The sequence below is a fragment of the Caloenas nicobarica genome, chromosome 3 (genome assembly GCF_036013445.1).
Source record: "Caloenas nicobarica isolate bCalNic1 chromosome 3, bCalNic1.hap1, whole genome shotgun sequence".
Classification (NCBI taxonomy): domain Eukaryota; kingdom Metazoa; phylum Chordata; class Aves; order Columbiformes; family Columbidae; genus Caloenas; species Caloenas nicobarica.
Window position 1 is genome coordinate 102,086,892 of NC_088247.1, and position 214,606 is coordinate 102,301,497.

Below are 214,606 nucleotides of genomic sequence, written 5' to 3' on the forward strand. Positions count from 1 at the left end.
AAGTTCACATGGCTCATTTGACAGGAGGCAGAGCTATTACCTCACTCCCCTTCTTCACGGCATTTTAGCTCTTGAAAAAACCATGAGAAAGTTGATCCTGGAAACGTGAAACAGGTTCACTACAAAAGGAAGAAGTTGCACTTGTCAGTGAAGCTTTGCAAGCAAGGTGAAACAAACACTAATAATTTTTGAAAACCTAGATGAAACACATTTTTCAAAATGCAACTGTATTTTTGCACAGTGCCTCTGAGTGCAGGATGTATTGTTTGACAGTTCTGATTTCAGCATCTAAGGCCCCCTGCAACCAACAAATCCATCAGTCTGGAAGGAGAGCACTAAAGGAACATCTACCTTCAACCACCACCACAGATAGAAGGTGGACAGATGCCAAGTCATCTGTTTCCCATGGAAGAATAAAATATTTTCCACTACCAACTCCCACCTAGCTTTCAGATCCTAAAATAAGTAGGGAAATTTCCTAGAGTTTCAAAACTCTTTCCATGACAATTTAGGGCAGCACAGATATTTGAAGTTCTTCAATGTGCTAATCTACCTATTGGTTCAAATTTATGTCTCTGTATTAATTTACTCATTAGATGATAGTGCCTTCCTCAGCACTTTTTCCCATCATAAAGCTTGCGATGCAGCCTTCAAACTGTTCCTGTCAAAATATCTCATGGTGGAGAAGAATAAACCACCAAAAGCAAAGTCTCACTGACGTCCTTACATCACCGCGGCATCCCCAACACCACGGCGCACACGTAATGAAACATTTGACAGTGTGACACCCTTGCAAGGCAGAGCCAGTGAGTATGTGCTTCTGCTTCCTGAGATGAGCTAGTGCCTGATATTGGAATCAAAACCCGGTGTTAGATACCTCTGGGTTATGCCTCTCTCCGATTTCAAGATGAGGTTATTACCCCTTTGCCGAGGTAAGATGCCATTTGAAATCACAGGTAGTCTGTGCAGTCACGGTGACCTACCAGGAGCAGCTGGCACAACGTGAGCCTTGGAACATGGAATATTAAACCACCATGAGATTATGCGCATGGTAGGAAGATTTCACAGGTTAAAGCAAAGTCCTGTTATCCTTTAAAACCATCACTTGAGTGGGATCTGGAACCCACAAGACAATCTCTGTGGAAAAGCACCTATCAGTTGTCATTAGCGTTGCTCACAGTTTAAAGGACACAGAAGTGACAGGCACTGAATAAAAGCATTTTTAAATACATATCTTCTGCTTTAGTCAAGATATATTGCAGAGATTATACATGATTGCTCCAGTTTTCCTTTAGAGAAGCATCACTGTGAATCAGCATCCAAGACCCCCCTTCATACCAAATGTTTAGTTGGCAAGAGTTAATAATTGAATGAAATCATTTCTATATTTAAGAAGGGAGCAGGATATAGATCTTCGGGCAGATAGTGGACAGGGTGACTCACTATGCTATTTCTCCTCCTTGCCTAACCCCTCTCCCTTCCTTTTCTTGGTTCTTATACTAGGTTACTCACAGTCTGTAGCTGGCTGAAAGGAAAAAAAGCCGTGGAAAATAAGAGGATTTGCTCCTGTTTATCTTCCTCCCTTGCAATAATGACTGCCTAAGTAAAAATCAAAGCTAAGGACTAAAAGGAGCTTGAATTCGAGTCTGTTTGGAGGGCAGGACCCAGCTGAATCTTGAAAATTCTCTGCTGGAAGACGATTGCTGATGTATACAAGAAACAGGAAGAGGATGACCTTGTACCTTCACGGTCTGCTTTCTCCCATGCCACACGAAAAAGCAATTATAAATATAGTTTCAAGAAGTACAACCTATAGGTCATAAAACTTGTTTTCTGGGTACAAAGCCTTTCACAGATGTCAGATCTCCTTTCCTGTCCAAATTACATCTGCCATTTTATTTTCACCAGAGTATGGTGCAGCAACCTGAAAACATAGACACTCTTTAACAGAACAAACACCTTAAAAGTTCTTCATTTCTTTGTTCTTCTTTCTATGAACACTTCAGATAACTCTACCCGAAACATTTAAGAGGGCCCATTAAGACAAAGAATTTAATTTACTTCAGTCAAATTTCGATAAGGCCTGGCCAATGGAAGACCATATTACTCTTAACATAAATGAAACACCTTTTCCAATATTATTATAGACCACTGACTCCACAGTCACAACAATATGTCATCCCAAACCTACATTTTAGGATAAATCCTTTGTTGGCCTTTTCTCTTGGGGTTCCAAGCCTATGCCATACTGAAGACAATTTTAAGTTTCTAGGATAAAACTCCTCTAATTGATGTTCTTGCTCAGGTCCATTCAAAACGGTGGAACAACTAGCTGCATATACCCATTGTGTTCTCTTGCCATAGCTCACCTCCACACTTCAGTTCAACAGATTTTCCTTAAATTCCAGCTCTCCTTCCAAAAGAGAGAAACTCATTTTTTATAGGATGGTTACTAATTTAGCTGTGCTGTCTGAAATTCGTATGATAATTTTTATTCTGTCTGAAATCTTTGCCACAGTAAAAGCAAGTGCAGTCATGATTTATATGGTCATTGCCTGACCATATATTGGTAGAAAGGGTAAATGGATCATGAAGAACTATGTGTTAATTACTTCAGAAATCAATATGCTCCACTTGAATATCCCCAAGCAAAGACTGTCCTTTGCTATGTCAAACCACAGATATTTTGTGCTCACTTGCTTTTTCCCCAGCTCTGAAGTCACTGCAGACTTACTCCTCTACTATTCCATTTGTGGTTCTGATCACGGTATCCTGAAAGCTTACATGCAATAAACACTGGGGCAAATGGACCCACTGGCACTGGAATAGCTTGTGGATTAGTCTGACAAATCAACTGCTTTAGCTCCAAACATGGGAATTAGTTGGTTGGGTTTTTTTCAAATGGAGTTTCCTTAACTGCTGGAAATGGGGAGCCTTACCACTGTAACACAACTGTTACAGTGCTAGCCAGACAGTACTGCAGACAATAGCTATTGTGGGCTTTTTATTCGTCTTGTACAATTCTTCTCTGCTGCAAAGACACTTGCCATTTTAAGCTCAGGTGGAGCAAAAGCAAATGCTGAAATCTTGAGGCAGCCTGTGAAACAATATGTCTCCTTGTATTTTCACCAGAAGAGTTTATTTTCACAGTACCTAATGTATGCCTGGTTTAAGACTCAGCCAGGCACTGAATTAAACCAGCTTATTTTAGGTCACAATGGTATCATCAGCATCCTTACATTATTTCTTGCTCCTCCATGAAGTACAGATTCTGTTTCCTTCCAAAGTCTGTGATAAGTTTAAAATAATCTACCTTTCCAGGTGTATCTTCATAGAACAATGTGCTAGAGACAAACTCTTCCTGGAAATAATTTCAGAAAAGCTCAGTTAGTCTCTTTGGTCACAGATGGTACATCCTTCATCAGGCCCAAGCATTAGCTTTGGAGGACATGCTATAAGGCACCTACTCAGGCATTGCACCCTGTCTCCTGGACACCAAGCTTTTGGGTAACTTTCATTTTGTTCTTCTTGTAATGGAATCATCAAGACCACCTCCTGGAAGAGATACACTTGCCCATGGCCGTTGTAGGACATGAACCTCATATGGTTTCCTGCGCTCACCAGCTGGCCAGGAGGAGATTGCCTCTCCGCTTAAAGAAACCAAAAAGTACCGCGCTTCCTGCAGTGCACATGGGTCCCTGTTCTACCGTGCTGCGCCCACGGATACGCCCATCATTTCGTCACACTGGGCAGCCGACCAAGTGACAGCAACTTCAGGGGCTTTGTCAAACAGACGCTTCACTCATGCACTTGATCAAATCACAGACACTTCCTGGCCAGTACTGGGATGAGCAAAAACAAGGTCTCAGATCAAATTATTTTAATCTCCATGTACAGGAATAAAAACTATGTGATACGCTGTTGAGCACTGGAGAACATTTATCATGCCGTAACTGTAAATGCCATGTTGGTTTTGTATCACTGTGTGCCTCATTATTGGAGCAAACGAGGCTCGGGTGACATCGGCTGCCACATTCCAGCTGCTTTTTGAAGCTTCTCCACCTGTTGTTTTGCACTTCTTGGACCCCAAGCAGTTACATTTAATTAATCCTTGTCATACCAGAGGATGAGCATTGTTGAACAGCTTCTGTCACACATAAGAGCGTTCTCAGGATTTACATAATTTTCCCTCAACAGCTCCTAGGGCTGGGGTTTAAGAAGCCTGCCCTCCCTGGGGTTCCTATGTTGCAACAAAAAATAAGTAAATAAATGAGGAAGAGAAGAGAAACCCAGCCTTCTTGGGGTCCAAAATAACACCAAGAATGCATCTTGAATGACTCCACCCTCTGCCCACAAGTGGAAGAGGAAAAGCCATGGTCACTCTCCCCTCCTTACCCATAATTGTTGAACATTTGCTCCACTCTTCCTAGCTGTAGCTCTCAGGAAAGCTTTTTGTCCTTGGAACACAACCAGTGCCTGCAGGCATTGACCCACAGAGTGTGACATGTTGGCACCACAAGCCAGCTAGCACTTTAGGTCACCACCCTGTGCTGCAGAGCAGGATGCCACCTCCCTGGAGATGGTCTACAGAGGATGTACAGGGGCATCGCAACGGGGATTTGCCTTTATGTCAATTCTACAGCAACACTTCAACGACTTGTTAGCCAAAATGATTTGTCTTCAAAGAGACAGGTCTTTGAAGGTGAGACATCACTTTTGGAGAACAGCTGTAAAAAAATAAGCTTTACAATCTTCTCATGTTTCATCCATTTCATCCTACAGCTGATCCAGCTATCGCACATTTCTGTTTCTCCTCCACCTCTCTTGGCTATTCTTTTCCTACCATGTCTGTCATTGCAACTTTTGACAGATGCTGCTGTAATCTTCTTGCTGTAAAGTCCCATTAACTTCAACATTTACTTCAATAAATAACTTATTTCCCTTAACATGCTGAAAGGCCCGTCGTTTTTGGTCTCTTTCTTTTCTGCTTAAATCTGTCATTAGAATTTATTGCACAACATCTGGACATTCCCTCATCTCATTTCTTCCTTGATGGTTCTGTTTTACTTTTACTCCACACTGTAGCTTTTCTGTTCTTATTATTTATTTATTTGCTACATTGGTTAATTGTCTGGTTTTCCAACAAAATAAATGCTGTACATCAGGGTGTCAAAACTCATTTTCACCGGGGGCCACATCAGCCTCGCGGTCGCCTTCAAAGGGCCGAATGTAGTTTTAGGACGTCCTTTGAAGGCAACTGCGAGGCTGATGTGGCCCCCGGTGAAAATGAGTTTGATGCCCTTGCCATAGATTCGCAGAAATGTAAGCTGGAGGGGACTTTTGGTGGTCTCTAGTTCAGCCCTACAACTGAAGCAATGCTATCACCAGGGCTGTCTACCAGGTCACCCAGGACCTCGTCCAGCCACACTGTGAAAAATTCTCCATAGGCTTTCCACATTGTCTCAGGGCTAGAGGGGACAGTGCCGCACATCCCTTCTAATCCCACCCCAAGGGCCATCTCCAGAGCTGCAGCAGCTTTTGGCTGAAGCCACGAGCGGGGCTGCTCTGAGGTTCACTGTGCACGGGGAAGGGCAGCATCAGCTCTGCCCCAGGAAGGGACACAAGAGGCACCAGGTCCCCTGTCCACCTTGTCCCAGCATCTGAGGAGCTCTGCAGTGGCTCGTCCCAAGGGGCCACGTGGTCCAAGGCACAACAGAAGAACCTCCACAAAAAAGGGCTGAGAGTTTCCACAGCGCCTGGCTCTGCTGTCTGTGATCCAAAGAAGCACCAGTTCATTCCATGGTTATCTCCCTCCATGGAAACGATTCTCATCAGCAGGAATGGGGCTGGTACAAACAGGGTCATCACCAGCAATCAGGGAATCTTGTGGACATTCAGCTGGCTATTTTGACTTTGACTGATCAAAGGTCTGCCAGGAGCCCAGGGAAAGGAAAAGGGAAGATCGAAAAAGATACACAACCAAGTGTCCTCTGGACCTGAGCATGCACCCCAAAAATCCTGCACTCCTTAGAAGCTATGACGAGATAAAAGGACAAGCACGGAGGCAGACAAGCCAAAGTCTGCAGGGTGACAGGGATAAGGAAGGGCACTGGAAACCAAGAGTACTGTCTATTTTTTCATATAGCGAGAAGAAGAAAAACAATTCTCCATATATATTAGTGGAAGGTACGGAAATGCTTACACATATTGCTACACAGACTGGTGATCCCCAAAATATATCTACAAGGCCAACAGAAGCACCATGTGGGCCACTGGCGCAGCACCACCATACAGCTACAAGAGCATTAATGTGAGGGGCCTGGAGAGAAACAGTGGAGCTCACCAGTGAAAGAATTGTTAAGGAAGTTCAATAGCATTATACTGAACACTGGTAGGTTTTTGCAGAATGCTTTGCGAGCCATTTGCTTTTTTAAAGCAAGCAAGTTCCAATAGCAGGGTAACAACTGTATAAAATGTGTGAAAGCCAGCAAAATCATTTCAATAAAAGTGAAGCAAATGACACATTGTGTAACAGCAAGCAAGAAAATTATTTTACCTAAGAGAAAAATTAAGAAAGGCTCTGTGGGGATTGTATGCATGATCCCAGAAATAACTGGAAACAAACACTGCAACAAGTTCATTCCTGACACCATTCCAAAGGAGCCAGTGAAGAAAAAATGCACTGGGGAAAAATTTGGCCCTGCTGGAGTATTAACATCAACAGTGCAAATGTTTTGATCAATAGCTAAGAGAAACATGTTGAAAAGGGAGGTGCAAATTAACCCTAGAAGGTGGAATGTCTCCTTTAGTAAAGGAGATGCACATCGCTAACCTTAAGAAACCAAACCTTGTATGAATTCCCAATAAGGGATACATCTGAGCCTTCCTGTTTTGATCACTATCATGTCATTGAAACTATATTAGCTTAATGTGAATCACCCAATTTACACTTATGTAAATAACCGTTGTTCAGATATAAAAGATAAAGAATCAAGCTCTTTATCTGTGAACCATACATTGGGGAAGGCTGGAAGAAGTCAGCTTCTAATCTGAAAAGCTGAGACAGGTTGATTAACTTCCCTTTATGAAAAAGACATTCCAGCCTGCTGGAACAACCCAGGTCAGATTAACTTTATAGAACAAACGGCCTGCTGAGATGCGATCCAAATGAAAGTTGCTGTTCATATATCTTTTTCTGTTTCTGTCCTAAAACCCAGACGTTCTCGAGCAGGTTTCATAAAAGTGAGTTGTGCTGGGAAAATAAGAAGGAAAAGGTTGTTTGGAAGCTTCTACAAAAGGACAAATTGATTAAGAGTTTTGCCTGGTGGTGATTCACAAATGAATTATTTCAGTGTTCCTTTATGAAGTTCATAAAGCTGTTATACAACTGCAAGCACAGTTACTATTATGGGTAGTGGGATCTGCAAATGAACCTAAAGGAAACTGGCCACTTGAATGCCATGGCATTAATCTGGGTTTGGACAGGAATGCCTTTTGCCCCTTGGGATCCCCAGACATTTCTACCAGGTAAAACCAGAAACACTTTCTACATCCACAGCTAAGCCCACATGATTGCCATCATCCCTTTCCTCTGCTGAGTCTTAAAACATCACTGGAAGAGGAAGATTTTTACCTCGTCTTGGTGCGAGTAACAAAGCACCGCAGATTGCTAAATGCAAAATAATAAGATGCGATTTACCTTGAAACGCAGAAAACTTCATTTAACTTATGAGTTGCTTTCAAAGGATTGGATTTCAGAGGCTGGGGAAACTTATGCCAGGAGGTACAGAGCAGAGCTTCTGCTTGTGTTTCCTCCCGTACGATTCTTGTTTGCACACACCGAAACTGCTCTGTGACCCAAACCAACACAGCAGCACAAGGGGGATTCGCTTCCCCACCGCACCACGGCTCTGAAGCAACTCACCACTGTCCACTCAGCTGATGAAAGGCTCTTGCTTCGGGCTGCGGTGAAGTACACTGTCCAGGGCTGAGCACCGCCAGTAAACAAGGGTATTGTGTCACTGCAAATCAAAGCTGGAGAAGTGGACCCTCATTATCCACATCGTTCAACTGACAGCTGGCTTTGTCTGGACTGCTTAGAGACAATTCCTGGGCATTTTCCAGGAGATGGTTCACTCCGAAGTCTGCTTCACCTAAAAGCAAGAGAGATGAGGTGATATCAGCAGTCACCGTCTGCCTTACATTGTGCCACAAAACACCCCCAGCAAACCTGGAGGCTCCAGAGACTCCCAGGGTCCCTCACGTTGATGGACATGTTGAGAGAACTGGGGTTGTTCAGCCTGAAGAGAAGGCTCTGGGGAGACCTTATTGCAGCCTTTCAGTGCATAAAAGTGGCCTGTAAGACAGATGAGGACAGACTTTTTAGCAGGACCTGTTGCGACAGGACAAGGGGTGATGGTTTTAAACTAAAGGAGGGGAGCATGAAGAAAAAAAATTTTTAGAATGAGGATCGAGAGAGGTTCTCCTCCCCCTCTACTCTGCCCTGGTGAGACCTCATCTGGAATATTGTGTCCAGTTCTGGGCCCCTCAGTTCCAGAAGGACAGGGAACTGCTGGAGAGAGTCCAGTGCAGGGCAACAAAGATGATGAAGGGAGTGGAGCATCTCCCTTATGAGGAAAGGCTGAGGGAGCTGGGGCTCTTTAGCTTGGAGAACAGGAGACTGAGGGGTGACCTCATCAATGTTTATAAATATATAAAGGGTGGGTGTCACGAGGATGGAGCCAGGCTCTTCTCGGTGACAACCAACAGTGAGACAAGGGGTAATGGGTTCAAGCTGGAACACAAGAGGTTCCACTTAAATTTGAGAAGAAACTTCTTTACTTTGAGGGTGCCAGAGCACTGGAACAGGCTGCCCAGGGAGGTTGTGGATTCTCCTTCTCTGGAGACATTCAAAACCCGCCTGGACGCCTTCCTGTGTAACCTCATCTGGGTGTTCCTGCTCCGGCAGGGGGATTGGACTGGATGATCTTTTGAGGTCCCTTCCAATCCCTAACGTTCTGTGATTCTGTGATTCTGTGATGGTGAAATATTGGAATGGGTTGCCCAGAGAAGTGGTAGATGCCCCATCCCTGGAGACATTCCAGGCCAGGCTGGACGGGGCTCTGAGCAACCTGATCTAGTTGAAGATGTCCCTGCTCATTGCAGGGGGGTTGGACTAGATGGGCTTTAAGGTCCCTTCAAACCCAAACTGTTCTGTGATTCTATGTTACTTCCAGATCCCATTTGCTGCTCTAAGCATACCACTCGGAGGAGGGCTGTGACACACTATTTCAGATTATTTTACCTGAAGCTCCCATACACAGAATGGTATTTATGTCCCAGAGTCACGTGGGCAGATATTAACCTTGGAGATGTCACAATCACCACCTGGCATTTTCCAGAATTTCATGGTAATTCCACTTTATAGGAGCTTCACGTGTTCTTGAAATTTGTTTTCACTTTGGTTAAAAATAACCACTAAACAGAAAAGCCCAGCATTTTGAAATTTCCATCAAAGATTAAATCCTAGTCCTGGAGTCATCCGTGTGACTTGCTGCTTCAGAGCCTGGGGCTCTGGGGTCGGGTGCCTCTGGCTTGGGGAGCTGGTGGGTTGGGAGCTCCCAGGGTGCAGCCTCCAACCAGCCTGCAGCCCTGAGCAGAGACACCTCCTGGGCTTTCCCAGAATCGTTTTCTGTGACGGACCATTTCTTAGAAAGTTTTTATTTTAATTAACTCCCCTTCCCGATGTGAATGAAAAGCAAAAGTTGTGTCAGAAGCTCCTGGACCAACTCCAGTGATGAAAGAAATTGCAAGTCTCAAACCACCTGTTTCTCTTTGAACAGTCAGTATCGCCGCTGAAAAACAAACAAAAAACCCCACCCTACTGATAAGCTTACCTTGTTGCAGTATGAGGTATGTGCCCCAATGTGCGTATAACCCTCAAATGGGCTTATAATGCAGAACAGTTAAAGCCGTGTGCCTCTGCCACTGCAGAGCTAGAAATACTTGTTCCATGTTGTGTCATTACCAAGAGCTCAAACTGGGGAGAAAGATCCAGCCCACTTCAAAAAATCTGCTTCAGCAAGTTCTTATCACTAGTTTTCTTTAGAATTCTTTCCACTACTTTACTGCCATTTCCATTATTTTTTATGAAGTACATTATTTTCAAAATGTCCGTTCCTCAAAACCACACGAAGCGCCTTCTCTTTCAGAGCATCACCAATTCACTCATTCCTGCACCTCCGTCCCCAAAGACAAGCAGCTAAATGTCCCAATTCTGCCAAAAGCGAGGAATGCGCCAAGGAAAACATGGCAGAGAGGCCGATGAGGAGAAATCTGCCCTGAGTGCCTTTAGGAAACACGAAGCAGGTGGACGCAGCATGCCCAAATGAGACCGTGCCGACGAAGGGACAAGGTGGAGATGCGGCAGGGGCACAGGTGGTGCTGGAAGCCAGGCCAAAGCACAGTCCTGTTTAATTTCAATGAGGAACGAAGGTGTCTCTCCTTGACAAGATCCTTAGTACTTTTAGTCTCCTTTCCCAGTGATAAAGGACAGCTGTAAACCTGTAGAAGTTAGGCACAGCCTAAAAAAGCCCAAGATGATGGAGGATATATCAGCATAAAGGTCATTTTAGATGGAAAAATATTATTCTCAATCTAGCTGCAAAGTTTTCCACTCAAGAAGCACAGCGTAAAGCCTCCCACCAACCTTTCTCTATTAAAAATTGGATTTGGAGTCTTTTGTCTGCATGCCAAGCAAAACAAACTCCAGGAGATGATTTTTTTTTTTTTTCATAAATCTTGATAGCATCACTCTGAAGAAAAGCAACTTGGGAATTTCAGGGCTTATCAAAAACAACTGTGTCCAGAGCTCAGGCCTGGGGAGAGACACGAAAGCCAAACCCAGCTCCGCAAACAGAGGTGGTAAGAGATTCCCGGTCATTAATCATTCACAACAAAGCATCGTATTTTAAGTGAGAGGCAATTGCAGCCACAATCTCGGGTTTACCTCACCTCTTAAACTGCAGATTGCACCGATCAATCTTACAAGGCGTCCAGAGAGTAAAGTGTCTGATTTCAGTTTTACACGTGCTTTCTACAAGGCTGACCAGGTAAGTCAAAAGTGGCCAATTTCTACAGTAAATTTAATATTGTTTTTGTACAGCAAGTGTGTATTTCTAGTGAGTTTATTGATAGAGCTGTAGCAATAACAGATTTCTTAGTTTACGAAAGATGTGACAAAACAGCATTTCGGCTCCAACTAGAAAAAAATCTAGCTGTGTTTTAAAAGACATTGAAGAAGTTTAAGTGAATCATATTCCAGACCAAACAAAAAATTTTTCATTCCAGCTATTTAAAAATATTTTTAATATCTAAGTCACATTGAAGAATATTGCAAAACAAGACACCTCTAACTAAAAAAATCCAAATATTTTATTTTGAAATTCTAAGAGGACTTTTTACCTTGAGTCTTTACAAAAGCTTTTTTCTAAGCAAAACACACAACAAACTTAGAAAATGCAATATCGGAGCATTACTGGATCTGCTCTCTTTACCCTCTCCTCTCCAAGAAACTTTCTGAAGGCTTTGACTCCCATGACATCCAAGCGCCTCACTACACGCAATGCTCAGCATCCCTCTCTTTTACAGGAAGAGGAAATTAAAAAGGAGGCCCAGTTACGTGGAAGTAATTTGTCCAAGATCAGCCAGCAAAAGCAAAACGGACTATAGCACCCAGCCTGTCCCATGTTAAGAAGTATTAGTCTTTTCCTTACAGTATGAAAGAACTTAATGGAAGCATTTTTCTTTTCTTCTTTTTTATTTGATAGACTTCATGTCAAATGTGCCAGTGGAGATCAGGCAGATGGGTTGACGGTCTAGATAGTGGACATCTTTGAGCCTCAGGATTTCCAGATGATTCTACGACCAAACCAAATCTAGAAAACAAAGAGAAGTTGAGATCTGGGCACCTAAATTTACCATCATATTTTCTAGAACTCTCACACGGGCATGTAGAGCAGGCTCCAAACCCTTGACAAACATCACAATGAAGATGTGCTGGGTTGGAGGTGTTTTGTAGCACCTTAACCATGTCTATGGGCTTCAAGCCCCAAGCAGCTTGAAAACACGGCCACTAGGATCTTACTGCAATTCCCTGTCCCAGTTGAGTGAAGCCTGGGACTATGGGCATGAGGGCAGAAATAATAACACAGTGCCAATGATTTTTACCATTGCTTTCATCTCAGCACTTGCGAGTTTTTTCAACATAGCTATTAAAAACACGAGCAGGAAAATAAGGGAACTGAAACCATGGCGAGTCTGGTGTTTAGGTACTTCTGAAGGTCTACGGCATAGTGCATGTGGGATCGGTTCAGTTCCCCCATTGTTCAGAGACTTTTAGGAGAAGTTTCATGGGGTGAGCCTAAATTTACAGGCAGGCCTTCATGACAAGCCTCCCAAGCACAGCAAGCAGCCCCTCACCCCGCACAACACCACGTTGGCTCCGGGAAAGCAGGGATGATGGAAAGTGTTGGTCATCGAGAGGGGCTGGGAGCTGGACATTGTGGCTGAATTTGGTAGAACAGCCATGGAACCGCAACAAGCCATGATGCAAACAGCTCGACTCATTTTTTTAAAAATCTGAGCCCATTTTCAGACTGCTTAAAAAAAAAATATTCCCTGCTCATTTCATTACAAACCAGCCAAGTTTACTCCAAAATGACTCACTCTGTCACCAAGGGGGAAGGTACTATCTGCCACATGTGTCAGAGAAAGCCTATGAGGTAATTTCATTCTCTCACCATATGAAATCTATTATTTCCTCATAAAATGAAAAAGCAAGGATGTAGGTGGCAATCCCCAGATGGACACGAAAATGAAAAAGCTCTGGTGGATTGCTAATCACATTTAGGAAAAAACAAATGCATTTCAATCATGGTGAATATTTCTTTGTATGGAAATAGGTTTTGTTCATCTTCAGCATCTATGTAGATTTGGCAATAACAGTGTAAGCCAGAACCCATCTGCAGGCGTATCTCATTATTGATGCTGACATTTCATGATGAGTTGAGTTACCCAGGAAATTCAGGTGCCACGAAGGGTGAGCAGGCACATATAGCATGTCTTTTGCTTCCTATGTAGTTCCATTACTCTTTGGTACACTTCCAGATCACAGGAAATACAATCTTGCTCACCAAGTTTTCTGGACCCTCAGCATTTGCATTAAGCACTCACAGGTGTTCCCTTTGCTCTCTACACCTTTATGCACGATGGATCCTCTCACTGCAGGCTCTCTGCTGAGGTACAGTTGTTTTCTCACTTCGAAAGGAATTTCAGAAACTGTTTCAGTTCATCTGTGGAATTTTCCAACTGAGTGTTTTTATTTATTTGCATTGTCACCACGCGCCAGAGGCCAGTCATTAGCAAGGACCCTACCATAAAAGTACTGATGAAACTTACATAGTCCCCACTACACATTCCCCAGAAGACTGTGAGGAAGCAAAAGTCAGCATTTTTTTATTTTTAAATATCTCAGGTTAAAAAGAGGGATGGAAAAGGAAGTCTAAAGGGAGAGGAACCAGAACTGAGGACTTGTCTGGTGAATCAGCAGAGTCAACGCCGTAGCTTCCCTGCCAGTTGAAGCGCCACTGAGACAGACAGCTGAGGACCCGTGCAGCTGAGCTCCCAAACCAGTGAATTCTTCAAGCAGCATTTCACAACATCCAGTTTAGGAGCATGTCTTTCCCAAGAGATACTTTGATATCCCAGTTTCAGTCTTCAGAAACACACACAGCTGGAGAAACAAGCAACACGAATGTTCTGCCTGTACTGAGACCTGCATGGATTGGGAGGTGGTATATCCAGTAAGGACTTGGCGGGCAGGGGGTGACCTTATCTCCCTTTCCTATTGAGGTGGGACACTCACACTGTGAACAAGCTGCCATTTGTGCTCGAGCATTAAAGGGTTATTTGGCCTTTAGAGGGCTGCTGGGGCTCTGAAGGACCCCAAAAACTCCCAGGGCACAGCTCTGAGTAGCCCCTGGTAAAACAGAAGAAATAAATACCACTATTTCATCAGCTTGCACCAGATGAGGGTTACACAGATCATAGGGTTGGGTGGCTACCATAAGACCCATATGTTGAGAAATATTGAGTCACTCTGGAATTTGTGTGGCGCTGCACAGAAACTCTACAGAGAAATAAGCTCGTGGCTTGTGTACAAACACCAGCGTGCTCCAGCCTGCATGAGAGAGCAAGACCTGGGAGAGGAGCCCCGTCCTCAGCAGCACGCCTCAGTTTCACAGCAACAGGAATTAACTCATTTATCCGCTCTCCACCGCAGCACTGACTGACGTGAGAGAGTTGGTAAAGCAAAGGCCTTGTACCCAATTTGTGGCGCAGGCTGGGCTTTGCTGTTCTCCTGGGTTAAAGAGCCCCACCGGGGAGAGACAAGCAGGACCCAAGTTGGCCAGAGCCTCCCCACAACAAGAACCCAGCACAACCACCAGAAAGCCCATCTTACCACCCACCGCCTGCCCAGGACAGAGCTGTGCCACAACTCCTTCACTGCCCCAAATCCAAATCTGATTCTGTGCTCAAAAAAAATTTTAAAAAGCAGCAGAGAAGAACACAAGAAGCCAACACTACCAGCCAAAGCTCATCTGTTCCCTGTCAGACCAGCAGCACACCCTTCCAGCTACCAGCCTCAGTACAAGCTGTGTGTAAAACCTGCCATGCCAGCAACCAGAGCCTGCTCCACCAGCCGGGACCTGGCACGGCATCTCGGTGCCAGGGACACAGAAAAGGTTGCCCTTTGGTTCTTCCCAGCAACAACCGCAGTGACATCCATGCAGCTATGGGAAACAGGGGAGCGATACAACTCCTGGGCTGGTTTTGACACACGTTCCTCCTCTCTCTGGCAGCCGGATTTGCATTTTGGCTTCAGACCTGTGCCTTCAGGTGGTCCAGAGAGTGACAGCACACCAAGCACCATCAGGGAACAGGAATGGCCAGAGCATGGTCAGCACAGAACATGGGCACAGTCACTGTAGCAGCAAAGCCACAACAGGAGGGTGCTGGAGCACTGGAACAGGCTCTTCAGGGAGGCAGTCACGACCCCAAGCCCGTCAGTATTCAAAACGTGACTAGACAACACATGGTGTGAATTCTGGGGTTGTCCTATGCAGGGACAGGAGTTGGACTCGATGATCCTTGAGGGTCCCTTCCAACTCAGGACATTTTATGATTCATTCTAAGATGTACTACATATATAAGTGGGGATTTGGGGATGAAGGTGATGAGCCAGATGTAAGAAAACGTTTTGCAGTGGCAGTAAAAGAGATGTCACCTCTGCAGTGTTGTGGGGTTTCTTTTAGGCATCTGTTCCAAACAGGAAAGTGTTCCTAGAGGAAATATTTTTCAGAAAAGATTAAAAAGACTTTGACAACCCAACCTATTTTCTTCCAGTTCTTGGATACTTGCTAGTTTACTAACATCTTCCTCACCCCTGAGAATTCACATGGCCAAGTCAGAAAGCCAATGCAAATACTCCATCTGACTCTTCCAACTGAAAAATGTAACTAAAAGAGGAACTTTTTGGGGGGTAAACTGAGCTCATCTGCAGTGGTGGCTTTTATTCAAGATGGGCCTGAGCCAAGTTTCTTTGCTCTCTTCTCTCAGGACCATGCTCTCATGGGAGCCAGAGGCTCCACACAGAGACCCAGCGTTTCTGCAGATGGCCCATTTCAGGAGGTGAAGCCCCTTGCAGGTACAGCTCCCCCTTGCCTGAGGTAGTGATTAAATGGAAACCTTATGGGCTCAATTGCCCTTGTACTCATGTCCGTTCTCTGTGGACTGACGTCAAAGATGCTACACATTTGTGTTGGCACAAATAGAGAGAGAGAGGAGAATCAATCGCTGTTCGGCCAAATACAGGTCACTTCCATCCCCTGGCCAAAAGTAATCTCAGGATAGCATGCAATTTGGTACATTGATTTTAATATATTGGCATTTCTTCCCTCTTACTGTGTGAAAATTTTGTTTACAATTTCAGAAAGCCACTTTGGAAAATGCTGTTATAAATCAGGATAAATAAAAGCTCGTTCTGTTTGCCTCCAGTGTCCGACATTGCTATTGTGGGAGGTAGGGCAATTGGGGATACAAAAAAACCACACACACACACACACAAAACAAAACACAAACACCAAAACCAAGCTTTCTTTGCTAAGTCCTTAGTGCTTCAGGTAGGTCCGGACTGTAAATCTGTTGAGCATTTCAACAGTTACTCAACAGGAGTCTAATTTAGTGGAGACTTTTGACTCTTTTTACCAACTAATTACAGTAGCCATCAGTATTCCTTTAAAGCGGTTGTGGATCGCACACTACATCTCTCAGCAGGAGGCAAGCCTCGTTCATTTTCTCTATTTGTGTGTTACTTTAAACCAAAGAGCAAAGGGATAATGTAGATCAAATGCGTATTCTGGACCAGTTTGGCTCTGTTGCAAAGGGTAAGCGTGGAGCTTCTCTTCAATCTGCAGAAGAAGAGGCAAAGCTGAAACTGCTCTACAAATCGCCTATAGCATTTAAGGAGGCAGCAGAGGACAGGGCTGCACTTTCCAAAGCAAAATGAGTCACCTGTTGTCTGCAGGAGCTCGTGCCAAGAATGGTCAGATCTGAGCTCAAGGGAGAGCTTTCCAGAGGACTCCAGCCAACAGCTGTTTCCCTTCAGCTGGACTGTGCTGAGAATCTAGCCTCAAGTTAAAGCATTAAAAGAAAAAAATGGTACTAGATGCCAAAAGAAGTGTGAAGGCCAAATTTCCCAATAAAATGGAAACATGGACTGTTGGAATTGTCTACCTTACATTTTTGCTCACGCACTATTCCTGGCTTAGTGTGGTGACCCTGCCACAGCGTTGGGGTTGGAGCCCTGGAGAGTTCCTGCTCCTTCCCGAACAGATCAGAGGAGCAGTCTCCTTCATACATGTGTTCAACCTGGTCCAGAAGTTCAAGCAGATGATTGTTCAAGCAGTGCTAAGGCCCAGGGATGGTTTGGGGAAGGCAGTTTCCACAGTGGCAAGTGAGGAGACAAAAGCGAAGATGAGGCTGAGCGTAAGTTGGATCAGCATCCTGCTCCATCGCAGACTACCTCTCTGCATGTTGCTTCTTGCTGATCTCCTGGAGGTATTACGGATGCCTGACCAGCCCACCCAATTTTCACAGATCTGGAGATTGGTCTGATTAGTCACCCTTCTGTGAAATGGGGCTAATGCTTTTCTCCTCCATTACTGTGAGAATACGTGGGGAGCACAGACCTCCTCCCTCTTTAGGCCTGTGCATCAGCTCAGCGGTGAAATGTCTTCCCTGCACAGCCCTGCAGCGATTTTATCACTCATGACAAAATACCAACCAGAGCCCACGTCGTGTTCTGTAAATGGCAAGTCACTGCAGAGGAACAACACTTGAAACCATTTGCCCCACCACTTCATGAACATGAGCTAGTTTTAAGTAGGATCTTAAAGGGAAAAAAAATAATCTTTTCCACTGCAGTTATCTCTGGAAACCTTCAGATGGCCAGTGTAGAATGCAAGAGCAATTCTGCCAGCCCAGCAGCTGTAAGACTTGGCCAGATTCTGCAGAGATGACAGCAAACAAATGCCCATCATGGCAGTTTGCCCCTGCCCCTTCTTTTCCCAGGGGTGCACACAACTTCCGCAGCCATCGTGTTTTTCATATCTCCACCTTTCTGCAAGGGAGCCAGGGTGGCTCATATCTCACTTCAAGAAGTGTGCCTCCCAGAGACGGGCAATTCCCAACATGGACACACAGCAGAAAGTGACTATAAAATGTTCGTGTCTGCGTTAAGACTGAAAGAAATTTGCCAAGCCTCAATTCTTTAAAAAAAAACCAAAAACCAGAACAAAACAAAAACCTCACACCAAAACAAAACAAAAACCCAACCCCCCAAAACCGACTAAATCAAGAGAAAGACATCTTTTTAATAGACTTCAAAACCAGGAAGGATTGCTGATTAGGTCTGACTCCTAGTAAAACCCAGGTCAATGATTTCATCCTATGAAGGCAGTGTCCTCCCCACGCACATAACCCGCGCCTCCCAATTAGTACTGGTTAGAGCTTTCTTGTGCAGTATCAGGAAACGCTATTTCATTGGAAGTGAAATGTGTCAGCTCCTATTACCATTTCATTTTGAAAATAAATATCAGACTACAGATTTCCAGGACAGGCCAAATGTAACATTTTGCTTTTGTAATGGCTTTTTGTATAATTTCTTGGAGGAATGGGTATCCAAACACATCCAAAAGGAAATGTTTTGATCAATATTCAGCTTTCACATGAAAATTAAACAAATACATTACTCTTTGGACAAAATGGTAAACCTCATTCTCACAGTGCTATCAACAAACCAAATACAAGATCATATACAGACATGAAGGGGAAGGCAAACAGGATTAATAGATACATGGCAATATTAATGTGATGTTGCTCACTTTTGTGCAGTAACGCCATAAGTAAATGCAGTAAGGATGAAAGCTAGTTGTGAGTCCCTCAAAAGCCCCTAGAAAGAAACCCTTTGGCTAAAACATGCATGTGATGTTCAGCCAGAAAAATATTTTCTTCCCTGTATTCATAACGGTGAGAGGATGGAAAGAAATGTCATGCTCAGGAAACAAAAAGGGCTGTTTAATCATGGAAAATTCTAATGAATTTTCACACCCTATGTCACAAAGCCTCGCTTACAAACATCAAATGATCTAATTATTGAAACCTTCTTTAACTCAAGCCTCGTTAAGGGTCTCCCACAGTGCTGAGGCTCTTCCTTCTAAAGAAATTTCAAATTATAACACACCTATGTAAATGAGCCTATATGTGCTACCCTCGCTTTTGGCTGCCTGAGACATGGAAGCCTCACATTGCAGTGCATTTTCCAGGTATTTGTCTTATCATACAGCTACCAACATTTTTTTCCTGCTTCCATTTTCTCATTTTCCCCCCTCATAGTTTATATGGCTACAATTTTCCCTATGGGAACTCCAAAGAATTTGAATTTAAAGAGAGGAGATTTTTCTTTTTTTGGCAAATTACTAAATATTACTATAAAATTTTAAAAAATATTAAAACCAAAACAAGCTTAGACATTAGAACTGGATAGGAAGGGAAGAAAAAAAATGTAAGATTTTGACCTGGGTTCCAATTCTAAAACCAGGCTGTGCATTAGGTGGTGATTTTCTGCTGTGTATCCCTTCAAAGTTCTCCTTTCCTTGCTTCCAGCCCTCGTGAGTCTGTCCCTGCAAGCACTGCACGCCGCATAAGCCGGAGGAGAACCAGTGCTGTGGGCACCGCGTATACACTACATGCATTGCCTAGAGGCAAGTGTGTACCACCCTATGGAGCTGGCAGTGGCCTGGATGCTTTTTAGAAGATATTACAGTCTGTAGACATAAATAAAAGCCCAGAGCTTCTTCGTCTGAAAGAGTAATTATTTGTCTGACTTGAGAACTTCTGCTGTTACTCATTAATAGAGTATCTGAGCACATTCCAGCTTAAATCAGTGGGAACAGAAAACTCTCTGGTGGTGGCACTTTTTGAAACTCCCTACTTAATAGCTGAACAAATATGTTCGTTGCATCTATGAAGATTTTTTATTTCATCTGAGAGCAGGCCACTATCCATTGTTAATGTTCACAAGGACATTAAGGTCCAGTTCAAAATCTGCGCTTGTATTAAGCTGAAGTAGCAACAATATAACATCAATTAATTTGTCATTAGAGGGAATGAGCCACAGAGGGCCTACAAATACACAATGCACCAGTTTTAAATACTCATTTCTGTTGTAACCTTTGCAGCCGCCAGATATGCACTGAGTTCACCTTGATGTTGCAAGCAAATAAAGCAGAAACTCCTTACAAATAATTATGGCAGCAATAGGAAAGGCAAACAACGAACCACCCGAGAAAAAGGCAGTATTGTAGCCTCTGAACTCAGCACTAAATGATGAAAACCACCCCGGGCTACCTGTGGCTAGTCAGGAAAATTTAAGAAAGGAGAGAACGCTAAGAAGGGGGTAGGCTGATACTTTCTACCGGAATGGGAACCCCTGCATTTTTCTGGGGAACCTCCCTGACATTTAAGCCACCTACTTCTTTATTTCCACTCCAGCTAAAAGGAGATCTCTAAGCATCCTTGATACAAAGAGCTTAGGAATTTAGCAACATACAACCTATTGCACTAAATACAGCTCTTACCAGCAGTAGGAGTCAAATCACTTGTCCCATACTCCATCTTCATTAAGCACGTCCACTCAGGGGAGAAGCACAGAAGACTTCAGCAGACATAAGTAGCAACCTGAAAATGTCAAACACTTACCATGAGGAGACATGACCGCCTGTTTTAGTGGCTCCTCACGTGCCTTGGGCAGGAGTGCTTTGCCATGGGGGTCCTTGGAATCTCAGAGTGGAAAGGGAAGGTTTTCCCTCCTGCTCAAACAGCCCCACAACTTGCTTAGCTATGGAAACACCTCCCACCCAAAAAAACTGGTTCAGGCAGTGCAAAATGGGTCACTTTGTTCACTGAATGTTTTCTGCTTTCCTGGCCACTTGCCACCCTGGCAAACGCCATGAGAGACAGGAAACTCTTCAGACTTGTGGGAATGACACCTCAAAAGGTTTTTTGTGGGACTTATCTCAAAATACAGGGCCTAGTTCTGCTCTCAGTTGCATCCGTGTGACTCATTTGACATTTCTTCTACAGTCACCTCCAGAACATTGAGACAGGTAACAAGCTCATGAACTGCCAGTCTCTGCCTTGTCACGATGAAGTAGTAAACAAATAGAATATTTAGACAGTCTACCATGTTGATCTTGAGACTAAATCTGTATTGCACACAGGCTTTGAGAAGCAAGCAGAAATGTCATACAATCATAGAATCATTTCAGTTGGAAGAGACTCTTGGTATCATCGAGTCCAACCATAACCCGACCTAGCTCTAGTATTAAACCATGTCCCTAAGAACCTCATCTAAACACCTTCTAAACACCACCAGGGATGGTGACTCCACCACTTCCCTGGGCAGCCTGTTCCAATGCCTGACAACCCTTTCCATTAAGAATTTTTTCCTAATATCCAATCTAAACCTCCCCTGGTGCAACATGAGGCCATTTCCTCTTGTCCTATCACTTGCTACTTGGGAGAAGAGCCCAACACCCTCCATGCTATAACCTCTTTTCAGGTAGTTATAGACTGCATTTCCTCAGGTTCCTTGGTAAAAAACCCTTCATATATTCTCTTGTGTTGGGCTTTGTAGGCTGATTTTCTACCAGGCGGCCACACTGTACTCCAGAGAGGCTGCATTCATGTAAAGACAAATGGATGAACTAGATAAAATCATTTGCAATCTTTCCATATGAGAGGTGCGAGCTGGTCTGCAAATGTCAGGGAGCAGAATGAGCAGGGCTGCTCCCTGAGGGAACACAAGCCAGGAGGGACCTCACAGCCAGGGCCCAGCATCCCACAGCGCCAAGGACAGACCTGGAGATGGCAGCCAGGTCCAGTCAAGAGTCCAGACCACAAGACAACAATCACAGTGATGAGGCAGGCCCAAGGTGAAGTCGGGCAATCAAGCCACAAGTCAAGGTTAAGGATCAGGTCCAGTGACAGCAAGGGAGATCCACAGCAACAAGGCAGAGTTTAGGTCAAGCCAGGAAGTCAGTCTGCAAGTCAGGTCTAGAGCAAAGTACTTTATGACTATGGCTGTAGGTCAGCCCCCCATGAACACAGCTCTGGCACGGAAAGACTGAATCATAGAATCATTTCAGTTGGAAGAGACCCTCAGGATCATCGAGTTCAACCATAACCCAGCCTAACTCTAGCACTAAACCATGCCCCTAAGAACCTCATCTAAACGCCTTTTAAACACCTCCAGGGATGGTGACTCAACCACTTCCCTGGGCAGCCTGTTCCAATGCCCGACAACCCTTTCTGTGAAGAAGTTTTTCCTCATATCCAATCTGAACCTCCCCTAGTGCAACATGAGGCCATTTCCTCTTGTCCTATCACTTGCTACTTGAGAGAAGAGCCCAACACCCTCCACGCTACGACCTCCTTTCAGGCAGTTGCAGACAGCGATCAGGTCTCCCCTCAGCCTCCTTTTCTCCAGGCTGAACAGCCCCAGCTTCCTCAGCTGCTCCTCATCAGACTTGTGCTCACCAGCTTTGTCACCCTCCTCTGCACTCTCTCTAGTATTTCAACATCCTTCTTATGATGAGGGGCCAAAACTGAACACAGGATTCAAGGTAGAGCCTCACCAGTGCTGAGTACAGGGGGACAATCACGTCTCTAGTCTTGCTGGCCACACCATTCCTGATACAAGCCAGGATGCTGCCGGCCTTTTTGGCCACTTGGACACACTGCTGGCTCATATTCAGCCACTGTCAATCAACACCCCCAAATCCCTCTCTGCCAGGCAGCTTTCCAGCCACTCTTCCCCGAGCCTGTAGAGCCGCCTGGGGTTGTTGTGACCCAAGTGCAGGACCTGGCGCTTGGCCATGTTCAACCTCACAGAATTGGCCTCAGCCCAATGATCCAGCCAGTCCAGATCCCTCTGTATGGTCTTCCTATCCTCCAGCAGAGCAACACTCCCACCCAACTTGGTGTCATCCACAAACTTACTGAGGGTGCACTCAATCCTCTCATCCAGATCATTGATAAAGAGATTAAACAGAACTGTCCCCAATACTGAGCCCTGGGGAACACCACTTGTGACCAGCCACCAACTGGATGTGGCTCCGTTCACCGCAACTCTTTGGGCCCGGCCCTCCAGCCAGTTCTTTGTCCATTGCAGAGTGCACCCATCCAGGCCATGAGCTGCCAGCTTCTCCAGGAGAATGCTGTGGGATACAGTGTCAAAGGCATTACTGAAGTCTAAGTACACAACATCCACAGCCTTTCCCTCATCTACTGGGTGGGTCACCTTGTCATAGAAGGAGATCAGGTTGGTCAAACAGGACCTCCTTTTCATAAACACATGTTGACTGGGCCTGATCATATGGTTCTCTTGTATGTGCCGTGTGATGTTACTCAAAATCATCTGCTCTGTGATCTTGCTCGGCACCAAGGTTAGACTGACAGGTCTGTAGTTCCCTGCATCCTTCTTCTGCCCTTCTTGTAGATGGGCTTCACATCTTCCAGTCAACTGGGACCTCCCCAATTAGCCAAGTTTGCTGATAGATAATGGAAAGTGGCTCAGTGATCACCTCTGCCAGCTCCCTCAGCAGCCTTGGATGTATCACATCTGGCCCAGGGCTGAGCTTAAATAGAGCCCTGGAACCCACGGGTGTGGTTGAAGGCCCCAGGTGAGGTTGTTCAGGGCCATCAAGACCCATTAGTGCTCTCAGGAACCTGACAGCAAAAAATACAGATTTTTTTGCGCGTTTGTTTTTATTTTTTGTTTTATGTTTGTGAAATTACTTAGGGCATGGCACAATGACCTATTCAAATAAATGCAAAGATCTGCATCAGTCATCTAGGAGTCCCAACAGAGATACTAAAATGAGCATGAAGACACAATAATGTGTACAAGTTCTCCTTAAGTCAGCCCTACCTGGTTGAGGTTGAGATGCTGTGGGTAATCACATGGGGAAGCTTGTGCCATCTCCACATCTGATTGACAGATAAAAGATTTCTGAGAACTGACTCAAGCCTTGTTTGCATGGAATCACTGAGCACCTTCTTTGTAGCACATGTACTACTACATACACACCTTATCAATGTGGGTAGTAAAGCAATAATCTGACACGCCAACTCTACTGGAGTCACAAACAATGAGCGTGTTGGCTCATCCTTGTTTGAAAGTGAGAATAAATAAGTATTATCGTTTTTGTGAGTGTTACTGTCATCACTGATTAATTGGAAAAATGAGCCATAACGGTGAGCTAGCAGAGGTTCCTTAAGATGAAAAGGTACATCATATCACAGGGAGAAAATCACTGGCCCTTACAAAAAACATTCACTGTCTCTAGGGGAAAAAATAGTAGCCCAATTAGAGGAGTACAGTAGACATTATCCTCTCCCAAAACATAATGCTGAAGTATGATAAAATAGTATTTCACCCACAGATTATGAAACATTCAGTTCTCACACAGTGGGAGATCCTTTTCAGCAGCCTTGATCTGATACTGCATTTAACACAACCTGGGGGCCTCAGGGCACTTAAAGCCCAACTGTGGGGTACATGAACTTAGCCATGCTCACCTTGACCAGCATAGGTAGGGATATAACCCTTCTTTTGCAATCACATTACTCTACTTCCTCCTGTCTAAAAAGAAAACAGTAGAAGCACATTCCTACTGCACAAGTTTATTATTGGGCTCTGTTCTTTGTAAGTGACGCTATACTCATATCCAAGCACGACAATCAAAAAATAAATAAACCATCTAAAATGGATATGGATGGTCTTGTTCTCCAGACAGTATGTGATGTTCAGAAGGACTGAGAAATGGTGACATCAAATCCATGACCTTCCTCTACAACTAGCTGCAGAGGTCCTCTGAGGTCCAGCTATAAAATTCTCTTCCCTCACTGAATCCTGCTGAATTCTTGTGTTTCACAGGGGAGCTTTGCCTTCTGTGGAAGAAAATACTTCCTTCTGACACTTTCGCATTTGCAGCTTTCAAATCTCTGAGCATTGAGGAGGAGAGATAAATAAGACAATGTGATTTATTTTCCTTCGCTAGACAGAAAGCATGGCCTGAATGAAAGATGAGGGCTCCAGATGTGCTTAACAACCATCCGTCACTGCTTTCAATGGACATGCAGCTCTTTTTAAAACAGGGACTGTTTCCACAAAGTTCATCATCTGAGGACCAAACCCTCAAAAACTCAACCCTAATTGTGAGCATTTTCTCAAAACTTCCCTCTACCTTTTTAAGTTAGTCTGACACCTTTCACCAGCCCCACCTGCCCCCGCCACCATTGCTGACTTCTGCTGCTGGGTGTAATTTAATTTCTCAGCAACACCTGGGGGCCAGTGGGAATACATGGACTCTGTTGGCACTCATTGGGGAAGGCTTGCAAAGACAGAACTGAGTGTCCCAGTCACTCCACACAAATGCTGATAATAGCTACACATCAGCCCACACCGTTGTATATCTCTCAGGACTATCTGCATCTATCAACCAAAATTGCTGAGTTTCGTGCCAGAAGTCTGGGCCTTGGAGGAAGACCGTGAGAGCTACCAAAGATAAAGAAATCTTGAAGCTGAATGCTACCTACCTTCTCTTTATCTAATTGTATCAAGAAAGGTTTCATGGAGAGAGCCTGACTCACTTCTCACACTTGCTAATTAAACCTTGTTTCAGCAGTAATTCAGTGTTAATACTCCTCCCTTATGTTTTCCGAAGAACCAGTAAAGGCGTCCATAAGAAAACTTCCTGGGAAACTCACCAGGGATAGGACTGAGTAAGTTTCTGACAAACAAAATAGAATGGCCAAAGCCAGGAATGGTTTCTCCTGAGAACAGCCCAAAGCCTGGCAAATGTAACACCCACCTGGTCCTTAGAAACTCAAGTCAGATGCTCAATGTGGGCTCCTGAGGGCATGGACTGCAGCTTGTCTTCTCCACCTCCAGCACCTGCCAGCACCACTGTCTGTTGGGCTTGTTAAGGCTGGTCTCATGCTGGCTGTATGGGGAAAAAAGAAATCAAAAGGTCTCAGGTTAGTCTTGGAGTATATTGAGAACTATAATCCGAAATATTGGTATGAGATGGAGAACCATTTCCTGTAAAGTCCTGGTTAAGACACAGGACTATTTTGAGGAGCCAAGTGATGAGGAGACAGACAGGACACAATCTCTATGCCCTTTCAAGGATGCTCATCTGCTGCCCCCTTGGCCAGCTGGTTTCGATGGCCTGGGCACACACAAAAAAAGCTGTGCCTCTCTTCCCTCCCACCCTTTCGGCAGCCCCAGCCCTGCCTGAGCCCCCATGGCAGGGAACCCATGAAAGAAAGGAATTTGTCCCTATAGCTGCTCAGGTCCAGGGACAGCCTGACCCAAACCAGCCCAGGAGATCATGGGTTTGCTTCTTGCTTTGCTTTGCTTCCTGGAAAACCAAATGCACATTCACGCAATCACAGCAAGAGGTGGATCCTGGGAGATGTTTTACACCAGAGTGGTCTGCCCCTGAATGAGTAGGCTTCAGAATAAACAGATGTGATGTCAGGTACGCTGTGGTCATAATTAATCAGTTGCAATTACTGTTCATATATATTCATGTCTCATTTGGCCATCAGCACCAAAAGCATGAAAGGACTCCCTTAGCACAGTCAGCGTTATTTTATTGTTATGGATTAAATAAGGCTTAATAATGCAAGGGAGTATTTGCAGGGAAGGGCTTGAGACTTGGGGAGGATTACAGTTTTGTTCCCAGCTTTACCACAGACATCAGCTGTGACTTGGAGTGAATCACTTAATTTTCACCCTGTACAATGGGGATTCTCCCTTCTCTTTGTTACTCTTATCAGTTTAGGGAAGAGTCTCTGACAATGTGCAGGCATCTAACAGCCAGCACACAGGCACCTTAAATGAGTTAAGGGCTTTGAGATGCTTCTGTAATAGTATGAAAAAAATCTGCTTGATAGATGAATTATATTGTTCTGCCTCATAAACATGTTTACTTGTATAACATTAAGCAAGATTTTTTTTCTTAGCTATTTTATGCAGAAAAATATCATGCTAGCATACTGAGAACTAGAAAGATCTACTGGATGGGCATCCACATTTGTGAACCGTGTAGAGATGGACTGAGAACATTCTTCTGAAGTTCCTCTTAATTACTCACCAACCACAGCGAGCCATGGGGATCGGACACTGAGGCAGCATGGGTAAATCTGAGCCAACTGAGCCTCTCCTCAGAGAACAGTAGATACCACCCAAATATTTCACCAGTGTTAAACACAAGAAGGCCCTGCTGTCTTAGCTAGATGAGAGGGTCATAGAATGGTTTGGGTTGGAACGGACCTTAAAGCCCATCTAGTCCAACTCCCCTGCAATGAGCAGGGACACCTTCAACCAGATCAGGTTGCTCAGAGCCCCGTCCAGCCTGGCCTGGAATGTCTCCAGGGATTCGGCATCCACCACCTCTCTGGGCAACCTGGGCCAGTGTTTCAACACCCTCATTGTAAAACATTTCTTCCTCACCTCTAACCTGAATCTCCCTTCTCCTATTTAAAACCATCACCCCTTCTCCTGTTGTAACATACCCTTCTAAAAAGTCTGTCCCCAAAGGGTCGATGACATACAAAGGCTGCTTTTACCAGCCTGCTCCACAACTGGGCGAGAACTAAAATAAACCCTTTGGAGCTCTTGCTGATTTTCCCAGCAGCAACCTCCCATGGCCTATCACGACCATCTCATCTTCATCGGGATTTGGAGACGGACACAAACTGACCTGCATTTAACGTGTGTTGTTACAGCCCACCGCCACTCCGGCACAGCTGAATGTGCAGGTTCTGACTCAGAAGAACATTTTCATTTGAGCCATGCACAGGGGTTCTCTATGAAATAAAACCCTGTAACTCCAAATAACTCTTTGTTAACTTCAAAGCCCTGGCAAGAGCTTTGGAGCTGACAAGACATGCTGTGAGCTGGCAGCTGGGACTACCGGGCTGACAAAGAAGCCTCCTGGACACACTTACCGTATAAACAAGAAAGGTCAGATCATTCTCCTATGGAATATGATCCTGATACCGCTTACCCATGGGGTACCTATTGGGTTACATGGACTGGCATGACCCAACCTCTGCGTGGGAGCGTGAAGAGAGCTCTACACACCAGGTTCTTCTTTTGTAGGCCTTGCAGAGCAAAGCTTTCTAGTGACAGCACACAGAAAATACCTCCGGCCATGCCCTTCACTGAAAAGGTGAACACAGCCCTTCGCCCTCCTGAGAGAGCAATCAACACCTCGGGGCCCTGGCTCAGCTAACCCAGCAGCTGGCAAAAGCCCCAGGAGCAGGAGAAAAGCAACGGCGAGCTGCTTCTCCAAGGCTGATGTCTCTCAGGACCACTTCCCAACAGAAAAAGGACAACCAAAAAGACTCTGCTTCATATAATCTTTAGCTTTTCTGTCAGTATTGTTGTGCTGCCCTGATTTCAGAAAAGGTATTAAACAGTGTCAGAGTGTAAAGCATGTTTTAATAATAAAACAATTATTATCCCCTTATGATGTAGGAATATAATAGGTTTTTAATGTATTGAATTAAACACTATCTCTTTCAATAACTGTGTTGCTAAAGCTACGATGTATAATTTATTAAGAATGGAAAAAAATTTGGTGTTGAGGATCTAAACTAAGGACTACAACAAACGCGTTGCAAAGAGGCAGAGATATTAGGGTTGGACTTGATGATCTTGAGGGTCTCTTCCAACCCAAATGATTCTATGATTCTATGATCCCCTGCCATTCCCATGGATTGGCAATACGCTGCTCTCCCCCATCCTGCACTCCCCCTCTCCGCAAGAAGGTAGGACCTGCCACAACTATCAGCTCCCAAAGACAGGGATCATCATACTTGCTATACATTTAAGCAAAGACAAGCATGCTGGTGCCAGGGCTTGGCAATATTAACTCTCTGCTGGTGCATCTCACTGGGGGAGCTCGGAAAAGAGCAGGAATGCTGGCGAAGTGGAGTGACACGCAGGTGAGGTGAGCCAGCGGACCTGTAACACCACCAGGTCTCCGGATTATCAGAGGGGAAAAAATGTCAAGTACAGATTGCAAAATGTGCCTCCCACAGACAGAGTCACTGATAAATGATCTTCAAACATCGCTGTTCAAATAACATTTGAATCATCCTCTGACTCAGTGATCAATGAACGACGGGTGACAGAAATACCAACAGACAGCTAAGACAGCAGAAAATGTTAAAAAAAAGGCAGTCAGCAAGGTGTGGCATTCACAGCTTAGTCTTTGGTGAACCGGGTCAGAAAATTACCGCAAAAGTCACTGTTCTGGATAAATCCTCTATAAAACTGTAATAGTGGAGTACAGTAGAAAATGTTCATTGGCTGCTTTGCAGTCAATGGTAATTCTTAAAATGGGAGAGCATTTATACTTTGCTCTGTCCAGTTTCTCCTAAACTTCATGTGCTTCTCTGGCACTTTTCCATTTTCTCACTCTTGATTAAAGAGCACTGAGAATCTCTCTCAAAATAGCAGTGAGAATCAAATTACGTCTGCTCCAAAAGGAGGAAGGATAGTAAGAAAATGAGGAGAAAACTTTGGTAAACATTGCTTAGGTGCATCATTTAGGACTTTGCTAGAAGAACTTTCTCTTCAATGAGTTAAAAATGAAATTTAAAAAATCGCTGTCCTATGGAGAAATCCACACAACTGCTGGCTCAGATCAGCGGCTTCCCAGTTGCCTGATAGGAAAAAAACAAAGTTTTTCAGTAAATGACTAAACAGATATAAATGTCCATGACAAGAGTTACCCATTTCTGTCGTTGCCCAAGATGACCAGACATGACCATACAGTTTTTTCATTTTACAGAAGTAGTCTTAGTGACACCATTTGGCCATATGCAAGCAAGTCTGCAAGACTTTTAAGTAAAAAAGCCCAACATAAGCAACCAGTCCACCCCAACCAAACCCAGCCAGATTTTAAACATCCCTCCTGGTGGACTTAGGTGTGCGTTTCTGTAGCAAAACAAACGCTGCTGATCTTTGGAGGCACTGAATAAAACCACTCCCATTTGCATTGTAAGACATTTTGAGGATAAAATATGACTTGTGCGATTAAAAGTTTTCCATGGTGTCGAGTTTTCTTCTAGTGATTTTTCCTTTCAGCTACGTTCTTCTAGGGGGCTGTACTTCTGAGTTTTAGGCCAAAGTAGCACCAGAAGTCAGTGGCAAAGCAGGAATTTAACCTCTGAGCACTTGTCCAGCTCTCTAACCTCCTGACAACCTTACCCCCCTGCCCGAGGAAGCCAGGGCAAAGTCTGGAAGATACATGAGGGAATCGTGACTGTACGGGCTAGACCAGACACACCACCAGCCACTGCTGACACGTGGTCCCTGGCGATGGGCAGGAGGACACCTCAGGTACTTCCCAAACGGGGCATTTGGGACTATCTCTAAGGCACCGGCACAAGGCAGCCAACAGGGCCTTCATCCAGGTGGTCCAGGGAAATATCAAACTCCACAGTGAAAGATTTTCATTTGTCCTGGTGCTACTGTGAAGTGATAGAGGAGCTTTTCCCTCCTCACACCACCAGCCTGATGAAAAGCCATCGAGCACCCGTGACACGGTGGCAGCCTTTCAGAAAAGGGCCTGTGCCACCTTGGCTTTCGACAGGGACGGTGAAAGGGAGATCAGCAGCCTCTGAGGCTTGAAAAAACACACAGCTTGCAAAGACTTAGTGAGGAAGGTGGTCTCAGGTGCAAAGCCCCACGCCGGGGCTCAGCAGACGTGCTGCTCTCCCAGCTGCGGCCGCGGCCTCCAGCCTGGGCAATGACTCGATCTCCCCGTGCCAAGGCTGGGCCGAGGCGAGAGGGGTGGGCGGTGAGCTCATCTGCCCCTCTCTCAGTTTCCCCCCACCCGCCCCACACGAGGTGACGTGAGGCCAAGCCGATGAACACACGCGGGGCTCTTCGATCCCGCAGTGACGAGCACCCGAACGGCCCCGCAGACACAAGAGAAGCAGGATGCCAAGCAGCAGCTGCCAGACCCGAGCTCACGTCCAGACCCCTGCAAGAGCTCTGCCATGGCTTTTAAAGGACCTGTTCTCTGGGGGCCGATTTGTTTATTCCCATCCCCTCCCCATCCAATATGTTATCTTTACATCGCGAAGTTTATTTCTGAACATGTCAACACACTTCTGAAAAGGTCAGACACATGAGGGCATGCGCCCGCGATGGTGCGCGGGGAGGCGCAGACACAGCTGCATTCCTGGAAATCACGATTTGAAGGGTTTTCACAGGAAAGTCTGACACAGCAGCTGGGTTGGCAGACACATGTAGGCGAGCCACCATCTTCCCCCTTTTGTTATCACTCCCATTTCATTTCTGTGCTTTGCATGAAAAATCTGAGGGTTGCTTCTAAGTATAGGTTCTGCTGGCTTTGTTTGAAAGCCTGCCATAGCTCTCAGACATGATAACATCAGCAGGGTGCTAGCTGAACTATATTTATCGATGTATTTCATAAAGGAAAAACTTAAGTGGTTTCGGAGTTTAGGTATTTTCTTTTCTTCCTTTCTTTTCATTGCAGCAGACAGCTTAGTTCTGTTATTTACCAGAGGTCATCCTGACAAGTTAGATATTAAAAGAGGAGACCCAGGATGTGTTCACGGGCAACAATGCTTTGGATAAACAACTTATGTTTGAATGAGACTTTGGAAATGCTGTTATTCAGTTTTTGTCTCCTTTTTTTTTTTTTAGATTTGAAAATAACTAAAGAAGAAACTCCATTGGTTTGTCTCATCTCTCAGCCTGAGCCGTGGCCTGCAGCTCCCAGGGTATCTATCAACTGTGACACCCCAGCAAAGCCGACTGATGGCCGGAGATTGCTGTCTGCTCCCACCAGGAGCTGTGACAGTGCCTGACCAGCGCCTTTGAACTGGGGACTGCAAGTAGAGCTGTTTAAAATAGCGAGACAGTGAAATCAGCCTTTAAGACAATAAAACAAGCAATACGCTTTTCTAGATAGTAAACATACTCCAGGCAGGTCACAGGTCCTGTTAGGTACCTGGAGATGGCCCGGAGACATGTCTGCTCCTTCCTTCACAAGCCCCTGCATGGCAGGGGATGTCTTTCTCCAGACTTGTGTAATCATTTGGTCCCCAGGTGCCCAGCCTGATGGAGAACGGCAGTGTGGAGGATGACAGAGGGATCCCCAACGCCACCATTTCCCCCATTAACGCACAGTTCTGTCCCACTCCAGGCACCCGGGGGAACAGCAGTGGGAAAGGCTGGAGAAGAACTGGTGGGGCTCTGCTCTGGGTCTTCAGGCACAGAAGCATGACCACCTCTCACCCCGAAAACCAGGGCAAAATGAACATCACAGGTCTTCACTACCACACCTCTACTTGTCAGCCACGTCCCACCAGGAAGGCAGAGCTGGAAACGATGGGGAAACCGCTCCCCTGGGGAGAGGTGACAGATAAGAGAGTGCTGAAACGCAGGCATCTGACTTGTCTGGTACATCAGCACGTCAGGGCGACAGAGCTGACGAAACGTCTGCCGACAGGCCGGTGAGAGGAGCCGGGTTTGGCTCTGTGCACCACGGTGCTGGGTCCTCATCCCGAGCTCCCAAATGCCTACTGGCCGGGGATGACCGAGAGCGGCCACGTTTGCTGCCCGGGGAGTGCGGCACCAGGGTCTCCTACAACTGCTCTGCTTCGAGCAACCACTCCCATCATTGCCCATTCCTCGCCAGGTATTTCGTTGCATGTTTAACATTAGATCCAAAAAACACCCAAGGAAATAAATCCCAGCGACCTGACAACAAAAAATTACAAGCTTAAACATTTGTTTTGTCAGCTTTGGAATTTCTCCACTCCAAATGGTAACAAAATCGACCCCATCCATCTGGAAGGAACAATGCAGAAATGCTAGAAAGTTAGGGATTTTTTTCGCAACAATATTCTGATTTGCTGTGTATGAAAAGATCCCTCAAAAGTTCAAATATTTGACAAATCACAGCCTAACCACCAAACCATCTGTGGAAAATTTTAAAGATGTAACCATGAAAATGTTCACAGTTATTCAGAAACATATCATTCACTATTTCAAAACATTTACAAGCTGTACATAGAGTGATTAATTCAGTGGGAGGGAAGGGTCTGGATGAAACCCAGCACTGTGTGGGCAGGAAATGTACCACAGCTCTTCATCTAGAGGCCGATGTTAGTGCATTAACCCGTATTTTTTCTAATTCCCACCTCTCATTTGTGAGGACAAGTGGTGCTGGCCCACTTGGCTGCCCTTGCCATCCCCAACACACCGATGGTGCTGAACACAGCCCGGGGACGAGGACACGCTGGGACAGGAGATGCTTCGTGAATATCAGACACTTGGGCTGATGCCCACCAAATCGGTGCTCTGTGTGAGGATGGAGCCACAGCAACACACCCGATCACAACAGCGAGAGTATAAACTGTTCCCAAGTCAGTCAGTCACATTACATTTCCCTAAATCATGCCTTTAAGTCGCAGCATGGAAAGTTACGGAATCACATGGGAGATACCGTATCTTAAACCTGATGAATTTCCACTTTGAATAAAAGTCAACCAGCTGACTGCAAATACAAAAATACAAAAATACAAAAATACATCTTCATGCTTTTCTTTATACTGTTGACTTTAATGCAACTCTTCACCTTTCATTTATACCTCTGAATGCTGTTTAACAGTCATCATGTTCCACCTCCCAAACAATCTAAAAGGGAGAGAAAATTATTTCTGTATAATTTTATCCCTCTGTTGCCTTTGTATTGTCAATGATAGCTCACCCCCTTTTAAAGTAATCCCTATCCCCCAGTTTCTATGTATAGCACCCACTCTCAGATGTTTAAAGAGCGAGACCCAATGTTTGCCATGGTTTCAGACTTATCTTTGGCAAACAAGGAATTGACTCCAGTATAATCCCCAAAAGGAATATATCTGTCGTTCCAAAATCCACATTCAGCCTGGCTGCCGTTGTACTAAGAAATTCAGATCCAAATCACATGGTCTTAAAAATTGCAATTTAACCTTGAGTTCACTCTCAGCTTATCTCTTAGAGGATCCTCTAGACTTAGTACCACAAGAGTTTTTACACCAAAAAGAAAACAGAAGTAACCATACGGTAAATTGCTGTCCCCTGTAACTAGAAAATCTGTAGATTGTAGCTGTATAAGAGCTGGGAGGATGGGAGGGGGAAAGAATATAAATGTATATAAATCTATTTAACTATCTATCTGTCTGTATCTGTCACAGTATAAAATCCCTCTTTACTACTGCTCAATGGCATGCCTACATAGAAATAATTTTGTCTTTCTGTGCCTCTCTTTAACCACAGAAAATGGGGAAAATTAAACTTCCTTACAACTGAATCACTATCCTTTGGGATTAATTCAGCATCACATCTGAGACTATTTAAAAGACAGTGTAAATGAAGAAAGTTCCTGCTCACAAGAGCTCACTATGTCCATACCCATGGAGACAGCTGGTAGGTGGGAAAAACAAAAAGGGGCACAGGATGGACGGAGGTAACAACAATGAAATTATAAAGCAGCAGTAACTCTTACAACGCATCATTAAAATTAAATTAACTGATCTTAGACCGAGGAAGTGTCACTAAGCTCCACCCAGTTCGATGGATACACTTGTTTCCATAGCAACAAATTAGTTTCAATAAAAAGTAAAAAACAAACCTAATAAAATATGGGATGGGGCTATAAAAGTTTTATCGCTGCTTGTTTGGCATAACCTGCATAATTCACCAGTGTTTCTGCTGCTCATATGTGTTGTGGTCACGGCAGTAAAATTTTATGGCCTCCTCACAGCCTGGCAAATCCTCTGTTGATTTGCCTCTTGCAGACACACCAAGGGGAAAACGTGGAAGTGCAAAGTCACAGAGGCACTGCCTCTCCTCTCACAACCTGCTGCCGTGGGGAAGAACGACCTCAAGTTAAACAGGATTGTGGTACGTGTCTCCTTTTGCTGGTCGCTTTGTACTGGATTGATGTCTACACTTGTTGGCCTCGGTCAAAACAGAACAAATGGTCACCAGTGGAGGTCTCATCTGCGTGGTGGGTGATGCTAAGATGCTGTCACCTGTGAAGTTTGCTGCAAGCATTGGAGTAACAGAGCCGGGAAGCCTCTCTGCTTCCAGCAGTACGAAGCAGAACATTCACCGCAAGGTATTGGCGATTCAGCTTATTAAGCATCATCAGCGATTCAGATCACAAAACCTCTTGGTGGGAATGAGAAGGCTGCAACGGCATATAAAGTGTGCCCTACACCATCAGGTAAGGCCCTCCACAAGGTGCGCAAAAACTAATCACTCTGGCAATGACTCCTCTTCGACAAGAATTGTTTTGCTCACTTCTCAACATGATGGCTTCAGGGGAAATTTTGAGCTTAGATTTATCAGACTGCTCTGAAAGCTGCCTTCAGTCCTTTTATCTCTCCAGACACATACTCACGACACTTGGGATGAATACCTGGGATGAATCCACTGACTCTTGGGTGTAGGAAAGGACAAGACTCAGAGTTTAATCCCAAGATTATTTTTTACCCACGTAAGGACCATGTGCTTCCACCAGGAATCTTGCCAGGCACCTCTCTTGAAAGGATCGTGTTTGCTGCTTCCGAGTACCTGTTTCCGGGAAGGGAGGGCAAAGCACAGCTCTCAGCATAGCAGAGTAATAGGACTTCCACCACTGCAGCCCAAGCCAATGCCATCACTATCGTCAGTGGTCCCACTTTAAGTCACAATGACTCCCAAAAATAAATTAAAAAAACCATCTAGATCCAGCACTCTCATTTCAGAGCATGTTTGTGGTGGAAGCCAGTAAGATTCTGAAGACTCATCACCCCTAGTGAAGGCGGTGGGATGGAATTTGAGCAGATTCAGTGCTTGGTAGGATCAATCCTCAGTGCGTCAGTGTTGCAGGCAATTAAAATGATAGAGTCTACAAGACAAAATGGCTCAGTGCCTAGAAGTGGTCTGGAGAAGTGGAACGTAACTGGTTAGGCTGCTAAAATATTCCCTGTAATGCTTTCAGCTTCTGCAACCAGCTCTCTCAAACACGATCTCTGAGCCAGAGCAGTGCCAGGACCACCCTCATAGGGCAGCTTGTCCGCAGCCTCCTTGTCCTGGGTGCTAAAAACATTTAGAACACAGACATGGGCTTTTCCCTGGTAGTTCCCTCGGCAGCCAGCGCTGTTCCTGGATGTGGGCAGCTTACGAGTGTGCTGCAAGGCCTCTGAGCCTTCCCAAGATCCTCCAGAGTCACCTGCTGGAAAAGCTGACACCTTACCTCGGAGCTCATGTGGACAAGCACTCCATATGACCTAAATTTGGGCTCCAAATACAAATGCAGTCAGACAAATAATGGATAATTTGGGAAAACTGAAAAACAAACAAACAAAACCCACAGACCCGAAAACTCTGTCAGGTTTTTCTTTCTGTTTGAGATATTTTGACAAGACACACCTTGGTTCATCCTCCGGTTACGGAACCCCATTGTTTATTCGGCATCTTGAAGATATGGACGGACAACGTTCACTTTGTAAAAATGGCCCTGGTCTCTGCTGATACTGTTCAGTGATCACGCACATGGGAAATGATAGTTGTATGTCCCAGTTTTCTTAGACAGAAAAACCACAATGGGCTCCAGGAAGGAAATGTTATTTTTTTAATGACCTGGTTTAATAGAAAATTGTTTCTTGAGAACCTCATTAAAAAAAACCCACCACAAACTAGGAACAGCAGCAGGTCAAAGAAGCCATCTGTAAAATAAATACAACAGGTCAGATCCTTCAAATGCCATAAAATAGATGCATCTTCTGTAATTTCAGAGGACTGACCCTGCATTTGCAAGAGCCCCAGGGCAGAGTCCTGCCTGCCTCATGTGAGCCGTACCAGCTACCTGCTGATGTCCCTGTGACTGCAAAATACCAAGCCAGGTGGAATCTGGGCCTTCTGTATTTGCCTAGAAGGGAGAGTAGTCCTTGCAACCTGCCCAGTGAGAGACAGCCGCTGGGTTGTGATCATCTAACCATCACCCAAAGAAAAATCCATTACTCTTGGAAGCATCAGACAAACTCTCCTTGCTTGTTGGGAGGATGAAAGGAGCTTCCCTGTCACCAGCTGAGGCTGTCACCCAATATGATTTGTGCCGTGTCAGTCCTCATGTCAGGTCGGGTCACCGCTGGGTTCTGAGATACATGGAGCCCATCAGCAGCTCAAGCACGGCTCCTCTCCAGGGCTGCATCTCATGAGCGCTGGGGCCACCAGTGCTGGAGCTCTCCGGGTGCTGAGCTGCAGTGCAGAGACCTGAGGGACCTGAGATTAGACTTTGCCAGGAAAGGCTGGGACAAAAGAAGCGCTGAGTCCCTTAGTCCTTCCGGTGTCCTTCATCATTCAGCAATAGCCCTCCTCCTGCTGCTGATGTTGCTGTAGAAATGCCCTTGTTATCCCTCGTACCACTCACCAGTCCTAACTCCAGACAACTTCCAACCCTGCAAGCCCAGGAGACGCTTCTATATTCCTTCTCAATGTCCTGTCACCTTTTCCACCTCTTCTTAGTGCTTGTTTTGTTCACTAAACTCAGTGAGGGGTTCCCTGTTCAGCCAAGGTGACCTGTCTCACCAACCCATCTTGCACATACAGGATGGACCACGCATCCCTGGGCAGCCCAGAACACACTGCAGTACTGGTGGTTTAACTGGGAACACTTCTCCACTGGTTAACAGCCCTCACCGTGTCTGTGTTAAGGAACACTCACCGGTGGTGTTTGCTGCCACAGGGGAGGAAAGGCTCTCCCTCCAGGCAGGGAGAGTTCAAGTTGCTCTGCGAATCATTCTCCCCTAAAGACCATACCAACGTAGCAGCCACATGGACAGAATATAGCCCCAACTTTGAGACTCTCTCCATCCCTAAGTGGGGAAAAAATTCTGCTTCCTTCCTTGACTTGTATTCTGCTGAGCGAGTGACAGACACCTGTGAGTTGGCAGTGGGGTCCTTTGCCCCAGCTGAGCTGATGGTTAACAGCATTTGTAGCAGGCAAAAACGAAAATAGCTGTAGCTAAATCCTCCCTGATCCTATTCACTGTGCTTCTAGAAGTGCTTACAAATTACGTCAAAAAACAGATGCCCAAGGTCAAACAAGTGGCCTCGGCTTGCTGCAGTTCACAAGGCTTTGACAAAAACCCCGTGTAAGAGATCGAATGGGCAGAGCTGTGCCCTGCGAGTGGACTTCTGCTGCACTGGTGCAGTGTCTCAGCTGGCAGAGGTGGCCTCCAGCACCGCTCTGCTGCGACGTCCCAACCCCAGCCCTGCTGCCCGCAGGGACTCAGGGCTTCAGCCACGGGTGCAGAAGACCTCAAATACACTGGACGGCACAGACAGGCTCTTCTCTTTTCTCTACAAGGAAGAGCGAGCTGACCTGCAAGGAAGGGAACAGCTATCAGCTGGTTTTATCTTGACTTGGTCTGATCGTGTCCAAGGCATGAGGATAATTCAGAATGAAATATGTATCAGCAAAGCTAGAAGATGGAAGATGTATAGTCAAGGACTGCAGGAGGACTGAGAGGAGTGGTTTTTCTCTTGTCTTTCTCTATATTTCCTATGCGAGTATCCTCCTAAGTGTTTGAAGATGTATATGCCACACGTATTTCCATATGGATGAACGATTAGCACAGAGCATCACAACTGCTTAAGCTGTAAACAGAGCTCTAGCACAAACAGTGGAAAATATAGTGGTCATCATTAAAATGTGAACATTTGCCAGAAAAATTACCACACTGTGGTCAATGAGAAGACCACAGTTACTTCCTGCTCTGAGCATGAATGGAAAATGTGGTGTCTCAGACACCAATCGGCTGGTAACTGTTAGCAAATGTTGACTTTTCTATGGTATCTCAAATTGAGTCTAAGCCTTTTTTGAGGTCCAGCCATTGCTGTTTTCCAACCCGCAACAGACTGCATTTCACCGGTGCATGAAACAGTCTTTCTGCCGTGTATAATAGGCCGTGCAACCCTTTGATACAGCACAGAGCGGGTCCCCGTGTGTGTGCACCACTGCCCTGCAATGAGCATCATCAGAACGGCTCTGAATATCACTTAATTCCCCACCACCCCGCATTTGGGGAAACTCCCCCGTTACAGGGCTCCAGCAGAGCTGTGCTCTTTCCCATCTGTGCTTCCAAGCAGCCGCGATGTGACACAACTAACGCTACTTGGAAAAACTGGGCTGGAAAGCTTTTTTGATGAAAAACGGAAATTGTTTCCCAATGAAATCTTTGCAACAAAATGTTCTATTTCCTCGCTAACTATAGAAGTGGTTGGAAATTTCCATTTTAAAATATTTCCAATGGAAACCAGATTTTCCTCTTTCCTTTCCACGCCACCTCCTCCTTCCCAGTAAAAATTACGTACATGGAGAACAAACGTAATTTTTCTGTGAGGTCTTCTGAAGATCATAACATTTTTCAGCAGCTGCAGATTAGATACAATCCGTAAGATAGCACCCTGCATCATGGGGCTTGGCTGTTTCAGTTCTTTCAAGTTCCATTAGAAGATACTGTTGTTTGATTCATTGAGAAAGACAGAAAACAACACATTAGTTCCCAGTCGTGGCCCTCAAAGTCCGCTCCCAGCTCTGGTTACATGCAAGTTTCTTTCACGTTTTTCCTGCAATGCAGTGCATCAGTTTCATGTCTCTGATCCCACGCAAATTTGTCTTTATTATTTGTATTATTGTTAATTTGTTCTTAAATGTACTGATTTTTCACCAATTAAACTAGAAGCTTCAACATCATTTCAGATGAAGATCTCCAAAACTGCTCCACTAGCTTAACACTCCTTCAAAATGCAGGCTGTTAAAAATATAAACAGACTGGGATTTCTGCACTTCTGTTTCTCTTTCTAAAATGCATTTTATGCCTTGCCTTTCCAACAAGCAAAAGGGCCAGACACCATGACATCTCTCCTTCTCTGAACACGCTATGAGCAATGCTAAAATTAATCACTTCTTAAGGGGTACATACATTCTCTGGGGGAGAGGCTTGTAACTGGATTTTTGGGCTACCTAAGAAGTCAGCACAATGGCAAATGCAGAACTGAGTCTATGCTCTTGTGAGGAGAGCGAAGAGGGAGACACAGTTTTATACTTACGCAGAGGATATGAGAGGTGCCAAGAGCAACAAAACAGCAATACAACCTATTGTACCACATATGGTCTCACTTATCTGTTACTCATATAAGAATTCCACATCTTTCCCAAAGAGCAAATAGGAGATGAGTATGTATAATACTTGAGGAACTTCAGATTTCACCCTGCTTAAGCAAGCCAATGTTGAATACGGAAATAAGACCTGACACAATCTTCTAACAACAGTTAAAACAGAGTTTAAATCTGAAACTTTCCTAATGCCCTTCTCTTATTGTTTCTGCTTCTATCAATCTCTATGTGCAGAGAATATAACAGAGAATGACATCGACTGAAGAATTTTTGACCAATGTGGGTGGTATCCCAGAACGGAGCCTTGCTTAGAAAACAACTGCGTGACTCAAGCATCCTCTTGAAAGACTGTCAGTTACCTTCCAGATTAGCACACTTGTTTTCAATTCTGCAGGATCAAAAACCTCTGTTACACATTATGTAAATTCGCCAAAATTACCTTTAAAGGGAAAACTGTCTCAAAGACAGACAGCAAAACCTGGATCCTGCTCCACTGCTGTAGCTAACCCCTAGTCCTTAGACTCTGATCTGCAATCAGTTTTTTGTGAGTTTACACAGTCCTGCCCACCAGCCAGCTCTTGCAAACTGTCCATGTGCTGGAAGAAATAAAAAGCAACATGAGTAAAACCCTGGCAAGTTTGCACATCAGGCAACTTAAACCTCATCTCAGCTCCTGTCTCCTTTCCACAGGCTGTGCCTGTGTCCAGCTCAACTAGTCATAGAAGCTGAATTTCGAATGCCCTTCAGGGAGTGACTTGTTGAGAACCTTCTCCCACTCCCCTACGAAGTTCTGGACATGTAGGTCCACAAAGAGTTCCACCGAGCTCAAAAGCACGGATTTAAGAGCAAGCTGCGATTCAGGATGAATGAGGGTGGTGGCTTTGGGCTCTGTATGATCTTGGAAAGGTCATTCTTCCCTTTGAGCCATGGAAGTACAAAGTATTACTTTTGTCTCATTTGACTAACTTGCTTTCTCGTTGCTCTTCAAATACAGGAGACTGTTTAGTTTCTGCACTCACTTGGCACTATCACTTCATCTAACAGTACTTTATACTTAAATTTAATGAAAATGTATCTGTTCATGTCTGTGATTTTTCCACATATTTAAGACTTCTTTTGCTTCTGTTTCATTTATTTTAAGTAATACATGAGAAAGTAAAAATCTCATTCATCTACAAAATGACTGGAAATAATGGGTGTTTGCTGCCTGCTACTGAATAAATCAATTTCTAAGTGTCCTGCTGTGACCCATTCCCTCTTAATAGAAGAAGTTGCTTTTGGATGGGTGCCTAATGCAAACATATTCCTGCACAGAATAAACAAATGAGTAGATAGTTGCTTCCAGATCTTCAATGCTTTTGATAGTTTCAGTTATAATCCTCAAGGAATAAAGTGAGCAGAACATGGTCCAAGAAATGCAGGGTGCTCTGATCTTTAGTGCCCCAGTTGCTAGAAGCTTATTTGCATCCCCAGCTCTGGTTGTGTATTTGTTTCCTTGGCATTCGTATCTGCTGTAATAGTCACTGATCGACAATACAGCAATGGAAACTTTCCTTAATTTCACTCCCACTTCTTTTTGTTTCATATTAAAAAAAAAATACAGGAGGATAAATCAAGCGATTCGTGCATTTAAAAATATAGACATTTACGTAAGTGAATTTAATCGGGGGCGGGTTTTGTGCAGTGTATGCAATGGAGTTAATCATCTCCTGTCTAGACTGTGGAGGAGGTAGAGCTTGCAGGCCACATCACCGCTGAGGTGGAGAGCCCCACTCTGCCCAGCCGGGGCTTTCTTCTGCAGGAAAGATGCCCCAGCACAGAGGAAGGACCAAAGCCTCTGTGATAAAGGCAGAATAATCCTATGGGATTGTATTTTGGCTTCACTGAAGTCAGTAGTCAAACCTCCATAGCTTCAGAGGAGCCGGGACTTCACCTCTGAACTGCCAAGAGGTGATGTGGCCCAGGATTTTGAGTAACATCCAGCTCCTGGGTTGCAGGCCCTGCTTCCAGCTCTTCCCAGTGACTTTGTTACCCTTGGCAAGTTTCTTAATGCCTCCATTTCTTCATTTGTAATTGGGATGGCGGCAATTAGCTTTTGCAAGATGCTTTTAATTCCATGGAGAGATAAGGCTATGTACAACACGATGCTGTAACTCATTCTGAGCTTTGCGGCCCTTTGCTGTAAGCATAACAAATAATCTAACCTGAAATGTTTGAATTTTACGTGACATTTCGTCTACCAAGGGGTTTGGTTGGTGATTTTCTTCTGGACTTGGCAGTGGTTGATAGTGTCAAAATGCTATAAAGCAGCAGCTGCAATTACCAAAAACCTGTAAGACTTCTGATGTTATTCTTAGAACAAAAAGTGGCATTTCCCAATATTGTAAGTGAAGTTTGTAATCTTTTCAAGATCCTCTCATCACTTTGAAAAAAATCCATTCAGCCAAACTGCTGTTAAAGCCACTCCTGTCACCAGCAGGATTGCTTATGGGAAATATGGTGGCCATAAATGCCGTTGACTTCCTCAGCATTGCATTTGGGTGCTACGTGCTCCCATCTAACAGGCAGCTAAGGGCAACTGGAAGGCAAGATCACTGCTGGGAAAGGGAAGGCAATTGAGGTGGTCTTTTCAAGGTGATGCAGAGAACAAAGTCTGCCAGACCTTGGTGACCACAGGTCCCAGACAGCCTGTCGCTCATGAAAGAGAACCACAAATGTCCTTTTTCACCTCAGTCATTCTGTCTGCCACATAAGCCATTTTATATGGAATTGTGTTAGCTGTGGAACTCTGTTTCTTGCGGCAAAAAGCTGTTAAAACACATTTTTTAATATCTTGCCTCTGTCCAGTAACCAGATGTTTCACATGGAAGCAAAACCACATAGAATCATAGAACAGTTTGGGTTTGGAAGGGACATTCAAAGGTCATCTAGTCCAACCCCCTGCAATGAGCAGGGACATCTTCAACCAGATCAGGTTGCTCAGAGCCCCGTCCAGCCTGGTCTGCAATGTCTCCAGGGATGGGGCATCCACCACCTCTCTGGGCAACCTGGGCCAGTGTTTCACCATCCTCATTGTAACATCTGACAACACCCTCATGGCACATCTGCTAATATACAACTAACATCAAGGAGCTGGATGGCTCTGAACTAAATAAATAGTTGTACAATTACTCCCTCCCCATGTGTTGTTTAATCTCATTTGTTTGGCCCTTTTTTCCCCAGTCAGAATAGACACAATTAATAGAGCTGCTGGGCGCTAGCCTGGCAGAAGAGTTCACAGCTTGAGCTTGGCTGGCTTGTTTCTACACAGCTTGGCCTTTCATGATGAAAGATGTGCAAAACAAGAAGAGACATTTCTAGTGCAATGTCCAGAAAACTGGTGGGATTTGACAGTATGGCATCTCAGAACATCCCAGTCAATCTGTTGTCCTGTGTGCAAATCAATTAAGGTTAGCAGATGCTAAAAAACTTCAGTAGGATATGCCAGATCCCATGGAGGCTTTGATTACACCCTGCAACATTGACCTTATCATACTCCTATTAAAGCTGGATATAAACTTTGGTTGGTTTCACTGTTAGCAACAAAAGCCCTCATTGACTTTGCTATAATGCCCCACAATACCACAAAGAGAATACAATTTGAGTGGTGAATGACGACAGGCAGCCTGTTTGCTACAGTTGCTTATTACAAAAAAGGAGCAAGCCAGTAAAACAGGTATTCTTTTACAGGGCCAGTAAAGCAAGAGGTACCTAGCTACAAAGTCCTAGGACCTGGTAGGAAATTATTTTGTACGCACTCATCTGTATGAACCTGCATTTGGAAGGCTGGCGAGAATTGGCCTGAACACAGCTCACACTACATGCAATAATTCAATATCACATATACATACCGGCAGGCAAAACTAGCGACTGTCAAGCCACATCATCTCTGAACTCTGGAAGATAATTGTTTGTCTATAGCAACCTTCTCAGTGCCTCCATTTCCCTGTCTTGGGTATGACAGCAAAACACAGCCTTGATTATCCAGGGATAATTCAGGGTAAAAAAAAAAAACAGGATAAAGCAGGGAAAAATTTAATGAAATATAACAAGGGAAAATGTAGAGTCTTGCATCTGGGCAGGAACAACCCCAGGTTCCAGTACAGGTTGGGGAATGACCTATTAGAGAGCAGTGTAGGGGAAAGGGACCTGGGGGTCCTGGTGGACAGCAGGATGACCATGAGCCAGCACTGTGCCCTTGTGGCCAAGAAGGCCAATGGCATCCTGGGGTAGATTAGAAGGGAGGTGGTTGGTAGGTCAAGAGAGGTTCTCCTTCCCCTCTACTCTGCCCTGGTGAGACCTCATCTGGAATATTGTGTCCAGTTCTGGGCCCCTCAGTTCCAGAAGGACAGGGAACTGCTGGAGAGAGTCCAGCGCAGGGCCACAAAGATGATGAAGGGAGTGGAGCATCTCCCTTATGAGGAAAGGCTGAGGGAGCTGGGGCTCTTTAGCTTGGAGAACAGGAGACTGAGGGGTGACCTCATTAATGTTTATAAATATACGAAGGGTGAGTGTCACGAGGATGGAGCCAGGCTCTTCTTGGTGACAACCAACAGTAAGACAAGGGGTAATGGGTTCAAGCTGGAACACAAGAGGTTCCACTTAAATTTGAGAAGAAACTTCTTCTCAGTGAGGGTGACAGAGCACTGGAACAGGCTGCCCAGGGAGGTTGTGGAGTCTCCTTCTCTGGAGACATTCAAAACCCGCCTGGACACCTTCCTGTGTAACCTCATCTGGGTGTTCCTGCTCCAGCAGGGGGATTGGACTGGATGATCTTTTGAGGTCCCTTCCAATCCCTAATATTCTGTGATTCTGTGATTCTGTGATAATTGAGGTACCTGGCTTAAGTAACTGGAGATGCTTAGCCTCTGCTCTAACATGGATCTAAACATGCCTTTACATGCATATTACCCTGTTATTCTTCAGTTCTCTTCTCACCTTGAAGACTCTGGGCAGTTTCCCCAATATCCCAGGCTTTCATTCTGAGCAGAGTTCAAATGGCTCCAACCCAGAGGCTTCAAGTACTTAAGATCTGGAGTATTTAAACTTTTTTTTTTTTTTCCAGCAAGACTGAGTCAAACATCTGTCCTTGTTGACACATTTTCCACAAAGCTGGAAGCAGGGTCAGTTCATAGCAAGGGACGGGAAAGTACCTCGTCACATTCAGGGAGGAATTATTCCCACTACAGAATCAGGCCCAGACTGGCCGGGTTTCAGGGTGCTGAATTCCCCTGTAAATTGTTCTTGCCAAGATGTTGTTAAGTTCTGAACACCCTGCCCACCCCATGGCCTCCTGCAGAGCACGGCCACAACCACAGCAGAAACACAGCTCCCCAGAGAGGGGATCGGGCTGGCACGGGCTTACATTTGGGTCCAGACACATCAAACAAGCCTAAACACAGTATAGCAGTATAATTTACTTGTACTGAATATGTTCACAAGGAGGCACCATAAAGCCTCCCAAAGAGAAGTCAGGCTGCCTTCATACAGCCCAGCAATCATTTGTGGTCTAAATATGTGCTAATTGATGAGCCCCCATCCCAAGAGCGTTTGGCACAGACAGAAAAGGGCAGGGCTCTAACGTGGTGCCATGGCGCAGCTCCACGTCCCTGACCTGCCTTCAAAACAGGTTCTGCGAGTCAAGCTCAGCAAGACAGTCTCCAGGTTAAGAGGACTGTGGTGTGTGGGCCAATAAAAACCACGATGGCAGTTGCTCAGTGAATGAAGAGAGGCAATAATGAGCAAATGCTGGATAACTCTTTGAACTGAAACAGCTTCTTGCTTTGAAGAGATTTCAGTAGCTTTGGAAAGTATGAACGGAACCTCAGTCTCCCTCTGTTTCTTGTTACTGTCCTTCAAGATGTTTTCACACAACAGAGGTATGGCGGCTCCCACAGAAGTGTGACTTGGAAATGAGGAGGGGACTACCACATTTATACAGCAAATTTTAGGTGTTTCCAAAAGCAACTAGGACATTCGGAATGAAAAACAAGGCAAAACACGACACCAAAGTAGAGCCGCTTCTGTTCTGCTGTCCCTAATTCACTGTATTCTTCACTGGCACATAACCATGTGTCTGCAGCCCAAGTTCTTTAACTCCCAGGGCTGCTGCCGCTTTCCATTCTGCCAGCCAAATGAGCACTGTGTGAACTCCATCACAGCAAGTGAACTCAGTAAGTCCTTTTATTCTTCTCTGACCCCGCTAAAATGGTTGTTAAAGCTACCCACCATTTGTTCCCTGTGAGTATTTCACGCTTTGGTTTCTCAGGACTCCTGCTGCTTTCCCTTCTTTCTTCCCCACGAAGCCAAAGCAAGAGACTTCCCTTCTGCAACCCCACTATTCGTTTCCTACTGAAGATCTTTCCCTTTTGATCATTTATGTTATTCACATCCACAGAGCAAGCAACAGGTCTAGGGGCAGCGTTTTCCCTCCCCCTGCACTGCAGAGATCAGTGCCTGCCTCATCAGAGGGGATGATGTCATGCTGGCTGCTCTTTTTAAGGCAAATAAAAAATACATCCTGTCTCTTTGGATGCTGCTTTTGAAGCCTGAAACCTAGCTGGAATCAAGAAATAGGTGAAAATCCAGCAATGTGCTCATACTGTACCAAATTTTCCTGATAAATCGGTTCAAAAGTTGCACAAACCTCCCGACCCCGTGGAAACGAGCTCACTTGCTCGCCGAGCTGCTACGGGTTAGACAAGGCGGAGAGTCCTATGTTTGCTCAGTGACTTTGCCCCAGCTCAGCCTCTGCGCGACCTTCAGCTCCTCCGTGCCGTGGTGTAACCACCAGTGAGCTGCAGACAGCGCGTACCTGCCCCACAAGGAGAGGAGCTCATCTGCTAAACCCTGACCAAACTGCAGCATTAGCAAGTGCAAAGTAACTTACTACAGCTGGCAAACACAAATAAACGTTCATGAGAAACAGGAGCCAAATCCTCCAGTTCATAACTCAGAGGTAATTTCACAACCAAGACGTAATTTGATTCAGTTGATTTAAGCCTTATTTCTTGTTTAATTCACCTGAGTCTTAAAACTACAAGGCTTTGGATTTTTTTTTAATTCTCTCTCTTATCATCTGTTCTGTGGAATCAAAGGGAATTTATCTCAACTCAGAGTATTAAAAAAAATATCATTTAAAGACAAAAGACTGAAATTGAAATGTATTGTTTCAGTGAAGGAGAACCAAGTCACTTAATCATTTTATAAAATCACAAAATTCAGATCACATTATTCATTCAGAGCAACTGTTCCTGATGTGCTCAGAAGTAAGGCTTTATTTGCAAATTTTGCCATTTTACCTCCCCTAAAGGTGGTAATACCTTAGAAGAGAGCCAAGTTGTCAGGAACCACAACAGAAAAAATGGACCAATACTTCAAGACACCAGAACCCACGGCTATCTGCAGACTCCATTTGAGCCGGACCTTTTATGCTCAAAGGCTGGGAAAACATTTCATCAATGCTCCCGCAAAGGTGTTGAGCCAGGCAACTGAGAAAATCGATAGATCCCCTCTGAAAACACCACACCCAGAATCATTACAAGCCATTGCAGCTGGCACAGAGGTGTTCCTGATGACACTGAAAGAGAAGAAAAAGGTGGAAAGAAGGAAGTTACTCTTCAAATTCATAATGCAGCAGAGGTTGGAAAACAACCCCCACATTCCATTAAGTCACCTCCCAGAATCGTGAGCAACCTGCAGACTATTTTACATGACGTGGCCAATGTTGGAAAGTAGTGCAAGCACAAGGACTAAAGGTGACTTGGTTCACACAAGGCAGTTGATCCCATCCAAGCCCCATGACTCCAGGTAAGTGGTTCAGAGCACAGCACGTTGAAGCAAAGGAGTTCACAGCCCTCCCCGCCAGCTGATTTACTATTGCAGAGATTGCAAAAGAGATAGGGAGAGAGATGGAAAAACACCAGGAGTTAGAAGCTGTCCAATATTTACCTTGGAAACAAGTTCGACCCATTAACTGTGAAGCTGGGCAATGTCTGACATCTTCCTCCATTCAGCTGCTACAGAATGAGTGACCAGTAAATTAAATACACTCAGAGCCTGCTAGGGGCTCCCACGAGTTTACACGTAACTGAGCCCTGATGCTTGCTCACTGGGGACTTATCATCTTCTCGGAGAGAAGCAAAGCCACTCTTCCTGAAAGCAGTTACAGCAGATATGAATGAATTTCTGTCTGCATTTCAGGTCAGCTTTCCAGTGGCATGTATTAAATAATGCAGCCTTTATACACAAATTGGTCCTTCTGTTCTCCAGGTTGTGTGATAGCTGCTTTGTAAACAGCGTACGTGTGTACAATGTGGGTGCTGCAGGTCTGGTATTTCCCCAATATCATCCTTAAGAGGGTTTCCTCACTATCTCCCTCTTCTTAATGGGCCATTGTTCAACTACCATTACTCAGATACAGAGGAAATATTTGAAAAACAGACATCAAACCACAAGGAATCTACTTCCTTTCCCCATGACCAACACTAGAGACTTTGCCATTGCCATTCCTGCAGGAGTCTGGTAGTTGGTGTGTTCATCTGGAGGCAGCTGGGAGAGAAGCACACAAATGTATGCCTAGGGCCTTACCTATTTAGAACAAGTAAACGAAGTCAAGTTGTTTTCAGGTCTTCCCACCATTCTTAACTCTCAAGAGAGGGAGAAAGAGAAGTAGAGGAGGAGAAAGACAAAACTTAATGAGAAACTGGGTATCATCTCACATTTAAAATTAACAAAACAATGAATTCACACATGTAACTACCACGAAGCCATACTTGAAAAAAAGTATAACTTGCTTCTGAACAAAGAGACGAAAAAGCTGTTGTAGCAATAAAGGTTGCAAAGCATTAACCAGCCGGTCGCAGGCAGAGGAAGCCGAGAGCTCTGCGCTCCACAGAGATCATAGAATCATAGAATCATCATAGAATAGTTTGGGTTGGAAGGGACCTTCAGATGTGCCTGAGCTTTCCACCTCTGAAGGAACAGGACCGGTCGTGTGTCCACATCAGGGAGCAATGTTCAGTGCTGTAGCCATGAAACTGGGTGATACCCACCATTTGCTTCACACAGCTACTCAACCACTGTCCGTTTAGAAAATGAACAAACAAGCAAACAAAACAAAACAAAAAGCAAGTATCATCTCTAGACCTGTTCACATCAGATTCTTAGATGGACAGCCCTGGCCACCACACTTTTTGACGCATTTCCAGAGCTCCCCCATACTGTTTACTCAGCATTTTTTGCTGGGGAAAAACGAATTATGTTTTTTCTAATTTTGCTGCTTTTTTTTTCAAATTTCCTGGAGTGATCGATACCCCTGAGCTTGCTGCGGTGCAGTTTTCTTGTCATGAAATGGTATTACACGAACACAGCAAAGCCTGAGTTTAGGCACGAAGCAATACAGTTCCGAGTGCAAATCCAGATTTTAGGCAGATGCGTTAGCCCCAGAGATTCCTTTCATTGTTATTTAATCATTATATTGCAGTAGCAGACAAAATCCCCATGAAACAACTCCAGCTGTACTAGGCACTATACACTGAGTTAAAAAAAGAACTTCCCTCCCTCAAGAGTTCGCAATTTAATACAAAAAGCAGGTGTGCCATATAAGCAGCAAGGAGAAAGAGGGTAATTGTGGTGCAGAATCTCTAGCTGGATTCAAATTACTCTTAAAAACACAAGACATAAATCAATCCATCTCACCAGTCCCTCTTGCTCACATGTGTTGTCTGATGGGGCACTGGCAGGTGGCAATTGCGAGCTGGATGCTGAGGTGGGCTCCCCCATCCCAGGGCACGCTTAGCCATGGGGCAGCTCGGGGCCACCCAAAAACCTGCCGGGAGGGACGCAGGGAGGCAGGGACACCCCTCCAGGGAGCCCCAGCAGAGGAACTGCAAGCCGGCAGCATGTCAGAGAAAGCAGACTAAAACGTAAGATGGGATGAAAGGAGGGAGACCCCGGAAAGAAGGATCTGCTGGTGACCCATGAAAAAGGTGAGAGAGGCTCTGGAAGAGCTGAAGATGATCCAGAGTTAGAGAAATGAAGAAGAAACAACAGACAGTCCTAGCTTCACAGAGAAATTATTACAGGTATGACAAGCATCACCATCCTTTTGGGGCTGCCTATTAAGACTATCTCTACTGAAGCCTATACAACATCATAAATACGTAGGAATTCATATATAAGGAAAGGGAGGGAAAACACACAAACAACAGCAGCAACCACCAACAGCAATAGCTTCTTATTTCTACCTTTAACCCTTACAGGCCTCAGGGTTCTCTTGCAACTCAAATATGAAATTTGCCTGGAAACCGCTATGAAAAAAATCCCAATGATACAGTGGTCATGTAAATCAACGTGTGTCGCAAGTTGAAAGTGAAAATCATACACAGCAGTATGAAAAGCACGGGGAACAAATATGTATTCTTGCCTAACTTGTTTGAGATCAATGCTGCCAAGGTAATAAACTATTCAGGAATAACCTGGGTCGTTCACATTGACAAGACTCGGTCCAGCCCTGCTGCGAACGGCAGGGCTGTGCCTGGCCCTCATGACCGCTTGCTGTGGTCACCCACAGATGATCCACCATGTCCGCTGGTGCCTCCCACAAGCCAGTGATCCAAGACAGACAGTGAACAGCTCTTATTTGTGCTCATTCGTTTTAATCTCACTTCGTTTAAGCTTTGAAACTTCGATTGCATGAAATGCAAATGCCAACAATGGGAAACAGAGTAAATAACACCGGGAAATGGAAATGTGCATGAATGTGACATGTTGAACCAAGATTTCTACAGTTTCTGATCCAAACTAAGCATTTCAACATTCCTAGTAGTTTAGGTTTCCCATTAACCGTAACTGAGTAATTTCAGAGCCTCCTGTGAGAGGGACTCCGGTTTTCTGGATGCCCCAAGAGCATCTCCATCATATGATGTGCAACAACAGCTAAGGTGAACACAGACAAATGGCAGCCAGAATCAAATCAAAACTTCATTTTACAGCTTCCTGGTGGAGAACCAAAACATCTGCTTCTCCTCAGATTGCTGGGATTTTGCAGAAGCTATCACTTCTATGAGAGCCTACTGAGAATTTTCTGCCTTCACTGTTTTTCATTGCAATGTTTATTCTTCAGATAAGCTTCCTCCATGATTGTGCAGACCAGCTTTGATGATAGTGGCCTCTGTTCCAAACTGGAATTTTTCTCAGACTCACTAGAGCAAAGAATAGCTCAAAATCTACAAAATTCACTTGAATTGCAGAAATATGTTATTTGAGTGCTTGTTTTGTCTAACTTGGTTCAGTGACTTCAAAGTGAGCCCTCCCTTTCATGATGTGTCTCATTCTGTGATCAGCATGCTAGAGGATATTCAGTAGCTGGGTGCTGTAAGATCCCCTGATGAAGACGTGCTCCTGTCCAGAAATAACCTTATTGCAGCAGAGACTTGTGCCACAGTTAGGCTGTGGGGTCAACATGGTGGGTGATAAAAATTCTCTCTCCTTTTCCCCATCCCCTCTCTCCAGCACGCTTTTTCACAGGGACTTCAAATGCACGTTTGGCTGACTGAAAGCAGATGAGTGAAGAATGTGCAAAACACTCAGGCAATGATTCCCTCCAGTTAGGATACTTCCTGACACCATCTTTGTTTCTTTGCTTTAGGTAAATCTGTACCTTGGGCTATCTGCTCTGTTTGTTCATAAGAAAATAACATTAAGGAGACTATCTGAGTGTTGCTCATTTTCATGCTGAGCATAAATGCCTTACCTGGTAAATCCAATAACTTATTTAATATGAAACAATATAGCTGATAAAGAGGATCCAAGGGAGATGCCGAAAAAAGAAATGGGGAAATTTCCCAGCTATTGTCGTGGGAATAATTTACAAGATTTAGATTAAAGTGTAATTTATTGTCTGAGTCATATGGGGAAACGGATGCTAAATTTGCTCCTGGGATGGGAAAGCAGCTGCCACCAGGCTTGTGTTCTCACTGTGCAAACAAATCAGTCCGAGGCGTAACGCCTCTTTCTGCTCAGGCAGCAATTGGTGGTTGGGTTTTACAGGGCCAGGTTTTGTCACCCAGTTAGAAATGGTTTCGTAAACTGAGGCAGAAGCCACCTTGGATACAGGGTTCCACCATCCTCCACAGCACATGCCTTGCGAAGGAGAAAGTGAGGGCCAGCCTAAAAGCCTGCTGAGAGCCAACTTACGCTCTTTGTTAGCAGCCTAATTAAAGCAGCTCCATTAAAACCCCAACCTCCCTGGGGTGTCACCCCTCTGCGCAGCAAGCAAGAAGACAGGATCTATCTGGTAGTGTTTTACACCCACTTTGCGTTGGCGACAATCAATACAAAGCACTGAACGAGCTTGCTTCACCAGCACTCTGTTTCTTCCAGAAACATAAAAGCATTTGTAACCCCATACAGCTGCTTCTGCTTGGCTGCAGCAGCTTTGTGCTGCCAACACAGCAAAAGGCAGCCAGAGGATATTCAAGAATGAGGCTGTAGTGATCTGAGCCATAATGACTTTACACTTCTTTTTTAGTTCAGTTCTTATTTAGGTAAAACTTTCACTGGTGTCATTTTTAGGTCTGGCCTGCCGGCTGCCCTCTGCCAGGTTCCTCCAGGCTTACCGAAGCTTTGTGCTCCACCGCCGTGCTGGTCCTCGCACTGCACCCACCGCTGCTGGATGTGAGCACCTTTCACCTTGGATAAGGCAGGGGCACACACGTGTTCTACCTGGGGACAAGTGGATGTAGCAAGTGGAAATCCACTTGCCCTGATTCAGCTGCACTGGGCTGTCCTGGAGCCCTGTGTGCAGTTCTGGATGCCATAGGATAAAAAGGATATAAAGCTACTGGAGAGTGTCCAGAAGAGGGCTATGGAGTTGGTGAAGGGTTTGGAGAAGTCGTATGAGCAGCAGCTAAAGCCACTTGGTTTGTTCAGCCTGGAGAAGAGGAGACTGAGGGGAGACCTCATGGCAGCTACAGCTTCCTCACAAGGGGAGGAGGAAGGGCAGGCGCCAAACTCTTCCCTCTGGTGACCAATGACAGGACCCAAGGGAATGGCATGAAGATGTGCCAGGGGAGGTTCAGGTTAGACATTAGGAAAAGGTTCTTCCCCCAGAGGGTGCTGGAGCACTGGAACAGGCTCCCCAGGGAGGTGTCACGGCCCCAAGCCTGACAGTGTTCAAGAAGAGACTGGACAACACCCTCAGACACACGGTGTGAACTGTGGGGTTGTCATGTGCAGGGACAGGAGTTGGACTCGGTGATCCTTGTGGGTCCCTTCCAACTCAGGACATGATTCTATGATCTGAGACTTCCACGTGGATCTAGCAGAAATGACACAGGGCTCATGAGAGGTCTTCACTCCCATGGAGAGACAGCTAAAGCCCAGGTGGAACCCTACAGCTCCTCAAATGACACTAAACACGTACTGCTAAGCAACCCTGACTGTCTCACTGTAAGTGACAAATTTTCTCCTTGCAAGCCTTTAAGGATTTTTTTGAAAGTACACATTATTCTGGGTTTTTGTTACAGAAAGGAAAGGTCAAAAGAATTCATCATGCCCAGACAGGAGAAGATGCATGACGGTTCACAGGGAGTTCGCCAAGAATCGCAGCCCGCCTCTTGAAAAAATTTTAGAAGAAAACATTCCCAGTTGAGAACAGATCTGAACCATGACACCATGGGAGCAGCTCTGAGAACCACCCTCCTCCCAGCCACCTGGTGCTTAGCCTTGGCCCAAACCAGCTACGGGGTTACAACACAATCTTGTTTAATAGCTTTAATGGCCAGCTCAGCAAGTGAAATGCAATTGCAGGAGCTGCTGGGTCACTGAGAAGAAGGTCTGCACCATTTTCCATCAGGCTGCAATTCCTTGACCTTGCTGAGACTGTCTCCACTACCCCACACCGTGCAATACAGCCACAACGAGATGAGGTCACGACATGAAGTCAGGTCGTCATTTGTCAGGATGACGGGAATCCTCTACTGATTCGTGGATGGTAAAAAAGCCTTATCACAAATGCTGCTCCTGAACACCAGTAAGGAATCGGCAGTCAGAGGAGCAAACTGGGAGTCTTTACAAAGGAGGTCAGGAGCTACACAGCAGCTCTTAAAATGTTTCCTCTGCCCATGGAAGTCCCCTCTGCTATGAAAGAAGCTACACAGCAGGGAAAATGCACTGGTAAATCACACCCTGAGAATCTCACAGCATAAACTTTCCTTTGATTTTTGAGTATTAAGCTACAACTACACTGCTATATATTTTTTTTCTGTCTTTGCAGCGGAAAATATAATACAGGAGGTAAGCAATTTATTTTCCCTAAAAACACGGATGCTAGGAAGAGCTCATTTTAGAGTGATGCTGTTATCTGTTTAAGTTTGCATTTCTTTGTTCCTTCTGTGCTGTTTTATTACTTCCTTCTATCAGCCATATCCAATGGCTTCTTAAATTCTGCCTCCAGCCACAGGGAATGTAAGCAAGTATAGCTGATGTAAAATGACATCCATGCCTTCATTCACTGAGCAGTGATTGTCTGTTGAGTACTTGCAGGGAAATTCTTTCTTCTTATTTTTTCTTTTTTTCCCCCTCCCGAATACAAATCCCAAGGCAGCTGAGGTTATGCAACCAGCTCCATACTTAGTTTAAAATATGTCTCAATTTATAAGCCATCTGCAGCACTCATCATTAAAGGCCACAAACAGGAAAACTCACAGCAACGATAAATAATCAGCACTCAAATGAGCACTCTAGTTTGAGGCAAGAATCTGGGCTGATCAAAATGCTCTCTAAATGGTGCCAGCTCAATGAATGGGACATTCACATCACAAACCACATGTCTGGGGCGAACGGCTCACTTTCCAAAGTCAGTCATATATTTTCTGGCTCAGAAAAACCTCGACCTACACATCATAGAAGTATCATTAGATGCTTGCCCTTTTCTTTACTCTTGCTCAGGGATGCACTTTGGCATCATTGCCAGAGATGTGGAGGCAGGTGGGCTTCTGCCCTCGCCCCTACAACCATCCCTGTGGGCTCAGGCACAAAGCAAAGGGTTTGAGAGCTGGGTCTGGGGTGCGCTGCAGACACAGAGAGGCAGTTCAGTGAATGCCCTCACAGAATCCTTAGTATCAGTATTACCATGGATTACTTCATGTACTTACATCCCTACTAATGCAGGAAGAAATATGTTGATATGTTGGGAAGACTTGTTACTGAAAAAAATGAAGTGAATAAACTAAATTAGATTCTGCATTTCAGTCTGAAGGTGGCCAAGTCAGAGACTGCTCTGGTATTGTGCACGGAACAAAGCGCTCCCCACATGTCTAAATGCATCACAGGATGCGGCCGCGAGTGATGCCACCGAAAAGAAATGCTGGACTCATAGAAATTGGAGCCTTCATCTTTGAGAACATACAAAACCAAACATGTTTATATCCCATGATGAAAATTACATGACAAGTGGCATTTCTTTGTTTGTATAGTGAAGACTAGGCAACTTAAGTCTCTCAAGATTTCCACCAAAATATGTTGATTGCCTTTGGGATTTAGATTTGCAGAGACTTTTCTGATTGCATTTCAAGGCACATTCTGTACTCTGGAGAGGCACTATAATTTCTTTATTTTTGTGAGGCCCCAGAAGGATTCCTAGGTTTTTGAAACTAGAGATGGAAAGATGTATCTTTGCCCCTGATGAATCCCCCACCAGGACAGGACTGCCTTCTACGGCACACTGCCAAGGACTCGCCTTGTCTGGTTTGGAGTGACAAAGCTTGTTTCTGGAGGCAACCCCAAATTTCTAAAGGTTTCACTTTTATAGAGTGATTACCAACATGGTTGGTCCTATCATCAGTTATTGTTTATTAATTCTACTTTTTCTAAAACTCTCACCTTTTCCCATTATTCTAGAAAAACTGCAGAATTTCAGAAATATTTGTAAAAGAAGCCACTATGATAAAGCTGGACAGGCTTATGCTCAGTGATACCTTATTTTATTAATAAATTCCTATTGAGGTCATTAGGGTTCTCTGTACAGTAAAATCAGCGGGCTTTGGCCCCCAGAGCTCTCATACAAGAGGAATAAATCACAAAGGACTGGAGCAGAATCTGTTCTTGTACTTTTCTCTGAGTTTTTGCTTGTTATTATTTTCTTTCAAATCTTTTATGCTTGATTAAAGAAATTTCTTCTTGTTTTTCTGTTCTGTTTTTATTATGCTTGTAGATAAAAAGCCTTTGCACGGCAGGAAGAAGAACAACAATTTGCCAGCTCAAGCTGCATTTACCATCTGGTATCGAAGAACTTAGCAGACTGCCTGTTCCATCAATGCGATAATATTATGTTGCCTTAATGACCCCGTGCTCCAATTTGAAGATAAACAAGTTGGACTCAAATGACAGATAGGGACATTCACCCCCTGTAATAACCAGCATTTCCTCTGCCTTTGTCACCAATTACCACAGCATTGATCACAGACTGATAACAAAAGGTAGTGCAATTTCAGAAAATCAGCCTTCTCGGCTTTTTCCTTTCTGTGCCTTCTTTAATTGGGTTTAGATGGCTGCAGTGCCAGATGGGTACAAGCTGCATTGAGCAAGACAAGGGAGTCCCATTTCCCTAGAGAAGGGGGCAATGTCCTGCTCAGATCGCCAAAGCCAACATTTCCAAAGGAACCGGCAATTCCGAAGGCTCAGTGTCAGACACCTTAAATGAGACACATTTTCCAAAGGAAGATGGTCGACATATTGCAATAAATGACAGTGTGATTTTTGAAACCTGGCTGGTCAACGATTGCTTCTGACATCAGACCTCCAGTATGGCTGTGCGGCAAGTGAAATGAAATATAGATTTCCTGAGAACGCTGCTATAGTCTGAAAACCTTAGTACGAAATGAAATGAAATGAAATGAAATGAAATGAAATGAAATGAAATGAAATAATGAAATGTAATGAGTACAGCTTCTCACCCCCATGATGTCCAACTGGGGGATTTAATCAGCAGTGGCAAAGAGGAAAACTCGGTGATAACCCATCTAGTTCAGGTCTCTGGCATTCTTCACCACCCGTGCACCCACCTCTGCTTTTGTCTCCAGTGGCTCATATTGCCTGGGTCCCACATCTTTCTCCTCTTCCGACCCCACGGTTACTCATCAGCTTTTGCTGCAGTGAACAGGGAGTATCTTGCACACTGCGGTGTATGCAAAAATCAGCTTCTGTTTTCAAGGGCAAGGATGACAAATTAAACGTGGAGCAACTGTTAGTTTTACAGATGAACTATGTGTCCAAAGTAGAAGGAGAACAAACGCAGCGCAGGCTACTACTACATCACCTGCCACGAAGTGATAACGACAGCCACCAGCAACTGGCTATTGATCTTCCCCAGAGTCAGTAGGAGCAGAAACAATGAAAACAAAGTATTTGGGGCTCATGCAGAAAGACATTAACAGAGTGTTCCCTGCAAAGAAAGACTTGGATTTGCTGGAATTGTACGCAGAAGCGTCATCCTTTAATAGACAGAGTAAACATCGGAATAATCACAGGATCATCATTTTTGGAGGCTAAAAAAAGCCTGTTCAGCTTTACCTCCTGCCAGGGCATATTATAAGTAAAACTCCCTACCCCAGCCTCTGCATTTACCAAGTGAGAGAACTGGCAGGAAAGATGGGCTGCTTTCCAGGCTGTTTTCACTGCTCCCATCACACAGGTGATGGTGAAGGAAGGAACACAGCAGGGGAAAAAGAGGGAATGAACCCCAGCCGTCCCCAGTGGGGACATCCCCTTGGAGACCACTGTTCATGGGCACACTGGCCAACTCACAGATGTCTACAGCCAGGAGGAAAATTACAAACATTTCTACAGAATACGGGCAAGGCCTTTACACAGCATGAATCATAAATAAACCAGTCGCATTTGCCACATGATAAGGAGAAGAAATTATAATGGTTATATGTCAAGGACACTTTTATCCAGAGCTGTCATGATAGTTCCTTCCACTATAATACATTTGCCAAAAGAGTAATAAATAAAAGCTAAAAGGAAGGATACTGTCTGTAAGCAGGAGTGATGAATTTTGAGCCAGAAATTAAATCTTGGCTCTCATCCACAGGATAACCAGCTTCACAAGCATCTACATGAGTTTAACAAGGCTACTCACAAAGCAAAGAGGCCCACAATAAAAGAGAGCTGCTCATGATATACCCATTGACAGCTACAAGGATAAGCTCCACAGTGAGATATCTTCACGGCTGTGCTATGAAAATAGGCACGAGAAGTAGGATGTGGTCCAGGGAAGGGCTCTGGAGAAGGGACCCTCCAGCAACAATGGCAGCAAACTTGGTGAAATATCATAGCTTTTAAATATTGCATAACAAATTCTTATGTAATTCCTACTAGAGATTCCTAAATATTATGCATTACTGTGCCATGTCTATTTTATAATGTCAATGTTTTAATTAAAATGTGATCTCATTTATGACTTAGTGGAGCCTGCAGCTTTATAAGGACCCTTCAGGATTCAGCCACTGCTCTATTGATCGGAAGAGATGACCATGGAAGGAGCTGTAGACCCAGAGCTACAGCTGATCTAAGTGACCACCATCAAATGGGGCTGCAGCTTCCTTGCTCCCCCCATCTGGAAAGGGGCTGTAACGTGCTCTTATTAATCAGAGAATAGATTAAGGGAATAACTCCAATACTGACTTGACTTAAAGGCCCGGGAGAAGGCTTCTTAAAGTTAATTGAAAGAATGGCACAGACTGCAAGCTGCTTTGTACCAGTTCCTAACAGACAATTTGACTGTACCATAGTGAAATGTAAGCCACAAACATATTAAAATATGTCACTTAACTATTGTTGCTCCTGCTAAAAATGCCATGAGTAGCTGAGATCCTTATCACCTAAATCCTTCCACCTCGAACAGTGATTGAATAGTACAACGCCCTAAAGCTATTAAGATTCTTTTGTTCATAGCCTTGTTACTATGAAATGGTTATTAGAGAAATGTCATTGGGGAGAAAGAGATGCTGCTTAGTTTTCTGGAACAGGAACTTACTCAGAAGATAAATTTATATTATTATCTCTTCCATTTTTCTCTGGTGTGTTTACTGATGTTCTGCTCACAGGAGAAGCTGCTCTTTCTTGATGAAGGAATAAGCTGTTTGAAAACAAAAAAAGCAGATCAAAGAGGAGAGCGGCTCAGTGATGGCAGACGTCAGCTAGGGGAGCGGAATGAAAGTGAATGTGCTGCTGATTGGGGAAGCCATTTTTGTTCAACTCCACGTGCACGAGATAAAAGCAGGGCTCACTTTCTGTGTATCTGTTCATCTCACAAATTGTCCAGGGTAGCAGTTTTCAGCCCACCCATCAAAGCGGTGTCTTCGTGTACACCACAGGCATCAGTCTGTGCAACAGAAAAGGCATCTCACAAGCAAACAGGAATGGGTTTGCCTAGCAAGGGGGTGGTTAGAACCCCTCAGCATCAGAGACACTGATTTTGAGGCTACAGCTCAAGAGAAAACTGTATTCTCAGTAAATATTTGGTCTCAAAACACAAATGTTCTCACATCTGTATTTGTTGGACCCTTCACTAAGAAACCCTATGTACTGTTTCATGCGACTGTGCCTTGTTCCTCACCTCTGAGCCCAACCACAGCGCAGCGACACTTCCCATTTTCAAACCTCCCTGGAAGCCTCACTTTGACAGACTTCCTCGGGATACCTAGTTGATCCGTATTTAAAAGAACACACATATTTCTTCTTGTCCTTTCATAGATGTCCTTAAACAAAGCTCCTCAGAACAGGGACATTTTGTTTATAATATACCAGGCATCTGGCAGGACATGATGAGCCCTTCAATAAAAAATGAAGAACAGTGAAATACTTACTGTTCATGCTGGGTGTCTCTGCCCCACTTGGCCTAGCATGCTTAGGCTAATTACTCATGGGTCCACTAAACCTAAGTGCCAGTCATACACTGTTGGCTTTTAGAGCTCTAAAATGGACTTTCCATACAGATCTGGATCGACTCGCTTTGCAGTTGACTGAGCATCGTCACTAGAATTGTCACAGAGCAAAAAAGGGAGAAGCAACTAAAATCAGGCTGCAGATGTGAATCTCTCAGATTCTTTTAAATCATCCTGGAAACAGAGAAACTGGAACATGTTCACTGTCATTATACCAAACAAAGCCGATTGGAAACCTGGCAAGGAGAACCTTTCTACAGATTGTGCTGCTAAACTGAAGGCTACCAAGGCTTGATCGTAATTATCAGACTCAATCGTGTAACTGAAACGAATTCTTTTCCCTTGAACTCCTAAGCCCCTGTAACAGAAACCCTCCTTGTTGTAAAAACAGTGTGTGGATTGACCTCCTAATACAAAGTGAGGCAAAGATGACCAAGATATTTATCAAGATCCGTGTCCCAATTTTTAAACTAAATTCAGGATAATAAGCTACATGAAAATTAATGGATTATCTGAGTTTACATACTAAGCCAGTGGCACAGTCCAGCTAAATCCACGTATGCTAAATTGAAGTAGCTGTTCTAGTCATTGGCTTTTCATGACAAACAAGTTAATTACTGGCTCACGGGTGTATATGCAGCCACCTATAATAAACAGTCATGCCACAATGGAATGGACTGCATGAGTAACCAACACCAAATCCACATTACATACACGAGCTAGGAGTAAAAATGCCCTGTCTTCTTAGTAACATTTGTTGAGATTTGACACAGGACAGTGCCTGGTTATGCAACCCTTCTACTCAGGGCTGCTACTGAAATATTATTTCACATCATTCACTCCAGCTATGTGGCCTGGAAATAATTGCCTAGAAGAGGCTGGCTTAATTTTTTTTTTTTTTTCCCATGGAGAGAGCACTTCTTTTGAAAGAGTGGTAGCTCTAGCTTTAGACTGTGTCTAAAGAGGGTTATATAAAACTCAATATTGGTGTATGTGTTTTCAAGCGATGGTTTTGAGACTTGTTTGGGATTCAAGTGGTTCCCCATGGCCCTGCTGTGAATCTGAACAGAGTGGTGCTGCACTATTGCAATGCAGGGCACGGAATGAACAGTGGCACTGAAACAACTTCTTCTGCAACAGCCCAAGCAAGATAGAAAGGGGGCAAAGGAGGAGGGCATTGTAATACCTGCTCAGCTTTCTAAAAATGTGGCATCCTCCACAGAGTATTCTGACTTACAGCAGCTATTAAAGCTGCTGGATTCCAAGTCTGGACTTCACCTGGCTGATTTTTGTTTAATGTTCAAGAAATCATATGTGCATCATCTGGTACTCTCCTTTATCCAATCTGCAAATACTGGAAAATACTTAAGGGAAACTCAGTTCTGTATTTCTGAGTGTAGGAAGTAAAATGTAAAGGTCTTTAAAAAATGGTCAGTTTCAGATTCCATTTGCCTCTCAGAAGTGAAGAGAAATACAAGCTTTATTGTGGCTTTTCTATTCTATTCCAGGAATGAGCGGAATATAGCAGATTCTAGCTAAACAGACCTGGGATTTGTTAGATGGAGCAGAGTAAAATTTCATCTTTGCCTCTTGCAATTATAAAGCAACATATTGATTAGCAGTGGAAGAATGAATAAAGCAGGAAAATCCTAACAGCACAATAATCTCTGATTCTTGATTTTCTACCCTTCTCCCACTTTGTATCATGAAAGCAGATTAGCCTCGTGCTTATCTCTGTTTCATCATCTGAGGGTGAGGTTTGGACTACAGAGACAGGTAGGGAAAAATTTAACCCCAAGCCTGTTTTCACCAGAATAATCACTAGTAACTTTTCTGCAGTGAACTGTTACATATGACTGCCAAAGTACTTCGCAGTTTGGCAGCCCATATCTACCAAAGTCACCATCTGTCGCAAGGTACACAGCAACGTGCGACAGGGATGGGGCCAACGTTTAATGCCACACATCCAGTGGAGACAACACGGTAAGGTCACAAGGACCTGGGGTCCATCAGACAGACCTGTGAGCAAAATCAGGCAACTGGACTCCCCACATAGCTCAGGAAGATGTGCCCCCACTGTGGTTTCGAGAGGTGTACCCACCTTAGGTCTTCAAAGACAAGCCACCGCTTCTGTTCACCAGAAATATATTCATTTCCTATCACTACTGCAAGAAAAGTGTAGTATTTGTGACGCGGGAGACAAGGACTATGTAAAGGCCAGCGACAGTGCGGAGTGGGAGCGGCGGGCTGTGCTGCACGTTGCAGAGGGATCTGGAAGCCCCAGGGCAGGGGGCTCCTCACCGGGCAGCCACCCTGCCAATGTCACAGGCACATGGAAAAAGCTTCCCCAACAGGGCTGTACCCTCTGTCCTGCAGATTCTCTGATGGGCCACTGCATGGAAGACGCACAAGTATTCCCCTCCTCTCCTTAGACCATTTCGTTGCACCCACTCCCGGCAGAATCATAGAATCATTTTGGTTGGAAGAGACCCTTAAGATCATCGACTCCAACCATAACCTAACTCTGGCAGTAAACCATATCCATAAGAACCTCATCTATGTGTCTTTTAAACACCTCCAGGGATGCTGACTCCACCACTTCCCTGGGCAGCCTGTTCCAGTGCTTCACAAACCTTTCTGTGAATAAATTTTTCCTAATATCCAATCTGAACCTCCCCCCGGCGCAACTTGAGATAATTTCCTCTCATGCTATCACTTGCTGCTTGGGAGAAGAGACCAACACCCTCCACGCTACAACCCGCTGTCGTGGTTTGATTGTGGGGTGACACCAAAACCGTGGCAGATGTATTGTTAACCCACTCTCCCCCGTTCGCTCCTCCCTCTCCCCGCTTCCCACTAAGGACAGGCGATTGGGAGGGCAAGAAGGACAGAGAGAAGAGAGCTGGAAAAATTAAAAATGTTTTAGTAATGCTACCAATAAAAATAGAGAAAATACTACAAAATATACAAAACCAATCTTGAAAGTCCCGGCAACTGCTGCAGCAGATGTGGGGCCGGCACCCGAAGTCCTGGACTGGACTCTGCAGCCAACCGGAGCTGGATTCAGTCTGTCACTGGGCATCAGTTCGCAGGGACAACTCGCAAGGTCCTCTCCCAATGTCAGCCATAAAGAAAAAGGGATGAGATCCTCGTGATCCCCCACTTTTATATAAAGTATGACATGAATGGGATGGAATACTTTAGCTGGTCAGTTTTTTGGTCACCTGTTTCAGTTCAATGCTCTCGCAGGATGTGCATCCATCCTTATCAATGACCTCGCATTCCATTGCTATGTCTGCCAAAACATGTATCTAGCTTTCAGGAAAACTGCAGTTATTTAGAAGGCTTTAGCTGACAGGGAAATTCACTAAAAGAGAAACTTGTTTTTTAACAAAACCAGGACACCTCCTTTCAGGCAGTTGCAGACAGCGATCAGGTCTCCCCTCAGCCTCCTTTTCTCCAGGCTGAACAGCCCCAGTTCCCTCACCGCTCCTCATCACACTTGTGCTCCAGGCCCCTCACCAGCTTCGTTGCCCTTCTCTGAACTCTCTCCAGCACCTCAGTGTCTTTCCCGTAGTGAACAGCCCCCCTGAAGTCTGAGGGAAAGGCAAAGCTGGAGAGGAACAGCAGCAGGAGGATGGGGAAGGCAAACCCCAGTTTCACATTTCATTGCCACCAAGAAGCTGCTTCTGCTCCAGAAGGGACACCCACAGCACCTGCAGTCCCACCGCGCCCCAGCCAGGACACGCATCCACACCAGCGGTGAAGGCGGAGGGTGACTCCCCGCCGTGACCTGAGCCCGCTTTCACTCCCAGACCAGAGCATGGCATCACCCCTTCAGAATTCACATCGCTGTAATCCATCCCATTAAACGACGATTAACTAACAGTGGCCACTGCTTGCCAGTGAATGCCAGCATTAACTGTAACACAATAGGAGCACAGGCCTAAGCCCATTTTGTTTTTTTTTTTTTGCAGTTCGCAAACCTGTCAGCGGAGCAGCAGTGTCGATGTCGTCTTCTGACTCAGTCGCAGCGCCTGCTCCTGGGGTCACCCTGTATTCCAACACCATCAGCACCCCCTCTCCAAATCTCACCTATTGTTTGCTCATTGTGGCCAGATTTTGACTGGAGGAAGAAAGGAGGAACAGGCTGACATCACCTGCTTATTAATAGATGGGTCGAGAAGAACGATCTCCAATAAAGGCTTGGGTGATGGTGTTCTCAGGAGGACGGTGTGTTAGCGAGCAATAGACGCTGGTAACCTTGTAAGGGAAGCAGCTGTCTGCCCGGTGGCTTCTGCTGAACACTTGAAACACAATTTTCTGGTCCTTCAAAGGGCATGGTCAACCAGCCAGCGGGAAATGAGTTCCTGTGCAAAGCAAAGTCATCTGTCTTTGTAAAGGCAAATAGCGAGGCTCTTCAGGGAGACTGAGCGAGCTGGGTCTGTTCAGCCTGCAGAAGAGAAGGCTGAGAGGGGATCTTATCAATATTTATAAATATCTCAAGGAGGGGGTGTTGAGAGGATGGGACCAGACTCCTTCCAGTGGTGCCCAATGACAGGATGAGGGGCAACAGGCACAGACCGAAGCACAGGAGGTTCCATCTGAATATAAGGAGAAACTTCTTTCCTGTGAGGGTGCCAGAGCCCTGGAACAGGCTGCCCAGAGAGGTTGTGGAGTCTCCTTCTCTGGAGACATTCAAAACCCGCCTGGACACCTTCCTGTGTGATCTGCTCTGGGTGAACCTGCTTTAGCAGGTGGGTTGGACTGGATGATCTCCAGAGGTCCCTTCCAACCCCAACCAGTCTGTGACTCTGTGACTCCATGGCACCGCAGAGCAGTGGCCCCCACCAATGAACCCACAGCCATCAGTGACACCAGGTCAGGGACCAGAAAGGAGCTCCTGGAGCTCCCATCTGTCCCTCGCTGCTGACCCATCTCAGCCTCCGGACTGAGCCCTGCAGCTGGATGCAAGCTGCAGTGGGTGAAAAATGTGAAACATCTCGTTTAATCAGTAAATCTCCTCCTCTCTGCTTGCACGCTTCCTGATAACAAACAGTTAGAAATTTTATCAAAGGCATTTGTTATTGAAAATTGTTTTGTGTTAAAAAAACCCTTGGTAAAGAACTATTTGCTGCAGCTCAGTATTAGGAATGATAACTCCAAGTCACACAGGGTAGGGGGTTTTAGTGTTTAAATAGTTGCTTTGGGGTGGGGTTTTTTTAATGTTTAAATAGTTGTGTGTGATTCATGGTATTGTGCTTCCACAGCAAAATCACAGGATTGCAAGTTTAAAATTCACCTCTTGTGGATCAACTTTAAGTTCAAATGCATCTTTCCAGGAGACTTTCCTACCAGGAGGCTACTAACAAAAAGCCAACTCAGAACAGGAATAAATGGAGTTTAAGCAAATTCATTACGAAATGTAAATACACGTTCTTACTTTTCCCTTGTTTTTCCCAGCTGATGGGAGAAGCCATTTAACATGTTTGAGTTAGTTAAAATAGAGAAATTACTACATAGTCATATTTCTAAGGGTTCTTTGATGTATCTCCTACGTATTATTCCCATTTACTCATTTCCAGGACATGGAGACTCCAGCACTGAGTCTCCTCTCAGCAGCAACACTGAAAGATGAGAGATTCACTTATTTCTCTCAGAAAAGGCAGAATATTACAGTATTCCCTCCCACATGCACAGATCAATTTACCAACTCTTGGCTGCGCCTACCGTCCCGCATAAATTTCCATTACAAAAATTAAGCAGAGGGAAAAGGATGCCTGAACCTTACAACTCAGTGGTAAAGGTTTTTGCAGCCTGAGAGCAGTGACCCTGCCAGTGACTTGCTGGTGGCCCTGACACAGAGCGGAGCCCTGCAGCTCCTCTAGGATGACCACACAACACTAAAACTGAAGGCACTCAGCAGCACCAAACTGGCATTTCTTTCTGAAGGTGCCATCAATTGAGTGGTTCAGTGAGAAGGAGCACTGTTAATAAGAAAATGGCTTTCTTTTTTGAGTTTCTTCTTTCTCAGGTGGATGGTAACTGCTGAGGAAGCGTTTAAAGAACATCAACTGCAGCACGTCCATCGTGCCTCCCTCCCGCTATTGACTGCAAACACAAGACCTGAGCTGCTGCAGCATCTTCTTCACCGTCATGAGTGTCCTGCTCCACGTTTTTCCCAGGTATTCACGCTGGCAAACCTGTCGCTGCCACTGGCTGCAGGTCTGGCTCATGATTCAGACTGCTTAAGTCTTCCAGAACGTCATTTTCTTTTTTGCTAGTTGATTAATTTGCTTGCTTTCATCTGTTTTCAAACAAACCCTTGCTTAAAATCCTCTCTGGGATTTCTATCAGCCAGTGCAGGAAGCAGGAGGCCTCTTTCCAATACAACGTGCTCTGACCTTCTCAGCGCTGCCGTGCCAAGAGAGCTGGGCCATTTCCGTGCTTTAAGAGTACAGACTTGCAGAGAAATGTGTTACCAACATCTCTGCCATCCTTCCTGCAGGCACCACTCACACCTTCTGCAGTGGAAGAGGGCAAGAGCCACTCTAGAGCATGCTGTACACAAAGGGAATGAAAATTCCCTCCCTCTGTTGCAAAAAGGGACTTTTAACACCTAAAAAATGAGATCTGGTTTTCCCTTCCTTGGTCCGCATACCTATAAACCTATTTTCCTGGGCATAAAAGCACAGAGTTCCAGCTTGTGTTTATCTCTGAGCTGCGGTGAAAAACGAAATCAAAGGTTAGCAAACAGACGTACCAAACATGCACATTCTCTGCCATCATCCTTCCTGCTGCAAGCTGCATACAGGCTTGGAAATACTGAGGTCAGCATTTCATGCCACAAGATGAAACAGGATATAGGTGACCAGATTTTCCTCAAATTCTTATAGTATCATAGAATGGTTCGGGTTGGAAGGGACCTTCAAAGCCCATCCAGTCCAGCGCCCTGCAATGAGCAGGGACATCTTCAACCAGATCAGGTTGCTCAGAGCCCCGTCCAGCCTGGCCTGGGATGTCTCCAGGGATGGGGCATCTACCGCCTCTCTGGGCAACCTGGGCCAGTGTTTCACCACCCTCATTGTAAAAATCTCTTCCTCATGTCTAGCCTGAATCTCCTCTCCTTTAGTTTAAAACCATTACCCCATGCCCTATCGCAACAGATACTGCTAAAAAGTCTGTCCCCATCTTTCTTTCAGGCCCCTTTTATAATAAATACTGAAAGGCTGCAATAAGGTCTCCCCAGAGCCTTCTCTTCTCCAGGCTGAACAGCCCCAACTCTCTCAGCCTGTCCTCACAGCTGAGCTGTTCTATCCCTCTGATCATTTTCATGGCCTCCTCTAGACCCTCTCCAACATTACAGTCCAGTAAGGATGGATGGGAACCCAAGGAAAAGAACACAAGAAATGGTCACTCTCAACATTTGTATGCCATGTTTCTGCCAGAGATTCTGGTATTTTATAAAACCTGAGTTCACAACTAACAGTAACGGAAATAGCAAAATAAGTTCATTTCACCTTTTTCATACTATTGGTGCAATACAGTCTACCCCACACTGGTAGTATCCAAGGGTGACAGAGGACTCAAATTTGTAGACTTTGTATCTAAAATCACATTCAGATCAGAGCCAAGGCCAAATCCCAAAAATGAATCTGATCCAGATTCCTGTGATAAAATCTCTGTCCTTTGCTTTCTTGTGAATTTTATACGGTGCGAAGCCTACATCAAATGGAGCTGCTTTTCACAGCTTTATTTTTAAAGTTTGAAAAGTTTTATTCCAATTCAAAAGAAACAGTGAGTGACAAGCTGTCTGTTGCTTTCTCTTTCCCTAAAGAATGGCTCGATTTGAATTCAGCAGCACATACAGTAACCACTGTTTGCCTGGACAATCCCCGTGACTCATTGAGATTCAGAGGCAGGTTCCTGACCTGAACTTTGCAGCTACCTCTTGTCCCTTACAATTGCACATACCAAGACGCGGAGTTTGAACGTTTGCAGCTGTGGAGGACTTAGATCAAGAATTATACTCAGACATTACTGTTCAGACCCACCTTTTATCAATACTAATTTTGAAAATCAAGCTCCTCAAAGCATATTGTATTACTCAGTAGTGACACAGCTGTGCTATAGGATAAGGGATCTTTTTGCAGGTTTTGATATCTGCATATGTGGAAGAAATAGGCCCTCTTAATCAGAGAAAAGCTTGGGCAGACATAAAGGAAAATAAAGCTACTGATGATGGAGTGGAGCATCTCCCTTATGAGGAAAGGCTGAGGGAGCTGGGTCTCCTTAGCTTGGAGAAAAGGAGACTGAGAGGTCACCTCATTAATGTTTATAAATATGTAAAGGGTGGGTGTCATGAGGATGGAGCCAGGCTCTTCTCGGTGACAACCAATGATAGGATGAGGGGCAATGGGTTCAAACTGGAACACAGGAGGTTCCACTTAAATATGAGAAGAAACTTCTTCTCAGGGAGGGTGCCAGAGCACTGGAACAGGCTGCCCAGGGAGGTTGTGGAGTCTCCTTCTCTGGAGACATTCAAACCCACCTGGACGCCTTCCTGTGTAACCTCATCTGGGTGTTCCTGCTCCGGCGGGGGGATTGGACTAGATGATCTTTCGAGGTCTCTTCCAATCCCTAACATTCTGTGATTCTGTGATTCTCAAGCTTGAGTCCTTCAGTGTCCCAGTCTGGCCAGCTGTCCTTCCCAGCTCACATCCATTCACCAATGGACTCAACTGCACAGTAATGGTGTGAACATCCCACTGGGGCATAGTGAAAAAAAGGTGTGGACAGTAGCCACATAAAGAGTCTCTTCTGCTGTTACCAAAGATGAAGAGGCTATAAAATTCAGATCAAGATTTGGATTTTGAATGTTAATGAATTTCTTCTGCCTAACCACCAAGTCACATGTTTCAGCTAATGGATGTATTATTGTTTTACAAGTGAGATGTCTTCATGGGAAGTGCCATCAAACAGGCACTAAGCCGTGCCATTCCTATTTACTGTGCCCAGGAACTGTTTACACAGTAGTTCACACACATACATTTATTCAAAGAAGCTTTGGAATTGGCCAGAGGCCAAATATTTGCAGATGGGTTTTCTAAGACAAGAGAGCTCAGTGCCTGGCTGGACACAGTTCTCCCCAGAAACACAGAATCCTTGGGGTTCCAGTTTTGCAAATAAAGAGTACAAAATGTCAAACACCAGAAGAAAAAGTGGCACTGACTACCATGGGCAACTACGTGCTCAGAGCCATCCCTGTGTCTCAGCAAACCTGCTCCCCACCCATCCCCGTAGCTTGCTTATTAGTAGCATGTTTCGTTTTTAAGGAAATGGAAAATTGTCAAATACAAATTTCCATTTACTTGGCACGTTGCCCCCGAAAAACAAAGATTTAAGGTGTGTATTCAACAGAATTTAAACTAAGCACTAAATTGGATGCAGAGCTCAGTTTGGTCCTGCAAAGCAATGCTCCATTCGCCCGCAGGATTTTCTATTTCTGTGCTGTTCAAGACAACAACAGATGGGACCCCTAATTCAAAGGACAACCTCAAGGCTAGAGGCGACAAAAACAGGCCAGCGTACAAAAACCAGTGTTGTTGCAGATGTGGGGAGAAATCTGTATTTTCAGCTGAAAAAAAAGTCCAGACAGCAGGAGAGAGTACTCTGGATTGCTAAAACATCTCAAAATCCCACTGTATTTGTCTTCCTCGAAACCCAAGCCATCAATTTCACCAGGAAGGCCAAATTAACTATGAAGGCAAAAGAGGAGTCTTATCTAGAAGACCAGGAGCTGGGTATGGAAATTTGCTACCAGCTCAGAGAAATAAACTTCTCTCTTCTGTGCTACCAGCATTGCTGGTTGGGAATTTTCTGCCAATACCTTCTGAAGGAAAAGGCAGTCATTTTTATTTTAATCAGAAAACCAGAATGAAAGATTTGGTTCCAGGTCTTGTTGACCCAATTGAAACACTTCAGCTGACCCACTTGAAAACACTTCTTTTTAGGTCAATTTTTCATTAATCTCTGTCTGCCTCAGCTACCTCACTGTCTCGGAGAAGTGATATCTCACACTCTTCCTTTCTCTTTACCCCTTCGCTTCTCTGTGTTCTCCTCTTGGATTGAATGCAAGAAGATGCCATGGGATATCTTCCCCAGCTGAACTGCAGCTGTGTACCACAGAAATGAATCCAGCCACAAGCTAGAAGAGAAGCCTAAGGCACTAGGATTGATCCAGCGGATGTGGTCAGATCAAGCTGAAACAAAACGCTTTGACTTGCAGAATGAATACAGTTTGGAACATCTCATGACTTAACGATAAATTTCGGTATCTTCAATCTTTGTTAAACCATTAGACCAAAACCAACCACTGAAGCATCCGTTTTCCACAGAACTCAAATTCCAGTTTATGAAAAAGCTGCGCACGACCACCCCAGTGACCACGCCACCCACGACCTCTCGGCTGCTTCCTCACCACTTGCCCTGGCTTTTGGTTTGGAGCCAGCAGCAAGAGGAGCTCTCTGCCCAAGCTGGAAGCCTCTCTGAACACTGCTTATTGGCTCCTCACCAACAAGACAGCCTGGAGCAAACTGCCCATTCCCATTCCAGCACACCTGAGCCGTTTATGGCTAAAACAGCTTTTAGGTCCCGGTGCTGGACTGCCTCAGAGCTGTCTCGGGAGCTCAGCCGCACCGCATCACGGTGCTACACAGGGGCACCCGCACCAGCCTGTGCACTGGAACTGATACACCTGCACACCGGAGTCAGAGAATCACAGAGTCACCGAACAGTTTGGGTTGGAAGGGACCTTCAAAGCCCATCCAGTCCAACCCCCTGCAATGAGCAGGGACATCTTCAACCAGATCAGGTTGCTCAGAGCCCCGTCCAGCCTGGCCTGGAATGTCTCCAGGGATGGGGCATCTACCGCCTCTCTGGGCAACCTGGGCCAGTGTTTCACCACCCTCATTGTAAAACATTTCTTCCTCATGTCTAGCCTAGATCTCCCCTCCTTTAGTTTAAAACCATTACCCCATGTCCTATCACAACAGGCCCTGCTAAAAATTTTGTCCCTATCTTTCTTATAGGCCCCTTTTAAATACTGAAAGGCTGGCAATAAGGTCTCCCCGGAGCCTTCTCTTCTCCAGGCTGAACAGCCCCAACTCTCTCAGCCTGTCCTCACAGCAGAGCTGTTCCAGCCCTCTGATCATTTCTGTGGCCTCCTCTGGACCATCTCCGTCAGCTCCAAACTGATGCACCTGCACAAGCACAACACAATGTCTCCAGCTATTACAGTCTCAGCCCAGTAAATGTGGCAGGTGAAATGCCACAGCGACTCTGCCCCCGGCACCCCCACCAGCTGCTCACTCGGAGGAGGGTCCCACCCTGGCACAGGACCAGCCCTTCCTGCCAATTCTTTCACCAAAACGCACGGGCAGCTGGCAGCCGGGAGCGCATTCACCAGTATGCACGGTGGGGCAACTCCAGTAAAGAGCCAGTGGTTCAGCTCTGGACTGGGCAATCCTCCCGGCTCATCTCAGTCGAGCGGAGGAGAGCAACACCGAGGGGTCATGAAGCCAGAGAGGATTTCTGCTGTGCAAGTCCGAGGAACGCGGCCAGCAGCAGAGCAGCTGGCAGCTTCACGCCCCGTGGCTGCTGCGGTCCCTCGGGCTGCTGCGCCCTTCTGAGCCATATGAACCTGTGGGGTCCAAAAAACACCCAGCGATGCCCGTGGCAGAAGCGGCACCCTGAAACTCACCATTCCCTGAGCTCAGCATCTCTGCCACTGGCTTCCAACACGGCCTTATAAGCAACGCCAAGCATCAGCATCGTTCTAATGCTATAAACACCTTTCCCAGCACTCAGATTTCTGCTCTTCCTCTCTGTGCCTCGATTTCCTCTCTGTTTGCCTCTATCTGCTCTGGACACTGCTTAGGGAAGGTAAGGAGTGTCTCTCAGTAACGTTTGGAGGAGGTTTATCACTGTGTCTGTAAGCACTATTGTACCACTCCTTAGAATTCTCGTTTTGTATATTTTTCCTGTATAAATATTTGCTTGTATAGCATCTGTTCAGCTGCAAATTAGCAGAGAAGTAAGAAGACCCAAGAGTTACATTAAATGATTTTTTCATGACTGACTTAGACCTGTTCCTTTGCTGCTTATGTACGTTTCTCACATTCACTCCATAAGCACAATAATCTCTTGTTAACAAAAGACAGCTGCTACAGAGATTTTTTTTTAGTTCAAAGTGCATACAAGCTATATCTAAAACTACGTGCTTTGCAAAGTGACAGTCAAAATACTACTTAAATATTTTGATGTCCCCTAATTGCAATGAAATGCCCACAGAACAGCTCCCCCTTGCACGTCGCACGCTGGTGACCACCAGCACAGCAAGTTCCCAGTGCCCTCTGGAGGTGAGTCCTGGGCTTGTGGGGGGAGAAAAACACGAGCATTCCTCTTGTAGGCTTTGGGGAGATTTTAGGGAACAGGCTGGAAAATACGAGGAGATTCTGATGTCTGGGTTCACACTGGCATTTGCAGCCAACAGGATGCATGGGGAGCGCTGCATTTCTTGTAAGCATAGTCAATAAAGTGAAGAAATCCATACTGAAGTTTGCTCTTTTGCTTGAATGCTAAGTCGCTCTCCATTTCTTACACACACGCAGTTCGCTGGTTAGAAGCACAGGATTTGGACCTTGCGCTGCAATTCTGTAGCTGCGTAGCCCAGAGAGAGAGACCCAGCAGAAAATGTTTGTAAAACCCGGAGCCCTTTGGAATCAGCACCGCGCTGTGGTCAAATTTCATCTACACTGTAATGAAATTCCTACATGAGGCCATTTTCTTCGTTCCCATTTTTCACTTTTTAAGGAAAATTTGAATTTCTATGTGCTGTGTGGTACTGAAAGAAGTGCTGAAATGTTAGGAAAAATTCTTACAGGATCCCCTTTTTCAGCTTAAAGGGGTTTAGCCCAGAAAAAGTCTGAACGAAAGCACCAGAACTTTTTCATCTCAGACTTGAAACATCTGAAAATACTTCCACCCTTGGTAGCATCCCTAGCTCTCACAAATAAAAGGAAGAAGAAAGAGAGTTGACCATAAAAATTACCTAAGGATATCTGCCAGCATCCCAAATTAAAAGCCTTCCAAGCCTAGAAGGAAACATAACCAAAACTAAGGAGAATATGAACAAAAGCAGTTCAAATGCTGGTATTATTTTGATTCTTTTGTTTGGCTAAGACAGCATCACAAACAGAACACCTTATCCCTCCCTCCTTGGAATTTCAGATGAGAAATCCTGCAGTTTGTAACCTCGGATCAGCTCCATTACTAGAGATGAATGCTTAACTGTGGGCAGAAACCCCACCTTTTGCCAGGAACTTCATGTTGCTGGAGTCTGGAGCTACAGCTATGAATTGTATAATATTATAGCCTTTGGAAAATTGTGTGAAAAAATCTCATACATAACCTTGGTTTTCTCCAATAGCTCCACGGCTTCTGATGTGTAATTTTTTGTTTACTATATATATCACACTTCCCTGATTGCTATCAGACTAATACATACACGATTGATGACAGCAGCAATCCCTACATTAAGTAGAATAGCCCATTATGTGATTCTGTGTTTATAAAATGTCCGTGCTATTCAAGTGGTTTATTTATAAAACTATAATAATGCTGTCTTTTTTTTTCTAGGACTTTCATGTCTATGTGTGTCCTGTTTGGCTCTTTGGGCTCTCAATGTGTGCCTGTCACAAAAAATACAGAAACTTTGCTAGTGCCTCTAGATGGTCTTGTCAACAAAGGTAGGAATGAATGTTTCAGAAAACTGTCTGTATACATTAATGGAGAAGGGAAAAGGGAGAAAGCGGCAAGAGAGAATGAGAGAAACACTTCCTATTTATCAGCCACTACTATTCCGCTTTCTTTCCTTGAGAGGTCATGGCATCAATAATCTCAGGCAAGTAAGGGATTCAGAGACGTTTTCAGTTAAATAATTCATCTATCTTCTTATTCTGCTGCAAGAAATGGGACAGCTGGTGATACCAGAAAGGCATCAGCTTAAAATGAACACATGAACCTTCTCAGTGCCAGAGTACACAAGTAAGACACGAGGCTTAGCATGTGCCTTAAACCAAGGCCCAGACGATAACACAAACATCATCTAGTTCGCCAGCAAAGATAAAACAAGGGACTATCAGAGTCTTCATAGATGAAAATATGAGGCAGCAGCCCCCGTGCCAGCTAAGAAACATTTTCTCTCCCAGCCTAGACACACTTTAAAAGGCAGAAAGAGGATTTCCAGGGCTCTCACGTCCACAGCTTTTAACCCACCTGGGGGCTGTTTAGGATGCACTCGGATCTAGAAGGCAAAGATTGCTGTCGCAGGATTCAGTAGCTTCAGATGGCCTTCTGCTAAGACCTGGATCCAGCCTCCGTGATGTAGAGGAGCACAACTACAGTAAAAAGTCTGCCTTAGATAGCTTTACTTTTATTTAACACAGTAGATTTTGGCATGAAGACAATAACATGCTCGGAAGTGGACCAGGGTTATACCCTACCTTGCTTCAAGAACCTGGAAGGGGAAGGAAATGGTGCTTTCAGAAAGGAGCGGGGTTTTCTGCTATCCATTTCTCATATGAGACAGGCACTACGTTGTGGAAAAGAAAGGAAAGTCACCAGTAAAGAAGCAGTGCATGAACTGCATTGAACAGACCTCTTACACCTCACTGAGACTAAAACTTAGCAAATGCTCGTGCCCATAAAAAATTGTATTGGGCAGTAAGTAACATCTATGGCCAGGAGCCAAAATCTCTCAGTTGTTTTACAGGGATTTTAAATCTTGACAAGTTTTATAAAATTCCTTTAACCCCCCAGTGCCACAGCCAGCACAAACTTGGGATGATCAAGTGGCAGGTAGGAACTGGGTTACCTGAAATGGCAAAGAAGAAAAGGCACACGAGCAGGGTTTTCACCAGCATCTCCAAGTAAGAGCAGGAGTAAGGTCTCAACCATCATATCTGACAGTGTCGCTCTTCGGGAGAGAGCCGCTGCCGCTGCATTCCCATCCCTGAAGAAGCAGCACAGAGTGAGCTACAAACTGTGTACGCCCATGGAGTACGATGTACAATGCAGATGTGCTTCTGCTCTCTCCTGTTTCAATCCCAATTTAAAAACATGAAATTAAAATCGCATTTAATGATGATTATGGGATATGCAGACACAGTACAAATAGAGCTCCCATGAGGGAGGTGCACATTAATGGGTTTCAAAGGCTACTAAAACAATCCAAAGCAATGAAGCAAACTGTGGGGTGCGCTAAGCACCAGGCTGGGTTGTCCGCTTGTTTTACAGCCATGCTGGGAAACAGCAGATATTCCACAACCACAGAACAAGCCATGAAATTAGCCCTAGCATGCCACAAGGCAATGAGGTGATTGTGGAAGGCAGAGAGTATGAAGAGAAAACAAAGCTTCAGAAACATTTCTGAAAGCAAACATACTTGTCTCCGTAGGAGTAATAAGTGAAAACAAGCAGAGGTCCTGTTGCACAGCACGTACTCAGGTTGGAGAGGTTTCTACCCCCAGACTGGGCATAAAATTAAATGCACACTGCATAACTGAAATCACATAAATCAGTATCGGTGTTTTTCAACATAGCGAATTATGCTGGCTTTATAACCCATGAAGAACAATTATGGATCTAGAAAAGACATTATGATTAGGAAAACAATGAAAGGTGGAACAGAGTTTTTGTTCCCGGTGATTGACAAGTTGTCAAGGATAAAATGGTCTTGAAAGAAAACATATCCTATGTTTAGAACAACTGCATACCCACTGCAGCGATGCTCAGATGGAAGAGAGGCATGAATAATTGGGGACACTATGGTTTCTCTTGCTTCTGGAGGCAATTAATTTGAATTATTCTGCTTGTTAATGGGAAAGAACAAGTCACTTGAAAATAGCCAGCTGGTCATGTGGCTGGGATAAGAAGAGAAGAGCACCCCGTTATTTAATCAACTTACATTAAATGCTTCATCCAGACCTGGCTGCTAATAAACAATAAAGTCGCAGAAAGCTGAACCAGCCTCTTCACGAACGGCTTTGTGCTGCCAAACAAAAAGCCAGGCCTGGGAGCGTGCAGAGACCTACCCCGGCACCTGAGCTCTGGCTTTGCAAACCGAACGTGTTCCCTCCCACTGTGTGCTGAAAGCACCCGCTGTCTGCAAAGGAACAAGGGCTGGGTGAAGTCGAGCACAAAACGGTGCTGCCCTGGTGAGAGCACCATCGAGAACCAGTCCCTGTATCGTTTTAGGGCTTCACAGAAGCTGGATGCCGCAATAGTGGGGAGGTTCTGAGACGAACTGTTAGGCAGACTGGTGTCACTGGTATAACTGGCAGTTGGATAGATGGGTAAAAAGAGACTCCAGCTAAACTGAAATTACAGTAATAATGACATCAGTGCTTCCCTTTCCTCACCAAAATCATCAAAATACATTCCCTGCTTCTGAGGACACGTAGCAGAAATGCCACTTTAACCAACACCAGAGCGAGCAGTTCATGTTGGCTGCAGTGAGCACATTAGAGATGCAGTAACTATGATATTATCCAGCTCAGTCTGCGGCTGCTGGAAGGCTCTAGGCTGGAGGGACAGGAACCTGAATTGCCTGTGACTGTTCCTCAAGATCCTCCGTCACCTCACATGCAGCACAACGAGCTTTAAGGAGAGTCCAGGCCAAAGACTGAAACAAAACTCCACAGGCAAACATTACAGTCAAGAGCTTTCTTGTGCATTCCCAGGGCATTTTAATGAAATGTTTGACTCCAGCTTGGAGTTCTGAGGAAACCATTATACAAAAAAAGTTTGGCCAGATGTATTTTGGCTTCTGAAGTCCCACTTGTGTTCACAGCTGAGCCCCAGGTTTAAGTGATGAATATGTCCATCCTTACAACAGATTCTGTGGTTTTCAACAGGCCTTCCTGATTCATGCCAAAGGGGAAAATAATATCATTTGTGAAAACTAATGGCTGGGTTAAAAATCAGTGAAGTTAAGTATAGGAGAAGACGGTCTCTTCCTTAGTGCTATACAACGATCGGGAAGCTAGTCCTGGCAATGCCATCCTTTATGCCATGGAACGCAGTGGAAGGGGCTGGTGCCAGCCTGGTAGGGACTGGTCACAGCCTGTGCAGACAAACCCCTGCCACTCGTCTCCTTCTTTAAGAAGAAAAAAAAAAAAAAATTAAAAGTCTGATTATCCTTTGAAGCTCAGCAAAATAATTTTGTATATACAAGGCAAAGTTGCTCTTTACTGTGCAATAAATCGATGGTTTCTTTCTTCTTCCTAACGGTAAATGGGTCTGTCGGAAAAAGCGTGGAGGGCCAGAGCCATCTATCTGGACACTGAGGATAAATGAGAACAGGACGGAGCCCAAGCACATACAAGTAAGGGCACAAGTTGGGTTGATCTGAGATTCCCTGATCTGTGCCCCACGTCCAGTCCTGAATCTCTGAATCGGTATCGATCTCTGGAGAGCTGGTTTGTGGTCCTACAGCAATGGAAAGCAGCTGCCGCAGACCGGCCGCTTGCCATCAGTGACTTCAGGATGAAGTTCGTTTCTTCTTCACTCAAGAACAACTTCCCACTGTCCATCAGAAAAAGGGATATCTCACGGTTGTCCTTCTACCTGTCCTCCCTTTTGTGCTGTTGTGATATTTTCTTCCCCTGCATAATCACTCCCCTAACTGCATCTCCTTCAGGAATGAGCTGCAGCAGTGCTATGAAATCTATGCCTCTTGGCCAGAAGCAGAGTCGCCACCTTAACCTCCTAGAGGTCTATAGCTCACAACTTGAGTCACACTTCAATTTATAGACAGCGAAAGAGACCAAGACCTCATGCTGGTCCTGGGATCAGTCGCCTGAAAGGAAAACAGATATTTCTGCCAGAGGTTTCCAAAAGAGACATTCATAGTCTTCTGCTGCCAACACACACAAAGATATGGGATGCCCAGGAGAAAATAATGAAAAATCGCAGTTGCTCTTTCCAATCAACAGGAGACCTTTTTTTTTTTTTTTCAAGACAGAAACAACCAGGAGTGCTCCACTTCAGAGAATACAGACACAGACATTCCACATGTTTCAACACCAGCTCTGCCCCAACTAATTTCCTGACGGGGAAATTAGGGCTGGCATTGATTACTACATCTCAATTCATTCCCAATATCCTTTACGTAAATCATGCGCTACATAAATGGTGCGTGCATTCAGAGAGTAAAATAAAGAAAACAAAATTACTGAGTATTTCAAGAAGCTGGATGATGGACTGGTTTTACCTTCATCTAGATAAAGAAAGAAAACATTTTTGTTGCTGAAGTCCAGTAACTGGGTTTCCCTTTTCTATTATTTTGCATTTCTTTCTTTTGCATTTCCTGTCGACATAAAATAATAGCTATGTATTTGAGACATTACTTGAAGCTTATCTTATTGATATGACTTCACAGATTTCAAAATTACAAGAAACACATTTGGGCTACAATAAATCATATACTAAGACCAAATCCAGCTGAAACAAAATGTACTCATTTCCTCTGGTCAACAAATGGGAATTATTTCTGATTTCCAGAGCAATCAGAAAAGTCAGGCAATCTTTAGTTACTGGAAACGCTGCACTGGCCCTAAATAGATGCGTGTGCATGACTGTGTGAGGAAGAAGCTTTGACACACTAGTTAGACAGAAACTCCTTCCACCCTGCTTTATGATTACAAAACCTCAGAAACAGAAGCTTAGAGAAAGCTATCAATAAAAACTGCTAAAAATACTTAGCCTTACATTCTATTACTTTAATAGTTAAGAGACTGTCTATAGTAACTGAGTGCAACAGACCGAGAGTATTGTATTTGACATATAACTTTTAGCCTTCCATGCACTAGAGAATTTCAGCGAGCAAGTCCATCAGCAGTACTGTAGATTCATCTCCTTTTAACGGGGCAGACTGCTCATTTTTATCCCTTTGCACAGTGCTTTCAGTCACAAGTGTTATGTAAGGATGAGTATTAATTACTAAGTGGAAAAAGTCCTAAAAATGAAACCCAGGTGTTCCCAAGCATTCAATGGAGTCGATATTTTGAAGTGCAATCTCTAATGTGGAGATGGACTCCTTCGAATCATTTCCTTCCAGTGGTGAGGAAATTTGATGCTTACAATTTACAAATTTCAAAAAATGAGATTAAATAATTTCTTTCTGTTTTAGATGGGTGTGAAATCTGTTATTCTGAATCTTCTAGCCATTCCACAAGACCATAACAGATGCATAATAGAAAAGACCTCAACTGGGAATGCACAAGTTGAGCAGGAATTTATTTTTTAAGTAATACATTCTTAAATATGAAAAAGGAAAAATACAGATTTGGGGGCTTACGGGTCATTCTCAAACAAAGAGAGAAAATTATGCAATATGCCAGATACAGGCAGGGTCACAAATTCTAAGCAGCTTAAGATAAAACCAGTTTACTAACATTTCTTAAAAGTAGATAAAAGCTAACTCCCTGCTAAGAAATTAATCACCAAATTTGTCTTGCGAAAGCACTTCTGTGTTGCCTTTTACTTGATTGGGTTTCCTGAATCCTACAGCACAAAGTTTGAGGTTTCTACTGTTTGCCCTCACTTCTCATGTGTGCATTAGTAGCTGAGTTTGCACTAGAGATCCATTACTCCATAGCTCAAGAATGCAAGGGGGAAAACACTTAATTTCCTCCCATCTTTAATATATTTAATGCTATTTCATGCCATCTATTTTATGTTATGTCTAGAGGTCTGGGTGATAGAAATGACTCATGTATCCCATGCTTAGTAAAAGAGCATGCTTTCTCTGGATGGATAACCCGAACCATAGCAAAGCTATCTGACCCGTGCACTAAACTATAAACAGAAATTTCTTTGCACACCCCGCTAGTGTTGGGTGGTCTTTATACAGGGGTAAGTTTTATAGGCTCAGCTTTGAATCTCAAAATGCACTAGATCAAGCGGTGCTTTGGGAAGAGCCTGGTAGTTTCAGAAAGCTTTTACAGACTTCCCCAGCAACTGAGCAGTAGTTAAGATACAGCCTCGTTCCCGTAAAAGCCGTTTCTTTTTTTCCTAGCAATGCATCTACTCCACAATAGTCAAATCCTCTGGGGTCCCACCTTGGCAAGCGCAGCTCTGAGCGAGGGCACCATGAAAGCCGAGTTGGCTCAATCCCTCTCATGGCCAAGCCCGCAGGAAGAAGTAAAGGCATGTGAAAGTTTTCTAGAGATGCTTTTTAATAGCATTTCCCTTAAACATGTCCCCAGGGGACAACAGGGGGAGGGGGCTTTGCCTCCCTGTTCAGGTCCTAAAAACTCAGAGAGCTAATGGGATGTACAGAAGGCTAAAGCCAGTAAGGCCGGTAGCGTAGTTTTTTTGTCAGCGTCATTCAACTAGGGGCAAATTTCATACCGGAATTCACAAGAAATGGGCCACACAACTGCAAATGTCATCACTTTCTCAGCCAAATGCAAAACCAAAAGTGCTTCTTGAAGATAAACATACACATGCTGTATTTACATAACAAACGCTGAGTGCTCCTCTGCATATGGATGAGGAAGAGGATGAAGCCAAGCCACTCATCACCTGATATGTTACTCCCACAGAATTTAATGTACTCTACTGACAGGCACTCAGACACCACAATGATCAGTACAACCCAAAGACCAACGTGAAACAGAAGATGCCTATTTACGCAACAGTGACTTCTTTATTTACTCACTGGAGCAACTTTTGCATACTAGTACTAACCATCTAAATCTTCATTCTGGATTCAAGGAGCTGACATGAACAGAAGCCCTAAAGGTTTTAAGTGCTACTGCAGCAAACAGGCAGCAGACAATCAATCCAGCTCTGCAGATCTCCAGAAGGAGCTGGGTCATTCTTCTACACCAGTGTTTACAAGTGGCAGCAATGTGATACCTGAAAAGAAGGAAGTCTGTTTTGTTTAGTGATCCCAGACCTAAGCACAGCAGGTAGAATGCTCTCTCCAAAATTTCCTACCAAATATAGATTTTTTTTTTAACTACAAGACAATACATTTTCCTTATACCAGCCACTGTTCATGAAAACAAACTGCAAAAAGTTCCCTATCTGACCCAGCCCATTAAGTAACATTTTCACAACTTGCATAAGTGTCCAGTATCCAAGAGCCATACGTGCCTTATGGAAAGACACGCTCTAGGCAGGCAGAGGGAGTGACCTATACTAAAAAAAGGGCATCGGGCTGCAGCTCTAAATTGGTATCATCCAAGTAGAGGTCAGAGGAGCAATGTGAGAAGCAGAGTGTAAGTGCGTGGCAGAAAGAAAAATAGTTTACAAGAGCTGAAGCAGCAGCTTTGCAAATGACTGAAAGGAGGAATACTGGAGAGATCTTGGAATATGAAAAGGCTCTGGTCAGGTGAGTACTAGCACTCTCCAAGCACAGCTCAGCTACATACTTGAAAAGGATTCATTACAAGGCCATAAGGCTAAGGGACACAGTTTATAGTCATGGGGGCAAGTTTACTTCCACATTGTGTAAATAACTGCAATTGCCTCACAACTCATGCCATCATGAAAGGGGATGACTTTAGCCAATCCTGTTTCTACAAAATAAGTCTCAGAAATAGAGCATTTTAAGCCACAATGGTCTTTAACTGTATAACTAAAATGGACCAGGTCCATTTTGCATGTTGCAACCACGCTGCAATACCTTCACACATAAACCTGCTCACGGGCAGTTCTTTTTGCCCAGAGTTATTCTCTGCTGAAATCAGGTTCCTTTTATAAGCTTCCCTGCTTTTGCTTGTCCCCATTGAGCTGAAGCAATAGTTACACAGAAGGTTTCCCAAAGATCCTGAATTCTGGGGAATACCAGGGGCAGTGCACAATAAAGCAGCTATCAGGCTACTGTCAAGTATGCAAGAAGACAATCACATAAGCACACGTCTAGGTATGGTAAAGTTTGTATTATAAACAGGCTTTTATAATTAGGCTATTTATTATACAATAAATAGCCAGTATAGATGCTTGCTCACTACCTATGTGTGCCAAGCAGCTTACTAACTTTTGAAACTATGGTACTTTCTTTACTGGACCATCTTACACATCCAGCTTCTGCTAAGCACCCTAGACATAGCTGCAAGAAGAAAAAAACTGGTGCCACAACTCATTCCACAGCCTCCAGACATGGGGAACAATGCTGACATGTTTATTTAGATTTACTTCAACAGACTAAAATAACTGTTTCTGTTTCAAATAGCTGGAGGAGGATATATTTGTCCTGCTGCCATCTTCTCCCATGAAGAGACACTGCTGAGTTCTCTGTCACAGGACCTGGTAGAGAAGCAAATATTTCTAACAGAATTGTTAAGGGGCAGCCTCTCCTGTATAGGACTGATGGACAAGCTTAGAAATAACTCCTCTGCATGAGATGCATGGATGCCAGTGCTGTTCTGCTGTTCCCTCAGAGGACATCCAAGTAACCATGCTAAGGTGAGCTGGATTTGAAGGCCTTTTTTTCATTTGCTCCAATAGTTACTTCACTGTAAAAACAAGTTAATGCAGAAGTATTCATGTACAAACTCAGGAAGCCACTCCATCCCTTTCTGTCTCCACCCCAGGCATGTTCATGGCAGGAAGGTGCAATAACAGGATTACTGGTCATGGCAAAATCACGAGCATCAAACCAGTCTAATCTCAATTCCATCTGTTTCTGTACCCTCATTCTTTTCACTCGTCGCTCTGTGTTTCCTCTCCTTTAAGTAGTATACTTTACTCCTTGCTTTGAAAAGCAGCTGCTGTTCCTTCTGTCTTCTCCTCATGCCCTCCATTCCCCAAGCAACATCACCTCAACCTCCCGGCTTTGCTCCGGCAACGCTCCCTCGGCACTGCCCATCATGCCTGGACACACAGGAGGAAGTTATCATGTCAAACACTCACACAAACAATATTCTACACATTTGTAAATGGCACAAATATCCCTTCTCATGCCTGCCGGGCAGGCAGTAAACATACCGATCCCTGTCTTACCAGTTCCCATCAGGTGTAAACTGGTATAGCTGAACTGAATCCAGTGTTGCTACCTCACTACCAGAAAGTGGAGGTAGTTATTCAAAGCCCGCAAGTGGGAAGCATGTTGGCTTCCACATGACCAACCAAAAAGATGGGATTTGAGTGACAGCATTTTATTCTCTGAGTCCTGTGCACACTTTTCTCAACAACCTCACGCAGCCTTGTTTTATGTCAGCTGGGAAGCTGGCTCCAAGGTTTGCTTTTGTGCTGGATAACAGCCATAAGAATCCACTTTACTGTAACTACGTGGTATTTCACATGTCCAGTACGCCGAGGCCATATGCATTAACACTTGTGAGTGTTCAGAGTGTTCTCAAAAACACCCACTTCTGCAGACAATGTCTTTGGACTTCTGATTTTGTGCTCACAGTAGCGACTCCCCGTTTCACCAGCTCTTCAACATGCCGCAGTTTTGCTACCATCGCCTGCAAGATATTAATATTCGCTGCCAGCTTGCTGGCACAGACTTTAGTGCTACCATATATGAATTATCATTCCTGGCTCTGGAAAAGCAAAATGCTCTCATAGAAGGACTTCTCAAAGATATTTTTTACAATGAGGGTGGTAAAACATTGGCACAGGTTGCCTGTAGAAGTGGTAGATGCCCCATCCCTGGAGACATTCAAGGCCAGGCTGGATGGGGCTCTGAGCAACCTGATGATGAGGGGTTTGGAGCATCTTTCTTATGAGGAGAGACTGAAAGAGCTGGGTCTGTTCAGCCTGGAGAAGAGAAGGCTGAGAGGTGATCTCATCAATGTTTATCAATATCTCAAGGGGGGGTGTCAAGAGGATGGGACCAGACTCCTTCCAGTGGTGCCCAATGACAGGATGAGGGGCAACGAGCACAGACTGAAGCACAGGAGGTTCCATCTGAACATGAGGAGAAACTTCTTTCCTGTAAGGGTGCCAGAGCCCTGGAACAGGCTGCCCAGAGAGGTTGTGGAGTCTCCTTCTCTGGAGACATTCAAACACCCCTGAACACATTCCTGTGAGATCTGCTCTGGGTGAACCTGCTTTAGCAGGTTGGTTGGACTGGATGATCTCCAGAGGTCCCTTCCAACCCCAACCAGTCTGTGATTCTGTGATCTGGTTGAAGATGTCCCTGCTCATTGCAGGGGGGTTGGACTAGATCACCTTTGAAGGTCTCTTCCCACCCAAGCCATTCTGTGATTCTATGACTAAGAACAGAGAACACCAACCACTTCAAGGAGCTGCACCAGCCCCCCGCCAGCAGCCTTATGGCCCCGTTGGGTTGCCTGTCATAGGATCTAAGGACACTAATTGTTTCTCCAAGCTTAAAAACTGCATGATAACAGGTGCTTAGGTCAGCAGCTGTAGTCCCTGAGTTATATCCCAGCAAATGCTGGTCTACAATACACCGACAGTTTTCTTCAGTGATAGCACAGACAAGCTCCGCTTGAAATTCTAGATCAGCCCCAAAACATTAGCTAAAGCGTTACAACCTGTCAGCTTCAGCATAGAGGAGTTAAGTAACTTACGGAGCATCACAAAACACATCAGAAACACATCTAGAAATTAAACCTGAAGGTGAGGACACCCTATACTGTTATCGGCGACTAACTCACCCCAGCCCACCTGTAAATCAGAACTGGTGTCTGGTGCCAAGTGACAACACACAGCGTCTGCATCAACCCCTTGCTGGCCACAAGAATATGCAGAGCTGTCTGCGTTCGTGTGGGGATGGATCGAGGGGACTGCCACGATCTGACAGCTCATAAATGTGTCTCCTTCTGCCTATGCACTACCAAACAAATTGCTGTAATTTGGATTTTGCCCTTGTCTTTTACAGTTTCGCACACTCTCAGAAAGCCCGCTTCAGCTGAAACTACCTATCCAGCAAATGTACCAGCAATTGTTATCTACCCATTTCCCATATGGCCACACTTAGTCCAGCCTAACACATAAAAGAGTTTATTCCCATAGGCTGTCAATAAAGGTGAGATTTGGATGGCGAGTTCTGTGCCATGGCCTCTGGCAGCTAAACTGATGCGAGGCAATTTGATCAACACATTGCGGCACTGCAGCCTCCCAGTTGTGTCCCAGAGCAAAGTGTCTGCTCTTCTCTGCCAGCACACGCTGGACTGAAGATGGCTTTAGCTTTCCTTGTAACTATCTTCTGGTGTACCCATAACCTGAGTCCCCCTCACCTCTCCCTAAAGCCATGAGCAGTAAATCAGACAGTCCTTTGGCACACCTTCGGCAGCATTTTAGCCACCAATTTGTAACTATTTCTTTACCAAATCCAGACTTTCAGGTCCCAAAAGACATTGCGCGTTACAAGCAGATGATATGCTGAGAAAATCATCCATGGTTTTCCACTCACTCATTAAGGGGGCAGTAAAACATCTGTATTCATTTACTTAAACCATTAAACCAGTGAGACAGAAGGAAGCGACTTACACCCATACTTAGAAATATACAGTCTGCACAACACATCAGTTAGGGAGATGAATGTACAGCAGACAATATCATCATAACAGTGGTTATTTAGCTCCTGTTAACAACCGAGAAGAGCCTATCGCATCAAAGCACAAGGCAGAGCTTTCTGTCTAACTTTTCCACCGACTGAGATGCCAATTCAGCAAACCAGCAGAACTCTTTGCGAACTCGCCCAGCTGTTCGACACAAGAGTGACCCCCCTCATGAGGGGTGACTCTGCCAAGTTATGTCGCAGTAGGAATCGGCCTTTTGGAATTGCCAGCCCTTCTTGCGAGGAAAGGAGGAAAGCAAACTGGGTACCCAAACGGGTGGCAAATAGCTCCCGCTAAACACAAGATTTCAAAAGAGAGAGGCATTATAATAAAAAGGCCTATGCCACACAATTTCAAAGATCAGAAGTCTTCCCACACTGCTTTATTGATTACTTAGAACCGGTCTGATATATTTAACTAAAAAATCAATGGGAAACATAAAGGACTGCCTATTTGACTCAGAGGAAGAATTTCATTCACGGCATAAAAGAGCCTAATGAGGCAATTCAGTATTCAAAGAGAGCTATTAGCGATGAAGGAATGAAGTGGTTTTCTAACAAAATGATGAGCACTGAGTACAGATGGAGGAAATGGTGTTTTGAAAATTCAGAATCCGGGATATTTTTTTTTTAATCTTTAAATACTCCATTGATATGCTCTCTGCAATATTTAGCATGATTTAGGGTCTCATTCATGGCCATTTTTTCCCCCAGATGGGGCACCTGCAAATATATGCTTGAAGCCAGTAGAAGCACTTGCTCACAATTACAGATCACTTATTCATGTGGGCATACCCAGCACATCCTCTTGCAAGAGTCAATATTTTTGAGACTTTAGCGCCTCCACTGACAAAATAAACATCTAAAAGAAGCCGTGGACTGACACAGCTATCATTTGTAGCTCCATCTGAACAGACGCTGATTTCAAGAAATGCTGTGTGACGGTCACGTTATTTAGCCTGAGGCTGGGGATCAGGATAGAGACTGAGCAAGGCAGAAGTCTGTCCTTCCACCAAGCCCAGACATGTTAGTAAAGGATGACATGAGGATGGGCATTTCAAATGGCCCTGCTCAGTAAACTCAACCCAGCACCAGGCAAAGATCCTTGAGACCAGGAGCGTCAAACTCATTTTCACTGGGGGCCACATCGGCCTCGCGGTTGCCTTCAAAAGGTCGAATGTAAATTTATACAGTCCTAAAATTACATTTGGCCCTTTGAAGGCAACCACGAGGCCGATGTGGGCCCCGGTGAAAATGAGTTTGACACCCCCGATTTAGACATTCTCCTTTTGGATCTCAGAAATATCTTTTGGTTTTCAGGAAGCATCAAATTGTTTGGACGAAAAACATTACAGGTGTTTCCTGAACATCCACATCATTGTCACTTTTTTTTTTTTAATGTATCAGCTTGCTCTGCTAGAAAACTGACCTGATCCATTAACACTGACTCCTTACCTGTTTGTTGAATAGGTGTTCAGATAATAAATAACAAACAGATCCTCTAAGCAGAGATGCCTACAAATACAACATAGCTCAGCAAACAGTGGGGATATGCACTGACTGAAAGAACACAAAGCTTTTCATTAAAAATTATTGGCTGGCATTTTTGGGTTCCTAAACCTGAGAAGACTTACCTATAAATGTGCTAAATAGCAAAGTGGTCCTTGCACAAAAAACCTGGTGCAACCAAGCTACTTTAGCAACAAAGCTATTTTGTGGCTATCACACGAGTTGCGTGTTTTGTTGCCTATAATTAAGGTTGCCCAATGTTTTCCATTAGAGGATCCTGCTCCCAGTTAGTTGCAGATTTACAGGGCTTTATCTGAATGCACAGTCCTTGGTGTCCACAGCCAAGAAGCCTCCCTGATCAGCTTGAAAGAAATTGGTTGCTGGAACAGGTAGAAAACAGAGGGTGTAGCTGAGGACAGACCTCTGGATGAGCCAGAAAGCAACGGGGAAATACTCCCTACGCAATAAAAGAGGAGGCAGCATGATTTTTCCTTTGCAGCAGGGATTTAAGTTTTAGGATCAGCCTTCAGTGCTTCCCTTTACAATGATCCTGAGAGATAAGAAGCAGGGAGATGGTTTTGTGAAATATAAAGAACAAACAAACGAAACAAAAAAAGAAAAAAGAAAAAAAATTAAAAACCTACCACACAGTTTTCTCCTTTGCAACTGGGTATTTGTGTCCCTTTACAGGTGCCTGACCATTCATTTTGCAGCCCAGTGGATGCCCTGTCTGTAGTACTGGTTGACCTATCCCATTTTGGGATAAGCATACACAGGCTGCGTGGATTTTAATTATTCAGTTGGGAGAACATTGATCACAACTGCTATGCAACTGCACTTACTGTTTGGGCATAGCTTGGCTCTGCTTGGAGTTTTTTGATCTGCACAAATTTAGCTTCAGGTGATGATTTACTTTGATTTTTCCCCTTTTAATCAAGTCTGTGCAAACGTTGCACGGCTATGGAGTACGAGAAAAGTCCTTCCAAGGAACAATAACTGGTTAAAAGACAAAAAAACCCCAAAGGGTAAGCTTTCACAGAGGAGAGAGATCATCAGCTGATTTCCTCAGGGAACTGTGCTGATATTCAATACACTTATAAATAACTGGCAAAAGGTGAGAAAGTTTGCTGCTGATAAAAAATTATTCAAGACAGCAAGAATGAGGGCAGCTAGGAAGAATTGCTAAGAGGCCACATGGGATGTGGTGACTTGGCAATAGGATGGCAGATGAATGACAACAGAGGCAACTATGCACATGGAGGAAAAAAAAAATTGTAGCTTCACATAGCTGCACAATGTTCACAATGGTGAACTCAAACCTGACAACGGCCAGGAACAATATTTTGACATTAGGATAGTTAGTTCCATACATCAACTCAGTAGCAGTCAAAATAGCTCAATTAAATTAGAAGAAAATAACACAAATTATCAAGAAAAAATGAACACCACATAAACCCTAATTTTCTGACTGTATGAATCTATCTATGGCTCTTCCACATCTTCAATACAGTGTGCGGTTCTTATTCCCCCAACTGAAAAAGGTTGTATCAGAAGGAAAATGTTCAGAGAAAGGCAACTACAATGACCAGAGCAACGGAACAATTTCCACACAAGGAACAACTTCCACATGGTTCTTTCAGTATACAATGGGGACGTTTTACTGCAGGTATGATACTGATCTACAAACCAAGAGTGGCCAGGATCAGATTGGCAGGCATCAACTATGCAAAGTCTCTTCCAACACAAAAATTAAGGCCATAAAGTGAAGCTAGAAGGAGCCAACCCCAAGATAAAGGAGATGGTTCTTCATGCAACAGGTTCTTCAGCCTGTGGAATATCTTGCCAAAGGATGTTGTTGTTGCAAATAGTTTAGAGGGGTCCAAAAGAAGACCAGACACTTACTTGGAAGAAGAGATCTACTGAGGAGGAAAAGGATCTGAGAAAAAAAGAAGAAAAAAAAAAAAGTTGGTGGAATATGTATATTGTATATGTATATATTGTATATGACTGTCCTCCAAGCATGTCCAGTGGCTGCCGTTGGCAGAGGACACTGCAGCAGATGACCTTTGTTCTGAACCAGAGCTGCTGTGCTCCCTTGCATCTCCACTCTTTGTCCTGTACTCTTGCTGGGTTACACAGTATACTCTGGCTGTTTGCTTTTGGATGGATCAAATGTCCTATTTTTACACACGCTAACGAATAAAAATTGAAATTATTTCAAAAGCTCATCTTCCCCACCGTGAGGACCACAGCACAGGCCCAGGAGAGACTTTACCTCATGCTTGGAATGTCTGGCAAACCATTTTGTGCAGAGCTGATGATAATGAACCCAGCAGCTCATGAGAAACAGGAGCTCACCATTCCTTGGACCAGTAGGAAATTCATGGATAAAATGTTCAGCTTTGCAAGAGAAAGCAAGAGAATCGAACTTCAAAATGAAAGGATTCTTTCTTCGATATAAAAGCCAGCTGAGTCAATAAGCATGAAATCTTTTAACTCTTCCACTGTGTGTATCCATGAAGAGGCTTTACCTAACCCTCAAGAAGAACTTCCTTGGTACAAGAATCACCATGCTGCTTCCTTATTAATATGATTAAAGTCTTTACCCATTGAAAAAGCTGGACATACACAGATACGGCACACAGATATTCAAGGGTAAATAACAGGAAAACGGTGGATAGAGCAGAGTTAATGCCAGTTTTCCAACTTTACCTCTGAGGGTGAAAGGGCTCCTGTTGGAAAGGAACTAATGATTGAACGGCAGTCAGACAACTTTTGGTAGGGTTCTGCAATGCAAAATTAAAGTGAAAACGTTGGCAGAGATTCACTTGGATAGCACCGTATCAGGATACATCAAATAAAATATCTCTTACCTTCTTCTTCAAGCTCTGACCGCGCCTGGCCTGACAGGGAATTAGTGAGACATTTCTATCCACTGACTTATTTATTACTGAAACACTCTTGTTATAGTCTTCGAAATGTTGTTCACAGTTTTAGCCATTTTCTGACTTAAATTTAGTGACAGTCCTGCAAAAACATTCAGAACCAAATGGCCATAATATGTTCTGCAGACGTACGAAATACCCTGAGGAGGGAGTTAATGGGAATGAACATAATAAGGCTTTTTGAGGAGAGTGAGATGTGGTATATATTTTATCTTCACAGATTTTAACTAAATCCCTGAAGGTTCTTTATGTGGGAAAAGTTTTTCTGTTTAAGTGAAAGTCTAGTTGAATTTGAAAGGACATTCTAATTTTGTTATCTTCCTCTAAGAAGACTGTTGATAGATTTGTTCTATGCTATTTTGGTTGGGGTTTTTTTGGAATGATTTTTTTTTTTTGACAGGCATTCTCTCAAAACTGGGTAATCTTCATTAGCAGAGATTAATGCAGAAAAGAGGGACCAGAGTATTTAGATTCTGAGCAAAGATTAAGATGGCCTTCCTTTCAGGTCTTTGTTTCTGTTTCCGCAACGTTACTTTTTTCATTCGTATATTTAGGCATCACTAAGAACCTAATTCAGCTCCCAGTGAAATGAATGGAAGATGCCTCCAAATCAAGCACCTCAGGAAAGGCAGAAGTGCTGAAAGGCAGTATTGCATCAGTCCACAACATGAGTCCAACCCAGTTGGCCCTTCCAACCCAAGAACACTAGAAACTCATAATACTGTTTCATAAATACCAAGACCACCGTTTTCAGAGGTACTATGGTCTCAGACAGGCTTAGACCAGTGCTGAAACACCACCTTCTTTCCAAAGCTTAGAAAGCTTTTAACTCTACAAGACATTAAAAATGCAGCCTCACAACACTCCTCTTTTCTCCCTTTTCACAGGGGACAATGGCATGTGCACAGTGGTGAGAACACCACAGGGATCCAAAGCATTTCACCAAGGGCAAGTTCACGTGGCCTCGCAGGAGTCATTCTGTGCAGAGTTACTCCGTATTTTAGATTAAGGCAACTCAGATGTCTCCTTTTAAGCTCATTTGTATGGGGTACCACAGAAAGCTTCTCTATCTGTCTCACATCTTGTATTTTGATCATTAGTTTCACAGATGCGCCAACAGCCTGATTTACAAATTAAAGCAGGAGAAATGCAGGACTCTCAGGGGTGTTGCCAGTGTGTTCTGCCTGCTCCTCTACTCGCAGTCCGCCAAATGAGCTCTACTGTTCATGGCCATCACCAGTCGAGTGGCAAGCTATGGTAGTTATGCTGGTTTAGGTTGCACGGTTTTAGGCTCACGCCCCAAATACTTCTTGAACCACCACGCTTTGGGAAATGCTGACCAGAAACAAGAAGCTGCAAGTTTTGATCTCGAACGTGTGATCTTTCCAGTGGATTTCACCGTCTTTTTTTTTTTTTTTTTTTTTTTTAGGCATTTCACTTACACGCTAAAAAAGGTATACACCTTTTAGTTCAGCCAATGGTTTCGACTTCCTGACCCCAGGTAGTTTCCAGAGTGAAAACACTGAGGTTCAAAAAGATAAGTTGTCTGGCTTAGAAACACACTCAGCGCTGCCTGCACACCCAAGGGCCTGCGCCAGCATCTCCTCCACGCGCTGTGGAACTAGGCCTGCTTCACCTGGGGCTGACTGGCCTCCTTGCTGCTAGCTTCGTCTCCCTAGTCAGGGACCTGAAGAAAGTAACCTCCGCGTGTTGACATGACAATTCCAAAATGCCCTTGTCTAGGCCGGTACCGCTCACCTCTGAGGCAGGGCCGTGATTACAAAGCACCAAGACTGCCTCTCCGTGCACTCAAACGTGGCGAGTGCCATTAAGAGAAGTCTCATCACTGTGAGGACAACAAGAGGAGCTTTCCTCTAAAAATCAGAGGGCGATGCCTCTCCAAGAACCAGGACATCCACAGGGTTCCCCAGGTCTTTATGGGGTGTGTATCAAGCACCCAGCTGCCGCTTTCTTAGCCTGTATCTGAGCACCGTCCTCCACCATTTCCATCGTGCCTGCTGATTCCACAGAAGCTTTGATGAGTCTCAGCATGAAAGGTGCAAAGCTCACAGGACAAGAACAGAGACCGACTTTCTCGAAGATTGCAGTGAAAACAGCAAGGAAACCCCTTCTCTGAACTGGCCTATGTGCTCTGGGGTCTGACTGAACCCAAGGAAATCCTCCTTTGACCGGTGCTTTGCTTTGATATTACTGGAGAGGTGATATTATATTCCAAGTCTTACATTCCATAGGGTGCTGGAAAGGGCAGCCTCCTTTCACTCTCTACGAACATGTTTCACAATGTAAGGTAATCCCTGCTGTTAAATAAACCTCAACATGCAAAGCTTACCAACTGTACCGAGGTCTCTTCTCAGCATGTTCTTGTCCCTGCCAAGCTAGATGGCATGTCAGAACTTACAGATACAAAAAGGGTGGGTGGAAGAAATTTGTATTGAATTCTTTCCAGTTATATACTAAATAGAATACATGCAAGCTTTAGTTTTGTGCAATAACTACATCTCAGCACAAGCAGCACCCTGAGCCCTGGGGCAAGTGTGTTTCATCCAGTTCCAATTAAAATGGTGGGAGTTTATCACCCACTGTACTCACAGTGCTTCAGGCAAAACCTTTCATGAGCCTGCAAAATAAATCCAACATCTGAATGATATATTGCAAAACTCCTTTATGGATCTTCTTAGTGTAGGGCTGCTCATGCCTTGCCACTGCAAAAAGTTTCTGCATTTCTTCTGTGATCAGCTGTCAGCCATAGAATCATAGAATAGTTTGGGTTGGAAGGGACCTTCAAAGCCCATCCAGTCCAACCCCCCTGCAATGAGCAGGGACATCTTCAACCAGATCAGGTTGCTCAGAGCCCCGTCCAGCCTGTCCTTGGATGTCTCCAGGGATTCGGCATCTACCACCTCTCTGGACAACCTGGGCCAGTGTTTCAACACCCTCATTGTGAAACATTTCTTCCTCATGTCTAGCCTGAATCTCCCCTCCTTTAGTTTAAAACCATTACCCCATGTCCTATCACAACAGGCCCTGCTAAAAATTCTGTGCCCATCTTCCTTATAGGCCCCTTTTAAATACTGAAAGGCTGCAATAAGGTATCCCCGGAGTCTTCTCTTCTCTTCTCCAGGCTGAACAACCCCAACTCTCTCAGCCTGTCCTCACAGCAGAGCTGTTCCAGCCCTCCGATCATTTCTGTGGCCTCCTCTGGACCCTCTCCAACAGTCAAGTGGATGAAAAACAAAACTTCATCAGGATCAGCATACTAAGGCATGATATTTCTCAGACTTTGCAGATGTTTTTTAAGAAATTGACCCCACTCACACATCTTTTCTAGACCACTTGAAAAAGTAGATGATGGGATGACTTCTCCCTTCTCCCATCATGGGGAGGCAACTGCAACAGTACAACAGGAGTGCTTTGTTCCAAATTCCTCTGTAATGGCACAACAACACTGCAGCACTTGTCCTTTTTGTTTAGCTCACAACACTGGACAAGGGGTCAGAACCAAAGCTGCAGCACAGCCAAAACCATGGGCCCTCTTTGGAAACTGGCACATGGATTTCATGCAGACGTCCCATTGCTATAACTACAAATACATATTTGTAATTGTAAGCCTGTTTTTGGAGATGTGTACTCTTCAAAAAATCATGCTGCAATGCAAACTTATTTTTCTTACCGTTAGTCATAACTCTGAGTCTGAAGTACACAGCCATTCTCAGAGATTTCACTAGATGTTTTCAGGAGGTGTTCTGAATAAATCTTTCGCCCCGTTGTGGTATGAGCTGTTGAGGTTCCAATGGGAAAATCTGACCCTCAAAAAAGACCAAGTGCTATGTTTCCTGCCTTTCAGGTTCCAAGCCTCTCATACAGTTTCACTGCTCAATGTGAGAGACAGATTCAGAGCTCATTGTTTGGAAATTGTTTATAAAGGTCATTTTCATCTTAGGAATAAACTGAGAAATTTAATTTTAGGTTTATAATTTCAATTGGTAACTTTTTATAGCACTTCCCAGTAATTTTGGTATTTTCCATATAATTTTTGCCATTCTCCAGAGCATAATCATTACACATCATAATCATAAATTGACGATTAATTGTACAGTGGGGCAAACACAACCATCAGTAGCTAAACTCAACACAGGAAAACAAAGAAAGCTCTTATTCATTGCCTAGCAGTAAGCATATACTTAACTTCAGTGTATTCTAAAATTGAGCTCTAATGCCAGCCCTATTCCACAGTGGGTCACTTAATCCCATTCCTGGAACCACAGTGTGACTCTAGGAGCTGTATGTCTCAGATAATGCCACCTCAGGAACCCTCTAGTAAAAGAAACCAGACCATATTTATAAACATACGCTTTCTTAAGATAGGTTTTACAACAAGTGCTGAACGTGCTTCCACCTCTGTCCTGCAGCACTGGTGTAGGTGCGATTCACCTGGTTCAACAAGCACCTTTTGCACAGTGAGTTTCCCTCTCAGCCCAAGCAAAGTGCAGCACACCTGCAAGTCCTGGCAAGTACAGTGTAAGTACTGAAAGCACGTAACCACTGAGAAGTGTGTTTCTCCTTTCTTGTTAAAGGAGGATACCAGAGTAAAGGACAGAAGGCACAATGCTACAGGGGGGAAAAAAAATAATCATAGAAGCATTTCGGTTGGAAGAGATGCTTCAGATCATCGAGTCCAACCATAATCTAACTCTGGCACTAAACCATGTCACTAAGAACCTCGACTATGCACCTTTTAAACCCCAACTGGGGATGGTGACTCAACCACTTCCCTGGGCAGCCTGTTCCGATGCCTGACAACCATGAATAAATGTTTCCTAATATCCAATCTGAACCTTCTCTGGTGCAACTTGGAGCCATTTCTTCTCGTCCTATCACTTGTTACTTGGGAGATGAGACCAACCCCCTCCATGCTACAACCTCCTTTCAGGTAGTTGCAGACAGCGATCAGGTCTCTCCTCAGCCTCCTTTTCTCCAGGCTGAACAGCCCCAGTTCCCTCAGCCGCTCCTCATCACACTTGTGCTCCAGACCCCTCACCAGCTTCGTTGCCCTTCTCTGAACTCTCTCCAGCACCTCAGTGTCTTTCCTGTAGTGAGGGGCCCAAAATTGAACACAGGATTCCAGGTGGGCCCTCACCAGGGCTGAGTACAGGGGGACCATCACTTCTCCGGTCCTGCTGGCCACACTGTTCCTGATATAAGCCAGGATGCTGTTGGCCTTTTTGGCCACCTGGGCACACTCCTGGCTCATGTTCAGCCAGCTGTCAACCAACAGCCCCAGATCCCTCTCTGCCAGGCAGCTTTCCAGCCACTCTTCCCCGAGCCTGTAGTGCTGCCTGGGGTACATCAGCACTGAAGATGACAAAATTAACATGAATGAAGCAAATGATCTTTCCTCAGACATGCTATTTCCTTCACTGACCGCAAGCTTTTAGCTTACAAGCCCTTCTTCAGTTGTCCGATAACAAAACATCAGACTCAGGTGCTGCAGCTTGACTTGCAGCGATGAAGCTGGAAGCCCTGACAGGCAGTCTCGTGTGTTAAATGAACAGCCCGACTCCACCTGTGGACACAACGCAACCACCTGGCTGTGTCCTGCAGCTGAAATCAGAGAATTTACACCAACGGTTCAGGTCATGAGTAAGTCAGGAGCAGGGCTGGTTCCTATTGTTCTTTCATGGTCACTTTGACACATTCATTTAATGGTCATATAGGTGCCTCCTCTTTCAGCCCCTCAACCCTATTTCAGTCTTCCCGACCAAGCATTTTACAATTTTGGCAGCTGTTGACCACTATAAGGTGCTCACTGAAAAGGAGAGAGAGATGCCAGACCCTCACCAACTACCCCACCTGCTTCCTCCAAGCAAGCCCAATGAGAAGCACCTACTACACTTTCAGGCACGGAACATTTATCACTTGATCGGCACTATCAGAAAGGCAGCCTGAAAGGTTTCCTGCATTTAAACATACAGTTTAATCACCCACAGAGTACAGTGGCATGTGGTGATGCCAAAGAAGTGCAAGACTGGACGCCACACTTGCGTCTCTTAAGGTATCTGCTGCCTTCAAAAAGCACAGACGCAGCTCTTCAGGCTTCGTTTTGCAATGATACATGGGCATTTCTCCCTTCTGATTGTAGGGATTCATAAGAGTTGAGTTTCTCCTCACACAGGTTGGCGTGATATGGAGGGAAGAATTACACTGGTTCTTATAATAAAGTCCAGAAAAATAAGGCAAGTCAAATTCTGAGTCCTTGATGAACAGATTAAACTGTGCTCTAAATCTTGCATAGTTGTTTGAGAATCCAAACTGTCATTCACATCCACAAAGATCTCCCTGACTTTCAACTTAATTTGAACAGCTGATGTGGGAGCCCTAGTGTTAGAGGAGAAGGCAAAGGCAAGCTTTGGAATATAAAATTAAAGGATTTACTGGTTTCCCAAATGGCTCAGTCAAGCTCTTTACTGCACATTCACAGTTCCAAATGAAGGCCTGTACAAATCAAATGATGAACATTTTTGAGAAGCTGCCCATCAGATTAGTTAGTAAGCTCCGTACAGAATCAAGAAGGATTCAGCTGCAAAATTCCACCCTATGTTCACGTGCAGTCTTTCCTAGAGTTCGGCGAGACCCAGTTTCTGGACCAGGCAGTTGCTGTTTCTCCCCATCAAAAGAGGTATCAGTCTTATCCTTTAAATTACAAACTGGGTCTGGAACCCAAGTTTAAGGATTATCAGATTTGGTGTTTTGATCGGGGCATAGCTGTAGCTCTGAGGCAAAACAACAGCACTTTTCCCTTAGCAAAGCTATTCCAGATCTGTTTTAAAGAGAGGAAAGAAAAGTTATTTTAGTTAACATCTAATGACTTCTGCAGGATACAGGGACAGCTAAAGTAATTGCATTTTATTTTATTGCACAGGCAAAGGAGGAGTAATGCAAGAAGGAAGGGTCTGTAAATATCCATCTTTAGCAAACATCTTCGACATATGCAAGTACTGCATTAGATTGCATTAATGAGAGTGTAGTGTCTAGATCAATCAAGATAATTCTGTGGTGTCTGGGCCTCATTTGCAGTGTTAGATCCACTTTAGAAGGACACTACATTTCATTCTGGCAGCAAAAAGTAACCTGGAGAGGAATAAAACATTGTGGTTTCATTAGGGCATATATATTGCCTGCCACATTAGGAATTCCTCAGCCAAACACTTTATATACACCCACATCCACGGGACACCTGACCCTTTTCAGTGCAGGTATCTTCAGGATTGCTGTGCAAGGAGGTGAAAAACTACCAGTGAATAATACAAGAAAAGGAATGAGAGACAGAAGGTAGATGCCACGACAGGTCTGAGAGCCTTTAAGTGAGGCAGCACCACCTAAATCCATAGGCTGGGGACTATGGCGCTGCTCTAATATCAGCACCAAGCCACCCTGTCCAGAGCACAGTCGCTTCCCACAGTGCAGGCAGTCAGCTAAGGGTAGAGCCAAAGGGAAACATGGAAGAGCCCTGCATGTGGGTCGCAGTGTTAAAAGAGAAGCTCATTATTCTTATTAGACAAGAAGGACACTGTGGGAATGAAGAGATCCACTGTTGTTTAATATTCATGGCAAATTTGACGTAGCCAACAGGTTCAGTTACAGACCAGACTGGCAGATAAAAATATATTAAAAATTACCTGTAAAAATAATCTGGCAAGTAGACTAAGCTGTCACAAGAGATATTTCCCTTAGACTTTTTGACTTCTTTACCATGGAAGAGGCTAAACTACATAAAATAAACATTTTCTGATTGTGTGTTACACCTGATAGCGCATGTTGCAAGTTGCTGCCTTGTACTGACACCACAAAATTTGAGGCCCTTGCAGATGATATTTAATTCAAATGCAATACCAAACCCCTCTCACAGACCAGGGGATCATCCAGTTAGAAGATGAGACAACTGAGAAAAACAAAGGTGAAGTCACTTGTCCACAAGCACACAAGGGGACTGCAGCTGCAACTGGAACTGAGCTTCTACTTCATGAGTGCCAGGCCCAGCGTAACCCCAAAACCCTCCTTTTCCCTGCTGAACAGGAATACAGTAAAGCTCTTCTACATAACTGACTACTCCAGAAAATTTGTCAGTGAACAGTTTTGCCACAAGCCATGAGAATTACCAGAACAGGGGAAAATTCACAGTGGCCCTGTAAATGTCTGCACAGATCACGAGTTTGACACTTGGGTCCAAAGCGCTTCCAAAGAACAAGCTCACAGGTAAGCGTGCACTGAGCACTTGCACAAGGCACAAGAGATTAATCTCTATTCATTTCTCAGAACACAGGAGGAATCAGAAATTAACCCATTGTATTTTTCAGACAACCATATTTGAAAAGGAGTAGTCAAGTATTATGTAAGTCATGCTAATCACAAAGACACTCCAACAACTCCACACTCTCCACTGCTTTTACTTTATTGGAGTCTCACAGAATTTAGCAATAATCATATCATTTAAAATTATCAGTGAGCAAAATTTCCAAACAATTTTAATTACACAACACTCACCTGCAATTTATCAAGGAGACTCGACAAAGATCGCAACTAAAAGTAGCATTACTGTGGATCCTGAAATTGTCCCATCCATCAAGCCATAAAATAAGATGCAAAGCAGGAGGGATGCTTACATAAATCCATTCGTGGTATAGTCCAAAGCATGAGAGAAGAATGTCAGCATTTGTCGAGTTAGATATACAGACGTGAGAAACTGGCCACAGATAGAAACAGAGGTAGACAACTGAATAAATATTAACAAGGGAAAAGTGTCCCAGTGCCTTTTACCTTGCTACTCTTTATGATGGTATAAAAACCGGAGGAAAGGCTCCACTGGGAAGGTGCCAGGGCCCCGATAGCCAGCTGTGAGTGTATTTGTTTCAGAGCAGGACAAAGGCCAAACGAGCTGCAGTGTGTCTTCAGGTCTGTGCCACCTCCAGTGCACAATCTGAGGCGCAGGACGATTCCCATCCCTGCTGAGGGGCTCAGGCGTCGCACCCTAAAACGTCCACCACAGGCATAAATAAAGGTACCAAATGCAATGGAAATGATTTTGATTTAGTGAAGTATTCCAGGAAACTTGTCCATACAGTTTCCTCTGTTCTTTAGCATTTCTTTTTGATAATGATTTAACCTTTAGATGACAGTAAAAAGCCCACATTATGCAGCCAGCCAGAGTCTCTCTCCACCCACCAAATGCCAGAGACTGAGACAGTCATGAAGACAGAGACCTTTACTAATGACAATCACTAACAAACCTCCTGATATCTGGAGAAAGCACACAACTTCCATAGCTTCAGCCTCTCCAGAGCTCGCACATATGCATAGTTTATATCTTTAGGCTTGTAAAGGAAACCTGGAGACCAGGTGCCTCGTGTTCATGCTGCCCTAGGCTGGTGTAAATCAGAGTAAATCGAACGAAGGTCCAGCTGCACAAGTAGCCACACTGCTTCGTCCCCACCCTACCTAACCAAGCTGCTGTGAAGCACTAAACACGCGTACGGTTATCAGGTTGTTCGAGTAAGAAACGGGAGGAAGACAGAAGAACAGGAATTGGGATTTTCTGTGATTTATTTGGATCTCGCTCACAACCTCCCCTCCTCATTTTTAGGTTTTCACAGTGCTAATTCCTGATGGCTCAGCCTGTTTTCTAGCTTAACGTGCCAGATGACAGGATGTCAATTTTGCCTTGGTTACCCTTTGAAAATCGTATTACACCTCTGTTTCCCATGCTGTATTGATTGCTTATGACCTAGTATTTGGCACAGAGGCAAATATCTGCTGCAGGATGCTCTCCTGACTCAAGTGAGGATTTTGTCCGTAATGCGGGCAGGATTAAAAACAGATCTGGCAAGAAACAGCAGGAACGCTTTGCTCACCCACAGAAATGCCTGTACGAAAATACTCAGCACTGAAGAAGGAAATGAAAATAAAAGATAATATATGGGGTTTGGTGGTTGTTTTTTAAAAATCAGCGTATCCATATGAGAATTATAAAATGTGTTAAGAGAGTGTAAATAGAAAGCAGAAACATACGTGCTAATCCATACACAGTACGGGATACATAGTGAAGTCTTCAGCATTTCTAGATGGGAAATTTAGGTATTCAAATTGCAGATGTCAGTCAATAAATGATTTGTCTGCGAGTTCATTTTAGGTGAAGTTTTGCCAGAGACTGCTCTCACACGAAGGCAGCAAGCAAGCACTATGTGCTTGGCCTCTGAATTCAAAGCGATAAGACAGTTAAATGAGTTCCTTCAGCTCTATGAAATGGCTCAAATTAATTAATGTTTCAGCTTGCTTCTAATGCATGATAAAATGCATGCAATCAGGAGCGAATTAAATGAGAAAAGTGCAAAGGACTAATTATGTTTACAACACTGTGCTGAAGAACAGCAAGAGAAGAGATTATTTAAGCATCAGAATCATCTAAGAGACCTGTATTTTATACGACAGATTTTTTCTCTCTTATTAACGGAAAACCCAAACAGCGTGATTTGTCAAGTGGTACAAATCAGCTACATAATTCTTCACAGGTAGCCATTAAAAATTGATAGTAGAAACTTAAGAAAATTCAAGTTTATTTTGTGGAAAAGAACCTATTATCACTGGTACAGTATATCCCAAATACGGATGTTTAACCTGCTGCAGAAAGCTGAAGTGACGTTGTTATCCCCATAAGCAAGACAGGGAACACACACACACAAAAAAAAAAGAAGGGCCCTTGGCCCACGTCACCCAGCAAATCGTTTATCACAGCTAGTGAAACCAAAGTCTTGCACCTCCAAGTCCTGTGCTCCTTTGCAAGGGAGCTTAATTGCTTTCCAGGCATTACTGAATCAAGGGAAAAAAAGGGGGTTGGGGAACACAGAAAAACAAACTAGAGAGTTTTTAGTAGTTAGAAAGACACAGTATCGATACTTGCAGCTCCCTGGAGTTTCTCTCCTGGAAACGCACCCAGCAGCTGTGCTGAAACAGCTCACGGGAGCCGCTCACCTCGTGTCCCGAAGCTCAGGACCAGGAGCTCACTGCCACCTTCCTCCAGCTGCCCTCCTCCTAGCACACCCCTAGCCACGCTCCTCTCCTTGAAACCTTATTTTCTCTTGCTTTCCGTGACTGTTTTCTCTGGGTTTATCTGTTATACCTTTAAATGGCTCCCTGGGCACCTCTGATCCAGCCATCAGCTCCATCACACTCGCTTTCCACAGGATCAGGCCCCTTATGTCCCAAAAGCTGAGAAATGTGCGTGAAGCACGACTGGACTGCTGAATTGTTCAGATTTCTTAGCAATTTTTGGTGACTGGTCTGCACTCCCTGGTGTATTGGACAGGAAAACCGCATGTTCTGCCTGTATCTCCTCTCAGCGGCTATCGTGATATCAGCTCCCTTTAATCCATTAGCAAGCTCATCAACACTGCTGTGCAGCTGCAATTGGACGGTTATAGCCAATGTACCCGTATGACATAGAAATTAAAATTTATCAGCCTTTCCACTAGCAGCACCTCAATAAGAAATAAAATTTTACAATGCCAGTTGTAAGAGCATCACTAAAAGCATTTCTTCTGTGACCTTGAGATTTTATCATGAGGCAGCAAAACAAATCTTGGAGAAATCTTCTGGGAAAAAGTTATGAATAAATAACGTGTTTCTGGGGAGGGGCTCTACGTGAATAGTGCACATAAAACACAGACACCCCTTCCTCCACTAATACCAGCTAATCTTTAATGAATTCTTTGGTTGTAGCAGAACCCCTTTTTATTATTAGGAAAGCTTTATTTTTATTGCAGCATATACTCCAGTCTCCAGACCACATCCAGGACACTATAAAAACACATAAGAGTACCCTTGACAAATATGTTCTGTGAGATGGTCCATGCCCCCTGAGCCATGACTAAGCTAAATAGGTAGTGTGGAAGGACAGTGTTATTTTCACATTCATTCTGAGCAATGAGGGTCTGGATTCTCCTACTTATTTCTATGGAAATTACATATGAAATTATTCATTTGTGGTCACATAGAAAGCCAGTAGCAGAAGTGGAAACAGAACCCAGAATTAATTCTGAGCTCGCTTCTCTAATGTCTCTTCCCTTTACACTCATCTTTTAAGATTCAAATTATATCCACCAAAAACACATGACAAGAACACACCGAAATAACGTGCATCTGTACCTTCATTAAAGAGAAGGGAAACAAGACACTGAATAGATTCAGTGATCCGCAAAACTTCACAAATGCAAGATTTCCTTAGCTCTTCCCAAAAGACTTGACCCCGGCGCCCTGCGGATGCTCTCCAGGGAGGTCTCTGCGGGAGGTGCTCTGTGGAGCACAGCTGGTTCTCCATCCTGCATGGTGGCCACCACCACTGGTCACACCTCACCAGCCCACGGTCACTGTCTATCAGTGCTGCTGGGGCTGGAAGATGTCCTGGTGCTTTGTGCTGCTTTCCCTGGGGCGTTTTCCTGGCATCTGAAATAAAACAGTACCATTTTCCACACCTCTCGCACTGCTGCCCACAGTTAGGGTATTTTTCTGCCTACCCTTTGTGTTGTTTTCATTCTTGAATGACAAGATCAGGACCCTGCCGTTCCTACTTGCCTCCTAGATTAGTTTTGCTTACACTTGAGCATTTCCTATTATGTATGTGGTTGTTTTAGCCTTTCTTGGTGTACTCTGGACCATCTTGCTCTCTACGGACACTTCCTTAGGGTTGCTTTTTTTCTCTCCTTGAAATCTCTCCAGCATACCAAAACTGCAAGCCCATCAGTAGCAAACTCAGAGCTCCTGGCTCACTGGGGAAGTTAGCTATCCCCTTCATCTAGTAAGAGAAAAACACAGAAGCCCAACCATATATGGTCTTATATAGTCTATAAAACTCAGTCTCGTTTTGTTCAGGGTCACAAAAATTACAAACTTTCAACACCCGCTCTGCTGCTTCAGGCATTGGTCCCACACAGTGTTACCTCTCATCTGCTTTCTGAGGAAGAGAATAAAAAAGACTTCAGGTTTAGTTCTTCATTTTGGTTTGCTTGGCCAGCTCAGAACATGGACGCAGTGATTGCTTCCCCTGCTGCCTGGCTTAGGCAAAGGTCTCTGTCAGGAGCCACATCTCTACCAGCATCACGCAGATGCTGGTTTTCTGCAGCAGGTGACAACATGGAGATGGTTCCATGCCACCACATTCCCAGCCCGACACAGGCTGTCTCTATTTCTGCTGGCATCTGCGGCTCGTCTCAGCAAAATCCCTGTTCTATCGACGAATTTCCTGGTGGGCAGCAGCACGAAAAGCTCTTCAATTTTGAAACTCAATTTCTGCACAGGAGGCTCTTGGTGCTGTTTCCACCCTCTGCTTTGTAGTACCTGGTGCTCCTCCCTCTGTGTTCTTACAGGTTGTACTGTGAATAGCACCATTGAAATAAAGGTACTCTCAAACCACAAGAACCATGTTTCAGTCTTAAAAAATGCATTCATCTAAGTAATAAAGCATATAAGATATGCTGACAACACTCAATGCAAACTATGGGCCTAGCTCCACCAAGACATGTTCTTCCCTTTATATGCTTTGCAGTTTAAAAATACTCTCTCTTAATATCACCTTATGGGACTAATCCCAAACTGGTCATCAGAAGAAAAAATCATCAAGTAGCTGACCATTTTTGTTATTTTGTTGAGTAAAACACACAAACAACTCAACAAAAATCAAAATACAGCGAGTTCAAGCCATCAAGTCCTGCTGAACACTTGCATGACTAAAGCAATTTGAAATCTGCATTGACTAGCTAAACCTCTGGCACTAAAGATAAAAATATTTTTTTCCAAGTGCATTGGGTTACGTCTGGAAAAAAAATGAGACTGGAATGTCCTTGAAGCACAATGTCAGAGACCCGTCATTCCAATTCCAAAACCAGTTCCTATTTCTCAGGAAAATCACAGAGTTACATCCTAAATATAGATAATTATTCTCAGGAATAACTGAAAAAGTGCACTATATGGGCTGTGAGTCGAAACAAGAAATGCTATTTCAAATTTAAGGGAAACAAGATCATAAGACCCGTTAAGAATTTATATAGTGTTAGCTTCATGATCCTGCTTCAAGGTTTTTTGCTGTTTGAGACAATAAACTCTAACAGCTATTCTAGTCAATATAGTAACAGCATTATAAAATGCAACAGCATTTCATACCGTGTTCTTCACCATTTTGCGTAGCTGAGACTCGTAGGTACTGAGAACAGCAGAAACGGATGGTCTTGATCTCACGATTTCTTGGGACACTGACCTGTTCCCGGCACACAATGGAGCAGCTTTATAGTTTCCTTTCCTACCTCCTCGGAGCAGACTTTAAACCTCTTCCCTCATACGTGGGCTTGGCCTCAGCTCTCCTGGTTCAAGCTTTCTCTTGGCTCTTAAGCTGAGACAGGTTTTGCCTATCGGCCCCTTATGATTCCAAAAAGCGATATACTGCACGTCACTGACACATTGCTTAAGCAAATGCATCGTTTTGCCCATGACGAACAATACATGGTGCATTTTCTGTCAGCTAGATATTATATCAAAATAGAGGAAACCTCTGGATTTGGAAAAGATAGCAACCTAATTCAGCTACCGCCCAAGAAAAACATCATACGTTACCCATCATCTTTTACTTTCAGTAGCCTCGAAATGCTCCCTGACCACAGCTCCCAAAGGCCACTGCTATAGATAGATCTTCAGAATGCACACTGGAGACAAAAGCACACTGTGAAAACACATGTGTTATTTTTATTATCAGAACTGATGAAATCTCACTGCTAGTTTTATAATAGCCTGTTAAAGCTATAAAAAACCACCAGAATGATGGGGGACAGCTGTGTGTCAGTGCTCTGGCATCAAGTTCACGGTATGGAATATACAAGTGAGCACGCTGCTACTTCAGTCTCAAAGCTCTCGGCAGAGTAACATCCTACAGAGTTACCTGTCAAGCTGCAAATACTCCTTTTACAGCTACCCTGAAAAAGAGCTCCAGTTTATTCAACTTATGTATAGGCCTGCTCAGAATAACATTGGCTAAAGGTTTCTTCCAGCACCTTCTTTTAAGCAAATGCTATTGAGTTTGGGCAAACAGACAGACTCTTTACCAGGCATGATATTGTCTTTGTAAAGGCACATAGATCCGTTCCTAAATTTTCAATGTGCTTCATAGATTAAGGACAGAAAATGGCATCTGCTGATCTGCTTCTGCCGTGCACAAAGAGCCACTGCGTACGCCGTGTCTGATGGTTTGAGGTTACGGCCCTTCTCCGCTGCTCAGGAAAAACACGCAACACGTGTCATAAAATCAGTTGCGTTGGGCTCTTTGTAGTTTATCCCGCAGTGCCACTGTCTGCCAGGGGGTTTCCTGCTCACCAACAGCCAGCGAAGCGGTTCTCCAGTTACACACAGCCTGGTAACCTAACCGGCTGTAATGGCTCCACCAGACACTGGTACTTAGTGACGCCTGCCAACTGCACGGCTACCTGCTGCGCTGCCAGAAGCAAGTACTTCTGCAGCTCGCCTCCCTTCTTCTGGGCTTCGGCTTGTCCTTGCAGTCCGAAATATAAATGGGCGAGAAGGTACGAAGCCTCGGCGCTGGCAACGCCGTCTGCGGGCAGTCCCTCGTTTGCGAGAGAGTGTGCGGACACGCACACAGCACAGGGAGAAGAACACGAGCTTTGACCAAGCTGCACGCGGATTGAGAGACCCTGATCTTCTGCAGGAGAACTCGCGCCAAGCGTACGTAGCAGTGGAGGAATACAGCTAATAAAACAGACAGCCTTAGCATGGTCAGCCAGACGTGGCAAATAGCAGCAGCAGGGACACGAGAGTGAACTCCGTCTCTTTTTTTACACGAGAAGTTCAAATATTGCTCCGGGCCACCTTCTGATCTTAGGCCTTTTATTTCTCCATGAGAAATAAATAAAACCACCCATCTTGAACTTCGGGTCATAATCAAAAGATAAGACAGGAAGAAAAAATAGAATGCAGATATGAATATTTCAGAAACTTAACTAGAGCAGGTGCATCTGGAAACGGGATGGGCAGGGAGGGAGGATGATTATTTTTCTGATTAGTTGCCTATCTCCAGTGACCACCTGAAAATCAGGCCTCTCCGAATTGTCTCATGGTGAGCATTGCAAATCACTACTTTGAAAATCTTGACCTAAAAAGCAAATGTGTATTTTAAAATAATTCTCTAAATGGAATTCTCTAAATGGAATTTTCCAGCCCCAAATGAGATGTACAGCTGAGTTCCCCTGAGAAGAGGTATTTATAATGGAAACACTGACATAACTGAAATGATAATGCACTGAGTAGCAGTAAAGCTTAGCACATGCTTAGTCATTTCATTCTTCTTATCAAATTGGACCTGGTCCCACAAAACCATCATGGCACTTTGCTTGTTTGCTTGACCTCAGTTTAAACACCCCTACAGCTTAAAAAAAAAAAAATCCAGTTCAAATGCTTTCAAAGTCTAACATTAATAAAAAACACAACTCGATATGTACACAAAAAGTAAGGCTTGCACCCAGCAAAAAAAAAAGGCTATCTGGGTGAAAGCTGGACTAGAAAGTCCCTGAACAGACACAGGACATGCTATAAAATGTATAAACCTACTTCTAGCAATGACCAAATGGGATAGAATGACAACACGCCAGGAGAAGATCCAGGGAAAAGCAAACTGCAGGCAATAGTTGACCACAGCATATGATTACTTGGTGGAAGAGACAGAGATAAGTATGAGTGAAACATCTGTATCCTTGGAGGCAACAGGATGTTTTCATTGATTTCTCTGAAATCAGGAGCTCATTCTCTGCATTTTGTCATGACCTACACACACATGAAGAGAAGTCAAGTGGAGCTGGTGATAAAATTTAAAGAGAGAAAATGTCAAGACAAAATGCCAGTTTTTCAGGCAAAAATGAAAATACTCTAACCCAAACCATTAACAGCATATATACTTCCTGCATTCAAGAACCAGAGGAGATTCCACCCTATATTAGCCATACTCTCTTGTTAAAACATGTCTCAACTATCCACCACGTTAATCACCCTGCTCGCAATTACAGGATAAGGGTTCTGGCTCAGATTACCTTCCCGATGACAAACCATGCTTTCCTTTTGTTGACAAAAACAAGCACACCCTGAGAAACCCACTGATGCATTCACATCTGAGATGAAATGGTTTCAACAGAGATATAAACAAGATTTTTCCCCTCAGAAACTTAATAGTTTTCCATGGATATAAAACTAGGTGGCTACAAAAGTCTGTCCAGTCATCTGTCATCCTACACATTGTCCTCCCATTAGACTATATGCAAAAAATTCATATAAGCTCAAATGGGAAGAGGAGGAAGGCACTTCTGTACATTAAATATACTTTTGTTTATTTTAGGAAAACACTCTCCTTTTCAATGTTCAGCGCTTCAAAGCCCAAAAGCACATAGTCACACATTCTGATTAAGAGCACGAGTTGAGTTATGGACCAAAAAAATATCACCGGTTTACAATAACACATTTGTATAATCTAACACATTGTAACAGTAATTCTTTAAGGTATATCACACTGGCTGCAGGCAAGAAATGGTGAAAGATGAGTCAGGAAACTTCTACATCAGCATCATCTTGAATAATAAAATACGTGCTGTAATATTTCCAAGCAGTACTCTGAAGCCAGTCAGTAAGGGGGGAAAAAAAATCCACATATTTAACTTCATAAAATCAGTCTTTAATATATCATTTAAATTATGTTAGTGCCGCATGCCATAGGTAAATAAATAAATAAACAGAAGACTGAAAAAGCGCAGCCAGGCAGGTTTTCTCGTGCTGTAAGGCTGTGATGATTTATTCATCCACATAGAAGGGAGAGCAGCCCGCGGCTGCCCAGGGAGAGCGGCTGCAGACAGCGGGGACGGGGAGGGCAGACACGGCACAGTCGGGCTGCGAACCAGCAGGGGTGCAGGTAGGGGAGCGGGATGGAAATAGAGCTTCCCCCTAAATATCCAGGTGGCTTCACTGGATATTTATGAATCAGGGCAAGAGCTATTTATTCCAGACAAGAGGAGAGACGGCTGCTCTTTTGGAGCACAAGTGTGATGAGGAGCGGCTGAGGGAGCTGGGGCTGTTCAGCCTGGAGAAAAGGAGGCTGAGGGGAGACCTGATCGCTGTCTGCAACTGCCTGAAAGGGGGTTGTAGCGTGGAGGGTGTTGGGCTCTTCTCCTGAGTTGCAAGTGATAGGATGAGAGGAAATGGCCTCAAGTTGTGCCATGGCAGGTTCAGATTGGATATTAGGAAACATTTCTTCACATAAAGGACTGCCAGGCATTGGAACAGGCTGCCCAGGGAAGTGGTTGAGTCACCATCCCTGGAGGTGTTTAAAAGATGCGTAGATGAGGCTCTTACGGACATGCTTAGTGGTGATGGTGTTAGTTTAACAGTTGGACTCAGTGATCTTGAAGGTCTCTCCCGACCAAAATGATTCCATGACTCTATGATTCTCTGTCAAAAGCAAAATCAGGGACACTGGGGATGGTGCAGACTGCGGTTTCTGCCCGGTGGCAGGCACGTGGTGTCCCCAAGCTGTGCTGCTCCTCACACTGACAGGGACCAGCTGGACCATACTGGGCCAGCTGCCTTTCGGTCTTCTGGAATCTCTGCTTTCCGGGATGCTTCACCCGTTACTTGACCATGGCAGCGTGGAGGGGGATCCGAGCACAGCACCAACCCCTGCACCCGATCCTGACAGTGACACCATCTTTGCTACAACTGTCCCAAAGGCTGTGGGCTACACGAGCTGGATTTACCCTCCCTGCACAAGCTCTGCAGCACCCCACAGAAACCTGCTGCTACAGGGGAAGGCACGCACCCTTTCCCATGCTATTTATTTTCACAGGGCCATTGGCCCTTACTTTCTCCAGAATACAGAGGTATCTTTCAAATTGAGAGAAATTTGGGACACACTTCTCAGGCTTGTAACATGTTCCTGAAGAGATGGGAGACCAGCATCCTACAACCAGGCCACTGAAGCAATGAATGCTGTTTGCTACACCGTGAGATGCAGGTTTGTGGGTAACCGCTACGTATATTCCCTGCTGAAAAAACGCTGTTTAATAAAGAGGACGTGCTACAATGACAGAAGGCGTAACTTCTGTAGAGCAACATCATTTCAGAAATGATGGGCATTTCTGTTAAAAGATCAGAAATTTCTGAAAGAAGTTCAAGAAAAACTTCTGACGGAACTCAAGAGTGGCTGCTAATTCTCAGCACTTCTGAAGCAGGCAAAAGCAGTCATGAACCTTTGGAGATTCAAACATCTCAAGTCATAAGCTGGAAAAGGTAGATGATAAGAATAAAAAGAGAAATAAGCAGGAAAATCTTTGCTGTGAAGGACTGGCAATAGAAAACAAGGAGAAGCTCACTGCTGATTACAGCATCAACTAATCTCCTTTGTGAACCAGTGGCAATAATATTCGTAAAATGCAGAAAAGTTAACTCTGTCTCCACTGACCTTACATTCCGGTTCACTGATCCTCCATTTTGTTTACACAAACCACACACAGGTATAATTGCTTGTGAGGACAATTTAATACAAAAAATGAAAAGAAGTGGCAGGGAGAAAAAAGCAAATGGTTGTGTTGCCTCCAGACATCTCTACAATTCATATTCATAGACTCTCTGTCCAAGTAGCCAAAGAACAAGTTATAACTTGTTATATAGGAGCCCATGCACTTTTACAGGAGTTCTACAAAACCGTGAACTATACTCCAGCTGCTACAGCACCTCGGACAGACTTCAGGGGTTCCTGCAGCACCTCAGATGCAGAGAAGAAAGAAATCAGTCAAGTCACCCACTTCATCCAGGGCTGCCAGATTCTGTCTTCACGTATCACCAGCAAGTAAGAGGTACAGACATTGTGTACCCACCTTTCCTCTCTTCCAGGCTGGAAAGACACAGTCTTCTGAGTCACCCCTCACGCAGAAGTTATTCCATATCTATGGTAACACTTTTATACTTGCTACCCTTCTCTGAACCTTTTCCAGCTTTAATATATCCTTTAGAAATGAGAGGAACAGCACACGGTAATCAAAGTCTGTGTGAATCATAGATCTATACAGTGGCTTAGTGACATTTTCAATTTTGCTCTCTGTTCCTTTCCCAATCATTGCAAACATTTGATTTGCCTCTTCGACTGCTGCTGAGATACAGGTATCCCCAAATGAGTGCTGTGAGAAGTTTTATTCTATGCTACTCTTAATAGAGTTCACCATGGGCAACACTGCAGAAGAAAAATGTTATTTCAAAAAAAGGAACATTTCCAGGCAGATATTCTCTTACTTCTCTTTGGTTTTGAGTATAAAGAGACAATAAACGTACTAATTGCATTTAAAATGCAATGAGGAAAAATACCAGATGACCTTCTGTTCTCTAGCCCTGACATAAGCTAAAACTTTTGAGGGCAGAGGGGTAGTGCGAACAGGCAGCTTTAACTTGCACCACTAACAGAAATCAGAGCATGCTACAATCTACCAGCAGCATCACAGGGAAGACTCCATCTGGGTGCATGGCTGACTATAAATGTTTTTACACCACTTGTGTTGCTCTCATCCCCCAAGAGTCACAGTCACCACGGTACGTGACAATTTCCAGACAAGCCAATGCTATGCCATTGCATTTCATTTACAACTTTCCTGTCTCGGTACAGCGTGGATTTAGTCCCCTGCAGCTGAGAGATATGATAGAGCAATGATCAGTAAGTGCTAAAATTTGGCAGAGACAACCGCATAGAAGAGATAAAGAAGCAGCTGACAGAAAAAACAGTTATCTGCTGAAGCATTTTCCCTTAGTGCATGCAGGAGCCAAAAGCAAGAGACACAGACATTGAGAAGAAGCACTTTCAAGTGATTAAGTCCAAGAAGTAAGTGCTGAGAGCAGCACCAATAGGACGATTTGAGAAACACCTGGTTTCATCCAATTTCAGCAAATTAGTTAATCTTTTGCAGAAACTGATCAGTTTTGCCAAAGCAGCCACTGCTGACAGGCGATTTTCCTTCAAAAGCCTGGTTTCCTAGCACCACCATCGCCCAAACTTCCGCCAGCCCCTACACTCCCTTCTGCTTGGGAGGTCAGGTTTCTGGAGCCCAGCGTTTCCAGAGCAAACCACCACGCAGACCGTCCTCTTCTCCTGGGCTACAAAGTTGGTGGAAAGATGTGGAAGGGAAGCCGTATGAGGAGCAGCTAAAGTCACTTGGTTTGTTCAGCTTGGAGGAGACTGAGGGGAGACCTCATGGCAGCTACAGCTTCCTCACAAGGGGAGGTGGGAGGGCAGGCGCCAAACTCTTCTCTCTGGTGACCAACGATAGGACCCAAGGGAATGGCAGGAAGATGTGCCAGGAAAGGTTTAGGCTGGACATTAGGAAAAGGTTCTTCCCCCAGAGGGTGGTGGACACTGCAACAGGCTCCCCAGGGAGGTGTCACGGCTCCAAGCCTGACAGTGTTCAAGAGGAGACTGGACAACACCCTCAGACACATGGTGTGAACTGTGAGGTTGTCCTGTGCAGGGACAGGAGTTGGGCTCGATGATCCTTGTGGGTCCCTTTCAACTCAGGACATTCTATGATTCTGTGCTCCTGGGACACCAGAGGCTGCAGAGCCAGGGATCCAGCAAGAGCCATGCAAATGGATTGTCCTGAGGCTTCCCACAACTTTGTCCTCTGGTGGTACCATTGTGCACTCTGATTGGATTTACTCTCCTCTGAAGGGAATTCAGGAGGAAAAAACAAAACCAAACCAAACCTCCTTTCTGAGAAAGAAAAAAAAAAAAACAAACCAAAAAACCCAACAAAACACAAAAACACACCACAAACAAACCAACCACCCTGCACGTGCACCTTACTGCTGAATGGCATTAATTTTTCTGCTTGGTTCTGGTCACAGGACTTGAGTTCTGCTCCATCCTGCGGGTAAACCTCCTATTCCCTCTGTGTGCTGCGCTCCGCATCTGCAGGGCAGGCAAGATGCATCACAGAGAGACTCTGAATTTAAGCACTGGCGTTCATAGTAGTGGAAACACCAATGAGTAACTGTTAATATTCTTAGAGATCCTCTGTCCACCTAGCAGCTGAACATGACCAGATTTTCCAATGATCTCATCTTAATTTGTGCTGGGGTCCCTTACATAACACAGGAAGGACAGATGGACTATAAAGTTGGAGTAGATTGTGACTTGCGGTTCAGAGTTCCTGGTCCATCCGTCTTTTTAATGCCCATAAGCAGGTGATAACAAGCTGCAGTGCACTGTACAGATGGCTGGCAGCACATACTGCAGAGTAACACGCTGTAAAGAGAGTATTGTGAAGCCATCACATGCTGTAAATTGCCAGAGGAATAACGCTTTTAGCAGTGAACTTTAACATGGGGTTTAGGTTATGTACCAGCTCTGAGCTTTCACGTAGGAATTTATTCCTAACAAATGCAAGATTGTCACTTGGCCTTAACTGAGTAGTCAGGTCAGACAGCAAACATAAGGAAAATGCGTTATTTATGCTGTTTTAAAATGATATATAGTACGTCGGCTTTTAACCTGTTCTGGGCATGAATGTGACCACCACAAGGAGACATTACTCAGCACCAGAGACCCCCAGTTTTATTTTCTCTGCCTCTGTGCCCCGACTCTTGATGGGCTGTGCCTGGGATCTGATCCAGCTAAGGTCATCAGATCACCCAGCATCTTCTCCCTTTTCCTCTCACATATCTTTCAAGCGAGGATTGCATTCCTGTAAACAGTCAAACTACGCAAAGAGAAGTCTGAGCAAAGTACCTGAAGAAGACCCCTATACACAAATCCCACGCACACATACAAAGAGGTACCAACAAAGCCCTGGTGCTTCAGCGGATGCTGCTCTTCTGTCATTCAATCCATCCCAATGTGACACGATAAAGCACTGTGGTTTCAGATTGTCTGCGTGTTTCATCCAGAATGATAAAGACAATATATCCACTTGCTTCAGAAATACTTAACCACTTCATATTAACTGGTTATTTCAGGTTTATCCTGAGCAATAGCTCAACTTCAGCAGAAAAAGCCAAGTATAAACACACCCAGAGAGATAAAACGGCTAGATAAGGTGAGGAAGGGCCCATTTTGTGTGTTGTCTAAAAGAATTGCTGGTACCTTCAGCAAATGACAGTGCAGCTTCTTTTGCTTTTGTGTACTCTCCACATTGGTTCAGTTATGATCCTTTCATGAGGAAGGCTCCTCTGTTGCCATGGCAGAAAGTGACCTTCAAAAAAATCAACCATGACAAGTTTCTACAGTAACAGGACCTTGGTTTTATGAGCTTAAATTAATCAGTTGATCTTATCTACTGCGCAGACATGTTCATGCTCCAAAGCTGTTATTGCCTGCAGTGAGGTTTGTTAAGGCTCCAGGATTTGAGTTCAAAGATCATGAAAATGGCATCTTCAAGTTGAAAAGCCCCTTACTGATGAATCCCACTATAAAAAACAAGAGGAGTATTTTATATTAAGTGCTTATTAGAAGCCTTCTTCCCATGGGTTTCCACCACACCACAGAGTCAGCATCAGTAACAGGTGCTCAGAAAATCTTCTCCATGTGTGTGCACTTAAAGACCCTCCTGTACTGTGTGCACTTCATTTGGCGCTCTCTGGTGCACGAAGACATAAAGAAAGCTCTTCTTTCATAAATAGCCACAAGATCTCAGCCAAAACAGTTGAGACTAGACTTGCATGATGTAATGAGAAATGGTCTGCAGCTGGTCCTTAAAGACGTAATGAACATTGTGGTTTATATTTGATTACAACACTAATGATAAAGGAGTGCTGTGATCCCTGGGAAATTTCTGATGGTTGACAGTGGCCCGTTAGTCTTAAAAAAATTGTGACCTGAGAAAATACGTGGTCAAACTGGGCTTTCCTACTTTGACTAAAGTAAGATTTCACTGAAAATAAAAAGCAAATTTTGACTGGATGTTCACATTTCATCCTCATGTGTGAAACCTGGCAACAGATGAGGGCTGGTATGACTAGTCCTCCAAGAAAGAAAAAGCTTCTGATCTTCTTAGTGTGAAACCAGGTCGATAAATAAGACACGGTTTCCTGAATACATGAAGTAATGATGTGCAATTGTCAGAAGTTACTTTGCCATTTGAAATCCTAAATCCTGTTGACTTTCAGTGAGAATTATCATCAAATTTTCATAAGCACGTAGGAGTTCATGTACCACTTTCATAAGTCAAATTATTTTGAGCTTAAAATGATGTGCAATGGTGTAAGTCCATAAAACTGAGCTCCTTTACCACTGCTGAGAATGGAGCTAAAGGATCCTGAGCCCTCTCAATAGCTATGGAAAAATTTACACAAGAACCTGTCATGCTAATTAACTCAACCACTTGAAATATTTTGTTCTCCTAATTGCCCTGTGTAAATCTGACCACACCGGCCAGGTCTTCACAAAGACATTAACTTAGCAATCAGAATGCAGTAAGACAGATGTTCTTAAAGCCCAACCCTCTCTTTCCCAGCTCCACCTCATCACGCTGATCTATTAGCTCCATACATCATCTTGGCACTGCTCTCCTAGTGATGGCTTACAAAGCATTTGGCAGCAGCAGAAAGAACCCCCAAGGAACCTATTTTCTTTTAATATCCTTATTTTTCAATGTTATAAATGAAGCATTTCATTAAAACAGAACACAGCTTGGAGAACCATGCAAGAAGGACATGTATTAAATCTTGGTTCATACTCTATGTGGCTCCCAGAACCAAGATGCCTCAAGCTGACGAAGAATAATGAAGATAATGAAGTGGTAAGTCACATTAGGAAATGTTTTCCCAGATTTCACCGTGGACAAAAATCTAACACGTCCCAGGTGTTGGTAATTCCCATTTAAGCTACCTGTCCACTCAGCGGTGGTCAGGGCAGACCCGAGGTGTAGAACTGAACAAACCCCACAAGTTGTGCAAACAGCTGAAAGCACCATGAGGAGCAGCGTCTCCCTCAGCCACCACCAAGCGCAAACTGAGCTCCGCTGACACCCCGCAGCACAGCGGTGCACAGACTGGTTTTCTGCGGATCAGTTTATAAAGTTAAAAATATATTAAGCCAAATTTTCAGATTAAACTGCACCCTTGCCTTACAGCCCTTCAGCTGTTCTGATAAGATAGCAAATTGGGTCAAAGTATAAGTCTGCAATAATGAAATATAAGTTGTTGATAATAAGAGTGCTGTAGTTTTCAGCCCTACAAAACTGTGTTTCTAGTTCACATGCTGGAAAAATAATCTTCTGAGGCAGGTGCAGCTGTAACATACTTATCTTGTTTAAATCTGGGAATTAAAAGCTTTTTTGGTTATCAGTATAGTAAACAGCAGCCCTTAATCTTACCTGCAGATCTGTTTTCTATCACTGAATTTCTCTACATCATGATTTTCCCCAATCTGATTTACCAATGCAACTGATCTTATCAAGAAATCAGAACAACACTGTGAAAAGGTGCCAATGCTGAAAATCAAACAAACAAACAAACAAAAAAACCCACAACAAAACAAAAAAAAACCCCACATATTTCAGAGCATACTTGGGAGAAAGAACACGTGTACTTAGGCAGCTCTCCAGGGACAAGGAGGAGAAATATGCTCCAAACCAACTTGCCACTTTCAAGATAAAAATAAAATAGGATTTCATTGGACTCATTTCAAGCCTAGTTGGAGTTTAATAATTAAATCACCAGTACACACATGATCACAAAAAAATTAGAAAATTTAGTTAAAACCTGCATGCATTGCTACTCATTACATTTCAGTTTTAAGATATATAGATTTAAGTCAAGACCCCTCTTAGAAGCACTGGTCACACTTGGCTTACTTGCCAGTTTCTGTCCCTCTCTTACATATTTTGTTGAGCCTCCTTTAACCTCTAGCTCCACTTATTTTCTTTTTAAAGTTTTCTTAATTTGCTTAAATTTTGACTGTTTATTTCCATAAATGTGTGCCCAACTCTCAAATTCCTAGCTAATTGCCTAAACAAGGACTGATTTTCAAAGGGCAAACCATTCAGCAGTTATAGTTGCTAGAAGAACCCAATTGCTGTCAACACCACTTTTTAAATCTTAACCTGTGGCTAGATTTCACAGAGAAGCTCATAACATACCCCTAAGCTCGTGATATAATTCAGCTTTAACTAGCCATCTCCTTGTCACTTCTTAAAGTAATTTGTCCATTATCCATGTAAATCCATTTAACTACAGAATCAGTCAAATAAATGTAACCACGTATCAACAGTGTGGAATTTTAAATAGCTCTATTTCTAGTCATAAATCTATACAAACCTCACCAATCAACCTTGAAGATACAAGTATGGACACGCTGTAAATTCCTGCATGTTTGGAGGACTACAGCACGCTAGACTAAGTGGCAGCAAAGGAAAGAGACTGTGATCACAGCATCCTTTATTGTTTTGTCCCAGAATAACAGAAATATGGGGAGGTAGGAAACTTCACAAGCCACAGATTCGCTACAAAGCCGCAGCCTTTTTTGGACATTTTAGTTACAGCTTGGATTAATGTCTTCACTAATCTCTCTGTGAAACAGCAACCTGTTACATCCCAAGGACTCAAAAGCATCACTGTAGCCATTTTTTAGTTTCAATTATCCATCCAAGAGTAGGCTACTATAATTCTTCATTAATGTAGGATCAACAGGGTCATCACCATTTCAGTGTCAGAGGCTGAGCTTGTTAAAAATACACTCACATATCGTATCAAGAGCTTTTTTCTTCAAACAGGAGAAGGGTGAGCAGAGTCCCTCTACGTTAGCTAATCCTCTAGGCTCTCATTTAAATAACTTCATTAACTTTATCTAGAAATTAAACTGGGTAATATCAAGTCATAAAAAGGGCTCCAAACAAACATGAGACACTGAAAAATATACACTTTATCAATTATTACCTACCTGTGTTGGATTGGATCAGGCACATATCTAGATAATCTCATCTGATTTATCCAATGCCTCTCCTTGATAAATGTTGTGTGATGACTTCAAGCTAAACAAGCTAGAGTCTCAAAGTAATATATAAAGAACTTTAAAATCCATAAAGATATACTATTTCCAGACTAATATTAACTCCTTATTTGAAAAAGACTAAAATTATTTGAGTGAGAGTACAGATGATTTATGAACCTAGACTAAGCTACTATCAGCCTTGTAATTAGAAATCATCTTCTTTCTAATCAAGAAAGCGTCTTGCTGGGCAGAGAACATAAACATATCCCTACCTCCCGTAGTTAAAACTGATGTTTTCAACACCACTCTCTTCCCCATTATCTTTAGTCTCTGGGGCTGAAAAAGCTCAGTCTTGGCCTGATTACTTAACCCAGCACAAGCTGTGACACTGTGAACAGGCCACCTTACAGAATCATAGAATTGTTTTGTTGGAAGTGACTCTCAAGATCATTGACTCCAATCATAACGTAAATCCAGCACTAAACCATGTCCCTAAGAACCTCATCTACACATCTTCTGAACACCTCCAGGGATGGTGACTCCAACACTGCCCTGGGCAGCCTGTTCCAATGCCTGATGACCCTTTCCATGAAGAATTTTTCCAAATATCCAACCTGAACCTTCCCTGGCACAACTTGAGGCCATTTCCCCTTGTCCTATCACTTGTTACTTGGGAGAGGAGACCAACGCCCTCCACGCTCCAACCTCCTTTCAGGCAGTTGCAGACAGCGATCAGGTCTCCCCTCAGCCTCCTTTTCTCCAGGCTGAACAGCCCCAGTTCCCTCACCGCTCCTCATCACACTTGTGCTCCAGACCCCTCACCAGCTTCGTTGCCCTTCTCTGAACTCTCTCCAGCACCTCAGTGTCTTTCCTGTAGTGAGGGGCCCAAAACTGAACACAGGATTCCAGGTGGGCCCTCACCAGTGCCCAGTATGGGGGGACGATCACTTCCCTGGTCCTGCTGGCCACACTATTCCTGATACAAGCCAGGATGCTGTTGGCCTTCTTGGCCACCTGGGCACACTGCTGGCTCATATTCAGCTGCTGTCAACCAACATGCCCAGATCCCTCTCTGCCAGGCAGCTTTCCAGCCACTCTTCCCCGAGCCTGTAGCGCTGCCTGGGGTTGTTGTGACCCAAGTGCAGGACCTGGCACTTGGGCTTGTTGAACCTCATACGACTGGCCTGAGCCCAACGATCCAGCTGGTCCAGATCCCTCTTAGATCTTAGATGAGGAGTGAGAGAGAACCGGATCTCTGCAAATCAAATATGCCCGATAAGTAGCGGTACGGCAGAGGAAACATTCTGCACGTGCCAGTATTGAGGAAAGTCTGTCTACTACACACCAATCTAAGTATTAAGTGAGCACTGTGTATCTCAAAGACATTTTCTGGACACAAAATTCAGGAAAGAAGTATTTCCACCCTTCTGCATATCAGAATAGGAGACATTTGCACCGTCTCTGTTTCAGTATGTGGATGACTTCCAGCACACCAGTTCAGTTTATCCTCCCACCTACTTGTATTCCACAGAGAATGAAAAAAACATTCTCAAATGAGATTTCCAAAAATAATTTACAACCATGAAACATGCCACAGACATCTAGTTAGAGCCTGGCTCCTCCATCATCCACACTGTTGTGCGAATGCAGATTGAGATTATATATGCAGTCAAACCAGAATACTTAGATTAAAATAGCTGCATCCGATGGACACTTGCTTCCAGGATCTTGCATAGGGCCAGGAAACAGGAATATCTAAGCACCTCAACTTGGATGCAAATTTAATACTGTCCTCCAAACTTTCTCAGTGTTCTGGAGTGTGAATGATCTTGTGTTCCCATTCAGGCCTATTTGAAGCAATGACATTTAAGGGATTGCAGATTTCATGCAACCACTTTGTTGTCTATCTGGACTGTATTTGTATTGCCTTAGCACGCAGCAAGGTTTTGGCTAAGGACGTCCTCTTAGATTTCCCTCTCAGTTACTCACTCTTTGCTTGCACCCTGTCAAAGTAGCTAGTCCTGTTCTTCTTTCCCCAGCCAGCTTCAAAGGTAGAAAACACGGTGCCTAACACTGTGTGATAACTTAAGGATAATGGATCGAATCATTTTTACCTGCAGTCAGGGATGGTCAATGTTTTTCCCCTCCAGCCATTACTGTTCACTTTTGCATCTTTTCTTTCAGATGGCACTAACTTCTTGCTGCTTAGTTGGATGGCACAGAATAAACACAAGTCTCCTTCACTGGAAAATTATTTTTCCATGTCATCTTTCCAGATAGCCCCAAACAGTCAGTTGGATGAGTTCTTGAGTGGATTTCAGATGCTCTGATTATTGTCATCGTTTATCCTCCAAACCATCTTTGCACTCGGGGCCTCAGATGAGAAGAGCTCCCACTGTGCACCACATCAAAATCTTCACACTGGGTCTTAGGCCCCATCCAGAGGAGCGTAAAGTCAAAATGAAGGATGAAATGCATGAGCAAGTGAGGAAGCCACTTGCCAAAGTTGAGGCAGACAGTGACTGCTCAGCAGAGCCAGGACCCAAACCTGGTTCTCCAGGTTCTAACCACCTCCTCGTTCAAGCCATCCATTTTGGAACAGACCCTGCCACATCTTTTCCATCTCTCAATTTAAATTCCAAACCTTTTCCTGCATTTCATTTGAAATATCTCAGTTTCATTATCATTTCCAAGCCGCACTTGAACACATACACAATTAGCAGCTCTTTTATCTCATTGCAATAGAATAGGTTGCATTTTAAATACAAAGACAGACCCATGAAAACATATAGAAAGACAGGCACTTTTCCTTCTCACCCTCTTGAGACACAGCAGTTCCTGCACAGGGTATGTAATAAAGCCAGCTCTGTGCTTCCTGACATTGTGCTATATGTCATGCAGACATATAAAATAGCACAAAAAATGGTGGGTGCATACAGGCATAACCGAGAGAAAACTATAAATGACAGTTATGGGGGGGTCGTAAAATGTGGAGGGTGGTTGCTTGGGGTTTTTTTCCCCTATCTCCATGTCGCCATTTTCCCCATCACTTCTACGCCTTTCGTATCCTGGCTGTAAGCAGCACTCTGATAAAGTCAGGTACAACTTTCATTAACTTACCATGCCAGGAGCAAATTTCTTGAAATGCTGTAAGAAAAGCTTCTCCTACAGCATATCCTTCTTGACCAAAGAAATACTAACAAGCTACTAAATTTGTTGTAGTGGGATCCAAACACAAAAATATCTCCTCGTCTCCCTGATTTTCATAAACTTGCAGTTTCACTCTCACAGAGTCGGCCTTCAAAACAAACCAGAGTCCTCCATTACCATACTATTTTCTCACCCTCATCAAAAACAATGTAATTCTTTAGACTGATGAACTAGTACTCTGTTTCCATACTATTTTCTCACCCTCATCAAAAACAACGTAATTCTTTAGGTTGATAAACTAGTAGCAGAAGAGTGATTTGATTACATGTAAAATGGCTATTTGGCAATATTTTTAGCACTGGGCAATGTTTTCACATAAACTAATATAAAACATTTATTTAAAAACAATAAACTTGATTTCTTTCCTTTACACTGCAAAAGGGTTGTTTTCCGTTAGCAAGCCAGTGTGAAATACAAAAGACTAATCCAAGATGATGGCACCATCTGAAGAAACACGGCAAGAGTCATTTTTTCAAGTGGAAATCATTCTTCATCTACCAGATCATCTACTTGAGACACCCACTATCATTTTTCTTACCCCTGGGGCACAGGATATGTAAAAAAAATCAAGGCAGCATGATGCTACTCCATAAACCAAGAAGAAAAAGAAACGGCTTCTATGTCTTCAACATGTTGTTTTTCTACGGCATTTTTAATCCAGGGTTCTCTAACTATTCCAATTATTAAATACACTCTACTTCCATTTAGTTACAAATATACTCCATTTTCCCAAAAAAGACAAATGACTTTCCAAAGCACACATAATAACAAGCTACTGGTGGGGTCCAGCAATACACAGGGCTGGCACTCCCAACTACTTTCTCTCATACTAGATAGAATTCTCACTACAAAGAAACATATAATCTGTAAAAAAAAGGTAGAGTCACACTGGAATATGTCATTATAATCCAGTAGAGAACTATTTACGTTTGTCACTGCTTCGTAATTGTTATCCTCTTGCTTACAAGGGTCATAAGGAACTTTTTGATTACAATCTAATTTTGGTTCGTGTGATTACGACCAAGGTGGGATCTATTGCATAACTATACAAGAGACTGTATTTCCCAAAATAATACTGAATTTAGGTCTATTTGGGATTTTCCATTCTTTCAAGCAGAAGTTCCTACTTTTTCAGGATCTAGAAATCCAGCACAGAGGCTGGTTTTGACCTGAAGTTTCACATAAAGCATGTTGGGTGTTTGCTTTTGGTTTGCTTTGTCACGCACCACACACAGTGCCCTGCAGAACTTTGGCTGTGACCCTGCAAAGCAGCACCAGGATTTAAGATCCTCTTTAAAAAATATATAAAAAATTAAAATATATTTAAGATTCTCTTTTAAAAATATATTTTAAAAATATATCTCTATATCTCTATATCTATCTCAACCATGGGAGACTGGCAGAATCACTTGGCTGTCGCACAGGCCAGCTGTCAGTAGGAGAAAGTCCCATCTTCTCCTTTTCCTCACCACCCCTTTATTAGACTAAGTTTTACAGGAAGGTTGAATGTCTCCTACCAGCTTAAAGACAAGCAGGTGCTTCCCCTTTTCTGGTCACTACCACTTTTTTGACCAAAACAGAACATGAGAACAGGGTGCTCTTGTGTCCCTATGGTTCCCAGACAAATGTCTACAGCTCCTTTACAGTACAACTATAGAAAACAAGTCTAGAAAGAGGATTAAAAAAACCAGCCTTGTTCATTCTCTGTCCCATTACAACAGCAATAGTACCCATTAATTTTTTTTCTCAGAAACTTCTTTAGCCTGTTCTTAAAAATCTGTATGTCAGTAGTTTACACACCCCTGCTGCTAGAAATCCTTTCCCACCGCCTAACACAGATTTCCTCCAGTGCAGCTTAAGCCCATTACTTCTTGTGCTATCCGTACCACACACGGAGCACACCTCCTTCTCTAAAGCAGCCATTTCATTTTATTTTATGAACTCACAGCTCCGCAGCTATCTTGCCTCTAGATTAAACAAAATAATTCTTCCAGCCTTTCCTGTGTTCTCCAGATCTCTGATCTCCATTCAGTCCAGGTCTCTGTGTGGGGCCTTGGAACAGGACAAAATGCTCCAGCTGTGGCTACGCCAGTGCCAAACACAGCACAAAGGTTGCTTCTGGCGTTTTGCATGGTCTGATCTTGTTTATGCTTTCTTGCATCACTGTGATAACCCCAACTGGTGTTCAGTTAGTTATCTGCTATAATCCCACATCCTTTCTTGAGAGACCACCAGCCAGGCGTTCATTCTTCATCTTTTAATCTCACAAATAATTTATACCTCATCATAGGATGCTGTACCTGTCCTTGAACCGAATTCCACTTAATTTAAAAGAGTTCTTCTAATTGTCAAGATTCTTTTGAATGTTAAGCCTTTCATCCAAATGCTTGCAGCCTTTCCAGCAGAGCATGGCGTAGAAATGCAAGAGGCATTTTTCTAGTTGCTCACACAAATTACTGCTCTAAGTACCAACATGCACTAGACCCACCACACCATCGCAAGGAATCCTGCACGTTGCATCCTCTCCATTTGACAGAAACTCACGCGTAGTTGCTCTTCAAGACTCTCCCCACTATACGACTCTCACTTCATATCACTCTGTGTATCTTTATCTTGTTTATGAGAATGTCCTTTGAAATAGTACCAAGAAGCTCTCCTGCAGCAAAGATACAAGTTGCCTCTTCCTCACTGACATGCTCTGCTATCCTAACGTGGAAGGAAATTAAGGTTGTTGTCATAATTTAATGCCATTGGCAGTTTAATTAACACTGCATTATATTCAAGATGGTTTGTTTTAAAACTTTTCATCCTACTGTTCTTCAAAAAACTGAAGATCTCCCTGTATTCCCCCAGCCCACCACCTCCATTTTCAAAGCTGTTTCAAATGTTGTCCCTCTCTGGAACCTCACCCGTCCTTCCCCAGCTCTGAGAAGCAATTTCTGCTGGCTCTTAACCGAGTCAGCCATTCCCCTTTTAACTCTAACTCCTCCCCAACTTGTTATTTCCCTTTTTTAATCTGAGCTGCTATATGTTCTCACCAAGGTCAGCTGCAGTGCCTGCCTGATCATTGCTAAGCTTTTTTTCAAAATGAAGCCTAGGGAGAAAAAAAAAAAAAAAAAAAAAAAAATCAAACTGGTTTCCCTGATATCATCCTGTTGTTCAGATAGAAGCTTTATTCTGATTTGCCAGCCATCTCTGGACAATACAAAATCACCTTTTTTCTTTACCTGGAAACTTTCTGCTGGTCCAGCAGCCACCACACTGTAGCTCTGTGAACAACCCCATGGGCTCCCTTCACCCTCCTCCACCCATGGCTGCTTCCTTCATGGCATCATTCAGCCACCTGATTTATCCCACACAATCTCTGTTATGCTAATTAAGCCATCTTTTTGATTGCACTTAAAAATGCTCAGGTCCTGCTGCTAGAGGCAACAAACCTTTTTTGAGAGGGGGGAAAAAAAAATCACTTCTGGAACAAAATCTCTAAACAAGCCACCTAGTCTAGAAGTCCAAAGCAGGGTCTTCAGGAGCCAGAGCCTAATTCACCTACTTTAATTTCCCTCAAGCATAGGTGAATAAAGCCCTCCTTTTATTCCACTCCTCATTATACTCAATGAAATCTCCTATAAAACAGTACATCAGCCAATTTCTTCCTTGTTATGTTTCCTTATATGTAATGTTTAAGCCATTCATATTTTTTTCTTCACTAATGAGCACATTTGTCAAAATTACTTTGAAAAGTAATTTTAACCAGCACGATAGAAATTTTTTTCCAGTTATACCTTTCTCTCCACTCCATTTTAATTTCAAAAAATATGAGAACCAAAGAGTTTAAAAGCTTCATTGTCCTTCCACCTGATATAACCAACAACCATGAAACCACTGATAAAATTACTGAGTCAAGCTAGGTAAACAGCTGATTACTTTTAAAGGAAAAAAGGGCTAAAGAAGTTAAATGGGTGCTTGTTGTAACTACCTTTGCTCTCCTTTCCCACAATTATTCAATCTTATTTTAAATTAATTCCTCCTTCCGTGTGTTCACACCTAGGTGTCAGGCTTCAAGAGCATTCACCCAAAAGAGTAGACAAGGATCGTCCCAATTGCAAACCTGTGGGTATAAAGCGTTAGGTGCAGGTTCATTTTAAAAGGAAAAGGTGGTGATTGTCTGGGGGTGGGGGGGAGCCTTTAGCTCCCACAGTGTCTCACCAACAGGAAAACCAGTGAAGTTTGCTGTGACCTCTGAGGAGACACAGCACAACCTCAGAGGACCAAGCGATCTGTAAACTACCCTTTCAAAGGTAGTTTCAAAGGTTCTTTTTCAGTGTCCTCCTACAAGGCTCGGTGCCATCAACATAGAATCACAGAATCACTTTGGCTGGAAGAGACCTTTAAGATCATCTACTCCAACCATAATCTAAATCTAGCACTAAACCATGTCCCTAAGAGCCTCATCTACAGGTCTTCTAAACACCTCCAGGGGTGGGGACTCCAACACTTCCCTGGGCAGCCTGTTCCAGTGCCTGACAACCCTGTCCGTGAAGAATTTTTCCTTAATATCCAATCTGAACCTTCTCTGGTGCAACTTGCGGCCATGTCCTCTTATCCTATCACTTGCTACTTGGGAGAAGAGACCAACACCCTCCATGCTCCAACCTCCTTTCAGGTAGTTGCAGACAGCGATCAGGTCTCCCCTCAGCCTCCTTTTCTCCAGGCTGAACAGCCCCAGTTCCCTCACCGCTCCTCATCACACTTGTGCTCCAGGCCCCTCACCAGCTTCGTTGCCCTTCTCTGGACTCTCTCCAGCACCTCAGTGTCTTTCCTGTAGTGAGGGGCCCAAAACTGAACACAGGATTCCAGGTGTGACCTCCCCAGTGCTGAGTACAGGGGGACCATCACTTCTCTAGTCCTGCTGGCCACACTATTGCTGATACAAGCCAGGATGCTGTTGGCCTTTTTGGCCACCTGGGCACACTGCTGGCTCATATTCAGCCAACTGCCCTAGTCCTGCTGGCCAACATCCTTGATGCAGCATCTCCCTTCTGCTGTACGAAGTGGACCTGCCCCACCTCTTCCCTCAGCCAATTTTACTGCTAATAACAGTGTCATCAGGAAAGAAAAAGTGAGGTTTTCTGTCACCTCCTGGAAAGCACAGCCCGGTGGTTCTCAGCCCCGAGCAGGGAGCTGCAGTGGGGGTCACACACTGGAGCTGCTGGCAATCAATCCTGGCGTGAACTGGGCTGCAGGACCCTGGGTTAGGAGGTCCTGGAGCACTCACTAGCACCTGGAGAGCCTGGACGGATTTTTCTAAAATTTTTTTTTAGCTCCATCTGGTGGGCAAACAAGCTGTTTCTGGGCCACAACCACCCACTCCCTTTTTGACGAGTTACAACTTTTATGAGAAAAAGATATTACTAAGCTAGACCATCTTCATTAACAGCAATTTTTGCTTCTCCTGTGAAGAACTCAATTGTGAAGAATAAAGCACATCACTGCAGCTGGCATTATTTCCTGCACATCTCTTCCTATTTCCACATATTTCATTTATAGAACAGTGGTTTACCTTCACAGGTCCCAGACAATTGAAACTACAGTCCTAAAACACGTATTTACAATCAGCACTCCTGGAACTCACAGTACCGCCGTGATAGCAATCATCCAGTAATTCAGGAACAACTCCCAGGTAGGAATCGAGCAAATGTACAATTTCCAAAATTCAACTGTCTGCTGCTGCTACTACTGTGCATAACCACGGAGGAGTCCCTGGGCTCAGTTTCTTCAGTTGCTACCCAGGGATTTGATTCTGCTTGGAAGAGTGGAAGGAATTATAAACTGCACCTCCCACTGTGCACGTTTCCTCAGAGACCTTACCTAGCTCTGCCCTAGCAAGATGGACAAGTAGTAAATTAGTTATAATAGGAGCTCATGACAAAAGATTCAGCAATGCCTTGAATTTGTCCTTGTCCTCACATTTCAAAAAAAATATAAACATCACCCAGGAAAAAGATCCATGGTCCAATGAAAGGCAGGAGGTTATAATACATGGCTCTATTTAAATTCATGATGGATTTCAGTTGTTCATCTTCAGATCATTTTTCATCCCATGTTGTCAGATTTTTATACTCCAGAAACAGAGGTTTATTAATTGAACTAAGGAACAAGATAGTCCCAGCCATTTTGTCTATGCACCCCAGCTAACAAGAGAAGCAAAAAGAAAATGTTTCACTAAATATCTTTGTTCGCAAGCTGGATGCAAACCAAAGGTATTAATAGCTCTCTTTAAGACAGACATATAGACTAAAGCCCAAGATTGTATCTCTGTAATTGCAACCACAATAGGTTTCTAGTCACTGAAATATGTGTCCCAGTTTAACAAGGTCCCTACTGTCACTATTTTTTTTTTTGCTTAAGTTAAAGCAATAAATAGTTCTGCACACCCAATTTCTGATTTGAAAAGAAACAATCCTAATAGTATTGCTACAGCCTTTTCAACATCAGAGTTCCCTTCTGCCTTTATCCTTTTTATTACATTTGAGTTAATTTATCATAAGACAAAAATATTTCTCCAACACACAACCATCCACTTGCAACAGCAATTGTATTTAATGAATTTCAGTATCAACTTATTTCATTCAATGCTGAGTAAAAATGGTTTCCTACCAAGCAAAGCTGCTCCTTCTTAGGCTACATTTAGTCATTATCATGACCAAAATGCAGTTTGATTTTTTTAATTCCTGAAGATGCAGACTTAGCTCATCTTAGACTTGCCATAGCAAAGTATTTTGTAAAGGAAGATGTTATCCTATTGTACAAGTGATGGGGTAGCTGAGGCACAACAAGATGAAGTATTTCACCTCTGGAAGGAAAAACAGGCATTGAACCCAGCCGTGCGGACTTCTGATGCAGTTCTACACCCCATGATAGTGCTAAAGCTGCTTGCCATGCCCATGTAAAAGCTCCTCAGTTTGCAAAGGTTTCTAATGGCAGCTCTGAAAAAAAGAACAGATTCTGTTTCATTTCTGCTACAATTTCTGCTTGAGCTCACACGCTGGACACCCTCCTGGGAAATAGGGGCTGTGCCTCTTGCTTGCTCATTAAATGACATGCAGCTGTTTATTATCCATGGTATCTACGTTTCCCAGAGGAGACAGACTGCCTAAATACGCGGATATGTACTCATATGTGAACAGCACTGATGAGTCGCATCATGAAATTTTACTTGTCTAACCTAATTGAAGCTATCCCAGACAGTAATACCACTAAAGAAAAAAAAGAGGAATTTCACAGCCTCTGTTCCCTTTTCCTTGTTCATAAAAAGCTCAGCTCTTAGCGTAATACACCAGGGCAATATTTGAATGCTACAGTGCACAGATGCAGTCACACAGAAAATTAGAACTGCTCCAAATAAAATTTAAAAAAAAAAGCTATAGTACATAGCTGCGTCAGTACCAGCTCAACAGTGGAAAAGTACTTCATCTGTTTAGCCCCTTTTCTTTCTAGTCTGTTGGTGACGTCAGTCAGGCACTAATGAAAGCCCAATTAGCATATCACCTTGTGTGTTTGAATGTGCAAGTGGAGCAGCTGATGATTCTCTTCTGAGATTTTAAATAACCACCAAAGCCGAGCCAGAGCTGCTGCTTGCTAGGAAAGATTTAGCTTCATAACATACTCAGCTCCCTATGCAACACAAACAAATAAATGTGCCAACTGAGGGGAACAACAACAAAAAAAAAAGCCCTACCCAGAACAGATGCATTTCTCTGAGGAAAGCAACACAAACCAGCAACAATTTTGAACAGCATTCAGTTGGCCCTTATTCCAGAATGAAGATTTTAATTCCTAATTGAGTTTGAAAACTGCATTGACTATTTGCTCACAAAAATCAGGGCACAGGCCTCGGTGAGCCTCAGAAAGGCAGCACCCTTGCTGATGCCCTGCCTATTTTTCAGATGACAGTGACTGAAAAGCAAACACCCATGGGACAGAAAGTGCACCTTCTGCTGTAAAACAGCACACTTTTATCACTCAGCATCATAAAGAAAGGGAATCTGCAGACTGTTTAACTTCAGACATTGACCGGAGCCTTTTGGGGGGACTCAGTTCAGGGACCTACGCGTCCACATGGTCCCCATCGAGCCGCCAGTGTCCAAGATAGGACAGCAACGTGTGGCTCTCACCCCGTCCTTCTCACCTGAACGCTGCATCCAGCTATTGGTGCCATAGGCACAGACGCAAGTGCTGCCACCCAGGGAGCCACAAGTCATTTTCGGTATAGCAACGCATCCGTAATTGGCACTAGATTTCAGTCCTGATTGAAATGAATAGCGGGGAAGACGGTGAGATGTGAGGTCAAAGAGGCTCCAACAGAGGGAATGCAACATTGACAGAAAAGAGTGAAAAAATGAAAGGCCCAAGTCTGTCACAAGGAGTTCTCTATTAAACTCCCTGTACACAGACTGAAAGCAGGACCAGAGGCTGCTGCCAGACCTCACAGAAATCCTCAAGGGCACCGCTGTTTTGCAGCATTTGGGGGGCTAGAAACTGGAAAAATCTGTCTTTGTCAATCCAGCAGCAATGACAGGGTAGTGCAAGCATCGTGCAGTGCTCTGAGCGAGAACTTCAGCCCTGACCTAGATAGGACTATCTCAAAGAAACAGGAATTCAAGCCCAGCTGGACCTCCTTGGAGTTTCTGTTGAAGTGACGAGGCTACTTACAAGGCCCAGCTGCTTTTGTAGGGGCCTGGTGTGGATCATTTTGCCTACAGAAATCAAGCCCCAAGCACAACAAAATGCACCAAGAGCAACCCTTTAATTCCCATACAGCCCCAAAGAGCTTCTGCCCACTCCCGAGTCCCTTCGGGTACCAATTCTTCCTATCTGACTGTGGCAGCCTTAGGACACAAAACCATCTGTAACCATCAGGGGAATGTTTCACAAGCGGGCAGAACCGCAGCAGTTTTTAAAAGGCTGTGTTAAATGAGCTCACGTCATTGACTGATTTTTAGCTGCAATCCAGAGCTCTTACTCATAGTCAATCACATCAACAGGTGCCAGGTTTCAACAGAAAAAAAAAAGGCAAAACGCTAACAAGTCAAATAGGAAGATAATACTGCATTTAGACCTTTATAAAACATGGCTACGGTTTGCGCAGATGTAATTAACGCTTGGGCTTTGATTTGGCGAGCAGACTCTATAAATAGTCTTTCTGTTACACTGTTCTTTCCCCTCAGTGCCTCATCAAAAACAAGAGATGTCCTTCAGCTCCTCCCCCACCCCTGGCATGATCAAATGGTTTATAGCTCTGCAAACCTTAAAGCAGCCAAACACTCCAGCAGTTAATGTTTAGGTAACTCGTTCTGGAACGAAAGGGAATTATCTTCAAGGTGCTCTTCTCTCAGCAGCAGCTTCCACTTTCTTGCCTGGAGCGGGGAGACTCACCAGAGAGCCAGAACAAAACCCTCGTTCCAGAGTGCAGAAAAAAGAACACGGACTCAATATCATGGCTCCTTCCAAGTGGTAATCTAACTTCTAAGTGATCTATGGGAAAAGGAGGCAATATTGAGAAACTCTAACACTGCTACTCCTTGCCAACTGATGTATTTCATCTCATGGTTTCTCATGAGAGACATTATTTTGCTAATTACGTCTAATGATTTTTACGGTAGAAATTTTCCAAAATATTTTACATTCATTCTCACAGCACCTAACAGAACCTGCTGTGTTGATCTAAGCTCATATTTAAGCTTTGTAGAAAAGAGGGCACGAATAAGCTTAAGAAAAAAAAAATAGATCAACAAAAATATGTTTTATTTTCAGTTCTGCAAAAACCAAATCTTTGTTTTCTTTTTGAAACTTCCTTCCAATACATGATAAAGCAGACGAGAAATACGAGTTGAGCTGTCCCTTTTAGCATTCAATAAACTCAAGAGACAACAAAAATCAGGAAAAGGAATACCAGCTGCATAAACAACAAAAAGTAAAGTTGACATCTAATGCTATTTGTTTTAATACTTGAAATAGCATCCAACATCAGCATTTTTGAACAAATGCTCTGTGAATTAGAATACAGGAGTGTCTCTTTACAGTAACACTGGAGAAGATTTTTTAAACCTATAAATGTTCTTTATGAATAGATCAGTTGGCAAATCAATTCTGGCAAAAGGGTATTTGAACGGAGCAGCAAGACCAACTGGTTCTGATCTTCGGAAAAGTTTTCTTCCCAAACAGCTTTAGTCTCAAAATCCCCCAGAAAAAAATAGACAATAGCAAAAGTAACAGCAATAAGATGACTGAGACAAACATCATGAGCTCTTCTCCCCCGAGTGATTTAGAGACTTCAGATAAAAGAGATTTGCAAGTGCTCTGGTCCATTTTCAAGTCATTACCAGGAATGAATTGCTACCACATCCAAAGGCAACGGTTTGCATTGACTTCTCTTATGCATCAGTGGTTTGACTAAACTTCCAAAATGTATCAGGTTTATCCGTCCCCAAACTGCCCGACAAGAACACATAGTCAGCTATACCTTCCCCTATTCTGGGGGGAATAAAAATTAATTCCAATACTGTCAGCATTTTCACTCAAGTAAAATGAAAGGAGAACTGAGCTTCTGCTTGCAATACCCACGACGTGATTTGCAAGCCATAAAGGAGAATTCCTGCTCCCCTTCCTGGGGGCTGGATAACGCGTCGGCACAGAGTATCTCACTTCTCAAAGACCACTACTTAAAATGACTAATCTGAATCAATAATAAAGACACAACTGACTCTTTATTTGCTTCCAGTGGCTGCCCTTGTCGACTTACAATGTACTACATTTCTGAAAATCATAGGGTTCTTTGCTTCCAGAGAAAACACTTATTTCAGATAATCTTGCCCCCACAAAGTTATTTTTCAATTTTCTTCAGTCACTGCTATGCCTGCAGGAATGTCTGATTATCCATAAAATGCCTTCTGACAGCTCAGATTCATTACTAAATTACCACATTTAAATTTTTCATGTGCACAGTGCAATTACTTTTATGAATGACTGCCAGCAATATTTCACTAAATCTCAATGAATTTTTAAAGGATTCTAATTGCCACTTAGATGCCCCTATAACTCTAGTTTTAAAGGTTTTCATTTCTTTTAGTCATAGAGTTACCTGTGTTCAACGCAAATGTGTTCCCTCTCACATTTCATATCACTGAAAATTATTTACATCAGAAACAAAGAAATATGACACTGGTGGTGCTACATAAGCAGTTATATTGCACAGTAGAAATGATTCATAGCGGAAGTCTTGAGCATGAATAATTATCTGTAACCCTCATGTGGAGCTTTTGCATCAAGTTACGTTTTTCATTTGGGTTTTGGCAAGGGAAATTAATGAATACCAACTTGACAGACACCTTAAAAAAAAAAATCTAAATTTTCACGTAGTTGGGCCAAACTAAACCTTTAATACGTCCAATGAAAGAAAACGAGGAGGTGAGCAAGTAATGTTTTTGTACCACTGAAATTTTAAAAAGCAGATACAAGTAAGTGTTCAGAGAGGACAGGTGAGCTCGTAATCACACCACTAAGATGGGCTAGAGTTCTGACTTATCTCCCAGTGGAGCATCATCAGGAAATTTCATTAACGCAGTCTGTCTTATATGCCAAGGTTATTAATTAAAGTCATAAACAAGATCAGAAATAAACTAATCATTTATGAACTCCTCCAATCAACTCCAGCAAGACTGATGTTTCTCTTTGAAGTGCCACATACAGGCTGGGCAGAGAATGGGTCGAGAGCAGCCTTGAGGAGAAGGATTTGAGGCTGTTGTTTGATGAGAAACTCAACATGACCTGGCAATGTGTGCTCGCAGCCCAGAAGGCAAGTTGTATCCAGGGCCACATCAAAAGCAGCGTGGCCAGCAGGTCGAGGGAGGTGATTCTGCCCCTCTGCTCTGGTGAGGCCCCACCTGGAGTCCTGCATCCAGCTCTGGAGCCCTCAGCACAGAAGAGACATGGACCTGTTGGAGAGGGGCCAGAGGAGGCCACCAAGATGATCAGAGAGCAGGTTGGAGTTGTTGAGCCTGGAGAAGAGAAGGCTCCCGAGAGACCTTCTAGCAGCCTGCCAGTACCTAAAGGGGACCTATGAGAAAGAAGGACTTTTCACAAGGGCATGCAGTGACAGGACAAAGGGTAATGGCTTTAAACTGAAAGAAGGGAGACTGAGATTAGATATAAGGAGGGTGGTGAGGCGCTGGCACAGGCTGCCCAGAGAAGCTGTGGATGCCTCATCCCTGGAAGTGTTCAAGGCCAGGTTGGACGCGGCTTTGAGCAACCTGGTCTGATGGAAGGTGTCCCTGCCCATGGCAGGGAGGTTGGAACTAGATGATCTTTACAGTCCTTTCCAACCCAAACCATTCTATGATTCTGTGTTCTTCATCCAAGTGCTGCCCACTTCAGAGATATTTCTCTTCCCATTATCGCTGTCCCTTATCACTTTGTAGAGAGGCATCAAATCAAATGTGCCCTTGAAAACCATCTGAATTAATGCTCCTTTATTTCTCTTGCCTAGAAAGTCAAGGATTAGGTTAACAGGAAAGAAACAGAAACATACGTCTACAATGTCTTCTGAAAACTGTCATGAATTTGGTCTTGAAAATAAACCCATCTGCTGCATGAACAGCAAATGTGAACAGGGAGCTCCACACAGAGCCGGTTAGAGCTCGCAGATCAGAACACCACTGAGAATGCTTGTCCCGGTCACCCACACTGTGCATGGCAGCCATTTGGGCAGAAAATAGGGGGGTATCCCAGGCAAAACATGGAGCATAGAGGCAGCTGTATCAATGACAGAATTAGAGCACTGCGATTCAAGCACAGACATAACTGACCCAGTTGCAGATCCTAAAATGACTCAGAGATAAGCAATAATTAAAGAAAACAAGAGGTCTAAGAGAAATGTTTGAAGAAGGTCCTATCAAAACGGAGATGCTGATAAATAGCCTATAAAAAATGGCTTCAATTTCTTAAATTGTATGTGAAGCAAATGACCCACTACAATCCAAGAGTCTTGGATTACCTTGCTGGTTTTGCCACCGGCTGACTGCAGAAATATGGGCAATCCAGTGAACTTCTCCATCTCTCTGCTTCCATTTTTAGCAGAGAGAGAATGGGGGAAAAATACGTGGCATATCCACTCCCGTAAAGATTTTGAAATCCAGAGATGAATGTGCTGCAAGTCATTTTTAAGCAACATTAATCTTATGCAACGGCAACCTATTTCAATGCAACCCTCAACAAAGGCCAAAACCTCTGAGAGACGGTTGCCAGCAGCAAGTTCCACTTCAGTACTGAACCTTGCACAGGGTCCAGGAGGGATTTTCTTCTGCATCTGAACTCTAATTAGCAGCTTTCATAAAGCTGCATTTGATAACTTTATTCCAACATTAAACATCAGCCCTTAATATTTTTTCCTTTGTGTTACTGTCCAAAATACACAACTGCAGATGAAGAATTGCTTGAAAAAGGTGATTGCAGCAAAACAAGCCGCCTGTGAGAAACACTTCATTGTAACAGAGGCAATGACCGGTCAAACCTGGCTGAAGCTAAGCCAAGGGAGCAGTAAGCCGCAAACAGGATTCCCTGCTTCGCAGTGCTCCCACTGCTCTCGTGTCCAGTAGCTTGGTGAATACTGGTCTTCTGATCAGTTCCAACAGAGACCAGCTGGGCTCTGGCTTCAGCCTTACTGGCGCACTTAAATACAGATACATGGTATGTAAGTGTATTTCCACTCAGCAGGCAGAGCGCGTTGTGGTTTGTACTTGTTATGGATTGAATTAAAAGAATTTCTGGCTGCTATGATTACTGCATAAGCACAAGAAGAGTTGGTCTTTTTTTCCCCATACATTAGGGCACAACCTAGCATTTCCAAAGGTCCTCAACATTTTACAAATCAGAGTCCTACCCTAAAAACTGAAAGAGTTTGAAGAAGCTGCCTCAATACATTCTCTTGCTTTCCCTCTTGTCCAGCTTCCCACTTCACATTCCTCCTAGGTGAGCAATACTGAGTGGCTCTCCAAAAGCTTTGACAGTCTCACGTCTTCTCTCATTCTGAGAAGAAAGATCTCCATTACAAGAAACACTGTGCCAGTTAGCACCTTGCTAACAGTCCAAACAGAAAGTAAACTCCACAAAGTTTGCTAGGCTTCCACTGAGACATAATTACAGTGGTTAACTATTTGAAAAACAGAGGCTGTTCCCCTTTGGACTGTCAGTCATGCTTCCTGGATGTTAAAATAAACTGCGTTCATTTATTTCTTAAAAACATTGCAATGACAAGAAAAGATTCCAAGCCTGAATGGCACCTGTCTTTACGCCTCATTCCCTGAGAGAAGACCACTGATTTCCCACTACACATGCAGTGCAGCAGACTGTCCCAGGCAAAACAGAGTAGACCACAAGTAATGGGACTGGATACTGGGTTTCGAGAACCAAAGAGATTAGAGCTTTTACCCTGCTTGATTATCTCACATGCATTCACTTGCTCTCCTCCAAGTTGTGTTCAGTTTTGGGCCCCTCACTACAGGAAAGACATTGAGGTGCAGGAGAGAGTTCAGAGAAGGGCAACGAGGCTGGTGAGGGGCCTGGAGCACAAGTGTGATGAGGAGCGGTGAGGGAACTGGGGCTGTTCAGCCTGGAGAAAAGGAGGCTGAGGGGAGACCTGATCGCTGTCTGCAACTGCCTGAAAGGAGGTTGGAGCGTGGAGGGCGTTGGGCTCTTCTCCCAAGTAGCAAGAGATAGGATGAGAGGAAATGGCCTCAAGTTGTGCCAGGGAATGTTCAGATTGGATATTAGGAAAAATTTCTCCACAGAAAGGGTTGTAAAGCACTGGAACAGGCTGCCCAGAGCAGTGGTGGAGTCACCATCTCTGGAGGTGTTTAAAAGATGTGTAGATGAGGTTCTTAGGGACACGGTTTAGTGCCAGAGTTAGGTTACGGTTGGACTCAATGATCTTAAGGGTCTCTTCAGACCAAAATGATTCTATGATTCTATATATTCACTAACTCTTGACTGCCCCTCCCCAGAGGAAGATCATTGCTAGCCTGAGAAAGTCAGGCCGAAAGTCCTTTTGGCTCTTGTTGTGCAGCCGTTTGCAGTCACCAGCCTCAGGCACGACTGGCCCAGGACCCTGCGCATCCCCAGCATTTGTCTTCGTGCAGCTCTCTGACCTCCAGGATCTCCCCCCCTTACAGGATCTGTACTCCTGCCAGGATCTTCACCACCTTCTTTCCAGGATCCCCTTTCAAGACCACTGCTTCTTTCTGGGAAGCCACCTTTCTGGCTTCCTATTCTTTCCAGCACCCCAAGCCTCTAATTTTCCCAAACTAAACAGTCTAGCGCAGAAGCACAACATATGATCAGCCTCCTCATTGTTGGTTCTTTCTCAGGCCTGTTTATTAATTGGAGGGTTTAGGACATTAATTGGATGACTTAGCATATGCCACTACGTTTTAGTTCACGTTACCAGAATTTACAATCGGGCCGCACCGATCACAGTTATTTAGCAGGGAGCGGGCTTCTGCTTGAGAGTTGGAAGGTTCCATTTCAGACATCCACACCACACGACCACTTATCTGTCAGCTGTGTGTGCTCACAGCTTAGGCTATTTTTTCACCTAAGACACAGACAGAGATGTTAGCCTTGCTGAGACAAACCAAAACCTCCAGATCGTTTCCACACAAGAGCCACCTCAGTAACTGGATTAGGCAACGTGTCGTCCACTAGGCTCAGTTAACTCCCAACACGTGCTCTGGAATTGGTTCGAAAGAAAGCAAATTGCCTTCATCCAAAATGCACTGAAGCCTGTGGAGCCATTTCTCTGGGTCAGGCCCCAGTCTCGGGCTGTCAGTCATGCTGCTCGTCCTTCTGTCCGGCCTGCTGGACGAGCAGCCGCAGCAAAGCATTGGCAAGGCAGCTCAAAACCAGGAGCCCCGACTCATTTTGATTCTTCCTATCTCAGTAGGAAAGAAGCAATTAAAAATATCATAAGAACATTCCCGACTGCACTTTAAAAAGTTCTGAGGCTGGTTAAACATTTTTTTCAAAGCTGGCAGTGGTTATTCTTAATAGCTCAGAGTAGGAAGATTTAATGGCTTATGTAAGACCAAACGACATAGTCAGAAAAAAAAACAACACGAAAGCTTCAGGCTTTCTACAGGATCTATTTTGTTCTAGCAACATCGGTGGACCTAATAAAACTTTATCTGCCTCATATCCTCAGGCTATCAAAGCTATAAGAACACTATCTTCTTAATAACTTACCATCCTACCAACACTGAGAATCTGACTTCATGAACACGTCTCCTTTTAGGAAAGAAACATAAACAGAGGGAACCACGCTCTGGAAGACGTAACGTGCTATTTATACTTCAGGAAAGGTATTTTCTTTCTATGGGAACTCAGAGCTGTCCAACAGCATTAAGTTTATGAGATAAGTGTAATTTTAAAGTTCTCAAGTATGACAATAGATAATATAGCTAGTTTAACTGCTTTTTCCCCCACAGACTAAAAGACTCAATCTGTTGAGTTTATCAATGGCAGAAACTTTCATTAGCCTATAAATAACTGTATATTATACATACACTCAGAGAAGAGGCCACTTTACCATGCAGGTTCCATCTGTTGAGCTACAGTCCCAGTACCGCGATACCCAAGCAGCTCAGAAATCTCTCCAAATACAACGCATCTCCTTGAGACTAGGGATTTACCATCACCCCTAGTTTCAAGGTAAGGCATTTAGCCAGAGAGAGATGACTGATGAACCTAAAGACACCCAAAGTCTACAGAATTGCTGTAACTTGAATTTGATTCACCTGTGCCCCAAGCTGATTGATGGTCCTCAGTCCTGAACAGTCCCTCTTGGGGGATGGTCGTTGCCCTCCATGGTTCACTTTGGCAAGCACTGTTAATATAATATACTGCTGGCAGAACATTTATCCGTCACATTATTTGTCCTCTGTTCATTAAGAACTGAAGAAGCATCTTCAGAGCTGAAAATCCCCCAAACACAGCTATATACATCACAGACAGTCACAGCTAATGGCCTTGACACAATGACAAATACGAGACAATATTAACAACATTGTGAAAAAAATATTATCCTCAGTCCAGCAATGCACTGCTGTCTCCTCTGTGTTTTTTTTTTTTAAATAGCACATCTCTGCCTCTGTAATTACAGCAGGCAGAATGTGAACAGATGCTTACTGCGCCCAGCAGCCCAGTGATTCAGGCAAACTTTCAGCTATTAGCAAATCCTGTAGGTAGCTGACTCAGGCACACAAGATGTGCAGACTCCCCCCAGCTGATTAACCACTGGGTTTGCACAAGCTTGGTTCACTGACCACAGCTGTTGGAGATACAAATGCCCTCAGCTGACAGCCCCGTTCTCAGTTTCATCATCATTTTGGGCTGAAAACAAAAACGTCAGCACTCACTGACATCTCGTCTGGAGTTGGGACAAAATACCCCAAATCAGTAGGTGAGGAATTCCTGTGTGAAATGAATCACGGGTTGAAGTTATAAAAATCATGAAAAGTAGAGAACAAGAAATAGGCTACAATGATACCCAGCCTGCAGTTCTCTAGATAAATCCTATGTATTTATGCAGTGCTTACAGATATCTCAGTTATGAGGTCTGGCTCCATAACTACCTCCCAAGGAAACAAAATCCACACAGGTTTTCAATGATATACAAATGGTGTGTGAATTCAATTTATGTAATAATCAGTCCTACGTCCCTGGCAGTTCCTGCTGTCGTGTCCATTTCCAGCTTCCACAGGCACTTCATCAGTCTTTACTCCCAGAGCCAATGTCACACAACACATCTGGTGGTTACTGCTGCGAAAACTACCCCAGTTTCACACCTTCTAGAAAGAAGATACTCAAAAAAATCCTGTGCTACAACATGCGAGTGCTTCTTGACAGCCTTGCCAACACTGAGCAGGCACAGTTCTAGAAAAACAGAACTGATCTTAAAATCCTTCATCTCTCATCACATCTGTGTCTGTTCCTGCCACATCATTTATCTGCCTTCTCCCTCTACAGCCTTTCTCTTATCCATAGAAACAAACCTCTCTTTGGTAATGATGAGGCTTTCATAATCCACTTGCCGATGAAGAAAAACAGAAATGGAAGTAAGCACACATGCCTTTTTCCTTGTTTCCTTTTAGGATGCCAAAGAATTTATCTTCACCTCTAATTGGATGGATCTGAACACCGGAAGGACAGTGAAAAGCTTTGAGGTTCTTGCTGTAACCAAACAAGCTTTTATGTTTCATTTGGAAATGCTGGAAGAATTAAATCACGTTAATTGTCAAAGCTCAAATTCCTCAGAGTTTTACACTTTTTTGAAGTACCACAGCCAACTCTGAGTCCCAGACTTTCACTAGACAAAGATCAAAATGTATAAATCATGTCACAATTTAACTACTTTGGTTCTCAAAGTTTCATTCATTTTCATGGGATCAAATCCTAAGTGTAGATTCCCCATCAACAAGAAGCCACCTGCTGTTCGTTAGGAGTCTGCAAGATGAAGAGCACCTCCGCAAACTTCAGTCATCGGTGAACAGTCAAAGAGATGCTGAACACAACGTGAAGGATCAGGCCCTGAGAATGGTACCACAATGTAGAGTCCCAGACTGAAAGATTATCCAAGACAAGAAGTCTCTTCCTATAGGCACAGTAAATAGGCTATAGATCAGATCCAGGGGCCAAGGAGCGTAGAAACCCTTTCCCTCAAAATCTATACTTGCCATCCAACATTGTTCCTACGAAGCAAAAATTCACATGGTCTTAAAGACATTTGTGAGTCACTTAAGCTAAATGTAGTCCATTCGCTTGAAGGACAAACATTTGCTGGTGTTGGTAAAAAAAGATGGAAAGGGCAGGATGGGAAAGTGGGAGGAAACTCCCTTTCCTATGGAATAATCAATCATTCTGGATTAGTGACGGAAGTAAAAGAGAAGACTGCATTGCTAGTCATTCTCTCTCTGGAAAAAAAGAGAAATCTATATTCTCATCTTGCATACGCAAATGCAGAACCTGGCGGTGACTTTTTGGATCAGCAGACTGTAGCATCACTATATCCACTTATCAATTAGCCTCCATATGATTTCCCAGGTCCCAAGGAACCAGAGCACAGAGTTATCATCAGTGCCCAGCACTAACACAGCATTTCAGCTCTCTGAATATTTAACAGGAGAAATTACATAAATAATCATAATATGAATTCTACAGATTTAGCCTCGCTAAAATAAATAGTACCATGTGCTATCCTATTATAATACAAAGACTTTGAATTTTGTATTGTATTCTGGTACCATTTTCCCTCCATCTGAGTGATCCTGAGGTCAAGTTGGAAGGGGGGAGAAGAAACTTGTAAGATGCTAAATCTACAGGAGCTGAGGGTGCTTAGCACTCTGTGGAGTGCAGAAAAATTATAATAAAACAAATGGTCTCAAGGAAGAAACTGAAGTTATTATTCAGTCCTTACCCAGACAGTCTTATTGGTACCTATTGGATTTTCACCACGGGAACGCTGACCAAAGGTGTAAAATAATTTGCTCCTGAAAAATCCCAGAATTTGCAGTGTAACAACCAAAACTATTCTCTGGCACTGCTACCACCACCGTGCCTATGAACCTCTGTCACGGGCAAACCCCACTGTGCTGAGCCCTATACGAGTGCAGAAGAAATAGTTCTCATCTCAAAAAATAACTAAACCAAATGAATATGAACTAAAGGGAGGAAAGAAAGGAGACCAGACTGCCTATATGGGCAGGCTGTCACAAGACCACAGTGGCCTGGCTTGACCACTGTAGGCACCAGTGAGCAAAGAAAGCTTTAAGGAAGATTATGAAGGGAGGCAACAAACATTTACAGAGAGCTTATATTAAACATTAGAGTTAGCATGAGTCTGAATACAAAGATGGGCATGGAGAGCTAAGTTCAGCCTAAGTGGACAGAAATCCTGATACGTCAATAACAAACGAGAGTGGAAAGACAACTGGTAGTAGGCTAGAATGGGCCTGTAAAGTGAAGGTGAGCAATTTAATATTTAAGCAAATGGACAGCACAGGGAGAAACACCGAGACAGAAGTGACATAGCCAAAGGGACAGATGAGGAAAGTTTGCTTGACAGCAAAACTTAAATGGAAAAAAACAAGGGAAAAAAAAATGGGCCAAAGAATGTTGGTAACCGTGCAATAATGAGCTCCACGGTTGGGTAGGACTATGCTGGATATCACATGCAGACAGAACCACGGCTCAGACACAGACCTGTCTGGTTTGGTCACCCCCAGACTGAGCAGAAGTCATCCTGCTTACAAACCCAGCTGACACACAGAAGGGCAGCGCCCTGCACAGGGACCAAACCCAAAGCAGGGCATGGGCTGAAGAGCTTATAGGGGAAGATGAAAAGCTCCACATAACGAAGGCTCAGCTTTAGCTAGTGATGACTTGTAACCCTGACAGGGCAACCGAAACTGCAGTTTAGATAGAAGATGACTGCAGAGGTATGTCTGTGAAAGCAGAAAACTCACTGTTTATGGAATATACTACTTTTTGGCCATATACAGAAATACCCCGTTTCCCTGAAAATAAGACAGGGTCTTATGTTAATTTTTGCTGCAAAAGATGATTACTTTTTTACACTTATAGCTGCCTGGACACTATTCAAATTGACTTTTTTATGAACTGTAACTAGGGCTTATTTTTGGAGTAGAGCTTGTATTTCGAGCATCCTCAAAAATCCTGAAAAATCATGGTAGGGCTTATTTTTGGGGTTGGTCTTATTTTCGGGGAGAAAGGGTAAAAGAGAAAGAGGGACAGAAAACAGACAACTATAGGACTTTGCCAGAAATGCAGAGCATATGGCAGAAGAATAACCCACTCACACTGTCCCGTAACTAAAGGACAACAGAGATCTTAAGTGAAGATGGAGACGTGTTGGTTCTGCAGAACCAAAAAGCACTAACCCAGAAGCAAACAGGGTCTGAAACGTTTGTCTTTCCTTTATGATTCATCAGTGTACTCCAGACCATGTACAGACATCATGTGTAACAGTCTGAAAATTACTCTCAAAACTTAACAGCTTTGACCACAGCATCATTCCCGAGAAAAAGATCAGCAGATGAAGAATATGAACCTCGCCACCTTTTGCTTGGCTCTGTTCCCAGCCAGCAGCAGTGAGAAGATGGTCACGCAGACGCTACCACAGAAGCTCTGCGCCGTTTGCTGCAGAAGGCGATTGATTCTCGGCAGCGGGAAATCCCCGCAGACGTGGGATGCTCCGTCTGCCCTGTGTCACCAGCACCCCGAGGGTCCGGACTCACCTCTGCACCGCAGTCTCATTCTGAACACCTCCAAAGCCCCAGGGCACCCAAACCCAGACACCAGCACGTCGGTAGAGAAAGTGTAAAGCGCTAAATGAAACGAAGAAATGAAAAATGAAGTTTGAATCGCTCCTGGAACTGATGTGAATGCTATCAGAGGGAGTTACGGGTTGGTCTTTGGTATTTATGTGGACTGTTCTGTTTGATCATTGTTTTATAAATGGTTTCTATCAGTACATATGACTCACTGATTTCAGGGTAAGCTGTTTCACTGTATCAGCCTATTGCCCGTAACACACATAGCTATAAATTCATTTCTTCTTAGATTTATGAGTTTTTCCCCATTCCCCTTGTTTTACTAAAATGAAGTTTTAAAGTGCATCATCAACTTGTGACAGTCCTAAAGACACACCTACAAAGATAATCTTAAGACAACTAAGAGCTAAAACAATTATAAATTAGACTATTATGAGAAAGAGCAGCATTCACAGTTATCTGAGAGGGCATATGCTAACCACAGGGTGGAATCAACAAAGAGCTTTGTCACACATATACATCAAACACATTGCAACACCACATACCTAGAAAGCCGTTCCTCCAAGGCTGTACAATTCCTCAGCTTCCACTGGAGTGACAGCTATAACCTGCCATGCAGACGTGGTCCTTAGCCACATATGCTCATGATTTTATACTTGGCAAGAATTAATTACTTACTCCATTTCTTACTCAGTATTTCTGAATTTGGAACTTGTTATTGAGTTTGGAATCCTGAATCAGCAACCGTTCACCAAACGCTCCCATTCATTTCAAAGAATAAACATTTAAGATCTTTTTCCACATATACATATTACAGATTATAAAACATATCAAAACCAACCTTGTGCTCAGCAGAGAAGACCAGCTTGTCTAACAATACTGAGGAAAAAAACCTAGATGGCCCAGGCCAACTGCATATGAAAATAAATCTATTCCAAATGGGTAGACTGACAGCTCTCAGGGTTATACACAAGACCTAGCTCAAAGTGGACAAACAGTATGTTACTCAAAATAATTTTCTCAGCTAACTCTACTCACCACTCAAGCAGTGAACTGTAGGTTTTCTACAGATCTGACTATCTTATTATCTAATATCCTGCATGGGAAACAAGCTTTATCTCTTCTTCAGTGCATGGCCAGAGTGAAGAGATTTCAAGATACATCGCATGAAAGCATCTCAGGGGGGCATGGGAGCCTTGAGGCTATCTACATTTATGCATTTTATTTCAGTAAATGTCAAGACTTTTTTTTCTCCATGGCAGATGGGCCCAAAACACCTGAATGCAGGTTCAGATGCAGATTCACTGCTTGTATTTACAATTTTTATTTAATTTCTTTTACTGTTCCAAAGAATCAGCTATTCCAGATGGATGACGTCTTGACTATTTATGGTGTTAACAGTATGTAAATTCTGCCATTTTTGGGTTCTTATACTGTACTCACACATCTAATGTCCAAGTATGATAGAGCAGTGCCCCGCGTGCTGGCACGATGGTTATTATCACGTGCCGTTTTTCCCTCCTTCACTTCCTAGGGGAAAAGATCACGCAGTGTAAGAGCTCAGGAGAACAGTCTCCAAAGTGGAGGGGGGAGACAGTGATATTTGCAAATCAGCTGATGGAGGATGATACGCATTTATGTTCCTACACTAGTAACAGAATCACCAAAAAAATGCAGCTGGGAACAACCTCAAAAGATCATATAATCCACATTCTGCACCAAGGAAGAATCAGCTGTACCTTTGTCCTTTCTGACAAATTTTTCTCTAACAAGCCTTTATTCTCTTCCAATGGCCCTCCCTGCCTCTTCATGCAATATCTCTGTTTGCTCAATTTTCTTGGTTATCTAGCACCTGCCCTAAATCTTTCTTATTACAGATTAAGCTCGCTGATTTAAAGAAATTATTCCCTTCTTTTCAGAGTGTCATTATTTCCTCGTTACATGGATGGCTCATGCTCTCCTTTCATCCCTTTCTCAACAGATGTCTGGATAGCTCTGATTCTCTCCAATTCCCAGCCCTGTCCTTCAGAGATTCTCCTTGTTGTTCAAAAAAACTCACAAATCTTCATCTATTTGATCTTCCCGGTGTGATAAACCAGAGTTAGGTCCTCATCACAAAGTTGTCCGTGTTCCTCCCTCTTTCCATACCCACAAGTGTAACTTCTTTCATATTTCAGATTTCAAAGCAAATATACATACTGCTGAGAAAAGGGGAAAACTTTCCTCTTTTGTCACATCTCACTTCTTTGAGCAAGTGATGTTCTCTTTTATCCCAATTCACATATAGCTCTCCCAAGAGGTCTCAGAGAGACAGGTAAGTCATACTGTTTATCACATACCAAAATTCCCAGTTCCTTTTTTTTATTCCCTCACTTCAGTATACCCCTCATCTAAGAGACTATTTGTTCTAGGCATGATACCTAGCATGTGTCATACTGATAGAAATTTTCCCTTAGGGTCTTCAAAATTCCACCTTTCAAAGAGCTGTAATTTTATGTGACTGTGGTCAGAGAAAGACGAAGAATTAAAAGTTCTGCCTTGGTAAAACACGCTCACCTCCTGTGCATCGTACATAACCAGTAAGTTATAAAAAGACTAATTTACACACAGTGTTTTTGTCTGCCTGTTCAATGTCATTATAACGTTAACACTGCTGTTGAAAGGCGGGTGTTGCCAGCAACGGGCTAAGTGGAAACATTAATGTGACAGTTTATTAATCAATTCCATCTCATAAACCCTAATGTAACAAAAAGAAGCATAAATACATGCCTGATCTGTTAAAGTAATATATGGCCTTCACACTGAGACACAGGTCTACTTTAAATTTCTTGGCAGTTCCAGTTCAGGCTGCTAACACTTTGGAGGATAAAATACTAGCTAAATGCATTAATAGTTCAAGTTTGGTTTGTGTTTGCATTTAATTTTCAGTGAAGGTCAGTACTGTTGAAAGGTGCTGGATCAATAGTGCTGGTTTTGAGCAAATTTATCTTCAACTTTCCCGTGTGGAAATAAATTCAGGTTGGCTCTCAGATGCAAAACAGGAATCAGCTTACCTGGTACTCAGTTAGCACTTGCTGGTTTCTCAGCTTCTGAGGACCAATCTTAATCATAAAATAATGTGGAAAATACTAGGCACAAGACAGAGATTCCAGCGAGGAACTCAGCAAGCTAAAACCTGCTCGTTTGCTCCCCGTTGACTATAAAGAAAGCTCAAAAGCAATTTTTGAGCTTTAGGCTGGCAATATGGCCAGCTCTGTGCCCCCTTATCCCTGCCACCCATCCCCACGCCTGAGCTGCCCCTTCCTTTATGCCGACAGAAGAGGCTGTGCCTGCACACGGGAACCGGAGGGGAGAACTGGCTCGAAACAACCCCCTTCATCAGCCACAGGGCAGGGGCTGGATGGGAAGGAATGACGGGGAGGGCTCCAGCTGTTTCTTTCAGTCGCTGTGCTGGGCTTCCTCCCTGGTTGAAGCACTCGTGGAAACCGTAATGTCCATTTACTGCCTAAAATCAGACAGGATAAATCCAGATCTCCCCGATTTTTTCTCCCTTGTACATACCCAGACTGAAAAGGAACCGCACTGTTCAGCACGGACAACATTTTTGCATGGGGTGAAAGAGAACCGAGCGAGATAAAGCTTGTCACATTCCTCGTCATAATCGCGTGCAGATGTTCCACATTAAAAACTGATATTTTCTGAAATACTTTCAAAGTTGCGTCAGAGCTCCTCAGAGCATGTTAAAAATAAGCACATGCAAAATATTACATTTAGCTGGGAGCCAGATTCCTTCACAAAATGACAGACAACTATACAACCGTTTCGCTGCTAATCTGATGAGCCAAATCAATCCCCTTCATCTGAACACCTCTGAACCCTAGGACTGGTTTTATCTGCAACTATATTTGGCCAAATGATTCTTACCCTCCAGTGAGTACATGACCACATACAAAAAGTTCACTGCATGATCAGTTTACCACATGAAGAAAAGTAATAAACTGTGATTTAAATTTAATAGCCTCAGACAAATTTGCCTGTTTGCTCAACAGAGTGAACTCTCAACCTCCGCTCATTTACCGAGATCCAAGTTTCCTCCACTACACTCAGCAATTTCTTAAGAAATATTTGTTTCCCCTAATAATGATAAGTAACAACAATAATAATAATAATAAAACAGCACATGTGGTTCTGATAAGAATGAACTAAATAGGATGGCCTCAAATTCCTATCTGATTAAGAGACCATCATATGACAAATCCAGCAGAATCAAGTATCTGCCTGAAAACCAGGGAAAGTGCTTGATTTATGGCATGAAGTGGATGTCTGCCATGATTTTCGCACACTTTGCTATCTTGGCTGACCTCTCCCAGACTTATTTTCTGCACACCAACAGATTTCGCGTGTTTTTAAATACGGTGACAACCGGGAATTCATAAATAATACATCTCCACTGAACTATAACTGCCATGTCTGAGCAGTTCCGGCTCCAGGCTTGATCTGCAGCAACAGCCAGACAGTTTAAGTTTAGAGCAGCTCTCCCCATTCTGCGGCTATGCTATTAAAATGACTTCACTTGTACTCGGCTGTCCAGACGTAGACGGCTCAAGCTAATGGTACCTAAATACAAGCATGAAATATGGCCTCTTGTCAGGAGAAGTTACAGTCATGCATCACAAATTTAGGTAGGTAAAACTGCAGAAAGAAGTGCAGCAGACAAAGCATGTACATGAACTCCTTGTTTCAAAAAACAAATACAAACTTGTCAAATTTGTGTTTGTTTTGCCATCTTGGGCATCATTCATGCCCATCACATGGGAATGTCAAACAGCATTCAGCGACTGCAATATCATGTCATTCCTACAACCAGGCCATGTCCCCTGCACCCCTTACCTTGTATTTCAGGGAAAGCAAAGCAAAGAGGTACCACTTCCAAAGGCACTGCTAATTTTCTCTTTGGGCGCTAAATATTAGAAGATGGGCTTGCTGGCAATCCCTCTGCTCTTTCTTACCTCTCAAATTGTCTGAACTGCTCTCCTGGATCAGAAATCCTAGGAAAAACAGGATTCACTCTAAACCCAAAATCTGCAATTCTAGCCTTCAGTATGAAAAAGAGGTAAGAAACAAGGAACATATAGTGGAATTTTCACAGAAGCAAGTACACATAAATAGATATTTTGGTCGTCTCTCTATCTCTCCTAATCTATTTTCATTTTTCTTGTAGAGCTTTTTTTCTGTGTTTCCTGAGCATCTACACTAAAGGTACTGTGTGCTGCTTGGGACACCTTAGAAGGTACATCCTGACTTGAAATCACTGGTTACAGACTGATGCTAAAAACTTCTTCCTCTGCCCTCCCCCACCCCCAAAAATCATCAGAAGTGACCATGTTCTGCCTGATTACAACCATAAGGCACCATCTGAGACAGTAACTGAGACCAGACTCCCTTGTTACTCATCCCAGATTCAAAAGATTTGCAAATACTAAAAAAAAAATCCATCTCTCTCCCCTGTAAAACACATGACATAGCTCACGCAAGGAAAGCTGCTCAAAATGCTAAATCACCCCCTTCGAACAGCCATGTGAGGTATGACTTCTCAGTATGCATTAAAATCTTATCATCTTTAGCATCTCGGGTGCTCAGAGCAACTTCTCAGCTTACTTTTAAGTATTCCATCTAGTCACCCACACACAGGTGATTTATAACTCTCCTAAAAGTTTTAAAAATACTTAAAAAAGAGTTGAAAGCAGCCACCAAGGTACCTTCACACGCAAGACCCTGGTATTCTGTGGGTGTGAGAAGCACAGAAGACAGCCAAGACCTTCTGGCACAGAGAAAGGGAGTCCTGTTACTCTCTTCACTCAAACATACAGCCCTTGAAATGAGAGATGGGAAAGTCCAAGTCCGTTTCCCAATCTAACAAGAAGGATCAATCCCCTGGGCTTATCCACCCATCAGTTTCCAATTACTCAAGTGATGGATTCTCCTACCTCATGTCCTGGGAAAGTATCTGTTGGTGTAATGAGTCTCACAGCTACGCATATTTCCTACTTGCTTGGCCAAAGTTTTCCTTTCCTTGGTCTCATTCCATTAGTCCTAAACACCACTCTCAAAATGTCTTCTCCTTCTATGAGGAGCTGTTGATTCCTCTTCTTCTAAACATTACATTTGCATTTCTAATTAATCCCATGGTTCTTTTCTACTGTTAATGTTGTGCTTTGGTCTTTTAATCTTTCATTGCTATTACCAATGATGTGATCTCCAAATCCAGCTAGGGCAGAACTAGGCCAGAGAAAACTTCATAAGAAAAAGTAGAAAGATACCCCCCAGGTCGCAGGTCCCCAGACAGTGTGAATTATTGTGCTTTCTGAGAACTTTGTAATGAAAGGAGAGTGCAGTCTTCTAAGCCCTAGGATAATCCTAGATACCAGACACTGAGGGACCCAATCAGTGACCACCTCACAAATTCCTCACCGTCCCTCAAGGGTCTTTCCTCCCACCTGCTCCATGCTTATGCTCTAGATAAAGAAAAAACTGCTCTCAGCCTCTTGAGTCCTTCCCAAAGCACCTGTGGACTGGCCTAAGAGTTCCCAAGAAGATTGTGCCTGAGAATTCAAGATATCTTTTCCACTGGTTCACTGAGGTCTACAGCAATCTTAGCACGCTGGGTCCACAACAGCCCTTACAATGGCTTAACCACACCAGCATGGTCCATGGTAGAATTTGGGTACAGAAGGGACAAGGGCACAGAAGTGCTATCATGCTACTGTCATCACTGTGGCATCTAAGCCCTTTCTCACTAGTGACAACTTCTCCCTCCTGTGGTTTGTCTTCCCATCCTGGTCCAGAAAGAACCACAATATAGGAGGTGGCTCTGTTTTGGTATGGCTAATGGTCTGGTTTCTTTTAACGTGCCTCTTGTCAAGCACATGTGTTAGTCAAGGAAACACAGGTTGGAATAGGGAACAAGCTGGTCTGTAAGAGTTACGCAGAATCACAGAACGTTAGGGATTGGAAAGGACCTTGAAAGATCATCCAGTCCAATCCCCCCGCCGGAGCAGGAACACCCAGATGAGGTTACACAGGAAGGCGTCCAGGCGGGTTTGAATGTCTCCAGAGAAGGAGACTCCACAACCTCCCTGGGCAGCCTGTTCCAGGGCTCTGGCACCCTCACCGTGAAGAAGTTCCTTCTCAAATTTAAATGCAACCTCCTGTGTTCCAGTTTATACCCATAAGAAGATCAGACACATCATCAGATGGACAGTGAGGGTGGGTCTGTGAAATCCAGGTGAAGGCCAGACACAGGGAGTGAGTTACAAAACCTGCACTCTTCCACGCACACTGGGACAACCCATGATGACATATGAATGCCCAAGCACCAGTGCAGACACATCCACCTGCTCCACCGAGCCAAGGACAGCTCAGGGGGTGCAGCCCTGGGACCGGCTTAGCACGGTCAGGTGCTTGCAAATACCTGACGCGCACACCAGCAACTGGAATGGCTCTTTGTGAGACATCTTCCAGGTGTTGCCTGACTCTTCCACGGAGTAGGCAGCTCTTATTAACATTTTAATTAATTGGGGCAATAATTACAGCAAAAGCCCCAACACTCTGATATAGCACTGATCTGAAAAAGGACAGGGAACAGCACTTGTGGCACACAGGGCCACCTGTGCACTCAGCTGGGTGTAAATGCAGGGGTCTGAAGGTCATGTTCATCCTTTCCAGAAATTTCCTGATAGCGGGAGCTGCAGTTCGTTGGGGACAGGCACATTTCAAGGTTTGCTCCTGGCAAAGAGCGACGGAACTTCTCTAGAGAAAGGGCTGCAGGTGGGCAGAGGCAGAAGTCTCAGCACAGGTAGTAAGGCTAGATAATTCCACAGTACAAATAATAGTATCAAAATTGGCTGTGAAGCTGCTGTCATTGTTTGTCCTATGCTGAGCTTCTTCCAACGTCAGTATTTCACCTTGTCGGAAGGTAAATTACCATGTACGGTCTCCTCTATTCCCATAGTGCTTCTGCTCTGCTGAAAAGGGATCCTGAGGAATGGGGGAGCTTTGCCTGCCCAGCCCATAGGAATGACTGTGAAGAGGCGTTAGTACAGACAGAGACACTCTTCTTTGCATGAGGGGATAACAGAAATATGTGCAATCAAATCTGATGTCATTGTGACTAGCTAATTGGGGAAATCATATAAGCTTTTACACACTATCACATTCCAAAGAATAGGAACATTTTTCTTCCTTTTTAATATAGGTAGACATTTAAACTTCTTTTTTTAATCTACCCTTCATATGCAAGTCTCTGTTGCTAGTTTGTTTCTTCTGTTTTCTCTCTTGTTTTCAGGTTTAAATCATTCTGTGAGGAAAATAACTGCTGGGGGTGGTTGGTTTGCTTTTGGTTTTGTTTTTTTTTCCAAGATAGACTAGTCCCATTTTAAGGGAGGCTATTGCAGAACAGTACAAAGGAGGACCTGACCACTTAAAGGTGTTAAAAGCTGAGATTTAGACTTCTGTCTTCAAAGCCCCATATCAAACTACAAAACATTTTATCCTATTACTCAGACTATCAAACATCTCCTCTCTGAACAGCTCAGGTTACAGAAATGGTCAGAGCCAGGCTCTGCTGTAAATTTACAAGATTTCCATTGATATCTTGCTGAAAATGGGTGAAGAGTTCAAACTCTTTGTGAGATTTTTAGTTGTTGCTTCAAAGAACATCCCTCTGAACAAAAACATCACTTTTCTAAGTGTACATAGTGAAAAAATATTTCAGAAAGAGTAGCAGCAAGTGTGACGTCTAATAAAGAAACTCGTCCAGTCAGGTAAACAGTTTAAAAAAGTCATGCTGTTCAAAATGTTGAATATCCTCCTTGCCAGAGGAAAATTTCTCCGCTTTAAAGCATCTAATGCTGCCTGCTCTCTTTTCTTTGTCCAACACCTGCTCTGATATTCCAGTACCTCGCACTTTGTAAGTATGTGACAAAATTAGTTTTTGACAAAAGCAAAGGCATCCTTTAAGGAAATTCACTCCTTCCATCAGGAGCAAAACCTCACATGCACAGGCATGTCTATAGTGGATTTTCACCATTACAGACTAAGAAAGGTGCTCTTAAGTGAAATTCTGATTTGGAGGCTTAAGTTTAAAAAGCAGGCTTGTCTCTTTGCAACAAAAAAAAATGACATGCAGAAATACGTGCAATTTACAGAATGAACATACAGAAATGCTTGTTGCATTTTACTTTCACATAAGCTGTTTGCTGTGCTGGGACAAAAAGGGGAATATAGGTTGAAGCCCCCTGAAAACATCAGTGACAACGATAAACAACAGCTTATCTGATGGGGATGAAAACCTCATGTAAGTATCAGAACAAACTAAGCCAAATGTTTTCACTGGAGCAATGTTGCCATTTTCTTTTTCCTTGACAGTTTACCAGAAATGGGTCCCAATAGCAACTCAAACTCTGTTTTTATTTGAGTGCTTTTTAATGATAAGGAGCAACTGATAAAACAATGCAATATAAAAGATGTTCATATTCATTCACACTGGGTCACAGCCAGACTCCAGATTTGAACTCCAAACATGCCAAAGTTTAGACATAGTCAGTATTGTTTTTTCTATTCATTCTAATTTTAATAATATTATTTCTAACTTCTATTCAACTTCTGGCTTCTGCCGGGAACTGGAAGAAGAAATCCAAAAATAGGCATATGTTGTACCATCCATTTATACACTTCAACAGGAAGGGAAAATACTAAACCCTGAAATGTGCAACAGGACTGTTGAGTCAGAACCGCAACTGGAACCTGAATTTTGTACTTCCGGACCTTTGGCTATTTTAAACACGCAGTCTTCACACCGAGTTGACAGGAGATTTTTCATTTCTAATACAAAACAAGTACTCGGGACTCAAAGACAATTTTGTTTTCAAGAGCTGTGTAAGGAAGCAAAAGCTTTCCTGTAGCCTTGCTACTGCTGCCAGCCCGTATTTGTTTTGTGGGCAGCTAAGAGATGTCTGACCAGGGGAGTAGCCATGCATTGCAAAATGGAGAAAACAGGTGAGACAGTAAGGAAATTAGGCTTCAGGCTTTTCTTCTAATTTAACAAACTTCCATGAAAGTCTGTCTTGCTCTCCTTTCCTTTTCCCACCCCCCAGCTTTCCTTTGCTTTTGTACAGAGAACCAAAAGGCTCTCTTTTCCCCCGGGAGCTCTGTATTAGTCTCATCCCGAACTGAAAAACGTCTTTCACATAAGAGACCTGTTTAAGCCAGGGCTTTTGCTCGAGCAGCTGCATCTGTGCCCACGCCTGGCCACGTACCCCACCGATTTGCACCCCGACACTGCCCTGCAGACTTGATTTCCCAGGTTGACCTTGGATTTGCCACGCCGCTATAGACTTGTCTGGCAATCACTGCACTGTGTCCAACCCCAGGTCCCATCCTGACCTGATCCCGGCCCTGACTTGCTGGCCAACTCCTCACCTCACCCCATTATACCTTTATTATTTTCCAAGGAAGAACGCAGCTGTTAGAAACAAGGCTGTCAAATACCATATTCACCTAAATTACTGCTGCACTGAGATATAGAGCTGAAAACCTCTCCGTTGGTGTTTAGGATAGTGCATCTTAACATCTTTTTTCTTCTGCTCGGGCTTAATAGCTTCCCTTAATGAGCCAGTAGCTCAGAGAGCAAACTAAGTCTAAGCACGGATGATAAAAACCACATTCAGCAAGAACATCTCATACCACTTCCTTCTCCCTGATGGCATTAAGACAACAGTATGCTCTGTGTTTTATGAACTAAAAAAAAAAAAAAATCAAAAAACCACAAGTACGTAATTTTCACATCTCATTTGCAGAACAGATGAATAGTTTTTTAAAAAAGATCACATCAGTAGCCCATTACCATCCATTTTATGACACTGGGAGGACACACTGTACAAAATAAAAGAGGAAAATCTCTCGCTTTTCAAAGCTATGTCTCTCACTAGACCCCTGCCTACACTAGACTATGGTACAAGAGGCATGAATAAAGAGTCAGGAGGCCAAGGCAACCAAGTATCTCATGACATGCAGCAGAAACTCATCTCCATTCCCCAAGATCTCTTACATCCACCGGCATGGTGACCAGCTGACAAGGACTGGCAAGAGGCACGAGTGATCTGATAACCAGGACGGGTGGAGAACACCAGACTTTGTGCCTAGGACCTGCCATCTGAGGTATCTGTTGGCATGCTGAAACACGGCTGATTTGTAAGGAGCTGGCAGTGTTCGTGGTGCTACACAAGCCGTAGGAAAATATAAACAAACACTAGTCAGCATAAAAGCTCCGCTGACTCATATTGGCTGAAAACTGGCCCCAAAGATTTTGTTGCCTGAAGGACCAGAGGGAAGCTAATTCTTCTGGTATCATAGGGATTGGCAAAACTGAGCTGTTTTCAAAGTCTGTTCTTCATCAACATTTTTAATTTTTGGTTTATAAATTATTTGGGGCCCACCATAATGAGCTGCAGTATGTCTGTCTGAAATTAATTCTTTTTTGATAAATTCTCCAGGCTTGCTAAGCAAAAGACGATGTCTGGTGTTCCAAGCAGGTACAGACAACCCCATGGTTAAAGCACTATCAGCATCGCTCTGTATCAGACTCCTTAGTATTTTTTCAGACAGACATAGTTGACAAGATGCCTGTTTAAACCCAGTTTGCAGTTGGAACATGTAGAGATGTGGCCCTAGAGCTCTGAAGTGCTCTGACAGCTCGAGGGACAAAAGGCAGAGGGAGACAGGACAGGCCAAATCTTGGCTTTATAAAATATACATGGGATTGTTAAAGTCCATAGCACACCTCGTCATGAAAGACTCACCACTCATTCTTCCACAAAGTTAATCACGCGACTGACTTCCAGGGAGTTATGCTTCAGAAACTAGAAGTCACCATCCCTGGAGGGGTTTAAAAGACACATAGATGAGGTTCTTAAGGATGTGGTTTAGAGGTGGACTTGACAGTGCTAAGTTAACGGCTGGACTTGATGATCCTAAAGGTCTTTTCCAACCAAAATGACTCTATGATCCTATGGCCTTCCTGAACTTCCATGAGTTCACAGAAAACACACATCTGCAGACAGCAATAGAAAAGAGTGGGCTGGTTCAGCCCTAATCCTTACTTGACCTGAATGCACATCTTTGTAAGGCTCTGCCACTGGCTTGGGCAGGACCTGAACAGAACAGCAAAGAATCCAGCAACAGGTCCAAAACTCACGTCATCCTTCAGATGGGCACAGGTCATCTGAGAGTCCTGCAGGATCTACATGAGAGTTTTGGAAGGAAATTCCCTATTTTGGCTAGAAGGGACAAACTCCCACTATCCTGGACAAAGAATGAGGAAAAAATATCTAAATGAGTCCTTTCTCAGTCCCTTGCATGCTCATTTCTGTGGAAGAAAGTCATTAGACCTTTGATTTTTAGGACAGTAAGCCATTTCCTCCCTCTTTCAGTTGAGACAATGCATTGTAGGTATTACAGCAATCTCCTCATGAGGTTAAGGAAAAAAATACAACATTCAGTACTCAGAACAAAAATATAGGAAAAAACTAGAAACAAAATTGTTTGTGGATCTAAGCGGAAAATGAGAAGTTTTTATCCTTCCAGTCCAGCACTGTATCTGTTTGTATAAATAAAACAAGCAGAATGCTAAAAAGAAAATGGAGAGGCTATCAGAATAGCACAGTAGCTGCTGAAAGAGTGTTTCAAGCAGTGTATAACCTTTGCTATAGTGTTCACACCTTGGAAGAGTAGTTTCCCCGTGGAGAAGGGCACGAAGGATATGCTTGCAGGCCACAGGAAGGACCTCAGTCCTCGGCCTGCTGGGGAAGGCCTGTGCTAATTACGTGGGGCAAAGGGAGGCCCAGCTATCTTAATTATCAGTGGGAAGGTAAAATCACTGTTTGGGTATGGCCAATACATGCGCTACTGAAGCAATGAGGCTATTAAACCAAAAAGTTGCGCGGAGCATCAGCTCATCTTGCAGGTGAGCGCCTTGAGGTGCCTTTACATGGTGCCCCTCAGCTCTGGGGTTGCAACAGATGAGTTTTCACTCCCTTCTGTCCACGACACGCAGCAGACAGCCAGACCTATATCATGAGAGGGGTTCAATGTAGAGCTTAACCAGGTTAGCACTGATACTTCGTGTTCAGACAGGATGTTTTACTCAGAGGCCCACACCACACTGCATGATCATTAAGTGCAAAACCCTGTTACACGCCTCTGTAATGGAAAATTCCTTTTATTGCACAAAACTGTATGAACCTGAGTGAAGGAGAGCACAGTTACAAATAATTCACCCAAATAACAAAGCAATCTTAAGATGTGGGCGGAATGTTTCACATGCAGTTCTTTAATGAAAAATGGCTTATTATGTCTTTTCTTTGTAACTCAGACTTAAAAAAAAAAAAAAGGCATATTTTCTGTCAAAATATCCCCAGAAAATTGACAGCCAAGTTGTTTTCTCAACCAACCAAAATGCTAATTTTTTTTAAAGAACTGATCCAAGTAAACACAATCTTTGGCTGACTTTCCCGAAAAACTTTGAAGAACCTGTTTCTCCCCAGTTCATCCTCTTGAGGAATGGGTGGGCAGCTTAGCAATGTATCCACTGTTGCTGCCTCTCTCCAGCTTCCCACCACTAGTACTGCTGCACAGGGACACACAGCAAGCCCTTAATGATATATGCTATAATATATAATACATTATATATAATATGTTATATATTGCATGTTATATATTGTATGTTATATATTACATCAGAGCTGGAATGCCTTCATCCGGCTTTTTGCCACCACTGGACAGACAGCAAAACTTGCCTCCAGTATATTAAAATTCAGGTTCTGTAACACCGGAGTCCAACCCTTGCAACATCCCGAAGAAATCATGTAAGCATTTCACAGAACTAAGACTCATTTCAGCCTTCACACACTGCTCCAGCAATACAGCAGCAGCTACAGAGCCTGTATATATTTGTACAGTGCCACCATCTCTGTCCTTGGCATAGGGACAATGTCAGAGATGGGAGTGTGACCGAGGCATTCTGTGCTCCAGAAACAGAAGCAGCTGGGTACAGCGTCTGCAAGAGCACCCACAGGGGCTGCTCTAATTTAAAGTGGCCCCCGAGCAGCTGAGAAGCTGAGGAACAGAAGCAGAGATGGACTCAAGCCACTGTTGTACCCTCCTCCTGAAACTGCACCTTCTGAGGCACAGCAGAAAATAACAGCAGATTGTAAGAGAGCCAGCAATGAAGCTGGGCAGAACAGTCTCTTCACTCAACAAAGTCTCTTTTACCCAGACACCAAAACCGCCCCGGAATTGCAGCCCTGCCGCAAGCTGGCGTTGCTTGCTGCAACACCTAAATAAAGACGAGGAAGAGGGAAATGGCTCAGCTTCCCACCGTGTTTATTCCAGCTCTTGTAGTGAACAATGTCATTTCACCTACACAGCATTGCTTGTGAATTACCCCTAGGAAACGAGCAGTCAGCCCCTCTTAGCATACAGAACTGATCAAAATTTGAGTTTTGATCTTGGGATCATCCCAAACAGTCAGAGCAATCACTTGGGGACTTTTCCTAATCAGAGGAAGAGGTTTAAGCAGGTAACAAGCAAAGAACTCCACTGTGACTTACAATTAATGAATCCTGCTCAAGCACAACACGCTGATAGCACGACTGCCCATGTCTGACAGATTAGATCGGCTGCATAAATGAAACTGCTCTTCCCTAATAATATAATACGTGCTCTCAGTGGGAAGAGTTGGGAAAGGGATAAGAGAGGGAGAGAGCAGCAAATCCACGTCTGTCCCACAACACGGTAAACATACAGAAGCTGAAGCAGGAAGCCAGAGAGTCTCCCATGTCCCACACAAGCTGTAGAACAGTCTCCTGGAAGCTCAGCCCTGCCAGGGAAACTGACAAACCCTGCAGGGAGAAAAGCAAGTCCCTTCTGCCACTGCTGACAGCTGTACGTCTGTCTGATGGTGGGGCACAAGTTCCAGCTTAGCAGCGTTCACTGCGTACCTTAGAATTGGGAGGAACAGGATGGCCTCCTGACAACTTTCCAGATATAATTCAGATTTGAGGACGTAGAGAGTTCGGGATTTTATTTCAAACCAAATCAAAGTTAGGCTTCTCCTGTAAATTTAAAAGTGATTCTCTGGAGATCTGGGCCTGTAGAGCCTTCTGTGATCCACTGCATTTCTGGGAAGTATATATTCTTGGGCCTAATAATTGACAGATTAAAGAACACAAATAGATCTCTAGCCTCCAAATAATTTTACATAGAAATGTTTGGTTTATTGGCCAAAATCATATTGAAAACTGAGCCTGCAGTGGCTGCAGTATGCAACTGAAAACATTTCTCTAACTGCCTCTCTTCCCTTTCAGCACCAGTCACCCTGCCTCCTCCTGCCAGCACTGAACAGAGATGATTACAAAAGAGAATCACAGACTGGTTGAGGTTGGAAGGGGCCTCTGGAGATCATCCAGTCCAACCTGCTAAAGCAGGTTCACCCAGAGCAGATCACATAGGAAGGTGTCCAGGCGGGTTTGAATGTCTCCAGAGAAGGAGACTCCACAACCTCTCTGGGCAGCCTGTTCCAGTGCTCTGGCACCCTCACAGGAAAGAAGTTTCTCCTCATATTCAGATGGAACCTCCTCTGCTTCAGCCTGTGCCCGTTGCCCCTCATCCTATCGTTGGGCACCACTGAAAGGAGTCTGGTCCCATCCTCTTGACACCCCCCTTGAGATATTTATAAACATTGATGAGATCCCCTCTCAGCTTCTCTTCTCCAGGCTGAACAGACCCAACTCTCTCAGTCTCTGCTTATAAGAAAGATGCTCCAGATCCCTCATCATCTTCATAGCCCACCACTGGACTCCCTCCAGTAATTCCTTGTCCTTCTTAAACTGAGGAGCCCAGAACTGAACGCACAAGGGCACATTGTTGACTCATGGTCAACCTGTTGTTGACCAGAACTCCCAAGTCCTTCTCTGCAGTGCTGCTTTCCAGCAGATCCGCCCCTAACCTGTACTGGGGGCTGGGGTTATTCCTCCCCAGGTGCAGGAGCCTACACTTGCCCTTGTTGAACTTCATTAGGTTCTTCTCTGCCCAGTCCTCCACCCTGTCCAGGTCTCTCCGGATGGCGGCACAGTCCTCTGGTTTGTCAGCCCTTCTTCCCAGTTTGGTATCATCAGCAAACTTGAATGAAATGAATGAAAACCCAGCGTTGAGCTTTCTCATCTGGAAAGCCAGCACCCTCAAAACCCCTGAGCTGGCCAGCATAGGACACACCAACCACACGATGGGAGGGCATGAAGAAGCTCCCCATGGAAAGAGAAGCTTTCTGGAGCCCACCACACACCACGTGCACACACATGGCCTGGGAACAGCAGGGGCCTCATGGCACTTGATCTCTCTCTAGGAATCTCGTAGCAAGTTATTTACAGAGCTTCTCTGCCTCAAGGAAAGAGGGTGAGCACACAGGAACCAGCAGGCACGAAACCAGCACTAAGGTGACTTTCATGCAGCTGGGGTAGTCCCCAGTGAAAGTCACCTTCTCCTACATGACCTTATTTCTCTGTACACCCTCCTGTTGCTGCTATGAGGGTAACCATATTCCCCCCCTCACATGGGTGTTGCAAGAGGAAGTGCATCAAAGCTTCTAAGTGCTGCGGATAATTAAGTAAACATGTCTTTACCTTAAAAGACAACAAGAATTTGTTTTGAAAGCAGAGTGGGCTTTGTAGACTTACAATAACAAATAGAAAGCAACTAAAATAACGTCAATTTTTATGGTTTGGACCAGGGGCACAACTAGTCTTTTTGCAAAGACAAGCAAGGCAAGAAAGCAGTACTTTTAGCCTGATTAATCAAAACTAATGAGCCCCTAAAACCTTCTGTTTCTCTCAATCAGCATACTATCAGCAATGACACTATACTAGCCTTTCTCCATCAAAGAGCAGCCCAGGGGCCATCTAATGACACTCCAGTGTGAGTGACTCAGAGTTTCTCCATAAAGTCAAACTTGCCTAAATCTCCAGACCAGATGGTCGAACTGTGAGACAATCCATCAGATGGCTCGGAAGTGTTTAATACAATTAAGGATATGCAATCTGGAAATGCCCTGGGCTCTGACAATTTGTCCACAGAATTCTGTAAAGCTTTCAGAAACAAATCTGCAGAGTCTCCTTCCGAACAAGCTTAATGATTTCTTTGCCAACAGCAAGGGAATCAACCATTAAGGGAAGCAAACAGAACCCCTTGCTAATGCCTTCTCACCCCTGTAATAGGCAAGATAGCAAAGGAACAGAACGCCAACTGTTGACAAATATCATGAAAGAGGATCAATTCTTCAACAGCAAACACTTTGTGTGCATAGTGCTTTTGATCCAAGCAATGGAAACATTAATTCTCTCTATGCTCCTCAAAGACTTGCAGTTAGATCTACTGCGCAGATAGGAAAACTGAGGCACGTTGCTATAATACATAGCTTGTCTCCATCCAGGAGATCACAGAAATCACAGAATGGTTAGGGTTGAAAGGGACCTCTGGAGATCATCTAGTGGTGGGAGATCAGCACATACCGGCCCTGCCTTTCCCTCTTTTCTCACCCTCTTCTCCCTTTCTTTGCTTTCCATCTGCACCACCATCAGCCTAAGGAAGCAGCTCCCAAACCCCCAACAGTTTCCCAAGCTCAGGAAGACAGCTTGCCTTTGACACCAGGAGAGACAGAGGACTCCCAGTGTAGGGGACAAGCTCACAGCTGTCACTTTAAAACCGCAGAGCCAAGTTGAGAGTGGCTGTGAACAGAGCCACACGAATACGTGGTCCTAACTTCCCTTTGTCAATCATCAACCAACAAGGCTATCTTGGTACCAGAAACAGAAGGACCTGGCAGCAACCGTTCCATGTGTGACACCTCTCATCATATTTATATTTTGTCTACTGTGGAGTGAAGGGAGGGACTTACTGCCTAAAGCATATCCCCACAAAGACAGGAGAAGGAAAGGAAATGGATGGAGCAGACTCAAATGGAAAGGCTGAGCTGCTGTAGCACAATGCTAAAAACCAGTAACCATGGGCAAGTTCAAGCCATCCTGCTTCCAGGTGTGTTCTGTGATCTGTTAAAGGGCAGCAGGGGGATGACCGCAACACCACAGTGGGGTAAAGTCAAATCCACTCCAGGCAGGGATTCACTCTCTTTGATCCACAAACAGAAATCATAGAATGTCAGGGACTGGAAGGGACCTCGAAAGATCATCCAGTCCAATCCCCCCGCCGCAGCAGGAACACCCAGATGAGGTTACACAGGAAGGTGTCCAGGCGGGTTTGAATGTCTCCAGAGAAGGAGACTCCACAACCCCCCTGGGCAGCCTGTTCCAGTGCTCTGGCACCCTCACTGAGAAGAAGTTTCTTCTCAAATTTAAGTGGAACCTCCTGTGTTCCAGTTTATACCCATTGCCCCTTGTCCTATCATTGGTTGTCACCAAGAAGAGCCTGGCTCTATCCTCGTGACACTCACCCTTTATATATTTATAAACATTAATGAGGTCACCCCTCAGTCTCCTCTTCTCCAAGCTAAAGAGCCCCAGCTCCCTCAGCCTTTCCTCATAAGGGAGATGCTCCACTCCCTTCATCATCTTTGTTGCCCTGCGCTGGACTCTCTCCAGCAGTTCCCTGTCCTTCTGGAACTGAGGGGCCCAGAACTGGACGCAATATTCCAGATGTGAAATACATTAAGAGCTTGAGAGTGCTTACCAATGACATGAGGTGCACTGTACATAAAGCATATTACATGTGTTTCCAAAATAAGCAATGAAATCCAGGATATTCAATTTAAAGAAATCCTCGTTAGATCTGGAAAAAACAGGTAACAATTGCATGGCTCCAACTAAAACCTGCAAGTGCCTAAAGTCATGAGCTGTGGTTCTATGACTACTTTAAGCCAACATAACCACCAGCTGCTGCCAAAAAACAACTCTCCCACTTCCCAATCCTGTCACTCCTTCCCATTCACACCAGTAACTCCATCGAGCTCTATTGGTTTATAAACGCTTGTGCCAGCACTGGTAGCAGGATCAGAGGTGGAACTGAAAGGCTGGAAGCGACTGTGGTATTGTCATCCCAAATTAAATTCATCTGCCTTTAAAAGATACACATGACTTGTTTTCCTACCCCTCACACTGACCTTGTGGCCCACAGGTCTGACTCTTCCTGCCAACATGGTGCATGCCGTGCTGCTTCTGCCAATACAAGTACCACTGCTCAACAACCAAAAGGAAAAAACACATGGGACTGAGCAGTTAAGAACTGTATTGAGAAGTGTATTTGTTGCATGTGCTGAGATGGACGAACAAAGGCCTTAAAGATCAGCTTCGGCTCCTCCACCACCAGACTGCTGGGTGTTTGTTTTCATACGTTTCTTTCCTGCTTCAGGTGTCCTTTGTGATATAACTATGCATACACAGAATATCCTCTTGCACTGTGCAAGATTCCTGATGTAGCTATTCCTGGTTAAACGGTTGTGCGCTACACTTGACAGCATACCTAAAAGCAAGTGAAAACCTCCTACTATGTATCTAATTATGTATAATAAATGGAAATTGTGCCTGTAAGCATAGAGTGGGGAATCTGATGCTAGAGTACAATTGAAGAGCAAACAGGCTGTGGAAGGTATTTCAGGGTGGAAGACTCCATCCACCTAATGTCCCAGAAGGTCAGAACTCAGTTCGGTAAGTGTATCTTTAACAAAATAGGATCGCCGAGCCTGAAAAAAATGCTAGTCAAGGGTGCCTTACAGCCTTTAAAACCAGGGGTTTGTGGCAGATCGAAACTAAAAAGATCACACGCGTTACTGCCTTAAATATCATGTTTTATATGCCTCTCAGGATGCTGGGAGGATACGACACAGCTTCCAGTGCCTGGGGTGTTGCTGCTGCAGGCGAGGCAAGCGCAGAAGGATGTAACAGGGGCACGTACGGGGGCACTGCACGTCTCCTCGCACTGCACAGGAGCCCACATCAATCCGTCGCCAGGTGGAAATCTCGCCCGCTCAAGCCGACTTACCGGCTGTCTCACTCAAAGATGGGATATAGCATGAGCTCCTTCCCGGCTCCTACACCACAAATTCAACCACAACGCTTTGCTCAAGCTGGCAGATGCAGCAACAGCCACAAGCCCTGCAGGGGCCGTACCGGTGGAAGCATTGCTGTTCCCACCAGGAGATGTTCCCATGCTTCTCCCTCAATCACCGTTGGACCAGAGAAGTTCTCCAATTTCTCCAGTACATACTTGTAATCTTCTCACACAACCCATCTCACACATTGCTGACAACCTCCCTATGCTCCACATTCTCACCTCCCAACACATTCCTATGCTCCGCATTCTCACCTCCCATCCTGCGTGTAACATCTGCCAAAAAAACAAACCTACACAAGGCTCCACGTCCACTCGCAACCTGCTATACTCCCTCTCTCCCCAAGCTCCTGAACAACACCTTCCCCAGGCAGCTGCTTCAAAGAAATTCTTGTCTACAGATGCTTTGATACAGCCTGCATGACCAGAAGGATGTATCTATTAGGTAACATAACTGGTAAATTTGAAATAGAGTCCCCTGCTACACTTCCATAATCTTTTCTCGCTGTCATTATTCAGCAGAACTACTGATGAAAGTCAGTGGGATGATGAAGATGAATAGCAACAGGTTCGTGCATTGTGCCGTGGTCTTTCTTTCAAAGACAGATAGCAACCTGCAAAATGCCGAGCTTCATACCGTGTGTGACCCAGCGGATTAGTGACGCTATACATTGTCAGCTGCCTGGCCCTGGCTGGAGTGTCAGAGAAAGGCAGGTGGGATTATACAGGGAAAAGATTTATTTGGCCCCCGTGAGTGGTATGGAGGTCGACAAATCACTTCATTCTGCTCTAAATCTGCAAGGTGTGACATTTTGGCTGACAAAGACATCTCCCTTAGTTTCATTTTGATAGCAACTTTGGACAAATTATCATACGTGCGGTTTTATATATTCCAACCCTGGCAGTTTCAGATTACATCTTTTCCTGCACAACAAGGACCTTTTCAACCTCAGTGTGTAATTCAAATCTCATAATTTCATTGGACAATTGCAGATTAGAGCTCTGAAAAGGTGTCACTTTTTTCCCCCTTCTTCTGAGACGAAAATGGAAACCAGAGGGGAGCACTGGATGAAGATTTTGCAGATGGCATCACCTACAACTTGCTCTATTAGTATTGATCACAGCTTATAAATTCAGACATAAAGAATTATTTTATTAAATAGCATCCCACAAGCCAAATGCTTTTTCCATCCAGCAGCAGCTATGAGGGACAGAAAGGGTGTTAAACGTAAGCAGTCTAGTTTGAAATGTAAGCACCTCAAAAGAATGTCCAGATCCTGAATTACATGGCTCAAACTACCATTTAAAATCATCGGCTTAGATTGTCATAGGCTCAGACTGTCATCTATTAGGTTGGTGCAAAAGTAATTGCAATTTTTGCCTTGTTGAAGTTTGCCGTTTGATATTGGAATAAATTCTTTAATGAATGTAGTTATGTTATACATAATTTTAATGTACTTTTCTTGCTTTATGTTTTTTTGCTGCTGACTTATTACTTGCTGTTTATTTTATATTTATTTTAGACAATGGAAATTATGTTAGACAAAAAGCAAATCGGAGCAGTTTTCTTATTTGAGTTCAAAATGGGTCATAAAGCAGGTGAAGCGACTCACAATATCAACAAAGCACTTGGCCCAGGAACTGCTACCAAACATAATGAAAACACTTCCACAACCAGCAGGATGCAGAAAATGCTTTCCAAGAGTTCATCGAATCCCAAAGCACAGATTTTTATGCTACAGGAATAAACAAACTTACTTCTCATTAGCAAAAAATGTGTTGATTGTAATGGCTCTTATTTTGATTAATAAAGATGTGTTTGAGCCTAGTAATAATGATTTAAAATTCACAGTCCAAAACTGCAAATACTTTTGCACCAACCTAATAGCATAGATTAGAACTGCATAGTATAAGGCAGGATCTGGGCTTCAGTGTAAACGCAGTACACGACTTGCCTGATTTGCTGCTGGAAGAAACTTGATGTCCTTTGCTTCTACTCTGACCTGCTATGCAACTTATGTAAATTGCTCATCCTCCACAAAGTACATCAACTGGAGGTACCGTAGCTCTGTCTCCAATACAGGGACTAGCTGAACTCATGATCAGCCAGATGAGCTTTGCGAAGCTCCACCTGTCACGTTAATTAAGAGATTCCACGTTTACAAAGTGGCGTAATTCATGCTGCCTTCACCTGTGCCTGCCACAGGAGCACCCAGAATCCAGGGCACACCTACAGGGACCTGCGAGGCAGCCACTGTCAGATAAAGTCATCCTCTAAAGTCTGACAGCTACGTCCAAGCGTACAGAGCACTTAAGGAAGAAGCTTCCTCAAGGACAAAGTGGTGCGGCCTTCCACTGGTGAGGGCCGATAGCACCGAATGAGTAAAACCGATGATATGACATTCAACACAGATGGGAGGACACGCACTCCTGCAAACATGGTTCCAGCCTCTGAGGCTGTATTTGGGTGCAACGTACCACAACATACGTCACACCAATCCAGCCTGGGCCACAACACGCTGACCCACAGAAAGAAACTAGTCTTGCTGATGTGCCTTTTCCAAGCAACGTTTGAAGAGAACGTGAGCTTTGAGCTTCCTTCTGTTGCACGACAGGAGAGATGCTCAAATGGGAACTGGGAGAATGGGCCTGAAGAAGGCATTTAAGGGAATAACCTTAGGTGAGAGGGATGACAAAGGTTTTTGGGCTCTGCTAATTCATCTAAACAACACGGTGGTCAAGGCCCAAGGGCTTTGGGATTTTCATCTACGTAATCTTCAAATTTACTAGACTGGCAAATTTTCAGTTGGTTGGTTTGTTTGGTTTTTTCTCTTGGCAAGGTGTCTTTGTAGAAGAAGTAATCCAACTGAGGTGGAAAAAGCAGTCATCCTTGCTTCCCCCAAACACCCACAGAGCACAATAACTGTACGTTGCAGCAACTGTTACCAATATTGCTGCTGTTATCAATATTTTCTAACCTGTCCCCCAGCAGCTCAGGTCGAAAGGGTCACTCTGGGCTTTCTTCAGCTGAAGTTTGATTGATCAGCTCTTGCTGAATCAAATTGTTTCTGTAAGTGCTTCTGTAAACAAACTAATTAACAAACCCCTACCAGACTGTATTTAGTTTACACATTTAGCAGTAGTATCTGCAGTAGCTAAATCAGACTGGAGCAAGCACATCTACCTCTGGCACAGCATTCAGTGGAGAAAGCATATTAGACTTCTTTTTGTTCACAGTTTTTTTCTCCTTTCCCTCAAACCCGGTGACCCTCTGGGACAAAGATTTATAAAACTAGCAGTCTAAAGGGGGTCATTGCAGAGCAAGCAAGCGTAAAATGAAAATGGAAGAAGTAACTGGAGATGAGCTTAAACCTAGATTCATCTCATACAATTATCACCGTAAATTCAGTAGTTCAGAGGAGACAGAAAGGTGCCATTACTTCTCACTAAACATATCAGAGTGATTTAGAATAAGTGACCATCAGTTCAGCTAGAAACAACAACTTAGTCTTGAAATTACCTTGACTCGCTACTTGTGGCTTTAACCATGAGCTGCGACGATCCACCTTCTGGTCTGCAATTCTCAGTTCTCATGAGGAAGGACAGCAGATCTGAGATTTCCAGGAGGATATTTGTAAAAACATCCCTTTGCTGGGACTGCTGGGGAACATTCACTGGGGAAAGAAAAAGGAGACCTGAACACCAAACAAGAAAAAGTCTCTTTGCATTAATTCATTCTCCAGTTCACATCCTTAGGCACTGAATTATCCATCTTCCATACAAAATGGTGTATTTATTACTATCTATTTTCCAGGCATCTCACAATATATACCAAAAATTCTGCTTATAGAGAACTCTCAGTCCAAGGACATGTCTAAGGGGATGGGTACAAGCAAATCCACGCTTCTGTGTCTTTCTTTCTCAGCTTTGTACACTAAGAAAAACTGGGGTCTCTCTACTCTTGCTTCGTAGACATATTTAAGGACTCCAAATGTTAAACATGGATGTGAGGCATAATAATGGTTTAGGACTGACCATATACACTCCTCACTAATACGAAAGTATCTGTCTGGTGGACTAGAGGTTAAACCAGTGCTTCTGCATTACTGCTGATTCTTTTCCCATTCTCCAGAGGACTTTAGAAGTGTATATATTTATTCTGGGAAGAATCCAAACAAGTTTCATTCACTTGTCCAATAAAACCACAATAGCTGAGTCAGTATTTAAAAGCATTTATCTCTCTAGTGCTGTTTCCCTCATATAGTACTTATCTGTTTACCATAAATAAGAATGGGTCCATTTTAATTTACTTGAAGATGTGACTTTTTTTTTCCAGAACTGTTCAAAAGAGAAGTTTTCCAACCATAATATCTTGTACCATATTAATGGGCACTAGTACGTTCAACCTTGAAGCAATTCTGTTTCAACTGTAGAACTAAATGAAAATTTAATTTTTTTCTTCTTTTTTTTTAAACAGGAAGACAACAGTCCACCACTAGCCAGATTTATCCCACTGCCAGAATTGTTTCCACCAGAAGAAGAGCCAATTAAGCAAACGATAGGTGTAATTTTCAATAAGTTTTTGCCTCAGGTTGCACTGGTGGAAAGGTCACCAGAGCTGGATGCCCCATAGGTAAGACACATCTCAACCTTTCTTTTTGCCATTTTTGTGTAACATTGGTACAGAGCTTTTCCACTGCCAAATGCTGGCAGGAGAACAAGAATGCCTCATAAACACACCCACAACACAATCCAGTAATGTCTTAACTGGAAGACTAAGAACATTTCATAGATAAACTGCTAAATTATTCCCTGCTTTGTAAGGTAAGATGCATTTGATAGCTCAGAAAGTATAAAGCCACTGTAAGACCTAACAAATACCATATACAGTATATAGTATGGATATTCCATGTAATCTGTATTTGAATTGCCCTGCTGATAGGAATGTGGTCTTAACACACAGGATTTCATGCTCTGGGTCACAGCAGATGACCCAATTCTGTTCCAAGCCTGTATCCCGGTGAATGGAATGACTCCCTGTTCCTCTCCCCATTCTCAACAGGAATGACTGTGGAGATTTAAAAAAGAAAAACAACCGGTACCATAAACGAGGCTTCCTGAACAGCAGGACACCACACCTCTCAAACAAAGACGTATTAGGAGGCACAGAAAAGGACTATGGAGTGGTACAAGCCAGACATTTCAGCACACTTCTGAATACCATGGAAAGCGATACCACTTAAATATTTTGCTGATCTGAGATCTAAACAAGCTCCGATTCATACATAAAACCTCCTCATTGCCTCCTTTCAATCCCACTGGACATGTAAGTCCTTTATTTACCAATAAAACTTGTAGACCAATTTGATTACCATTTATTTGGCAGAAGTGCCTCTGCATCCTGACCCTGATCACTTCTTACTTCTGATTTCTGAAATACTGACCCTGTCTTTCCACAGCAGGTGAATCAGTTCCACTCCACATTGCTGAAATCGCTTGATAAAACCACTGCCCTTCAGCCAGTCCTGGCTGGAGGTTACAAAGGAGTCACATCTGAATTTACTCACATAATAGCAAAGCAAATTGAGACAAGCACTTCCCAACATACTAAAGGCATTAATACATAAATTACCTAAATGAATTAAGATGCTTAAGGTATCTTCTCTACCCTATGGCAGGTTGAGGCATCCTTCAAATAAGTTTTGGTCAGGAGAAGAAGATTTGAGAGAGATCTGTCACGTATGAAGGGCAGCTGCTGATATTTATGCCCTACAGAGAGGCTCACTTGGAGTTTGATTACAACACTCTAATGTTCTGAGTTGTGAATTACACTCCAGAACAACTTATCCCCTCATGCAGATGCGATTCTAACCTCAGCAGTCCCGTTTTGACATTCTCAGTGGTGCTTTTAAAGCTTTTGGGCACATTTGATCACAGAGTCAGCCTGACAATTCTGCTTGAGAGGGTTTGTCAAAGCCATTAGAGCGCAGATTGGATGCCAGTGTCTGAAGGATGGGGTATCACCTGCATTAGCCTTCATTAGCTACGCGGGACCTCAGTGGTAGATACATCAGCACTATTAGAGAGGGAGCTAATTCAAAAGAGACAAGCCTCAAACCAAAAGCTTTGTGCAAAGCTTAATGAGAATCCTCAAGATTCAAAACATTTTCATTCATTCTCTTCCCCCTCATTTTCAGCTCCACATGACACATTACATTTGGGAAAGATGAAGAAAACAGAGAGTGCCCTGAGGAAGGCTGTACTCGCAGTATTCCCGCCCCAGTCGAAAGCAGGAAAAGTGGCAAAGGAGACAAACGCAATCACAAAGCCGAGCTGTGGGTCCAAGCTTACTCAAAAGGAGAGAGGTTCAAGGGTCTGCGAACAGTTTGGTCCTTCAGAAGCACAGGAGGGACGAAGAAACAGTCAATTACTTACGACTTTAAAAACCTGACAACACTTCATCACCAAAAGCATACTCAAACTGTAGCACATCCCTAAAAACTGAAGGAGGCGAGATTCTCCATGCTCAGTGGGCAGGCTTCTGGAAACAGTGTCAGAAGAGGAGCTGATCGCTCAAAACCCGGCCTTCAAACCTTCCCAAAACGTTGCTCAGGAAAGCTTTACAGCAGCGACTTTGGGAGGAGGGGTTTCACCAATTACCAGCACAAGGCTGGGAGCAGAGCTGCAGCTTCCCAGCATTCAGAGCAAGTCACTTCTCAGAGTCTTTTCTGGCACGTTTCTAAGAGAAACCACACCTGAGGAAAGGATACTCAGCTGGTTTACTACCCTAAAACAAAGCTGTTGTTAGATTTGTGCAGTGAGGCTGCAGCGCATCTATGTGCTAGTTGTTATTTTTGTTCGCCTCATAAACTGGAGTTATTCGCAACTCGGTCAGACTGTACACAGGACCCTCAGCAGTCGGGCAGCCAAAGACAATAAAACCAGAGTACACAGAACTGCAGCTGCCTGCACAATCCCTGTTCAAAACCTCAATGAGCAAGGGAACCAAGGGACTGGATTGCAGAAAAGTGCTTCAATCTGACAAAAATTCACAAGTGGGGAAGAGAGTCCAGCGCAGGGCAACAAAGATGATGAAGGGAGTGGAGCATCTCCCTTATGAGGAAAGGCTGAGGGAGCTGGGGCTCTTTAGCTTGGAGAAGAGGAGACTGAGGGGTGACCTCATTCATGTTTATAAATATGTAAAGGGTGAGTGTCAGGAGGATGGAGCCAGGCTCTTCTCGGTGACAACCAATGATAGGACAAGGGGCAATGGGCACAAACTGGAACACAAGAGGTTCCACTTAAATATGAGAAGGAACTTCTTCACGGTGAGGGTGCCAGAGCACTGGAACAGGCTGCCCAGGGAGGTTGTGGAGTCTCCTTCTCTGCAGACATTCCAACCCGCCTGGACGCCTTCCTGTGTAACCTCATCTGGGTGTTCCTGCTCCGGCGGGGGGATTGGACTAGATGATCTTTTGATGTCCCTTCCAATCCCTCACATTCTGTGATTCTGTGAAGTACACAGAAACCTGCCATCCAATGTTTTTTTTAATTTCAGTTTTTTTCTGTGACATAGGTTCATCCAGTCCTGCACCTGGGCAGATGGACGTATTCTCCTGGGAGACAAGAGCAGAGCTGCTGCGCCACACATCTCATCCACAGAACAACTGACAAGCCTGCATGTAACCAAGACTGTGCAAGTACATCCACCCAGCCTAACCTTAGACAAAGAAACAGGAAGCAGTGAATTCCCATTTTAATTTGTTGTCAGGGGCCACCCACCCTACCTAGTCCCAGGGACTCCTCCAGAGCACCTTTCTGCTCCAGCAGACACGTCCCGGGCTGCCCACCCCGGGGTGGTGGGGACAGCCCTCCGAACCCTGGAGCTCGGAGCACAACTCTGCCCAGGCACACAAGGAGACAGGGGCAGGATATTCCGAATTAACTGCACGGAAGAATAACACACATCCACTTTTGTGACTTCAACCCACCAACCGCTGTCTGTAGCAGCAAACATATTGCAAAATCAGAAACGGAGCTGGGAACAAAACCATATTTTCAGTTCATTTACTTTTCCCTGGGGTGGGGGGCAGAAATCACCTAGCTCCAGTTATCATGTCCTGTGCTTAAGCAACAGTTGGCTTTTCACAGTTTATGTATTATTTTTTATACAAGCATCTTTCCCCCATCTACCTTAAGAGAGCTCCAGAACAAAGAACAATTTATTCCTTGACTAGCATAGAGACTGTCTGCCTTTGGGACTCAGTCGTGTTCCACAGAAAAGGGAATGTCAACACTTGAAGAAGGTGCCGGATGGTTGTGCAGCTCTTTTTTTTTTTTTTTTCCTTTCCCAGTAATTGAAACCCGGACCAGATCCATACATTTGAGTCTCCCTTGGGTAGCTGCATCCTCGGTTGAGCCAAATATTTAAACCCTTGCAAACAGGCCACTGCTGAGCCAAGAGCCCCCCATCTACAGCAGCGCTGGCCACACCGGGACACATTCCCATCTTCCTGGTTCCCACTGAGTTGCAAAAGGAACTTAGCACCTGTAGCTTTACAGCTGCTTGGAAGAAACCATCATAAAAAACAAACCATCATAAAAAGTTTATTTACTATAAAACAAGGCTTCTGATGCTTTGTTCCCTGCATTTAAAAATGGCAACAGAAAAATGAACTTGTTCATTTTTTTTTTTTTTCAGATGGAGGGAGTTTTGAGACATCCTGTTGCTACATTTTTATTCCATTGCAGCCCACTTGAAATCATCAAGAGTCTATTTTTATGTTGATAATAATAAGACTTTGTATTTATAGAGCATGCTACAAACAAACGCATCCGCCATCCCTTTGGGAGGCTGGGAGGGAAGCGCTGGACACCGATGGAAACAGGGCACAGGGTTAAGTAGCAGAGTCCAAATCAGAGCAAGGATGGGGCCTCTGATGTCCTGGTTCCTCTGCCTCACACTCGTTCCTGAATTGTCTGTTTTCCAAAAAATTTTAAGAGCTTGCTCGGAAAATGTGATCAGTACATTTTTAGCTTGTTTTTCCTTGAAAAAGGGTTCTTGTAACCACACTGGTTGCCAACCCCACGCCCAAGTACCTTTCAAATCTGCTAACTGGAGAGGCCAAAATTGGAGAGGATTAACACCCTTGATGGTGGCCCTACATTTTTGCACTTTTTGGAAACAACTAAGTGAGCAGAGGCCTTCAGGTCAGCCTTTCCAGAGAGGGAGAACACAGCCGCTCTGCATTCTGCCTGGCAGCACGAACACACATACACGCGTACGTACACACATAGACACACCACATGCTTAGGGACAGCCCAACCAGCACACGCACAGCTGTGGGCGTGCTGGTTTGCATGAAAATGGGTTAATTTTCTTCGCGCAGTTAGAAACCTTTCTTTTTCATAGCTAGCATGGTCATTATTTGGACTTAGTTTGAGAACAAGAGATAACACCCTGGGACAGAATTAATGGTTTTAATTGCTCTGGTTTGAGCGCCAAGGACACTCTGAGCTCTGCCCACAGGTGTGAGGCATCGAGGAAGGGAAGCATAGATGGGGCAGAGCTTGACTGACATCCAGACTGATCAATAAGAGTGTTCCATCCCATTGGCATCCTGCTAATTATTTAAGGAGAGCTGGGAGGTGGGACCTTCCAGTTTTGCTCTGTTATTCGGCTTTCTTGCTCTTGCTTGCTCTGGGGCGCAGCTGGGGGAGTTCGGTCGGGACATTTAGCTCGGCATTTTGCAGAGGCCTCTGGGCTCTTCTGCCTTGTTCCTCTTCTCTCTCTCTGGGATCAGCTTTGGGACCAGGTGCTGCTTCCTAGGACTGGCTGCTCAGTGTGTTCATGAGGAATTGCCTTGAGTATCTTTTATTTCTATTTTATATATATATATATTTACTAGTAGTGTATTAGTATTTTGCCATTTTAATAAACTGTGTTTATCTCAATCCAAGTTTCTCCCTTCCCTTTTGATTCTCTCCCCTATTGGGGATGGTGGGGAGGAGTGTGTGAGCGGCTGTCGTCGTTATATTGCTAGCTCGGGTCAAAACACAACAGCGGGCCAGCTCTTCCCTGCCGTGTGGACTTCTACAGGGGACATACGAGGACAAGAAGCCGGGCAATGTCAGCACACAGCTTCCAACGTGCTGTCTCTTTTGGGCAGCTGGCACGGGTGACACGCGGACCAGGGCTGAGGGGCACCACGCCGCGTCTGCAGGGAGCTCCGGGGAGGCTCAGCACGGTTCGGGGGGTGACCAGCACACCTAGCCAGAGGACACAGCATGGCGAGACATGGGCCTTCTGCACCCACCCGCTGGACAACAGCCGGTCCCACTGGCGGCTCCAGGAGGGAAAGCCGTCGTGCCCTCCCAGAGAGGTGAAGCGCTGGGTGATCTCTCTCCATCCCGCCCTGGCTGGGCTCCAGGAGCATCCCTGTCTTCCAGGCAAAAGCCAGGCTTGGCCAAGACCTCTTCTGCACTTTGAAGAACGCTATATCCTTAAGCTAAGACACAGGCCTCCTAAACGTTTTCGATAAGGAGGAGAACCTTTTGATAGTAGCATAAATAGACATGACTTCTTTTTAATCCAAAAAAGAAATATTCTAGCTCTTTCTCAAACTATGTAACTGTCATGAGAGCATCTTTCACTTGCAGCCAAGTTAGCTTGGAGCAGGTAGCATCTTGATTTTGCGAAGATGCTAAGCATTACCAACTACCTTATTATCATAATCGTAAACACTTTATTACAACAAATAGCTTCAAATCTGATCTGGATTGGAGAAATAACTCTGAAGTCAACAAAACTAGATTACTCCTTTCCTATTTCAGGAAGGAAAATATAAAGCATTTGAAGACAACATCTCTTCTGCTTGGATCCCCCACATTAAGAAAAGTGTATAGGATCCATCTTAGCTTCAAGAAAAAAAAACAAACCACACAACTGTATCTTGTTCCACACAGGAGAACATGATGAGGCAGACAGAACCATTATCCTGGAGTATGACGTCTCCACGGAAGGGTACTGATGCCCAGATATGAGTGACGAGCACCACAACACCCATTACATGAGCTGGTCTACGAGCAAATGGAGATGCACGGAATGCGATTGTCTTTACATTTCCCTGGTGTGCTATGTCACCTTTCTGAATTAAAAAAAAAAAAAAAAAAAAGAGAACTGATTTTTCGTAGACACACTAGTCTCTGGCTCCTCTTTAGCGCCACACAAAATGCTGTTAAAAAGGCAAGATTTTATTTTTGCATGCGATACTGATGTTTGTCCAAAAGAAGGGTATTGAGACTACCAAAGTAATTTTGAAAGTTCACCGTATGTGTTGCATGTTTGAACTTCTCTCCTCTGGAAAGCAGAGTGTCAGAGGAGGGGAAGGGTGCACGCCAGTATCTCATGCTAGGATGGAGTAGGGATGCAAGCAGAGCACAAGCTCAAACCTGGAAACAGCCTTCGCAGCACCTTCTCCAGCCTCTGCTACAAATGGCAACTGCTATTGGAAAAATCACAGCAGGCTATTTTTGCTTTTTTTTTTAATCTAGTTCCAGCTCATATTTTGTATCCAATGTTTCAAGGACAAGTGGATCATTGCTGTGTAATTTGAAGAACAATATTTTTGTTAAAGATTGATTGGGTCAAAACTGCAGAACAAGCGGACATTTCCTCAGGCATATCTCAACCAAACAGGACTTAAAGCTTCACATGCAGAAGAGAAAGCAGGCCTCAACTACATGTTGAGATACTTCAATACCTCAAATACCCCAAGGACCAGCTCCAAGAGCCATCCAAACTCAGCAGGAAGCGTTCCCCTGATTTTAATAACATTTTACTCAAAAAAAAAACCCCTTGCATTTGTATAAGACAAAGCACGTGCCAATCAAAATTAATATAATAAACTCAGACACCTTCAGGTTACTACAGAGTTTCTTTAAGAAACAAAACCAACAATACTGAACCTTTAAAACAATGAAAACCCCCAGAATGTGTCGTTTCATAGAAAGATGGGAGCTGCGCTGCAAGTCCTTTCTCACAGCGGTTGAGAAGGAAAGGCAAGCACGCCGGTTTTGCTGATCTGTACTTCTACTGAGATAATCCCAGGTGCACTAGGCTGCCCCTGGGACGCAGAAAATCAGATGTGAAGAGGACAAAGGTAGGCAAGCCACTGCAGCCTCTCAGGAGACACACCACGTCTGCAGAGAAAACTGTCACTGCTAGTTATTCCGAACCGCTGCAGCCCAAAGCTGGTAGCTGGTCTGTGCAACAGAGAACTGGATCCTGCAAAACACCAGTAAAACTGGACTCAGCAAGGAACCGGACGGCAAGCCAGGCAAAGGGGTTTAGAAAAAGACAATACTGTAATATAAGAGAATTTCTAGGGATAATTCATGAACCAGCTGTCTGAAGAGTCATTCCTTTGGTTCGCTTCTCCTGTTAGCATTTGAATGCAAGAAATGGCAATAAGATCATATGGAATATGCATGAGATTAGCTCACCGCTCTTAACGACGAGACGGATGTAAAATCACAGCAACACGGTTGACATGTGCAGGCTGACGCCAGCTGTACACACAGTTAAACACGTGTTTGTTCAGCGGGGCTGGTAAGGACAGTCAGGGAGCTCATTGGGGACAACCACGTCGTATTTTAATAACTGCCGTGGTCCAGGCTGTGTGCAAGACTACACCTATTCTTACACTAGCCACCCTATTTTCTAGCTCGATGCCCACCCTCAGCTGCATCTTTCAAACCCTGCTGCTTCTTAGCAACTTTCCTCAGGAAGGGGAAACTTTTCTGCGTGCTGCTCCCAACAACCTTCGGCATTCCTCCCTGCTTTGGGAGCGGCCGTCTTGCAAAACTCTTCTACGTGAAAGAAAAAGCCAAACGCGCTGTACGAGCCAGGCTGTTTGCAAAGGGGGCTGCCTGCTTGCCTTCACAGGGCTTTTACTAAGCAGCTGCTATTAGCCCTCTGCTTTTATCAGCATTAACTCAGTGAACCAGATGAAAAGAATTCATGCTTGGGAAAGCCCTGATTTAGCAAGGGGGACACACAACACAAGTTTAACCTTACTGCAAATCAGCAGAAATGTTACAGAGCATATATATACGTGGATCTTTACACGTCTGGCACATTTTTAAAGGCAAATTGTCCTACAGATTTTAAAAAAGAAAACAAAAAACCAAACACCAAAACACACCACTGTGGTAAAAATACACTCAACATTTGAGGTCTCTTAAAATATTTTGCTAATTCTTTCATGCGGTGCTTAGGTTCCATCTAGTGGTATTCAACAGCAATAAACAGGAGACAAGATGGGCATTTTCTTGCCTAAGTGCTTCATTTTCAACACCTGTGTGTCTAGTTGCAGAAATAATCATAGAGTCTTCTTTAGACATATAATTTATCTCACCACCTCCCTAAAAATCCTCTTGGTCCTCTGATGGGAATTTTCCAGCTACAGTTATTCTAGTTTAAACGTCTGAAGCAGGCTCTAAGCAGGCAGCAAAAGGAATCTGGAAGGAGGGTAATCGCAGCAGTTACAGACTTTGCACCTCAGTTAACGAACAACAGTGACAGGTAGCACCATCACAGAAAACTTGATTTCAACGCTGTTCTCAGAATATGTCTTGCCCTGCAGCTCAGCTCCCTTAGACTGATGAAGGCAGGTTTGTCTTATAGCAGGAAAAGTGTAAGACAATTCTTTTCCTACCTACTTTAAGGTCATAAAATGAGCTCTGGTTATATTTCAGTTCCCTGAGGCATTAGCAGAACACTCGGCACAGAGACTTTAGTCCTCTCTGGAAGAGCTTTCCCAGCTCTAAAGAGCCGCTATCTTCAAAGGGAATGGAAAAAAAGCAACAATCAAAGAAATACAAAACTTCATGAATTTAACAGCTGCCACATTAGAGGTCAAAAGCAGATATTTTAAAGTAATTTTAGTGTTTCACATAAACAACAAGACGGAGTTCACAAGAACTGATCTAGTTTGTCCACAGAGATCATATCCATTTAAAAAGAGGGTGAAGTTAAAAAAAAAAAAATAAAAGAAGAAAAGGAAGCTGACTGAGTTCATGATTTGTGGCGTGTGGGATGGATGAAAGGCCTTTAACTCCATAATGCAGCTTTTTCTATCCTCATTTCAAGGAGCTTGACTTGCTTGCACCCAGCAAATCATGTCTGCTTTGGAGAACGTGACTCCAGTGTGCAGCAGAACCGCTCAGAGGTATTACCAAATAGATTCTCTCAGTTTACTCTGCACAGCTCACTTTTTCACCTAAACTTTCATAAAGCGGGGCTGCGTGTGGCAGACGGGCTCTTTCATGCAAACAAAAAGATAAAAACTTCCATGGTTCCAAACTTACTTGCTCTGTAAAAATTAAGATAAAAACTACGGCTACACAATGCCTGCCTGGCCATGGGGTTCATACCCCGGTCAGCCTAGTCTTGTGGTTTATTTTCAAGACCATTCAACCCGTTTTTCCGCAAGTTATTTCTCAAAACCCGAGAAGACGTGCCACACCAAGTTGATTATAATCTACCCACTTAAACTGTTTCGGGGGGTTGTTTGTCGGTTTGGTTTTTTATGTTGCACAAAACCACACGCTGTACACAGCCTTACCTCCCAAAATCTTGGATCGCCTCCCAAAATCTTGGATCGCCTCTTCCCTCCTTCTCCGCACGGAGAACACGGCAGCGACCCTTGGAGCAGCGCTCACCAGAGCCCCGATTGCCACTGGAGTTACATCCACCGCAGGGGCAGCTTCGCTCCAAATCTGCAGCAGGTGCGCCCACCCCTCGGTGAAGGTGGGAAAGGGGCCTGGGTTACCCCCAGCCGGGGGGCTGGGATTTGGATCCACGCATCTCCTCCACGTGGAGCTTTTCCTGGTGGAGGAAACGGCGCCGGGTTTCAGGGCTCTGAGCGGGGGAGCCACAGGGGAAGCGCCCCCAGACAGCCACCCCCGGCCTGCCCGGCGCTGAGGACAGCCGGCTGGGGCTCTCACGGCTTCGCCTCTGCCCGCAGTGAGGCGGGGCCAGGCGGAGGGCAGCGCACGGCCGCTGCCCGCCCGGGTGGTGCCGTGAGCGGGGTCGCTCTCGCCGCCGCCGCGCTGCCCCCGGAGCCAGGCGGCCCGGAGAGCGCAACAGGAGCCTTCGGCAAAAACACGAGCGGTAGGTGGCTCCATAGCTCAGTGGTTAGAGCACTGGTCTTGTAAACCAGGGGTCGCGAGTTCGATCCTCGCTGGGGCCTCTGCAGTTTTGCGCTGGGTTTTTTTGGTTTTCCCTCCCGCTGAGCAAGCGGGGAGTTTCGCTCCGCAGGCGCGGAGCCGCCTCCGCGGGGGCGGCGCGGGGGGGCCGGCGGTCACCAGCGCTGGGTGGGACCTTCCCGGCCGGCTGGAAGCAGGAGGGTGCAGTTCTTCGTGTCCCGCAGGGTGGCGGTAGGAGACAACGCAACGGGGAAACTGCAAAATTATGTCATTTGCTTTGCCTCCTCCCGCTTACGGCAAGGGTAGGAGCCTAAGCCAGACTCTGGCTCTGCAACGCGAATAAATCACGGAAGGGTTGGGGTTGCAAGGGTCCCCTGGAGATCATCGAGTCAAACCCACCTGGTAAAGCAGGTTCACCCAGAGCAGGATGTACAGTATCATATTGAGGCGGGTTTTGAATGTCTCCAGAGAAGGAGACTCCACAACCTCTCCGGGCAGCCTGTTCCAGCCTGTTGCCCCTCATCCTATCGTTGGGCACCACTGAAAGGAGTCAGGTCCCATCCTCTTGACACGTCCCTTGAGATATTAATCATAGAATCATAGAACAGCTTGGGTTGGAAGGGACCTTCAAAGCCCATCCAGTCCAACCCCCTGCAATGAGCAGGGACATCTTCAACCAGATCAGGTTGCTCAGAGCCCCGTCCAGCCTGGCCTGGAATGTCTCCAGGGATGGGGCATCCACCACCTCTCTGGGCAACCTGGGCCAGGGTCTCACCACCCTCAGTGTAAAATATTTCTTCCTCGTGTCTAGCCTGAATCTCCCCTCTTTTAGTTTAAAACCTTGTCCTAACACAACAGGTCCTGCTAAAAAGTCTGTCCCCATCTTTCTTACAGGCTCCTTTTAAGCACTGAAAGGCTGCAATAAGGTCTCCTCTCAGCCTTCTCTTCTCCAGGCTGAACAGACCCAGCTCTCTCAGCCTTTCTTCATGAGAAAGATGCTCCAGTCCCCTCACCACCTCTGGACAAGAATCACAGAATCACAGAATCACAGAATGTTAGGGATTGGAAGGGACCTCAAAAGATCATCTAGTCCAATCCCCCTGCCAAAGCAGGAACACCTAGGTGAGGTTACACAGGAAGGCGTCCAGGCGGGTTTTGAATGTCTCCAGAGAAGGAGAATCCACAACCCCCCCGGGCAGCCTGTTCCAGTGTTCTGTGACCCTCACTGAGAAGAAGTTTCTTCTCAAGAAGAACATTCAAGTTTTGTTACTGTCCCACTTCCACTGTGGATAATGCAGCCCCGTGGTCCTCTCCCAGTTCTCCTTGCAGCACCCCATTACAGATTAATTCCAGGGCGTGCTCTGTGTGTGACGGGGCACCGCTGCCGCCAGGCTGGCGGGTGCCCCTGCACCCCTCCAGCTCGGCTCCAAACACACACTGCTCCCTGGGAACGGGCTCAGCCGGGGAGAGCTGCAGGCGGTGGCCCCGCACCTGCCCTTACCTGCTGGCCAAGCAGGACAGGGTCCAACCCGTGTTCACGCAGAAGCCAGAGGATGGTTCGATCCAATTGCTCAGCTGTAATTAGGATTTTTGAGGGTTGCCTGGTTTCTGCTGCTTTGATTTTGTTTGTTTCCTCTCAAGATTTGCTGAGGATTTCCAGCCTTTACTGAACCCTTTGGAAGCTGCAGGTGATCTATACCTTGAAGAAAATATTGCTTTAAAAAGCTGCTAATTTCATTGTGTGAAAGACAACTACTCTTAAAATATACTTTTCACTGCATTTCAGTTAAAGGAAAAAAAAAACCACAGAAGGGTGAGGTCATTGACATGTCTGGTTTAGATTCTTGGATAAAAGATAAAAGTGCTGAAAGCTGGAGGCACTTGGATTTATTAGGCAGTCATACACAGCCAAATCTTGCCAGTCAACGTCCATCAGAGACTCTCATAACTACCTATGTCAGAAAAGGATGTCACAGCAGGATTTGCAAAGAAAGTTAATATTAGGAGGCTGGTGCTGTTGAGGTCTAATAGAACATATATAGAGACTGCTAACTTTGGCATTAATGGAGGCGCACCTGAGAGAACTGGCATAACAAGTCAACTGATTCTCTTTTATTTGGTCGCTATCCAAAACATTTGTTTCACCATCTTATTTTCTGGGACATCACTCAGCTTCAAAAGCTGCTTCTTAATCTACTGTCCTTCCTCCTCTTCTCCAGTTTTTCCTTAGCTGGTGTTGCTTTCTTTGGAAGAGGCTTCTTGGTTCTCGTTAGGTGAGAGCTCTTCTTTTTTGGCAAAGGTGGTGCTGGTGTAGTTCTAGAAATGCGTGCAACTTTCTGCTTTGGCTTGTGAGGTTTAGCCTCAGCTTTGATTTTCTGTCTCTTTTTACCAGATGGAGCTGGTTTCACTGTTGGTGCTTTTATTTTGGTGGATGGGGTCTTTTTAGCTTTCTTAGAAGAAACTCTTGGGATGGATGCAGTGGGAGTCGAAGACTTTTTCAGAGGCTTGGTTGTTGAAGGTTCATTAAGCAGCTCAAGGACAGTCTCTGAGGAAAGTAATTAACATAGTTCAGTATTCCTGCTTTAAGGCAAAAGGCTAATTCAGAGATACGACTGATATAAACCCTTATTAGAGCTACAGTTAAGAAAAAAAAAATCACTGACATTTCAAAGAAATACACACTATATCAGGGGTGTCAAGCAAGTCCAGATAATATGGTGAAACCTTGCACACTTTTTTGTCAGACTTGACTTAACTGTTTGAATTTTTCACGTCACACTAGTACCTGGAAATCCCAGACAACCTCAACTTGCTAAACACTGTTTCTACTCAATAATAAGATTTAACCCCTTCCTTGGTTGCATGGGATGTGAAACAGAAAAAGGCCAGTACAAAGATTGACTCCCCTAGATTTACAGAGAAGAGATTGACTCAAGGGGCTTGTCCCAGAGCCAGGGACAGGAGCTCAGAACTTCCCAGACTAAATCCAATGCCTCAATCAAAGCCATCAGTTCTGTTATGATGCCCATTTACACTATTACTTGGCAACACTTAGAAGAAAAAAAAAAAAATCAGAGACTGAGATTAAGAAAAGGCAAGGCATCTGGTAAATGACAGAAGCACACATATTAAATGTGATAACCTAACTTCAAGATTGCTCCTGCTCAGTGCTTTAGTTTTAGTCACATGCCTGTAAGATCGTTGTATGTTTTGCTTGTCAGCAAAAATTAAAGCTTAACAACTTACTTGCACGTGGAACAAATGGTATCCGTTTACTCTTTGTTTTCACTGGAACAGGCTTGTATTTACACTTCCCTGGTGGAGCTCTCCTTGAAAAACAGAAAACCATATGCAGATATCTGAGAGACTGTTAGGGAAGTTTATTTATTAATTACAGAGGCACACATCAACCCCCCCTTGTCATTTGCCTCTGCTGGAACAGGCGTGAAAGCACTTGGGGCACCTGGAGTGCAACACAGGTAGAATTCAAGAGTCTAACTCAGGGCGCAGCCATAAAATCCCTGTCTGAATAGCAATGGCAGCTGGAAAGCTGCAGCTGCTCTTCCATGATACCACCTTTCTGGTCAACTTTTTGCCATCGGGCAGCCTGGACTGCCTTTATCCAACACGGATAGCTGGTTTGTTTGTGTGGGGGATGCTAGCCAGCTTGCACGTCTCTGTAGCCCACCACTGAATCCAAGGGTGCTGCATCGGCGTCTTCAGCTACACATCCTGCTGCTGAAGGCATGGCAAAACACGGTTTTGAGAAGCCTGGTGGACGTATTGGTTGGACTTCAGACTATTAATCGCTTTGGGTTGTCCTCACCAATACTGGCTCCCACCTTGAAGTGGAATAGTCTCATTCACGCACATGAGGCTTGTCGGTGAGAGGGCTTTCTGCTCACTTATGGTGCAGCGCAAGGATCTCTGTGCATGCAGAAGAATATTCCCACACAGCCCCACAAAAGTTATCACGGCCTTCAAAGGTGCCGCTTCAGACACAACATGGTGCTGCAGCAAGAGCGGTGAGAAAGGAAAGGACCAGGGAAGGGAGGCTGAAGCAACAACTGCAAAGAAAATATATGTGTGTTCCTCTCCTGCTGTTCCCTGGCAACTTCTCACAGCACAAAAGCACCCCCCAAAAAAAGCACATTTTCCCTGAGGTAAAGCTGTCACGCGTCAAGTGACAGGTAGAGGTTACAAAGAAGAGCAAGAGACCTGTGTTTTCTGTTCCCTGAGGGAACTGCTGTAGGACAAATAAGAACTGGCTCTTGCAATTTGGCACGCTTGACAGCACAGAGCAATGCAAAGCATGACCTAAGGCATCACATTTTCTTGTGATTACCATTCTCCTCCAGCCACGGGCAACAGCCAAGCGCTTCCTCCACACCATTTCAATTAATGAAAAAAAGGATGACTAAAGCAGGGTTGTCGGCATTGCTTGTGGGTTTGTTTTGTTTTGTTTTTTGAGGGGGCTGGGAGTTGTTTAGGGGTGGGGTTTTTTTTGGTTCTTGTGTGTGTGTTTTGTTTGGTTTGGTCATCTGTTTTCCCTCTCTCTCCAACTTCTAAAGCACCTTCTAACACCAATTCCCTCCACTCCTGGCTGAGGGGATTTGATGCCAACCCAGGCAGAGGCACGCCAGCGCCTCTGCTGCCCCCGAGAGCGCTGCTGGAGCAGCCAGCTGAGGTGAGGACACAGGCCACTGCTGCCATCCGTGGTCCTGGGAGGTTCCCACCGAAGTCCGAGTCGCCCTTAGGCAGACGGCAGTGGCCCTGCCGATGTTTTGGAGCAGATGTCTGCGTGGCTTGCTGCCCTTGAAGCGTGGACAGGGAGTACCTGGGCTGGCCAGACTGGGACTGCGCCTATCGTAGAATCATTTCATTTGGAAGAGACCCTCAAGATCATCGAGTCCAACCGTAACCTAACTCTGGCACTAAACCATGTCCCTAAGAACCTCATCTAGAGGTCTTCTAAACACCTCCAGGGATGGTGACTCCACCACTGCCCTGGGCAGCCTGCTCCAGTGCCTGACAACCCTGTCCGTGAATAAATGTTTCCAAATCTCCAATCTGAACTTCCTTGGTGCAACTTGAGGACAATTCCTCTCATCACTTGCTACCTGGGAGAAGAGACCAACCCCCTCCACGCTACACCCTCCTTTCAGGCAGTTGCAGACAGCGATCAGGTCTCCCCTCAGCCTCCTTTTCTCCAGGCTGAACAGCCCCAGTTCCCTCACCGCTCCTCATCACACTTGTGCTCCAGACCCCTCACCAGCTTCGTTGCCCTTCTCTGAACTCTCTCCAGCACCTCAGTGTCTTTCCTGTAGTGAGGGGCCCGAAACTGAACACAGGATTCCAGGTGGGCCCTCACCAGCGCCATCAGAGGAACCAGTTATCCCAGCCGCCACCCACAGTGGGATGGAAATGGAGGAATCCTATAAACAGCATTAAATTGCAAAGGAGAATGGAAAAATCTCTGCTGGTGTTACCAGCAGGGGGAGGCCAGGGTCTGCAGTCCGGGATCTAGAGCAGCCAGTGCATTGCACGCCCTGGACAAGCTCGCAAAGCGCTTCAGCAAACAGACAAGGGCACAGCTGAGCAGGGCGGCATCTGAGCCAAGGTAAACAAGGGGAGCCAGAAAATGCAAGAGCGAGCTCCAAAAAGCCAAGGGAATAAGCACCTGCTCCTGCCCCAGAGGTGATGGATACGAGGCTCCGAAAGCGCAGGGAAGAGCTGGCTTCTTCCCAGAGAGCCCTTCCGAGCAGGGAAAACCATCGCGTTCCTGGCAGGGGCTCGCTGTGCAGTCCTTGTACCGCGGGGCGTTGCTGCACAGCAGTTCCAGAGCAGTTCCAGAGCCCCTGGAAAGGCTCCCGCAGGCTGCTGGTGAGGCAGAAAGCTGCGTTCCTCCCTTTGCGGCGGGCAAGAGGAGAGGATTTATCATCCCGATAGTCCGTGTGGCGCATTAAGGAGCGGCACAGAGACTGCAGGGCTTCTTTTGTGAGATAGAGCATGCTCAAATTCCCAGTGGTTATACCAGGTCACAATATTTTTTTTTTTTCAGTTGAAAATGTTACATTTTCAGCAGTTAATGCAGTTCAAAGGCTTCCTGGCAGACAATGAGCTGTTAAAAGGCAGAAGCCTCAAGTAGTTACAGCGAACAAGACTCAAGTTTGTGTTCCCATCACTTTGGTACAGAGCTGGAGTTAACTATCTACAGCTTTGGATTTAACTTCCTAAGAAAACATAACTTGTTTTCTTCATTTTGTTAGTGTCCAAGATCTTGGCAACAGCACAGACACATATTTACTGTTTCTACTTTACAAGGTGATTTGAAACTCATTTAATGCTTTTTAGCAAGATCTAAAAGCTTGGGAGGGAAAAAAATTACATAAGCATGCTTATTATTGTAAAAACAGACTTTAGCAGGGATAACTGCTTAATAGGGAAAAAACATTTTGCTTGGAAAAAGTCAGGTTCAGGCTCCAATTATTATTTGAACGCTGCATGAACCACCAGATTTCACTCTTCTTTGCTACGAAAACTAAACTGTGCACTGCAATTTATTTATATGAAAGTGCATCGCACATATTTGATGTCATGACCCCGAATGATATTGGTCTGTCATTTTAAAATACCACCGTGCCATATACTTCAGATATACAACCAAGGAGACATTTTGATCCTTACTGTCCCAGACCTTTAGGGTATCTGAGCTTTACCTATTTCTTGGTGCACAGATACAATGTGGGACTAATAAATACACTAAAACTGATTAAAGTCACACCAGATGTACAGTGGGTGAACAAAACCCAAGGACTTGATATGGAGGTCAGCAAGATTCTGTATCAGTAGTACTTAGCATTCTTTCTACTGTGATAGCCAGAGAATGTATGGTGATTATAGAAGAATTTGGCATGGAAAAACATATTTAATTACTAACCTTGCAGGATCAATAAACTTGTAGAGCGATCCACGTGGTGCATAGGCACTGGGATAAGAAGTAGACATGAAATAGAGCTCACCTAAATGGAAGTGAAAAAAAAATTAGTGTCAGATGCAAGTGCCCAAGCTGAATCCCAGCTCTCCATTTCCCTCTTTCCTGATCGTGTGAATTAGTGAAGATACAGAAGAGAAAACCCCTTCAGGTACTTCCTCGGTCGTGTCTTATCTCCAAGGAGTGGGGTTTGGTCTCACCCTGGATTGTGCAGGTGGACTCCCAAGCGATGTCCTGGTTGCAGCGAGGTTCCCCGCAGAACCAGCAGCCCTCAGTTGAGCACAGGGCCTGAGAAGAACCTTCACTACCTCATGTCAGGGGCCCTCCGAAAGGTTACTTTCCTCTGTATAAATATGGTTTTTGTTTAAAAGTTATTTGTACCAAAGAAGCAGCCAAAAGCTACAAATAGAGGGGAAAACCACACAACAAATATTTAGCCATCTCATAGGTGTACAAAAAAAATTCAACAAGAGGTAAATTGGCTAGTCCGTGGAAGACAGAGGCTATATATTCCTGTACGGTTGCTGAGAAGAGCAACTACTCCTCGTGCCTCCCCTTCAGCACCCACTAGAACAATATCCAGACAAATTATCGTAGCCTTCTTGCAAAGGCGGCAAAATTTCAAATTATATGACACCATCTTGGTTTCTAAAAGAACAAGCAGTAGAAGAGACATGTAACATCCACTCACTCCACGTGTTGTTAGAACAGTTAAAAATCATACCTATTTCACAGCAAAGCCTGCGTCTCCCTGCGCCTTTGACAGAATATGCCAACCAGATAATCTTGGATCTTTCCATTACAAGCAAATCTCTTTCCTGTGCCAGCAGAGGTTTAGGTTGGACATGAGGAAAAGGTTCTTCCCCCAGAGGGTGGTGGACACTGGAACAGGCTCCCCAGGGAGGTGTCACGGCCCCAAGCCTGACAGTGTTCAAGAAGAGACTGGACAACACCCTCAGACACACGGTGTGAACTGTGGGGTTGTCACATACAGGGACAGGAGTTGGACTTAATAATCCTTGTGGGTCCCTTCCAGCCCAGGACATTCTATGATTCTGCCGAATCGCAAAGCATCACAACTCACTAAAGCACATATTGTGTTCTCAAAACTCTTGCAGCCACTTCGTGTATTACATAGCTCTCTGTCAGGAGACTGTCCAAAAGTGAACAAAGTATGAATTGGTCCTTTCACCTTGGTGAGAGATCTGATCATCATGATCATAGCAATAACCCTATGCACTCAGATAATTCCACTAAATTTTAAAATGTGGGGCTTTCCTCATCCCCAAATAAAGCCTTCGCGTATAATCCACAGTGTGAAGTGCTGTTGCTGTGAATGAGACTGAGGAATTTATACTAACGAAGTGGGAGAAATTCAGGTAAGCTCTATAAACTCAAGTGAGGATGAGCTGTTACAATGAAAGACAAACTGCATTGATATAGTCTTTTCATTAATGAAACAGCATAAGCAAACAACAACAAAATGACAGGAAATGGCTGAAACAAACAGGAGTTCAAACTCCTCAGAGAATCTGGAGCGTTCAGACCGTAGGTTCACACAAGGATCTGTCTCCTGAGCTCTCCACCAAGCCGATCTGCAAGAGCCCCACAGAGCAGGAGACCTCTCTGAACCACATATCAATCCGTCCTGCCACGCTGAGATAGCCACAAACCTGTTTTGCAGCGCCTGCTCTCCAGTAACATGTGAGGAACAACATCATTTTACATATTTGCCCTGCAGTACAGAACTGACAGCACGGTTACCAATAAAGGTATGACTAGCACGGTACTTACCTGCTTCATCCTCAGCAAATGAGATGATGAATTTGCTGTAAGAACTGATCATTCCAGGGAAAGCACAAGCTTTTCTGCTGCCAATGCAGATATCTTGCTTCTTCCACTTATTTGTCTTCTCATCTTCATGTAAAGCCATAAGTCGGCTAGATGAAAAATAAAACCTTTTGTTTTATGCCTCCATTGTCAAGATCAGTTCCTGTCAAAATTATGCTCTACTAAAAAAAAAAAAAAAAAGTCAGCGAGGACCCTGACTGTTGACTGGCTTTAATGGTTGTCTTCTGGAAAAACAGATCTGAACAAAAGCAAACCTATCCTAAGAACTCTAAGTTGGAGGAAGTTTAGATTCCAACCAAAATGTTGTTATAATAGTCAAACAGAGCACTTGATCTAATACAGAGACTTAGCTGGGATTCTCATTTACTCCAGCTGAAAAGGTTTCAGGATGCTCTGATATGCTTATTTGCCCAGATAAGGCAAATGTGGTACAGAATGGGTGCTGCAGAGAAAACGATTAGTCTCACCCGTTCATGAAATCACCGAAAATATAAAGGCCATTCAAGTTGGGTGATTCACATCCTCTGTACACGTAACCTCCAGTGACTGACTTCCCCACATTGCGGCCATATACAAATATTGGAAGAATGTCATCTGTGAAATACAGAAGCATAAGAAGCAAGAAAATTTACATCCAGAGAGCAACAAAAAGTGATTGGCCGATGACACTGACAGCACAAAAATGTCTAGAAGGACCAGTACAGTTGAACAAACAGAATAGTTAAATTTCAGTGGGAATTCAGTAGTTTACTCCAGGACGTAACAGACCCAGGGACTTTAAGGAGTTCTCTATGTAAAAGTAAAAACTTTTACACTCATGTATTAGAGACTGATAAACAGAGCAAAATTTCCCAAACGTTACTTTTGCCTTTCAGAGGTTAGCAAGGGTCACTAGTTGCTTTTACCAGATTTTCAACCCTGAAGTGCTCCTTACCTCCATATTAGGGTTGACCGTTTACAAAAACTACATTAATTATGATTCTGAAAACCAGCCATGTTAGATCAGAGCCCTTCACTTCAGAGAAATTAGGGTCTCTTAAGGTCATTGATTCTAGTTTGGCCAAGGAAATATCCACGTGTGCATTTTACAGATTAGTTACGTATTGGCTCAGTGTGTGCATATGTTAAACTTTACATGTGTAATCCTGAACTGATACATGAGGTTTAGGGGCAAAATACTCTCAGAGAAAAAAGCACCTTATATACTCCAAATATAGGAGTCCCAACACCTTTTAAATAGACACGCACAATAACATGGTTGGCAAAATAATATAATCCGACTACTACTTTTATGGCATTTTAGGGATGGTGAAAATACTTCAGTCCATTTTGCCATTGCTTATCAAGGTTTAGCCATGATGAGCTTCAATAACACACAGGACCAAGATTCTCTGCATCAAGCAAGCAATGCAGAAAGGTATCAGCCTGCAGGAAGTATTAACTTAAAGGTTTGTGATTGCACCGATCATTTTAGCAGGGATTTTCCTTACAAATTCCAGTATTTTTAGAGAAGGGAATAAGATCAAGCAATTCCCAGTTAACTCAACATCTTAATAGGTTTGCTAACATTCACAGCACAGAACACGCACAAGTGTGCTACCTCCATTTTATGTCACGAGGCTTATAAAATAAAGGCTTTGCCTCTGGCAACGTTAAAATTGAAGTCATCCCTTTCTTGGGTTGAATATCAGATCTTACAAAATTTTAGTCTTGTCCTCACTTTTTTTCCCCTGGATCAAGTAGCTTATCTTTAATGATGAGGATAAAGACCACAAAGGCATTAAAAAACATAAATTAACAGCAAAATCTATTAAAATCTATGTCAGTTTTTTTGTCAGTTGAGGATTGGGCCACTTAAAAACAAACAAACAAACAAACAAAACACCTTGAGGGCCTCATCAGTACCAGCATAGCAGAGGACAAATTTTGATAACACACACTCTAAACTTGTCAGCTCCTACAAATGTTTCAGAAAAAACTACATGAGTTTGAGACCAGATGCTTTCTTCCAACAGTGTAAGGAACACTATAATAATACCCAGTTGTTCTACCATACTTTCAAAAGAGCTTTACAAACACCACCAATATCTAAACCTTTTTTAAAGGAGCAAGTGGGTTTGTCCATTTGTTGTGGTTTAACCTGGCAGGCAGCCAAACACCACACACAGCCATTCACTCACTCGCCCCTCGTGGGTTAAGACAGTTCAATAGAACAGAACGGGAAAATAATAATAACAACAATAACAAAAGAATATATAAAGCAAGTGATGCACAATGCTATTGCTCACCACCCGGTGGTCAAAGCTCAGCCCATCCCTGAGCAGCAGTTCCCCCAGGTTAGCTTGCCCCAAAATACATACTGAGTATGTCATGTGGTATGGAATATCCTTTGGCCAGGTGGGGTCAGCTGTCCTGACTCAGCCCCCTCCCAGCTCCTTGCACACCTGGCATAGCATAAGAAGCTGAAAAGTCCTTCACTGCTTGACAACAACTAAAACATCAATGTGTTATCAACATTATTCTCATTCTAAAAGCCAAAACACAGCACTATACCAGCAACTAGGAAAAAAATTAACTCTATCCCAGCTGAAACCAGGACAGCATCACACCCACAGCGAGAGTCAAAGCGCAGCTTTTGGGTGTTCTCCTGCAGCACCGTCCTTGCTACGACATGCTGCCTCTTCTACAAGATTTTTTTCAGGGCCTCAGCATCAGCCTGGCCTCGTCTCCCTAGCCATAGCCATGGCTCAGAGCTTCAAGAAAACACAATATTGCTTTTCTACTTGAACCAAAGCCATCACCTTCCTCACTTCACTGGGAAAATTTTGTCTGCAAAAGGCACAGACTTTGACCCTGAACCCCTCGTCCAGTGCTGTATGTGACAGGGAACTCCCTGAATAAGCAGGGCATCATTTCATACCAACACGGCAGGGCTGGGGAGAAGGAATTTCTGCTCTTAAGAAGTAAACCATCTCCATTTAACACTAGAAAAATGGAGCTATAATCCAATAAATACACATGTATAATAATCTTCTGTGAGAAACTTCTTCCTTACCCAAAGAGGAATTGTGGCAAAGCTTTGTGTCATAGCATTCAAATCCCTCCTTTGCTCTCCAGCCATAGTTTCCTCCTTTAACAATGATGTCGATTTCTTCAAACCTGTTCTGCCCGACGTCCCCACAGAATATCCTCCCTCTTCCCTTTTTCGTGACAGGGTCCCCTCTGTCAACCGCACAGCGCCACGTATTCCTGACCCCATAAGCATAAACCTCAGGGCAGGCCTGCGGATCAGGCACAAAGGGATTATCAGGAGGGATGCGATAAGGCTTTCCATCGGGGCTTTTTCCATCCACGTCAATCCTCAAGACTTTCCCCAATAAAGCACTCCTAAAGAGAATGACAGAAAAAGACAAATCCCAGCATGAGAGCCAACTGAAAATGAACTCTTCTCTCCCTCTTCTCCCTCTCCAAAGGAAAAGTTTTCTGTCCAAAAGAGATAAACGAACCACTGGTATGTCTTGCAACCTGTTTAAGTCACAGAAGACTTTTCCCCCTCTCAACAAATTGGGTTCCCTCAGCTTTCAAAATGTTAAATTTAACTTTTTGAACTGCTGCATTGGACAGACTTGCAGATGCACAAGCACTTTTGTGAAACACTCTTATTTTATTCTTCCGCATTGTGTCATTTCCACATCCTGTGTCTCGGTGGACAAGCTTAAGGTTTTCAACTGCTCTGCTACTTACTTGTTCTGAGCATTCCCAAATTTTCCAAAAGGGTCTCCAGCTTTCCCTCCATCCCCTGTGAACAGATACATGTAGCCATCCACACCAAAGAGCAGCTGCCCACCGTTATGATTTGCAGCTGGTTCTTCAAGCTCCAAAAGATTCCTAGAAAAAAAAAAAAAAAAAGAGAGAGAAAAATCATTCCAGATGTAGCTACTGGAAAGGACTGATCATTCAGGTAGGCTACAGAAACATCACACCGCTTCTACAGAAGAAAGCAAGATGTCCCAGCTGTACAGACCCGTCAGCTTTGTCAAATACAGTGCTGAGTTGCATCCCATTTCCCTTGGGCCTGCAGCCTCGTGCCTGACAGCAAAGCTCCTTTCAGTGCAGCAGCCCACGAGGAAATGTGTTTCCCAGTTTTCTACAAGAGTGGAAAACACTGGCCCAGGTTGCCCAGAGAGGCGGTGGATGCCCCATCCCTGGAGACATCCCAGACCAGGCTGGACGGGGCTCTGAGCAACCTGATCTGGTTGAAGATGTCCCTGCTCATTGCAGGGGGGTTGGACTAGATGGGCTTTGAAGGTCCCTTCCAACCCAAACTATTCTGTGATCTGAAAACGTGACAAGTACATAAAGCATTCTTCTGCAGGGAACACTTGTTGCCCGTTAAGCTCTGATTGTGACAGGTGGGTTCTGCTTTCTTATATGAGAAGCAGCTGGTGAACTTGAGGGCTTTGGAAGCATCTTATGGTGATTGTGAAACTCCAGAGAAAGTCAGTCCATTCTTAACAATTTCCTCTCCATAACTGAGAATCAGCTTTTTTGCTTAGCAGGGGGACAGGGCAGGGGCACACATCAGATCAAATGAACATATAGTACTGCAGTGAAGCATCCCTGTTCTACAGTACGAAACACTTTTAGAGCAGATGTTAATTCCACAACAGGCTTAAGGCTCTTATTGCTCTTTAGAAGGTAAGAGTACAAGACAGCAAGAGAAGACAACCTGGAAGCCTAGATCTTGGGTCCTCTTTTCAGTTTGGTTTCTAGTTTGCTCTGTGACCCTGAGCCAACCTGTCTCTGGTAGCTTCATAGCAGGCCAGTCACACACCTGAACCAGGGTGACCGGGAACGTGCCGGTTCTGCAAGGGGGAAGGACAGGGACAAAATAAAAAATAATTTCTCATCATGGCATATACAACAGCATTTGATATGAACTTTACCTTTCTGAGAGTGGATCGGCTTTGTTGACATCAGATGCCAAAACCTTCAATTCACTGATCCTGATCTTCTCCACTCTGTTCTCATCCATGTATGAGTAATAGATATAAAACTTCCCATTGTACTTGTACTTGGGGTGGAAAGCCATCCCCAGAAAGCCTCTCTCATCCCCTACCCATGGTGTAGCCAGCACTATATTTTTAATATCCAGAAAGGGCTCTTCCAGCCGGCTGCCGTCAGGTAGGTAGACCCAGATGACGCCCACCTGCTCAGCCACGAACATGCGGTGGGTTTGGTCATTGGCGTGCACCATGAGCACCGGGTTCCTCAGGCCGTTGGCGACCTCGGTCAGACAGAGCTGGAGGCAGCCTTTGCGGTCCTCCACCACCGAGCCCAGGTTGCGGTTGAGGGCTGTGTTCTTCAGCACGTTGGGGAAGCAGTAGTCCTCATCGTGCAGGTGAAGGAGCTGGCAAAAGCGCGTCTTGTTCGTCTCACAGCATTCTTGGAGGTGCTTATCACTTGTCAGCAGGCTGATGGCGGAGCGGCAGTTGAAGTGAAGCTCGGAGCAGTAGTCAAAACAAAGTCCTGGCAGGTTTCTCAGAGGCGTCCGAGGGTTTTCTGCATCATAGAGATGTGCAGCATATGGAGAACATTCCTAGAAAGTAGAAGAAACTCAATATCTGGCTGTGTACACACATCCAGGAGAGGCCAAGACACCTTATTGGAGCAAACCGGTTAATAAAATGAGAAATTATAAAGGCAGAGAACATAATGAGGCATCTTTGGAGTAGTAGAAAGTCGCTCAGAATATGGCCAAAGAGGATGTAGAAGTCAGTAGCAGTGTTCTTTACTAAAGCACAATCAGCTGCACCTAAATTATTGCCAACAGAAGCATATCTATGGAGGCTGTGGATTCTTCACTACGGGGGTTTTAAGGAAGTGACAGGCAATTTCTTCTTGCAATGTAGTTTAACCTTTGCTTTTTTTTTTTCCCCCTCTTCATTTCCCCCGCTAGATTGTAAACTAGCATGGATGGGACTCACTTTCTGCCAGAAGAAAAAATAAAGGAGCATCAGATAAAGCTAGCAGGAGCCAGGTTAAAAAAAAAAATGAGGTGAAATTCTGCCAGAAGAAACTGTAGGTGCTAAAGATGTATATTGGGTAAATGCACAGGCTAAGGTACTCTTTGGTCTGATGCTGTGCAACTTCGATCATGTTCTTGCACGCATAGTATCACTGAAGCAGATTATAGTTGAGATTTAAAACTGTTTCAAATAAGCATCATCTTACGCAACTCATATAGCTACCATTGACTCCTTATGTGATCTTCAGGAAAAAAAAATCTTCAATCAACATTTTTCAAGTGTTTTGCATGTAAAATTACATCACTTCAAATATAATGAAGTTTTTAGCTGTGCAAAATCTAGGTTAAACAATGAAAATCAAGCATTATGTTTGAATTTGTACCTAAATTTAAATTCTTATTCTAGCAAAAATCCTGGGCCAGGACTTCTATAAAATATTTCCATTAAAATCCCACCTCTATTTTAATCATCACAAAATTGCAGAAGTTAAAACAGAAGCTACATTCTGCAGAAATATTGCTTTACTAGTTTTCACACCAGCAGCCTGAAACAGTCTATCCATAGTTTTTATTGGGAACGTTTTTCGTTGTGGGAAGCTGAGTACATTGGCAGTCAAAGAATGACAAACTACATTGGTATTTTTTCTGCCTTATTAAACATGTTTTCTTCATTAAATGAAATTCATTAAACAAACCGGGGGCAGTTACACAAGCGTAGCAGGCTTTGCAGGATATTTAATGGGAAGGCTACAGACCCTCATTCCAAACTTAGCACAGCAAACTCTTTCCTTTGCTCACAGAAGAACCTGAGGGCTTTTGGCCATACTAAGAACTTCCAGGTATTAATAGTAAAGTGTTTTCAAATCTTGGATGGGGTAGTAAGTTTCTCACTTTTCATTGCTGCCGTTTGATTATAAAGCTGCACAAAAGAAGTTGGTTTCTGTTGCTTTCACATCACAGCTGTAAGCAACCTCACAAGCCCAACTTGTCCCACATTTTGGGTCCTGGGAAGCTCCCCCATTCCCCCCCTGGTGCGGCTGCAGCTGGCTCACTGCTCCCTTGTGCACAAGTCACTTGCAGTCTGAAGCTCCTCTCGGTTCTCTTCTGAAGTAACTACTTCATTAACATCTCTGAAAATATCCTAAATTTCTCGCGGTAAGTTTAGAACAGAGTCCCGCTCCCAGACCAGCAATCTGAGAAAAGAGAAAACCAGCTTCTTCTGAAACAAGGCGTATTCTCACTGCCTCCGAGCTCCATCAACTCTGTTCTGCCGACAGTCTGCAGTATAAGGGTCTTAAAGTTAATTATCCTAAATAAGTGTAGCCCCTGAGCAGCTCCCACGCCTTTCCAGCCCTCGGGCTTCCCACACAGCATTTTCCCAGAAAACAAGACCTGCAGGACACAGATCCAGCAAGACGCACAAGCCAGAGGCCATTCCTCAGCATCTACATAAACCCCCAAGATGTGGCCTTGCAGTTACCGTGGGTTGTCTGCTTTCATTTTACTCAGCTGTGCATGAAACACCACCATTAATCCCACTACTTTAGAGAGTGGAAGGAGCAGAAGCTGCTAAAATCAAGTTGATAGTTCTTTGCTGTTTTGTAATAGCTTCTCTGCAAAAAGAGTGTGCAACCAGCAACCAAGTCAGGCCTCAGATTCAAACTGAATTTAAAAGTATGTTGTTTTCCCTGCACTAGCTCATATCCCATGCTAATATCACGGCTTTCAATCAGCTTCAACAAGGTTTAATTGGCCTTTTTTTTTTTTTTAAGCCTCTTCTGTAACAGTTTTCTGAGAAACATCCTCTCAGCCAGCAGCCAAACAGCTGTTCTAGCGCTCGTAGCAAGCTTTGCAGCCAGGGAATTTTTATAGCCACGTAATTTGCACATAACCTCCTTAAGAACATTAAAGGCAGGTTTCGGAGGTTCTGTATCCAGTTTCTAAGCTAAATCCTAGAACGGCTCAGCTGAAGGTCAAACTCTACAGCTACACATGTACAAGTGTAGCTAGCAAAACCAGACCCGCATCTTGCCAGGAGCAAGCTGCAGCAGCTCTACCAGCAGAGCTGGATTGCTTTAGATGCCACTTCTAGCCTGTTAGTTTTCAAGAGAAACATCTGGTTTAGAGCAGCGGCAGGAAATCCGTGATCCAGAACACATCCCCATCTGATCGTCTTCTCTCTGTTAAGAAACACAGAGCTCCACTGCCGAGGTAAGGTGGGCTCCATGGCATCTTTCCTGGGCTCTGTGGGACCAGCGAGGCTGCTGCAGTCACCAAAACCCGCTGCTTCTATATAACCCTCAGCACAATACTCATTGCCACATCAGGAAAGCTAGGGGGAAAAAAAAAACGAAACAAAACAAGTTTCCCATTTTTTTACTGTCTGCTGGTTTTGGCACTGAGGGAACTTCTGACTGACTGAGCTGCTTTGTTACAACACATCGCTACTGCTCTGATCTCCCGCAGAGACATGAAATAATGCTTTTTTTCACTAAATTAGAGCAGCTACTAACAATTCAGGTTTATCGTTAAGCACCTACACCTCTCTCTTGAAATTTATTTCGTTTAAAACACAAAAGCTAATAATATTATTTTGTCCAGCATTGCTTCTGAGTCTTATCTTTGCATTCCAAGTTCCGTACAAATAATATCAATAAAAGCACTTGTTACTGGCAGCAGTTTATCTGAAGTCCTGCCATACACAGCAGAAAATAGCACTTGGCACAATTACATCCTGATCATGTATATGCATCTTTTTGTATTTGATATGGCACTAAGTACAGGTCAATGTTTCACGGGTAGTAACTACAAATGATCAGGATACTGTGGAGGTGGTAGAATGGAGATGTCATCATTTTCCATCCCTTCCACACAAGATCGTCAATAACCATATGATCCTGCAAAGCAACATCACTAAAGCAACATCCCTTGGTAGATCTTTGCTGCTCCACTAATCCATCAGCCAAATAATATTTGCCAGAGAACCCAACTTTATTTCCATGGTTGTCACCAACTTGAACAGGAACACCACCACATAACACAATCAGAAGCCCCTCCCCAAAGATTTAACAGCAACCTTACTCTAGAAAGACATGAAAACAGTAAGAACTTATTAGTTTGAAAACATACAAGAAAATATATAGGGTAGGTTTGGAGTTTTTTTGCTGCAACATACACTGCCAACAAATGCAAAACTAAATTATACCCTGTAGAATGAGTGAAGAGACGATAGGCACAGTTTTATAGTCTTTTTTCGTACCTGCGACATGTAGGGAAATCTACGTAACAGCAAGATTGGTTGTTCTACTGGGACCTGTAACACCTTTTTCTGGTTTACCCACTGTAAAATAACAACCAACCCTGATGCTGCTCTTTTCAGCCCTCGTGCCCAAAGGGTGTGCCCCTCCCCACCCCAAGGAGACGCCAGAATCCTGCCAGCATCCTAAAAGTGTGCAAGCATTTTGGTACACAGATAATATTTCAGGGCTAAGGAAATATTAACTCGAGACTTTTATATGATGTTAGTAAGATTGTGTGCGTCTTCTGGCTGCTCTGCGTTTGGGCATGCAGGAAGTCCAGCTTGGCATGGCTAAGAGTTAGTAAACGGGAGGCTGGTTCTGCCCTCGCATTCCAAGGGCAGGATGCTCCGGAAGGGCGATGCCTTTTGGCCTTTTCTCACTGCAGAGTTGGCAGCCAGCACGGGTGGAAAGGCACTGGCTGAAGCCTCAGGACCTTGCAGCAGCTGCCTATTCAATTGCGTTCAACAACCACACCATTTGGAGCACCCTCAGCAGGAACACAGTCAAAACATATCCTTCATGGGGTCCAGGGATCCAAACACTTTGCCTAGTAATTCCTATACGATTTCATAGAATCATAGAATCATTCCAGTTGGAAGAGACCCTCAGGATCATCGAGTCCAACCATAACCTAACTCGAGCACTAAACCACATTCCTAAGAACCTCTACACACCTTTTAAACACCTCCAGGGATGGTGACTCAACCACTTCCCTGGGCAGCCTGTTCCAGTGCCTGACAATGCTTTCTGTGAATATTTTTTTCCTAATATCCAATCTGAACCTTCCCTGGTGCAACTTGAGGCCATTTTCTCTTGCCCTGTCACTTGTTACTTGGGAGAAGAGCCCAACGCCCTCCAAGCTACAACCTCCTTTCAGGTAGTTGTAGACAGCGATAAAGTTTCCCCTCAGCCTCCTTTTCTCCAGGCTGAACAGCCCCAAATTTGATCCCATAGAATTTGTAATCCAACACCCAGTAGCTGCAAGCAGAAAATAAATATGGATCTGTAACTCTCCCCTTCATTATGAGAAAACTAGCAGAGCAGCAGGACTCCCATCATCACCCAACGTGGACAACGCTTGCTCATAAATGTCACTATATATTGCCAGATACCACAGAGCACTTTGCAAAATGCGTAGTGAGGATCAGGTATCATTACTCCATCAGCCCACTTTTCCCCTGCTCCCACATCTCTTGTCACAGCAACACGGATACGAATGGCTATCAGAGCCACAACTGACCCCCAATTCAGCCCAAAGCATAAGATTCAGGCACTATTTTTCTGTCCTACCTGACACAGTATATCTTTGATATACGTTCCACACAGCTTCTGTCCCTGGGAATCAATATAATCCATGGTCTCCCAGTATTTTGCTGCAATGCTGTTGTCTCTCTCCTGGTCACAGCAGCCAAAATTTTCATAGGCAGAGCAGAACTCCAGATGAAACGAGGGCTGGAAAGGTGGCCCGTAATCCAGACACTGAGGATGCCCCAGCAAACTGCCCACCAGACACGACAAGGAGAGGCAAAGAAAGGCACGTGGGCAAAAAAAGGAAACCCAAGAGCTGCTGCTGCTCCTTCCAGTGCATGGCCAAACAGTCGCTTCCTTCAGCGTAGGTTTCTTGAGGTCAGACGTATAGAAATCCCCAGCTACTCCATAGTACAGTTCATTCATCCTCTCTGCTTTACTAATTGCCAGCCTGCACAGCTCAGCATTTGCTCAGGTTTGCTTACATTCTCTCTTGCTTTTCCTCTGTGGAGTTTACTCCTTGGCAGGAGATTAAACCCTCCAGGCTGCCTCTGGTATTTCACACGTCACATAGCTGAACCCTCCCTCTGGGCATTCCTCATGACCCTAGAAGCACTCATAAACCTAACCCCTAGATCTTGGCTGAGAAATCCTTCCCCGAGAAATACAAACAGATAAAAATACTAACCACCAAGAGCCTGCGTCATCTAACTAAGAGCAGCAAGTTGCCTTTCCCTTGCAGCCACCAGCCAGCCTGATGCTGTTAGGAAGCAAGCAATTAAAAAAAAAAAGCGATTAGCTATTTCTCCTCCCTGCAGACCCTAGGAGATTATAGGAAAAGCACAGATTACCCTTTGGCACTGTCTCTAACAGCTTCCTACTTAATGCATTCCCTCCACGGGACACAGGCAGAAAGTGGAGAAAGGGAGAATCTCATATACAGGGGACTACTCTGCTCATCCAAAACTCTTTCCCCTCTCCCCACATCACCATTTACTCCCAGGGTCCACCTGCATGTGACTCAGGAGGAAGTCAAAACTCCCAGCTCTAGCTTCCCAATACAATAACCAGCGTAATACAACAGCTGAGAATGCTCTGTCAAAGTCTTTATTGGGAAATGACTGTTTTAAAAAACTTTCAGGTTTTTAACCATCCCGTTTTGCTGTGACAAACTCATAGCACCTTGACAGTCCAAGAGCCTGCCAATAATACAATCTCTGCTTAGACTTCAGTGAACTGGAAACACACCAATCACAGGATCCAGCACTGTCATGAGATAAAGCATTTTAAATCCAAGTATTTAAATCTGCCGAAGTATCAGCTTATCTCAGTTATTGCTCTCATACACTGAAGACAATAATTGAAATTAAGGTGTTACTTTGGTGTCCCAATTGCCATATTTTGACATGACAATGAACAGCAAGGTTAATAAGTGAGTTTATTCACATACATACTCTTCCATTTGTAAATACAGCCTACAAGCTTGCTATGCTTTTTAATCCCCTTTGCGTTACTGAGCAATTTGGGGTAACTAACATTGTCCACTGGTTCAACACATTCCTGTTCAGAGAATGTAAGCGCTTGTCTCCCTTTCCTAGAGACATGCCAGTTGCAAAAAACTCAGAACACTTCCCTGTCTGGAGAAGTGCACTTCCCAGTTCCTGGATACGTCAGAGCAGGTGGCAAGAACACGCTTTGCTGCTCTCCGCTAAGGGCAGAAAAGCCAGAACAGCTTCACTCACATTTGGCAAGGAGAAAACACAATATCCCACAGAGCTTGCTGCTTACATTACCCACAAGGACTCCTTACGGTGCAGAAGCCCTTTTTCTTTGGCCAACGTACCACCTCTAGCCATTCTTTAAATGGAACAAGACAAGTCTTAGCGGAATTTTCCGTTTACCACTGCAGATAAGAGCACCAACTACAGAAAACCCTGAGGAACTGTAAATTGAAACCAGTACAAGGTACACCAGTTCTGCAGGGGCTGCTCCAACGGTAACACATGCACCTGTTGAATGCTGACAACGCGCTCACACTGCTCTGAAAGTGCTGCCCAAGTTTCCTGCGTGAGCCAGCTGCTCAGAACACAGAGAATATGGTGGGGAAAAGGAAGGAGAGCAAACACACGAGGTTGATACACTTTAAAAGCGGCTGATACTTCATCAGCTTACTTTTCTTGACTGTAAAGACATGGTTAAAAACAGGAAACCACAAGCTGGAGCATCGAATACATGAATAGAACAACAGGGAAAGCAGAGGACAGAGCTGAAATGAATTGCAATTTTGTGTAATTATTATGTTAAGTTTTAATATTAAAAATACCAGAACAAGAGGTGGAATAACAGAAGGACATCAGACGCTGGGTCTGTGAAGCAGAAGATGTGGATTCCCTGAACAATTCCTTGCCTCTGCATAAAGGATCAACAAATATGAGATGTGCTATTTGTTTCACAAAGGAAAAAAACCTCACAGGAGTTTTGTACACAGGATGAAGCAAGTAGCTCACTTAATGTTTAAGGCACATTGTCTTCAGGCATATATCACAAGACCCAGGCTTACCCAGACCAAACTCCAGATAAACATTCAGCTTTTAAAAGCACAGACATACTTATCCAAATACTACTACTATGCTATGGAAGACATCTTGATTTCATTCCCAGAGGTGGTTCAAGCAGTTTGTCCACCAGAGCTCTACAGACTTGTCATTAAAACAGAAGTAGTATTTGGAAATAATTTTGTCGTTTTCAATCAAACTGGAATACTGGTTTGTCACAACATATTAGCATTTGCTTTCCAAACACAGCAACAGTGCATATTTCAACTCACAGGCAAGACTGCAACAAGATTCTAGAAAGTCTTTTCTACCAGGTAGAGAAGTTTTCAGTAGGTCTGTGCCTTTGCTCTTTCAAAGCGCTGCAGCATGAGCTTTCCTCTGCAGTCACACAGCTACAACCACCTTTCCCTCTCTCCTACCAGTGATGTGAAAACAATCCCTGAACTGGACACCAACCTATAAGGATGACATGGGGAAAAACTGCCTTTGGACATCTTGAAGTGCATTATGTAGTTGAACAAGCTGCAGTAGATCTTCATAACCTATAACTCGTCTCAATATACAATGCAAAAAACGTGACACATGCCTCTCCATTTTCCATATATTATATTTCAGGAAATTATTAGTTAGAAAGTAGCAAGCTATGTAACCTTTACAGGCTGAGAACACATTTTCACAGTGAATCACGTACTGTTCCTAGGTTAAGACACCAAACCTATTATGAATACCACTGATAGTCCTGAGTGCATTTTGAACTACATTCCAGCAGTCATTTAAATCACCATCTACACATCTAGACATAAGGAGCATCAACCCTACAATACTATTGATACAGAAATTCCACATCATAGTACTAAATATTTTTAAGATGTATCTGAAATCAATGCTGTTTGCATTTCACACAGAAATATGGGACTATCATTAAAGAAAATTCCCAACCTTATCAGTTGTTTTATATTAATTTTATTATAAACCAAATACAAACCAAAGCAGTTTTACAGAAATATAAAAATAAGTCTAGTACTAAGTCAACAGGGTCTGCCTAGAAATTTTAGAATAGTACCAATACATAAGGCATTTTCACAGAGAGGAAAAAGTACAGCAAGAACCTTAACGATGCCTTGTAATCAAGGTGGTACAGAGGAATCTGAAAGACCAGATATTCTCAGGTAGACAGGATTGTGCTTATTCACAAATTTCTTCAGCATCCGAAACCTTTTCACCTGAGCTTTGCAGCCTTGGTGTGATACGTATTTAAAGTACTTGCAATCTAAGAGAAAAAAAAAAAAAGGCACTATAAGTTATACCATGATACAAGCAAATACAAAATGCTTTCATTCTTTAAATAACATACAAACATCAAGAAAGTTTTCAGTAATGAAAGGTAATAAAATAATTCAAGACATTCGAGACAAAACTGCAGCAATAAACGATCTATCCTCATTTGACCCATAAAACATTCTACATGTATATAACTGTCTGCTGTGTCTCGCAAAACTATTTTTTTCTCTTTTGTTTTTCCTCTTCAAATAGATCAGAAAATAAAATTTCAAGAGTGTAAAGCAGTATTGATTTCATAATAAACTTCTTGTGTTGGATGAGGACAACAGAGGCTCATATTGACACCAAGAGGCACAGAAACTTCATTGAAGAAAATTAGATCTTAAGCAATTTTATTAGCCATCTAGAAACAAAAGCTTGCAGACATTGGATAACATATTAATGAAAGAAAAAAGATTTTCAATATGAGAAATTGTTTTATAAAGTCCAGAAGATAAAGTTACAGAAAAGCTGACAACAAACAAGTTGCCTATCAGCCAGAAGTCTGAACTGCTGTATGAGTCAGTCCCCCCACTGTAGTCTTACAATTTCAGCAGCTAGTTCTTGGCCCTGATACTCCACCTAGTTTTGGCAGCATTTCAAAGTCCTTAAGGACCAGCTGCTCCCCAGTATTTGCTGAGACACTGTCTAGGTCTGGCACCCAGCAAGCAAACTCTCCACAGCCTTGTAACATTCACTCACGAGCGTGTCGTGTATTTTTGAAATTGTGGTTTGAAGGTTAAACAAGATAAATAGTATTGTGACTGCTCAACAAGGCCAGATAAAACAGAATTTTAAACCAGGATAAGACAAGTTACGTAAAATATGCCTCACTGTCAAATATCAAACCAATGTAAACATTTTTCTCATGTTCAGCTTCAAAGACAACAATCTTTCCTAGAATAAGGAAAAAGGCTTTCTTCCAAGGAGTAGATCAACTGCATCCCATTACATTAGGGCTAGAAACAAGACTTTATTTCTGTTCTATGTAGTGAAAAGGAAAGAACATTTAGTATTACCCTTTCCCAGTAAGATTCCAGCCACCAGAGCTTTTTCATATGAAAGGCTTTCATTTTCCTGCCAATTCCTTTTTGCCAAGTAACGGCTAAAATGGAAGGCTGGCCACCAGTCCCTTCTGGAGTTCCACTCTTGCTTGATCCAGTCAAGATGCTTCTCAGAGCTGGAAAAAGGTAAAACAAGTCAAAGAAAAGCTTCAATTGGATTAAAAAATGATTAGGAAGCACTGAATTTTATAATCAGCTTGCTACAGTCTCATAAATTCCTAGCATAGAAACACTGTCCTTTACACTGTAGACTGAAACACTAATCTAAACAGAAATAACCTTTTATTTTTTTTAATCCCTGGCAACACTAGTGAGGCAGGAGGTAAAATCTAGCAGTCTTATTTAGACTTTGCAATAACACAGATTATGGTGTGAAATGAAGCAAGCCTTTAACTTGTGTGCCAGTTTGTCAATAGTAATAAGAAAGTTCCTTCAAGTTTGTCAACAAATTAGTAGTATGAAGGGGTTGGTTTGTTTATAGAAAAGGTTTGTGTTACTCTGTGCATACTCAAAGACTGACTTATCCCAAAAACTTATCCAAATAACTGTTATGCAATAAAGGCCTTAAACCAAGTGTTTCAGAAATAGAAACTATCTACAACAGCGAAGTGATATTCCCATAAAATGACCAAGATGCACAGTATATTTCAAAATACTCTGAAGCTGTGTCTTCAAATACAAAAATGCAGGCAAAGTTAAGAATATCATACCATTTTTACTATCTCTATGCAAAACTATTCCTAGCTTTAATCCACTTGTTTCTGGACCTTAACAGCAGATTCTGTTAAGGTGGAGGTGGCAATAAAACAGCAAAACAGGTCAAATTAAGTACTGAATTATTTTACTGTAAATAAATAGGGCTTAAGAAACACAACACCGTGTTTGTTGGGTAAAATAAAGTCTCAACATTGGAGGCCTTCTGGGCACAGACTGCCTGAACTGGCATCTGTGAAATCAGAGGCCACGTCTGCCAGTGCTAGTGTGGACACATTAATCCCCAGGCGTGTTGGCTCAGCTTTTAAGAATACACTGGCTGCATTCTGGTACAGTTACAGACACCACACAACACACCAGTCTGTACAATACCAGTCGTGCTCCTCTTGCAGCCCAGCGATTCTCAAACCAGCTTCAAATAATGCACATGTAGTAACAGTGCAGGAGACCTGACAACTTGTTCTTGCTGTTTTTTCTCCAAAAAGAGGGAGATTAGTGATGACCACCAAATGCTGCTCAAACATCTGAATAACTCTTTCTGCATAAGCACATAACCTGGTAAAAAAACCAACCAACCAAAAAAAACAACACTGAACTTTTTTCAGGCAATGATAATACTGGAAATTTGTCATTATCCTCAATAATAATGTCTTCTTTCCTCCCAACAAAAGCACACTGCAGCCAAGCACCACCACAGAACTTGGGGCAGCACGGAAGACAAAGGCTACAGAGCATCACTAATGGTCCAAAGGTAGAGACTTGACAAACATTTGCTTTTAGTACACAGTATCAGAGACATCACACTTACATCACAATTTGTTTCAGCTGTTTTGCCAAACAGCTCCACGCTTTTACATTTTCCTTCCAGCCAGCATAATCCAAGGCTGCAAAAATAACTTCTAGCCCCAGCCGATGTTTTTTTCTTTTCTCTGGAAAAAAAATTAGGCTGATTAATGAATTAAATAGATCAGGCTGCCCTCAATAGTAAGCAGAAGGCACACACAGGACCGCTCATTAACCTCACGCTGCCTTGCTTATGGTAGTTGTTGTTTCCAAAGGTCACTAATCAGTGCTTCCCGTGAGTACTGCTGTTCAATGTGTTCTTCCCATGGGAAGGGAACACAGTGCCTCTGGCAAACTTCAAATCCTGAGATGCCACCAAAAAAATCCCAAAATAAAATCCAGGACTGATATGAATAAAACAGACACTTCACACACCAGCAGTTCTGTACCAGCAGAGTTCTTAAAACAACACAGCAGGTAAATGTGGGAAAACGTGCATTCATCAGTATAAATTTCTTCAAAAATCAGATTGTCCTCAATAGTAAGAAAAAGTTAGCAAACGTGTTATGGACAACAGAAAAGGGGAGGTTGTTTTTCCCCCTCCCAAAGAGGAAATGCAAAGAGAGAACAATCTTGATTCAAGGACCTTTCACCAAGCTGCTGATTTGCTGGAACATACCAGATCACAAGAAGACAGCTTGAAATGCAACTGATCAGCATGAAAAAGTCTCCAAATTAGAAGAAGAGGAGGGAGATTTTGTTCTTTGATCGATAACCATGAGTTAAACCAGATCCATCTCAATTCCTCCAGGAGAGAAAGAATAAATAAATGAGACTCAAAAAATGGAACAGAGAACCTGGCATTCACAGTAGGATACCTCAAAAAAATACTTTAGTTATTTTGAGATCCTACCTGTGCCTTACAACATTTTGCTTTCATCAGCCTTTAAAATGAGAAAGGCATTTGTTTACAGAAGTTGGTGAATGCCTGGTTACACAACTAACTTAAATGTTCTCATGACTGGAAAGTTGGGGTCTGGGTGGTGGTTGGTTTTTTGGGTTTTTTGGGGGGGGAGTTGTTTTATTTTTAACAAGCAAAACTACTTTGAAAAGCAGATAGAAGGCTGCAGAATAATTTCAGAATATGATTCTAGATTAACATAAAGGAAAAGAGCAAAGATTTTTAAAGACTTACTTGATTTTTGAAGCATGGTATTAAAATCTATCATTAGTTCATGAGAAGGAACACTATCATGTAAGATCTGAAAAACAAAAATAAAAATAAAATCACAAAACCCAGATACATTATCTTAATACGAAAACTTTTGAAGACTTCTATCTGACCAAGAGAAGCACAGTCTTCAGAGTTTGGGTGTTTTAGTTCGGAAAATTAAGCAATCTCGTACCTTAGCGCCTTGATATAAAGAGTGAATATCTAGGTGCATTTTGCACACCTGTGACACAATGCATGAAATAGGCTGCTAGCTGTTGAAAAACACTGCATACAACATTCTCAAGAAACAGCCCAAATCCATATCCAGTGTCCCCTATTTTAGAAGGCAACATCATTTCCTTCCTAGGCCACTTCTAGCTCTCCTGTTTACTGCTCTGTGCATTGGATCACAGTTTCTGGACCGATTAGATCAGTTCTTTGATGCGCCAGTACCTTGTAAGAGACTAATGTATAGAAGCACTGAGAAGACGGAATTTTATACATTTATTCTACAGTTTAAAAGTCTAACCTTTATGAAGCTGTTCTAAAACATCTGCCCTAACAAAAGCACATTAGTGCCATCAAGTGGTAAAACAGATAGCAAAGCAGTGTTTGCAAGAAACTGCCAAGCTCAGTGAGCGAGGGCAAGGAAAGCAGGAATTTAGCAGCAACTATACAAAAGCTTAATACAGCAAGGCCTTGTTTGCCAACAACCAGCAGAAATTAACTCCTATTTTAGCTTAAATGCTCAGCTCATTGAAAACAAACAGCAAAACTAATTGCTAGGCAGGATCAGTATGTGAAAACGCAAGAATCGAATTATTTCTTCAATATTGTAAAGATCAAACTGTAACAGAAATCAATACATGTTATGTACAAGACTGCCGATAACAGACTTTGGGAACCATGTAAACACATTCTCTCGGCTTGTTGGCTGACCTAAAGAAGTTATACAATGTAACAGTTAAAGGCAAAACAAAGACTTTAATTCAAAGACAGTAAAGGATCCTGTTTGCTCCACCCATTAACTTTCCTCTAACCCTCTGCTTGCCACAAAGAATGTAATAAGTCAAATAATGTCACAGAAGTTCGACTGAAGCAAATTGTCAGATCACCGTGCGACATGAATGACCGCAGACTCTATGCACTATAGAACATGTACCTTGAGTGCAGATATGAGCGATTTCTTCGATTCACCCTGTCTCTTCAGGAACTGGTAGAGGTAAACATGAGCGTTGGGATTAGCAGGGAACTTGGAGTTGTAGGCATATTCATTTAATACTTGGCGGGCTTCGTCATGGTCCCCATAGAACTCCAGCAACTAAGAGAAGTTCAGTCTGTCATTAGTTTGCCACATATTAGTAATCATACTCTTACAACTAATTTTAAGCTGCTACAGAACTACCCAATAGCACAGCGTGTATCTCAGAGTGCCGCATATAAGACTAACACTAGTGTATTTTCATTTTACTGGCTACACTCTTTATCACAGATAGACAAAAATTCAGCTGTAGAAGCCACTACAGGAGCAAATTGCTTTAACACTTATTTAATTGTCCAAGAATTACCAGTACTTGTGCACTGGCAAGAGGAACCAAAACAGCTTGCCATATCTTTAAAGAGAGAACTCAACGAGAGAACTTGGCAGCTGTCAGCACCAAGCAAAATTCCAGAAGATGGGCCTAGAGAAGTCAGAGCTCATCAGCATTTACAAAATGTAAACAATTTCAAAGAAATTTTAACATTAACTTTATTTCTTCATTACAAATCCTAAGCAGATATTTAAATCAAAACCAACCAAACAAAAAACCCCAACCAACACCAGAGAGGAACTGCACGTTTGCTGTCTTTTAGTGTATCCAGAAAACCACTGTCCTGCCAAAAAGAGAGAACTTGCTTTCAGGAATTTAAACAAAGCAGCTGTGCTCTGATTTCTGTACTAGCATCATGAAGACAAAATATGCAAGCTCTATTTTTATTTCTTTTTCTTGGCAATGCACAGATAAAGTCCTTTTTGTACTCTGTGCAGGCTCTGCAGTTCTACCAGGAGTAAACTGTAGTCTAAACCAAAGTCAGTGAGATACACATACAGATGTGCTGCCTTTAAAGTACTTTGTTGTCACCCACACACATATATAAAGGCTGCTGACAGATCTTAATGAAAATTAGACAGGGAAACACAAAAGGAAGATATCTGTAAAACATGCCCTTACATCCACGTAGCACTTCACAAAGGGATCCCAGACTCCAGGTATTTTAATAATCTCCTTTAAATTCACTGCTGCCTTCCGAAAGCAACTGTGCATTTCCTGTTCAACAGACAGGTCTTCAAATCCATCCTGACCTACCAAAACATGAAAGAATGCCACAAAGTTAGCTTTGCTAATCAATAGAGATCTTGGAATGGTGCATGTAAGAGATGATCACATTTTGCTACACAAGGATTCTAGTCAGAGAGCTTTTACAAAAGAGGCCTCAGTTTCCTCAGTATTGGCACAAGAAATTTTCACTGCTCTTAATTCAATTATCAACAACTTTCCACTCATGGGGCATGGCTGGCAATATCCCAAGACAAGATGCTACCAGCACAAGGTCGATAAACCCCATTCAATACTTAGTTTTCATAGAAACAAGTACAAATCCAATGTAACTGATAATGCACAGCCAGCAGGTATACACAGGCAAGTAGCAACTTTATATAGATATATTTATATATATAACTTATATATCTCAATAAAATTTTATTATATATTATATACATAGCACCTATCACCATATTGATAAACACTCTTTGGAACCACTTGGACAGTTCTTTAAAGAAACTGAAATTCGAACACAAGCTTTAGGGACTTTTGCTAGCACTCAAAATTCTAGCAGCAGTCCAGCACTTATGTACCTATAAAGAAGCCACTGCTATAGGTGAATAACTCCCTTTGATCATTGTTTTAGGTGATACTGTCTGGATATAAAAAATGTGACTCAGGGGAAAAAGAAACTTTCAGAAGAATATCTTGGGGACATTTTAGAAAAGCGCAGGTCAGTGTGCCATTTTGGTACCACCATCATTGCTGAAATGGAATTACGTACCATCCATAACATCAAATTTTGAAGTCTAGTGTTTCCCTCTGATGCCACCATATGCAGATAAAGGCAGAGGAGCAACATGCATGGAAAAGGTGTCATTGCGAACCGTGGTGTCTGCACGAGCGAGCTGAAGTTGACAGCTTAATATAAAACACCACAAGGACTTACCGTGCTCCAGCAGGATGTGCTTCTGCTTGGCCCAGCTATAGTAGTCCAGCAGTCCCCTGTAAGCCTCAATCAGTTTCATTTCTTTATCCTGCACACTTGTTTGTTCCCCGTGCCTCCAGCTTTCCGCCAGGGACAGGGTTTGGTAAGCTTCATCTATTAGTCCGTTACAAAGGAGGTGAAAGACGTGCTCTAAACAAACCTGCAATTCAAAACAGTCCACATCACAGCATTTCTCATCATACGTGGAGAGAATCTCAGCCATACTTCTACACAGATGTGCAAGGAAATAATAGACTCTTTACTGACGTGCATATAAAATATTGCAAACACAGTGGAGTACTTTAATTAGAAGAGCACTTTACACATATTATTTATCCAAGCAATATCTTTACAAGGAATTTTGGAGGAAAATGCAAAAATGAGAGGATACAAGTGTCACTGGGGGCAGGGAGATGAGCCAAGAACCTAAGCGATTTTTCCTGTCTGAAGATGCTGAAGAAACATTAGTTATCAAAAGCATATCTGATATACAAAGATGTATTCCTGGAAAGCAAAAACGGCTGAAACTCTTGAAATCTGTGGAGCAGAAAGTCACCCACCAGGTAGACACTCAGTGGTACTTATCAAGGCAGCAGAAAGCAGCTGCCTCAAAAATCTGCTTGTCATTAACAAGTGCTGTACCTACTAAAGAAGGTCCAGAAGTGACCTGAGGAAATCCAACTGGGTTGCTTGCTGATTTTTCATTTGGCTAGCCAAGTGCAGAACACCTGAAAGAGGGATGCCCTACTGCCCTATCACACTGATTAGGCACTGGATAAAAGTCTAAAGCTTCACTTAGCTCTAGTAAACTCTTGTACAGAACTTCTGTTGAAGGCCTTGAAAAAATACAACAGAATGGGACAGAAACACCACCTCAAGTGAGGAACAGTCAAGGACACCTAAACAATGTAGGTCTGAATGAGCCACCAGAGGAAAAAAGCTACAGCTGGGTGACAGATGGGCCCACAGTAGGCAGCCTACTGTTTTATATATAGATTAGCTCCTTGAAAAGTAAGCTGATAACAATGGCAAAATTTAAGTATAACAGTTCAGTCAGGAGCACGGTGGCCAAATTAAGGACTGGAAACAAAAGTTAGCAGGTATTAACATGTAATTGGATGTCACTGCAGCACACATGAAAGAATTTAACTGTTTCAAATCAGAAGAATAATTAAAGTGTCTAGGTACTCTAAGGACTGACAATAATGCATCTGTGATAAAATATATAGTCCAAATAAGATATGGTCAGGTATAGAATGACCCTTAAATTATAATGCAATTGGTAACTCATATGTATTAGCTTTTTTGATACTATTGTCAATACACTTAAAGAGAGAGAGACTCAGAAACTACTACTCAAGTGTTCAGGTGAACATGTGGAAAATCATCAAGACTGCATTAAGTACACTCACCTTCAAATACCTTTTTATTGCTAAAGTTTTCATCTGTTCTATGAAAGAGTTGAACTCCTTCATGCCATTGTGGGAATGGTGCCACAGGATTTCAGATCCTATTCTCCAAATAATCTATTAATGGGGAGAAAGATTTAAAATAGTATAAAAAATGGGAACAGTCACCATATGTACAGTCTTAGCAAACCTGTAGTTACTGTAACATATGAATAAAATGTACATCTGAATTGCAAACAGAAAATGAATACTAAGTGTTGTATACTGCTATAGTCATCCAGATATTCATCTAGCTGTATTTTTAGAGTTGTTCAGTGAGTGCTTCTCAATTGCCCATTACAAATGCAGCACTTCAGCAAAACTTATGAAAGCTGCATCTGTCAGAAGGTTCCCTCTCCTGTTACTGAAAACAGGATGTTTCCAAGTCACTGAAAACTTATGTTTCCCTTTGATGTGTTTCCACTGAGACATAAGGTATAGACCATTCTTTGAACTTAGCAGTAAAGATTATTTCCAGTTAGCCGTAGCTTCCCATCTACATGCACCTGTTTTCAATGCCTGCCTACAGAAGGTCACCAAATATTCCAGCAGGCTAGACATATTCAAGGACTCTACTTCATTTATTTAACAACTCTGATCCCTTCCTTCCTCCTGTCTCAGTACTTGCCAGGAGTTTTGTAAGTACTGGAAGAGCTGGTAAAGGTCTAAATAAGTCACTAACTTTCAAGCAGGTTCTGATGGTATGCCAGTGGCAAACTGCTTTTCCACTTTAGAAGACTACATTAAGATGACTTTTCATAGATTTGCTCCTGATGGATTAACTTATGCCACAGCAAGCCTTCATCTGTTGTGTCAAGAGCCTATTAAAAAAATTAACCTAAAGTAAAAAACACCACCACAAAAACAGCCTGCAAACCCAGAGAACTTTTCAGGAGCACTGCACTCCATCAGGAAAAACATCAGATTCTCAGCACCCTGAAAGTGAGACATCAGCAAAATTCAAGCTCCAGCAAGACTGGTTAAACCCCCAGCAGAGGCATGCCTGTGCAGAGGCAGACTTGCGGTGAGTTACTGGACACCATGCTGCCTTGAGCGTTACCAGTGAAGAGATCTGGTGTACTTTCTGCAGCCTGCCATCCAAGAGTTTCTACATCAGCATCTCAATAGTTGCTTATTTTGGTTTTGGGAGCTTCAATGTCTTTTTTGTTTTTAAAGAAAATAGTTTTGTTTCTCAAAGCTGCCTAAGTTTTCAGGTTTAAACCTGTGATACTTTTTTTAAAATTTAAAAAAATATATCTAGCCTATGATTAGTTCACTAAGACAAATGTTGGTCCTGAAGTATTACAGATGCTTCTTGCAAGTATTTTTTCAACTGCAAAAGAACTCCGATAAGGGACACTGGCTTACCTCTGACGGACCCATGTATTCTCTAGAAAAGTCTTTTTCTAGTGCCTCAATATAGAAGGTCAGAAACTCTACAGCCCTTTTCCACTGCTTTTGTAGCATGGCATCCTGAATGTAATTTAAACACATTTCCTTGCTCTTCTGGAAGTTTAATTTGTGTTCATGGGAAGATGCTAAAGAAACAAGCAAGCAAACAAAAAGTCAACGAATCTCACAACTGTCATAGCACTTCTTGAGGTAACAACATGCCTACCACTTCAGTGTCTCTCTCATATGATCCTTCCCAAACACTAAAGAAAGTCATCTTAAAACTACGTGGCTCTCAAATTAAACACATCTGTTAGTCTGAAGGGACGCACGACTATGGCAAAAGCTGAAAACATAACAACATGAAATGACATTTTCCACAAGCAGCACACAGCTGCAGACACTGGGAACAGTGAAGAGCCAATTATTACACACCACTGCCCTACCAGAATTAGAAGACCATGGTACTTTGATAACTTCACAGTAGATTTTGTTATATTTTGGGGACCACCCTCTTCCCTTACTAATCACCATCTAAGTCTGTGATCCTGCTGGGCTTAAGATTTGCATACACACATACAAACAGGCCATTCCAGTACCAAAGGCTACACGGTTCGCACTAAGAACACAAAAGATACATGCAGATAATTAGTCTTTTTTTGAGCACAAGAGTGGAAGGATGTCACTTTTTATATTAAAAAAATCCTGTAAGAGCACAAAACTTAATTCCCATTTCTATACCTGTTTAAAAATCACGGCTGTGCGCTAGCTGCATGCCATGGTCTAGCATGCCCCTATCACAACATTCAAGCCACAAGAACCTTCTGTGAAGGGCATGCAGAGCTCACCAAACCTCGCCTACCTGGATGCTGTAGGCACAGGATTAACCCAAACACAGGCTTGGAGCAGTTTTATTACGGTGCATTCTACAAAAGTACCTCCAACCAACCTACCTAAGCCTATCCATATATGATCTAGTCTTCACAGCTACTTCTAAACATGTCTCCTATGAGGACAGGCTGAGACAGTTGGGGTTGTTCAGCCTGGAGAAGAGACTTTATTGCGGCCTTCCAGTACTTAAAAGAGGCCTATAAGAAAGATGGGGACACACTTTTTAACAGGGCCTGTTGTGATAGGACAAGGGGTGATGGTTTTAAACTAAAGGAAGGGAGATTCAGGCTAGACATGAGGAAGAAATTTTTTACAATGAGGGTGGTGAGACCCTGGCCCAGGTTGCCCAGAGAGGTGGTGGATGCCCCATCCCTGGAGACATTCCAGGCCAGGCTGGACGGGGCTCTGAGCAACCTGATCTGGTTGAAGATGTCCCTGCTCATTGCAGGGGGTTGGACTGGATGGGCTTTGAAGGTCCCTTCCAACCCAAACTATTCTATGGTTCTACATACTAAGAAAATAAAACCCACAGTGAACACAAGATTAAATACACCAAGGGCCTAATGCAGGTAAGTCCTACCACACGAGTCGCCGAGAAGTCACCCAGTACGGACAGAGCGGATGCGAAGTGCCTCACGACAAAGCTATTTTGAAGCCAAGAACCTCTCCGGAGGTTCCGCGGTCACGCACACCCACCTCACCAGCCCTTTTTCCCGAGTAGCGCCCAGGCCGCAGCGCTCAGGGCACCGGGAACCCCAAGCGCCGCCTCGGCGGGGAACCGGCGGCCCACCGCGAGGGGACGGCGCGGGCAGGGGGCGGCCTCCTTCCCTCAGGGCCGGAGCGGGGGGCAGGAGGACGGCGGAGCGGGGGGCAGGAGGACGGCGGAGCGGGGGGCAGGAGGACGGCGGAGCGGGGGGCAGGAGGACGGCGGAGCGGGGGGCAGGAGGACGGCGGAGCGGGGGGCAGGAGGACGGCGGAGCGGGGGGAGCCGCGGGGACGGGCGGGAGCGCCGGGGCAGCCGCGCCCTTACCCGGTCGGCAGAGGCCCGGCGGCAGGCAGGGCAGGCGCAGGGTCGGCAGCGCGTCGCTCCCCGCCTGCCCGGCGCGGCTCTTCGCCGCCGCCTCCTCCTGCAGGCAGCTGTCCATGGCGCCGCGGGCAGCCCGGCACTAACGGCGCCTCACCGCCACCCTTGACCCTCCCGAACCTCCGTCCGCTCCGAGCTGACTTCGCCAAGCCCAGCTCCGGCAGCCGCCCAGCCCGCGACAGACGCGGCCAGGCGGGCTTTGGCTGAGCTCAGTCTAGCACTGACCGGCCGCTGCGGCCGGGCACACAGCGCTCATGCGCCATGGGCGCGGCGCTGCCGGGAGGCACATGCGCCCTGAGGAACATGGCGCCGCTACCGCCATGAGGGAAGGGTGGAGGAGGAGAGCAACGCTCCTACGCATGCGCTAGGGAGCCGGGCAGCGCCGCCGCCATGTTGGAAGAGGGGCTGTGGTGCCGCCCGCCTGCGCGGTGAAGAAGCGGGGGAGGGCCGCAGGGGCTGGCAGCTGCGCTGTCTTCGTTCTTAAAAAAGGTGTCGTTCGTTTTGTCCGAGGGCTGGGTAGAACGTGGTGCAGGCCTAAGGGGAGCCCCAGGGTGCCAGCGGCCGTTCACCCAGGCCGGCCGGAGGCCGTCAGGTTGGGCGGTGACCCGAGCGGCTGGCAAAGCTGGGCTCGCCGCCATCCCAAATAAATGCGAAATTAGTGGAGAGTACGGACCCATCCGCAGCAGCCTGCCTGGGAGCCGGCTCCTGGGCCTGTGCAGCTGCTGCGGGTGAGGGGAGCTGGCTGTGCTCTGCTTGGGGAAGCAGGGAAGCGAGAAATGGGGGAAGCAGGAGCGGTGAGGAGCAGCGCGGGGGGCAGCCGGGCGCCCTCAGCCCGGGGGCAGGGAGCTGGTGATTCTACACATGGCACAACTGAAGCATTGCTAGAACTGCGGCTAGTGCAATGGTCACTCTAACGGTGATAGTTAACTAGATCCTGTTGTTGCTTTTTCCATTTGCTGTATTGGTACTTTTCTCTCAGACAGGCTGAGAGAGTTGGGGCTGTTCAGCCTGGAGAAGAGAAGGCTCTGGGGAGATCTTATTGTGGCCTTTCAGTACTTAAAAGGGGCCTGTAGGAAAGATGGGGACAGACTTTTTAGCAGGGCCTGTTACAATAGGACAAGGGGTAATGGTTTTAAATTAAAGGAGGGGAGATTCAGGCTAGACATGAGGAAGAAATGTTTTACACTGAGGGTGGTGAAACACTGGCCCAGGTTGCCCAGAGAGGTGGTGGATGCCCCATCCCTGGAGACATTCCAGGCCAGGCTGGACGGGGCTCTGAGCAACCTGATCTGGTTGAAGATGTCCCTGCTCATTGCAGGGGTTGGACTAGATGGGCTTTAAGGTCCCTTCCAACCCAAACTGTTCTATGGTTCTGTTAGTTTGTAATTTAGAGCATCATGTCTACAGAAGAAAAGGATTCAGAATCAAAACTTTGTGTATTGTAAAGCAATAATACTGCCTGGGCTCCCACAGAGTACCCGGATTCTAGAAATCTGTCTGCCTGAACTACAGAATCTGGTTTGTACAAATTTTTGCTGGAACTTGTTTCTTTAAATGGGTTTCGACAACTGACTTTGCCACCGAGTGTTTTAGTATGTCTAAAGTCCAGTTTTCTGAGTAGGAATTTACAGGGTTTTCTTCAGAACAGCTCTGCCATGTGAGGGTAAATAATAAACTGGCTCAGATTAAAGGTTCATATAATCCAGTATCCTGGTTCAGCTGTGATCAATAATGAGTGTCAAGGGAATAGCACAAGAGTTGTTTTTAGCATCTAAACATTTTAACCTCGGTATCACACCTTAATATGACATTTAATAAACCTAAGCAGGGATAACAGAAGTTGTTTTTTTTTTTTTAATCCTGTGCTCTTCCAATGTATGACCAGCATTTCACTTTATAAATATTCTATATTGTTAATTGACAGCTTACTTGACTATCTTGACAATAAACTGTTATAAAACACCACTTCTTTAACAGTGTAATCTTCTTTGTCCTTTATAATTAGTACCTTGTATGAGTGTCTTATTGATCTTTGGTGTTCCCCAAGTGTGGTATCACTTCCTGCAACATTTCTGATCTTTTGTTACATCAGTACCTTAATTTCACTATCCAGTTTACCCCTCTTTATTTCTTAAAGTTCTCACATTTGCTTAGAAGCATTTAGCTTGTTATTTTTATCTTCCTGTCATAGGTCAGTGAGAGTCTTTGCTGATTATTATGTAAACTTAGGCAACTGATCTTGTTAATGGGTATGAGTTACTTTAGGAGATGCTTTAGTGCAGGAGAGAGGGGAGAAATGCTCTGTGCCTGTAGACACATACGCAATGTTAGATTCCTCACATACAGCGGGACTACTCATGG

General features: G+C 44.0%; 2 protein-coding genes, 1 long non-coding RNA gene and 1 other non-coding gene across 6 annotated transcripts; 1 reads left to right on the top strand and 3 right to left on the bottom strand.

Moving 5' to 3' along the window:
• Positions 1 to 20,264: 20,264 nt before the first annotated feature.
• On the bottom strand, positions 20,265 to 176,853 carry LOC135987631 (uncharacterized). The gene is made up of 4 exons (XR_010606034.1): positions 176,488 to 176,853; positions 165,381 to 165,534; positions 25,557 to 25,688; positions 20,265 to 20,358 (listed from the first exon to the last, which is right to left on the bottom strand). It is a non-coding gene; the product is annotated as an uncharacterized LOC135987631 (long non-coding RNA).
• Positions 176,854 to 177,041: 188 nt separating this feature from the next.
• On the top strand, positions 177,042 to 177,114 carry TRNAT-UGU (transfer RNA threonine (anticodon UGU)). Its single transcript has one exon. It is a non-coding gene; the product is annotated as a tRNA-Thr (tRNA).
• Positions 177,115 to 179,161: 2,047 nt separating this feature from the next.
• Positions 179,162 to 196,916, bottom strand: HHIPL2 (HHIP like 2). Its single transcript, XM_065630886.1, has 9 exons — positions 196,533 to 196,916; positions 190,862 to 191,514; positions 189,660 to 189,803; positions 188,971 to 189,302; positions 186,383 to 186,509; positions 185,859 to 186,004; positions 184,011 to 184,092; positions 180,317 to 180,399; positions 179,162 to 179,615 (listed from the first exon to the last, which is right to left on the bottom strand). The coding sequence occupies exons 1-9, from the start codon at positions 196,914 to 196,916 to the stop codon at positions 179,245 to 179,247; spliced, it is 2,322 nt and encodes a 773-aa protein (XP_065486958.1). The 3' UTR covers positions 179,162 to 179,244.
• Positions 196,917 to 197,449: 533 nt separating this feature from the next.
• TAF1A (TATA-box binding protein associated factor, RNA polymerase I subunit A) lies at positions 197,450 to 212,512 on the bottom strand. Of its 3 annotated transcripts, XM_065630887.1 has the most exons (10): positions 212,192 to 212,512; positions 210,247 to 210,416; positions 208,843 to 208,956; positions 207,392 to 207,590; positions 206,353 to 206,483; positions 205,302 to 205,460; positions 204,122 to 204,188; positions 202,952 to 203,072; positions 201,385 to 201,545; positions 197,450 to 200,315 (listed from the first exon to the last, which is right to left on the bottom strand). In XM_065630887.1, the coding sequence occupies exons 1-10, from the start codon at positions 212,304 to 212,306 to the stop codon at positions 200,173 to 200,175; spliced, it is 1,380 nt and encodes a 459-aa protein (XP_065486959.1). In that variant the 5' UTR covers positions 212,307 to 212,512; the 3' UTR covers positions 197,450 to 200,172. The 3 variants fall into 3 exon arrangements, with proteins under 3 accessions (XP_065486959.1, XP_065486961.1, XP_065486962.1); XM_065630889.1 differs by lacking the exon at positions 208,843 to 208,956; XM_065630890.1 differs by lacking the exon at positions 210,247 to 210,416 and having other exon boundaries at positions 212,192 to 212,332.
• Positions 212,513 to 214,606: the final 2,094 nt, after the last annotated feature.

Excerpts from the sequence above, each read along its gene's own strand:
- HHIPL2 (XM_065630886.1), bottom strand. The coding sequence starts at position 196,916 with ATGAATGAACTGTACTATGGAGTAGCTGGGGATTTCTATACGTCTGAC. Across the intron at positions 186,005-186,382 it reads TTCGGTGATTTCATGAACGG|CCGACTTATGGCTTTACATG; the intron begins GTGAGACTAATC and ends TTTTTCATCTAG. Across the intron at positions 179,616-180,316 it reads ACCATTTGTTCCACGTGCAA|AGACTGTCCTTGAGCTGCTT; the intron begins GTAAGTTGTTAA and ends TACTTTCCTCAG.
- TAF1A (XM_065630887.1), bottom strand. The coding sequence starts at position 212,306 with ATGGACAGCTGCCTGCAGGAGGAGGCGGCGGCGAAGAGCCGCGCCGGG. Across the intron at positions 210,417-212,191 it reads GCCGGGCCTCTGCCGACCGG|CATCTTCCCATGAACACAAA; the intron begins GTAAGGGCGCGG and ends TTGTTTCTTTAG. Across the intron at positions 206,484-207,391 it reads GCACATCCTGCTGGAGCACG|GTCAGGATGGATTTGAAGAC; the intron begins GTAAGTCCTTGT and ends ATGTTTTGGTAG.